Below are 288,358 nucleotides of genomic sequence, written 5' to 3'. Positions count from 1 at the left end.
GTGTAAGAACTGAACATAGATCCCAACAGCCTGTGATACACCTGTACTGGGCAGATGGAGAGATCATATGCTGTAAAGGGATGATGTGGAGTACGAATAAATGTCAGCCAAGTCCTCATCTTCCCTAATCAGGAAGCAGTAAATAATACCCCAAATGAAAGAAAAAAAAATCTTTAAGTAGTTGATATGGTTTGTCTCTGTGTCCCCACCCATATCTGATCCTGTTGCTCCCATAATTGTCATGTGCTGTGGGAGGGACCCGGTGAGAGATGACTGAATTATGAGGGTGTGTCTTTCCCACGCTGTTCTCGTGATAGTGAATGGGTCTCATGAGATATGATGGTTTTAAAAATGGGAGTTTCCCCACACAACCCCTCTTTGCCTGCTGCCAATTACATAAGATGTGACTTGCTCCTGCTTGCCTTTCATCATGATTGTGAGGCCTCCCCAGCCATGTGAAACTGTAAGTTCAATAAACCTCTTTCTTTTGTAAATTGCCCAGTCTCAGGCATGTCTTTATCAGCAATGTGAAAATGGACTAATACAGTAAATTGGTACTAGTAGAATGGGGCGCCGAGGAAAAGATACCGGAAAATGTGGAAGTGACTTTGGATCTGGGTGACAGGCAGAGGGTGGAGCAGTTTGCAGGGTTCAGAAGGCAGAAAAATGTGGGAAAGTTTGGAACTCACTAGAGACTTGTTGAATGACTTTGGCCAAAATGCTGATAATGAGGTGGTCTCAGATGGAAATGAGGAATTTTTTGGGAACCGGTGACTCTTGTTATGTTTTAGCAAAGAGACTTTGGCATGTTGCCCCTGCCCTAGAGATTTCTGAGACTTTGAACTTGAGAGAGATAATTTACGGCATCTGGTGGAAGAAATGTCTAAGCAGCAAAGCATTTAAGAGGTGACTTGGGTGCAGCTAAAGGCATTCAGTTTCAAAAGGGAAATAAAGCATAAAGGTTTGAAAAATTTGCAACTTGACAATACAATAGAAAAAAAATCCAATTTTCTGAGAAGAAATTAAAGCTGGCTGCAGAAATTTGCATAAGTAATGAGGAGCCAAATGTTAATCACCAAGACAATGGGGAAAATGTCTCCAGGATATGTCAGAGACCTTTGTGGCAGCCCCACCCATCACAAGCCTGTAGGCTTAGGAGGAAAAAGTAGTTTTGTTGGCGGGGCCAGGATCCCTGTACTGTGTGAACTCTAGAGACTTGGTGCACTGCATTCCAGCCACTCCAGCCATGGCTGAAAGGGGCCAATGTAGAGCTGAGGCCATGGCTTCAGAGGGTGCACACCTCAAACCTTGGCAGCTTCCATGTGGTGTTGAGCCTATGAGTGCACAGAAGTCAAGAATCGAGGTTGGGAACCTCTGCCTAGATTTCAGAGGATGTATGGAAATACCTGGATATCCAGGCAGAAGTTTGCTGCAGAGGTGGGGCTCTCATTGAGTACCTCAGATAGGGCAGTGTGGAAGGAAAATATGGGGTTGGAGCCCCCACACAGAGTCCCTACTGGGGTATTGCCTAGTGGAGCTGTGAGAAGAGGGCCAATATCTACCAGACCCCAGAATGATAGATCCACCAAGAGCTTGCATCACATGCCTGGAAAAACCATGGACACTCAATGTCAGCCTGTGAAAACAGCTGGAGGGGAGGCTGTACCCTGCAAAGCCACAGGAGTGGAGCTGTCCAAGACCATGGGAACCCACCTCTTGCATGAGTGTGACCTGGATGTGAGACCTGGAGTCAAAAAAGGTCATTTTGGAGCTTGAAGATTTGACTGCCCTGCTGGATTTCAGACTTGCATGAGGTCTGTAGCCCCTTTGTTTTGGCCAATGTCTCCCATTTGCAATGGCTGTATTTACCCAATACCTGTACCCTCGTTGTATCTAAGAAGTAACTAACTCTTGATTTTACAGGCTCGTAGGCAGAAGGGATTTGCCTTGTCTCAGATAAGACTTTGGACTATGGACTTTTGAGTTAATGCTGAAATGAGTTCAGACTTTGGGAGACTGTTGGGAAGGCATGATTGCTTTTGAAGTGTGAAGGTATGAGATTTGGGGGTGGTAAGGGGTGGAATGATATAGTTTGGCTCTATGTCCCCACCAAAATCTTATCTTGTAGCTCCCATAATTCCAAAGTGTTGTGGGAGGGACCCGGTGGGAGATTATCAAATTATGGGGGTGGGTCTTTGCCATGCTGTTCTCATGATGGTAAATGGGTCTCACAAGATCTGATGGTTTTAAAAATGAGAGTTTCCCTGCACAAGCTCTCTTCACCTGCTGCCATCCACGTAAGATGTGACTTGCTCCTCCTTGCCTTCTGCCATGATTGTGAGGCCTCCCCAACAACATGGAACTGTAAGTCCAATCAACCTCTTTCTTTTGTAAATTTCCCGGTCTCGGGTACGTCTTTATCAGTAGTGTGAAAACAGACTAATACAGTAGTGATTTCCAAAAGACCAGGATGGCTAACTAGTAAAAAGGAGAATTTTATTGGAATATCAGTTTGCAAACTTTAAAGAGACAGTCTCTGGTATAGGCTAAAGGTGCTCCCCTTGAAGAGAGAAAGGGCAGTTTGGGCTTTATGCTTCACAGTGTCGACATCAAGAGTCATTTTTATGCAGCAGGTTTGGGGAAAAACCATACATATTTAAGAGGGAAGAAAAACACATGCGCAATAGGCAAACATACATTCTATGTTCAGTTTGGGGTGGAGATTTAGCACTAAATTGAAGTAATATTAACTTTTTATGAAAAGGTGAATTATAAAACACAAGGACCGTTTCTGCACACTCTTCTAAGCTGTCCAAAACTGGCTTAAGTTCTGCAGTTGCTTCTCAGAAACGAGTGATGGTAAAGCTAGTCCTCTATACGGTCAGAGTTGTAGTATTCTGGGTGGTATTAAATAAATCAAAGTTAGAAATTTGTCTGAAAGCTGCTATTGTTAGAGAGTGTAGAAAAAGTGTATTTTTTTTCTTGCAGGCATACAAAATTAGAAAGCTTCCAGGCTAGCCAAGCCTTGAACCCTCAACCCATAGGTAGGTTTTGTTTTCTTTAGTGTTCACTTAGTTTATTAAGGGGCATCTATTTCCATATGTCAGATTATAGAGGCAATATAAGCATCTCGTAGGGAGACTGGGAAGAAAAATGATGGAATCAGCTAAAAAAAAATTCCTGATTGTCCCCTTTCAGAAGTATAAAATAGGAAGGAATTGAGAGACCACATTTTTCATAACAGGCCTTGTCTCACTATAGGACTCTGGCAACAGTTTCATGCATAGTTTTATTAGCAGTCAAAATTAGATACAAATTTTTTAAAATGAGAAAATTAATGTGGACTCACATTTAAAAGACATATTGACACTGGTGTTGATATGGTTTGTATATTTGTCCCTTCCAAATCTCATGTGGAAATGTGATTCCCAATGTTGGAGGTGGCGCCTAGTGGCAGATGATTGGATCATGGGGATGGATCCCTCATGAATGGTTTAGCACCACTCCTTTGGTGAAAAGTGAGTTCTCTCTTAGTTAGTTCACATATCTAGTTGTTTAAAACAACCTGGGACCTCCTCCTTCTTTCTCTCTTACCCCCTCTCTTCTCATGCCATGTGCCTGTTCCCCCTTCACCTTCCACCATGAGTAAAAGCTTCCTGAGGCCTCATCAGAAGCAGAGCAGATGCCAGGGCCATACTTGTACAGCCTGAAGAACTGTGAGCCAATTAAACCGTATTTTAAAATAAAAAATTCAGCTTCCGGTATGTATTTTTTATAAGTATAGTATCCATTTTATTTATTTATTTTATTGTTGCCATAGTTTTGGGAAAACAGGTAGTATTTGTTTACATAAATAACTTCTTTAGTGGTGATTTCTAAGATTTTAGTATACCCATCACTGAAGCAGAGTACACTACACCCAATGTGTAGTCTTTTATCCCTCAACCCCCTCCTGCCCTTCCCCCCAATTTCCTAGACTGCATGACATCATTCTTATGCTTTTATATCCTCAAGGCTTAGTTCCCACTCACAAGTGACAACATACAATGTTTGGTTTTTAATTCCTGAGTAGCTTCACTTAAAATAATCATCTCCAACTATATCTAGATTGCAGCAAATGCCATTATTTTATTCCTTTCTATGGTTAAGTAATATTCTGTGGAATATGCATATATCACATTTTTTTAAACCCACTAATTGTTTGATGAACATTTAGGCTGGTTCTATATTTTTGCAATTGTGAATTGTGCTGCTATAAACATGTGTGTGCAAGTATCTTTTTTCATATAATAAATTATTTTCTTCTGGGTAGATACACACTAGTGGGATTGCTGGATCAAATGGTAGATCTACTTTTAGTTATTTAAGGAGCCTCCATACTGTTTTCCATAGTGATTGTACTAGTTTACCTTCCCAACAGCAGTTTAAAAGTGTTCCCCTTTCATCACATCTATACCAACATCTGTTATTTTTAATTTTTTAATTATGGCCATGTTTGCAGGAGTAAGGTGGTATGGCATTGTGGTTTTGATTTGCATTTCCCTGATCATTAGTGATGTTGAGCATTTTTTCATAAGGTTGTTGGCCACTCGTATATCTTCTTTTGAGAATTGTCTATTCATGTCCTTATTCCACTTTTTCATGGGTTCATTTTTTTCTTGCTGGTTTGTCTGAGTTCCTCATAGATTCTGAATACTAGTACTTTGTTATATGCATTGTTTGCAAATATTTTCTTCAACTGTCTGGGTTGTCTGTTTAATCTGTTGATTATTTCTTTTTTTTTTTTTTTTTTTTTGAGACAGAGTCTCGCTCTGTCGCCCAGGCTGGAGTGCAGTGGCCGGATCTCGGCTCACTGCAAGCTCCGCCTCCCGGGTTCACGCCATTCTCCTGCCTCAGCCTCCCGAGTAGCTGGGACTACAGGCGCCCGCCACCTCGCCCGGCTAGTTTTTTGTATTTTTTTAGTAGAGACGGGGTTTCACCGTGTTAGCCAGGATGGTCTCAATCTCCCGACCTCGTGATCCGCCCGTCTCGGCCTCCCAAAGTGCTGGGATTGATTATTTCTTTTGCTATGCAGAAGCATTTTAGTTTAAGTCTCATCTATTTATCTTCGTTTCTGTTAGATTTGCTTTTGTGTTCTAGGTCATAAACTCTTTGCCTAAACCAATATTTAGAATCATTTTTCTGATGTTATCTTCTAGAATTTTTATGGTTTGAGGTCTTAAATTTAAGTCTTGGATCAATCTTGAGTTGATTTTTGTGTAAAGTTAGAGATGAGGATCCAGTTTCATTCTTCTACATGTGGCTTCCTAAGTATCCCAGCACCAATAGGGTGTTCTTTCCCTATTTGATGTTTTTGTTTGTTTTGTTGAAAATTAGTTGACTGTAAAATTTGGCTTTATTTCTTGGTTCTCTATTCTGTTCCATTGGTCTTTGCCTGTTTTTATACCAATACCATGCTGCTTTGGTAACTATACCCTCGTGTAGTTTGAAGTCAGGTAATGTGATGCCCCCAGAATTTGTTCTTTTTGTTTCGTCTTGCTTTGGCTATGCAGGCTCTTTTTCTTGGATTTATATGAATTTTAGGATTGCTTTTTCTAGTCCTAAGAATAATGACAATGGCATTGTGATGGGAATTTCTTTGAAGTTACAGATTGCTTTTGGCAGTATGGCCATTTTCATAATATTGATTCTACTCATCCATGAGCATGAGGTGTGTTTCCATCCATGAGCAAATGGTTAAGTATATTTGGTTAAGTATATTCCTAAGTATTGTATTGTATTGTATTGTATTGTATTGTATTGTATTGTATTGTATTTGCAGCTGTTGTAAAAGGGGTTGAGTTCTTGATTTGATTTTCAGGTAGGTCACTGTTGGTGGATAGCAGGGCTACTGACTTATGGACATTGATTTTGTGTCCTGAAAATTTACTGAATTCATTTATCAGATCCAGGAGCTTTTTACATGAGTCTTTAGGGTGTTTTAGGTATACAATCATATCATTGGTGGACAACAACTTCCTCCTTACTGATTTGAAAGTCCTTTATTTCTTTCTTTTGTTTGATTGCTCTGGCTAGGGCTTCCAGTATGATGTTGACTAGAAGAGGAGAAAGTGGGCATCCTTGTCTTGTTCCAGTTCTCAGGGGGAATGTTTTCAACTTTTCCCCATTCAGTATAATGTTGACTGTGGGTTTCTCATAGATGGCTTTTATTACTTTAAGGTATGTCTCTTTTATGCCAGTTTTGCTGAGGGTTGTAATCATAAAGTGATGCTGGATTTTGTCAAATATCTTTTCTGCATCTATTGAGATGATCGTATAATTTTTGTTTTTAACTCTGTGTATGTAGTGTATCACTTTTATTGACTTATATATATTAAACCAACCCTGCATCTCTGGTATTAAGCCCAATTGATCATGGAGTGTTATATTTTTGATATGCTGTTGGATTTGGCTAGCTAGTATTTTGTTGAAGATTTCTGCATCTCTGTTAATCAGGGACATTGATCTGTAGTTTTCTTTTTTTGCTATATCCTTTCCTGGTTTTGGTATTAGGGTAATGCTGGCTTCATAGAATGATTTAGGGAAGATTCCCTCTTTCTCTACCTTTCAGAATAGTTTCAGTGTAACTGGTACCAATTTTTCTTTGAATGTCCAGTAGAATTCAGCTGTGAATCCATCTGGTCTTGGACTTTTTTTGTTGGCAATTTTCTTTATTACTGTTTCAATCTTGCTGCTTGTTATTGGTCTGTTTAGAGTTTCTGTTTCTTCCTGGTTTAATCTAGAAGTGTTGTATACTTGCAGGAATTTATACATCCTAGATTTTCTAGTTTCTGCACATAAAGGTATTCATGGTATGTTTGAATGATCTTTTTATTGCAGTATCAGTAGTGATATCTCCATTTTGTTTCTAATTGGACTTGTTTGGATCTTCTCTCTTCTTTTCTTGGTTAATCTCACGAACAGTCTATTGGTTTTATTCACCTTTGCAAAGAACCAACTTTTTGTTTCATATATCTTTTTGGTTTCACCTTCATTTAGTTCTGCTCTCATCTTTGTTATTCATTTTCTTCTGTTGGGTTTGGGTTTCTTTTTTTTTTTTTCTTGTTTATCTAATTCCTTGAGGTGTGAGCTTAGATTGTCTATTTGTGCTCTTTCAGACTTTTTGATGTAGGTATTTAATACCATAAATTTTCCCTTAGCACCACTTTTGCTGTATCCCAGAGGTTTTGATAGGTTCTGTCACTATTATCATTCTGTTCAAATAATTTTTAAATTTCCATCCTGATTCCATTGTTGATCCAGAGATCATTCCGGAGCAGATTATTTAATTTTCATGCATTTGTATAGTTTTGAGGGTCCCACTTGCAGTTAATTTCCAATTTTATTCCACTGGGTTCTGAGAGAATACTTGATATAACTTTGATTTTCTTAAATTTTTTGAGAGTTGTTTTGTGGCCTCTCGTATAGTCTGTCTTGGAGAATGTTCCATATGCTGATGAATAGAATGTATATTCTGCAGTTGTTGGGTAGAATGTTCTGTAAATATATGTTAAGTTTATTTTTTATAGGGTACAGTTTAAGTCCATTTTTTTCTTTGTTGACTTTCTGTCTTGATGACCTGCTTAGTTCTGTCAGTGGAGTAATGAATTCCCCCACTATTATTGTGTTGCTTTCTAGCTCATTTCTCAATTTCTGCATTAATTACTTTATAAATTGGGAGCTCTAGTGTTAGGTGCATATATGTTTAGGGTTGTGATATTTTCCTGTTGCACTAGATCTTTTATCATTATAGAATGTCCCTCTTTGTCTTTGTTAACTGTTTTTGCTTTAAAGTCTGTTTTGTCTGATGTAAGGATAGCTACTCTTGTTCGCTTTTGGTGTCCATTTGCATGGAATATCTTTTTCCACTTCTTTACCTTATGTTTACGTCAGTCCTTATGTTTTAGATGAGTCTCTTGAAGACAGCAGATACTTGGTTGGTGGATTTTTATCCATTCTGCCATTCTGTGCCTTTTAAACAGAACATTTAAGCCATTTACCTTCAGCATTAGTGTCAAGATATGAGGTACTATTCTATTCATCATGCTAGTTGTTGCCTGAATAACTTGTGGTTTTCTTTTTTTCATTGTATTATTATTTTATAGGCCCTGTGAGATTTACATTTTAATAAGATTCTATTTTGGTGTATTTTGAAGTTTTGTTTTTAGATTTAGAACTCCTTTTAGCATTTCTTGTAGTGCTGGCTTGGTAGTGGTTAATTCTCTCCATATTTGTTTGTCCGAAAAAAGACATTATCAGTCCTTCATTTTGAAGCTTAGTTTTCTGGATACAAAATTCTTGGCTGATAATTATTTTGTTTAAGGAGGCTAAATATAGAATCCCAATCCCTTTTGGCTTGCAGGGTTTCTACTAAGAAATCTGCTGTTAACCTGATAGATTTTCCTTTATAGGTTACCTGATGCTTTTGCCTCATAGCTCTTAAGATTCTTTTCTTCATCTTGACTTTAGGTAACATGATGACTATGTGCCTAGGTGATGATTTTTTTGTGATTAATTTCCTGGGTATTCTTTGAGCTTTTTGCATTTGGATGTCTAGACTTCCAGCAAGACCAGGGAAGTTTTCCTCAATTATTTCCTCAAATAAGTTTTCTGGCTTTTAGATTTCTTTTCTTCCTTAGGAACACCAATTTTTCTTATGTTTGGTCATTTACCAAAATCTCAAATTTCTTGGAGGCTTTATTCATTTTTTTAATTCTATTTTTTGTCTTTATTGGATTGGATTAACTTGAAAGCCTTGTTTTTGATCTCAGAAGTTCTTTCTTCTGCTTGTTCAATTCTATTGTTGAAACTTTCCAGTGTATTTGGCATTTCTCTAAGTATGTCTTTCATTTCCAGAAATTGTGATTGTCTTTTCTTCATGACATCTATTTCTCTGGAGACTTTTTCATCCATATTATGTTTTTGTTTTTAGTTGGTTTCCTTTTCTTTTTTTTTTTTTTTGAGACAGAGTCTTGCTCTGTCACCCAGTCTAGATTGCAGTGGCACAATCTCGGCTCACTGCCAGCTCCGCCTCCTGGGGTCACGTCATTCTCCGGCCTCAGTTTCCCGAGTAGCTGGGACTACAGGCGCCCGCCACCATGCCCGACTAATTTTTTATATTTTTAGTAGAGACAGGGTTTCACCGTGTCAGCCAGGATAGTCTCAATCTCCTGACTTCATGATCCGCCTGCCTCAGTCTCCCAAAGTGCTGGGATTACAGGCGTAAGCCACTGTGCCCGGCTTTTAGTTGGTTTTCACCTTTCTCTGGTACCTCCTTGAAAGTACCTTAATAATCAATCTTCTGAATTCTTTATCTGGTAATTCAGAGGTTTACTCTTGGCTGGGATCCATTGCTTGAGAGCTAGTATGATCTTTTGGAGTTGTTACAGAACCTTGTTTTGTCCTGTTACCAGAAATACTTTTCTGGATTCTTCTCCTTCTCCACTGTTTGAATGGAAAGATCTGGAGCTCAAGGGCTGCCACTCCAATTCTTTTGTCTCCCAAGGTCATCCTTTGATGTAGTGCTCTCCTCCTTCCTCTAGGAATGAGGCTTCCTTAAAGCGAGACTGCAGTGATTGTTATTGCCCTTCTGGGTCTAGCCACCCAGCAGGGTTACTGAGCTCTGGGCTGGTGCTGTGGAATGCCTGCAAAGAGTCCTGTGATGTTTCATTTTCTGGTCTCACAGCCATGCACCATGGCAGAGGAGTGAAGGGGACTCTGTGGGAGTAGTAGTTTAGTGCACTGGTTTTCTCAAATGCAAATTATGCTAGCAGTGAAGATTTCATGTGGACAGACTCAGGTCTTCTGCTTAGCCAGAGTGTTGCAGGCGTGGAATTAGCTTTTGTTTCCTCCTTATTTGGAGCAAGGTTGTTCTGTTATGAGTTGCTGTAGTGGTTTCAGTTGGTTGGCCTCCAGTCAGGAAGCAGCACTTACCACCAGCTGCAGCGGCAGGAAGGGGATATAATCTTGCCCTACACTGGCCGGGATAAGTACTCAGATTTCTCAGACAATGGGCAGGGCCATAGAGGTCCCAAGAGTTTATGTCTTCTGTCTTCAATTACCATGGCAGGTAGAGAAAAACCATCAGGTGGAGGCAGGATTAGGTGGGTCTGAGCTCAGACTCAGAAGTGGCTTGCTTCAGCCACTGTGGGGTATGGGGGATGCTTCTCAGGCCAATGGAGTTATGTTCCCAGGGGATTATGGCTGCTTCTGCAGTGTCATACAGGTCGCCAGGGAAGTGGGGGAAAGCCAGCAGTGACAGGTCTCACCTAGCTCCCATGCAGATAGCAAGACCAGTAACACTCCTGTTGTGCCCTCCCCTCCCAACAGCACTGAGTTTATATTCAGCTAGCAGGTGAATGGGGCTGAGATCTGGTCCCAGGCTACAAGCCTCCCAACTGAAAAAGCAAGCAGGGTTCTCAGGTCTCACCGCGCCCCCCCAACCCCACCACCTGCCCACACCATCAACTGTAGCTTCTGTGCTCATATCTGCCCTTCTGTTGACCCCCCAGACTCTGTTCAGGAAAATTTGTGCTCAGTCAAAATTATTACAAAGTTTAGCTAGGCGCTTCCTTCACTCTGTGGCCCCTCCCCAGTTTCACTGGCTGCCTTCCCTTCTCCAAGGATCCCTGCAAGATAAGGCCAGGAATGGCTTTCCTAGGCTCAAGTTGAGGACTGGGAGTGCCTGCAGGGATCTTCCTGCTGCTTCTCCTACTTTTATATTTCAGTTGGCTCCCTAAATTTGTTTCAGCTCTGGGCAAGGTTGAATGCTCTCCAGTGATCTGGACTTTCAAGTTCCCCAGTGGAGATGTGTGTTCAAAGATGGACTTTTCTCCATCTCATATTTTGGGAACTCAGTTTTTCAGCTGTCTCAGTTTGCAACAGCAAGCCTCTTCTTTCAAAGGCTCTGTGAATTCTTTAGGTTTTCCTGGTATGTTCCTGTGGCAATTGTTGGAGAAAAAGTCCACAATGTGAATCTCCATATGCTGCTCTTTCCATCCAAGTGGGAGCTGCACGTTAGTTCTGTCTCCTCCTGCTGCTTTCCTGGAAAGTCTGTGGTATCTCTTTATGGTGACACAAGAACAAACTAACACAGATATCTTCAGTAGGCCTGTATGTTAGAACATGGCATGACCCATACTTCATGTTTTCCATGAGTTATTAAAGATGTCTTGAGGGAAGAATGAAAGTTCTGCCATCTGCAGAGGAACCATAATGCCCTAACTCATTCATTTTTAATATATGTCTAAATAAACCCAGTTAAGGAAATAAACGGATTACATTATTCACTTTGGGGCTCTATAAGGTTCTTGCAAAAAAATTAACAATAATACTATAATTTATCAACTCTAAGACACATTTTTTCACACTTTAATATCTCTAAAATTAGAATTCTTCTAATAGTGTCACTTTATATTTAATTAGCAACATTTTTTTTTAGTGTACATAAAAGAATGATGTGTTTTTTGACCAATGTCATCTTAAATTTGATTAAAAAGCAAAATAAAAAACACAGGTGACAACAGTAGCATCAACACTTCTAACTAAAGTAAGAGATCTTCATCAATCACCTTATGACAGGGAAACATTTATGATTGTGGGAGACCAAATATATGCTCCCTTAAAATGTGATAATAAGAAATTATAATACCCCACTTCAAAATATGCCTGTTTGGCATAAGCATTATTTTGAGATGATTATTTTGAGAGACTGCGGACACAGAAGAAGCTCTGAAAACATGAGTAGATGTAACAGAAATTTATATCTATGAAGAAATCTCCATTTGTAAAGGTGTCTCCCTCTCTACAAGAGAGAGAAAGATGATCTAACTCACCGATACTCTTATATTAATAGAGGTGGCACCAACTTAAATGTAACTTTAGATTTAAATCTGCCTTAATTCTACCTACTAACTTAAAATATCTTATTCTGTTTACCTTACTTTTCCTAGATGCTTCCTCATAACTGGCCTTCTCCCACACCATTCTTTCTTTGTTTCACCTGGAGATAAAATCTAAGTCTGAACTCAAAGCCATTTCTTTGAGATCTACTGGTTTCTCCTGGAGCTCCTATGTATACATGAGATATACATGTTATTAAACTTCTGTACATTTTTCTCTTGTTAATCTCTCTTTTGTTACAAGGGTTCATTCCAACTAAGAACTGTAAAGAGCAGAGAGAAAACTATTTCTTTTCTCTTATATCATCTTATTATAACTGACAAGCCAAAATAGGCTATCATAGTAGAGAACTTGATATATAAATTTAACTTTCACTACTCTTAGTAGTAGACATTGCCCAAAGTGTACAATGTGTCTTGAGATATTAACTGCTGATAGTATGAAACCATCATGTTTAGAAAGTGTCAAAAGACAAAGTTACAACAAATTTAGCTTAAAGATCTTAACTGGCTTTATTTGCAAATGTCAGATCAAGCAACACTTCATTCCATAAAATAGAATGAGTGTTCTGATGAGCTGAGTAGAGTTTTCTTTTAAAGCCAGAAAAGGGCTGAGAAAAGCAGAAACAGAACACAAAAAGTGGGTTGGTCATTTCAAAGTTACTTTTTTTGTAAAAGATAAACAAAGGAGACTTTTTAAAAATCATGCTGGCTAAAACTGGCCTGTTTGGGGATTTGGCTATTATCCCTCTCTGTCTCCTGACTTCTTAGAAAGTCTGATAGACAACTTAGTTTCAGTTTGGTGATGTGGAACTTCAGCATGAGTGGCTCCATTTTGGTCTGTTGGCCTGGTGCAGCAGCCCAGTTCAAATCAATGGCCCCCTATAAATTTTATTTAATAGAAGAAGTTAAATACTAAGCATATATAAAATGAAAATATTCTGTATACTTTTTCTTTCAGTGACTGGAAAATGCATGTATGTTAAAGGCAATTAATTCTTGACCTGGTACTTTACGAAGTTTCATTCTATTTAATAATAATGATTGTGGCCTCTTTTGATGAATCTTAGTATTGTACCACAGAAGCATATTTAAATATTTTTACTTCTAGGATGTACAATCAAAGAAGTTGGAGATTGCTGATCTAGATAATACTGCTATACTCTTCAATTCATAGTTTCTCTAAACATGACAAGCAATCACTTAGGTTTCTGCTGATTAAAATGACAATTACGTTTTCACACTGCCTCTCTACAGTAGCACACAGATCACCCAGATTGGAGTGTGAAACATTGCTAAAACTTTGAGACACACAGTTATACACATGGCTGATCACATCAATTTTTATAAGTTACATTTGCCAGAATAGCCTCATTTTCACTCTGAAAATTCTGTCTCCTAACAAATAGCTTATATCAAGTGATGTTATCCTGCCTCTGACCTTGGGGAACCTTCTTTTTGTTGTCACTCCACATTAAGCCCTGCATAAGACAGCATTGGCCACAAAGGATCCTACTCCATAGCAATGAACATACTTAGTGCCCAGAACGTGATTACTAATACAATTTTCCACTAAATGAAACCAGAGATACTAAAAGACATGGCTGATTTCAGGGCTAGGACAGTATCAGTGTGAGAGATGAGTCTGGAACATCTTATTGTATCATAATTATTAAAGTTCTAGAAAGGAAGAAAGAAGAGAGAGAAAAAGAGAAAAAAATAAAGAAAAAGAGACAAAGAAAAGAGAGGGGAGAGAGGCAAAAAGGAAGGAAGAAAGATCTTGCATGTTAGAGATACACAGGAATGAAACTGAAGGAGCTCCCAAAGGCCAGACATAAAACAATTTTGAGCACTAAAATAAATAAGAACAATAATAAATTATAAATCTTTAAAATTAATATTTAAGATTCCATGTTAAAAATAGATTAATTGATTAACAAGGGATGGATTTCTTATTTACAATGGAATAACAAAGGCGAACTGGTAAATGTGCAGCAAGAGCTGGAGTCACACATTCACATCACAAAATATATGATTCTGTTTATGTACACATTAATGAGCAGACAGAAAAAGAACACATGAAAATTGCTTCACATACATTTATTTATTTAATAGGTTGACAGCTTTCTTTTAGATTTTTCCTTTATGCATTTTATGTTTCTATATATTCCAAATTCTGCATAATGAGCATTATATGAAACAAGGTTTTACAGCCATCATGGTAAAGATTAGCTCAGGCAAGAATCCTGAATGAATGCTAAATCTAGGGGAAAATTTTGACAGGAAACAGGATATTTGCATAGTCTTAACGTGTCTCCCTACAGACTGCTGATTAGTTACAAGGGAGAAAACATAAACAGTAATTATACAGTAGAGAAATCAACAGCATCATTACCATAAGAACAACTTTAACATCACCTATGACAGAAAGTTGGACATAATGTGCCTCCATATGTGTGAAGAAAAACACGGTATCACATATGCTGCATTCTAGCTGAGAATCTATAGCCTGAATCTTATCATGAGGAAAGATGACAAACACAAAATGAGTAACATTCTATTAAAACAAACAAAAAAGATGGAGAAGAGAGTAACTTCAAAAATGTCAATTGCCATAAAAGGCTATAAAATGTTCTATATTAAAGAAAGCTAGAAAGTGTTCTTCATATTAACTCATAATTTGCATCCTTCTAGTTACTACTCATGTGTTTAATTATAAAAATTTATTCCTCCTGTCTTTCCCTCTGGAGACAAATACACAAAGTCTAGATTTTCACAAGTCTGGCTGGTCTTAAAATGTTTATTGACAGAATAAAAGGAAACCAAAGAGAATGTATCCATTTTCTCTTAACTTTACAATATGCACCTCAAGCACGGACCATCATCACCTTAGAATTAGTTGGGGCTGGAGTGCAATGGTGCTATCTCGGCTCACTTCAACTATCTCTAGCCACTCCACTGCCTCCTGGGTTCAAGCAATTCTTGTGTCTCAGCCATCTAGTAGCTGGGATTACAGGCGTGCGCCAACACGCCCAACCAATTTTTTTATTTTCATTTTTAGTAGAGACATGTTGGACAGGCTGGTCTCGAACTCCTGATCTCAAGTGATCAGCCCGCCTCAGTCTCCCATTGAGGTAGGTCTTTAGAGTGCCTTTGAATATGACTATTGCAAAAGCCCTTTTATTTTGCGAAGAATCAATATCGTGAAAATGGCTATACTGCCTAAGGTAATTTATAGATTCAATGCCATCCCCACCAAGCCACTAATGACTTTCTTCACAGAATTGGAAAACACTACTTTAAAGTTCACGTGGAACCAAAAAAAGAGCCCGCATTGCCAAGTCAATCCTAAGCCAAAAGAACAAAGCTGGAGGCATCATGCTACCTGACTTCAAACTATACTACAAGGCTACAGTAACCAAAACAGCACGGTACTGGTACCAAAACAGAGATATAGACCAATGGGACAGAACAGAGCCCTCAGAAATAATACCACACATCTACAACTATCTGATCTTTGACAAACCTGACAAAAATAAGAAATGGAGAAAGGATTCCCTATTTAACAAATGGTGCTGGGAAAACTGGCTAGCCATATGTAGGAAGCTGAAACTGGATCCCTTCCTTACACCTTATACAAAAATTAATTCAGGATGGATTAAAGACTTAAATGTTAGACCTAAAACCATAAAAACCCTAAAAGAAAACCTAGGCAATACCATTCAGGACACAGGCATGGGCAAGAACTTCAATTTGCAATCTACTCATCTGACAAAGGGCTAATATACAGAACCTACAAAGAACTCAAACAAATTTACAAGAAAAAAAAAAAACAACCCCATCAAAAAGTGGGCAAAGTATATGAACAGACACTTCTCAAAAGAAGACCTTTATGCAGCCAACAGACACATGAAAAAATGCTCATCATCACTAGCCATCAGAGAAATGCAAATCAAAACCACAATGAGATACCATCTCACACCAGTTAGAATGGCAATCATTAAAAAGTCAGGAAACAACAGGTGCTGAAGAGGATGTGGAGAAATAGGAACACTTTTACACTGTTGGTGGGACTGTAAACTAGTTCAACCATTGTGGAAAACAGTGTGGCAATTCCTTAGGAATCTAGAACTAGAAATACCATTTGACCCAGCCATTCCATTACTGGGTATATACCCAAAGTATTATAAATCATGCTGCTGTAAAGACACATGCACACGTATGTTGATTGTGGCACTATTCACAACAGCAAAGACTTGGAACCAACCCAAATGTCCAACAATGATATACTGGATTAAGAAAATGTGGCACATATACACCGTGGAATACTACGCAGCCACAAAAAAGAATGAGTTCATGTCCTTTGTAGGGACATGGATGAAGCTGGAAACCATCATTCTCAGCAAACTATTGCAAGGACAAAAAACCAAACACTGCATGTTCTCACTCATAGGTGGGAAATAAACAATGAGAACACTTGGACACAGGGTGGGGAACATCACACACCAGGGCCTGTCGTGGTGTGGGAGGAGTGGGGAGGGATAGCATTAGGAGATATAACTAACGTAAATGACGAGTTAATGGGTGCAGCACACCAACATGGCACACGTATACATATGTAACAAAACTGCACGTTGTGCACATGTAATCTAGAACTTAAAGTATAATAAAATATATATATATCTCTCTAAAGAAAATACAAAAAATAAATAAATAAAATAAAATAAAATAAATTTGCCATTTCTGCCCCATCAGAACACTTTACAGAAACTTTTTATGTTTTTTAGGACCTGCCCTTTCAAGTAAACTTCCTTGTAACAGTCTCAGTCATGAAACAATTACTAGTTTTTGTCAGAATTGTTTGAAATATTTTTTCTGCGTAGTAATATAGGGAAATACTTAAAATATAGACATGTAGATAAATTGAGATTTATAAAACTACCCATTCTTTTAATTTTTTATTTTATCACTTGTGTCACAAGTATTAATTTCTTAAAAATAAGGGAATCTTTTTGGAGTGCACTATACATATCATGTTATAGTATAGCAAAGCATTAAGTTTTGTGAAATGAGGAAGGGTGGAACTACTTTTGAAGTAAAGAACTCTTTTTCATGGAGGCCAGAGAGCAAGTCCTACTGGTTTGGCCACACCCCCTGGATACAGTGGCAACCTCAAAGGACCACAGGGTTTGAGGGTTATAACCATGGCTGTCTATTCCACAATGGAGGAGTGGTCTCAAACTCCTGACCTCAGGTGACCCATCTGACATTTTTGGAGGAGCAAGGCCTGACATTTTTTTCTTAACTTTAGGAGAAACATTCCCCAGTCAAATGACGATTTATTAGTGCACCCATCTGTTTTAGAATGTATAATAAATTGGTATTGTAAGAGCTTGTAAATTCATACAAACAAGTAAAACAATCTAGTAAAACAGATTGATATGTGGCCAGTAAGACAGGCTAACAATAACACAAAAAAAAACTCTAAAACAGGCAGAACTTCCAAGTGCTCTAGGAAACACATAAGCTATAAATGTGGTGTTAGATTTAATGGTAGTAACCAAGGAAGGCTTCAGAGAAGAACTGCATTGAAAGGTTCCAGGGATTTAGAAAGGCAGAGTTTGTGAAGAACATTCACTAGAAGAATCCCATAAGCAAAGATCTGTGGGCATCTGTAGATAAGAAGAATAAAAGTGCAACAGTTAAATGCATTTTACATAGGTGGCTGGGGCTCCAGGGAAGGCTAGAAAGACTTAGTGGGGAATCAAATGACATTTCTCACTGTAATGCACTAAACAGAGACAATCATCTGGGGACTTGTTCCCATTTTGTGAGTGACTCTGAGTCTACCTACTCATTAAGGATTTCCATAGGTATCTCACCTTAAAGCTTTCTTGAACTTGTGGTGTCTTCTGTGCTACATCCTAGGGATGGAGATGAAGGAGGTGAGATATTTTAGGGCCACTGGTCTCCATCTGGAAAGCCAACTGAGCTAACTCATGAGGATTTTAAGGGACATGATACGTACCTCATCGCTAAGTAAAACTAAGGTTGGCACATCTGTTATGCCAGGAAGCTTCAGGGTATAATCAGAGTATTTTTATTATTCCTTGGAGTTTTCACTTTTTGGTTTGTACTTTTTTTTTTTTTTTTGCCCATATACAGTATGTATTTTACATTAAGTTGGGTGTGGTTAATCCCACAGTTCTCTGCTGTATGAAATCACTGATGATACAGTTTTGCCAACCACTGCCTGTTTACTGCTATCACAAACATATTTTCTGTGATAAGGCTGGGAATCTCTTAAGAAAGAAAAAGCTGAAGGACATCCAGCAGCGTATTTCAAGCACTTGTAGTAAGCAAGTGAATCAGGCCATCACCTAAGAACAGAAATAGCCTCTTTGCTCCAAGTGGCCCTTCAAGTGGCTGCCTTGGGGCACCCTAAAGAAGTCTAGTCAGCTGCTAGGTTTGAGCAATTCCAGGGGTGGTACCTTATAATAGTGGCATTATGATGATGAGATCAGCCAAGAATGAATTCACAGAAAGACCTCAGAAAGTCTGACGTCATTTAAGGTCCTCAATTATCCAAGCAAAAGAAGAAGAATATGAAATGGGAACTTCCCCTGACATCTTGGCACAAACCCAAAGGGTCTGAATGTCCCACAGAAGGAAGCAGTTCTTCCTCTGCTTCTATGATGTTTTACTGAGTCATGAGATAGGGTTATATAAGTAGGGTATCTTAAATAAATTAGTGGATCTTAAAGTCAGAAAGGATTACTGGAGGTCACATCTGGTTTCAAGGTAGGTCCTCATAATGTAATATCCAAGAGAGATGAATTTAACAGAAGACATATGTATGGGAAAAACATAGGTTTTAGAGTCAGAAAGTCTACTTTCTTTTTTTTTTTTTTTTTTTTCTTTAGACAGTGACTTGCTCTGTGGCCCATGCTGGAGAGCAGTGGTGCAACCTCACTCAGCTCACTGCAACCTCCGCCTCCTAGGTTCAAGTGATTCTCGTGCCTCAGCCTCCTGAGTAGCTGGGATTACAGACACGTGCCACCACACCCAAATAATTTTTGTATTTTTAGTAGAGATGGGGTTTCACCATATTGGCCAGGCTGGTCTCGAACTCCTGACCTCAAGTATCTGCCCACCTCGCCCTCCCAAGGTTCTGGGATTATAGGTGTAAGCCACCACACCCTACAGAAACTTTTAAATCCCTCAGCTACCACACTTGGCCATGTGGAAGGCAAGGTATTAACAACATTGTTTTTGATAAAATAGTCTTAAGAAGTAAGTGGCATTATGTAGCTGGATGTACCTCATAGGCCAGCGAATCTCAAACTTGAATAGGCTGGGCATACAAACTATATGAAGATCTTCTTAAAATACAGATTGTAATTTGGTAGGTGTGGAGCAGGGCCTGGGAATGTGAACTTCTAACAAGCTCCCAATGGTGGCCCATGCACAAAGCACGTTTTGAATAGCATGGTGGTAGAGAGTAAAATGCCACACAGAATTGGTTATTATTTACTTATTTTAACAGGTTTTCAGGAAACAATATTCTTTAGCCTTTATGTTTTAATTTTCCCCCTCCTTCACTGACTTCTACCCTAACTCTCCACATTAAACCATATATCTGGTAAGAATGCTCATGCTCATCTAACGTAGTAAGCCCTACTAAAAACAACAACCAACAATTTCTAGACTAGTGGGCTTTGAAGACAGTGACTCTTTTTCACCAGTTTTTACATACAATACTTTCGCAATTATCTCTGCATATATCAGAAATTTGGGAATTATACTGAGGCAAAAATATTTTTAAAGGGGTCGCTTGTTTAATTGCAAGAGAGAATGGAAGGGGTTTTATAAAAAGAATCCCTTGGAAATCATATATCATGAAAAATGTTTCAGGTATATTTGTACATCTGTGTAATGTTTTATATATTTTATGATTTTCAGGGCATTTTCACATATGGCTTCAATCATTCTTCTAAAAGAAAAGGTAGGCCAGGCAGGTATCATTAGCCCCATTTTACAGGAGATGAAACTGGAATGTGGGGAGATGAAGCGAGTTGCTCAAAGTTACACTCATCCAGTTGCTACAACACAAAGACAAAATGCAGATCTGAATTCTAATCCACTGCCCTTTTTTTTGTCTCCTCCTTCACCATGCCTTCCATAATGGCTCAAAAAAAGTTATGGTTTGGTTTTTCAAACTCTGGTTATGAGTGAGGCTGCCAGTAGAAGAGTATGAAAGGTGGCAGACATCCCAGATTCAGTTACTGTGGGATACTCCGTCAGCAGGGAGCCCATTAATGTAGATATCTCTCATTCTAATCAGATGAAAACCTACTCCAACCTTGAATTTTTAGATGATTCATTTGTTTGTTTCATTTCCAGCCAAGAATTCAATGTCCTGTTCCTTCTGGCATGTTTACGGATGAGAGTTAGAGCCTGGAGGTGGAGCACAACTTGATTATTACAATCATCCAAAATGGGCGCCTGCTTTTCTCCTCTCTAAAAATATTCTTGCCTTTCTTCTTCCCTAATCTACACCCTGACCATTTCCACTCATAGTGATCTCAATCTAGTTCCCTGTTCATGTTTCACTCGACTGTGTGTGTGTGTGTGTGTGTGTGTGTGTTTCATGACCAATGAAATTGGGAATTCCTTGTGGGCAGGAGCAAACATGTTTCAGTTTCATTTTACATTGAATATTTGAAATGAGGAAAAAAAAAAAAAGAGGCAGGTAAAAAATATATTTAATTTGGAGTCAGATGATCTGGATCAACTACTTGTTAGCCATGTTACCCCAAACCACTTCAACCCTGAGTTTTTGTTGCCTCATCTGGAAAGTGAGAATAGTAGTACCTACATCACAGTATTGTTATGAAAAGTGAATGAAATTACTTTGCAAACTCATAAGAGCTGTATCTGTGTAAAGAAGGTATTTGTATTTATTTTGAAAATAATGTACATTAAATGAGAGGAGTGTGCTTGTAGCATCAGTCCTAAATGTACTCATTCCCCTCAAAAGCAATGTGCATTTCTGTGTTCTGCTATGCCAAGAAATATAGACACATGAAACAATACTATTAAAAATTGATTTTCTCAATGTGGAAAAGATAAAAGTTCTAGGATGTGCTGAAATAAGACATAATCCAGATGCTGAAAATGTTCACTACAAGCTGTCAACACTAGTTGCATGAACGTCAGATACTAGGATTTAGATTTTGGCCTAAGAAATTTCTTTTTAAATTCTCAGTATTCTTCAGAAATCTTAAGTCAATACCCTGAGAGAATAAAAATGATTCATTTTTCAGACTGAGAATGCTGGTATAAGGAGAACACACATGCCTCCCACCTCCTCTGGAAGTGATTCTAAAAACCCAAACTCACCCATCCCTTCCTACTTATCCACTTCCTGATGGTACCACATCAGATGCTTCCCGTTCTTGGTCTTGAGACCATTCCACAGCTTTTCTCTCCTCTCTCTTGCTATAAATGAGCCCCCATCACACATATAACAATAGCTGACACATGTTGAATTACTATGAGGTGTCAGCAGTTGTATTGGTAATTTTTATTGTATTGGTAATATTGATATACATATCGGTAATATTGATCTACATCTGACAAGAAGGTTATTCTTGACCCGGTGCTATAGAAACCAAGACCCCAAGAATCTAAGTACATTGTTTAAAGTCTTTCTGTGGGTTGCAGAGGACCAGGATTTAACTGAGTCCCCGTGATACTCTGCTCTCGTCTTACCATTAAACAGCATTGTCTCTCTGTCAAAGCCTCACCTTTTCTCTTTCAAAAATATTTTACTTACATGAACTATTTTTTAAAACTGGTTTTAATCATTTGGATCTCTTCATGCACTCTTTCAAATGAAGTGAAACAACGTCCAGACAAATTTTTTCTGAATCAAGTTGAAAACAACAAAGAATATATAAATAAATGTTTGAATAATGTTGAAAGTGTACAGCATTACCTGTATGTAACAAAATATTTCTTTTTTAAGGAGAAGGGAGAAGCTGAATTTTTTAAAAATCACTCAATTATGAAGCAAAGCCGCAAGTTCTAGTCATTGCCCTATAACTAACTTCTTGTGTGATCCTGGGTAATTGTCTTCTCCAGACCTCAGATATTTCACTTACATATTGAGAAAGTTCTATGAAATGCCACTTACATAATGGCTGCCACCTTGTGATATTAGCTTTTCTAGTTTCACTCTCCATCTTTCCACACTCACATCCCCATCATTTCTTTCCTTGTCTTCCAATTTATCATTATTTGGCAATCAATATCTTGCTCAGGCATGTTTTATGTGTTTTCCAATGCAATATCCACACTATTTTTAACTTATCCATATACATGTAAAATCGTATATGTCACCACTTATAAACAAGCCACATTTTGAGGGAACGAGGTTTCCTGTTTGGAGCTGTCTGGAGTTCACAAGGAAGCCGTCCTCATAATAGGGAACGTGAACGAAGACCAACTGGAAAAGTCCAGCTGAGAATGGAGCCACAGGCTTAGCTGTCCTCATTCCCCAACCCTTAGGTTGCTCCCGGATGAACCTGTCTGGTTCACTAGGTCTATCCATCCGTCCAGGAACTGCTTCTGTCACTATCTGGGACCTCCTTTCTGAGGCCTCTTCTATGTTGACCAACGTGTGGACAAATTCATTTTCACCACCAAGTTGACACTTTATTAGAAAATTGATGGAAAATATAAACCAAACACAAAAGATAAAAAGCACATTAAGTGGTGAGGTAAAATGGCACAAACTCCTAATTGTGCTCCAGTCCACCTTCTTGATGAAGAAGATAATTTCCTATCTGGGCTGCATATTCATCTTCTGAATATCAGAACACCCTAAACTGCTTGGCATGTTCCATTTAATCACTCCTAAAAGTCATTCTGACTTTGGGTCCCTGGGCAGTGTGATGTAAAGTAAGACCTGTTTTTTCTCTCTAGTTTCCCGATTATGTGGAGAAACACACACACTTGGAAATCAGACTGAACGAATTGCAGCCCTAGATCCAATACTGCTGGTTGTGTGGCATGAATAAGTGAATTAACAAATCTGTGCCTCAGTAAACTTATATGTACTATGGGAAAACAACAGTTTCCTTCAGTGGGTTTTGTGAGATTTAAATAAAATAGCATGGGTGAAATATCCAGGACAGCATCCGGTAGAGTTCTATTTCCATTTTCAGTATATGAAACATGCTTACAAGCCAGCCATTATTGTTGGAAGTATATGGTTTCTTTAGTTATAATTAAATGATATTTCTATCTGTGCCAGTGAGAGGAACTATCCAATGGGTGCTTTTCTACTTCCTGTCAGCTCCGTTGGCAAGACATTCATATAAAAACCCTGACTCTCACTATATTCCTGCTTCTGGTCTGTGGGGAGCCAATTTGAAAGCAGAACTCATCTGACTTGCCTGGAATGTTTAAATCCATCCTGGCTTAAAAATACACCTTTCAAATGATTCCTGTCTGATAATCTGTTCAATTACACATCATCAGCAGAAGCCTAAATAATTCCTATATTTGGGGGCAATAATACCCATTCAAATGTTTGATAAAATATTGAAATTTGTCAGAAGGTAAGTAATAGGCACAGAGAGGTTCATTGTATTGTTTGTCTTTGGTGTAGGTTTAGAAATTTCTGTAATAAAATATAAAAGGAATTTCAAATTACTACTTACGTCATTATAAAACAACATTAGTTCCTCTTAACTTCACTTACTTTTTTCAAAATATTTTGTCTCATGTGGTCCCAACTCATATCCTACACTCTGACTAGAAACAGTATTTACTTTCCTTTGTAAATGAGTAGCTGATTCGTCTCTAGAGCTGACCTGTGGTCCTTCACTTTAGCAGAGAACACTGCCCATGCAAACTCTGGACTTTCCATCCAAATTCATTAGTCTTCGCTGTCAATGAGTTGAGCCCTTTTTTTCCTGAACACCGCGAATCACCTCCCATAACTAGCCTTCCATAAAGACATTTAACTTGGGTGAATAAATTGAGTTTATCTCAGGGCAACCACAATTGCATAAGGCTGTGTGCTGTGTTTCCATGAGAATCTTTGGGTCCTTATGTCTTTCCAATAGGGTTGGTTCCGCCTTCACTTTCATGTTCCTCAAGAACAAAGACAATGTGTTCTACTTCCACGATAATTTGCCACAAATACATATGCAATGTCTGTTGCAATCTGATCCCTCAGGATGTCACTTCAGGAATTTTTCTTTTTTGTATTTAGAGATCTGAAAGATTCTGACTTCTCTGGGAAACTAAACTGACACATTTCAGGTAAGGCAGGCCAAAACTTAAGTGATATTGAGGTCCTAAAGTCTAGACAGCCTAAATGACAAAGGCCATTTTCTAATGCCCTCCCTCTTTTTAGTCTAAGTATGTAGATTTGTTTTTATTTTCTCTAATTCCTTTAGCTACCGTTTGTTCCTATCACATTGCTCAGTGGCATCAGCTCACTCCTTATGCTGCTGCTACTTTAATAGCTGCTAGAAGAAAAAGCTGTTAGAGACAAATGCCCAACATAAATTGCTGGTGCCTTGAATGTGCTTAAAAAGTGTTTGTTGAGCAAATAATTGAACTACAATCATTATAACCCTACCCTCAAATTATTATTTTTTCTTTGAGGAAAGGTGAGCAGCTTGTGAGATAATTAGCATTGAGGAATAGTGCTATGATGTTTAGTATTCTTATTATGGAGAGAAAAACACTGTCTTGATGGGGCAGAAAGCAGCCGACTTATTTTGTAAAAAGGAGAGAAAGAAAAATAATTTTTTTCAAGGTTCTGGCTATATACCTAGTCAAATTGGAAAGCAAGGTTTTTGTAGAACCCTGAAATCCCTAAGATTTTGGTCCTAGGAACACATGCAGAAGGAACTAGACTAGAACATCACCAAAAACACCTTAAAATATAAAATTCTGATTCTGACAATTTGGTAGTAAAAGAACATATATTTATGTGATTTTTAAGTTAAGAAAGGAGAAAAGAAAAATAATGAACAAATGAGAAAGGAAACAATGAAAGAAAAATAAATAACAAAAAAAAAGGTAGAGAGAAATTGTCTTCTTGGGAAAGAAGGAAAGAAGAAAGAGAGAGAGAGAGAGAGAGAAACAAAGAAAGAAAGAAAGAAAGAAAGAAAGAAAGAAAGAAAGAAAGAAAGAAAGAAAGAAAGAAAGAAAGAAAGAGAGAGAGAGAGAGAAAGAAAGAAAGGAGGGAGGGAGGGAGGGAAGGAGGAAGGAAGGAAGAAAGAAAGGGAGGGAGGGAAAGAAAGAGAGAGGAAAGCAAGGAAGGAAGAGAGAGAGAGAGAGAGGGAGGGAGGGGGAGGGAGGGAAAGAAGGAGAAATAAAACAAGAAAAAGATGTACCCGCTTGAGTATGATTTGAGATTAAATAAGTAACTCCGTAAATTATTTTAAAATTGTGTTCATGTAGCTCCATCTATTGGCGGAAAGATTATCTTTCACATCCTTTCATTGAGGCCTTTCAAGTGTCAGTTGGTTTCTGACAGGTCAGGCCGTGGAACAAAGCTGAGAGAACTATACTCTTCCATGAAAATGTGTTCCACTCTGCTCTGAATAATGAGATGAACTACTTAGCTTGTAAATATTGGAGTTCTGTAAAATTACTACTGATTTTATTTTTAAGAGCTACATTAAGGACCCTGTATGGTTGAGACATGGTAATAAAAATTTAACAAGACCACACACTCTACGAGTCGTATTAAAATCCAATTTTGCTATGATTACTTTGGAGTCTATTTTCAGCTATGCTGAAATATGTGACTCTTGTCCTTAAGTAGATTAGCTGGGCTGAAACTAGACAATAACCATAAATATTTACAAAATAGACAATAACCATAAATATTTACAACAAAATAATGTCTTTTATAGAATATAAATCTTATGAAGCCATTTTTATTAGTTAATCCTTCTAATAGGGCAGAATTAAAGCATTGCTCTCCTCTCAATTGGATCGATGTCAAAACCAAGACAGAAAAAAGGAACTGAGACCAATTTGAATGCAAATCAGTGGCTGAGGTTCAGGGATCACATTGACATAGAGCTGAAAGATTTGCGGTTCAAGAATCAATCCCCTTAGTACTGCATAAGAATGCCTGAAATGTTTTCCTGGCATTTCGGCCTCTAAAAATTATGATGACACATCAAGGCTCGGGTAAGTTACATCCATTCCATCGATGTTTCTCTGATTTTCAGAGCCAAGATGTGCTCTTTTTCTATTCTGTATGCCAAACACATTTCACTTGTACATCTTTAAGGTCCTTTTAATATTTATATATGATAATTATTGAGTTTATATCCATACTGTGATCTACTTGGGAACAAGTGCCACCTATTTCTTTTCTTTTTTATTTATTTATTTATTTTTTTGCTGTTCCTAATTTTCACTGGAATGAGGAAGGGTATAATCAACTAGCTATGTGTACAAAAATACACACTGCCTAGTATCAACACCGAACATGGTAAAAACACAAATAATTGTTTTCAGATAAATGAATTGAGTAACTGTTGATGAGTGAATAAATACATTCATGAAGGAATAAACTCAGCAAAGTTCAAACAACAGGTCCGTACCTCCCTGGAACAAAGCTTGCTGGGACAACGAGCAATTGGAAATAATCACAGTTAACATTTTCATGATCATACCTGTAGAGAGTTGAAAACATAGATTCCGTAGCAAGAAACATTAAGGCTTGAACACTGGCTTTTTCATTTCCGAACAGCACAAATTCAGGTAAGCTACTTAAATTTACAAATTCTGTTTCTTAACCTGTAAAATATGATTGCAAATAGAGTCCATATAAAATTAAATAAATAAATGCATGTTAATAATTTAGGGCGAGTGGCCAAGACCGCCTACTGGAAGCAGCTGGTGTGTGTGGCTCTCACCGAGAAGAACAGAAAGAGCGAGTAAATACAACACCTTCAATGGAAACATCCAGGTACTTGCATTGGGATTAATCAAAAAAACAACTTGACCCACAGAGAATGAAGAAAAGCAAGATAGGACAATGGCCCACCTTGGAGCAACACAGAGCCAGGGGCTCTTCCCCTGCCCAGGGAAGCGGCAAGTAAATGAGCAACCCCAGGAAACCACGCTTCTCTCACAGATTTTTGCAACCCCTCTGGTCAGGAGATCTCCTTGTGCACTCCCTCCACCGGGGCCTTCAGTCTTCAGTTTGACAGACAGAGCTACCTGGAATCTCAGCAGAGCCGCCACCCAGGCATGTGTGGAGACCCTGGAGCTTCAGACACTCGGGCTTTCCTGCAAAAATAGCTGCAGCTCTGGCAAAGTAGGGTATTAGATTCCCGTACATACCCCTAGGAAGGAGCTGAGCAGCAACAGCTCACAGGCCATACTTTAGGGCACCTCACAAGATAAGACCCACTGGTTTGGAATTCCAGCCAACTACTGGTAGCGGTATTGCACCTCCCTAAGAAGGATCTCCCAGCAGGAGGGACAGCTGCCACCTTTGATGTTTGGGTGCCGTAGCCACTCCAGTCTTCAGGCTTTAGAGAGTCTGAGCCAACCCAGGGAGAAAGGGATCCCTCAGCACAGCACAGCACTGCTGTGCTACGAAAATGTGGCCAGACTGCTGCTTTAAGCAGGTGTCTGGCCCCATTCCTCCTTACTGGACAGGGCTTCCCAACTGGGGCCTCCAGCCACCCCTGCCCAAGCTCTCCAGCTGACAGCAACCTGAATTCCCCCTAGGACAATGCTCCCAGAGGTAGGGGTGGGCCACCACCTTTGCTATTCTTGTGATTTACCCATTCTAGCCTTTGGGCTTCAGAGTGTCTGAGGCAACCAGAAGCTGAAGTGAATCCCCAGCACAGCACAGATGCTCTACCAAAACATGGGCAGACAGCTTTTTTAAGTGGTCCCAACCTTGTTACCCCTCATTGGGAGGGACCCTCAACCAGGGCCTCCAGCTACTTCCTACAGGTACCTTTGGTCCAGCAACAGGTCCGTGGACAAAGCTTGCAGAGGGAGAGACAGGCTGCCATCTTTGCTGTTTCACAGCCTTCACTAGTGACATCTCCAGGTCCTGGAAAATCCAGGATGACTAGGGACTGGAGCAGGCCCCAAGCATATTACAGCAGCCCTACAGAAAAGTGGCCAGACTATTACATGGGTGCCCTTTGCCATATCTCATCCCCAGGCAAGTCCTACAGTTCTCGTTCTCCAGTCACCTCATGTCAGAACTATTGGGCCACTAACAACTCAGCAGCTCACTGAACAGAGCCTCCAGGGACAACTGAAAGCCTCTCTACCACTGCCTCTGCAATGGAACTGCCTTTGCCACTCTCAGACTAAGGAAAAAGCAAAGATCCTAAGTGCCTCATCCGTAACTCCAACAAGCTGCGAGCTGACCCAAGGAGAGGGGGCCTGTTCATCTCCCACAGGTCTCACCCCACCCCCCGACACACACACACACAGCTTGTCACCAGACAAGGAACCCTTGGCTTGAGCCCACAGCACAAACCCTCCATCGGGGCTGAATGCACTGAGTGACTGCTGACCTGCATCTCTCTGGGGTGGAGCCCCTACAAGTCAAGCAAACGATCCTTGGCCACAGCCACTACTAAGATTTTTCACTCTGCTGCCTCTAAGCTGGGAAAGGAACATAAACACAGTGGGCAGCCCAGGAGTCCCAAGTAATGAACTACTGCCAGCACTCAAGGGGCAGAGGAACCCCCACTTTCAGAGCACTGAGAGGGAACACAACTACAACTGTGAGGAAACACAGGAGAGCCGCACAACCAAGCAAGCATCTACCCCCTGATCAATAAGCCTAGGTGTCAACTGCTGGATCATATCCTAAAGCTCCAATGCCAAAATACCTCACTAACATAGCCCCCACTGAAACCAGAGATGAAAAGTCAGCTTCAAATAAAGAACCTACACAAAGCCTTGGCCCAGTGAAAACATCCAGAAAGGAAGTCTATTGAGTGGACTCAATCTACACTGCAGTAAAAGGAACACTCACACAGAGTTGAGAAAGAACCAACGAAGAACTCGGGTAATTCAAATGTCCAGAGTGTCATATGCCCTCCAAACAACAGCACCAGTTCTCCAACAAGAGTTATTAACCAGGCCAAACTGGCTGGAATGACAGAAATGTAATTCAGAATATAGATAGGAACAAAGATCATTGAGATTCAGGAGGATGACAAAACACAATCCAAGCAAAATAAGAATCACAATAAAATGATACAGTATCTGAAGGACAAAATAGCAGGTATAAAAAATAACCTAATGTTTTTCAGCTCTAACAGAGCTGAAAAACACAATATAAGAATTTTACAATGCAATTACAACAATTAACAGCAGAATAAACTAAGCTGAAGAAATAACCTCAGAAGTTGAAGACTGGGTCTCTGAAATAAGACAATCGGGTAAAAATAAAGAAAAAATAATTTAAAAAATGAACAAAACCTCCAAGTATAAGATTATGTAAAGAGGCCAAATCTATGGATCACTGGCATCCCTGAAAGAGAAGAGAAGAAAACAAACCACTTGGAAAATATAATTTAGGATATCATCCATGAAAACTTCGCCAACCTTGCTAGGGAGGCCAACAGTCAAATTCAGAAAATACATACAACTCCTGCAAGAATCTACACAAGAACATCTCCAAGACACATAATCATCAGACCTTCCAAGGCTGAAATGAAATGAAAGAAAGAATGTTAAAGGCAGTTAGACAGAAAGAGCAAGTCACCTACAATGGGATCCCCATCAGGCTAACAGTGGACCTCTCAGCTGAAACCCTACAAGCAAGAAGAGATTGAGGGACTATATTCAACATTTTTAAAGAAAAAAATCTTCAGCCAAGAATTTCATATCAAGCCAAATTAAGCTAAGTGAAGGAGAAATAAGATTATTTTCAGATAAGAAAATGTTGAAGGATTTTATTACCACCAGACCTGCCTTACAAGAGATCTTGAAAGAAGTACAAACTACAGAAAGAAAAGACTGCTACCAGCTAATAAAAAAAACACACTTTAACACACAGACCAGTGTCACTGTAAAGCAACCACACAAACATGCTGACACAATAACCAACTAACAGCACAATGACAGGATCAAATCCACACATATCAACAGTAACCTTGAATGTAAACAGGCTAAATGCCCCAGTTAAAAGATACAGAGTGGCAAGCTGGATAAAAATGCAAGATCCAATGATAGGCTGTCCTTCAAGAGACCCATATCACACATAATGACACTCATAGGCTCAAAACAAAGGGATGGAGGAAAATCTACCAAGCAAATGGAAAACAGAAAGAAACAGGGGTTGAAATTCTAATTTCAGAAAACAACAGATTTCAAACCAACAAAAATCAAAAAAGACAAGGAAGGGTATCACATAATGGTAAAGGGTTCAATTCAACAAGAAGACCTAAGTATCCTAAGTACATATGCCCCCAACACAGGAGCTCTCAGATTCATAAAACAAGTTCTTAGAGACCTACAAAGAGACATAGGCTCCCACACAATAATAGTGGGAGACTTCAACAATCCACTTACTATGTTAGACAGATCACTGAGGCAGAAAATTAACAAACATATTTAGAACAGAAACTCAACATTGGATCAAATGGATTTAACATACCTTTACATAAGCCTTCAACCAAAAACAACAGAATATACATTCTTCTCATTGTCACATGGCAAATACTCTAAAATAAATCACATAACTGGACATAAAACAATTCTCAACAAATTTAAAATAACCGAAATTATACCAAATACACTCTCAGATCACAGCACAATAAAAATAGAAGTTAACACAGTGAAAATTGCTCAAAGCCGTACATGCAAATTAAATGACATGCTTCTGAATGACATTTGGGTAAATAATGAAATTAAGGCAGAAGTCAAGAAGTTCTTTGAAAATAATAAGAACAAAGATAAAACATAGCAGAATCTCTGGGACCTGTACAGCTAAGGCAGTGTTAACACAAAAATTCATAGCACTAAATGCCTTCATCAAAAAGTTAGAAAGACCTCAAATTAACAACCTAACTACACAACTGACAAACACACTTAAAACTATTATGACAGAATCTTATTTATCTCTACCTGTATCCAAACCCCATGCTGATATTACCTAAAGGTGTAGTTACACCCTTGTCACTTAAAACCATTTCTTAGACAAATAATATTTAGATTTATTAATCTTGTTTACTTATTTCCTTGCTTGCTCATCCTTAATGCATCTTAATATTTACTATTAACTTTTTTTTTTCTTGGTAGATGATGTTAGTTTTTTGCTCTTTCAGACAGGATCTGAGGATCATCAACTTTATAACCATTGTATATATAAAATTACTGACTCAGATAAAATAGGTTAGCTGGGTATAAAATTCTATATTCAATTATTTTATTTCAATTGTATAAAGATATTGCTACTTCGTCTTTTTGAATACAAATTACTGATATTGTTCTAGTTCTCATTTCTTTATGTTTATTTTTTTCTTCTGTGTAAAATTTATCTTTAGAAGTTAAATTTTATTATTTCCTCAGGTTTCATTTTGTTATTTCTAGTTGTGAATATTTGTTCTTATGTTTTTTATTGATGGTGCTTGGCAATTAAAAAGTTCTTTAATTTTAGCCATCATCTTTCTTTTTAAAATTTTGTTAACTTGGCCAGGCAGGATGGCTCATGCCTGTAATCCCAGGACTTAGGAAGGCCAAGGTGGGCGGATCACCTGAGGTCAGGGTTAGAGACCAGCCTGGCCAACATGGTGAAAACCTGTCTCTACTAAAAATACAAAAATTAGCTGGACATGGTGGTGGGCATCTATAATCCCAGCTACTTGACAGGCTGAGGCAGGAGAATCACTTGAACCAGGGAGGCGGAGGTTGCAGTGAGCTGAGGTCACACTACTGCACCCCAGACTGGGTGACAGAGCAAGACTCTGTCTCATAAATAAGTAATTGTGTTAACTTTATTTTGAAGCTTTCAAAATTTTTTTATTTTTAATTTTTATGGGTACATACTAGGTGATTATATTTATGGGGTACAGGAGATGTTCTGATACTGGCATACAATGCATAATAACCACATCAGGGATAATGGGGTATCCATCCCCTTAAGCATTTATCCTTTATATTCCAAGCAATTGAATTATACTCTTTCAGTTATTTTTAAATGTATAATTAAGTTATTATTGACTATAGTCACCCTGCTGTGCTATCAAATAGTAGGTCATTTTCATACTTCCTAAGTGTTTTGGACCCACTAATCCTCCCATCTCCCCGGGAACCCCTCACCAACCCCCACAACCCTTCCCAACTTCTGGTAACCATCCTTTTACTCTCTATGTCTGTAAGTTCAATTGTTTTAGTTTCAGATCCCAAAATAAATGAGAACATGTGATGTTTGTCTGTCTTTGTGCCTGGCTTATTTCCCTTAACAAAATTATCTCCAGTTCCATCCATGTTGTTACAAATGACAGGATCGAATTCTTTTTTCATGGCTGAATAGTACTTCATTGCGTCTATGTACTACATTTTCTTTATCCATTCATCTGTTGATGGACACTTAGGTTGCTTCCAAATCTTGGCTACTGTGAATAGTGCTGCAACAAACATGGGAGTGCAGATATATCTTCAATATACTGATTACCTTTCATTTGGGTATATACCCAGCAATGGGATTGCTGGATCATATGGTATTTCTATTTTTACTTTTTTGAGGAACTTCTAAATTGTTCTTCATAGTGGTTGTACTAATTTACATTCCATTTTCTCCACATCCTTGCCAGCATTTGTTATTGCCTGTCTTTTGGATATAAGTCATTTTAACTGGGGTGAGATTATATCCCATTGTAATTTTGATTTGCATTTTTCTGATGATCAGTGATGTTGAGCACCTTTTCACATGCCCATTTGCCATTTGTTTGTCTTCTTTTGAGAAATGTCTATTGAAATATTTTGCCCATTTTTTGATCAGACTATTAGTTTTTTTCTTCTAGAATTATTTGAGCACCTTATATATTCCGTTTATTAATCCCCTGTCAGATGAGTAGTTTGCAAATATTTTCTCCCATTCTATGAGTTGTCTCTTCACTTTGTTGATTATTTATTTTGCTATGCAGAAGTCTTTTAACTTAATGTGATCCCATTTGTCCATTCTTGCTTTGGTCACCCATGCTTGCAGGGTATTGCTGAAAAAAATTTGGCCCAGACCAATGTCCTGGACACTTTCCTCAATGTTTTCTTATGGTAGTTTTATATTTTGAGGTCTTAGATTTAAGGCTTTAATCCATGTTGATTTATTTTTTTTGTATATGGTGAGAGGCAGGGGTCTAGTTTCATGATCTTGCATGTGAATATCTAGTTTTCCCTGATGGTCTTTTCCCCATGTATGTTTTTGGTAGCTTTGTTGAAAATAAGTTCACTGTAGGTGTATGAATTTGTTTCTGGGTTTCTATTCTGTTCCATTGGTTTATGTGCTTGTTTTTATGCCAGTACCATGCTGTTTCAGTTACCATACCTCTGTAGTATAATTTGAAGTCAGGTAATGTGATTCCTCCAGTTTTGTTCATTTTGCTTAGGATAGCCTTGGCTATTCTGCTTTTTTATTTTTATTTTTTTCTTGTGGTTCCATATAAATTTTGCAATACCTTTTTTCTATTCTGTGATGAATGCCATCCGTATTTTCATAGACATCGCACTGAATCTGCAGAATGCTTTAGATAATATGGACATTTTAACAATTTTATTTTTTTTAATCCATGAACATGGAATATATTTCCATTTTTTGGTGTCCTCTTCAATTTTTCCATCACTGTTTTATAGTTTTCATTATAGAGATCTTTCACTTATTTGGTTAATTCCTAGGTTTTTAATTTTGTGTTTGGCTATTGTAAATAGGATTACTTTTTAAATTTCTTTTTCAGATTATTCACTGTTGGTATACAGTCATCTTTCTTTACTTTTGGAAAATTCTTGACCATGCATTTCTCTAAATATCTTTCCCCTTTAGTCTCTCCATTCTTTTTTCTGGGACTTCTTTTAGCTGAATCTTAGCAGTCTGCTAAGTTTTTTCTTAATATTTTTCTTTTTCTTAATTTTTTAAGTTTTTTCTTAAGTTTTTTTAAAAGTTTTTCCTTAATATTTTTATTTTTCTTTTTTTTCTTAATATTTTTCTCTTTTTTTTTGAACTCTGTCAGGAAATTTCTCAGATCAGTTTTCTAGCATATTTTTTGTCTTTCTATTGAACTTTTTGAAATAAAAGTACATTAAAACACTTTTTGGAATTCTTAGTTTGTCATAACTGTTTTTTATCTTTTTTGTAATGTGTGGTTCTTGCTTACTGGAAGAAGTTACTTCCTTTGACCCTTCGAGATTATGAAATATTTCAATATTTCATTTTTTACTTTGTATTATTATCCCAACTTTCTTGGCCATAAGTTCTCTTAACGTTTGAGTTTATTGTGCTTCTGGAAAGATTTGGTATTACCTAATTATTTAAGTTTCTTAGTTTTTTGCAAGAGAAGTCTTATTTTCATACCTTATGATGCGAATTTCCCATAGTGAGATGTTATAATAGCACCAACACTAACCTTGAAGGCAGCTTAGCTTTAGACTTGTCTACTGGGCAAGGAAGCCTCAGAATTTGTTTCTAAGCAATGCAGCTCCAGTTTCAGATTCATGATAGTAAAGAAGCAGCCTTTGCTGTGGTGTTCACTTTGCATTACTATTTTAGAAATGCCTCTCCAATTCTTATTTATAAAGAGCTCTCTTATATGTTTTTGAGTGTGGTTAAGAATTTTTTCATTTTATTCAAATTATATCATTTTAATGGGTTTAGTTTTGATGGGAAGATATTTTATTATATTCTCTATCTGCATTCTTAAAACAAAATAACAACTCTTATATTTCTAGCTTCCTAAAAGGTTTTATCAGAAATAAGATTATGTTTACCATATCCTTTTAGCAAAATTTGAGGTGATTATATTACTGTATCTTCCACTGCACTGATAAGCCATATTACATCATTGATCTCCAAAGAGATACATGAGCACCTCAGTAGCTGTTTGCCTACTTTATGTTGGATAATATTTTTCTAGTTCCTGTGAAATGTTTCTTAGTGTTTGTATTTTGATTTTCTTTGTTTTATTTTATTTTCTGCTTTCTCATTCTTGTTTTGAAATGAGAATTCCTAGGTCTAGCATTAAAATGTATATTATATGAGTGTTTTTACCTAGATTCCTTCTTCTCTCTAATTGATTACTAGAAAAATCGTATTCTTTTAAATTAATCTGAAGCTTATTTTTAATATTTTCTGGCTTCTGGCTCATTTGTCTTTGTGTAGCAGAAAATATTTCTGGAAAACTTGGAGTTAATTATTATATTTCAGTTGAGTAATTAAGTCTTCAAAAAATGAAAAACTTAAAACTGTTACTGAAATGGACCACACTTGTTGGTCTAGGGTCTCTATATGTTACTGGGAGTATTATAGTCTACTTTCTATTAAATTCTGTCTTTGAAAATATGATATTTCTGTATACAAAGACTGAAATAAGTATGGCAAATACAACCCTACCTAGATACCTAAGAGTTTGTCCTGACCCTGGCCACCACACAATGCTTCGTAATATTTATAGTTCAGAAATGACTCTATTGCTTCTCTTCAGCAAAATTCCATATCTCTGAAGGAGCATGGGTAATGGCAGTGAAATTTCCTACCATTTTCCTGCTTGGCTTTGTTATCTTGCTTCATTGAGATTATATTAACTGCTGCTATTAATGATGTTCAATAACAAAATCACTACAGAACTCAAACACAAAGAAAAATTTTCTGCTTTTGTAAATTTCCACTTTGCTTTCACTTTGATAAATATATATATATAAGCATATGTCCATATCACAAAAATTACATTCCTGCTTTTTTCTTTGACAAACATATCTGTTGAGATGACTCTCTCTCTCTCTCTCTGGCATGTTATTAAAATATTTTAAGAACTAGCTAAAGGCTTGTTTAAATACCTTCCAAAGCATAATTTAATGAATTATATTTAATTATTAAAGAAAAAGCACCCAATCTCAGTCTTTGTTTTTGTTTTTAAACACCTTTTAAACTTCAAATAGCACATTAGAAGCCTATTAGACCAGCTGTTGGCTAAGTATTAAAGTTATCTAAGGATCTTCATGCTGCTAGGTAAATAATTATAATCTAATGCTTATGGTATCTATGACTGTGAATTTAGAAATAGGTTTTTTGTCTATATGGACTTCTACTTCCCCATGTATAAGCTGAGTCTATTTTTTACTCATGGCTCTTCACCACAAAATACAGAAGAAAAGTGAGATAATGTCTGTAAATGTATTAAAATATCTAGAACGTACTATCCAATAACTATGGAATAGAACATTAAGCAGCAAGATAAAACAAAATTCATTTGTTAAATCAAGGAGACAAGAAAACAGGGATAAGCCATTCACTTCCATTGATTTATTCACTCATTAATTCCATCAAAAATTCATTGTAATCCACCTGTGCCCCAGGCATTGTGTGAAAGCACTGCAAAGTTGGAAAAGATGTATTCCTTTAAGGAGCATGTGTCTAGTGAGGGAGACAAATACAGGCACAGAGAACTGTAACAGAGCACATGATAAAATAACTATCAAACAAAAGTGAAAGAAAAATACCCAATGTAAAAAGGAAAGAGGGAGGTAAGAGTTTCTTGCAACTGATTTTCACTTTTGTAAAGCTATTGGTAATGTTCACATACTGCTCTAAGAAAATATTTTAAAAGTTGTTATCAACACTACAATATCAGAATCTGCTACATTTTTTTCTTAGTAGATTTTTATTTAATCTTAATTTTTCTTAACTAATATATGCCATTTTAAAAAATAACTTAAAATACAAAAAGGTAACTGAGAAAATTGTGAATCTCTCTTTCCATGTCCCCCAACCCATTCTTGGAGATACCCACTATCGATGGCTTTTTATGTCTCCTTGACTTCCCTTCTATGAACTGACATATGGGTGCATGTAGATTAAAAACATTTTTCAAAGATAAATGGGAAGCATTGTTATGCCACTTGCTTTTGTCAATTAAAATTGTTTCTTACCAATGGTCGCATAATTACATACAGATATACCCTTTATTTATTCTTTTTTTTTTTTTTTTTTTTTTTTTTTTGAGACGGAGTCTCGTGCTGTGTCACCCAGGCTGGAGTGCAGTGGCACGATCTCGGCTCACTGCAAGCTCCGCCTCCCAGGTTCAGGCCATTCTCCTGCCTCAGCCTCCGAGTAGCTGGGACTACAGGCGCCCGCCACCACGCCCGGCTAGTTTTTTGTATTTTTAGTAGAGACGGGGTTTCACCATGTTAGCCAGGATGGTCTCGATCTCCTGACCTCGTGATCCGCCCGCCTCGGCCTCCCAAAGTGCTGGGATTACAGGCTTGAGCCACCGCGCCCGGCCACCCTTTATTTATTCTTGTTGCATAGAATTCCAGTTTATTTTTAGAATGGGTTGTGAGTGCCTGAGTATCCAGAGCTGCTCCTACACTTTCAAGGATTATATGGGAATGAAAATTTGTCAAGGAATTAGTTTCCAGATCTTCAACTTTCAAATTTACTTCTCCTTAAAACTGATTTGCTTGAGAATGCTCCTGTGGTCTGACTACTCTCCTTTTCTCCATTCACTTTTACAATCAGTCACCATTGCAGATGAAAAGCACACCTCTCACCAATCCTTAATATGACCTATGAGGCAATCGCTTGAGGTGTAAAAGATTTCAAAATGCAAATCAAGGGACAGTGGAGAATGCATAGCTCCTGGGGGAAAGGGCCAAGAAGAGCAAGGCACATACAGTTTTAACATATTGGGAGGTGACATTTATTTCATTCAGGCAATAGAAATAGCTTAGATTTGGAATTTAGATGTGAGATGGTTGCCACTGAAACCTATATTTATTTGAATTGAAAATGAAGTCAAATTTGTCTGATGCAAAGTTAGAACTGTCTTTGCTGTTTAAATTATATGGCATTTCCATAAATTGAGTAAGTAAATGTATAGCACCTAGGTTTTGATGAAAATATATTTAAAGAATATGTAAATATTAAAAACATCGGAAGTGACACATTCTACAATATAGCATTGAAATTAAAATAAAGTAAATGTCATATTTTCACAAAACTCTTACAAGGAATATGTGAACAAAATTTTAAAGATCATTGTGTTATGATACTCTCCTAGTGACGAACTTATTCCCTCATTCAGCAGATACTTACTGAGCACCTAATGTGTTCCAAACAACTGTTTTAAGAATGGGAGGTACGGCCGGGCGCGGTGGCTCAAGCCTGTAATCCCAGCACTTTGGGAGGCCGAGACGGGCGGATCACGAGGTCAGGAGATCGAGACCATCCTGGCTAACACGGTGAAACCCCGTCTCTACTAAAAAATTAAAAAAAAAAATTAGCCGGGCGAGGTGGCGGGCGCCTGTAGTCCCAGCTACTCGGGAGGCTGAGGCAGGAGAATGGTGGGAACCCGGGAGGCGGAGCTTGCAGTGAGCTGAGATCCGGCCACTGCACTCCAGCCTGGGCGACAGAGCCAGACTCCGTCTCAAAAAAAAAAAAAAAAAAGAATGGGAGGTACATTAATAAACAATAGTAAGCAAAAACCTGCCAATCAAACAAACAAACCAAAAAAAAAAAACCTGGCCAAAAGAATATCCAGTTAGAGGAGACAGAAAATAAATGCACAGGCCGGGCATGGTGGCTCATGCCCATAATCCCAGCACTTTGGGAGGCCGAGGCGGGTGGATCACAAGGTCAGGAGATCAAGACCATCCTGGCCAACATGGTGAAACCGCATCTCTACTAAAAATATAAACATTAGCTGGGCATGGTGGTGCGTACCTGTAGTCCCAGCTACTCGGGAAGCTGAGGAAGGATAATCGCTTAAGTAGGGAGGCGGAGGCTGCAGTGAGCCAAGATCGTGCCACTGCACTCCAGCCTGGAAACAGAGCGAGATTCTATCTAAAAAACAAATAAACAAAAATACAAAAAAAAAAAAAAAAGAAATGCATAAAATATATACTATATCACATGGTGATGAATCTTGTAATTTTTGATAGAGTAGTCATGGAAGTCTCAATATGAAGGTAATACTTGAGTAGAAGTTTAAAATAAGTGAGATAATGAGTGACAAAATACAGGCTGAGGAAAGAGGAAGAACATGGGCCCTATGTCTAGACTATGCCTCCAGGCTCTAAGAATTTGAAAGAACGCAGGTGACCGTGCCCGCTCTACTAAAATCAAACTACAGAGGGATAAGGGTGGAAATCAGGAAACCCGTTAGGAGGCTGTTTCAGTCATTCAGGTAAGTGATGATGGTGGTTCAGACCACAGTAGTAAGAATGGAGATGAGAGAGGATTGGATTCTTCATACGTCTTGAAAGCACAGCCAATAACTGGGCTCTACACATTGCCAACAAATTGGATGGAGGACATGAGAGAAAGAAATTTCAAATATGATATCTGGAATTTTGGCGTGGGCCACTGGAATGATGAAGTTTCTATTGACTAAGATCTAAAAGATTAAGGTAAGAACAGATTTGGAAGAGAGGATCAAAAATTCAGGGAGGTTCCAAGATGGCCAAATAGGAACAGCTCCAGTCTGCAGCTCCCAGCGTGAGCGATGCAGAAGACGGGTGATTTCTGCATTTCCAGCTGAGGTACTGGGTTCATTTCACTGGGGCTTGACAGACAGTGGGTGCAGGCCATGGAGCAGGGCGGGGCATCACCTCACCCAGGAAGCGCAAAAGGTGGCAGAATTCCCTTTCCTAGCAAAGCAAAGCCGTTACAGATGGTACCTGGAAAATCCGGACACTCCCACCCTAATGCTGCACTTTTCCAACAGCCTTAGCAAATGGCACACCAGGAGATTATATCCTGCACCTGGTTCTGAGGGTCCCACATCAACGGAGCCTTGCTCAGTGCTAGCACAGCAGTCTGAGATCGACTGCAAGGCGGCAGTGAGGTTGGGGGAGGGGAGTCCACCATTGCTGAGGCTTGAGTAGGTAAACAAAGCAGCTGGGAAGCTTGAACTGGGTGGAGCCCACCGCAGCTCAAGAAGGCCTGCCTGCCTCTGTAGACTCCACCTCTGGGGGCAGGGCATAGCTGAACAAAAGGCAGCAGAAACTTCTGCAGAGTTAAACATTCCTGTCTGACAGCTTTGAAGAGAGTAGTGGTTCTCCCAGCACGGAGTTTGAGATCTGAGAATGGACAGACTGCCTCCTCAAGTGGGTCCCTGACCCCCAAGTAGCCTAACTGGGAGACACCTCCCAGTAGGGGCCAACTGACACCTCATACAGCCAGGTGTCCCTCTGAGACAAAGCTTCCAGAGGAAGGATCAAACAGCAATATCTGCCTTTCTACAATATTTGCTGTTCTGCAGCCTCCGTTGGTGATACCCAGGCAAACAGGGTCTGGAGTGGACCTCCAGCAAACTCCATCAGACCTGCAGCTGAGGGTCCTGACTATTAGAAGGAAAACTAACAAACATAAAGGACAACCACACCAAAACCCCATCTGTATGTCACCATCATCAAAGACCAAAGGTAGATAAAACCACAAAGATGGGGAGAAATCAGAGCAGAAAATCTGAAAATTCTAAAGATCAGAGCACCTTTTCTCTTCCAAAGGAATGCAGCTCCTTGCCAGCAATGGAACAAAGATGGACAGAGGATGACTTTGAAGAGTTGAGAGAAGAAGCCTTCAGATGATTGGTAATAACAAACTTCTCCGAGCTAAAGGAGGATGTTCAAACCCATCACAAAGAAGCTAAACACCTTGAAAAAAGATTAGGTGAATGGTTAACTAGAATAAACAGTGTAGAGAAGTCCTTAAATGACCTGAAGGAGCTGAAAACCATGGCACAAGAACTATGCAATGCATGCACAAGCTTCAGTAGCTGATTTGATCAAGTGGAAGAAAGGGTATCAGTGATTGAAGATCAAATGAATGAAATAAAGCAAGAAGAGAAGTGGAGAAAAAAGTAAAAAGAAATGAAAAAGCCTCCAAGAAATATGGGACTATGTGAAAAGACCAAATCTACGTCTGATTGGTGTACCTGAAAGTGACAGGGAGAATGGAACCAAGTTGGAAAACACTCTTCAGGATATTATCCAGGAGAACTTCCCCAACCTAGTGAGGCAGGCCAACATTCATATTCAGGAAATACAGAGAACGCCACAGAAATACTCCTCGAGAAGAGCAACTCCAAGACACATAATTGTCAGATTCACCAAAGTTGAAATGAAGGAAAAAATGTTAAGGGCAGACATCATTCTGAGCAAACTATCACAAGAACAGAAAACCAAACACCACATGTTCTCACTCGTAGGTGGGAATTGACTAATGAGAACACTTGGACACAGGGTGGGGAACATCACACACCGGGGCCTGTCGTGGGGTGGGAGGAGCAGGGAGGGATAGCATTAGGAGATATACCTAATGTAAATGACGAGTTAATGGGTGCAGCACACCAATATGACACATGTATACATATGTGACAAACCTGCACATTGTGCACACGTACCCTAGAATTTAAAGTATAATACAAAAAAGAAAAAGAAAAAGAAAAAATAAGTTTGTTTTTCAAGCAAAGTTTGAGATAAATATTAGGTATAGAAAAACAGATGTCAAGCAGGTAGGTAGATGTAAGAGTTTGTAAGTTAGAGGAAGAGTCTGAGAAAGAAATATCAACTGGGATGTCATCAGCATAGAGTGAGTCAAGTGGTGAACAGTGGACGCTGAGTCATAGAACCAAGAGACCAAAGGATGCCACCAAGGAATAAGTATAAAGATATGAGAACTAAGCCTTGGGGAACTGTAACAGGAGGTGGGGAATATGAACAGGAACCAAGAAAATAGACTCAGTATGAGTCACTGAAGAAAGTCAGGAAAATATTGCTTTGGAAAGCAAGTGAAGAAAGTTATTTTACTTAAATGTATTTTCCACTTTTTCACTATTATCAAAAATAATGGAAACAATGAACATACATGTTTGTGCACGTATGTGAATGTTTCCTTAGGATTGATTCCAGAAGTAGAATTGCTATGTCAAAAATAAGTGCATTTTAAAATCTTATAGTTTCTGTCAAACTGCCTTCCAAAAATGCTTCACCAATTCATTACTGTACAAGAGTATTTGAGGGTGCCTATTTTCCCATAGTATGATACACTCTTAATATTATAAACTTTAAAAACAAATAAATATCTTATTTTAATTTTAATCTGCATTTCTTATCAGTATTAAGGTTGAACATCTTTTGTCAGTTTTTGGGCCATTTGTACTTCTTCAGTGAATCACAGTCAAAATAATTTGCCCATCTTCTATTGATCTGGTTTTTTATTGATGTGTAGAACCACTTGTATATTCTGAACATCATTTCCAGTCTGTCATTTGTTGTTTAACTTTGTTTATGGTGTCTTTCATCACAGAGAATTAAAAATTTATATGTAGTTAAGTGTGTTAAACCTTTTCTTCATGGCTCTAGAGCTGTGTTTTGCTTAGGCTCTCCAACCATATGGTTATAAAAACTATTCTGCATTTTCTCCTTAACACTTTGTATTAGAGTTTGTTCTCATGCTGCTAATAAAGACATACTCAAGACTGGGTAATTTATAAAGAAAAAAATGTTTAGTGGACTCACAGTGCCACATGGCTGAGGAGGCCATACAATCATGGCAGAAGGCAGAAGACACAACTAACATGGTGGCAGACAAGAAGAGAATGAGACCCAAGTGAAAGGGGTTTCCCCTTACAAAACCATCAGATCTCATGAGACTTATTCACTACCACGAGAACAATATGGGGGAAACTGCCCCCATGATTCAATTACCCCCAACCGGGTCCTTCCTATAACACATGGGAATTATGGAAGTTATAATTCAAGATGAGATTTGGGTGGGGACACTGTCAACCACATCATTCTACCCCTGACCCTTCACAAATCTCCTCACATTTCAAAACCAATCATGCCTTCCCAACAGTCCCTCAAAGTCTTAACTCATTTCAGCTTTAACTCAAATGTCCACCATCCAAAGTCTCATCTGAGACAAGTCAAGTCCCTTCTACCCATGAGCCTGTAAAATCAAAAGCAAGTTAGTTGCTTCTTAAATACAATGGGAATATAGGCATTGGATAAATATACCCATTCCAAACAAGAGAAACTGGTCAAAATGAAGGGGCTAAAATCCCATGCAAGTCCAAAACCAGTGGGGCAGTCAAATCTTAAAGCTACAGAATGACCTCCTTTGACTCCAGATCTCACACCCAGGTCACGCTGATGCAAGAGATGGGTTTTCACGGTCTTGGGGCAGCTCTGCCCCTGTGGCTTTGCCGGGTACAGTCTCCCTCCCGGATGCTTTCGTGGGCTGGTGTTGAGTGTCTGCAGCTTTTCCAGGTGCACGATGCCAGCAGTCAGTGGATCTACCATTCTGGGGTCTGGCGGACAGTGGCCCTCTTCTCACAGCTCCACTAGGCAGTGTCCCAGTAGGGATTCTGTGTGGCAGCTTCAACCCCACATTTCCCTTCCACACTACCCTAGAAGAGGTTCTCTATGAGCACCCTGCCCCTGCAGCAAACTTCTGCCTGGACATACAGGCTTTTCCACACATCCTGTGAAATGCAGGCAAAGGTTCCAAATTTCAGTTCTTGATTTCTGAGCACCTACAGGCCCAACACCTCCTGGAAGCTGCCGATGCTTTGGCCTTGCACCCTCTGAAGCCATGGTCCGAGCTGTATCTTGGCCCCTTTTAGTCATGGCTATAGTGGCTAGGCTGCAGGGCGCCAAGTCTCTAGGCTGCACAGAGCAGAAGGGTCCTGGACCAGGCTCAGGAAATCATTTTTTCCACTTAGGCCTCTGGACATGTGATGGAAGTGGCTGCTTGAAAAGGTCTCTGGCATGCCCCAGAGATATTTTCCCCATTGTCTTAGAGATTAACATTTGTCTCCTGATTACTTATGCAAATTTCTGCAGCTGGCTTGAATTTCTCCTCAGAAAATGGGTTTTTCTTTTCTTTTCTTTTCTTTTTTTTTTTGAAGCGGAGTCTCGCTCTGTCACCCAGGCTGGAGTGCAGTGGCACAATCTCGGCTCACTGCAAGCTCCGCCTCTCGGGTTCCCACCATTCTCCTGCCTCAGCCTCCCAAATAGCTGGGACTACAGGCGCCTGCCACCACGCCCGACTAATTTTTTATATTTTTAGTAGAGATGGGGTTTCACTGTGTTAGCCACAATGGTCTCGATCTCCTGACCTCATGATCTGCCCACGTCGGCCTCCCAAAGTACTGGGATTACAGGCGTGAGCCACTGCGCCTGGCTGGGATTTTCTTTTCTATCACATTATCAGGCTGCAAATTATCCAAACTTTTATGCTCTGTTTCCCTTTTAAAACTGAATGCTTTTAAAAGCATCCAAGTCACATCTTGAAGGCTTTGCTGCTTAGAAATTTCTTCTGCCAGATACCCTAAATCATATCATTCAATTTCAAAGTTCTGCAAATCTCTAGGGCAGTGGCAAAATGCCACCAGTCTCCTTGCTGAAACATAGCAAGTCACCTTTACTCCAGTTCCCAACAAATTCCTCATCTCCATCTGAGACAACCTCAGCCTGAATTTCATTGCCCATATCATTATCAGTATTTTGGTCAAAGCCATTCAACATGTTTCCAGGAAGTTCCAAACTTTCCCACATTTTCCTGTCTTCTTCTGAGCCCTCCAAACTGTTCCAACCCCTGCTTGTTACCCAGTTCCAAAGCCACTTCCACATATTTGGGTATCTTTACAGCAGCACCCCAGTCCACCAGTACCAATTTAATGTATTAGTCTGTTCTCATGCTGCTGATAAAGACATAGCCAAGACTGGGCAGTTTACAAAGAAAAAGAGAGGTTTAATGGACTCACAGTTCCACTTGGCTGGGGAGGCCTCACACTCACGGCAGAAGGCGAAAGGTACATCTTACATGGTAGCAGTCAAGGAGAGAATGAAAGCCAAGCAAAAGGGGTTTCCCCTTATAAAACCATCAGATCTCATGGGACTTATTCACTACCATGAGAACAGTATGGGGGAACTGCCCCCATGATTCAATTACCTTCCACCAGGTCCCTCCCACAACACATGGGAATTATGGGAGCTATAATTCAAGATGAGATTTGGGTGGGAACACAGCCAAGCCATATCATATTTACATAGACTTTTTTCCACATCTACCTCTCAAAATGTAAGAAATTCATATTGGTATATAGCTTAAAGTTGAAAATAACTCTATTTTTTTCCTAATGCATGGTAAATTTTTAAAACATCATTCGTGAAATACTTGCTCTCTTTTTCCCCCGCCAACTTAAAATGTCACTGAAATCATCAGCTGAGTGTCAATACTTTTCATGAGTTTCTTCCTGGACTTGTAATGCTATTCAATTGGCCTACTTGTTTGCTTTTGCATATTTTGTATCTTTTAATGACTGTTATGTTATGGTGCATTTTATATCTTAAGCAAGTCCTTTTTCTTCTCCTCTTTCTTTTTCATTTTTCTTTTGTTATCGTTTCACATATTCTCTTTCATTTGAACTCTACTACGAAGTTATAATATTCAAATACACAAACAACATTATTTGGGGGTTTTGCCTGTGATATTTTTGGACTTGTAGCTTACTTTGGAAGGTGTATGCATATTATAATAATAAATCTTCTTTTAACAATTACAATATATCCCTTCATTATTCTATGTTCGTTAGTAAGGTTCTATAATTTTCCTCATAAATATCTTGTTCATTTCATGTTAGGCTTTTCCTACTTAGTTTATTATTCTTTTTCCTAGAACTTTATGAGAAGGAATATTCTGAATGGGTGCCCAATATCAACCTTAAGAGAAGGATATACCTCATATTTTTATTTTCCTAGCTCTATTGCCTCCAAAATACACTTAGTATGTACTATAATTAAAATATACCTTCGGGTAAATTTTGGTTTGGTTTTCTTTTAACCCATTACTTCTCAAAGAACAGTGATAACATAATAAAACAAGCCACAAGATGGCAGAATAAGCCATCTTTCCTGGACTTATAGGAACATTTTTAGACAAGAAACTGATCACGACTTGCTCGTAGAGAAGAATAATTTTATACTCCACAATGAACCAGCATACTGACAATAGTAGAGACATAGAGAGAGAGGCATAACAAGAACCAGCAACAGAGCTGTGATGTGTCAATTTAATTAGACTACAGTTCCCAAACACCAATATGAGTGCTTCTGTGGAGGAGGTTTCTTTTTTTGTTGTTTTTTGAGACGGAGTCTAGCTCTGTAGCCCAGGCTGGAGTGCAGTGGCACGATCTCGGCTCACTACAAGCTCTGCCTCCCGGGTCCATGCCATTCTCCTGCCTCAGCCTCCCAAGTAGCTGGGACTACAGGCACCCACCACCACGCCTGGCTAATTTTTTGTATTTTTAGTAGAGACCGGGTTTCACCGTGTTAGCCAGGATAGTCTCGATCTCCTGATCTTGTGATCTGCCCGCCTCGGCCTCCCAAAGTGCTGGGATTACAGGTGTGAGCCACCACGCCCGGCCAATAGTATTAATCTTAAAACAAAAACTTCACTATAAAATAAAGAAAATATTTCTGACTCCAAAAACGATAATCATAAATGATACTTTACTAAATCCTTCATTCATATACATATACAACCACTATATATACAGTGTACCTTCTCTAATTCCTCCTCTGTACTCACTGCAGAACTGTGGGTACTCAGTAGAGTTTAATTTTTCATCTTCTGCTTTATTCTTTTTGTTTTTCTCTCTTCAAATAATTTATCTACTCTGATGTCAAACATCGCCTCTGTGCCCTTAACCGCCAAACTGTATTCATGGCCCTAAACTCAATTTCATTCTAAAGCCTTATTTATTTATTTATTTATAGTTACATGTGCAGGATGTGCAGGTTTGTTACATAGGTAAACGTGTGCCATGGTGGTTTCCTGCACTTATCAACCTATTGTGTCCGGAATTGGCTCCTTCCAGTGGGTCTCCCTCTCTTTCTCGCTTCCCCTCTTTTCCTCTTGGTTGTCTGAGACCAGCTCCCTCTGGGCTGCTGGAGTGCCAGGGTTAGGAGCCGCAAAGTCCCGCAGCCAGTGCCAGTGAGAGGTGAAGCGGGCTAGGCTTCTGGGAAGGGCGGGGACTTGGAGAACTTTTCCGTCCAGCTAAAGGATTGTAAATGCACCAATGAGCGCTCTGTGTCTAGCTAAAGGTTTGTAAACTCACCTTCCTTCCGTGGGTTCTTGGTCTCGCTGACTCCAAGAAAGAAGGCGCGGACCCTCGCGGTGAGTGTTAGCAGTTCTTAAAGATGGTGTGTGCAGAGTTTGTTCCTTCTGACGTTCCGTCGCGTCCGGAGGTGCTTCTTTCTGGTGGGTTCGTGGTCTCCTGACTTCAGGAGTGAAGCCGCGGACCTTCGCAGTGAGTGTTACACTATTACTTAGGTATTAAGCCAAGCCTGCAATAGCTGTTTTTCCTGATGCTCTCCCTTCCACCACCCCCACCCTGATCCCAGACAGGCCCCACTGTGTGTCGTTCCCCTCACTGTATCCTTGTGCTCTCATCATTCAGCTCCCACTTATAAATGAGAACATGCAGTGCTTGGTTTTCCGTTCCGGGGTTAGTTTGCTGAGTATAATGACTTCCAGCTCCATCCATGTCCCTTCAGAGGACATCATCTCATTCCTTTTTATGTCAAACCTCATATATATATATATGTACACACACATACACACACACATATATATACATATATATGAGGTTTGACATGTATATATACATATAGATATGTGTGTGTGTGTATATATACACATATACTTGAACTATGTTTGCAAGGTGAGTTTCTGTTCTTCTTAAAGATGTAGGCCAGGCAACTCTTCTTTTAAGAAATGACTGGCCAGGCGCGGTGGCTCACGCCTGTAATTCCAGCACTTTTGGAGGCCGAGGCGGGTGGATCACGAGGTCAGCAGATCGATACCATCCTGGGGGTAACATGGTGAAACCCCATCTCTACTAAAAATACAAAAAATCAGCTGGGCGTGGTGGCGGGAGCCTGTACTCCCAGCTGCTGGGGAGGCTGAGGCAGGAGAATGGCGTGAACCCAGGAGGCGGAGTTTGCAGTGAGCCCAGATCGCGCCACTGCACTCCAGCCTGGGCAACAGAGGGAGACTCCGTCTCAAAAAAAAAAAAAAGGAAAAGAAAAAGAAAAGAAAAGAAATGACTCCTGCTTGCTCCTATTCCTGAGGATATACATATATTCAGACTTCTGTTGCCCTTGTTGCCCAGGCTGGAGCTGGAGTGCAGTGGCACAGTTGTGGCTCACTGCACCCTCTGCCTCCCAGGTTCAAGTGATTCTCTTGCCTCAGCCTCCCAAGTAGCTGGGATTACAGGTGTGCCCCACCACGCATGTCTAATTTTTGTATTTTTAATAGAGACGGGGTTTCACCATGTTGGCCAGGCTGGTCTGGAACCCCTGATCTCAGGTGATCCACCCACCTCGGCCTCCCAAAGTGCTGGAATTACAAGTGTGAGCCACCACGTCTGGCCCAAACCTCATATTTTTAACAATCATCTAACATGGCCTGTACTTTACCTGAGTCCTTCCTCTAGGGCACATAGATTATCAGCATTTCGCTCTCTCAATGTTTTTTCAGACAATACTTTTGAAATAGTAAGTTATGGCCTATTACTGAGTTGTGAAACTAATTTAGTTCATTGCATTCAGCGAAAAAAAAAATACTATATGGTAGTAAAATGTCAGAGTTTAACAATATAGTAAAGGCAAATATTACTTCTGTGAGATATTGTTTCAGCTAAATATGTGCATCTATATGTATACTAGGTTGCGATAAAAATGTGTTTCATACTGCAGGTCACACTCAAAAAAGTTTGAAGAAGAAGAAAGAAATATTCTAGAATCTCTCATACTATCTTGCCTAATGTAATGGAGGATTGGTCACCCTAACAGATATAATAACAATTAAAAAGTTTGAAAAATTGCAATAATAACTAAAATGTGACACAGAAAAATGAAGTGAATGCTTTAAAAAAAAATGGTACCAGTAAACTTGCTCGATGCAAGGTTGCCACAAACCTTCAATTTATTTAAAATAAAAAAAAAAAGCAATATCTGCAAAACACAATAAAGCAAAGCACAATAAAAAGCAGAATAGGTATGTAAGGTATGTTATATTAACAATATAATCTTTCTGTTAATTACTTAGAATTGAAATCTCAAAATAAGTATTACATTAGATGCTGGGAGATTCACTTTGGACTCAGAAGAATCTGGCTTCGAATATCTGCCTTACCACATTTTTTTCTCTGCCTTTATGCAGGTAACTCAGCATCTCTAATTCTCAGACTTCGTCATTTATAAAATGAATTTATGATCATGTCTACATGACAGAGTTATCAAGATGAATGCTACAATACTTTCGAACACTTAACACAGTGTCAGGCAAATACTAAGAATACAATAAACAGTAATTATTGTTTTCAATAGTAGTAGCAATCTTGAAACAAGTCAAGGGAACTTGCCAAGTCTTTTGGTACGATCTGGATTCTTCTGAGCTTTTTAACCTCCATTGTACTTGGCTTAACATGTAGTGCACAGAATAATAGGATGTAGATGTGGTAAACTGTCTATCTTATTGTTCTCTAATTGCTCATTTTAATAATTTTACTAATCTGTTAATAATATTGGCCTTCTGTTTGCCTTTTTACATGAAATAATTAATTTTTTTCCAAAAGTTATATTTATGCTCCATCATTTCATAGTAAAAATTGTAAGGTATTAGTGTTGCTCCCTTAAAAAAAGGAGAGAAAAGTGTATATATGCTTTGCTTGTATAGAGAAGAGATTAATAAAATCCACTTTTTCTCATGATGAAATTCACATTTGAAATATAAAATTGGAGCCTAAATGTCACAAAGCTACCATAATAGAGAATTGGAGGTCTCTTTTCCCAAATATTTGATGTGTTTTAGAAAATTTAAATTATCTGATTTCTTGACATTCTCAAGAAATTCTGGCAGGAACATATCTTCAGTGTAGTAGAAAAAGAAATATGATCTTTGAAATACTTTGTTCCCTGCTCTGTCTGTTCTCCTAGAGCACTACCTGACATGGTGTTCAGCAACATTTATTGAGGGAAGGAACAAATGAATTGAAAGAATCAAATCCTCACTTTGCTAATTAATATTCTGACCCTAGTCAAGTTATTTACCTGTGAACTTAATTTTACCTTTCCTTAAACGGAAATAGGCTACTTTCTAGGTCTGTCATCATGTAAAAGCAGAACTGTAGGAAAATCTATGGCAGATAGCAAACTTGTTATTAATTTCCTTCTGCATATTATTGATGCTATAATAAAACATCTTTCTAAATGCCTAGACTAGACTTATTACAAGAGGTTTTATTGTTTTGGGAAGGTCGTAACTGTGCAGGATAGATTGCAATTAAAGACTGCCTTTTAAGCAGTGCACACCACTACGTTAGCCCTAGATAGGATCTGAAGCTGCCTAATTCCCTGGACTTTCATTTTATAGATCAGAAAACCGAGGCATAGAGAATAGTAACTTGCTCAATTTTTCGCAGCAAATTAGAGGCTGCAATTGAACTACATTCCAATTGTCTTAATTCTCAGCATGACACCACATAGTTTTCTATCTCGCTCTCTTTCCCCTTCTTTCTCCCTTTCTTTATCTCCGCTCTCTTTCCTATTTCTAATCCCCCTCTCTCCCTCCCTTTCTCTCTCTTTTTGTCTCTCCTGCTCTCCCTCCTTTGACGCTACCAGGAAGCTTTCCAAAGTTAAAGTTAGATGATCATTGGCCAACAGAGACCCATTAGAGAAGACAGTAAGACAGCAGGCAAAGCTAAGACACAGCATCTGTTAATGTTTTCTTCTCCTGTTAAACATCAGCTAGAGACTGAGGAAGAGCTCTCTGGGGTGGCCAGACTTGTGCCACACATGTGCAACACATTTCATCCACGCTGGCCTTTCAGACTCTGGGGGCACTAACAGGCAAGCGAGAAAGAAATCCAATAGTCAGCACTTAATTGAAGGGCAGATTTGGGGTATGCTTGAGCAATTGGGTCTCTCTCCTGAACAATCAGATGGTGAAATCTACCTGGTCCCACTACGTTGTGTATCACTGGGACCTCTGTTTAATAAATATTTAGTCCTCGCATTCATTAAGCACTTAGCATTTCATTAGGTGTTTTTTTCCCCGAAACTTTTTATTTTTGTTTATTTTTAAACTATGCATCCTCAGCTAATATGTTGAAACTTGCATTTTTTGATACATAAAAATAGAATTTACTAAGAAACAAGTAATTACATCTGTTCATTTAAAAGATTTTTTTTCTTGTAATTGCATTGATCTCTCATTTGAAATATGCTCTGCTTATTTAACCAACTTCTTCAGATTATTTCAGAAAAAGTATGGCATCTGGTAAAAAGATGTTTGTAAAAATATTGCAGAAGGAGTTTATTAACTTAAGAATTAACATTGTCTTCAGATGCTAACTTTTTGTTTTAAAATAATCAATATATTATTTATCTTTCATTGATTTTGAATGAGTAGATAAAATACATGTCATGTTTTGGATAATTTTTAGTTTCAACTGGAACCGAAATTTGTGAGAGTCAAAGAAGTAGAATTGATTTTATTTAGAGATGTAAGTCACTCATTCATTCAATTAATTGTTTATTGAGTATTTCCTGTTTTCCAGGTCATGCTAGCCCATTTCTGACTGTGTACTTGTTACAAAAAGGCTGAAGAGTAGGTATGAATATTATCACCCTCGTATTCCAGATGCGTTAACTGAGATTTAAAGTGGCTTAGGTCTCATAAGAAGAAGCAATGCTGGGATTCAAATGCAGGGCGTTGGGTTGCATTGCATCTTGCATTGTCCATAAAGTCTGAATAAACTAACAATATGTTATATTTATTTAGCAGTGACCTTCGGCTAGATATTATTACAGATATTGTCTGTTCTCGTGCCAACTCACGCAGGTAGGTATTACAACAATCTGAAACAGAATTTTGGAAAGCTTATATTAATGCAGTGTAGAAGGATGTTGATACTTGAATCTCAATCAGTTTGATTTTAAAATCCCAAACTTTCAGAGACATGAGGAAAGAATTCTACTCCACTAACCTGGATCAGGAAAAAAAGAAGTATTACTTTATGCTAATATTTAACTAAAATTTAGCATTTTCTTTACCTATGAATGATGACAAAAAATCACAGTAGTACTGGAGGTCCAAGGCAGCCAAAGGTGACCAGCATATAAAAATATTTATTTATTTATTTATTTTTTATTTTACTTTTTTTTTTTTTTTTTTTGAGACAGAGTCTCGCTCTGCCGCCCAGGCTGCAGTGCAGTGGCCGGATCTCAGCTCACTGCAGGCTCCGCCCCCCGGGTTCCGGCCATTCTCCTGCCTCAGCCTCCCGAGTAGCTGGGACTACAGGCGCCGCCACCTCACCCGGCTAGTTTTTGTATTTTTAGTAGAGACGGGGTTTCACCGTGTTAGCCAGGATGGTCTTAATCTCCTGACCTCGTGATCCGCCTGTCTCGGCCTCCCAAAGTGATGGGATTACAGGCTTGAGCCACTGCGCCCGGCATAAAAATATTTAAAATTCAAAAACTCCTAAACTCTTTACTGCCTTAAAGAAACATTAAATCCTTACGACGTGCCTGGCACTGGGGGTTTATACTTTAAAAGAAAAAATTACCCTTAGTGAGATCAGAGACTTGTGGAAGAAATAGATGTGTGACTATCAAATATAAATACAGCATTTAAAGGCCATAGAAAAGGAGGTGCGACAAAGGAGAAAATTACCAGTGTACCAATGTTACCTCAGACAACTCCTCAGGAATAGGAGCAAGCAGGAGTCATTTCTGAAAAGAAGAGTTGCCTGGCCTACATCTTTAAGAAGAACAGGAACTCACCTTGCAAACATAGTTCAAGTAATAAAGGAGAATTTTTGGTAAAAAGAACAAAGTGGGCTGGGCACAGTGGCTCACACCTGTCATCCCAGCACTTTGGGAGGCCGAGGCGGGAGGATCACTTGAGGCCAGGAGTTTGAGACCAGCCTGGCCAAAATGGTGAAACCCTGTCTCAACTAAAAATATAAAATATTAGCTGGGCGTGGTGGCAGGCACCTGTAATCCCAGCTACTAGGGAGGCTGAGGCAGAAGGATTGCTTGAGCTCAGGAGGTGGAGGTTGCAGAGAGCCAAGATCACACCACTGCCCTCCAGCCTGGGTGACAAGAGCGAGACTTTGTCTTAAAAAAAAAAAAAAAAAAAAGAACAACTGTGCAAAAGTACTAAAATATGACAGCAGGTGCGTTTCAAGGACTCAAAGTATTTTAGGATAAGTGGGCTGTAAGGTGTATATGAGGTAACGTTAGAGCCTGAGGCTGCAAAGCCCAGCAGGAGCCAGGTCACAAACACCACCCTGCCTCAACATGGAAGATGGGGAAAGGCTCGAGAAGTATTATCTCTAATAGTAGTATCTACCTAGTCATTTCTGTCTCCTAGGAGAATTAGCCATGTGTTTAACAACTAAGTGACCTAGGCTGATAGTTGCAAACTTTAATTATTCCTTATCTACAAGTGCTGGGTTTGGTCTTAAAACTGCTTTAAGAATTGAGTGGTTGACTTCTTAGAGTAGAGGTAGAGTAGAGATAGCTGAGGCTAACTGAGATGCCCCAGATGCAGGACAGGGAGGAGCCTCTTCGTGTGGGGTCCTGGGCTCTGGAATTTCAACCATATGTTTTGACAGAGCCCCAGTTTGTTTTCCCTTTGAGTGTACTTTCACTTCATTCCAGTCACTGACTGCTACAGCTGGCTATGGAGGCTGGAAAGGAGAGGGCGTGCATTGCCTGGGTTCTAGGAGACATGAAAGAAGGAAGATGAAAGTGATGGCACTTCAAATATTTGCGTCTATTCCAGAGATTAATGCAGATCTTTCTGCACTGTTCCAATAGAAGTCTACAGCTTCACCTAGAAAAAACAAATGTCATTTTCTAATGGGCTTGTGTACTAATGGGGAACAGAGATAAAATGTATTACAATAACAGTGATTGTGCCCTTTCGAGTATGTCAAGCACTATGCTAAACATTGTATTATACAAACATTAGCTCACTCCTTGAGGTAGGAATTACTTTTCCTATTTTACCAATTAGAAAGGTGTAGTAGTGAGGCTAAGTGGTTTCCCAGGCTTCACCTACAGTCCACCTGTGTAAGAACCAAGTTTTATATCAAAATCTGGCTGACTCCAAAGCCTGCACTCTATAAACAGGCGGTTTTATGTAATGAAAAGAGCACTGTTTGAGGAGTCAGATAATCTGGATCTAAGTTCTTTCTCTGCCACTTATTTGCTGTGAAATCTGCATTGTCATTTAATCTCTGTCTACTGACTTGCTTATATGCAAAATTGGATTTATAATCATTTTGTTTACTACAGGGATTTTCAGTAGAAATCAAAGGAATTCATATATATAAGAGCTTTTAATGCCCTATACTATGTAAAATTTAATTACTATTTGTATTTCTTTCAGAGCCTCCATTTTCTCACTTATAAATTTGGGATAATGCTGGTCCTGAATAGCTCACATGGATGTTGGAAGAAACAATCAAGATCCTCTAGGGATGACCACTCTATAAACTGGAAACTTGATGTACAAATGAGGTAGGATGCACACAATCACCGTAGATAGTAGCCCCCCTTATCCAGAGTGAATATGTTCCAAGACCCCTAGTCGGTGCCTGAAACCTCAGCACCAAGCCCTTTGTATATTGTTTTCTTCCTACACATACAAACCTACGATAAAAGTTACTTTATAAACTAGGTAAACCCAACAGTAATAAAATGGAACAATTATAACAATATGCCAGCATCACTACTCTTGTGCTTTGGAACCATTTTAAGTAAAATTAGGGTCATTTGAATACAAGCACTTGACACTATAGCAATCTGATAACCAAAAGGGTGAAGTGACTAGCGAGTGCATAGCATACACAGCACGGATACCCTTGACAAAAGGATGACTCACGCCCTGGGTGGGATGCTGTGAGATTTTTGTCATGCTACTCAGAACAGCTTGCAATTTTAAATTTATGCATTGTTTATTTCTATAATTTTTTAAAATTATTATTTCTGGACTGTGGGTAACTGAAAGCATGGAAAGCAAAACCCCAGGTAAGAGGGAGCTACTGTAATTCTAATATGCTGTAAGGGGTTATAGTGATTACTGTTAATTCTTCTGAGACTAGTAACATGTATCGCGTTTTAATATCCTTCAAGTTTTATTAGGTTCCCTCAATTGCTTGTAGCTTATATTTTCCAAATGACTTGGCATAGAACTTTCTCCTAGCCGGCTCTCCTCCGCCCATCCCCTCTGCCACTATAAAACAAGATGATGCCATTATGAAAGTAGCAGCATGTTCTCAGAATGACCTGCCCAAGTCAGGGCCTCATGGATTACATATCCTAAGATCTGCACATGCATTAATACTATAAAAGAGGTTTTGTGAGAGAGACAAATACAAACACCATGAGGTCACTTCTTCCAGAGTATAACAGGATGCAGACTCTTGGAAGAAATTGTATAAATGTCCTCTTGGAAAATTTTGTCTCTGAGTACAGAGCACATTATAAATTTTTCCAAAGCTTTCCAACATACAGTACATCAAACAGTGTGCCTTTTCTTTTCTTTCCTTTTCCTCTCATATTCCCTCTCTCTCTTTTTAAATACTTCTATTTTCAGAGAAAAGAGGAAAAGCTGGGAGGAGCTTTCAGTTACTAATTATTTCCAGCATCAATGTTTGCTCTTAAAGTCATAGTTCGTTTGTAGAGAGGACAATGTAATGGGTCCCGAAATCTAGGTCCTAGTCCTACTTGCCCAGTTGGGTGAACAGTTCAATTTTTTCAGCCATCTTCCTGTGCCAAGGAGGACAGCAGGACATGCAGTTAAATGAACACTGCAGTGGGAATCAGAAGACCTAAAATCTATTAAACAATTCTACAAATAATGGTAATGTGATGAAATAAGTACTTTCAATCATGTGTACTAGTTTCCTGGTACCGTGTGGTGGAGGCTCCGTAAACAGCTGTTGAATGAATGACTAGGAAAACAATTATAAATAAATAAATGCGTAGTATATATAATAGTCAATGAACAGTGAGCAGAATTTCAAGGAGGCATTGTGATCACTGTACTTAAAGGCTGCAGGCAGTACGGATGAAAGTGTGTAACTTGTTGTTGGAACAAAGGGTTGACTCCAGGGGAAATACAAGGGCTGTGAGTTAGTTAACTCAGGTCTGTTGCTGCTACTACATTATGCTGCCTGCTATTGTGAGTGAATCGCCCTCTCTGAGCACCAGTTTCTCTACCTATAAATGAAGTGCTTGGACTAGATAATCTCTAAGAACACTTCCATCTCTGTAGGTTTACTTGTATAGTACAGCACAGAACAACTTAAGAACCCTAGACTTAGAATTTTCAGTTAACACTCAAAGCTAAGTCCTCATGCCAGGAAGACGATATCAGACACATAAATTGTACGGCCAAGTGCAGCGACTCACGCCTGTAATCCCAGCACTTTCAGAGGCCAAGGCGGGTGGATCAGCTGAGGTCGGGAGTTCGAGACCAGCCTGACCAACATGGAGAAACCCCGTCTCTACTAAAAATACAAAAAAATTAGCTGGGTGTGGTGGCATGTGCCTATAATTCCAGCTACTCAGGAGGCTGAGGCAGGAGAATCGCTTGGACCCAGGAGGCGGAGGTTGCAGTGAGCTGATATTGCGCCATTGCACTCTAGCCTGGGCAACAAGAGCGAAATGCTGTCTCAAAAAATAAATAAATAAATAAATATAAAAAATAAATTGTACAGTCTTTTTCTTATACACAGCAGTGCTATATTTCCTTTGGTGTTTCAGTCAAGGGTTTGGCTGCCTGGTTAACTATTGATTCAATTTCCAGAAATACTATATTTATTTGAGATCTTTGACTTACATCCTAGCGTCTAGATAATTAATTTTCTTTCATTAAGAGCCTCAAAGACGGTCATTGTTGGCCTTCAGTCTTTATTTTTGACCAATAGTTTTCATTCATGACTGCACATTAATGTCATCTGTGCAGCTTTTAAAACCCATCCAGGCTCTATTCTCTGAGATTCTGATTTAATTGGAGTGGAATCTAGACAGCATTTGTTTGTTTTTTAATGCTATTCAGGCGATTCTACTCCATACTCAGGACTGATTACCACCACTCTAGAACAGTGCTTCTTAAATTTTTGTGTGCAAATGGGCCAGCTAAGAATCTTGTTAAAATGAAGATTCTGATTCAGTGGGTCTGAACTCAGGGTCTGAGGTTCTGTATTTGTAATAAGCTCCCAGGTTACGTTGATGCTCTGACCTCTGCTCCTAGAAGTGTGGTCCATGGACCAAGATCATGTGGGAGGTAGATAGAAAGCAGAATCTCAGGTACCACCCCAGAAGTACTGGATTAATCAGGGTTCTCCGAAGAATTGGCTCACAAAATTATGTAGTCTGACACGTCCCAAAACATGCTGTCAGCAGGCTGGAGACCCAAGAGAGCCAATGGTATAGTTTCAGTGTGAGGCCTACAGGCTCAAGACCCAAGATGCTTCATTCAGTTTTAGTTCAAAGGAATACATCAATTGATATGCCAGCTCAAGACAGTCAGGCAGGAGGAAATTCACTTCTACTCGTGAAAGATTCAGCCTTTTTGTTCTATTGAGGTCTTTGACCGATTGAATGTGCCTCATTCATGTTAGAGGGCAACATGCTTTATTCAGTTCAATTATTCAAATGGTAAAAGCACCCTCATGGACACACCCAAAATAATGGTTGATCAAATATCTGGGCACCCCAGTGCGCTAATCAAGTTGACATAAAATGAACCATCACACCTAGAGAATCAGCATGTGGTTTGACGTATTATACATATGCAGAAATTTAATACACATACTAAAGTTTAAGAAGCACTGCACTATAATAACTATTATCAAACATTTTGGTCTCTTGACCTCCTTAAACTCTTGAAAATATTCAGGATTCCAAAGTGCTTCTGTTATTGTGGGTTACATCTATTGCTATTTCCTATATTAGAAATGAAAACTGGGGACTTTTCAAAGTATTTATTTATTTATTTATTTATTGAATAAACCCATTATATGTTAACATAAATCACATTTTTATAAACAATAACTTTTTTTTTTTGAGGTCAAGTCTCATTCTGTTGCCCAGGCTGGAGTGCAGTGGTGCAATCTCAGCTTACTGCAACCTCTGCCTCCCGGATTCAAGCGATTCTCCTGCCTCAGCCTCCTGAATGACTAGAATTACAGGCACACACTGTGACCGGCTAATTTTTTGTATTTTTAGTAGAGACAGGGTTTCACCATGTTGGTCAAGCTGATTTTTAACTCCTGACCTCATGTGATCCACCTGCCTTGGCCTCCCAGAATGCTGCAATTACAGGCATGAGCCACTGTGCCTGGCCAAAAAATAATTTTATATATATATATATATATGTGTGTGGTGTGTGTGTGTGTGTGTGTGTGTATATATATATATATTTTTTTTTTTTTTTTTTTTTTGAGACGCAGTATCCCTCTGTCGCCCAGGCTGGAGTGCAGTGGCCGGATCTCAGCTCACTGCAAGCTCCGCCTCCCGGGTTTACGCCATTCTCCTGCCTCAGCCTCTCGAGTAACTGGGACTACAGGCGCCCGCCACCTCGCCCGGCTAGTTTTATGTATTTTTTTAGTAATATAATTATATTTTTATAAAATAAAAAATTGTGAGAAGAGTGACGTTGTTATACATCTTTGCAAATCTCTTTTATGTCTGGCTTAATAGAAAGCAGCTGGATGCTCATATAGGCTTCTGAATTTAATTTGCTGCAATATTGCAAATCATGTCGACTCTGGAAAACTTTGTTCTAATCTCATAAGAAAATAAAAGTGAAACAGCATTCTAATATTATTACAAAAATGTTTTAGTTTTTAATACTGCCTAAAAGTGTTTCAGGATCCTCTAAGGGTGCCTGGATCTCTTTGAGACTGCTGTTCTAGAGTAAAGTTGAGAATCTATATAATTCATTCTAAAAAATTCAACCTCAAATCTCACGAGCAAATTTGTCACAATTCTACTAAAATTTGAAGCAATTAAAGTACTTTGTGGAGGAGTCAGTCCTTTCTTCCATCAGCAAATTACATAGTACTGCTAGTAATTTCAAAGACCAGTGCTTAGAATGCCAGTTCAAAAGTTTGCTGTACCCTCAGTGTAGACCAATAAATCTCAACCTCAGCACTGTTGACATATTGGGTCAGAATATGTGTATATTTGTTCCTATATAATTTATTAAACAACATAATATGTGGCTGCATTTATTAAAAGTACCTTTCCTTGTGTTTCAGTCATACCAGGAGAGGCAATATGACCATGGTGAAGCTGTGAAACCTAGTTTCTAATCTCAGATCTGTAACTTTCTAGCAATGTGGCATTTCTGTCCTGAGTTTTCACTTTTTTCTTTTGCAAAATGGGAGTCAGCTATTGTAAAGGCCATGGAGATGCCTGTGCAAATGTAGACTCTTGTTAATAATCAGGCTATTATTCTGCCAAGTCAAAGGATCAACATGAGAATAGACATGAAATGTGAATGCAAAGGCATATTCAAATGAAGCACATAATCCATATTATCTCACAGGGCCTTGGGGTTTAATAGAAGATGGAACTAATGACAGAGTTTGAGCTGCGTGGTAAGTGGGTCTTAAATCCAGAGGGAGAAATTCCTGCTGAATTTAATAAATGTAATAGTCAATTCATCTCATTGTAAATTACTACTATTCATTTCTTTATACTGGAGCAAGAGCCAATATATTCGGGGAACTCTATAGGAACTGGCAGTATCAATGAAGGCTTTATAAATACCTATATCTTATGTCTTATTGTTTTCACAACTAATTCAGAGGCAATTTAAATATTTCTGCTATTTCCAAGATGCTTAATTTGAAGTTGGGCTCTAGAAAGCTATTTAGCAGATGTAGGGTACAGAAAGAGGAAAAAAAATAGGTTCCATTTAGAAGTATCTTAGGATTTTCCAGAATTTATAATTTTTAGTTTCAATTATCCAACCAAACAGCTTGTGTGTGCATGAGCGGATAGAGGAAAAAGCAGTCAAGAAAAACAGAGATGTTACCAGGACAAAAATGCGGGCTTGAGGAGATTGCACTAATGTAGCACAGGACCAAGTTGAATGCCAGTGATGATCTTGAGAAAGTGATTATGAATCAAGAGTGTCTGAAGGGAATACTTTTACAGGCCCAGATGAAATAGTTGAGGTATAAACAACAAAGAAACCCACCCAATAGTCACCCAGCTAGGCAATAATAAAGCCAAGATTCAAGTCTCAATTCTCTGAAACAAATCATGGGATTTTTTTTTTCCTTCAAAACATCATCTTCAAATCAAAGTAGGAAAATAGATCATTAAACAGAAGAGTATGTAGAACCAGTGGCCAAAAGCTTAGATATGCAGCAGCAATGTATGAAAAGTATTCTGCATTTCTAATCCCAAAGCAAGGTTTTCTTAGCTTAACATATTACCTGTTTTTAAATATGTAGATGGAATATTATATTCTCCCTGAGCTTGAGATGGCATGGCAAACACACAGTTTACAAAATTGTGTAAATTTTGCTGGGTACAGTGGCTCGCGGCTGTAATCCCAGCACTCTGAGAAGCTGAGATAAGAGGATTGCTTGAGCCCAGGAGTTTGAGACAAACCTGGGCAACACAGTGAGACTCCACCTCTACAATTTTTTTTTTTTTTAATTAGCTAGATGGCATGTCATGTGCCTATAGACCCAGCTACTCGGGAAGCTGAGGTAGGAGGAATGCTTGAGCCTAGGAACTCAGGGCTGTAGTGAGTTGTGACTGCACCACTGCACTCCAGCCTGGGTGACAGGGCAAGACCCTATATCAAAAAATATAAACAAACAAACAAAAGTCAGTAAAATTCAAGGCTTGTGGCTTCAAAACAGTTCCAGAATGATTAAGTTTTGCAGATTAGGACTTTTTTAAAAAATTAAGTTGTGCAAGTTTGCTGTTAGGCATTTATAATCAAATTCAATTTTTAGGATGTTTTATATTTAATTAAAAAGTTTTTAGGTCAGCTGTGAAAAATAAGTTAATATTTCTCCCACTTCACAAACTAAAAAATTAAAATGCAGGTTATAGAGCAACACAAGAGCAGAGTCTTTGGTTTTCAATCTTTTCCTTGGCTCACTGAACGGGATAGTGGGACAAAAAGCGATGTTATTGCTAAGCCTCACCTTTGATCCAGCGTGCCCAGCACGCCCTTGCTCTGTGCAATGAAGCATATTCATTCAGAAATAGCATGGAAATTCAGAGGAGAACTGGTAGTTTCACAGTGTGTGTGTGTGTTTTTGTTTTGTTGTTGTTGTTGTTGTCTTTTGGGACAGAGTCTCTCTCTGTTGCCCAGGCTGTAGTGCGCTGGCGCAATCTCGGCTCACTGCAACCTCCGCCTTCCAGGTTCAAGCGATTCTCTTGCCTCAGCCTCCCGAGTAGCTGGGATTACAGGCACCTGCCACCACGTCCAGCTATTTTTTTTGTATTTTCAGTAGAGACGGGGTTTCACCATGTTGGCCAGGCTGGTTTCGAACTCCTGACCTCAAGTGCTCTGCCTGCCTCGGCCTCCCAAAGTGCTAAGATTATAGGCATGAGCCAACGCACCAGGCCCACAGTGTGCTTTTGAAGAGCAACAGGCTTACAGCTTTCAAATATGCTCTCACTTTGGAATTAAAGCAGGTCACTTAGTCATCACTGTCTCGAAACTTCTGTCCGCTTCAACCCTGGATCCCCACTGCACTACAACTCTTGAATTCCCTACGTCAGTGAACCCATACCCACTGTTTTCCCCAAGGCTGAACCTAGGCACCACCTTATATTCCACATCCAGTATACCATCAAGCTGTTGCTTCTTAGTACTTACCCTCTTGAGTCCACCTCTCTTCCTTCTCCATTGCAACTTAATTCAAGTCACCATTCTTCTATGTGGCCTCCCTGCCTCCAGTCTTCTCCCATTCCAATGTTACACACATTGTAGCCACACTACTTCTACAGCAGAAATAAACTGTAGCTATTTCACCGCTTTAAAACCTTTCAGTTCTTTCTGGCTGATTGCCACCCACCCACTCTAATCTCCTTCACTCCTTCTCCAGGACAAATATGGTTTAGAAGACTTTATTGTGGTTTGGGAGACTTTCACAATTTGGTCCTGTATCTCACCACCCTCATTTCTCCTCACTCCATTGTGTACTCCCTGTTTTGTCCAATATGAACAACCTACAGTCCCATGAAGGCACCTTGCCGCGGTTCCCACCCTGTTTTCTGGCTTATATTAATGTAATATCTTTTACTTGCAACATCCTTTCGCCCCATTCCCCACTTCATTCCTTCTCCTTGCACCCATCGCCTAAATAATTCCTACTGATGCTGCTGGCCTCAACTAACCTACTAATTTTTCTAGGAAGCCTCTCTGAGCCTTCTAAACTAGGTTAGTGTTCATGTGCCGGGTGGTTTGACAGCTGCTATTTACTCCTAGTTAACACAAATGACATTGTTTTAAAATTGCATATTCATTGTGTGTTACCTCCATTATACTGTCAGCGATTTAACTATGAAGACTGTGCCTTTTACTTATTTTTGTAACTCCACAATAGTTTGCACACAGATTACACATCATTGGCTCTCAATAAATATTAGTGGAAATAATAAATGATCTAATTAGTGAATAAAAGATTGATATTATAAAGGTTCCTATAAAATAAAATTGTACTTTCTGTGAGGCTTAGCATATCAACACCTCCCTAGCTCTTGCCTAACACACATCAATACTACACTACAGGGGAGTTTCATTAAGTTGTGTGAACTTAGCAAGTGTTGATTTTTGCTATTTTTCATTGGGAGTGGAGCAGAACCCTACAGCTGGAGACATTATAAGCAAAGCGACTTTAACAAATTCTTGGCTTTTGTCCCACCTTTGCCAATACTCAGGCTTTATCTTGGCCATGTCTTAAGATTCTACCAACTAATGGAATTCCCAGCCTTGGTGTTTTGGCACTGGCTAAATCACCACGTTTTTATTAAATGAAACATGAGTCAGCATCTTCCCAGAATCTATAAGTTAGTTCCTGGTAATGGTTTAGGAACGTGCTTCTCAAACTTTAGCATGCATAACAATTCTGGAGACTTTTGGAGATTTCCTTATTCCCACTCTCGAAGATACTTGGCATCCTGGGCCACATAGCTACACCTCCATCTCTACAAAAAAATAACATAATTAGGCCGGGCATGGTGGTTCACGCCTGTAATCCCAGCACTTTGGGAGGCTGAGGCGGGTGGGTCACCCGAGGTCAGGAGTTCAAGACCAGCCTGACCAACATGGAGAAACCCCGTCTCGACTAAAAATACAAAAATCAGCTGGGCGTGATGGTGCACACCTGTAATCCCAGCTACTCTGGAGGCTGAGACAGGAGAATCGCTTGAGCCTGGGAGGTGGAGGTTGCAGTAAGCCAAGACTAGGCCATTGCATTCCACCCTGGACAACAAAAGTGAAACTCCGTCTCCAAAATAGAATAATAAAATAATTAGTTGAGTGTGGTGGTGTGCACCTGGTAGTCCTTGCTACTCGGGAGGCTGAGGCAGGAGGATCTCTTGAGCCCAGGAGGTTGAGGTTACAGTGAGGTATGATGACACCACTGTACTCCAGCACTCCAGCCTGAGTGACAGAGCAAGACCCTGCCAAAAAAAAAGAAAAAAAAAAAAGCTTGGATCAAGTCTCAAGAATTTGCATTTCTAACAAGTTCCTAGATCAAGCCAATGCTAGCAGTTCAAAGATCATACTAGTTTAGACAACAATCAGCAGTTATTTATTGAGAGCTTGCCTTGTGAGAGACAAAACAGGTAGGAGAGATCCTGCTAAAAGAGCAACCAATCAATTCCACAAACACTTACAGTGCCTACTGTGCCACCAAGGGCAGGTTCACCACCAGAACTCAGAGACACATAAGGAGCCATCTCTGCTCTCCAAGAGCTCTTGGTGTAGTGACAGAAACTGACAACTCAGATTGTAGTGATAGGGATTATAGCTGTTAAGTTGCTTGTCTCCTTTAAAACACAGACTAGGCCTAGTGCAGTGGCTCATGCCTGTAATCCCAGCACTTTGGGAAGCTGAGGAGGGGACATCACTTCAGGCCAAGAGTTCGAGACCAGCCTGGCCAACATGGCAAAACTTTGTCTCTACTAAAGATACAAAAATTAGCCTGGCGTGTACCTAAGACTACACGTGTAGTCTTAGGTACTCGGGAGGCTGAGGCACAAGAATCACCTGAACTCAAGAGGTGGAGGCTGCAGTGAGCCAAGATCATGCCATGGTACTCCAGCCTGGGCAACAGAGCAAGACTCTGTCTCAAAAAAGGAAAAACAACAAAGCATAGACTAATACATGTATACATGTAATGGATGAAAATAAGAGAGGGGATTTCAGGCTGACTACAAGAGCCTTTGAATTTAGACTTAAGAAATTTGTACTTATTTTTGTGTTCCAGGGAAAATAAGACTTTTGAAAAGGGGAATGATATTGACAGTTTCTGAAAACACTGTAAACAATTTCTGATAGCAATTTGCATGGTTAGATGAAGACCGACAGTGGGAACAAGGAGACTGGTGAAGAGGTGACTGTTACCATTGCAGCAAGAAGTAATGAGAGTATAAGCTAGAGAATGGCAGTAAAGTTGCAATTTTAATGCAAATACATATCCCCTTTCAAGCCTAGCAAAAGAACTCCTGGAGTGTTCTTACTCCCTAGGTGATATTTGAGGCCTCTGAAAGCCAGATCAATCCATTTGTTGGCTCTTTCTTCATGTTGAAATGAAGGCAGGCATCAAGTCTGTTTTGTTTACTAATGTTTTCCCAGGACATAATAAAATTCCTGGCACATAGTGGGTGTTAAATAAATGTATATTTATTGATTGCCACACCAGGAAAGGTCATAGGTGTTATCTAATCTTATTCCTTCATTATTTGTTCATAAGCAGAGAAACTGAGGCCAAAAACCGGAGGAACTGACTAAAACCATACATCAAGTTGCCACTAACACTAGAACTGGAACCCACATGTCCTGACTGCCAGTCCAGTGCTTTTTAACATCACACCAAGCTGGGTTGTCAGGCTTCTATTTTTGTGTTCAGCGTAATGGGCTACTTCTGCGTGACCTCATTGCTTTCTGTTTATCTGCCACATGCTGTGGTCTGGCAGATAGCAACTCATTTAAGTCTTCTTCCAGCCAACGGCATCCTTGACTAAGACAATCAAGTGTGTTTTCCTCTAGTCTGTATCCCATTTCTGGTGGTTAGTTTGTCTCTACTCTGTATTCCACTACAAGTGGATCACAGCTTAATTCCACAAGCCTTTCAAATGAAGAAACGAAAACAGTTTAACAAGCAGTAACTGCTGGGAGATAATCCTCCAATCACATCTTCAGCTGAAAAATGGATCACATGGAAAATATACCAGCACCTCTTGGCCAGACCTCTCTACTGAAATGTTCCTGAATGTGTCCCCAATAACGTCCCTCCGTAAACACATTGTCTTGGCCTCAGAATGTGTGCTCCGGAAAAAATAAAGAGGAAGAGAGCAGTAGTACTAGAACCTCTAAAGGGAAATTAGACAGGCTCCTACCATTTGCACTGCTCCGTCTGTGTAATGCCTTGGTTGTATACATACTTCATAGTAATATAGAGCTTCTTGTGCCGGAGACAAGACAGAGCGCTGAGTTTTAATTCCAAAGTCATGATGTTGGTCACTTTGGCATTATACCTCCGTGCTCTTTCTTGTCTCCGGGCAAGAATATATTACTGTGACCTCAAAGCCACTTCAACTCTCTGAGTTAATTTCTTCAAATGTAAAAGAAGACATTAATACCTTACTGATTCATTGACAGCATTTAGAGAGTAAATGTATGTGAAAGGACTCAGGATTTCTGACATAGCCGTGTGTGTAAACACATACTAAGAATAATAAATGTTCACCTGAGTCATTCCTGTGTATAACTATAGCCACATTGTAGAGTAGGAATGTGAAAGATACTTCTCAGTAATATATGCAAGGTGATTTCCGGCCATCATGTCTATCTTTATATTTCTTTCAGATACAATAACTTTTATTTATTGAGCACGTACCATATGCTAGGCACTTTAAGTGTAACACATGAATGTTAATACTTAACAGTTATGAAATGTAGAGATGATCTCCATTCCACGGATGAAGAAAACAGTTTCAAGAGATAAATGACCAGAGGGGTGCGGTGGCTCACGCCTGTAATCCCAGCACTTTGGGAGGCCGAGGCGGGCGATCACGAGGTCAGGAGATTGAGACCATCCTGGTTAACACGGTGAAACGCTGTCTCTACTAAAAATACAAAAAATTAGCCGGGCATGGTGGCAGGCACCTGTAGTCCCAGCTACTGGGGAGGCTGAGACAGGACAATGGCGTGAACCTGGGAGGCGGAGCTTGCAGTGAGCAGAGATCGTGCCGCTGCACTCCAGCCTGAGTGATAGAGGGAGACTCTGTCTCAAAAACAAAAAAGATAAATGACCTTGCTCAAATGCAAAAGCTTAGAAATGGTAGTGCAGAAATTCAATCACAGTGTATCTAATTATAAAGTCTAATATCTTTCTTATATCACATGCGTGTCAGCTTAAACCTTACATTTTATTTCAGGTCAGAAAAATGTGGGCGTTTTAATTTTTCCAAGGAGAGAACAAATTTACTGCATTATCTGGGAGACATAAAGAAATAACACACTAAAATATTTAAATATTTTCAGTTATCATAATATCAGGGATAGTGTTGGTATGGCTTTCTGAGACAATAAAATGTATAATATGGAACAAAACAAAGGCATAATGATGTGTCATTCTAATTACATATCTTAAATGTTCTTGAGAACCAAGATATTTGACATGTTAAAGAAAGAAGATAAAGATGTTATAAGGGAATCACTAAAAATCCTATAGTTCTGAATTTTATTTATTTATTTTTATGTACTTTTTTATTTTTACTTTTTATTTTTTTTTTTTGAGACAGAGTCTCACTCTGTCACCTAGGCTGGTGTGCAGTGATGCCATCTCAGCTCACTGCAACCTCTGCCTCCAAGATTCAAGCAATTCTCCGGCCTCAGCCTCCCAAGTAGCTGGGATTACAGGCGTCCCCCACCATGGCCGGCTAATTTTTGTTTTTTTGTAGAGGCGAGGTTTCACCATGTTGGCCAGGCTGGTCTTGAACTACTAACCTCAGATGACCTCCCAAAGTGCTGGGATTACAGGCGTGAGCCACTGCGCCCAACCTATAGCTCTGAATTTTATTTTGGAAGTATGAATATGAACTCATGAGGTGTTTTACCTTAAAATAAATAAATGTAAATGTGTATATAATAGATATATTTTTCCTTGTATTGTTTTTGTCAAGATCTGGTATCAGGATAATTCTATCCTCAAGGAATTGTTCTGTTTCAACTATGTTAACTAAGTTATTGTAGAGTTATACATTCTCTTTTCATTATTTTATTCTTTATAAAATCTGTAGTGATATCATCTCTCTCACCGCTAATACTGGTAATTTTGTTCATCTTTTTTTTCTCTCTGATCAGTCAGGCTAGATGTTTATAAATTTTATTAATCATCTAAAATAAATAGCTTTTCTTTCATTAACTTTCATTACAGTTGTAAGTGCTTTTTATTTTGTTAATTTCTGTTCTCTTTATTATTTTATCTTTTCTGCTCAATTTGGGTTAAAAGTACTGTACTTAATTTTAGTTTCTAAGGGTTAAAGTGGAAGTCATTGATTTAAGACTTTTAGAATGTAGGTTTAGTGCTATAAAATTCCCTTTAAAGATTGCTTATGTGGCATCCTATTAATTTTGAGTACGTATTTATTTAAGTTAGTTCAAAATACTTTCTAATTTACTTTCTGAAATTTCCTTTGACTCATAGCCTATTCAGAAGTGTATCATTTAGTTTCCAAATATGAGGGACTTTTTCAGATGTCCGTCACTGATTAATATCTAATTTAAGTCCATTGTGGTTACATAACATAACTGTATAATTAAATCCTTTAAAATTTGTTAAGACTTGCTTTATGGCACAGAATATGGTATATCTTGGTAAATTTTCTATGTACACTTACAAAGAATGTGCATTCTCTCCTCATTAAGTACATGGTTACATAAATGTCAGTTGGTTGAATTTGGTTATTAGTATTGTTCAAGTCTGTTGCATAGTCGCTGATTCTCTGTCTACTTGTTTGATCAGTTATTGAGAGGGTTATTAAAATTTCCAGCTAATTGTGAGTTTATCTATTTCCACTTGCATTTATATCAGTTTTTTTAGTTTTTCTTTTTTTTTATTTTGACACTCTGTTGTTAGGTGCATACATTAGTAGCATTGTTAGGTCCTCTTGATTAATTGAACCCTTTATCATTATGAAATGAGCTTCATTACCCCTCATACTTTCCCTTTGAAAAGTATATTACTGTGTAACCATAGCTAGAGGGAAATTTTTCTTTATGGAAGGATTTGTACTATTATATTAAGGTGTAAGTGAATTAAAATCCTCTAATCTTGCACCCTCTAACAAATTAAAGTACCCTGGTATTGATCATTAACGACTGTCAATATCACAAAAAGAGTCACAATGACACATTCTATGTCTGCCGATAGAGGAAAACAATATTTATTAGAATCAGGAAATAATTACTAGTTACCAAATATTTATTCATTTATTTTGAGATACAGTCTCTCTCTGTCACCTAGGGTACAGTAGTGAGATCTCGGCTCACTACAGCCTCAAACTCCCAAGCTCAAGCAATCCTCCCACCTCCGCCTCCCAAATAGCTGGGACTACAGATGTGCATCACCATACCCAGCTAGTTTTATTTTGCACAGATGAGAGGTTTTACTACATTGCCCAGGCTGGTCTCAAACTCCTGGACTCAGGTGATCCTCCAACTCCAGCCTCCTCAAGTGCTGGGATTACCATGCCTGGCCAATTTTTTAAAGCTGACCAACAGCACAAATGTGGGGAAAAAAATCCAAATATAAGGAAAATTCAGTATTTGTTTTAGCGTGATTGATCAAAGCTTTTTCATTCTTGAGTTTAAAAGAGTTTCTTTCAATTTTATAACTCACTATTCCATATGCCATAGACAGGAGCAACTCAAATGCTTTTGAAATTGTCTGACATGGTGTATTGGGTTACCTAATTGTATGATCAAGTAATAACTATATTATATGAATTGAATCATTGATACAAAATGTAGGAACACTTTTTTTCTTCAGACCATTTCTCTGTGTCAAAAGCAATTTTGCATGCTGTTTTATCTGAAAGTTCCAGACTTGTCAGGGCAAGGTAAAAGGAGATATGTACAGACATGATCCCATATGTTAGGATATATAAGATATAAATTTTCACTCACAGATATACTCACTATTATAGCATTACTTCACATTTGACCCCATCAAACACAGATATTACAGTACATTCTATTTTGCATAGTTTCTAACCAAACTTTGAAATAAAGATTATGTTTATACTTGCATACCCCGCAATACCAATTATATTTCTATAAGGAGAGATCTTCTTATGCATTAGGAACTAATAAGAACTTAAATGTCAGTTGTTACAGCTGATAGAAAAAGTTCCTACACATTATCTTCTGAATTAATGCATTTTAAACCATGTTTTTTTCTTTCTACTAGCCTATATTTTGTGTGCTGAGTCATACAGGACCCATTTTTATCACATTATGAGGTCACATCGCTGGATGAGTGGACACAGTGGCCATAGGCGTATTCCTGAAAATCACTCCTGCACAGGAGAAATTAGCAGTAACCTACTTAGAAAAAAAAAAAAAAAAACTTTTAATTTGAAAATAGCCTCCAACTTACAGAGAGTTGTTTTGAAATAAACACAGTAAAAGAATAACTGTAGAGACCCTTATCCAGATTTACCCACAGCTAATATTTTAATCCACTTGCCTTATTATTGCACATGTTTCTTTTCCTCCAGTTACTTACTAGCTTATTCATTTATTATCATGTAGATTCATAAATTTATATTTATTCAATGATTTATAATTCATTACTGTATTTAATTTTTTGGTCATCAGATTATCTCATACATGGCCATTGGGAGCCCCTTCAAGCTGGCTCCCGAGTCTCTGTATATGTTCCTATATTTTTTAGCACTTTATGTTCTTGATTAAAAAGTTATTCAGCAGGCTTACTTTATATCTGCCCCAACCCTGGTACCATCCATAAGTCCAAAAAACCCTGATTCCTTTAGGCAGAGATGGTTTCTGTGTGCTGGGTCTGCATGCTCATTGCCACTGGTGTATAGCACTCAAATACTTTTGTCTCCACTAAATGCAACCTACATAAACATGTTGCAGTAAACGGAAACTAAATGTGTTCCCAACTCGTTTTCCCTATGGCCACTCCAAGGGCACATTTCATTAACAGAAGAATAACAAAAAAGAAGTTTAAAGGATAAGAATAGTTTGTAAACTTTATAACAACATAAGACCACATGGTTGCAAAAGGGATCCTCCCAGGCCTTAGGAAGAGTCTGTAGAAATTTGCCTCCATCAGCTCCACGATAAATCTGCACTGATCTGCTGAAAAGTTGATGCCATTCTATAGACCCTTTGTCATATTGAGGGAGAGGTATCAATAACGATAACCCTTGCAAATCAACAAAATAGGTTCATCAACTAGGATTTTCTTATGGAAGTTTTTGATTCCACGCTTGTTGGTTTATTTAAGCTCTTGATCAGGTTCTTAGCATCCATTATCGTGACTTTTCCCAATGGGCCACTATTTATTCTAACTTCTTATTGACTACTGTGTATTCAAAATTAATAAAATAAGATAAATGATTTGCAATTATTGCTTATCAAATCAACTATTAAAAAATTGTTTTTCTGGTGTTTCTGGTGACAAGAGCACAGACTTTGGGATTAACAGGCCTTTGAATAATTATTAAATGACTACAGCTAATTGGTCTGAAGCCTAGTGTGCCTAAGATATCCATCTATTTGCCCTCTACAGCCTTCAAAGTGATAAGATTTGCTATTGTTATAGAACTGAAAGAGAATTCATTCTACTTTAACAGAAAGGCATTGCCCATTGGGATGAAGTAATCCCTGGTTCAATTAAGAATGAGTCAGGCTTATCTTTGCTTTCCTGGAATTCTGTGCATGTTGTAAACATTCACACACTGCTAAGCATGATGGTAAATTTCTATCATGCTCTATGTATTATAATTGAGGTATCTTATATATAAAATATGTCTATTTAATAATTTGGGTACTTTGAAACCATTTATAGAATTTTTTTCCTTTGGAAAATTACAAAGTAAGTTAGAAATATACTACTCAGAAACTAACATTTAGAACATTAATATATGAATGTATTGGTAAGTTAGAAACTAAATACTTATACATACTTTTATGAGTATATGCTAGAAGGTAGACAACATAATTAACTTAACTCTTCTAATTTGACAATCAGTAACATGCAGATCAAGATGAGAACTAGAGCTTGACTGGGTAATCTAAGAGTTCAGACATTTTCCGCATGCAGACTTATCTCTGGAGCTGTTTCATTTTTCAAAAATCTTCTGATAGTTAGTGATATTTATAAAAATTAACAGTGTCAGTTAGATAGTCTATTTCCCAAGGAAGATTTAATTAAAAAGACAAAACCAGTGCTGTCAGTTTGAATATCAGTCTGTATCCAGAAATTTTCTTTAAAAGAAAGTCCTGGGCACAGTCCTTTGCCTATAATCCTAGCACTTTAAGAGTCCAAAGCGGGTGGATCACCTGAGGTCAAGAGTTTGAGACCAGCCTGACCAACACGGCAAACCCTGTCTCTACGAAAAATACAAAAATGAGCAGGGCATGGTGGTGTGCACTACTTGAGAGGCTGAGGCAGGAGAATCTCTTGAACCCACGAGGCAGAGGTTGCAGTGAGCTGAGATCGTGCCACTGCACTGTAGCCTGGGTGACAGAGTGAGACTCCATCAAAAAAAGAAGAAGAAAGAAAGAGAGAAAAGAAGGAAGGGAAGGGAAAGGAAGGGAGAGAGAGAGAGAGAGAAAAGGAAAGGAAGGAAGGAAGGAAGGAAGGAAGGAAGGAAGGAAGGAAGGAAGGAAGGAAGGAAGGAAGGAAAGAAAAGAGAAGAGAAAAAAGAAAAGAAAAAAGAGAAAGAAAGAAGAAAAAGAAATGCATAAATCACATGAACTTGCTATCCTTTGAATTTCCAGGCAAAGTCAAAATTTGAAATGATTATACAGTCATCCAAATTAATTATTTTACAAAGTTAATGCTTCTAATTTTAAAATAAAGTATAAAATTTATATTAAAAATGCTCAAAGTACTTTTTTATCTGTCAAAAGTTTCTGAGGCTAGTGTCCAGGAACTCAACACCTACATGTTTTGGAATTTATACAAGACTGAAAATCAATTTGAACTCTGGCAGTGACTTGCACAGGTGCCTGAATTTGAGTCTTCTAGGCTCTCCTTACATCTTCATTAAGAGTTAGTAGTTGAAGCAGCTCACTCTACTACAAAGTACTTTGGCCTATGCATTGAAGATCATAAAATCAAGCCCTATTTCTGCCAGCAATTGTCTCTGTGATTTTGAGACTCCTCCAGGAGTCTCAGAGACACCATATATTAAATGAGGGAAACCAACTGTATTACTATTATGCAACACATGACCCGCAGAATGATGCCAGTTTTGAAAATTTTTGTTACTAATATGAGATTAAATCAGTACAGAAAGTGAGAGCAAATGTTTAAAAACCTTTCACGGCATTCTGACAATTTTATTTCTGCTGAATTTAATAAAATATGGAGCTTAATTTTTAATATCTTTTAATCTAATAACTCTTTTTTTTTCCAAAAGCATTGATGTCTCACAGATTGGGGAAAAATACAACCAAAATCTAGTTATTTCCACAGAAACACAGGATGAAATTTATCCTCAGAGCGCCTTTTTTTGTTGTTCTACTATACCATTTTATGATTTTAAGAAACTTCATTAGAAAACGAGCAGTTGTACAACTCTCAGTTTCCTCTAAGCTAGACAATTAATAACAGCACAGGAAAACACAGTTGTAGCCAAAGGTCTTACCATTTGCCAACCAATTTTGATTATGAAAGGCTGTCTGGGCTAGTCATGTAGTAGCTAATTTGAACTTGTCCAGACGAAATCAGAAAGGAATTATGAGGCTGGCTTTGAAGTGAAGCAATAAACAGAACACACGCTGTTTCCAGTTATTTGAGGAGAAAACTTTTTTAATTCTAGTGCAGGACAAAATGCCAAATTTCCAAAGGAATCTACTCATTAATGTTTAATGCAGAAATAGTGGAAAGATATTCTTGACTAAATATAATAGACCAAGATGCTCACATGCTTTAGCATTCAGGAAATGAAAAATAAATGTTAGATATTTATACATTTTTGGTACTTGCTCTGAAACCCATAGAAAATAATCATTCCTAGGAATATTGTGTAGATTTCTAGTTGGCCTAGATATTATTTAACAGAAGAATCACACAGGTTAGACATATGTTGAATGAGAGAATAATCAGACACATCAAAAATGCCTCATTTCTAACAATCTGCATTCCAATATTATCTTGTTTTCTGGTTCTAAAAGAGATAACACGTAATCCTCATTTTTACTAGACATAAGCCGATGATTGACCTTTGAGCCATTAGAAAACCAGCATTGCTTTAAACAAAAAAATTGTATTCTTTTATTTTTTAATGTTTTAGACTTTGAAGCCCAAGATTGGAATACCTAAAAATGGCCCACATTTGTTAGTAATGATGATGTTACTCACCATTGCTCACAGGCTGGCTCCATGCTCTTTTTCGTAGTGGGAATGGATTTAGGCTAATCAAGTTATACTTCTTCACCTCTTTCCTTTGTTATCAACAGTTTGGACTAATTCAGATGTGGAATAAAAATGAAACAAAACCACCTAAGCAAAAAAAGAGGATTTATCTCAAATTTAGATTTGTGGAACAAGGTGATTGATATCACTGGACAAAAATTCTGGATCTAGGTATAGAAGGTGCTGGAATGTGTTTCTTTTTCTACTATTGTGATTAGTATTGCTACATTTTAAGTGATGACATTGTATTTGGAAAATCAGGAAAGGAACCTATATCACAATACCCACATGCTGAAATTAAGAAAGCAATAATGACAATATTTTTTGGTTTATATAAAATTATCTTTTAAAAATAAAAAATTAATCATTTAAAAATGATTAATCATATACTTACATTGGAATGAACTATAAGATATTTCAATAAATTTTCAAACTGGCCAAGGTCTGTGGACCTGCCGCATCAGAATTCTTTGGTGAAATGTTAGAAAGTATAGACCATTTCTCTCTGCAATTTCCCTTCCCTCATTTTCAGAATTCCCGTTGGTAGAATCAAGAAGTGGGGTCTAGAAATTTGTATTTTTTAAAAGCCACACAAATTATCCTGAGGCCACTAATTTGTGAAACTTCAAACCTGAAGATTAAATTATCTGTGTTACCCACTCATCCATGGATGTTCAGTGTGGCTAGTTCTTTACTATCTGCCTGAACTCTCCCATGTGTGGAGAATGCTTTTGTAGCTAGCACTGGGCCTGTTAGAGTATAGTTTCTCAGCAAATGTGTGATAAATTATTGAATATCTACTGAGGAAGAAAAGAGGAAGGAGAGAAAGAAGGGAGGGAGGGCAGAAGGAAGAGAGGAAAGAAAGAAGGAAGTAAAAAATGGTTGGTGGAATGGAATTAAAAACTATCTCAAACTATCAATCAAGACTATATCATCTTTGGTCTGTTCTCTATATGTTAGAGCGTTCTTTTTGTTGTTCTTCTCCATAATTTTCACACATTCTTTTTATTTATTTATTTTTAGTTTTTGTAGGTACACAGTAGATGTACATATATTTATGGGGTACCTGAGATATTTTGTTACAGGTAAGAAATGTGAAATAAGCACAGCATGGAGAATGGGGTAGCCACCCCCTCAAGCATTTATCCTTTGAGTTAAAAACAATCCAATTATGCTCTTAAAAGTATACAATTAAGTGATTACTGACTATAGTCACCCTGTAGTGCTATCAAATACTAGGTCTTATTCAGTTTTTCTATTTTATTTATTCATTAACCATTCCCACCTCCCCCCGACCCCCATTACCCTTCCCAACTTCTGATAATCATCCTTCCACTCTCTATGTCGAGTTCAATTGTTTTGATTTTTAGCTCCTACAAATAAGTGAGAACATGAAGTGTTTGCCTTTCTGTGCCTGGCTTATTTCACTTAGCATAAATACAATGCAGCAATCCCACCACTGGGTGCATATATCCTCAAAAGAAAGGAAATCAGTATCAGTATATCAAAGAGATATCTGCAGTCTTATGTTTGTTGCAGCACTGTTTATAATAGTCAAGATTTGGAAGCAACCTATGTGTCCATCAACAAATGACTGGATGAAGAAAATGTGTTATATATACACAGTGGAGTGCTATTTAGCCATAAAGAAGAATGAGATCCAGTCATATGAAACAACATGGATGGAACCGGAGATCACATATTCTTTTTATACTATGCAATAAATAAATGTTTAAATCGTGGAATTTTTTATGTATAGTTTTGTATCCATTTTCTCATTAAAACATTATAAAGAAATATTATGCACCTATTACAGAAGAAAATGGAGGCTGCTCAGCAATCAGAATATATTGCCCAAGATTACAGATAATCAGAGAGCAGCAGAGCTAAGACCAGAATACTAATGTTCTCTCTACAAATAATTAGAACTAATGTAGATGTAACATTTACTATACGCCAGGCACACTTCTAAGATTTGTATTGGTATTAACTCCATAAAACATTACTTTATCTCCATAAGATAAAGGCACTATTATTATTTTCCCCTTTATGCATGAGAAAACCAAGGCACAATGAGGTTAATTGAGTCATCAGATGTCACTGAGCTAGTAAGTGACTAAGTTTGCATTATTAACTTCTAAGCATGGTATTCTGCTTTCCAAAATACATATGCTGCCTCAGCTGTAGATACAAAAACATTTTTAAAATGACAGCCGTTGAAACTATAAATGTAAAATCATTTATAGTTTAATGATATAAATATAAAATCAAAAATTATAATCTTATCTTAATAACATTTGTTAATATCTTTTTCTTACTGCTGTCAACTCTCTTAAGATGATATTACTATTCTCCATCACCTGATATTCTGGCCAAGAACAATTAACACACAATGATCCTTTTTACAAGTATATTACCATATGGGGTAATTGAACATTTAGTCCTAGTTAATAAAGACATCGCTGCTACTTTGCGTTCCAGAAACTAGGAGTATAATTGTTCACAATAGTCACTTATGATCCTTTGTATTTCTGAGGTATCAGTTGTAACATCTCTTTCATTTTCAGTTTCATTTATTCAAGGCTTCTCTCTTCTTTCTTGGTTAGTCTAGCTAAAGGTTTGGTAATTTTGTTTATTTCAAAAGAAACCAACTCAGTTTTGTTGATTTTTAAATTGTTTTTGAAGATGCCAATAAAGGACTTTTCCTGCATCTTTGTTTGTTGCATTCAAATTACACAATATACAGAGTAAAGTATACAACAAATAAAAACCCCAGCATCAAAAAAACAAACAAAACACAATACCAGCATCACATATTTCCTCTAAATTCACATTGCAAAAGCAAATTACGTAGATGATGAAGTAGGGAATAAACAATGACATATTTTCTTCTTCCTAAAGAAAGTCACAACAGTTATCAGTATTTATTCTCCTACGAAGTTCATTGTTCTTATTTCCATTATTCAAAGGGGAAGTTCTGTTCAGGAGGACACCCAAAATTGTACTATTATGTGGCAGCATCAGCAGCATCCTCAGAACTAGGAGAAAAAACCAAGCAACTTGTTCTTTGTATAACGTTGTTGCTCCATTTCCCCATTACCAGGCCTCCTGCACGTGCCTCATCCAGTGAGGTTCTGAGGTCAGTGCTGTCACAGGTGAGCAGGGCCCGGGCACTTCTAAGTAGGAAGGCATGACAGTATGAAAGAAGTTTCAGATGAACTAGAGTTTGCCCAGAAGAAACTAAAACTCAGTTATAATAGCTTCATCTTGCTCAATTGTTATTTTTCAGTGCTGCTTCAACTCTTAAACTCCAAAAGGCTAAGGAGTAGAAAAATGATTCGCATCTCTAGAATTTGAGATTCCAATCTTTCATTCACTCAGCAGATGGATAATGAAACCTGCTAGCTGTGGGGCTTTTCGCCTTCCCTGTCCTTGGGAGTTGGCCCGATGGCTTTAGTGGGAATAAGCTGGGAGCTATAGCATAAACATTTGCTTAACCTTATTTAACATTTTCCTTTTTTAAACTGTAGATTCAGGTCTGACTATGCAATTGCACAATTCTATGTTTTTCTTCTGCAATTCAAACCCTTAATCTGGGGTGGTATAGGTAAGAAATAGAAATTACAAAAAAGCAAATTATTCTATTTTCATTAGAAATTTAATTTTAGTCCTGTTTCTATCGCAGAACTATTTTCACAAACCCTGAAACTATTTTACAAAAAGCTATTTCTAGTCTTTCATTTTCCCAATTGGTAGAACTTCCATGAAATTTTACCCAGTTTTTACCATACAGCTATGGCTAATGATTTGAGAGTACTACTTTTAGTTAAACTTCATACAAAAGGGCAAGAAGAGGAAAAGTATAAGAAAACAGATCCCTTTTCTGCTTAAATTCACAAATGGCAGATTCACAGTGGGCTGGAACAGAGAAAGAGCAGGGCTCTTCAGAAACTCCCGAGTTTTTTTAAGATGAACTCTCCCTGTTTCTCCCAAGCTGGTCTCAAAGTCCTGGGCTCAAGAGACCCTCCGGCCACAGCATCTCAAGTAGATGGGATTACAGAGCATGTGCCACTGTGCCCCACTCAGATCTTTTGATTAAACTATCAATAAAGGCTGAGAGCATTCAGACTTAGAAATTCCTTGAATGAGACCCCTCATTCTCTGTAATTTTCTCATTTCAAGGCAGCATGATGTTATCTCTGAAGTTGTTTCTGAAGATAAAGAGGTGGCAGATGGCCAGGGCCAGAACATGATTCACAAAAGGCTAAGTGAATGTGTGTAACCTGTAAGGCAGCAACTCTCTATCTCTGGTGGGCATCAGAAATATCTACATACCTTTCTAAACATACAAGGGCTTGGACCCCACTCCCTGCCTCCAAAGGTGGAGCTCTGGGCAGTTAAGTCTTGCCAAAGTTTATTCGACCATTCTGATGTGTGCCACAGAAAACTCACTATTGGTGCAACGTTTCTGCCAGGCAAATTCACAATCATTATTTTGCATAACTGGGGATGATTTCTCAATGGTGCATTTTACAAGATCACCACTATAAGAGTTCCTTCCTTTGTCTATCCTGGCTCTTGATTACCCAGCAACAGGCAGCCAGAAAATGTCAATTCCCTTCATAACCAAAGTTAGAATTTTAAATGAACTTTTACTTTTCACACTCTGTGTCTTTTATGTGGTAGAGTTCAATGTACTTTTCTACTTCTTATTTCTAGCTAGTTTCACTGAAAATTCTTCTGGTTTTAGTGTGCTGCTAATCTCTTGGCTTAAAGATAAAGAGATTCGTACATTCTAAAAAAAAAAAAAAAAACCAAAACATGTGGAAAACATTCATCTTAGCAACTTCTAATAAAAATAAATCCTGATTTTAACTTACCACTGATTTTTACTACACTTTTAAGCTTTATTTTATGCTACGGATCACAATTTCTTGCCCCCGTTACCAATACTCAGATTGTTTCAAATCCCCAAAAGGGAAGTCCAAAACATCATGCTGTAGAATTCCTATGCCTTAGCTTCTGCAGTGTTTCTCTGCAAAGGGGCAGGATGATCCCAACATTCCTGTCTTCACTCTCAGAGCTGTACAAATTGTGCTTTTCAGTGTATTATTGGACAAGATCTGGTGCCAACTAGTAAATGCTCTGGTCCCTTCTGAGGACTCTCCAGATTTGTGAATGAGATGTCCTTAGTCATTCATTCATTTACCATATGAATGTTGCTCTGGTGTTTCCACAACACATCAGATTCATAGATGAATTTCTGAGCATCATTTCCAATTTAATCTGAATTTCCCGTGGTAATATATATCAAGTAATACATATGAGCTCATAATCTGCCATGATTTGGATGATATCTTCACTCTTCACAAACTGGGAACACCAAAGACTCCAAGAAATCTACCCTCACACAGCAGATGGACCTTTGGCGCACCTTTCATCTTTGCCTCTAGGGGATTCCTTTTGATCAGAATCTTGTCTTTGTTCAGTCCACTTCCTCTTTCATCCAGGCCTTCCTAGCGCAGGTGAGTTCTGCTGGTGATCACAGTTACTGGCCTTCAGTTTCTCTTGATGGTGTCTTAGCACCTTAACAGTCTCTATCCAGTCCTTCTGAAGACTTTCCCTTGTATCAACTTCTACCCATTTGGAATTCTGAGTGGCAAGTTCTGCCATGATGACCTGGTGATGGGCAGGAATGAGTCCTTTCTTCTTGTATGCATCACCAACAAGAGAGATTATGCCTTTGACAACTCTATATCTTCCTATTCCATTCATGTAGTCCTTGGCCAGCTCCAACAACCTGAGGTGCATGTTGGTGATAGAATTAAAGGAACCACAAGCAAAGAGAACCACTTCTGTCTTCTCCGAATTTTCCATGGCAAAAATTTAAAGTTGTTGCTCTGAATGGAAAACTGTGACACCTCCCTTGCTGCTTTTACAAAGAAAATTCTTTGAATCTGAAGTGTCTTGCAAGGGAGGCTATTGGAACCATTTCAACTAGTGCGGCAACAGTCTTCTCTAAGGTGGACTAGGAAAATGTGATTAACACCCTTATTGCCCACCAGCCCGAGTGTTCCTGGAGACTAAGTTGTTTTTCTAATCTCTGTTTCCTTTATTTCTGCTCTAATTTTTACTTCTTTCTTCTTGTCAATTTTAGATTCACATTTTCCCTATTTTTCTAGTTTCTTGAATATAAAGTAAGGTTGTTCCTTTCTTTCTTTCTTTCTTTCTACCTTTCTTTTTCGTGACATAGGCATTTATCACCATAAATTTCCCCCATAGGGAATGAAGTTTTTTGCTGCATTCCATAAGTTTTGATGTGTTGTGTGTCTGTTTTCACTGTCTTTTGATTTCTTCTCTGAACCAGAATAAGTAATTTGGTTATTGAGGAGTATGTTTAATTTCCACATATGTTTTAATTTTCCAAAGTTCCTCCTGTTATTGATTTTTAGTTTCATAACATTGCGGTTGGAAAAGATACTTGATATGATTTCAATCTTCCTAAATTTGTTAAGACTTGTTTTGTGGCCTAACATATTATCTATCCTGGAGAATGTTCCATGTAAACTTGAGAAGAATGTTTACTCTGCTGCTATTGGATGTAATGTTTTGTATTTGTCAGTTAGGACAGTTGATCTATTGTGTTATTCAAGTCTGCTGTTGCATTGCTGATTTTCTGAGTGAATAACTTATCCATTGTTGACAGTGGGGTACTGAAGTCTTCTACTATTGTATTGCTATCTCCTTCTCCCTTCAGTTCTGTTAATATTTGCTTTATGTATGTAGGTGCTCTAAAGTTGGATGCTTATATATTTACAATAGTTATATGCTCTTGATGAATTGACCTCTTTATCATTATATAGTGACCTTCTTCATCTCTTGACTGAAAGTCTATTTTGTCTAATGTAAGTACAGCCACTTCTGCTCTCTTTTGGTTGCTATTTGCATGGAATATCTTATGCCATCCCTTCACTTTCAGGCTATGTTTTTCCTTGAGGCTAAAGTGAGTCTCTTGCAGGAATTATATTGTTGTATATTGTTATTTAATCCATTCAGCCACCCTATGTCTTTTGATTGGAGAATTTAATTTATTCACATAAATAATAAAGTGTTTACTTTGGCAGCACATATAATAAAAGTAGAATCATACAGAGATGATTACCATGGCCCCTGTCAAAGAATAACATGCAATTATGTGAAGTAGTCCATATTTTTAAAGTGTAGAGTTTTTATTAGTTTTCTCTTTGAGTCTTTGCTAGTTGTTTGTTTATATAATCAGTGCTAGGTTTTCTTCACTTTAATATCATGAGTTATAAGATATTATTTGCAAGCCTCATGATAACCTCAAATAAAAAACAAACACACACACAGAAAATAAAAAGCAAGAAATTGAAGCAAACCTACTGAGAAAATCATCTTCACTAAAAAGGAAGACAGGAAGGAAAGAACGAAGGAAGAAAAGGTCACGAAACAGTAAGAAAAATAACAAAATGGCAGGGGTCCTTAATTATCAGTAACATTAAATATAAACAGAATAAACTCTCCAATTAAAAGGCATAGAATGGTTAAATGGATTTAAAGAATAATAATCTGGCCGGGCGCGGTGGCTCAAGCCTGTAATCCCAGCACTTTGGAAGGCCGAGGCGGGTGGATCACGAGGTCAGGAGATCGAGACCATCCTGGCTAACATGGTGAAACCCCGTCTCTACTAAAAATACAAAAAAAAAAAAAAACTAGCCGGGCGTGGTGGTGGGCGCCTGTAGTCCCAGCTACTCGGAGGCTGAGGCAGGAGAATGGCGTGAACCTGTGAGGCGGAGCTTGCAGTGAGCTGAGATCGCGCCACTGCACTCCAGCCTGGGTGACACAGCGCGAGACTCTGTCTCAAAAAAAAAAAAAAGAAAAAAAAGAATAATAATCTGTGGCCTACAAGAAACACTCTCCACCTATAAAGACACACATAGACTGAAAATAAAGAGATGGAAAAAGATATTCCATGAAAATAGAAGTCAAGAAAGAGCAGGAATAGCTATACTTAGACAAAATAGATGTGAAAACAAAAAACTATTAAAAAACAAAGAAGGTCATTATATAATAACAAAAGGATCAACTTAGCCACAGGATATAACAATTATAAATATATATGCACTCAGCACCGGAGCATCCAGATATATAAAGCAAATATTATTAGAGCTAAAGAGAGATATCCCCAATGCAATAATAGCTGGAAATGTCAACATCCCACTTTGAGAATTTAACAAATAATATAGCCAGAAAATCAGTAAAGAAACATCAGACTTAATCTGCATGATAGACCAAATGGACCTGTGATGGTTAATACTGAGTGTCAACTTGATTGGATTGAAAGATACAGAGTATTAATTCTGGGTCTATCTGTGTGGGTGTTGCCAAAAGAGATTCACCTTTGAGTCAGTGGGCTGAGGCAGATCTGCCCTTAATCTGGTGGACATCATCTAATCAGCTTCCACTGAATATAAAACAGGCAGAAAAACGTGAAAAGACAAGACAGGCCTAGCCTCCCAGCCTACATCTTTCTCCCATGCTGGATGCTTCCTGCCCTTGAATATCAGACTCCAAGTTCTTCAGTTTTGGGACTTGGACTGGCCCTCCTTGCTCCTCAAGCTTGCAGACAACCTATTGTGGGACCTTGTGATCATGTAAGTTAATATTTAATAGGCCAGGTGCAGTGGCTCACACTTGTAATCCCAGCACTTTGGGAGGCTGAGGTGGGCAGATTACTTGAGGTCGGGAGCTCAAGAGCAGCCTGGCCAACATGGTAAAACCCTATCTCTACTAAAAATACAAAAATTAGCCGGGTGTGGTGATGCGTGTCTGTAATCTCAGCTACTCAAGAGGCTGAGTCAGGAGAATTACTTGAACCTGGGAGTGGAGGTTGCAGTGAGCCAAGATTGTGCCACTGCACTCCAGCCTGGGCAATAGAGCAAGACTCCATCAAAAACAAAACAAAACAAAACAAAACAACACTTAGTAAACATATATATATATATATATATATATATCCTATTAGTTCTGTTTCTCTAGCAAACCCTGACTAATATGGGATATAATAGATATTTGTAGATCATTTCATCCTATAGTTGCAGCATACTCATTCTTCTCCTCAGCAGGTAGATCACTCGAAAGGAAAGACCATATGTTAAGCCACGAAATGAGTCTTTAAAAATTCAAAAAACTTGAAATAATATCAAGTATCTTCTCTGACTACAATGGAATAAAACAAGAGGAATTTTGGAAACTCTACAAATACATGGAAATTAAACAATATGTTCCTGAATGACCAGTGGATTGATGAAGAAACTAAGAAGAAAATTTAAATATTTCTTGAAACAAATGAAAATGGAAATACAACATATCAAAACCTATGGAATACAGTGAAAGCAATACTAAGAGGTAAATGTATAGTCATAAGCACCTACATCAAAAAAGTAGAAAAACTTCCAACCGATAACTTAGTGACGCATCTTAAAGAACTAGAAAGCCCCTTTCTTACACCATATACAAAAATCTACTTAAGATGGATTAAAGACTTACATGGGCCAGGTGCCGTGGCTCTTGCCTATAATCCCAACACTTTGGGAGGCCGAAGCAGATGGATAACTTGAGGCCAGGAGTTCAAGACAAGCCTGACCAACATGGCAAAACCCTGTCTCTACTAAAAATACAAAAATTAGCTAGGTGTGGTGGCACATGCCTGTAATCCCAGCTACTCAGGAGGCTGAAGCAAAAGAATCACTTGAACCCAGGAGGTGGAGGTTGTAATGAGCCAAGATGGCATCACTGCACTCCAGTCTGGGCAACAGAGCAAGACTCCCTCTAATAAATAAACAAATAAATAAATTTTAAAAAGCTGGTAGTATTTTTGTCAGTACAGCTCTCTTAATTTTTTTTTTTTTTTTTTTTTTTTTTTTTGAGACAGAGTCTCACTGTCCCTCAGGCTGGAGTGCAGTGGCATGATCTCGGCTCACTGTAACCTCCACTTCCTGGGTTCAAGCAATTCTTGTGCCTCAGCCTCCTGCGTAGCTGGGATTACAGGTGTGCACAACCACGCCTGGCTAATTTTTGTATTTTTAGTAGCGACAGGGTTTCACCATGTTGGCCAGGCTGATCTCAAACTCCTGACCTCAAGTGATCCTCTCGCCTTGGCCTCCCAAAGTGCTGAAATTACAAGAGTGAGTCACCATGCCTGGCCTCAACTATCTTAAATTTTGTTTATTTCCCAGAAAACAGATTCGATATCACTACTTACCCACAAAAAAAGCCACGTCAATAATTTTTTTGAGAAAGATCTTACTCTCTGGAAATGTACATGTAAAACAACTATGAAATGATGCCCCTTAGGAACTTAGAATCTTTGGCCTAACTGACAAGGCATTGAAAACCAAAAAAAAAAAAAAAAAAAGGAAGCTTATCAAAGCAGGAATAATGCACTCTGGTAATGCTGCTTCTGTTCTGAGTTAAATAATATAAAGACGGGGAACTGATGACTAGATTTGGTTCATGAGGCTTGTTGGTAACTTTGGTAAGTGGATTCAGTGTAGAGCGGAAGGGATTCCTGATTAGAGTGTGTTTGGAGTTAACAGGAGGAAAAAGGTGAAGGTAGAATGTATGGACTACTTTCTGAAGAGCAGAAAACATCAAATCCATAAGGGTTTGTTAAAGGTAAAATATATTACAGCACATTTACGCTGATAGAAATTATTTTAGAGAAAATATAACATTTATGATGTAAGAGTAAAGTTCTTGAGAAGATAATAAGAAGTAGATTTCTTTCTCTCTCTTTCTTCTTTCTTTTTCTTTCTTTCTCCTTCCTTCCTTCCTTCCTTCCTTCCTTCCTTCCTTCCTTCCTTCCTTCCTTCCTTCCTTTCCTTCCTTCCTTCCTTCTTCCTTCCTTCCCTCCCTCCCTCCCTTCTCTTTCTTTATCTCTCTCTCTCTCTCTCTCTCTCTTTCTTTCTTTTGTCTCACTCTGTCACCCAGGCTGGTGTGCAGTAGCATGATCTCAGGTCGCCTCCAGGGTTCAAGCAATTCTCCTGCCTCAGCCTCCTGAGTGATTGGGACTACCGGCACATACCACCACGCCTGGTTAATTTTTGCATTTTTAGTAGCGATGAGGTTTCACTATGTTGGCCAGGCTGGTCTCAAACTCCTGACCTCAAGCGATCCAGCCACCTTGGCCTTCCAAAGTTATAGGAATACAAGCGTGAGCCACCGCACCTGGCCAAGAAGTAGATTTCAGAGCACAAGTGAAAATTCTTATCTTAATTCGGAAAAGGGATATAGCTCATCATTTTAACAGAAAGTACAGCACAGAATATGAATTCTGATGTAGCTCAGCTACAGTTTGCTGGAGGGAAGATGATGAAACTCTGTTCTAATCACTTCTATTTTTTTCAAGCGAATATTTACGTAAAACAAAGTCCTATGCTGTCAGTGAGAAGGTAAGCAAGGTTTTCAGATATGGGGAAAATACTAAATAGGTGTCTACAGAGAGGAGAATAGGTTAAATCATGAGACCTAGGTGAATTGCTTAGAAGCCCTGAGGTTATAAATCTAAAGTGAATTGTAAACATAAAGTGAGTCCATGTTTTCCTTCAGCCATGTTTGGCTACTCAGGTGTGAACACAGAGTAATAACAAAGTTATCTTTTTGTAAATGAGATTAATGGAAAGAGAAAGGTACAAAGCATAAGTTTGTGATGCATGACAGCAGTCCATCATGGTGTAGTTAGATGAGGAGATCAGTAAATAAGAAAGTAAGCTCTCCATCCCACCTCCCACTTCTATCCCGTTCTCACCTACTATAACCTATTCACAACAATGTTACTCCTTGTCTTCAAAAGAAAACTGAAAGAAAAATGACTTACAAAAATTCAGTTTTGAAATCTGAAGTTTGAAATTTGAAATTTGAAATTAATTTGCTATTAATACTAAAATGCAATAGCACTTTTTTCTTGGTTGATTATCCTGAGTAGCCTAGTGACATGAACTACTGTGTACTGAACATCTCCTTTACTTCAAGAGCTCTTACACAAATTTTATCCTTCAAGTGATGATCGTAACAATTTTGTAAGTGAGCATTTTGTCTCCAATTTTAGTTACAAATAAATTGAAGATCCTGTAAAGTAAATAATTCACCCCTGGTTTCACAGTTAATAAAAGACCTTTATCAACATTTTCCACATTGCTTTCCATCTCCCAAGCATAGAGATGAAAGCCTTTGGCAAGAGTGACAATGTGGATCTTGAAAAGACCTTAACATTATGCTTTCCAAATTATTTCTTTAAAGAGAAGCACAGACCTTACTTTGAATTGACTCACAAACCTCTGAGATGTAAGATGGGTAAAGCCTCCAACATCATCAAATGAGAGAAGATTATCTGATTGGACCAGATGTTACAAATAGAACAAGAACCATAAAAATAGTTCAAGGTGGTAGCCAAGCACCTAATTTGTCCCTGAAGGAATTCTACAGGAAGCCTCTGCCCCGAGCAGTGTAGAAAAAGCCAGGGAGAGTCACTGGGACTCAAGATCTCAGACCTCTGGGGTCAGCTGAACTGCACTCATCTTCATCTAACTGGGCCTTGAACTCTTGCTCTTTCCCTGACACTCTGAAGATCAGTGGCCATGTTTAGATATCTTTCCCCTGAAACGCTAGAAGGTAAACAGCCGTGTTTTTCAGACACATATTTTTCAGAATTGTGCTTTCTTTGCGTGAATTAGTGGAAAGGATTTGAAAGGCCACTGAATCAGCATGCTGAATAAAATGACTGAGTAATGTAGTTATCATATTCTCTGCTCCAAGGTCAAGATGTAGTCAGTTGAGAGAAATTAAAAAAAAAAAAATTTACTCTCAGATGAGGGCCCTGGAATCCTGAGAGGAGAAGCAATTTTCTAAAAATCTCATGGGATGAAAAGGTATAAGTAAGACTAACTCAAAGGCCTCTGATATTCAGACCAATGTTATCTCCACAGGGTAGGGAGAGTGGGGTGAGAATGAGAGCAAAGAAAAAACTCTGTCTCCATTCAGAATGTCACTCCAGCAAATATGTAGGTCACTCACACAAATGCTTTCAGGGTCTTTGGTGGTTTATTGCAAATCCCTAATTTTCCTGTGGAGGAGCCAGTCTGCATTATTACTGCAGCCAAGGTGAACCACCCTTTGGCAGGTTCAACAGACTCTTAAGCATGTAGTTAAAAGGGGCTCTTGTTTACAGTACAACCATCCAAGAAAGCTGGTTTTTCTTCACAAATAAACCTTCTTTGCCTGGAGAGTGTGGATTATATATTTATTCTTTATATGAGTAATAGATGGTCAACAGAAAGCTTTCTCTATTGGGTAAAGAGCAGTTTTGTACTCAACTTTTCTGATTGTTTTGAGGCTCATATTAGCTTCTCTCTGAGGTTGCCACCAGCCACCATCAGGGTAATAATTCCAGTTCTGACCTTCAGTTCATTTCTGAATTGTTGAGACTATATTTGTAGTACGTGATATAGAAGTGACTCACTAGATATTGACCATCATCTAGTAATGAATGATGGGTTTCTCTTACCTAGATTCTTGTGTTCCTTTCTCCAGACTCACATCAGTTCAATCATCCTCCATATCAGCAACAGTATTATTTTACTGAGATGTACATCTGTAGCCCAAACTCCTTAATAGGACATTCTGGGCCTTTTATTAACTATCCCCAATTTCCAAGTCTATTTTCTGTCATTTACCTTTATAATCGATACCCAATTTATAATCCAATCACACAATACATTGTGTTGTTATATAAAATGTCTACTTGTTTTATACTTCTATGCCTTTATTCCTGCTGTCCCCTACTCCTGAACATCCTACTCTTTCTGAGTGGCCAATCGAAAATGTTTTTCTTCTTTGTAGTTTTTCTTGACTTCCCTTTTCTAACAAAAAGTAATATCTTCTTCATACGTGTTTTCATAAAAGTTTATACTTACTCTTGTAATTGCGTGTGTGTGTGTATGAGTGTGTGTGTGTGTGTGTGTGAGTGTGTGTGTGTGAGTGTGTGTGTGTGTGTCTGTCTTTAGATATCGGATGCTCCTTGGAAGCATGGACTAAATGTTATCCTTGACATCATTAATACCCTATACAGCATTAGATACATTGAATTAATACCATTGATTAAATATTGTAAAAAGCACCATGTGATTTTTTTTCTGTTAATGTTTGTATATTTACTTTTGGTTGGTTTAAGACCAGCAAAAATATAAACAACACCTACAAGCCCACTATACTGAAATTATAAATGATGATATTATAACAAATGTACTTCGTGTTTTAAAAAATAAAATATTATACATAGTGTTGTGTGATACCATCCCAAACCCCAATTCCCTCTTCAGAGGGAATTGTTTTTATTGATTTGGTGCATATGCAATCTATATTTTTATTCCTTTTCTAAATATGTATGTAAAAATAAATGAATTATATTACTGTCATTACTTTTTAGAGTCAAGGTCATGGTATGCTGTGGCTTATTCGCTGGCATGATCATAACACACCACAGCATTGAACTCCTGGTCTCAAGTAGTTCTCCAAAATAGCTGGAAATACAGGTTTGATACCCAGCCATGACACCCAGCTACATTCTATATATTTGTGTATGTGTATATATAAATTTTGCCATACTGAAAGTATCCTTTTTTGACTTGCTTTTTCACTTATTATCTATAAATGTCCATTCTTGTAGTTATTTATTTAATGGACATATGGTATTATCTTACTGAAATAAAACACAATAAATTTAGTTATTCTGTAACTAATATAACTATTTCTAAATTTTTGGTTTCCAATCAACATTTCAATGAGCATACTTGCAAATGTCCTCTTACATACACATGGAAACATTTATCTGGAAGTTACACCTAGAAGTGAAATTGCTGGGTCATTTTCTGATTTAGTAAATTAGGATATATTCCTCTTGAAGGGCATTTTATAAACTGGCAGTATGTTAAATCGTTGTGTGTCCATGATCTTGACACACTAGTATTTGCATAATGTTTTTGGAAGGGTCGATCTATGGCTGCTCATCTTTCGTTCTAATTTTCCTCCTAGCCCATAAGTACTAAATCCATGGATTTGGTCCCCTTAGATTCCTCCTTGAGAACAATGTTTCTCTAGGTATGTCTTTTTCATTTGACTTAACTTTTTTTTTTTTTGAGATGGAGTCTCACTCTGTCGCCCAGGCTGGAGTGTAGTGGCACCATCTTGGCTTACGGCAAACTCTGCCTCCCGGGTTCAAGCGATTCTCCTGTTTCAGCCTCCCGAGTAGTTGGGATTACAGGCACCCACCACCACACCTGGCTAATTTTTGTTTTTTTTTTTTTTTTTAGTAGAGATGGGGTTTCACCATGTTGCCCAGGCTGGTCTCACACTTCTGACCTCAGGTAATCTGCCCTCCTGAGTCTCCCAAAGAGCTAGGATTACAAGTGTGAGCAACCACGCCCTTCCTGACTTAATTTTTATTTTCCTTTTTTGGCTCGTTGTCATTGGGGAAACACTGGGAGGTTGTCTCCATGCCCTTTATGCTACTAATCCTGAATTCTCTGCTTGTGGTGGTTGGTCATTGTATATAACACTTACAGTTCTGCTTTTTTCAAGTAGCCTGAGACCAAAGCACCACCAACAGCTGTACCTGGACTGGATCCTTTTCTTCTCTGACAATATGTGGCTAGATTATTCCTTGTGTTCTCCCTAGGGCCTCACTTTCAGTTCCTACTGGGCTTTCCCTCCTCAACCAAGAACGCTGTAGTATACTAGTTTAAATTCCTGCCAGTCCCTTCTCTGCACCAACAAGCCTCCAGCCTCTTCCCATGTCTGCATTTCCCTGATATTTCCAACAGCCTTTTCCTGACCATAATTTGACACTGCCACACCAATTAGCTGATTCATAATCTTTTCACTGTCTGCTCTTTGGAGCCTCTGGACCATGGCCCAGGAACAACAAGATCCCGTTTGCTGCCTCCACCCACTTCTAGTCATCAACAGTAGTGGCACCTGGTGTATTCAGCCTACACAGGCTCTAGACAAAGTACTCACGTACTGGCAATTTAAACCCCTATGATTTCCAAAGGGTGTTGGCCTTTTAACACCTGTATTAAAAATGTGGGTGGAGTGCACATACTGTGATTCATCCCAGACCAGGCACTCCCTAGAGATGATGAATACCTGTGATAGACACATTTTCAGTTTCCTGCCACTTCCACAGTCCCTAGAAGGAGTGATCTTATATGTTATGTGCCTTACCTGACCCTTACCACCACCATTACAGATGGATAACTGATCAAACACACACACAAAAACCATTGGGTTATGTGGCCTGGCTTTAACTGTTGATCTAGGCCATTGGGTTGCTGCCCTGTCTGAATGTTAGAGTCACCTGGGAAGCTTTATAAAAATTTACCAATGGTCGGCTGGGCACGGTGGTTCACGCCTGTAATCCCAGCACTTTGGGAGGCTGAGGCAGGCAGATCATGAGGTCGGGAGTTTGAGAGCAGCCTGGACAACATGGTGAAATGCCGTCTCTACTAAAAGTACAAAAATTAGCTGGGCGTAGTGGGGCACACCTGTAATCCCAGCTACTGGGGAGGCTGAGGCAGGAGAACGGCTTGAACCCAGGAGGCGGAGGTTGCAGTGAGCCAAAATTGGGCAACTGCACTCCAGCCTGGCGACAGAGCAAGGCTCCATCTCAAAAAAAAAAAAAAAAAAAAAAATTTACCAATGGCCAAGCATCTCCCCTAAAGATAAAAATTTCATGTCTTGAAATGGGGTAAATCACAATATGTGCCCTCCCTCTGCCACACAATTTTAATAAGAGATGGCATTGCGAATTGAGAAAAGAAACAATCTAAAACATATAGCTCACTGAGTAAATTAACAGAAGTTTAGAAAACTCTAGCCCAGGAAGAAGAAGTTCCAACTGACTTTATTGTCTGTTTTAAGAACTTCCTCCAGAAACCATTTCTCTGAACAATAGATACTCCACTAGCTCTCCTTACCTGTTCATAGGACAATAGGTCACTTTAGTAGGCTCATCATAAGACTGTTTACTCTTTAAGACTCTGAGAAACCCTCACTTTCTTGTGTTGACCAGCCCTAAACTTTTCTTTAACTAACTTGCCCAATCCAAAGTTGGTTGCAGCATTGAAAGACTCACCTTAAAATAGACCTCCGAATCCTCAAATCCATGCCTGAAATCCATCACACCTTTGTAAGATGCTATTGAGATGGTCAAGACATTGTACTCCTTTATTACAGCAAGCAATAAACTCTGATTTGCTTTATCAAGAGATTATTTTGGTGACCAACAAGTTATCTTAATGGAATTTTCAGGGAGTGGGAAATAGATAGAACCACTAATCTGGGCCAAGCCGATTGCCTCTCTGATCTAAGAGACCCAGAGACTGTCACCTAAGATGTCATGATGTATAGCAAGGGATCACAGTCATACTGGGTTAAGCGCAAGATGAACATGCAGAGGAAGCTGGAGTGCAAAGAGAGGGGAATGGAGCAAACTTAGGCAAAGAGAAGCAGCAATGGGAAAAATGGTGTGGCCTCTGAGAGTTAAACTCTTCCATATCTGGTATTCCAGCTCTGTTCTCTGTGAGGCCTGAGTATAGTACCTTATTTCCCAATTCAGAAATCCAGGCAAATGCTGGTGGTGTCATAAGGCAGAGAAACTCTCTTGTGTTTGGGGAATTTGTATACTTATTTCTTTATGCTGCTTTACCAAGAAGCCTACTTGCCAACTGATCATGTATCAAGAAGGAAGTAAATCACTCTCCCTTTCCTCCAGCTAGAAAAGTGCAGCAGTTGTGTTTCTATGAATTTAACCCCCACACATTGAATGAGGGCATAAAGTGTATTTTATGTTGCTAAGTCATGCATTTCCATGCGATTGGGCCATTAAATTCTTTACGATTAGTCATTAAGCCCATGAAGGACAAGAAACTGAACAGCAGTTTTGAAGAAGAAAGCCTAAGGAAGATGCGTCAAGAAAGCAGAAAGGGAGCAATGATGACTTATAGACACCATTCGTTAAAGTGGATTGATGGTCTGCGTCATATAAACCACCAGGGTCTGAGGACCTTGACAAGGACCATTCAAGGGCCCAGAGCTGTGTTCAATAGAACTGACTCAGTACCTTGGCCAGCTGCTGATTCCTTAGGAAAAGCTGCTTTTGTATAAAGAGGAACATTGTTCTGCATGTACTTCAGAATTAAACATCTAGCCAAACTGTGAATGAATTAAATACATTCTCTAGGCTTCAAGTTTGCATAGACCAAAATAAGTATGGTGTTACCTGGTGAATTAAGAGCTAATTCCCTCTAAGCTGGACTAGACAATGCTAGTATGTCCCAAGTTGAGAACAGAAGACAGTAGGCCCACCCCCATCCAACCATGAAGAGTATTATCCTTTGTTTAAAATAGTATCCCTTTATTTAAAATAGTTTCTGTTCTTTGCAAGAAAAAATAGGGCATGTAGAAACTTCTAAGGCATTTAATAAAAGTTGACTTTGTTGAGCTTCAAAATAACCCTGGAGAGTAAATGTACTCATCTCCAATTTACTAATAGCTAAACAGAGGTACCACTTTACAACTAAAGCCGAGGTTGAATAACTTGCCCAAAGTTCAATAGCACATTGAAAGAAGAATGAGTCAAATCCAGGTCTTCATTCCCCATTGTGCCATCTAAACTTTTTCAGGGCAGCTTATCTTACTAGGACTGAAGTAGGCAGGAAAATGATGACATATCCAAAGGTCCAGCATAATTTCCACATCTGTTACTAAAACTACACTCTGAAGAGGAATCCAAGGAGAATTATGATGGCTAAGGTAATTTTATTTTTCATGGCTCAAAAAAAAAAAATTCCCAATGCTTCAGATTTTATGTAACTAAACAAATGGAAGATTTTGGCTTAAAAGGGGAAAACAAAGAAGCAAAAAACTTCACTATTATTTTCTCTTGATGATTACTAATGACTTTCATCTGCTATCTTCTATAACTATTGAAAGTTTCCATTTGAAAAATAATAGTTTTAAAATGCCAAAGAAATCAATTTTCTTTCTGTATAGGTGCCTTTTAGTCCCAATCAATATCATATTATTTTTAAAGAATGTATTTACTACTAAGACACATAAATAAAAAGAAAAAAAAATGTAATACTATATTTAACTTTATATAAATAAGAATTATTTCTAATTTTATTATACTTTTCAGTGTTAATACTCAACAGTTTCATCATCTAGCTAATTTAATCAGTTATAAATATCTATTTTTTCTCTTTGAGGCCTAAAGAATGATGAACAGCTAGAATTATCTACTAGCAATAGGAAGCCATTGGCCATCATTTTTTAGAACAATATTCCTTCAGTAAATTACTCAAATGGAATAATTATAAAGATATTTGCTTTTTTTTCTGAACACAGCCCAGTATCATTAAACATCTAGCAGAATCCAATGCTTTCTTAGTTTGTTTTTGTTACAAATACTTATGGCTTTAATAGGAAAACATTGGCACAGCTATGTGTAAACTGTGCATATTTCTGTGCTTTTTGAAAGCTTTCAGAGATTTGTTTGCTCTGCAAGCTTTACTCATTCATTCATCTACCTCAGCAAAGTTGACCATCTATGAACACTCTTTTTTTTTTTTTTTTTGAGATGGAGTCTCCCTCTGTCACTCAGGCTGGAGTGCAGTGGCGTGATCTCGGCTCACTGCAACCTGCGCATCCTGGGTTTAAGTGATTCTTCTGGCTCAACCTTATGGACACTCTTAAGCAAATTGATTTATCTGTTCTCGAGTGTCTAGCCATCTAATCAGACCTGTCCATTTGTTCACTCCTCAAACACGATAAATGCTTGAGAAACAAAAATACATAGATTAAAGTCCCTGGCTTGAGAGGTTAAAGGGGGAAGACAGACATACACACTCAAATTTGTAGGAATTTGATACATAAATGTTAAAAGCAAAAAAGAACTCACCTGATATTCTTTGAGAACACTGAGGAGAGTATGCGTAACACTGAAAGGAAAAATTAAGAAAAGCTAATTAGGAAAATGTGAGTTGAGTTGAATTTTGAAAGATAACTCAATACAACTAATACTTACTGAGTTCTGCGACAAGCCAGACATGTGTTCAGCCTCTACTGTTTTAATTCCTTTAATCCTCACAACAGCCATCTGAATTAAGTACTATTAGTATGCTACTACCTCACTTAATCCTCGTTTTAAGCGTGGGGAAATTGTAGAGTCATTAAAACATTGTGCCTGTGACACTTGGTCAGGTAATACAGGAAATAAGAAAGACATTTTTACTATCTTATTTTTGACTGAGGGGTTGATAAAATAACATCAGTTACCCAAACATAAATCAGACCCCTTCCCATCAGTGCAGTTTTATACATAAAATGATGCCTAGTCTATAAGAGGGTACGATCAGGGGGTCTGCAGAGCCTTCTTTTGGGGAATAGGTTGTTATGCTCTAAATCTCCACCCTAGCCATTTATGGTGGAAGGCTGTCAACCTCTCACTTTAAATATAGCCAGAGGGGTTTCAAGGAAATGACTGAAAGACCTCAGAAATTTGCTTCCGGTAATTCGGGAGATATAAAGCACTTTGCTTGCCTCAGTTTTGAGAAAGCTTTATCAAGTTGTCACTAGAAAATCTGAAGGGTAAAGCAGGCCTGGCTGTGGTGATAGAGCCTGAAGAGGGCTTCCGCATTGGAATCTGTCACCTCACACTAAGTAGGGCAGCTGAGGCTTTCCAATGTCAGATAAAGGTCACATAAGAGAGAGCCCACAAAGGGCCTTCTTGCTCCGGTCTGATGGTGTTGCCTGGAGGGGCAAGGAGACCTCAGTGAAAAACTGCTGCATATGTAACTGCAGATAGCCAGGTGCTGATAAAGGAATACAAACAGCCACCTGAAAAGGAGGCTTCAAGGTGATTTAAGACAGAGACCCAGGAAGGAATCTCCACAGAAGTCACAAAAGCTTCACTAAGACCGGGCGCAGTGACTCACGCCTGTCATCCCAGCACTCTGGGAGGCCAAGGCAGGTGGATCATGAGGTCAGGAGATCGAGACCATCCTGGTTAACATGGTGAAACCCCGTCTCCACTAAAAATACAAAAAATTAGCCCAGCGGGGTGGCAGTGCCTGTAGTCCCAGCTCCTCGGGAGGCTGAGGCAGGAGAATGGCGTGAACCCGGGAAGTGGAGCTCCGTAGTGAGCCGAGTTCGCGCCACTGCACTCCAGCCTGGGAGACAGAGCGAGACTCCATCTCAAATAATAATAATAAGCTTCACTAAGAGAAAAGATCTGACTCTTATCTGCCAGCCCACTTAGGGGCAGCACCTTTACTTGTCTGTCAGGTCCATAGAAAAGAAAACCCCCCACCAAGTATGAAATATCCTATCCTTTTGTCTTTTCTCCTTTTCCTAATAAGATTCCTCCAGAGAATAAAACCTGAAAACAACTAGCGAGTTTGTGAAACAGCAAGCCGAGAGGGGGCAAACGGAGAAAAGACCTTGCCCCTTGCAGCTCACCCTTGACTCATTCAAGGCCTCCAGTCTAAAGTGGACCCGGACTCCACCAGGGAGACAATTAGCAGGTACATCAGGCCCAGGATTTTGTCTGGTATCTTGGACAGCACATTATAGTTTCCAAATTCGGACTGTGTTTACACTTAAAGTCACCAGAAGACCGTAACCCAAGGGTTTAAGCCACAGGCTTGCGGGAGCGTCATCCAACGCCCCTGGGGACTTGCTCCACTGATGAAACTTTGGAGGGCAGTGGGAGACATATATGCGGTTATATTTCATTTATGCCAGAAGTTTCACATACAAATTATACTAGTAAACGCTAAAGCCATCATTTCTAACTCATCCCTCAAAAATATACAAATCTCCAAATGTTCTCCAGGATGACAAAAATTGATAATCAGTGATGAATTTCTATGTTTCTGTAAACCTGGCTTTTCTATCTAAAAAACAAAAAAAAAGAAAAAGAAAAAAAGAGAGAGAGAGAAAGAATATCAGACACCTAACTAAGTTTACAACCATTCTAGTTAAGTCTCTTTTATAAATCCTGGCGACTCATTTAATATCCTAGTTGTAAAGTGGGTGTGGGAGGGTTATTTCAAAGAACAAATAACAAGAAAATTTTGTAGTTTATACAATAAATAACAAACTTGTGTGTGTGTGTATTTCTTCCCAACATGGATAAAAGAATATAATGTTGAATTCAAAAATAAGGGGAAAAACAATATATACAATGAAAGTTACATAGAGTTTAAATACCCCTCACACACACAATACAAAAGAATACTATATATTATTCATAAAGATATATGTGTGTATATACATATACTTGCATGTGAGATATGTGTGTGAATGCGAAAGGTGGAAGTCACAGAAAACTTCAATTTTATTTTTTTGTTTGTTTTTTAGACAGAGTCTCACTCTGTCACCCAGGCTGGAGTGCAATGGTGTGGTCTCGACTCACTGCAACTTCCACTTCCTGGTACAAGTGATTCTCCCACCTCAGCCTCCGGAGTAGCTGGGACTATAGGCATGTACCACCACATCTGGCTAATTTGTGTATTTTTAGTAGATTTGTGTATTTTTAGTAGAGACGGGGTTTCACTATGTTGGCCAGGCTGTTCTTGAACTCCTTACATCTTGATCCGCACGCCTTGGCCTCCCAAGTCTGCTGGAATTACAGGCGTGAGCCACCACGCCCGGCCCAGAAGACTTCAATTTTAAGTAGAAGGTGTTCCTTTAAAAAAAAAAAAAAAAAAAAATTGGCAGAATGTTAATAGATACTAATACTGGGTGTGAGAACTCAGAAATGTGTTATTCTTTGTATGTGTTTGTATTTTTTAAACTCCATTTTTATAAACCCAGAAACACATACACACACATAAATAATTAGAAAATAGATGTTCTAGTGGTATACAAACTGCAAACAAATGTTACATAAACATTATATAATAATATTCTAACATATTAAAACTTTTAATCTTGCGGTTTAAACTATGTTCAAGCTCTTTATACATTCCTTTTGGATAAATAACAAAGAATAACAAATACCCTGAGTCAACAATTGGTAAATGAAAAGTATTTTCTTACAAATCAAAACCACAATGAGATACCATCTCACACTCAGAATGACTATTATTCAACAGTCAAAAACAACAGATGCTGGGCTGGGTGCGGTGACTCATGCCTGTAATCCCAGCACTTTGGGAGAGTGAAGTGGTGGATCACAAGGTCAGGATATCGAGACCATCCTGGCTAACACAGTGAAACCCTGTCTCTACTAAAAATACAAAAAAAAAAAAAAAAAATTAGCCAGGCACCTGTAGTCCCAGCTACTCAGGAGGCTGAGGCAGGAGAATGGTGTGAACCAGGGAGGCAGCCTTGCCGTGAGCTGAAATTGTGCCACTGCACTACAGCCTGGGCAACAGAGTGAGACTCTGTCTCAAAAAAAAAAAAAAAAAGAAAAACAGATGCTGGCAAAGCTGTGGGGAAATGGGAATGCTTATATGCTTATATACTCTTGATGGGAATATAAATTAGCTCAGCTACTGTGGAAAGCAGTTTGAAGATTTCTGAAAGAACTCAGAATTAACCTTTAATCCAGCAATCCCATTACTAGCTATATATCCAAAAGGAAACAAATTATTTTACCAAAAAGACACATGCACTTGTATGTTCATTGCAGCACTATTCACAATAGCAAAGACATGGAATCAATCTAGGTGCCCGTCAACAGTGAATTGAATAAGAAAATGTGGTACATATATACTATGGAATACTATGCAGCCATAAAAATAGAACAAAATTATGTTATTTGCATCAACATGGATGCAGCCAGAGGCCATCATCCTAAGTGAATTAATGAAGGAATGAAAAGTCAAATACTATATATTTTCATTTATAAGTGGGAGCTAAACATTGAGTATTCGTGGACATAAAGATAGCAACAATAGTGGACAACTTGAAGGAGCAGGGAGTAAGGGAGCAAGTGTTGAAAAATGAACTGTTAAGTACTATGAGTGATGGGATCAATCATACTCCAAACCTCAACATCATGCAATATACTCAGGTAACAAACCGGCACATGTACCCCCTGAATCTAAAGTAAAAGATGAAATTATAAAGAAAAGAGACATATTTTCTTTTAAATACAAAGGGTAACATATGGCCTTTAATTTCATCAAGTCTGAGAGTCTGAACCATGCAAATATTAGTCCAAATTTCTGAACTTGGGCTCTATTTTCTAGAGCTCATTCTGAGCTCAAATAAGTGAAAACATCTCAAAATTTAAACGTAAGAAAGGGTTTTTTTTTTCTTTTTGGAGTAATATGTAATTTGTGGAATATTTATGGAACACAAGGGTTAAGGTTTTAAAAAATCAAAACAACTCATAATTCTACTTCCCAAAGATAATCTTTTTCTTCAAATGCTTTTTTCTACAAATATGTAGTTGGGATTATTGTTTCATGTATGCATAGGTATTTTATTATTACCTCAGTTCTGACTCAGGTCATCAAATTTTTTTGAAAGTGTGTTTTTACTATGATATTGTAGCATTCATTGATACCATTGTTTGTCTTACACTCTCTTGTTGATGAATGGATTATTTTCGGTTTTTTACTATTATGTATAACACTCAGCAACCTCATTATTTATAAGTATTTCTATATGCTACTATTTTTCCTTAGATTAAGGTCCTGAGGATCTCCAACTTTTGGATTTTAGAAAGGTAATGTGTTGCCTTTAACATCTATTAAGTAGCATCCTATTTGGAGTCTAGGGAAGTGCTCTCCTTAGCAAAATATATTGATAGTCTCATAAAGTAGAAGCAATAAAAACTATGAGCAGCATCATATGAATTCAAGTCAGTGTTTAGTGGCAAATGAGCTATGAAAAAACCTTTGAACTTTGGAAGTGTGGATGAGGGATTGTGAATCCATATAAATTTACACTCTTTCTCAGAGTAGATGAGAATGGTGATTCATAGAATTTTCAGCCAGGATTATTTTTAGATTTTACCAATTTGATAAGCTAAAATAGGAATATTTAAACATTTTAACGTTTAACACTTATTTATATTTTTTCATTCAGAATCCCTATTATGCCTTTTTTCTTTCATAGTTGAAGCATTTATCTTCAAATTATCTTATTAATTTGTCAGAATTCTTTATATTAATAATAATACTGTATGTGTTTTCATACTTTCAAAGTTCATTACTTATATTTAATTTTAATATTTGAAATTTATCTATGTTGCTAAGTATTTAAGTGTCTTATTTTGTAATTTATTCATTTGCTTTTATGTTCAGAAGTTACTTCCCCACTTACAGATGAAGCAGTGACTTTCATTTTTACCTATCCCTTTATAACTACAGATTTTATATTGAACTTAGATTCTATTGAGATTGTATTTGGTATATGTTTAATAAAAGGGAGCAATTTATACTTCAGCTTTCCCTATTACAAGTGGAGCTATTTCAGAGGACCTTTGGAATTCAGTTTGGGGCTATATTGGTATGTGTGTGAACCACAGCCTTCATCTGCTTTGATTTATGATCAGTTTGATACAAAAATAATGTTTAATTAAAAATGTGAAAACAGAGATGTACAATATTTACATATGTAAAATCTTTACAATTCATCATCATTTATACATATTTGCATATCTTATGAATTCAAATTATACTTTATATTTTATGTTGATTTGATTCAGCTAAGTATAGATAATAAAAATTACAACTCTGCTGAAATGTCAAAAATCATTGCTAATCCTCTCCTTCCAACCTCCACCCTCAAGTTGTTCTTATTTTTGTATTTGTTACTATTACTGTTATTTGACTGAGGTTAGTTTTTGTTGGTGGTGGTGGTATTGTTTTCAGAATCAAGTGCTACTTGCACTCATATCCCTGAATCAAGTATATGAGTGCAAGCAGCATAGTTGAAAGACGATCCCAGGAAGAACTGTAAGGAAAGTGGTGAAATGAGAGAGAGAATGGAAGGAAGCGGGCGAACATTGTATTATGGAACGTGTTAATACTATAGGCAATCGAGGCTCAGTTATACCGGAGAAACCTCACAGAATATAGAACATGTCTCATTTATCACAACTGAGGTCTAACTTTACTATCTCCATTACCTATACCACATCCTACTTTGGGTTTATAGTACTATTTTCCAAGACAATTGCAGTAACCATCTTACTGAAAAGCTCCTGGTCAAGGGGTCCAGAGTACCTACTTAATATAATCGATGTATATGTCCCAGTCTTGTGAATGTGCTACTACCATGTGCAAAAGAGCTTTAACAGATTGCCATTCTCTGTAAATAAATCGAACCTAAAGCTTGGGAATCATTGGCCTTGAAAAATTGCTTTCATCTCTCCTTTCAGTCTGTGTCTTACTGCTTTTCATAACATATGTTGCAGGAAAACTGGGTTCCTTTCTGTTTCTCAACTATGTCCTGTATTTCTAAATGTGCACATCATGTCATACTCTTTTTCTTTCTCTGGAATGTTGTTGTTTCTCTCCTAACTTCATTCTATTGAAATCTCACCTGTCCTACATAGTGAACTCAAATATTAACTCTTCCACGAATTTTCTGGCCACTAGCTAGAATTAGTATAATATGTTCTTTTGAAGTCTCTTATAACACAAGCCACCTTTCTCTTTGAATTGTTTTTGTTTCTATGTCCCCTCGATTGTCTTCTTTGAGGAAAGGGTGTGGTATCTGATGCATTCTCCACTGAATTAAGTAAGTCCCTTGCACATAACAGACACATAAGGGATATATAGTAAATTAATTCAATTATTAAGAATCTTACTAATGATAAAGTCTTATTTTCAAATATGTGAGGAGATATCAAATAAATGGACTTCAGTTTTTTCTACTGTTCTCCCAGGGCATAGTGAAAGCAAATTGATAGAAGTTGCATCAGGCATGGAGGTTAAAAAGGAAGCTTTTCCTGCGTTTTTTAGGCTGTATATCAGCTGAGTATTTGTTACTTTTCTCTTTAGTTCTGTATTTATTCATCATTTTTTTCAATTAATTAGTCAATTGACAATATTGATAGGGGAAATTTCTAAAAAATGAGACTATAGAAAGGATCTGAGATGGGAAATATTTGGGCAAGTTAAAAAAAAAAGGAGAGTTGGCCGGGCGCGGTGGCTCAAGCCTGTAATCCCAGCACTTTGGGAGGCCGAGACGGGCGGATCACGAGGTCAGGAGATCGAGACCATCCTGGCTGACACGGTGAAACCCCATCTCTACTAAAAATTACAAAAAACTAGCCGGGCGCGGTGGCGGGCGCCTGTAGTCCCAGCTACTCGGGAGGCTGAGGCAGGAGAATGGCATGAACCCGGGAGGCGGAGCTTGCAGGGGGCCGAGAACCGGCCACAGCCCACCAGCCGGGGGGAAAGAGAAAAAACCCCGCTAAAAAAAAAAAAAAAAAAAGGAGAGTTGTCCAATAGAAATAGACTAGTAAGTAGGATGAGTTTAACATTGGGTAGATCATGCGCGATTTTGTAGAAAAATGGAAGATTTCATATTTTAGCTCAATTGCAGTGAAAAATCATTGAAGAATATTAAGCTGGACAATGACATAATCATATTTGTATTTAAATTTTTTAAATTTCTATTTATTGATCACAGTAAATGGTTTCCTCATAAATGAACGATGACAGTTAATTCAAATATTATTTTTTAAAATTAACCTCTTTCTTAAAAAACAACATAACATATATTCATATATATTAAAATATAATTATTTAAATTGTTTATTAAATATGAAGAAACACAATAAAATAGTTATTTTGATACATTTTCACAAATTTTAATGTCTTCTTATTTTACTTCTACTATTATATTTCTAATTTTGTTTCCTAGAATATATGCTGATTTTCAATGCGGTTTCTTTTATTTTTAATGTTTAACAGATTTATTGAGGTGTAATTTATATACCATAAAGTTCACCCGTTTTAAGTGTACAATTTAATATTTTAAAATAAATTTCCAGGGTTGTGCAAACATTATCACAAGGGATTTATATTTTTAACTTTATAAAATTACTGGTAACATTCTTCCAAACTTTTTTTTATAATTAATTAACTTGAAATTATTGACTTCAATTGACTCTTCTCTAGAAACTATATTTTTAAGTCAGAAAGTGATCAGTTAATTGATGCTGAAGTTTTTGATAAGTTCATGGCAAATTCTACCAAAGATATTTTTAATTCTGACTGCCTTTAATATAAAAATATGTACATAATACTATCTAATTATTTTCATAGTGTCTTTTTGTTTTAATCACATTATATTTCAGCAATATCTAACAACTAGTATTTAAAACAACATTTTTCAAATAAGTTAACTATTTTGAATGTTTTGCCATATTAATCCTGTAAAACTGTAGGCTTTCTATATCTTTTCTGTTCTAAGATACTATATTTTTATATTTCATTTTATTTTTAGGTTAGTTTCAGATTCACAACAAAATTGAGAGGAGGATATGAAGATTTCTCAAATACTCCCTGCCCTCACACACGCATAGCATCCCCCATTATCAACATCTCCTAAGGAAGTGCCATATTTGTTACAATTGATGGACCTACGTTGACACATTGTTATCATCCAAAGTCCATAGTTTACATTTAAGTTTGCTATTGATACTGTATAGACTATGTTCAGACAAATACATAATGACATCTGTTCACCATTATAGTATCATAGAGTAATTTCACTGCCTTAAAAACTCTGTGTTCTTGCTAACCTTTGGCAACTACTGGTTGTACTGTTTCCATAGTTTTATTTTTTCCAGAATTTCACATAGTTGGAATCATACTGTATGTATCGTTTTCTGATTGGTTTCTTTCAATTAATGAGATACATTTAAGCTTCTATTTTTTGTGGCTTTATAACTTTTTTATTTTTGCACCAAATAATGTTTCATTGTTTGGACATACCACAGTTTATTACCTATTCACCTACTGAAGAACACCCTGCTTAACTTTGGCAATTATAAATAAAACTGCTATCAACATTTGTATACACGTTTCTGTGTGGACAATAATATTCAACTTTTTTGTGTTGATATCAGGAAACACAAAACTGTTGACTCACATGATAAGCCTATGTTTCGTTCTGTCATAAATTGCCAAATTTTGTCCAAAGCAGCTGTACAATTTTGCACTCCTACTGGCAATGAATGAGTGTTCCTGTTGCTCCACTTCTTTGACAATATTTAGTATTGTCAGTGTTCTGGGTTTTCGCCATTCTAATGGGTGTGTAGTGGTATCTCGTTATTCAAATTTGGATTTCCTTGATGACATATGACATGGAGTATCTTTCCTTATGCTTGTACTTATTTTCTATCTGTATAACTTCTTTGGTGAGATGTCTGTCAAGGTCTTTGGACTTTTTTTTTTGTTTTGAAACAGAGTTTCTCTCTTGTTGCCCAGGCTGGAGTGTAATGGCGCAGTCTCAGCTCACTGCAACCTCTGCCTCCCGGGTTCAAGAGATTCTCCTGCCTCTTGAGTAGCTGGGAATACAGGCATGCACCACCACATCTGGCTAATTTTTGTATTTTTAGTTGAGATGGGGTTTCACCATGTTGGCCAGGCTGGTCTCAAACTCCTGACCTCAGGTAATTCACGCGCCTTGGCCTCCCAAAGTGCTGGGATTACAGGCGTGAGCCATCATGCCTGGCCTGGACCACTTTTTAATCACTGCTATTTTGTTTTTTCTTGTTGCTGAATTTTAAGTTTGTTTAGTTTAGGGTTTTTTTTTTCTTTTTCTTTTTTTTTCAGAAGGACCTTGCCCTGTCACCCAGGCTGGAGTGCAGTGGCATCATCTCAGCTCACTGCAACTTCCACCCCCCAGGTTCAAGTGATTCTCCTGCCTTGGCCTCCTGAGTAGCTGGGATTACAGGTGCACGCCCCACCATGCCTAGTTAATTTTTGTATTTTTAGTAGAGACAGGGTTTCACCATGTTAGCCAGGCTGGTCTCAAACTCCTGACCTCAGGTGATCTTCCCGCCTTGGCCTCCCACAGTGCTGGGATGATAGACATGAACCAATGTGCCCGGCCAATAAGGATTTTTTTAGTATATTTTGGATAACAATTCTTCACAAGATATGTCTTTCAAAAGTATTTTCTCCTGGTGTAGCTTCTTTTTTTATTATCTTGAAAGTGCCTTTCACAGAGCAGAAAAGTTAAATCTTAATAAAGTTATGTTTATTAATTCTTTTTCCTCGTGAATTGTACTGTTGGTGTTGTATTGAAAAAGTTATCACTAAACTGAAGGTCATTTGGATTTTCTGTTATGTTACCTTCTTAAAGTTTAATAGTTCTGCATTTTACATTTAGGTCCGTAATCCGTTTTGAGTTAACTTTTTAGAAGGCTGTAAAATCTGTGTCTAGATTTGTTATTATGTTTTGCATATGACTATCCAGTTGTTCCAGCACCATTTGTTGAAAAGAATCTTTTCTCCATTGTACTGCCTTTGCTCCACTGTCAAAGATGAATTGAATATATCTATATAGGTCTATTTCTGGGCTCTCTATTCTGTTCCACATATTTATTTGTCTATTCTTTTACCAATACCACACAGTCTTGATTACTGTACCTGTATAGTAAGTATTGACATTGACTAGTGGTTGTCCCCCAACTTTGTTCTTCTCCTTTAATATTTTGTTGGCTATCCTGGGTCTTTCATCTATTTATATAAACTTTTAAATCAGTTTGTCAATATTCACAAAGCAACTTGCTGGAAGTTTTATTGGGATTGCTTTAAATTTGTAGATCAAAATGGGAAGAACTGACATTTTGACACTATTGAGTCTTCTTATCCATGAACACCGACCATCATTCTACCTATTTAGTTCTTCTTTGATTTCTTTCAACAGAGTTTTGTAGTTTTTCTCATATAGATTTTGTACGTATTTTGTTACATTGATACCTAAGTATTTCATTTTAGGGACTGCTAATGTAAATGGCATTTTATTTTAAGTTTCAAGTCCACTTGTTCATTGCTAGTACATAGAAAAGCAGCTGACTTTTGTGTAGTAACTTTGGATCCTGCAAACTGCTATAATTATCTATTAGCTCCAAGATATTTTTACTAATAGAGTTTTTTGTTTGTTGTATGGAGAAAAATTTTCAGGGGACAAGAAGAGAAGCTGGGAGACTGGTAAGAAGCTATTGCAGTTTACCAAGTGAGAGATACTGGTTGTTTGTTGTGGAGTAGTGGCCTACATTAGAAAGAAAGAAATTGGTTTAGTGAGATATTTTAAAAATTTTTGGTGGACAAGGCTGAGGGATTAGCTATTGAGTATGAGGAAAAATAGATCTCAACAATAATTTTAAGGGTTTTTGTTGTTGTTTGAGCAACTCGGTGTATGTTGAGAGATTTAATGATATGGAAAAGACTATAAAAGAATAGATGAGATTAAGGGGAAGGGCACAAAATAAAGACACCTTCTTATTTCTCTAGTGTTCCAAGATTAATGTGTTTGACTGACCAGTGGTTCTGCCTTCGTTTTTCCAAGTTTCTTCAACTTGTCTCTTGGATTTAACATTACTGTTCAGAGTTTATCCCTGATCCTTCATTGAATCCCCATTGTGTTTAGATCCATCTTCCTACTCTGCTGCTGGATCACAGTTGCCTGATTTGCTTTCTTGGTCATCTTGACCTATAACCTAGAAGTAACTGATAATATTCTTCTCCATGGAAATGGAGAAAAACACACCAGAAATGCAATGGAAAGTAAAAGCAAAAGCAACTTCTAAACTCTTGTGCAGTTGAACAACATTGATGTTTTCAACTCTGAACCCTTGATAAATCTTGTTTGTTTTCTTTGTCCTCAAAAATGTCTTCTTCACAGATCCTGCCTGGAGTTTATGGGGTGTGTTGGCAGTATGTGTGGCTTTTCTGAAGCTAAGATTTTCCAAAGTGTGAAGTAGCAGTATCTTATTATTTTTCTAATACATTATATGCAAATAAAATCAAAGAGCTCTGGCCAAAGTGGGAGCAGGGGTTCCAAAAAGCCTCAGAGACTCTAAAGAGCATCTAAGGACTCCACATGCAGTTTAACTATGGTTTTCATTAAATCAGCAAGGAAGAGTTTTAAATCTCAATCTTGATAAGGTCATTCTTAAAAAAAATGAGCTTTATCTACAAAAACATGATTTTTTTCTTTTTCTTTTTCTTTTCTTTTTTAATAAAGAAGAAAGGTTTAATAGACTCATAGTTCTGCATGGCTGTGGAGGCCTCACGAAACTTACAATCATGGCAGAAGGCACCTCTTCACAGGGCAGCAGAAGAGAGAATGAGTGCCAGCAGGGGAAATGCCAGATGCTTATAAAACCATCAGATCTTGTCAGAACTCACTCACCGTCACCAGAACAGCATGAGGAAACTGCCTCAATGATTCAGTTACTACCGGGTCCCTCCCATGACATGTGGGGATTATGGGAATTATAATTCAAAATGAGATTTGGGTGGGGACACAGTCAAACCATATCATTCTACCCCTGGCCCATCCCAAATCTCATGTCCTCATATTTCAAAACACCATCATGTCTTCCCAACAGTCTCCCCAAATCGTAACTCATCTCGTTAGGCCACCAATCACTATAACATTGTATGTAAATCACTTTCTAATCTAGGCTGCAGAGTCTTCACCTGAATCAGGAATCCAGACTAGATGAACTTAAAAGATTCTCTCAGTCTGGAGCATCCAATGAGCTTAAGCATTCAAGATTATCTCTGTATAATTTCCATGCTCATGATGAGCTCTTCAACTTTCTTTTGGAATAGTACGTCAGTGTGTGGTTGTAGGGCAAAGGGAAGGTAATAGGAAGTTTGGACAAGTATGATAGTAGGAGACCGTGTGATTTGCCTAACCACTATTGGAAAGCTAGTCACTGAGTCTCATTTGCTGATTTAGTTCTAGATTCATTGTGAGATTTGGGATAAAGCATATCCTGAGGTTATAGTCTGTTTCATTATCAGGAAAATCTGAGTTTTAATCTCTAATCATGGGGAAAAAACAGAGATTTTGAATAAATACATAATCTGGCTACATTGTTCTGTTCCTAAAATGTCAGATCAGAGGCTCTCTTACAAGGAACGTCACTGGAAAAAAAGTGAATAAATAAAAATTTTATCTCTGAATTCTACTGTCCTTATCAGAAAGTCTTAGTCAATTACAGCATAATCTTCCAAGAGAAGGGTCATAACTTTTGCCAATGAACATGAGGTAGCAAGTGTAATACAAGGGTAAACTACTGTTCTTTTCTGTTATCTTGCAATAATAGAGAAGCAGATCCTTGGAGAATTTCAAATTTTGTGTAACAGAATCTGAGGTCTGGCAGTCTTTCAGATGCAAAGTTCAGCAATTGTTTTCCAGTGAATATAACAGGAATGAAGTAAGGAAAAAACAGAAAAAAGAAGACATTAAATAGCATCTCTTTCATATATCCTAACATTTGAGATTCATATTATTAAGTTTATTTCTCAAAATGTGGGAAAACTCTGGGAGTGCAGAGAATGTCTCTAGAAAGATAAATGTATTGCTTTAATAAAATTGTTTTCCTACTAGCTAAAGTTTTCAATAATGATGGAAATTTGAGGACTACATTATTTTGAAGTATAGAGTCCCAGGGTATAGGTAAGCAGATTGTCATCGGTTTACTAATGGCAGTCCCAAGGGGCAAGCAAGATTTTGAATTTCTCCTGCTTTGCAACACAACCCAAAGCCTTTATATAGGAAATGCCCAGAAGACCAGACCAGGTGGTGATACAACAGCTGTCTCACTATCATTTTACACATGTGAAAGGGCTTTGAAAATGATCAAGGGCTACAAAAATTAAAGTAATATTATATTTAAAAAATCATTGATGATTATTATATATGAAATGATTATTCATTAATCAAAAGAAAGGTCTTTGAACGTTTAGAAGACTGGCTTCAATTGCTATGATTTTTAATAAGGGTAATTCTTTATCTTTTGAAGTTTATTCAAATTCAGGAAACATCTAAATGCTGCCTGGAGTTCATTTTGGAAAATGAATTTAAAAAGACTCTTCTTTGGTAAAAACGAAAAACAATCAGTTTTGGTTAAAATAAACCATAAGAAATTTCTCTACAAGTCCTTCCCAAAGCATTGATATCATCAACGAGATCAGCATATGTAACACCAAGGTGTTTACTTTGAAGGAAATTAACTGTAATTTATTTGATATTTATTTTAACAAATCAACCTATAATTTGATTTTATGTGATAGAACCTGAGGGCTGGCAGTCTTCCAGAAGTAGAATGTCAAGCTAGTGACTCCTGTTTTCTCATGGGTGTATTAGGACTGAAGTGGGAACAAAAATGGAGATTTTGTTTATACAACTTGCATCATTGAAAGTAAGGAGTCATCTAAAGCTAGTCCTAGTCCTCTGAGCCTAAAAAGGTTTTAAGCACACATATGTTTATTTTTATAGTACCTCAAAAGTATTGATTAAAAGTTTGAAACTGGTTTAGAGTTAAATAAGTTTATTTTAAAATATAAAGTGTCTCCCTCCTTCAGAATTAAACTGGCTCAGTTAGTTTACTACTTACATTCTGAATTTCTCCAAGGAACAGAGTGGCAAGGGGTTCAATCCAAGAGAAGAGAGGAGTTAAGATATTGGTTTAACCAATCATTTGCTATTATTTTAGGTGAACTTCATCATTGCAGCTGGGTCTTAGCTTCGCTATTTATCATGTGAAGTGGTAGAATAGAGTAGCTGCACTTCTAGTTATTATTTTCCCTCAGTCCTGGATTATTTTCATATTTCTTCTTTCCTATGGATAAAGGTCCAAAGACAGAAGGCGAACACACATGCTGGACAGACTGAAGTAAGGAGGTTCCCTAGGGGAACTGGGCATACGGATCAATTCTGTATTGCTTAGAATTGTTACTATGCTACGGGCTGGCTCAAAACAATAACAGTAGTCTCTTGCTCTACTGGCTGAGTCCAGCTGAGATTTCTAGGCAAAACCAACAAGCTCTGAGTAAACTGAGACTTTTAATGACCCCAGAGGGAGCTTCGAAATTTGCTTGGGAACTAAAGTTTAACTTTATCCCAGAGACAGATGTAGGAAGAGGGAGAGCAATGCTTTGGGGATCTCCAGGAATGTGATAAAAAGTATATATTTTAAATGAAAGAATTAAAGAATATGGAGATCTAGGAGGCATCTCAGAGGTCTAGTTTCACATTTTCCATTTCTGATGGGAGTAAAAGAAGCCCAGAAAGGGACTTGCCTAAGGTATCAGACCTACTTAACAGAAGAAACAGACCGGATCCAAGATACTCTAATTTCCTATCCAGGGTAATTTTATGTGCACATCTCTTTTGAAATGTAAATTTATTTTTTTCATTCAACAAAATACTATTTGCTAGAACATAGACACAGTGTTGACATCAAATAGATCTCTTTTTTTCCCAAGAGGCTAAGAGAATGATGATCACTAGTTTATCTCTTCAAATACATTTCCATATGGGCAATCTGCATATGGTCAGATACTGCTACTGAGAGGTAATTTGGAAATAAACACAGCAGGACTGGACTGGTGTAGGGGCAGCCTGTTTAAAGAAACCACAGACAGGCTGGTGAGGTAATCAGGAAGATGGGATCTATTTTCAGAGTAGCCAAGATGAGTAGTGAAGTCAGAATATAAAATACTCAGGTATGATGAGTGAAGATTTCTCCAGAAGTCACATTGGCAAGTTCTGCCAATGTTTTCCTCTGAATTCATTTTTTGTTTGTTTGTTTGTTTGTTTGAGATGGTGTCTTGCTCTGTGGCCCAGGCTGGAGTGCAGTGACATGATCTCAGCTCACTGCAACTTCTGCCTCCCAGGTTCAAGTGGTTCTCCTGCCTCAGCCTCCTGAGTAGCTGGGACTACAGGTGTGTGCTACCATGCCTGGCTAATTTTTGCATTTTTAGGAGAGATGGGATTTCAACATATTGGCAAGGCTGGTCTCAAACTCCTGACCTCGTGATCCACCTGCCTTGGCCTCCCAAAGTGTTGAGATTATAGACGTGAGCCACCACACCCAGCCTGAATGTATTTTTTAAAATTCTATGAGGAACAAAATAATCAATTTAGTGACATATCTATTTGGTATTTTAGCTTTGATAATTTTATTTTGATCACTAAAACATCAAGTAGTTTTAAATTTCTACAGAGTGAATTCAAGACACTTTTCTTTATTAAGAAAAAACCAAATCTGTTCTTTTTCCTCTGAACCTTTTTTTTGCCCATGTATATATGGGAGGAAAAAAATATATATGTATATATTTATAAAGTTGACTCTTTATCCAATTAGCTTTTAATCTATACTTGATAGTAAATCATACGAGTTGTTAATCTTTGTGACTACAAATCATAAAATATGAGCTACTGATGCTTTATATATATTTAAAGTAAAAACATTATGTATTACATCATTTTATTACCTTCAAAGCAATTTCCTTAGATTTGCCACAGACAAGGCTGCTAATCAGTGAGATGCTGAGATTTCTCAGGCCAGAGGTAAGGAAGGATTGTGCATTTCCTTGAGACTTGGAGGGTCCTTGTCCTCCGTCTGACTGGAGTGGGCTGCTAGTACCTACCAGGCACTAAAGAAGAGAACACAAGAGGGGGCTCCACAGTCCTGGGGGAAGCACATCTAGATGCTATTCAGAGAAGCAGGGATGCAAGACCGGGTGGGAAAACTTGGTGCCAGCTTACAGGGTACCACAGGTTACATGATTCATAATGTAGATGTGGGGAAATGGTGATAAAGGTGGGCAAAGCAGTCTAGAATCATTAGAGTGGTGGATACCCAGCAGTAGAATTCTTTTTTTTTTTTTTTTTTTTTTTTGTGAGATAGAGTCTCGCTTAGTCGCCCAGGCTGGAGTGCAGTGGCGCGATCTCGGCTCACTGCAAGCTCCGCCTCCCGGGTTCACGCCATTCTCCTGCCTCAGCCTCCCGAGCAGCTGGGACTACAGGCGCCGCCACCATGCCCAGCTAATTTTTTGCATTTTTAGTAGAGACGGGGTTTCACCGTGTTAGCCAGGATGGTCTCGATCTCCTGACCTCGTGATCCGCCCGCCTCGGCCTCCCAAAGTGCTGGGATAGCAGTAGAATTCTGATGGTCTTAGTAGCTGAGGCTTTACTGTCCTAGCATTCGGCTCTTTTAGTTTCCCTGTGGTCCTACCAGATGATGAGTTCGGAGGCTACCAGAAGTCTGAAGAAATTGACTAGAACATAGTCTCCTGTTTGCAGGTGCTGAAAGGAATTCCTGTGTGGAGGTCCTAACAAGAGAAGGAAGACATCTCTGGCTCTGGATTCAGATTCCGCTCTCTACTGCCTAACTTATTTTTTTCCTGTGGACTTAAAATATTTTTGAAATCCACAAAAAATCATAAATTAGGCAGTAAAGACAAATATCTTTACAAATGTCTTCATTCGTAAAGTTTGTATAATATCATATCCTTAATTTCTCCCTCTCTCTAAACCCCAGGGATCAAATAAAATCACAAAAATGTTTCCAGTTTAGAATCCTCAATTAGTATTAGTTGAACCTGAACAAAAATGAAAGTTTAATGCTAGGAGGGAACTTAATGTAAATTTTCTGTCAGTCAACTAATATCTTTGTATTCCTTCCCGCACTTTTTATATTTGGCTTTCCATCTAGATCCCTGACAAAATGTAAAAACTGCAGCAGCCTACATTTTTCTGAAAATGGGAACAAGATATGATTCACAATTGAAGTGCGCATCTCCATCCTTTTCCCATGAAGCTGAGGCCAGAGAGATAAGCACATCAATAGCTCTGTTGTAGCCAGAACATGCCTCAGTGCACTGTGTCAGCTCAGGGACCCTGTCAGAAGCAGGGCAGCCCAGATCCAAAGGGAACGTCCTAGCAACCGGTCAGAACACTTAAGTGGACCAGACTTAGGGCTATATAGGCAGCAAGCAACAGGATGAAATGCAGATGTCCAGTAGCAAAGCAGTCAGTATTCGGGTGGCTTTAAGGGGAGACAGGAAGATGCCATACCAGAGAGACGAAGCTCATACCCAAGGAGTTTGATAGCAAAAGCTAGGTGCTGGTCCACATAGGTTAGTGGCATTACTGATATCTAAAAGCTATGAAAGGGACTTAGGTTTAGGAGCAATTTCAGTTAGAGCCAGAAGGAGTAAGGCAAGGGACCCATTTCAGAGGAAATAGGGTGATAATTATTGAGATAAGTAGAATGTTGAAGGAAGCCCTTATTTTTCTTAAATGTCTCAATGAAGAAATTTCTACAGTAATACTTCACACTTGGTCTGGGAGTAGGTAAGTTTGATTTGAGGGTGTGGTTGGCTGAAGAAATAAAAAAAACCATTTACTAAAGATTAAAACCCATGTTCTTACAAAACTGCTTATTCAGCAATAAAGGTAATATTTGGGTAATTATCTCAAGTGATTCCAAATTTGAAGTTCGGAAAAGATAAGTCATTAATTATCAACCCTAATATACCTAAACAGGGAAATGCAAGGGTTCAGTTTCTAAACCAGTGTTCCAAGGTAGAGTAGGCCAGTAGGAGAACAGTGGTATCTACTTTGCCATGGGACAAAGCCTCCTGGAACTACAGAATGACCAGAGCCAGACTCGGTTCCTGGAGCCTGCAACAGGGATGCTTCTGAAATGTGATATCAGGGAGCCCTCATGAGGGAGAGTGTAGGGATGGAAATGGGAAGAGGGTCTCAGGGACAGGGAGGGCATAAGGGTTATCTCAGGATGACAGAACGTCCCATGCATACAGAATATTCTTCTCTTCCAGAATTTCTGATACATAAGGTTTTTCTTTGCACCCATGAACAGTGTTCTGGCGTCCCTTGTGTAGAAATGAATTAAGACCTATTTATTTATATTGTCTTGAGTGTTCCTGTACACATTACATCGTCTATCAAGTTGAGTTCAAAGTTCTATTCAGCTTCTGTCCAATACCTATGGCTTTACACACACACACACACACACACACACACACACACACACACACACACACCCCTTGTCTATATTTATTTTGCAAAATAATTTTATGAGCCTGGGACTCTAGCTGAATGATTATTATAAAACCAAGTTGGTGGTTGAAGCAAAAATGTGGTCTGTATAAGTTGAACCAAGGCAGAATTTTGACAGAAGCTATGAAGGTATTTTAGGCCTGGAAGCAAGCACTGAGAAGCAGTGAGAAAAGCACTAAATAAGCTTTAGTCCTGGCTCTGTCACTTTCAAACTATTGCATTAGGCAAGTCATTTCTCTTTTACAAGCCTCAATTATTTCAATGGTAACATTACAGTACAAATGTCTTACTCAAAGGGACCCTTGAAGGTTACACAACTTAATGTTTGTGAAAATAATTGGTAAAATGCTATACCCAATACTCTAGATTTCAATCTGAATTGTGTTTTTAGCTTCAATGATTTGGGGAATACTTAGCATCATTATTAATTAATTAATTAATTTATTTATTTTGAGTTGGAGTTTCACTCTTTTTGCCCAGGCTGGAATGCAGTGACGTGATCTCAGCTCACTGCAACCTCTGCCTCCTGGGTTCAAATGATTCTTTTGCCTTGGAGTCTCGAGTAGCTGCGATTACAGGTGGGGGCCACCACGCCTGGCTAAATTTTGTATTTTTAGTAGAGATGGGGTTTCACCATGTTGGCCAGGCTGGTCTCGAACTCCTGACTTCAGGTGATCCACCCGCCTCGGCCCCCCAAAGTGCTGGGATTACAAGTGTGAGCCACCGTGCCTGGCCAGCATTATTTATTTCACTTCTTTGTTGTTGTTGTTCAACTAAATGTGAGTCTTCCAAGGAATGAAGTTAGAATGTCTCCACAACATGAGTGTGAGGACAGAGGGTTTGCATGTTTTGTTTGATTTGGAATTTTAAAGCTCATCTGAGAATTAAGGTAAGCACAAGGATGGAGCTATTAAAGACACTGGAAAGGAACAGCCAGTCCTGGAATGCGGCAGCTCCTGTTTGATTTTAAATGTAAGTTAAATATTAATTTTTCTAAAAAAAAAAAAACCACCTCTCTTTCTCCAGGGAGGGCTTTCTCTCCCACTCTCTTATGTTGACGGATTGTTGGTGGCTTGCCTGTCACACTAACTTTTTGGAGAAAAAAAGTCTTCAGATGATTCTATTTGCGTAAGAAAAAAATGTCTCCAAAACAACTCTCTTGTCACCAGCATCAACAGCAGCTGAACAAGGCGGTGGGCTGTTGCACAGTGATAATTATTCCTTTCATTTCAAAGGAATCAAAGATGTTTGGGGCAAGCGAGAGCCCTGGTTACATGTGATCAAAATATTGCTTTTGGAAAGTCTTTAGTCTACTGCTGAAGTCCGAGTACACTTTTATTGTTCCAAAAATATTTGGTAGAATGGAGAAAAGTTGGTTTTTTAAAACTAAGCTGACTTGGAGAAAATAAGAGGCCCTTAAAAATCTCTTCTGAATTCCTACTTGCTAATGGTTCTCTAAAGCAAGACAGAGCAATTATGCTGTTGACTTGTAAACAGAAGTCAAAAGGAAATTCAAGCTCTGTCAAGACTCTTTCCAAATGTAATAAAAAGGGCTCTGTCACCCAGAATGTCTTTTAATGTTTTTGGATGGATTCTCTTGTGCTCTGGTTATTCTTTGATTTTTATAAAGAATAGGAACAAAAGCAAAATTTCAGTCTCCCAGTTCATACTTATCTTAGTAGAAATGTCAACATTTTATGTTCCAATGTCATCTCTTCTCAAATCATATTTCTTTCTTTCTTACTGTCATGTGCTTTTTTCTTTCGCTTTTTAAAAAAGAATTTACAAAAATACTATCACCCACTGCCCCATGACATCTAGCATATATGTTTTATATTTTGCTATATCAAATGAAGCATTGTACTCCTGCTACTGCCTACCTGTGGGTCTAAGTATCCTCCTTTTTGAATTAAGGAAATTAGACGAGCCTTGCAATGCTCAAACTATGCTATATGCCTCAGGCTTGCCACCGCTGATACATTAGACTGAATAATTACTTCTTCTAGGTAGCTGTCTTGTGTATTGCAGAATGGTCAGCACCATTCCTGGTTCTACCCACTAGACACCAACAATATGAATGTTCCGACCCACCGCGCCCCAGATCCGACAACCAAAAATGCCTCTAGATATTGTCAAATGTCTTCTGGGGAGTACAATCACTCTCAGTTGAGAACCGCTGCTCTAATTGAGCCGGTGGTTCTTAAACTTTTGTTAGTATCTGCATCCTCTGAGAAACTGGTAAAAACATAAAGGCCCAGACTAGATTCTAGTTCAAAAATCCAGAATCTCCATGATTTTACTAGCTTTTTAACAACACAACAAAGTTTCAGAACCATTGTTCATAAGAAATCAGATAAAGTATGGCCAGCACATTATCAAGGAACAAGTTAGAAATGCAAATCTGAAAGCTCCACCCCAGGTTTCGCAAATCGGGAACTCTGAGACGGAAGTCAGTTCATTAGGTAAGAAAAAGTACATTCTTGGCATACTCTACAAGAAGTTAAGGAGTATAAGAGCCTCGAGGACGACTGTGTGTTCCCACATAGAGTAAGTACCACTGGGAGAGCATGACCTGGAATCAGCTTCTTTGCACTGCATGGCTCTTATTACCATAGGATCGTGAACTTTTTGTCCTGATCCAGCCTTAAAAAGCAGATCAGGCCGGGCGCGGCGGCTCACGCCTGTAATTCCAGCACTTTGGGAGGCTGAGGCGGGCGGATCATGAGGTCAGGAGATGGAGACCATCCTGGCTAACACGGTGAAACCCCGTCTCTACTAAAAATACAATAATTAGCCGGGCGCGGTGGTGGGCATCTGTAGTCCCAGCTACTCGGGAGGCTGAGGCGGGAGAATGGTGTGAACCCGGGAAGCGGAGCTTGCAGTGAGCCGAGATCGCGCCACCGCACTAGACTCCGTCTCAAAAAAAAAAAAAAAAAAAAAAAAAAAAATTAGAAGAAGAAAAAAAAGAAAAAAAAAAGCAGATCAGATTGGCCCTCTTGGAAGGGAATATCTGGGGGATTACACAAAACCCTACCTATTCCCAAAACCCTACCTACTCATGAGTTCTACACAGCACCTGGAGCCCCAACTCATAGACTGATTCTTTGGGCTGTGGCATTAGCTGTAGACCTGTGGTTCTCAACTTTGGCTTCGTATTATAATCACCTGGGAAATTTCTAAAACTCCCAGCGCTCAGGTCATATCCCAGACCAATAAATCAGAATCTTTCAGAGCAGGAGCCAGACAACAATACTTTAACTTCTTAGGTGATTCTAATGTTCAAGCAAATTTGAGTTGTCAATGAATAGTTTCTCTCAAGTCAGGCAGAGATTGTAGGCAAGGTATATTACTTACTACTTGTAGTAAGATTTAAGAAATAAGGCCGGGCGCGGTTGCTCAAGCCTGTAATCCCAGCACTTTGGGAGGCCGAGAAGGGCGGATCACGAGGTCAGGAGATCGAGACCATCCTGGCTAACACGGTGAAACCCCGTCTCTACCAAAAACAAAACAAAACAAAACAAAAAACTAGCTGGGCGAGGTGGCGGGTGCCTGTAGTCCCAGCTACTCGGGAGGCTGAGGCAGGAGAATGGGGTAAGCCTGGGAGGCGGAGCTTGCAGTGAGCCGAGATCCGGCCACTGCACTCCAGCCTGGGCGACAGAGTGAGACTCCGTCTCAAAAAAAATAAAAATAAAAAAATAAAAAAGATTTAAGAAATAAGGTAGTAGTACATGAAGAAGGCTTGAAAGAACCTGGCCAATTTGGGAATCAGTAGGACACGGTTGCAGTCTATAGGCTATTGACTGTGTGCTAATGCCGATTCTTTCCCTAAGTCTTTTTAGATCCTTCCAGCCACAAGCTATTTTTGCAACCTCTATAGTCCCAGAGCGCTTTCTTTTCTTTCTCTCTCTCTCTCTCTCTCTCTCTCTCTCTCTCTCTCTCTCTCTCTCTCTCTCTCTCTCTCTCTTTCTTTCTTTCTTTCTTTCTTTCTTTCTTTCTTTCTTTCTTTCTTTCTTTCTTTCTTTCTTTCTTTCTTTCTTTCTTTTGACAGAGTCCCACTCTGTCACCCAGGTTGGAGTACAATGGCGCAATCTCGGCTCACTACAACCTCTGCCTCCGGGTTCAAGTGATTCTCCTGCCTGAGCCTCCTGAGTAGCTGGGATTAAAGGTGCCTACTACCATGCCCAGCTGATTTTTGTATTTTTAGTAGAGATGGGGTTTCACCATGTTGGCCAAGCTGATCTCCAACTCCTGAGCTCAGGTGATCGGCCTGCCTTGGCATCCCAAAGTGCTGGGATTACAAGCGTGAGCCACCACGCTTGGCCAACACTTTCAATCTAATCTAACATGTACCACATTCTACCTTGTATTAAAGCTCTATACATCATATATATCAAATTTGTTTCCTATACAGTACTGTGAGCTTCCCAGAGATAAGAATCCTGACTTATTCATCTTCTCTTTCATCTAGAATATTTACTTTAAGAGTAGGCATCAAAAAATGTTAATTTAATTGAAATATATTAAGCGATGTAGAAATGTCACCAAATATACAAATAGAATGTAGCAAGGAATCCTGGCACTTTGCCCTCAGTCCCACAGCAGGAGTTCCTAGCCTGATGTGCTTCAAAACCTTCCACAAGTGGACTGATAACCCTGGACTAGACTCCAAAATCTTTATCTGAAGACAGAGACAATCTCTAGAGAAAAAGTCTGGGCAGATGACTGATGTGCTAATTCTGGAACACTGACCATCCAAGGCATTCAATATACATTCAGCTCCAAACTGGAGCTTTTTCATCAGCGATATGAGCCGAATTAGTAACGTTTGGTGGAAAAAAAAAAAAAGAGCATGATTATCAGTGTCTCTTGGAATTACATAGCCAGGCTGTTCATGGCCTGAGTGGTCAAACCTAACAAAATGAATGAAGGAATGAGCATGACTCTCTGGCAAGCCCCTCAGCATAGTGGTGATTCCACACAAAAGTCTTCTTCGGAAAAATCACAGCAACTAGATACTTTCGTGGGTCTTTTTCCCGTTGCCTGTCCCTCTGCTCACCATTGCAGGCACTGAAAGACTGCTGAGATTCTCACAGGTACGAGAAGACCGCAGAAATGCCTCCAGGAGGCAGGCTGGGATCCAGGTTCCAACACATACTCTTGTGAGAGTGTGAAGGAACACGAAAGAGGGGAACAACTTGGCTAAAAACGTATTTGTGATAGAGGAGAAGGGGAGGAACAGGAAGCCTCCAGCTAGTCATTTGGAATCTGGCAACCATTTCTGTCAGCTTTTCCATTCCTAGATTGATGCCCATTGCTTAATTCCTTAAGGTAGGGGATATACTAAATTGCCTCTTTGTTCAACTCTTACAATAAGAATTTCCCTCTCCTCTCCAGTCCTGTCCCCTCTCCTCCCCTCTTCTCCTTTTTTTTTTTTTTTCTGACGGAGTCTCACTCTGTCACCCAGGCTGCACAATCTTGGCTCACTGCAACCTTCACCTCTGAGGTTAAAGCAATTCTCCTGCCTCAGCCTCTTGAGTAGCTGGGACTGCAGGCATGCGCCACCATGCCCGACTAATTTTTGTATTTTTAGTAGAGAGAGGGTTTCGCCATGGTGGCCAGGCTGGTCTTGAACTCCTGACCTCAGGTGATCCACCCGCCTTGGCCTCCCAAAGTATTGGGATTACAGGGGTAAGCCACTGCACCTGGTCCACAGCAAGAATTTATTTCTGAATAGCATTTCACGGTTAGGCGTCTGGCTGTTTAACAGATGAGTAAACTGAGGCCCTCAGTTGCCAAGGTCACACAGCTGGTAAACGGACGGAGCCAGAATGTGAGTACAGCTCCTCCTGCCTCCAAAGGTTCTCTGGGCCCTATAACACCACGGCTGCAGAGGAAACGCAGGCTATATATTGTTCTTCCCCTGGCCCAGCGCCCTGATCCAATGCCTGGACACACATCCACACAAAGTGGGATGAAAAGGTAAGGGAGAGCCTTCCCCAAGAGAAGGAGCGGTAAGCTTTGATTCTAAAGGGCCTGGGTTGGGTCCGTCCTTTGCCGCTTCTCAGCTGTATGCATTTGGGCAAATCACTTCTCAAACCTCCGCATCTGGGCCTACAGGGCCTCTGTGACTTTTATTTATTTATTTATTTATTTATTTATTTATTTATTTAATTTATTTATTTTTAATTTTAAGTTCCAGGATACATGTGCAGAATGTGCGGGGTTGTTGCATAGGTATCCATTGCATCTATGGTTTTATTCAGTCTGAAATGGCGTTCCAGGCTTCGTTAGAAGGTGAAGCACTCTGCAAACTGCGAGGCCATACACAGATTCCCTAATACGATGAAGGCCCTAACTTGCTAAGCTGGATTTTCTTTATTTCCCAAAAAGAAGGCTAATACTATCCACTGTGCAACTAGAAGGGAACCCTCGTGTAAAGCGCCTCGCCCCGGCTGGCCTCAAGCGGCGCTAGCTCTCTGGCTGGCGCTGGAGTGTGCCGCCCCCGGCAGCCCCGCCGCGGCCGCAGGGAGCCTGGGAGAGCGGCTCGCGGAGGCTCAGGCAGCAGGAGGAGCGTGTGAGCTGTGGGCGTCCCTTTAAGAGCGGCTGGCCAGGCACGGCCTCCGCCTCTCCGTACGCGGAGCGCCGGCGGTCACCTGGGGCTCGCGGGGTAGCCAGATCGCGGCGGGGTCGGCGCGCTTCCCCGGGCGAAGGTGGGAGAGGGGACCCGGACGGGAGGTGCCCCGAAGCCCTCTTGAGCGTACCCGTCCCGCGCCTCTCGGAGGCGGAGGATGCGGGAGCGCATCTGGGCGCCGCTGCTGCTGCTGCTGCCGCTGCTACTGCCGCCGCCACTGTGGGGCGGCCCCCCGGACAGCCCACGCCGGGAGCTGGAGCTGGAGCCCGGGCCTCTGCAGCCTTTCGACCTGCTCTACGCCAGCGGCGCGGCCGCCTACTACAGCGGAGACTACCGGCAAGCGGTGCGCGACTTGGAAGCGGCGCTGCGCAGCCACCGGCGCCTGCGGGAAATCCGCACGCGCTGTGCCCGCCACTGCGCGGCGCGCCACCCGCTCGCGCCCCTCGGCGAGGGCCCCGGAGCCGAGCTGCCCCTTTTCCGCTCCCTGTTGGGGCGGGCGCGCTGTTATCGCAGCTGTGAGACCCAGCGCCTCGGGGGCCCCGCATCCCGTCACCGCGTCAGCGAGGATGTGCGCAGCGACTTCCAGCGCAGAGTGCCCTACAACTACCTGCAGCGGGCCTACATCAAGGTACCCACAGAGCGCTCCTCCACTCCAAAGACCCTGCGGCTCTCACATGCTCTCTTGAGCCCTCCCTGCTGCCCCCGTCATCTCTGTTCAGTCTTTCAAATTGGGTGTCCTTAAATATGTGTCTCAGTTTGTCAATCCAGATATCTGGTGGCCCTGTCTCTGTACGCAACAATTGATTAACTTGGACAAGTCTTTTTCTCTCTTTCTCAGAGTCAACTTCTCTCTCAAAAAGAGGCCTGTCCTGATAAGGTGAGGGTTAAAGTACGCATTCAGCACGAATTCAGGAGGCGTTGACAAAGCTGAATCTAGTACAAGTTATCTTCTCCCTGCTTACTTCCCATTTCTCTTCTGTCTCCTCTCTCATCCTTCCTATACTGTAGTCTGCACCTTTTCTCTGAAGTTTAAAAGAATCTTCAAAATAGTGAAGTTGAAAGACCTGTTCCAAAACAAATTTCTCCCTCTTCTCCCCTTCACCTACAAAAAAGTGAAGATCAAAGGTTAAAGAGAAGGTATGCTTGGAGGAGGCCAAGCTGTTTGAGGCAGTCTCAGTCAAAGTATCCATCCTAAGCGTTGACTTTTTCTCCTTTGATAGAGGGCTTCCGTTTTCTGGTGGTAGGCGTTGGACTGGGTTACTGGGCATCAGTCCTCTCCTTCTAGTTTTATTTTTATATACCTATCTTACCTAAAGTTAGTGACAGGAGGTATAGTGTGCATACTGACATATTTTTCACATACGTAACTTTGAAGATCTCTCTGGATGCTTCAGCAGAGGGAATTTGAATGAGTTCTTCAGCCTCCACTGCCACTCACCCAATTTTGCTTCCAATTGACACTCTTAACCCCTCTTTCTGGTTTTCTATGTTAATATTTCAAAGTCTCTTCTACAACTATTGGAAAAGTGGAAGCTTTGGGGTTGGTTGGTCATGCTAGCCAATGGACCAGGCTGCTTTGCTTTGCTTTGCTTTTCTGTTTTTGATGGAGTTTTGCTCTTGTCACCCAGGCTGGAATGCAGTGGTGCAATCTTGGCTCACTGCAACCTCCGCCTCCCAGGCTCAAGCAATTCTCCTGCCTCAGCTTCCTGAGTAGCTGGGATTACAGGTGTGCACCATCATACCCGGCTAATTTGTGTGCGTGTGTGTGTATTTTTAGTAGAGACGGGGTTTCCCCATGTTGGTCAGACTGGTCTCGAACTCCTGACCTCAGGTGATCCACCCATCTCGGCCTCCCATAGTGCTGGGATTACAGGCGTGAGCACAGCCGGACCAGGCTGCATATCTAAGGAGATGAAAGTATATACTATGTTCAAATATCCAAATGCCTTTTGCAGCTCATCCCACAAAATCTCTGCCCTCATATGTGGTAGGGGTCTCTCAGATTGGCAACTGTTGGTGGAGTGCATGAAATTTCAACTAAGTATAAATCTTAACCTCCTGTGTATTGTGGCTAAGGTGTTGGAGTTCACTGGACTAGTATCTTGGGCAAGAAATGAGGAGAAAGCCTGAATCCTTTCCAGGACTTGTCTTCTACTTGCTTGTACCTCCTGATGGCTGAGACATATATGCAGTATAACTCTGATGTCTTCCAAGTGATTTACACAGTTTCTGGTGGTCTCACAGAAATCAGTCAACACCAGGCAGAGAGGGGTCCCTGAGTGTCTGACAGTGACGTTATCATAAGCTAGTTCCCAGAGAAGGACATGGGTGGTCCCTGTAGCTTGCTCCTCGCAGGAGTCTCCGATGTGAGGTTAGCAGTCCTGCTGTTAATTCTGTCACAAATTTTGGACATATTTTCCTTTCTCGTATGTGGAGAAAGAACACATCTTCATGGTCAGTCCTCTAAAAATAAATAACCATGAGGTAACTCTCAATATGTGGGTTTCCCTGGTCCTGGGATTCTGCTTGCTTCACTGCTAATGTCAGCATTTGTCAGTCATTTCCCCTCCCGTTCCCTGGTTGGAGGTCAAAGAAGGTGAAGCCATAGGTTTAACATACCTCAGATTTTTGTGGTGAATTGATTACAGGAACAAGTCACACTCTGTAAGTGAATTACTGGATGTTGTCCGATGAATTAATGAAGTTTAAGACGTTCTTTCAAAGGTGTGTGGCTTCATGTGTTCATTTCAGTTCTACCAGCAATATTTCTGAGAGCAGAACAAGTCTTGCATCTTCTCCCTTACTTCTCTTCTCTGGCAGTTTCTTGGATCTCCATAATTGATAATCTCTTAGGAAGAAAACATTTTTATCCCTTTGGAAATTCATTTTTGAAAGTTGGAGTTTGTGAATATCTAAAAATGCATCACGATTTTTCTCCCCCCCTGCACCCCCCTCCCCCAGCCCCCAAGAACTCCACAATTTTAGCCTTTTCTTGACTTCCTTGGAATTTCACTTATGAATTTGCACACACATCATCTTTTGAGACTGAAAAAAAAAACTCTCTCAAATAATAAAAGAATATCCTTGAGCTCTGACAGGTCTGGATTCTAGGGCATTAATTCCCCGACATTAGGTTGAGGAACTCCCTGCATGTGACTGGATATGGTCCTAGTGCCCTGTATTGCTGAATTGCTTTTGACATCAGTGATCCAGTTTGCACTTTAAAGGATAACCCTGGACCAGATCAAATTCAGTGAGGGAAGACTGGAATGCTTCATAAAGCTAAGAAAGTACAATTATTCTCAGCTAAGAGATTTTCCAACTATAGAAGCTCTCAGGAGATGCTGCTTCTCCCCCAAATCCTGCTGAGTGGGCCTCCGATGAAAGCAGGTTATTCGCGCTGGTATGTTGGAGGGGAAGAAGGATGAAGGATCATGAAATCTGAGACCCAGAGTTCAATTTCTTGGTTCACAGATGAGGAAAGGGATGTTTCTAAATGTTGAACAGAAAGGTAAAGAGGTTTGCTCAGTGTCACATATTTAGTGGCATACCAAATGATTTGTTGAAATGAGCACAGGGCTGGGAGTCAGGAGTCTGGATTCTTCCAAAACTGATTCCCATAGCTTTCCTGTGCCCACTGGCCTCTGGGTTCACATCAGGGCCCAGAGAATGCTGCATACCCCAGGGCTATCCTTATGCCAGATTTGGACAGCTCCAGGGATGAGTATGTCCTTGTCTTGCAGGGTAACAGATACTCACTGTATCTTTCATAAGCCTTGCTCTGTTGAATTTTCTCAAGGCCTGGCATGTTGGGAATTTGCCTAGACAGCTATGAGGCAGTAGTTTCACCTGGCTCCTAGCCATACTTTTTGTTTAAAGGCGGGGTGAGACTCTTCAAACTTTTGATTTTTATCATTTAAGATTGTTAGATATAACCCATGATTCATAGCCTAAGATGTAAGATATAGCTTTTATCATTGCATTCTCTGCTCAGAAACCTTCAGTGACTTTCCTCTTGCTACCATATAAAGCTCAAACAGTTTACCATAGCATCCACAGCCTGGCTCCCTCTCAACCTTCCCAGCCCTATCTTCCCCAACTCTGCCACCCTCCAGCCAAAGGTAACAATGAGTGCTTTGTCTTATGCCTGACACTTCTGCATCTCTTGGCCTTGTTTAGTCTTTCTTGGGAGGTGTAGAGGCTTTAGAATAGGATAGATATGGGATTCATTTTTAGTGTTCCCAATCTCTATCTGTGTGACTGTCAGCAAATTACATCAGATTTTTCAGCTGTAGTTCTCCCATCTGCAAAATGGGGAAATAATGGGACCTACTTTCCTGTTTTAGGTTAAGTGTAAGAGATGAGTGGTATAAAGCACCCAGAATAGGTCCTGATTCTCAGTAACCATTGGAGACATGTTTATTCTTATTATTAGTTTAAATAACAGACCTTTCCTCCTCCTTTTCTACATGTTCAAATCATAACATCCTAAGGAACGCACCTATTTCTGTGAGTTCTTCCTTCACTCCATCTACAACTCCCAAAAGTACATCATTTCTCCTTTTCTGAATTCCCACAGCAACAAATTTGTTCCTCTTCTGTCATTTTTCATTTTTAACCTCATTTTGGAAAAACTGATAATTTTGCTATTACTTATGTGAGCTTCTTGAAATCAAGAATTGTCTTAGTAATTCTTGCATCTCCTAAAGCAGAGGTTCCCAGATTTGGATGATTACTAAATGGGTAATTATTATTAATCATCAGAGGCGTTAAAATGTGATTTAAAATTAGAGATAAAGGCTCAATAGGTCCGAGCTGGGTCATCAGCAACCATCTTCCCTCCAAATACCTAAAGCGGGGGATGGTAGCAGTAGACGTTCAGTGTACGTTTGTTGAATGAATAATAACTTGGTTCCATGCATATGAAATGTTGTTGAGGAAGATTTCTGCACAGTGGCAGGAGGTTTTCTCACTTTAGTTGTTTGGCTTCCGGGCTGGTCAGTTGGGAGAGAACGTTACAGGACCGTTGACTCCCTGACTTCTCAGTGTTTTCTACTTACAAGTTCGGCTAATGTTGCAAACTTTCACCCCCTTTCCCACAGCCCTTTTTCCTCTTTAGTTCTTATTACTTAAAACTGTACTTCAAAATACCCTTGACATATTGTACTTGTTTCATATACAATTCTGGAATTTAAACAAACATGAGGGATATTTTTCTTTCTTATCTGTGTCCTTTATAATCAAGAATGGTTTGACATGGTCTGTTTTTTTTCTCCCACTTTTCCCAGCCATTTAAGAAAAGAAAGAAAAGAAAAGAGAAAAAAAACTAGTGCTGTTTATTTATTCATTTTTCTACTCAAAACAAGCTTACGCCTGCTTCTTTTGTTTCTGGATTGTTGCTTTGTTCCATTTGACCTTCGTTTTTCTTCTTAGGATTGAAAGGAAGGGGAAAAATACAGACACAATTACATTGGGCAATCCTGTTTTGGTCCTAGAGTCCTCTCTTGAAACCTCCTGTATCTTGATCATAATCTATTTGATTAGGATTCAAAGGAAGGGGGAAAATAAAGACACAATTACATTAGGCAATTCTGTTTTGGTTCTAGAGTCCTCTTGAAACTTCCCTTATCTGGACCATAATCTATTTGATGAGTGGTTCCTAGGGGAAAAAAAAGTAAACTCTAGGAACTTCCTGACTCTTACTCTGTTTCATCAACTGCTATCTCTTTCTAGAACGAATGCCTTAAAAAGAAATTGAAAACCCAGACAAGTGCACCATATAGATCTTATTAGTTTAGAATAAAAATGCTTTCCTGAATCTCGTATTTAAATTTTTTTTACCTATTTGTAGAATATGTATATTTTATCTGCAAATTATTTCAAATAGAAGGTTGATTTCATAGCTTCTTGAAATAGCTGTTATGAAATTTCTCTAATGGTTATTTCCTCAAAAGATGAAGCGTTTCTCCCCTCTCTTTAACAACTGAACACTTTTTTGTGCTTAAATCGTCAAAATGTACAGGTCACTATCTTTATGTCTCACTCCTTAGGAAGAAAACCTGAGAGATTGTTGGTCTGGCTAGTTTTTAGGTCCTGTGCGCTAAGGAATTAGAATCACAATTGTTCCTCATAGGGATTGTCCCATATTTGAAAGCCTGGTCAGCTCCTTACCAGTCATCCATTGCCCTTACAAGTGATAGGTGCCACAGAGGCTTAAAATTTAATTAGATGAGGCTGGGCCCGGTGACTCACGCCTGTAATCCCAGTACACTGGGAGGCCGAGGTGGGCGGATCTTGAGGTCAGGAGATCGAGACCATCCTGGCTAACACGGTGAAACTCTGTCTCTACTAAAATACAAAAAATTAGCCGGGCGTGGTGGCGGGCGCCTGTAGTCCCAGCTACTCGGGAGACTGAGGCAGGAGAATGGCGTGAACCCAGGAGGCGGAGCTTGCAGTGAGCCGAGACTGCGCCACTGCACTCTGGCCTGGGCGACAGAGTGAGACTCCATCTCAAAAAAAAAAAAAAAAAAAAAAGTAAGTAATTAAATGAGGGCAGCAACTGCTTGCAAATATTTTCCCATGGTTAATCAGCTTGGTTAATCAGGGATTCCTTCCTAGCCTTTAACAAAGGAAATTAATAAACTGCTCTCTCCCTTTCTTCATAGACCTCGTCTCTTAGAGTCAAATGGATTCTGTTACTAATATCATCTGCTCATTTATAAACTCCAAAGGGGTAACTGTGAAATTCTCTTGGAAATGCTTGATAAAATGTCAACTTCCTCATAGGTGAGACTTGATACATTTTGAAAGATGGATAGGTTCACCTAAAATGAAAACTTACTGGATTTGACATAATGACTGTTCTTTTGTATTGCTAAGGAATTACGTAAACTGTGGATTTCTTAGAGTCACAGATTTTAGAGCTGGAAAAGACTCCAAAGGAACATCTTCAAGTCAAATAACCGCTTTGGGGCAGTGACGTAGAAGTGAGGGAGGGAAGGATATCGATTTTGTTCAAGAAACGTAATCTAACAAGGGTGGAAGTGGTAGTTATTAAAATTATAAAAATGCTATAGCTTGAAAGGCCCTCAAAGATCATGAAAAAATCTATCCCTGTCACTTAACAGATGATGACACTGGCCTCGTAGATTCCACAACAAATCAAGAAGGGCCAGCAAATGGAGCTTGGTCCAGAATGTAGGTTTTCTGACTTCAGTCTCCTGCTCTTTCCAGCCTCTATGTAACAGTCATGGCTACCTCCTTGAGGGGTGGTCTGGTGACTCAGTGGTGCACTTGAGACCTGCAGTAAACCCATTGCCTTCAGAGACAAAGTGGACGTAAGTCACATGTTCCTGGACTGCCCCCTCCACCCTGCACTTTCATTCACATGATACATAAGTTATTCAGCCAAGAGTCACAGTTGTCCGGTGGAAAACGTTGCGTCTCTCGTTAGGAAAAATAATTTCTCCTGTCTTTTTTTTTTTCCATTCATCTTTCTTCTATAATTCTTTTTCTGTATTTTTCTTCATCCCTCCTTTCCTGCTGTCTGATTTTCTAGCCGAGTATTTTCCACCAGACCTTGTCATCATTTGCCAAATGGCCTACACATATCTTTAAAAAAAAATAATTTGGTGTCAGCCTTCTGAGTGGCATTCCTAGTGTTGTGTGTCTGTTTTGCTGGTTTTAGTACTGAAGAGGACTGCAGACTGTTGTTGAACGAAGCTACTTCTCTTGACCACACTCCTTTCTGTTCTACTGTACTATATTGTTACCTCTAGTTATTTCCCGGTTTTTCCTTGGCCCTCCCCCTGCATTGTCCTCTTAGTGGTCTACACAATGAAAGCACATCTGAAAAGAAGACAGCAGAGGAGAAAATGGGGAAAGAGAAAATGTTGGTAGACCTAAGGTCAGGTTTCCAGCTGTAATAAAATAAAAGTCATTGAGCCTCTTATTTAATCTGATAAACAGTCATAGGTATCTACTTTTTGATACTGTTTTTATGTCACTTACCCTCATGTGTGTTGTGCAAGACCTGGGTATGGGTTGGAGGAAGATGTTCCCCACCAACTCTCTATCTTTCTGCCACTGCCCCCCTGCCATAGTCATGAAACATAAGTACTCCAACCATTTCATTTTATGGATGGGAAAATAAAGCTCAAAAGAGAATTGAGTTGATCAAAGTAAATGCAATCAAATGGAAGATCCAGGATTAGAATCCAGGAACCCAGACACCCTCCAACCCCTGTGACATTGCCATTGACCACTAGTTGTAAGATCCACACTAGAATAGGGTTCCTCCCATTAATGAGCTCACTTCTAATATAGAGGATTTCAAGTGGCCCATAATCATAACATGAGACCCATGGGGAAAATTGTCAACCATAATACAAGTTATAGGATTATTTTTATTGCACTCCCCATTATTCCATTAATGATCAAGTGACTCAACCCTAGGTACATTAACAATTTCAACAAGTTTCACTTTTCTCTCTCTGAGCATCTTCTATGAATTCCTGTGAATTGAAGTGGCTGGACCAGCTTAATTATTTAGGTTCCTTCAGGTCTGTGATTCTGACATTGAGGCTGTCAAGAATATTGTTTATGGCAAGAATTCATGCATCAGGTAAATTAGATGCATGGGATTCTTTACAAAATTTTCTCTGTCTTTGAAAGTTCATAAGAAAGAAGGAGTCACATTTAAGTGAGTAATAGGAAGACCAGAAACTAGTTTCATGGAGGAAGTGATGTTTAAAATCGTTTATTCTAGAGGGGCCAATGCTAGTTTCTAGATTGGGGTTTTGGATACACAGATGAAAGCTACAGTGTCATTTCTATATAAAGTATATTAAAATAGAGCCCCTCTGATGGATTTTTTTAAAGGCATTCTTTCTCCCCACCCTTTACCACCCTATCTTTCTGCAGCTGCACCCTGCCACATTAATGGAACATTAGTATTCCAGGCATCCATTTTACAGATGGAAAATAAAGGCCAAAAGAGAACTGAGTGGCCCAAATTTTACAGCACCGTAAGAGAAGGACCAGGATTAGAATCCAAGAACCCTGACTTCCATTTCTGTGAAATTGCCATTGACCACTATTTGTAAGGTCCACTGTGAAAACACAAGCTTAACGAAGTTAAAACGAAACACACAGCGTGCCACTTGCATTATTTGCTAAATGAAAGAGACCCTGAAATAAAAGCCACAATCTTCTTATGCAATGGTATTTCTTGCACTACTGTTCTGCCTACTTCTGGGAAAAACTCAGAAACAAGAACGTGAGTCAGTGCTGTCTCCCAGTTAGCTTAATGAAAATGAATGAGGCAAAGGATCTTCTTTGGAAGGGAAGTAGAGGAATAGGAGCCAGAAAGGGGGAGATCCAAAACGTCAGAATTTCTAGAAGTGCAGAGCTATCAGAATGATCCTGCTGGAATTCATTATCTACAAATATTAGATTCAGTTTTTGTGCACATAGCAGAAAACTTCTGGGAATTGCAGTTTAATTTACTGGGACCCTGGAAAGGAATGTATAAAAGCAAAATGTGTAATAAAATAAATGAATACAAAACAAAGAAACTCTTAACAAATCTGGAAGCACAGGAAATTTGAGCCGATTTTGACATATTCTTCTTGCCTGAATGCCAAATTTGTAAGTCTGCCAAAATCAATAGATTTGCATAGAGAAACTGACACACAATTAAGACCCCAGGCACAGAGAATTACCTTAAAACCAGATTTGGCTGTTTTTTTAAAAATGAGCTCAAATTATGGTATCAAAGACTAATCCAGTAGACCATACAAATTATTTCTCCACTGAAGCATGTGCTACTTTAAAATAATATTTTTATATGAAATCCAGGATCAACAATCAGCATTTGATTCTAATACATGCTATTTATAAATGCCACCAGGGACAGAGACTTTCACAGTCAATCATTGTTTCTATAGGATTACCAAGGGTTCAGTTAAACAGTGGGGTTTGCAGGTTTTCAGGTCAATAAGCATTTCAGTCTGGGTTTCTCAACCTGGGCTGATTGATATTCTGCGATGAATAATTCTTTGTTGTGTCAAGCTGTCGTGTGCATTTTAGGATGGCCAGCAACATTCTTGGCCTTTACGTGTTATATCAGTAGTAACACATTCCACCCCTCTCCAAGCTGTGATAACAAAAAATGTCTCCATATATTGCAAAATGTCACTTGGAGGTCAAAATCACCCTAGATAGAAAAACACCGATTTTAACATTTAGCCATATTTAAGATGACTGGCCCAGGTGTGGTGGTTCATGCCTGTAATCCCAGCACTTTGGGAGGCTGAGTTGGGTGGATCACCTGAAGTCAGGAGACCGGGACCGACCTGGCCAACATGGTGAAACCCCGACTCTACTAAAAATACAAAAATTAGCCGAGTGTGGTGGTATGCCTGTAATCCCAGCTACTCGGGTGACTAAGGAGGGAGAATTGCTTGAACCTGGGAGGCAGAGGCTGCAGTGAGCCGAGATCACGCCACTGCATTCCAGCCTAGGCAATAGAGCGAGACCCTGCCTCAAAAAAAAAAAAAAAAAAAAAAGACTGGACATCAAGGTTAGATAGTTAGATGAGGACAATTTATACTGGATTATACTAGATGACAGTTTGCCCACTGATGAATTATAATGTTTATTTTAAAAGTTTGGCTGCAGCTAGATAACTTTTAGAGGAGAAATCTATTGGAAATAGAACTTCTGTCTTCAAGATGCAAAGCGCTGGGCTCATATCCCATATCTAGTTCTCCGTAGCTGCAGTAGCTCCGCTTATAGAAAAGATCAGATAGATTTCTCTACTTATTGTCCTAACATGATGAGACAGGTTGCTTTAACAGTACAAACTAACACATCTTAGTTTTGACTTTCAAACTCCAGAATGACTATATTTCTTATTCAACTTGTAAAGTTCCCAAACCCAATTATTTATAAATAATCCACTGCAACCTGTAAGTTTTCTTTGGGTTAGCTCTGTGTCACATATATTCTTAGGAAGCAGCTTGTCACAAAACAAAAATGCTAACTCACAGAAGACTGCGAAGTGGAGGAAATAAGAGGAGGTCAGGTGAAAGAAAAAAATATTAGAGAGAAAAAGAGAGAGGGAGGGAAGGAGGGAGCCAAAGAGTGATACAGAAAGAGAGGAAGAAGGATGAAGAGATAATGAACAAAATGAAGCAAAGGAACGCCAAGAGCAATCAGATTGAAGTCCAAAGGTTTCAGGCATGAAAAGAGTCTCACTAAAGAAAACTAGGATGTTTCCCACTCTAATATCTGCCTCTGTTGTAAAATTAATAGTTGGGGAACAGATGTTTGTCTTTCTTCCACTCTCTATTGTTGTAAGGCCATATTCTGTCGAGACACTTCTGCCTTGCTGAAGTGCAGAACAGCAGAGTTAATCAGCTTCTTCAGGAAAGAGAAGGAAGTAGGCTGGGCGCTGTGGCTCAGGCCTGTAATCCCAGCACTTTGGGAGGCCGAGACGGGCGGATCACGAGGTCAGGAGATCGAGACCATCCTGGCTAACATGGTGAAACCCCGTCTCTACTAAAAATACAAAAAAAAAAAAATTAGCTGGCCGTGGTGGCGGACGCCTGTAGTCCCAGCTACATGGGAGACTGAAGCAGGAGAATGGTGTGAACCCAGGAGGCAGAGCTTGCAGTGAGCCGAGATCACACCACTGCACTCCAGCCTGGGTGACAGAGCGAGACTCTGTCTCAAAAAAAAAAAGAAGGAAATAATTCCTCCGGCTAGAGATTGCACATGCACAACACTGAATGTTTACCAAATGATATAATTCTCCTCTAAAAAAACAAAAACAAACGAAAGAGAAAGATCCCAAATAAAGAATGCTAGCTATTAGTTTTCATTAAATTGAACTCTTTTCTCTATCAGCAGTTAAAAAAAGTACTGAGGCCTTTTAGATGTAACCTTCTTTTTTAAGGCCCTGGAGATATGAAGATGAGTAAGACACTCCTCCTATCTCCAAGTAAGTCACAGTCCACTGAAAAAAACAAATGTGTATATAGCTATAATATTGATTAACGTAATAAACAGAAGCACTCCTATGTGATTATGTAGTGTCAATTCAGAGATGTTTTGTATCAAAACAGTGAAATTAAATATGGGAAAGAAAAATTAAAGATTTACAGGCTGGACATAGTGACTCACACCAGTAATCTCAGTGCTTTGGGAGGCTGAGGTGGGAGGATCACTTGAGCCCAGGAGTTTGAGGCTGCAGTGAGCCATGATTGCACCACTGCACTCTAGCCAGGGTAACAGAGCAAGACCCTGTCTCAAAAAAGAAAAAAAAAATTATAGTGTGTGAAACCTGCCATTTAAAAAATACTGGTAATTTTTAGGCTGGGCTCAATGCCTCACGCCTGTAATCCCAACACTTTGGGAGGTAGAGGCAGGAAGATTGATTGAGTAAAGGAGTTCAAGACCAGCCTGTGTAGTATAGTGGGAACCCCGTCTCCAAAAAAAAATAAATAAGTAAAAATAAAATACTGGTAATTTTTAATACTTAGATAGAAAACAGGGGATAAAAAACAAAAAATACTATTGGAAACAGAGACAGTGAAAAATTTGGAGAATTAATTTAATCAATAGTACAGGCAGTTTTAAGAATAAATTTGACTAATCATAGCTTGTAAAAGAATCTGTACTATTCTGAGGCTTGAAAGAAATATATGTATAGTAAGGTATGAAACAATGCCTTTTAGGGAATTTTACTAATAGTTATAAAATCTATTACCTCAAAGCTAAATGTAAGTGAATTGTAGCTTTAAAGATTTTTTAAGTTTGATAAGGGAAATGTCATTTTGCCATTTCAGGTTCCTTTGAAATTCTAGGTGAAGCTCCACCTTCCCTTTTACAGTTCTCCAGATTGTTCACCCTCTTTGTGTCTCAATTTCTATCTTGGTGAAAAGATAAATAATAAAAATTACCCAACTCATAGAGTTGATGAAAGGACAAAAGGAGGAAATATCTGTGAAAGTCATTTATGAGGGATAGGATACGTAAAAATTGGGAGTGAGAAAATGGAGAAATTAAAATCTCTACTCATAGACTGGATTATTCAAACAAAAATGCTATGAAAGCACAACAAGAAGAAAATCTTCTATTGCTCCACACAGCTGAAACACAGGTCAAGGAATCTCCCTACTTTATCAAAATAACTTGGCGAATTATTTTTTACCTCAATAGGTATAAATGTCTATCTATCTATCTATCTATCTATCTATCTATCTATCTATCATCTATCATCTAAATATATTTCAAGAAAGTCATCAGACTAATAACAAAAAATGGTTTGTGTATGTACAGAAAGAATCAGACTAAATATTCATATAGAAAAAATTGTTAGCCTTTGAAGACCATATTATATTATCTTCTTGATGCACTTTGTTTACAAACAGATTATAAAGAAACCTGAAATGGCAAAATGACATTTCCTTTAACAGACTTAAAAAGTCACTGAAATCAAACACTTGATCTTATTTTTGAAGGCAGTTGTTTTTTATGACTATAGTTATTAGTGATAACGGATATTATTGACTATTACTATGTACCTGGCATTATGCTAAAAGCTTTCTGTAAATTTTCTCATCAAGTTCTTTCAACAATCGTAAGATACAAACTCTAGTATATTCTTCATTTTTCAATAGGGATACTGAAGCCCGAAAGATTAAATAATGTGTCTGAGATTATACTGCTAGCAACAGAATCAGAATCTGAATCCAGATTTTTCTGATCACAAATCCTGAGTTGTCATCCACTTCCCATAGCTTGAGTTTTGACATCAAACAGATACATAGTCAAAAAAAGTTCTGACTTATATCAGTTGTCTGAGACTGTATGAAACTTGTCTACATGAATCAGAATTTTCTATCAGGAAAATGGCGATAATCACACCTATTTTACAAGGTACTTGTGAGAAGTTAAAAAAAAAAAAAAAAGGTTGTTCCTTGCCTCATAGCTTCTAGGCAGGTGGTGAATTTCTAAGAGAAGATGAAGGGCAAAAGAATATTGAGGCAAATATATCATGATATGTGGAGAAAATAATTACATCTATAACAGGTACAGATCACTAGGCGACACATAAAACAGGCACTTGACCCATTCAGTCTCAGTAACTGGCTTCACGTTCAACACTCTGTGCATTGTAGCACAGACTTACCAGCCTCTTCACCATCAAGATAAAACAAAAATCGTCCTCTTAATGGAAATTCGAGGCTGTGTGTTTGCTATGTTAAGAAATGTTCTTTTCTTTCTTCCCCACTAAATTCTCCCATTCTCTGATTTCAGTTTCCTTGAGATTGTGTCCTCTTCTTTGTATTTTTTTTTAAATGGACTCTGTTCAAACACATTCCACATCTTCTCTGTTTCATATTAATAGATAAAATCTCTTCCCACAGACACGTCTTGGGAATTTTAAACCTCTTTAAGCCTCCTTCCGACCCTGATTTCTTGTACCCATGGGAGATGACTTAAGTTTGAGAATAAACAAATATTTCTTCATCATAGACACCGAAATGAAACTGCTTTTTGTTTAGCAGTCAGGTAAATGGGAGAGCAGCTCACAAAAAGAAGTAGAGGGTTACTAGTCTAGGAATCAAGCAATTTAGGCTCTCAACCCAGTTGTGTCATAAATAGCTTTCTCTAGTCCTTGGGGTTTGCATTTGGACTAGGGCAGCATCGGGCCAGTTGCTTAATAAGAGCTCTTCTGCATCTGCCAGCGTGAGATGCTAAAATGCTTTAGTGGACTGGTACAGCAAGCCAACAGTCTACCTGTGGAAACAGAACATTGATGAGATTATAAAATAATGGAATATAAAATGCAATGGACATAAAATAGTTTAAAAGGTTACAGGAAAGGAATGACTTCCAGTGTATCTAATGCTGGTCCTCAACTTGGGGCAGTGAATCACTTTAAAGTAAAACTTGAAAAGGAGTTACACAATGGTACTTTAAGAGGACAGAATAAATTAGGCCATGTTCAAGAAAGACAAAGAAGATAGATAAAAGACTCAAACCATATATGAGAAACAGCTGATATAGAGGATGAGTAAGCTAATGAAGAAAAGACAAGCAACAAGAAAAAAAATCTCCTTTTGGAGGTTCAAAAAAGATTATCATTTGAGGCAATTATTCCTGATCTTTATGGCACTGAAGAACGGAAGTGTTAGGACCAAGTAACAGAAATTACGGAAAACAAGATCTTGGCTCAAATATGAAAGAGTTTCCTAACACTAAGAGCTCTTCTGAGATCTAATAGGAAGTCCTAGAAGGTGTTCAAACATGAGTCAAACAAACACCTAATGTAGAGGTTGTATTTAAGGTGCAAGCACCAGAGTGATGTTGAAAATAGTGAGATTGAAAATATTTTCCAATCCAAAGTCTGTAAGACTCCATGATTTTGTGAAGTGAAACTTTGTCTTGTACCCACAGAAGGGATCATTAAAGTCTTTTCCATTGAAAAAGTCATACAGTTTTCTATCTTGCTTTTGAATTCAAGTTAATGTATTTTAGGCCATGGTTACCAGCCTACTCCCTATAAATAATTACATAATGCAAAAAAGAAAAGAGGAAAAAACAGTACCAAGGCCCTAAAACGCACATGCCAGAACACGCGTGCATGCGATATTTAGCAGCAATAATATCCACATGCGTGATTGACATCCGTCCTCTGATTTTTGACTCATGTCTCCATGAGATGACATCTGAGATGGATTTAGTTGTGGTTACATAGTACCGCTGGGGGTTTTAAGTTAAATTTATTGCAACTGATCGGGACAGCCATGCTTAGGAATTGAAAGTAGATATGCTTCTTTGAGCAAATACATCGTGATATACTAAGTAAAAGCAAGTTCATTTATAGAGGCTTTGCAATCCTATTCTGATTTGCTTCCTGTATGTGCTGTCCAGAGGCCAATCTTTAAACCTGGTGATATACTACACTGTAGTTCATTTCTCAAACTTTTATACTGTTAAAGAAATTTAAAGGGTATTAAAATATTAAATGTTTTAAGATAATATTTAAAGAATCCCTTTATCCAGCTCCCTCCTCTTTGAAGTTCTTCCCTCACTCTCTAGTTGGGAGAGGAGGAGTGCCCTGGTACCACCACTGGAGTGGAGGGGAATGGGTGAAAGTCCATGCTGTCTCTTGGACCAGCTGACATAAAGGTGAATGGAGCCATGGTTTTTGCCCCATGCTGTTTGGCTGGAGTAGAATAGATATTATTATAAATATTTCTGTTCTGCTATGTCTAATCCTTTGACTAGAGAGAGCATGGTTTCTAAACAATCTTTGAATGATGATGATGATGAATATAATTTGGAATGGATATGATTTCAGATCTCCAGCAGAGTTTTGTTACCAATACTTTACCACAAAAAACTACTGAAGGTGGGGTGCAGTGGCTCACCCCTGCAATCCCAGCACTTTGGAAAGCTGAGACTGGCAGATAACTTGAGGTCATAAGTTCAAGACCAGCCTGGTCAACACAGTGAAACCTCATCTCTACTAAAAATGCAAAAATTAGCCAGACATGGTGGTAGGCACCTGTAATCCCAGCTAACTGGGAGGCTGAGGCACGAGAATCAGTTGAACCTGGGAGGCGGAGGTTGCAGTGAGCCGAGATTGCACCACTGCACCCCAACCTCGGTGACAGAGTAAGACATCATCTATAAAAAGAATAAAAGGCTACTGAAAAACCTTTCTAATGTTGAGTAAAAATCTCTAAGTCAACTTTGTCACCACCACTAAATCAACCGTGAGTAGGTGAACTGGATTGTGCTATAGTTCATGTCAAGTTGTTGAGGGTTCTTTCCTACCTCTGCCTTAGAAGTACGGAGAAGTCCCAGAGCTCTTTCAGCCTTGCCACCAGCCTGCCCTTTCCCTTGTTTATGTGTCCATAGATGAGGCTCCTCTAGGACACTGTGATTTAATTCTTCATAAATAAATACAGATTCGATTGTCCTGGTCCACTTTCCCAATAGGATAGTTAGCAAAGGTTTCTCTAATGTGTTATTTATGGAAAACCAATTTACTCAGAGTTTGGAATAGGAAAAAAAGTTTCTAAGTAATGATTTTTTTCCTGTAACCCATTGTTCCAGATTAAGTGTGATAGTCTTATGATCAGTACCTCCTAAATTCCAGATCATTATGTGTGAATCTTTGACCTAAACATTTACATATGACTGATAGTACTATTTGAGTCTTGGATGTGATGGAAATGCATGCTTGTTGAATTTGAATTGTCAGTTCTCCTAGGACATAGGTTTGTCCATATGCTTTTACACATAGCTATTTCGAAAACTAGCATACCTCAGAAATATTGCAGGTTTGGTTCCAGACCATTGCAATAAAGCAAGCCTCACAATTTTTATTTTTTGGTTTCCCAGTGCATATAAAATTTATGTTGACATTATAATTTAGTCTATTAAGTATGCAATAATATTATGTCTAAAAAGCAATGTACATACCTTAATTTTAAAAAATACTTTATTGCTAAAAATTATCTGAGACTTCAGCAAGATACAGTCTTTTTGCTGGTGGACAGTCTTATCTCTGTGTTGGTGGCTGGTGACTGATCAGGTTGGTGGTTACTGTAAGTTGGAGTGACAATGGCATTTAAAACAAAAATGAAAGCAAAAAAAACAAAGTTTGTCCCATTAATTAACTCTTCCTTTTATGAGCACTGTCTCTGTAACATACTATGCTGTTTGATAGCATTTTACTCACAGTAAACTTCTTTCCAAAGTGGTCAATTCTCTCAAACCCTGCCGCTGGTTTATCAACTAACCTTACATAATATTCTAAATCTTTTGTTGTCATTTCAGCAGTGTTCACTGCATCTTCACCAGGAGTAGTTTCCACATCAATAAACCACTTTTTTTGCTCATCCTTAAGAAGCAACTTTTTATCTGTTCGAGTTTTACTATAAGATTTCAGTAATTAACTAACATCTTCAGGCTCCACTTCTTATTTTAGTTCTCTTGCTATTTCTACCACACTTCCATTACTTTCTCCACTGAAATCTTGAATTCCTCGAAATCATCCATGAGAGTTGGAATCAACTTCTTCCAAACTTCTGTTAATGTTGGTATTTTGACCTTCTCCTTATGAATCACGAATGCTATTAATGACATCTAGAATGGTAAATCCTTTCCAGAAAGTTTTCAGTTTACTTTGCCCAGATCCACCAGAAGAATCACTGTCTATTGCAGTCATAACCTTACAAAGTATATTTCTTAAATAATAAGACTTGAAAATCAAAGTTACTCCTCTATTGCAGGCTGCTGAATGGCTGTTATGTTGGTAAGCATGAAAACGACATTAATCTGTTTGTTCGTCTCCATCAGAGCTCTTGGGTGACTAGGAGCATTGTCAATTAGCGGTAATATTTTGAAAGGAATCTTTTATTCTGAGCAGATAACAGTGGGTTTAAAATACTCAGTAAACCATACTGTAAACAGATATGCTGTCATCCAGTCTTCGTTATTCTATTTATAGAGCACAAGCATAGTAGATTTAGCATAATTCTTAAGGGCCCTGGGATTTGGGGGATGGTAAATGAACATTGGTTCAAGTTAAAGTCACCAGCTGGATTAGCTCTAAGAAGAGAGCCAGTCTATCCTTTGAAGCTTTAACATCGGTATTTAACTTATTTTTCTCTAGCTAAGAAAGTCCTATGTGACGTCTTCTTCCAAGAAGATGTTTTATCTACAATGAAAATTTGTTGTTTAGTGCAGCCACTTTTATTAATTATTTTAGCTAGATCTTCTGGATCACTTGTTGCAGCTTCCACATTAACACTTGCCGCTTCATCTTGCACTTTCATGTTATGACCACGGCTTCTTTTTTTAGACCTCATGACCCAACTTCTGCTTGCTTCACACTGTTTTTCTGCAGCTTCCTCAGCTCTCTCAGCCTTCCCTGAATTGAAGAGAGTTTGACTCTTGCCCTGAATTAGGCTTTGGTTTTAAGGAATGTTGTGGCTGATTGGATTTTCTATCCAGACCACTAAAGCTTTCTCCATATCAGCAATAAGGCTGTTTCACTTTCTTATCGTTCCTGTGTTCACCGTAGCAGCATTTTTAATTTCCTTCAATCGCTTTTTTTTTTTGCGTTCACAATTTGGTGAACTGATGCAAGAAACCTAGCTTTTATTCTGTGTTGGCTTTTGACCTGTCTTCCTCAGTAAACTTAATCATTTTTAGTTTTTAATTTAAAGTGAGAGACATGTGACTCTTCACTTAACTAGAACCCTTAGAGCCATTGTGGGGTTATTCATTGCCCTAATTTCAGTATTGTTGTGTCTCAGGGAATAGGGAGGCCTGAGGAGAGGGAGAGAGACAGGTGAATGGTGAGTTGATGAAGCCGTCAGAACACACACAACACTTTTCTATTAAGTTTGCCGTCTTATATAGGCATGGTTTGTGGGGCCTGAACCAATTACAATAGTAACATCAAAGATCAGTTATCACAGATCATCATAACAGTAATGATAACTCTGAAAAAGCTTAAAATATTGTGAGAATGACCACAATGTAACATGGAGACACGGGGTGAGCGCATGCTGATGGCAAAGTGGCGCTGAAAGGCTCGCCTTCAAAGTGATTGAAGGAAATTAAAAATGCTGCTACGGTGAACACAGGAACGATAAGAAAGTGAAACAGCCTTATTGCTGATATGGAGAAAGCTTTAGTGGTCTGGATAGAAAATCCAATCAGCCACAACATTCCTTAAAACCAAAGCCTAATTCAGGGCAAGAGTCGGACTCTCTTCAATTCAGGGAAGGCTGAGAGAGCTGAGGAAGCTGCAGAAAAACAGTGTGAAGCAAGCAGAAGTTGGTTCATGAGGTCTAAAAAAAGAAGCCGTGGTCATAACATGAAAGTGCAAGATGAAGCGGCAAGTGTTAATGTGGAAGCTGTAACAAGTGATCCAGAGGCCTGATGCAAGGTTGCCACAAGCCTTCAATTTGTGGAAAACAGTATCTGGAAAGCGCGGTAAAATGAAGCACAATCAAAAGAGGTATGCCTGTACTTACACACTTCAAAAATACCATTTTCTGCCCTTGATCAGAGTTTTGTAAAGACAGATCTCTCATGATGATACCAACTTCATAGGTCAGTTTGAGAATAATAGCATGAAATTGGGTGGAACATCTCAGAAACTGTATTAGAGGAAGGAATTTAGAAAGTGTGGCTCTAGTTTTAATTATGTCACTAACTCTGTAGGGCTTTATAATAGTTAACCTTTTCTTGGCCTCAGTGTCTTCTTTTATAAACTGAGGTGATTGTAATGTATAATCTTGGAAGTCTCTGCCAGCTTCAGTATATCTTAATATTTGGCAGAATATTTCCTCTGATAAAAAAATTTATTACATGCTACTAAACTATGAAGCTATCAGCAGTTGTTCATTCCTCATTTTAATCTTAATAAATCCTGGTGTCTTATCCTCAATACCAAAAACTGTGACATTTAAACATTAAGATAATAAGCTTAGCAAATATAGAATATTGAATATATTGCAGAGAAAAGTGACCTTGGCAAGCCCTATGCAATCATGGAAGTGATTTTGTGTGTGTGTGTGTTGGTGGAGGGAGCGGGGATGGGGTTTTGCTTTTGTCGCCCAGGCTGGAGTGCCATGGCATGATCCCGGCTTGCTGCAACCTCTGCCTACCCGGTTCAAGCAATTCTCCTGCCTCAGCCTCCCAAGTAGCTGGGATTACAAGTGCCTACCACCACGCCTGGCTAATTTTTGTATTTTTAGTAGAGATGGAGTTTCGCCATTTTGGGCTGGCCGGTCTCGAACTCCTGACCTCAGGTTATCCACCCACCTCGGCCTCCCAGAGTGCTGGGATTACAGGCATGAGCCACCGCACCCAGCCAAAAGTGGCCTTTCATAGCAGTGTCAGGGTTCTGAAGAAATATTTTAGTTTCATCACTCAATTCTACAATTAGCCTCAGTACCTATTCCTCTTAACTTTAGCGTTAAAGTATTGTACCTGCCACACAGTTCTGCAGACTCTGCTCTGAAATGATATAAATCAATGGTTAATGTTCAACTTTCTTCACAATTTTCCTTATTTTCCATAATGCTAAAAAAGATGAAGATACATATTGTTAATACCAACTTTTTTCTATGAGTAAAGCAGTTTATGGATTGTCATTCAGGTAAGACTTCTTATTAGAAATGTGCTTTTTTGCTGCACAAAAAAAGTCAGTTCTGTATCACTCTTTATTGAAACCAACCTTGGTTCAACACATCCATCTTCCAATTTACACAATATTGTGAATTAAACCAGAGAAACAGAATCTTTCTTGCTATGTGATAAAGAAACAAGAAGTTTTTGCTGATAAAACCTTTATAAAAATATAAAGCTTTAGTGATGAAGAAAAAAGAAGTTATTCCCCATATATACCTGGCATGTATACCGGTTGTCCAAATGTAATTCTTCTGTCATGGTTTGTCCAACTATAAAGCAATATCTGTTGTATCTAAACATGTGGTAGTAATTGTCTTTCCCCATTGTGTGTATTATATTATATTATATTATATTATATTCTACAACGCCATTTGAAGATGAAATTTTGCCAGAAGTGTATTCTTCTTTCCACTCATAATTTGTTGTTCATGTTGAGGCATTTTTTACATGCTTCCTGGCAATAATGTTTAATGTAAGTATTTTTGCTGCAAGAAGTGAAATGTTACAAAATGTTTTTATTAGTTAAATTACCTTTAGATCTAGTATTTGTTATTATTTTTATATCTACTATTAGGCTTCAGTAAATCATGAAAGAACACTTTTTCTTAAAAAAAAGGCAGAGCCACAGCAAAATATAGCAATGGCACTAAAACTGCAAACGTAATAAAAGTAAACAACATTGTATCAACAATATTAAGTAAGCAAGATTAAATAAACCTTGACAACTAAGTGGTACGTGACAGAAAACGCCTGGGAGAATCCAGTGAAGAGCTTGTAGGACCTTAAGAATGTCATAATTATTAAGAATATAATGGGATTGCTAAGAAAATCATAATTAAACTTGCATATTAATTCTGTGGAATACGCCTAAACCAAATCATTTTTAAGTCTGAAACTGTTGGTGGTCCATGTAATAAATTATGAATGATCAATATATTTTGAGAAACACTGATCTAGAGAAATAAATGAAACACTGTTTTTTGATTTGGGACAAGTTACTTGAAGTCTCTTTTGCCTGTTTTCTCATCCGGAAAGGAGGGGTAAATGACAGTGGCATTGCGAGAATTTCATTAGTGAATACAAGTTAGGCACTTAGAATACTAACAGCTTATAGTAAGCACTAGTAAATAATAATTGTTATTGGTGTTATCATTATCATTTTTCTAATGGGCTATCATCTATTATCCTGTCTCATTTGTATCAACTAAGGAAAATTATGACTGTTGTCACTTTCAGACCTCATCTCTTAATTTTCAATTTTGTAGCATGAGATTAACCTATTGTCATTTAACCTAAATTGTACACACTCTGATTATAAAACAATAATAGCGATTCCACAGATCCCTGCAAAAGTCATAAATTTTTTTGGAAACTTAGTTTCTCTTTCTGTAAAATGGGGGCTACTAATATTGATTATGGAACAAGTTTGCAGTAAGGACTAAGGAAAGTATTTTGAAATGTTCAAGTTTTATACAAATGTGATGTATACAAATGTAATGCATACATTTTACACGATTGTAAAGTTATTTCTCATTTATATGAGAATTTGCATAGCTTAAAATTGTTTCATTTTTTAAAAATTACTTTTACCTTATTAATAAAATGTTTCTTTTTTATTTTTCACCACACTAATTGCTTATTTTTACTTTAACAATGACAATACCCATACTAGCCACAAAGCTTAATGTGACCTAAAGTATTTTTTCAAATGCTATTGCGCTTACATAAATCAGACATGGATAGTGCAGACACAGAGAGCATATGTAAGGGTTTTTGGGGGGCCTTGAAATGTTTAAGGCTTCTGACCTCCTTTAATACATTCCAGACTCATGCATGCCTTTAGCCTGGGGGGGTGTGAGTGGGGGATGGAAGCTGCTGCTTAAAAAAACACTTCCAGTAGGAATGGTTTGATAAGGCCAATGGTTAGAATATTTGCAGCTTCTTGTTTTGAATTCTTATGATAATATCCACTCCCAAAGATTTTGTAGCAATCCAACAACAATAAAACAATTTTATTGTTGTGGGTAATCCAACAACAATAAAAATTAGATTTTCAAGTAAGACTTTGTAGATATGATACCTGAGGCAGAAAGAAAGAAGGGGAATATGTACCTGTGAGGGAGGTCTGAATTGGCCCCAGAGCATAGTATGTGGGGGCCTCATGGTTTTTCATGTCATAGCAGGTATAATCATAAGTTTTGTTTTGTTTTATTTTTTAGTCCATAGTTTGTTTGTTTGTTTGTAGGTATAAGTCAGTCTCTTATTGACTTCTTTATTGAACTATACAGGAGACACCAGCAACATTATTTCTGATTTTCAAATATATGGGAAGAATCAGTATTGGGAAAATCATAGCAGTTTTTTTGATTGTTTGTTTTACTTTAAGTAATGCAGCACATCTGTGAGAGTCAGTGCTTGCATGGTATGTTCCAGCACTCAGTTTTACATTGATTCTCCTTGCTTTTGAATGGTGACAATTACAGTGAGAAGGAAGATAATCACCTCTCATGTTTGCATCATGCTCTGAAATTCATGCTCTGAAACTTCATCACACACATCTTCCCTTCCTCACGAGAGCCCTATGAGAAATCGGAGGTTTAGGGACTTGTCCAGTCAGACGCTGAGAGTGTGACAGGACTATGGCTCAGTAGAGAAGTTTCCTGACTCCAAGGCCAGTGCTCTTGCCAAAATGTCACAGTTGCTGCCTGTTCAGATTTGAAGTTCTTTGTAGACACAGAACTACAAACTAATAAATTTCTTTCAAGGCTCTCATCTCTCATGATGCTGCTTTTATCTCTTCATAAAAAGTTGTCTTTTCATGATGCTGTGTTTATCTTTTCTGATAGGTGGTATTTCTAAGCTGAAGAGATTATAATTTAGCAATTCACCCCACTCTTTAATATATGGAGACCTTTTGGCCTTGTTGGGTGTCTCTGCTCATTGATCTGTGATAGGCATGGAAGAAGGTGGGTGTGAGAATACTATTTCCAGCCAGTTGCTAACACAGTCACATGACTGAATGTGGGATTACCCAAAAACTTTTGTCCATCTGAAGTGAAAGCTACACCCTTCTCTTTGTTTCTTAAGCATCCTGAATGTATTAGTTCGTTTTCACACTGCCATATATGGACTACCTGAGACTGGGTCATTGATGATGAAGAAAGGAAGTGTAATTGACACAATTCCACAGGAAGCATGGGTAGGAGGCCTCAGGAAACATACAGTCATAGTGAAAGGCAAATGGGAAGCAAGCAGGTGTTACCATGGCAAAGCAGGAGAGAGAAAGAGTGAAGCGGGGAGTGCCACACACTTTCAAACCACCAGATCTTGTGAGAATTCACTCACTATCATGAGAACAGCAAGGGGGGAATCAGCCTCCATGATCTGATCACCGCCCACCAGGCCCCTTCTCCAGTTCAACATGAGATTTGGGCAGGGACACAAATCCACACCGTATCACTGAATAATATTTCCAGTCGTTCATTATTGTACTTAAAGGAAATGGCAGTTGTATGGGCCTAGGTCTATTTGTCGGGTTCTTGGCGTATGTTTGCGTTGTGTGTAAACATTCTGTTTGTGCTCTGTGTGCACACTGATGTGCAGTGCTGTGTTTCATTCCCTAATCAGTTAAAGGACTACATGATTTTCAGAATCCAAGATAGGGCATCAAAAGAGATGGTTTACAATGAGACGGGATTTTGTTGTTGTTGTTGTCTTTTATGCTATATTTACTTGCCTTTCGCTTGAGTCATAGTGAGTTAGAATTACAACTTGTTTTTGTTTTTTAGTTTCCCTCTCAATTGACATATCTTCATGGACTTAGCTCTCTCTTATTGTTGCTCACTGTGGAACCCAACAGAAATTTGAAATTAAATTCTCCTCATAAACTTCTGGGTGAGATTTTTTTTGTTCGCTTACATTGCAGAATTGTAAGCAAAATGTTGAATGTTGTATATTCTTTTTAGTGTAGATATAGGTTCATTGCTTACCATTTTGAGATGATAATCCTTATATATATATATATATATATTTTTTGAGACAATTTATCTTTAAGACATGGGTCAACTTCAAGTTCCTGTATATAGGTGTGTAAATTTGGGTTAGATATTTAATGTCTGTAAGACTCAGGTTTGTCACCTGTAAAATGAACATAATAATAAGTCTCAGTTTTCATGTCTGTACAATGAGCAACTTTTAAAAATGTTTTAATAATTAAATAAGCTAATGCATATAAAATGCTTAGATATGCCTGTCAAAACATAAGCATAAAGCACATGTTAACGTTTCTGTTAAAACTAATGGATCTTGCTTTGGGAAATACTGGCTCTATTCTTTTACTAAGTTTTCAAACTTGTGATATTGATTATATTTGGCCTGGCTATGGCAGAATTGTCTTGATACAATGACATAATCGTGGACGATCAGTCAAAAAATCTGAATAATTGTTCTAGTCATTCCTTTTCTAGCTGCCTAACTTTGGACCAGTCATTTACACCTCTGAGTCTTGTTTCTTTTGTCTTCTAGTGAAGACAAGCAGTCCTCTCCCTTTGTAGGATGAACAGAAGGATGTTTCTTTGTGTTGGCTGTGTTAAGTGTTTTGCAAATTGCAAAGTACTATATATGTCTTTTTATTATCTCAGCTTTATCAGTTCCTGTTTTGGGTTGGGCAGAATATCAGAGAGACCCAGTAACCCGCTGTTGTTGGTATATTGTACTTAAGCACAACCAGATTGTTACATCAAGGCTATGAGCTTGAGTCAGCCTTTCCAAGGCCACCATTGTCCCAATGGTTATGGAGCTGTGTCTGGGTTCTGTGGAACCTGTAGGGAAAATGTGAATCAGTGGACTGTTTTACTTGGCTGCTAAATTTGGTTCACTGTTTCATAAATCAGAACAAGTCTGTCTAGAATGGTTCTGGTTGCCATCAGCAACCAAGGTCATAGAATTCAAGGACATCAGACGTGTAAGAGAAATGGAAAATAACTTTTCAAAGTAATGCCTTCTGCAAGAATCCCGAGGCTACTTGCAATACTAAACAAAGCTAAATAGAAACTATAACTTTAAGCTTGGAATTTCCTGCTTGTCACTTGGATGTTGTCACCAGGATGTGGTCCAAGATTTTGCTTTCCTGGGTGGAAGAAATAGTATCAATATTGGATTACTGATTAGTGTCATTGCAATTTATATAGCTCCATAGTTCCAGTCAATAGAGCAGATGTTAATTTTTCCAGAGAAACACATTCTCCATTCTGGTTTTACAGTATATCAGATTTTCAGCTATTGCTCTGTATCAGCGTTTGTGGAATTCTTAGAATTAATCAAAATTATTTTAGTTTATACTACATGGCACCACCTTTTTATTCTTGGGAGCCAACTTGATAATGGGAAAAGGATGTGAAATTTTTATCGTATAAAATGAAAACTGAATGACTTCATGAGAATTTTTCAGTGAACCATTTAAACTTATAGCATATAATCTTCAATTTTCATGAAATTTTCATTAATGATTAATATGGTGAATTTTTATAAAACTTACTAAAAAAGCCACCAGCATATTAATTATTTTCAGTGTATCTACTGCAAATCGTTTTGACAACAATGTTAAACCAAACCCAAAACAAAGCAAACAAACACTATAAATAGTAGCAATCACTTTGTTTCTTCCACTCAGTTACATTTTCAGCAGTACCATTTACTCTCTCTCTTCTTCATCCTGGATGCCTTTGATGACTTCAGTTTCTGGCTTGTGGTTCATTACGATCCTTCCTTTTTGTCCACTCTCCAGCCACCAATGCCTGTGAATTCAACAACTATGAGGACACTGCCTTAATAATTTTCCTTTAATTTTCTCATATTTCTTTGTTTGATTTCACCCTTACTAGCTGTCCAGCAGAACTTTCCTCTATGGCCTTCACTCCTCTTTCCCTTTCTCTCCAGACCAACCTCCAACTCATGGTCAACCTCTTTAGCTATTCACTTGTATAGAAGCGTAGGGCCATTTGTATTGCAATCAGGATTGATGATCATTCTTTTCCTCAACTGTCTGTCTTGTCGAGCTTTACAGCACTCAACCACTGTTTACTGAGCACTGCAGACAAATGACACAGAGCTATGTCTCTGCCGTCTACTACGTATTGGTGCTGCATGATCACAGCTAAGGTTTTAGAGTTGTTTATCAATTTTCTATTATCGTTGCTTAATATTTTTTCTTAGAATTGATGTCAGAATTATTTCTACTTCTCAAACTGTATCCCTTCATTCTTTTCATGATTTTGTCTCCCACACTACTAAGGAAAGCTCTAATAAAGGGAGGAATTTAGGGTGGTGAATTGGGATAGGAGAAGAGAGGTCACATGTATGAGACACTAAGCAGGTGAAATTAATAGCTGTTTGTATCATTTTTGGGGGAGATTAGAAAGTAAAGGAAGGGGATCAGAATTGACTCGGATATTTAAAGCCTGGGTGATTGATGGATTGTGATTCTATGAGCAAAAACAAGAACTACAGGAGCGGATGTAGAATAGGAAGGAAGGATATTATTTTCCTTTGCCACTTCTTTTCCGCTTTGTCCTTTAAAAAGTCTCATTATTTTTGCCTAATTGCCTTAAATAACATAGAAAAATTTACTGCTTGAAATGAATGAGCTTTCAAAATAAAAGGGCACATACCAGTGCGACTGAAAAGAGTTCAGATCCTGGCTTCCTGAAAGAATAATCCTCTTAATAAGGCAGCTGTAAGCTCTCTAATGCTGGATAACTAGAACAGCACTCTGCCTTTGGAAAAATGCCATAAGTCCCTTGCACTTTTCCTTATTTTTAAAGATACCCATGTAAGCGAGATGCACCTCTTAATGAGAGTATTTTCTAGACTTTGTTCCTTGCCTTAAGCACCAGCTATTTTGCTAAGCAACTGTCTTCTTGGAGGGCTTTGCTTTTTAGCAAACCAAAGATTGCCAAAGATTGACAGAGTTGGTGAGGAAGTGACTCATGGCATTGGGGTTATTTTAGTATAAACTACTTGCCCTGAGTACATGGTCCTTGTATATTATTTCAGCTGAAATATTTCTCCTTTGATAGAAATATAGAGTTGCTAAGACCAACTGGATTTTTTTTTTTTTTTTTTTTTTTTTTTTGACGAAGTCTTGCTCTGTTGCTCAGGCTGGAGTACAGTGGTGCAATCTCAGCTCACTGCAACCTCTGCCTCCCGGGATCAAGCTATTCACTTACCTCAGCCTCTCAAGTAGCTGGGACTACAGGTGTCCACCACCATGCCCGGATAATTTTTGTATTTTTAATGGAGATGGGGTTTCACCATATTGGCCAGGCTGGTCTCAAACTCCTGACCTCAGGTGACCCACCTGCCTTGGCCTCCCAAAGTGCTGGGATTATAGGTGTGAGCCACTGTGCCCGGCTGGAAAACATTTTTTAATGTAAAACATGGCCCCACTTATTTAATGCACATTAGTAAAACCTGGTTCCAGGTTGTTCCTATTCTAATACATCAGATTATGCTCTCTCTTCCCTTTCTATAGTGTTTTTTTTGTTTGTTTTTTGTTTTTTGTTTTTTGTTTTGAGACGGAGTTTCGCTCTTGTTGCTCAGGCTGGAGTGCAGTGGTGCAATCTTGGCTCACTGCAACCTCCATCTCCCAGGTTCAAGCGATTCTCCTGCCTCAGCCTCCCGAGTGGCTGGGATTACAGGCGTGCGCCATCACTCCCCGGCTAATTTTGTATTTTTAGTAGAGACAGGGTTTCTCCACGTTGGTCAGGCTAGTCTGGAATTCCTGACCTCAGGTGATCCGCCCGCCTCAGCCTCCCAGAGTGCTGGGATTGCAGACGTGAGCCACTGTGCCCGGAACTATAGTATTTTCTTTAATATCTCAGCCTCTGTGTATGTAACCTTTCCTACTTCACAGAGAATATCAAAACAAAACAAAAGAAACAAATATGGCATTTCCAACATCTCTTTGCTTTTGTACTGTCAGCATACTGTTTTCCTCTGCCAGGCTGTGTACTCTTTAAAAAGTCTCATTTGTCATCATTCTTTTCAGAATTATCTGGTAGTCTATTTGTTAAGGATCTGGCTTGTGCCATCTTTACTTTGAAACTTATTTTGATTGGTATTTTTAAAGAAAACTTTCCAGTATAATATATATAAACAAATAACCATTTATAGACATTAAGATGTATCATTTTATAACCTAAATTGTCACCTATGCTAAATTGATATTGTAGTAACACTTCCTTTCTTTTCTTAGTAGTACTGGGAAATAGTCTGGGACATCCTATTATATTATTTCATTAACTATGAATTATGCAGAAGTGTGAAGTTGAGAGTGTGTATTCATTAAAATCAGTTAATGTTAAGGTAACAAATGTGTCCACTTCGTGTTTCCATATGGCAATCAGGACTCTTAGAACCACTTCCATCAATCTGAATGCTTTATATCAGAGCAGAAAGCATTTCGCAAATTTGAGCTTAATGCTTTACCTTGGCAAACACAATCCAGAAGCTAAAATTGTCTCCACAAATCCAAATCAATACTAAAAGCCAACACATAATTTTTGGATTACTTGCCTTTTGATTTTTTTGTGGCTGACATTCCTCTTCATTTGCACAATAAAAACCTAGCTTTGATATTTATTTTATTTATAGAACAAACATTATATTCCAAATAAGACTGAATACCTGTGTTGGCAGGTAGAAAGAACACAGACATACCTTATTTGTTCATAGTTTTGAGAGACAGCAGGCAGAATAAAAAAAAAAATAGTATGTGAGAAGCCTATGATAGTTCTGATGAGGGAGTACGTAACCGAGTGAATGAAGGAAAACTTCTGTGAGAAATTGACATTGACGTTATGCCTTGCAGAGGAGTAAAACATTCCACACAGAGGAAATGGGGTGGGGCTCTCCAAGAAAAAGGAATCATGTGTATAAAGACTTGGAAGTGTTTAAGTGCCTGGTAAAGAATTCTACTAGGTTTACAGTTTGTTTTCTAAGGTATTAGGTGGTAAATGTTTTTTGAGTGTAAAATATGCTCAGTGAGAACTGTGAAAAATATGTCCATAAGACGTTTATTTGCCTTTCTGTGCGGATTAGTATTTTGTTTTTAGTAAGCATTTTACTCAGCATATTTTTTAGTGCCTTTGATCCGGAATACTCCAGAAGGAAAAGAAGAAATGGAAAAAAATAAAAACGAGTGATATCTCCTAAAGAAATTTCCAATCTATTTGGGGATGTAGCCATGTTTATTTAGTGAAGAAGCATGTTTGACCTGATGCATAATGAGAAATGGAAAGGCTCTTTAGGGGCACAGAGGAAGGAGCAGTTCTGAAGGCTGACATGCAAACCCCTAGATAAATCTACCTACAGAGAAGATTCATTGACTTCAGTCTTTCTACTTTATGACACAGACACCAAACCACAAGCTCTTTACCTCACTGACCACTGAGACTCCGCCAGACCCAGAAAACCTCCCCAACAAACGTCCCCATTCATCATTTCTTCACTCGGTGACTAAAATGTGATGTGGTGTCAGGCGTTACTAGCTAAATATGGGATCAAAAACCCCAACTGCACCAGGATGGTAGCTTTGTGGTATCCAGATCTTTTTAAACAGGCCCCACAAATTGAACTCCCATCTTGTCCTGCCCATATTATTATGACTCCATGGGTTTGGAAAGTCCCACATGACAACCAGCACTTGTTTCCAAGTTTCTGACATACTTACCCTCCCATGTCTCAGGCGCCCATGACTTATTCCTATAAATGCTACATCCCTTTACTGACAAAATACAGAAAGAGGGGAGGTGGAGAAAGAGGCATAAGGTAAGTATGTGTGACCACCCTCTAGAGTCAGGGCAGAACATCCATCCAGTCCTCCCGTTGGGAGGGCAGGAACAGAAGGTCACAAGGAAGGAGACATTAAGGCGTTTTTTAATGAACCAGTCTCTGGACATGTGTGCCCATCCTCTGTTGCCCTTGTTTCAAACAACTACTTTGGAATTTTTGGTGAAATTTCAACATCTGATTTAACAATGAATTTTCTTTCTTTTTTTTTTTTTTTATTATACTTTAAGTTCTAGGGTACATGTGCCCACCTCGCAGGTTTGTTACGTATGTATACATGTGCCATGTTGGTGTGCTGCACCCATTAACTCATCATTTACATTAGGTATTTCTCCTAATGCTATCCCTCCCCACTCCCCTACCCCATGACAGGCCCCGGTGTGTGATGTTCCCCACCCTGTGTCCAAGTGTTCTCATTAACAATGAATTTTCAACATCTGATTCACTCATTTGGAAACTTCCTTAGTCATTTGGCACGAATGCTGGCCCTAGGAGATAAGATAAAGTTCTAGAGAATGTGGTGTCAGTGTGGAGCTCCCAGTATCTGCCTGGGGACACCACAGGGGCCATGGTGAAGACTTCTAACAAAACTGGGTCTGTTTCTTGTTCCTTGTAGTTTTCATACACTTTAAGTACTTGGGGTGGTGTAAGTGTAGGAGAGTTGAAGTGTGTGATAGGTAGGGGTCAAACACGGTATATTCCAAAGGTAGAGGGAGTTTGTTCATCTATGAACATCTGCAAGTATTATAGGAACTTTTTCATGGCTGTAGTATATATAAAAATGCTATATAAAAATTTTCATTTTAACAAGAAGTAATCCATTAAGTTTCTTAATTTTTTTAAAAAATGAGAAAATCAAGTACAAGGGTCATTCTTTTCAACCTTTAACATTCTCACAAGCCCATAACTATTATTCTGGGACGAAAAACCTATACCCATTTGCCCTCCTTCTGTTCTGGTCTCTGTTAATGTTCTGTTAATTTTAACACTAATAATTCATTTATCAAGTACCATTCAAGAGCAGGGTATGATAGCAGAGTCAAATTTTATCCTTCCCTTCCCAATTATCACTAATTTTGGTGAGCACCTAAATACAAGAGAGATCTATGTGTTTTCTTTACACATCAGTATTGTAAAAAGGAGCACAGGCTTACCTTGCTTGCATTTACCACTTTCCAAATTAACAAAGAAATACAGAATCATTGAGCTTAATGAATAACCTGCCTTCTCTCCCTAGACATCTAAGAATGTGTCCAGTTAAGGTTTTTCACCTAATATTGCCAAAGGAATTACTCCATAGCATGCTTATCCAGATGTATTAGACATATTAATATTCTGAGGAAATAATATTTTAGGGATTTAGTTTGTTTAAATGATGTGTTCATTTTAAGAACCTAAGAAAGAACTCCTTTAAAAATGGCTTTAAATTTTATGATTATCATCAATGAGACTTTAGTCTACTGAAATAAAGATTATTTTCATGTGTTTCATATGAAATTTTATGTTTGGTCTCTATTACGCTTACCTTGAGTAAAGCCAAATTGAAAACTAGCACATTAAGTTTTGTTAAGAAAACTTGCACAATAGAACTCGTGTTGAGAGGGCGGAAAGTAATCACTTTCAGGAATTTGTTGAACACTTGGACCAATGCCTTTATTTCCAATATTTGTTAATGTGTGATATATAATAAGGCATCTTTGAGATCAATTAGCTGTGAAAGCATAGATGATCAGGTCTGCTTTTAACTTACAGTAAGCCAGAACAATTGTCTTGAAATCTTCTTTCTTCCACTTTTGCTTACTTTTTCCCACTCCTCTCCTACCCAAGAATCATTACCAGAAACAAAACTAACAAAAACCCACAAAATTGGGATCATTGTGGGATTTTATAGATCTGAATTTAGAAATACTGATTGTATTCAAATACTGACTTTCTATAATGCATTTAGATATCTGATTTATAAGGAAGAGCCAAATAAATGGATGACATTGCCTTTTTTTGATGGTATTTTATTAAAGCAGATGATACAGGTGTATAAACAGCAGTGATAGAGTTTGAAGAGTATTTTTATAGAGTTAAATTCAGTGTGTTATAAAATATACGGAGTAAGAATTTGTTCTACTTGGTAGTATTTGTAAGGCTAACTTAATTTAGTCTAGGGAGATGAACAGGAGTTTGCTGGATTTTCAAAGTGGAAGAAATAGCATGGATTTTCATAAAGGGATTACAGATTTAATTACTCCTACTCTTATGTATAAATAAGTTAAAGCTTATGCTCCATAGCAGATAGAGTCTGCTTCTCAAGTTCCCATCTTACTTAGGCTGGGATATGGAGAATAATTTTAAATTGCCAATCAGTCCCCTTCTGGTTTTCTTTGTTTTAAATGGCTCAGTCTTTTGGGGAGAATGCCTGGTCTTTCAGATTTCTTCTCTGGTCTCAATGCCCCTTTCCAACACAATGCCTGGATATTTGAGAGGCTTTGTGTGACTTCTTGGTAGCAGAGAGTATGTTTCTTTCAGGTCTTCATGGAGTCCCCTGGATGCTGGTCTGGTTGAGTCCCTGGGCTAACACTAACTGAGGTATGGTGTGTCCCACTTGACCTTTAAGGGAGAATTTGGATTCGTGATTTCCCTAGTCCGAACCATTTGTGAAATTGAGAAATGTGTATACTGAAACCTTACCACAGAACCTCAGGCCTACGCACAGCCACGATCTAATCAATTCTGAAGCTTCTTCTGTGCAAGCAGGAGTTCTGATTCTTATTCAGCTATATGCTGGGTAAGGAATCCAGGAGAACTGCTGAAGGTTGGGAATTAGAGAGATGAGCTGGGCATCTGGAGGTCAGCAACTGCCCCAGGAAACACTCAGAGAAGCAGACACCTCATGCTGTGGTACTGTCTTTTGTAAGTATCTGTTTCTTTCTACAGAGGTTTCACTCTGAGCTGTCAATCTTCTTTGTTATGCAGTTAGAGGGTATTCAGTGATAGCCCCTAAGAGACTCCAAGTGAGAGACAATGAGGTTCTAAAATAGGATAGTGGCTTTGGGGAATAAAAAAAGATAATGAGTCCAAGATGTATTAGGAAGATTAGAATCAAACAGATTTCATTTGAATTTGGGGGATGAGTAGTTCCAGATGACCTCAATGTTTGTTGCTTGGGTCATGGGGTAGCTAATGGTACCATCGAGCAAAGTGATGGGTTTGGGGGAGAATTTAGTGAGGGCAGTTTTGGTAATGAAGAATAATCTTTATTTAAATCTTTTTGGTAAATTTTGCTGCACCCAATGGAATATTCCCATCTGTCTTTACCTGTCCAGTGAAAAGTGTTACTCTAAAAATTCGAGAATTAGACCATTACATATTATTAATTTTGTAAAATTACTAGGGATATATACAAGGATGGAGTTTTAGGTTTGAGATCCAAGTAAGGTAAAGAGAATATTATCAACAAAGTAAAATAATGCCATGATTTTAAAATCTGTATTAATGTTACTTTATTAATCTAATTAATTTAATTAATAAGATTATTTAATATAATCTTATTATTATTTTTTATCTATATTAATGAATAGAGGGAGAATTAATAAATATATTAAATATGCCAATAATTCAAAAGTCACTTTGATACATAAATATTAGTATTTTCTCTCTCTAGGTTTTGTAATCTGTCTCAAACAAAGGGTTAGAAGTAGTTCTTACTGAGCAATGAAAAATAAGCTACAAAAGGGAAAATTGTGTAGTCAGTTCCAGTAAGAACAACAATTTCAAAGAGTTATTTATTTACAAGGAAGGAGCATATTAATCGATCAGACTGCATGGAGCTGTAAATGTTTAGATAATTTGTGCAAGCACATGTCAAGCAATTGGGAAATCAATCCTTTTCCTGCTTTGGGAACATTTCTGTTCTCCATTCAGAAGTTTATATATTTTATCACATATGTCCAGAGACGATTAATCAGCGGTAAGCTACCTTTGAGTATGTCTGTATCAATAAACAGAAATGTCATAATTTTGACCTTCTTAGTTAACGTCACACTCACACTAAAAATTCAATAAAATAGCAGACATCACCAATGACTGCGTCATTAGAGGTAATGTTGTGCAACAAAAACCACTGGGTTCTAGCTCCTTCTTCTCTCTGATTTATCATGCCCCCAAGCAAAAGTCACGATTTTTCTCTGTGCTTTGGTTGTTACTTCTGTGGAATGAGAGTTTTACCAGAAGCAACACACGAATAATTCGATGTCCACTACCCAAAAAGAACCTTAGGCCCAGGCACTACATACTCTGTAATTCTGTATTTGAGATGAACACCATCTTAAATTTTTATCTGAAAGCTTTATACTTAGTTTTCTTTCTTTTTTCTTTTCTTTCTTTTTTTTTTTTTTTTTTTTTTTTGTTGTTGTTGTTTGTTTCTCTTAGCTCTCAGCAAAAGCTGACTAAAAGGAATCACCCTTAGGTACAGTGCTATGCACCTTGTATTTACTATCTTACACCGGAAAACACCTACTGACAGAGGTATTAAGTCTGTTCCACAGGTTGTAGAGACTGTGGCTAAAAAAACCCTCAATTCAGAAAAGTTGTACCAAGGTCTGTGTTAACCCTAAACTTGTATACTTTGCATGGTTTCATATTGCTTCATTACAGGAGAAATAAAGATGTGGAATAAAGGCATTTCACAGAGTTGGTTCATTTTTATACAATAACATTTTATTCTTCATTTAATATTGATAAGATTTTAAAAATGCAAAACCACTTGTCAGAGTAACAATTTTAGATTCAGCACCGATGACTATTAATTTATTATTTAGTCAGCAGCATCAGAGCCTCTACAATCTCCACACCTACCTTGTAAATGTGCTTTTAGGTCTTGAAAGTAACGTAAGCTAAGAGAAAAGGTAGTTCTTCTGACCAAGGGATGGAGAAAATTAATACAACTTTCTGAAGAAAATAAGATACAAAATAATGCTATTAGTGTGCTACTTAAAATGATAGCAAAAGTTGGTGAAATCATCAGATTAATTGCCATCCTTATTTTCTTCTTTAGCGCAGAGATCACTTATTTATGTCATCTTCCTACTCTGAAGGTTGTTAGCTGCAAACACGTTGAAGAGGTTTTGGCACGCTGTAAAGAAAGTGAAGGGTGAGAAATTATTCAGGAAATCCTCGCTCTATATGCAATCTACATAATGAGTTCATTTGAGTCCTAACTTCATGTGTAGATTCAGATCCTTTCTCGGCTTTTTAATAGCTGCTTGACCTTGGCTAAGTCACTGAGGGAATATGCCACCATTTAAGTCATCTTCTTACTGAGAATCCAAATTGCTACAAGAAATACCTTTTGATTTGATGACTTTTTAAAAAAACATAATGAGAATGGAGTACATTAAGTCGACTCTTAACCTAAAAGAATGTTATTATAATGAAAACGTCCATGTCCCCATTTAAAAATCTAACCAAGCTTGTTATTGTTCCTTCACTTTAAACAAACATGTCTCTGTCAGAACACAGCTACAGCCCCCGTGGGAGCCACAAGGGAGGGCTCTGTTGTCTTACATAGCCGAGAGTGGCTCTCAGGTCCAGTTGGCAAAAGGGAGAGAAAAAAGGTTTGATGTTGATCTGAAATGTCTCTGAGGGGCCATACATGATTTGAGAATGGATTAAATATCTATGGGTGACTAGGGAATTCTTATACTCGGTTAATTTTAGAAAGAACTTTTATTTAGAGCCGCTTTTATGCCTGTGATGGGGCGGGATACACCACAATTACACATTTTCAGAAGGGTGGATCCTTTGATGACAGATGTAATTTCTACCCCCTCATTTCTCCCCAGTTAAAAGATTACCAGTTAAAAATCCTTTGAAAATGGTTTGATCCTTTTTATACATGCAGATTTTTTTCCAGTCTTTAGGAGACTTATATAGGCTGTAGTTTTTAGCCAAAAAGAACACACCAGGGGTTGAGTCTTTTCCTTATCCAAAATAGAAACGGTGTGGATTTTCCTTCTTTGATGTGGACAAGGCATAACTTCTTCCCTAACACTTCTGATGGCTGTGGTGTTTCCTCTTCGTTAGAAATTCACTGTGAGCATCCCATCCCTTCTCCACGTCTTTCCTGTAAAATAAGATGTTTTGCATTTTTTGGAACACATGTCTTCTTGGTAAGTTAGGCTACAGAGGCAAAAAAGGCAAGTTATTTTCATAATTGTGTTTTGAAGACATTAGAAAATTAATTTTATCATAAGAGAAAGACCTGGATACCGTTATGAGCTGCTTGGTTGTGAGAATTTGATGACCTTAGGTGAATGCAGATAAGCTCCATGTTGGGGTCCTGATTATGTGCACATATTTATTCACCTAATCTTGGAGTATTATGTTCCTTTATCAAATCATGAGTATGATACAATTTTATTTTTTTGTTTATAAATATATGTGTACAATCCCTCTAAAGTGATTTTTCATTCTTTTATTATTCATATTAATGGTAAACACAAGGTAATTATATTCTTACCACTTGATTAAACAACAAGAAAAAAACATTTTAAAAAACCCACCTTTGTTGTCTACAACATTGGCTCTCAATACTCTATGCAAAGCATTCTGCTAAGCTCATCACCTTCACAAATTCATTTATTCCTGTTAAGAATCCTAAGGTTGAAAATACAGTTCAATAGAGGGAATAAATTTCAGTATTCAATAGTATAGTAGGGAGACTATAGTTAGTAATAATTTATTGTATATTTCAATGTAGCTAGAAGACAGGAATGGTAGTGTTCTTATCACAAAACAGATAAATGTTTGAGTTGGAGGCTATCCCAATTACCCTGACTTGATTGTTCTACCTTATGCATATATCAAAATATCACATGTACCTCCAAAATATGTACAACTATGATATATCAATTTAAAACAAGAATCTTTGGGTGGGCATTATTATTAGTCTTTTTTTATAGATGAGGGAACCAAGACTACCTTATGTGTTTTCACACAATTAGAAGGCAAACTCAGGACTTGCATCCAGGTTCATCTCAAGCTAAGGTCAATGTTTGTTGTTTTGTTGTTGTTTTTTTTTTATTTTGTTTTTGAGACAGAATCTTGTTCTGTTACTCAGACTGGAGTGCAGTGGCATGATCTCAGCTTGCTGCAGCCTCCGTCTACCGAGTTCCAGTGATTCTCTTGCCTCAGCCTCCTGAGTAGCTGGGATTACAGACACTCGCCACCACACCCAGCTAATTTTTATATTTTTAGTAGAGATGCAGTTTCACCCTGTTAGCCAGACTGGTTACAAACTCCTGACCTCAAGTGATCTGCCCACTTTGGCCTTCTAAAATGGTGGGATTACAGGCGTGACCCACTGTGCCCCGCCACAACCTAAGGCCAATGTTTTAACCATGTTTAGCATGCACAGCTGAATACCTTAAGTTTGATGTCTCAGAAAGCCTTAGCTGTTCAGCACACTTTTCTACTTCATAAATTATAATTTTGCTAGAATGAGTGTCTGGGTATAATCCTACAGCCCCAGCCCTATGATTGACTCTTCAACTTGTCTGCATTTCATGTTATAACTTAGTTCATATTCTAAAACAGAAGTGGTTAAATTCATCATTCAAAGGTTTTGAGGAAGTTAATGCAATGCAAAACAATAATATGTAGGGCTGGCATAGAAACAATGTTGGCATCTGTATCATAGTGCCTCTCCTCTAGATTAGAACGATAGTCACTTGTCACTAGTCACTTTGTCTCTCAGGCCTGAAGAGGAGAAAGTGGTGACACTACATGGTAGTCAACTTTTAGAAATCAGACTCATTTTCTTGAAAAAATTTGAAGGCCCTTTCTCTCTTTTCCAAATCATTCTTTTTTCTTTCCATTTATTTTGCTATTGTAAATAACCAAATTGTTATTTCCTTTCATTTTGTTATTGTAAAGATACACTACATACATACAATTCCATTTAGAAAGCCTTTTTTTTTTAAAATAATCCACTTACTTTGGGGTTGATGGTAACATGAAGCTATCTTGTTTTTGCCCTTAATTATATACCAAAGTAAGGGGCCGGGCACGGTGGCTCACCCCTGTAATCCCAGCACTTTGAGAGGCCAAGGTGGGTGGATCATGAGGTCAGGAGATTGAGACCATCCTGGCTAACACGGTGAAACTCTATCTCTACCAAAAAAAAAAAAAAATAAATTAGCCTGGCGTGGTGGCGGGCACCTGTAGTCTCAGCTACCTGGGAGGCTGAGGCAGGAGAATGGCGTGAACCCGGGAGGTGGCGCTTGCAGTGAGTCGAGATGACTGCACTGCACTCTAGCGTGGCCGACCGAGCGAGACTCTGTCTCAAAAAAAAAAAAAAAATATATATATATATATATATACACACACACACACATACACACACATACACACACACCAAAGTAAGAAAAATAATTCAGATAAGAAAGTCTTAAAGACTTCTAGCTATTTAAGTGCCTAATACTATAATCTCCATTTTATTTCTAGATTTCTATGTGTCCAAGTACCTTGCATACACAAACTAACAATAATAATAAATATCACAGAACACATACAATCTTTAGTTTACAGATTGATACATATTCATCATTTTATTTGATAATTTCTTTAGTTCTATGTAAAGGACAGGAATATTTCTGCTTTTTCTATTATGCAAATAGAGACACTAACAAAGAGAAGAGCCAAGGGTTTGCTCAGAGTATCTGTAAGCATTCGGTATTCTAAGTGTGACTATCAGCCAGAGCTGTTCACATAAACATGGTAATCTAAACTCTGAACTTCTTTTGAAGTAAATTATTGTCTGTGACAGAAAGAAACATCAGCATATTTCTTTTTATTTAATTATGAGGTTCTGGAGGGTTTCTGTGAATTCAACAGATGGGAAAATCATTATTTTTATTTCATTCTCTTTTATTTTTCCACTACAGATGTTGCCATATTTTTTTCTTTTGTTTGTTATATTTTTATGATTTACCTCTCAAATTTACAGACACCATCTACCGTTGGGTTTAGAAAAAAATACTCAAATCTCAGCCGGGCACAGTGGCTCATGCCTGTAATCCCAGCACTTTGGGAGGCCGAGGCAGGAGGATCACCTGAGGTCAGGAGTTCAAGACTAGCCTGACCAACATGGAGAAACCCCGTCTCTACTAAAAATACAAAAAGTAAACGCAGTGTGGTGGCGCATGCCTGTAATCCCAGCTACTCGGGAGGCTGAGGCAGGAGTATCACTTGTACCTGGGAGGCAGAGGTTGTGGTGAGCCAAGGTTGCGACATTGCACTCTAGCCTGGCCAACAAGAGCAAAATTCCGTCTCAAAAAAAGAAAAAAAACAAAGAAAAAGAAAAAGAAAAAATGCTCAAATTTAATTTTCTCCCAACTCTGCCAACAAGATCAGATATTGTATGGCCAAAACTCTTACCCTGGCACCCAAAGTCCTTCACACAATAAAGCCTGGCTTACTCTGTAGCCTCAGTGCCCTCTGCTATGCCCACATCTTGTTATCCAACTCCAATCAAATATTGGGATTGCCTGAATGCATCATGCTCACCCATGTATTTGTGATTTTTGTCTGTGCTCTTCCTTTTACCTGTCAGGCCCTTATGCCACCTCTGAACTGATTTTCAAGATTGTACAGCTACTTTCCTTACCCATTTATGCCTTTGAATTGTCATACTATCTTTTATGCCTCTACTATAAGAGAAATATGTAACTTGCCTTTTCCTACTCTATTATAACAACAATGATTCATTGAGTAGTTTTATTGTCCAAGCACTGTCCTAAGGACTTTTCATATATTATGTTATTTAAATGATGTATCACAAATCTCTGAAATTGCCATTAATACTCTCCTGCCCCCTTTTATGGATGAGAAAACTGGGCCCTGACAGGTTAACTGCTTAGGTCACAGTTAGCAAATGATAGCCAGTATTTAAAGTCAGTTCTATCTGCTTTGAAGCAAAGGCTCTCACCTCTATAATATACAGCTTGAAATCAGTGAATGAAGAAGGGGGAGGTTCAATGGCTAATGCATTCCTGTATAACAGTTGCTAGCCCCAGGTGTGGTGTTGGTAGGTACTCCGTTGGGAAGGTGGAAAGGGTGATGCACACTGGGCAGTGTCTCTGTGTTTTGGGACATTAGTGGACTTTCAACTCATAAATATCAGGTATTAAGAAAATAAGGTTTCACAAACTTTTGGCATATATCTAAAATGATTCTGCCAAATCATAGCCTACTACTAATAAAATTTAAATTGATGTATCATTCATCTGTGCTTACATATACTAACTCAATTCTCACAATAGTTCTTTGTGGTAGGTACCATTATTCCCCCAGCTTTACAAATATGGATTATTTATTTATTTATTGAGACAGAGTCTTGCTTTGTCACCCAGACTGGAGTGCAGTGGCATAATCTCAGCTCACTGCCACCTCCACCTCCTGGGTTTAAGTGATTCTCCTGCCTCATCCTCCTGAGTACCTGGGATTACAGGAATGCACCACCATACCCAGCTAATTTTTATATTTTTAGTAGAGACAAGGTTTCACCATGTGGGCCAGGCTGGTCTTGAACTCCTGACCTTAGGTGATTTGCCTGCCTCAGCTTCCCAAAGTGCTGGAATTACAGGTGGGAACCACCACACTCAGCTCAAATATGGATTATTAAGTCATAGAGTGTTGATGTCAGAGGTCACATAGCCAGCAAGTGACTGAGCTAGGATTGGAGCGTGTGGACTCCAGAGTCTATCCTGTCAACCACTGAGCCTACAGTCTCATGTAAACAGTCCTTTCACCCTCCTGCACTTCCCAGTCAAGGGTTCAAGTGAGCTGTCTGACCATTCTTCTACCCTTAACTAAGAATATTAGGACATACACATGGATTTCTTTGCTACTTCCCTGGTAGAACAAAGTCTTAATGGGAAGGAAGAGAATGATGATCCTATAAAGAATAAATAAAAAACAAATAAAAAGTTTAGGTATACAATTAGAGCTCAGGGAACTGAGCCTATTTTTTCTTATCTATGAAATTATGAGTGAAGATAATAACACTACATATCTGTATCCTTTTCCAGTTTGTGAATATATATGCCATTGGGTCATAGTATGTCTCCGTCATCTCATGGGGCTATTATAGCTTGTTGGTCTCCTTTGCTTGATTAGAAAGTTCCTCATACACAATTCCCTGTAATCACTTGCCTTTAGTCGGTGGTAATGAGTGATGGTTGAAATTGATAATAGTAGAAGACAAAACAACAGATTTCATTTATTGAAATCCAATTAAGTGCTAAATGATTGACATATATATTCTTGTTTAATAGTAATCCTACAAGTTTTAATCAAATTCATCATAAATGCAGTAAAAACTGCTAAAATGATCAATTTCATAGCCCTGACTACTGCATTTATCCCTCTTCCAACAAATGTTAATCAAGTGGTTATCAAATGCTAGGCACTGTCCTGAGCACTGAAGATACAAGAAGTAAAAAATAATACAAACAAACAGACATAATTTTTGGATTAGTGGAGCTTACAGTCCAGGGACTTTAAGTGCTGAATAAGTCTCACTCCCTCACCTTATCTACTTCCAAATTTTAGTTCTACTCCATTAGCCCTTGAGAAAGGGGATGGAGAGGATTGAGAGTTGCTACCCATCAATACTTTCATCTCTTGAACTATGTTGAGAGCTATAGGAAGGGCCCTTGATTTATTTGCCTTGGGCCAATTGGAGCAGTTTTGGGTCATGCAACAATTATTCAATTTAATGATATGTTGCTTCCTCTGGTCTTATACACGCCTCATCAGTTACAATCGCTACTCTCTGTGGGTCCCAGGAAGGCTCTGGTACAAGTTGAAATGTGGATGATAAAAGAGAATAAATTCCATTTATATCTTGATAAGAGCTTTGTTCTTAAGTGAGTAGTGACTTTTTGACAGGCTTGCGTAGTTGTATCTCTTCCTAAATATATGTCTAAAAACATATCCTCTGCTTATAGTGTAATAACTGTATTAATCTGTATAGCCATTATTGTTACCAAGCCTTTCATCGTTCACTGTATCTTCTGAGTCTCACAATAATACTTTGAGTTGAGTATTTATCATCTCCCTTTTACATGATGAGGCAACCAAAGAGGCACTGGGACGTGTCTGATTTCTTCAATAGATAAGAACAATTCTATGCTTGTTGTACTAGATAGTATTCCCATCTCCAGGACAGATTTCAGGCCATTCTTTTGCTGATTTGTGTGTGTGTCCGTGTACATACAAATGTTTGTGTGTAAAAAAGAGAAAGAAGAAGAGAAAGAAAGGGAGCTAGAGACCTAGGAAAGAAGAAAATAAATTCAATTTCAACTGATTTTCCAGGTCTGACTTTAGACGTCAGACCCCTTTGATTACAGGGAAGGTTTTTGGTTGTTCTGGACTGAAGATGAGAGCACAGCCATGGAAAAGAACCAATTGCTACAGATGACTAGGCAGAGAAAATGTTCAGTGTTGCTAGGAGACCAGGTCTGCTGTCAGGCTCAGGAATGAGAACATGTCGGATGGAGGGCACTGGGCTGGAATTTGTGTTTGACATAAACTATTGAATCATGCATGCCAGTAGGATTAAGTCAGAATCAACTGAAGCTAAAAACAGGAAAGTTTTTCTACCTCTTTTTGGTTTTTCCCTTAAATTTTTTTTCTTTCATGCCTAATGAAAGACTCAGCAGTATATATGTGATGCTTAAAAGTTTTTAGTAACACCCTGAGGCAGATGGTACTGTGTGTGTGAATCAGCATTCAGAATGAAAAACCCTTTCCTCCAAAAGACTAAGCTGGAGGTGTCTTAACTTGCTTGTCATTAGAGTTACTTTGAGGTAGTCAAAATTATTGATAAAATGAATCATCATTACTGAGTTAGAGTCGAGACTTTTTGCAGTGTTTATAAGAGAAGGCTGTGGTATGTCCTTACCTGGACTTGGAAGAACTCATTACTAATCCTTGTTTCCACCAAGCAACCATGTGGGCTTGGACATGTCATCTTTCTCTAGGAGTCTCCTTTTTCTCAGATGAATGAGGCTAGAATTGTGGGTTATAACACCTTATAAAATGTTCCACTTTATTTGGTTGTGGGGCCACAGGCAAATGTCAACAACCCAGATGTGCCTATGTTAATTCTAAAGCACATGGATGCTGGGATCACAAGGTAGACGTAGAGAGGTGGATATGTGGATGAGTGAGCAGGCATTCTCACTGCTGCGGCTGTGGTAATAGCTGCCTCATCTTTCCCATCTTTCCCTGATTAAGGTAGCGCTGCACTGTACTGAAGAATTGCCCAGTGTTCCATTTCCTAGAGCCAGCAAAGAACTTCAGGGAATGTTCTGGCTTTTGATAGTTTATGGTCAAACACATTCTCTTTCTTGTCCAGGTTCCAGGAAGCAGGGAGCACTTGGCCCTCAAAATCTAGAGTGTGCTTCTGCCAAAGCACATAAATATCTCAAAATTAAGGACACTTGTCTTTAATTATTTCTGTGTGTGTGTGTGTGTGTGTGTGTGCATGTGTGTTTGGTGGGGTTTCTTTTTTTTTTCATGTATTAATATGGCTGGAAATCACCACTGCTGACATTGAAGGTTCAGCCCAGGGAGAAACAAACCCAAATTTCTCCAAAATATATGAACTGAATAGATGAAATGAAATCTGCCCAATTCAGGTCTAATACCTTGCAGAGTGACCATTTGTGTTATCATGAGGAATACAAGACAAAGGTATGCTCAAATTTCCCTAGAGGATTTTTCTGAAAGGTAGTTGATACATCTGCAGAAAAAAATGTTTTAGTGTTGGGAAGTTTACACATTTCCAAAGTAAAAATTGAATCATGTTATTCCTCTAAAATAAAATCTGTAATGAGTCCTCTGTAGGACACAGAGTGTGACAGTCTTCAACTGAGATTCAAGGCTTTCAGGATCTGACCTGACCTATCTTTCAGCCTGATCGCCTACTAATCTTTTTTGGGTACCCTAAGTGCATACCAAATGTCTCTTCCACTTCTCTCTTTCTTGATGTTTCTCCCTCTTAATCTCCACATGTCCAAATCCTACCTTTTTTCTGAAGGCACTTCTCCAATGCCATATATTTCGGGAATCTTTCCCTAATCACTGCAGTTTACCAGGAAGCTTTCCCTTCTCAGAAATCCCATGAGATTTTATGTGTACCTATCTCTCTTGGTGCACTTATTCCTCCCCTCCCCTCCCCTCCTCTTTCTTTCTTTCTCCTCTTTCTTTCTCTCTCTCTTTCTTTCTTTCTCCTTTTCTTTCTTTCTTTCTCCTTTTCTTTCTTTCTCTCTTTCTTTCTTTCTTTCTTTCTCTTTCTTTCTTCTTTCTTTCTTTCTTTCTTTTCTTTCTTTCTTTCTTTCTTTCTTTCTTTCTTTCTTTCTTTCTTCTTTCTCTCTCTCTCTCTCTCTTTCTTTCTTTCTTTCTTTCTTTCTCTCTCTCTCTTTCTTTCTTTCTTTCTCTCTCTCTTTCTTTTTTCTTTCTTCTTTTTTTCCTTTTTATTTTTTGAGGATGGGTTCCCTTTGTTTGCCCAGGCTGGAGTTCAATGGTGCAATCTTGACTCACTGCAACCTCCACCTGCCGGGTTCAAGTGGTTCTCCTACCTCAACCTCCCAGGTAGCTGGGATTACATGCGCCCACCACACTCGCCTAATTTTTTTGTATTTTTAGTAGAGACTAGGTTTCACCATATTGGGCAGGCTGGTCTTGAATTCCTGATCTCAGGGGATCCACCTGCCTTGGCCTCCCAAAGTGCTGGGATTACTGGCATGAGCCACTGTGCCCGGCTGCACTTTTCTGCTTTGCATGACGGTTATTTGTTTCATATCCCAGCCTTTTCTTCACTACTAGGCTGTGAACTGCTTGAGAACAGGATCTCTGTCGGTTTTACCTCTGTATTGGTCATAGCATCACTCTCATTGCATGCTAAAACGTGAGAGTGGAGTGGATGAATGATAGCTGAGGAGGTGCTGTTGGTGAGATGTTCTTCAGGGCGAATTGAGAGCAGCACAGTGCAAAGTTAGAGAGCAAATCCCCTCTGACTAAGAAAAGAAGTTTCAAAAAGAAGTGATCATAGACTGCACTGTACACATTAACCATGTATTTCATTGATTATCTGTGTATGTTTTCTTCTCTGGTGCTTGCAGGTCTTTCTTAATTTTATTTTTATGATCTATTAAAGAGAACTTAGAGGATGCATAAGGAAGTGAGAGAAAAGACATAAAGCAAATTGTTGAAAATCAAAAGACAGATTGGTTAAGAAGATGTTAGATTTACATTCAGTTGTACATGCAACCTCCCTCTCTTTTTACTTTTTCCCCTCTGGTTATAATGAGATGGGACTGGGTCTGTAATATAGGAATTACATTGTGTTATGATAAATTTGGCAATATCTTTTTTTTTTTTTTACAGTGATGCTTTTGGTGTGAAATTCTACCTTGAGGATCATAGTATTTTATTTTATTTTGTTTTATTTATTTTGAGACAGAGTCTCGCTCTGTCACTCCGGCTGGAGTACAATGGTACAATCTTGGCTCACTGCAACCTCCGCCTCCTGGGTTCAAGTGATTCTCTTGCCTCAGCCTCTGGAGTAGCTTGGATTACAGGTGTGTGCCACTGTACCTGGCTACTTTTTTGTATTTTTAATAGAGACCAGGTTTCGTCATGCTGGCCAAGCTGGTCTCGAACTCCTGACCTCAGTGATCCACCTGCCTCGCCCTCCCAAAGTGCTGGGATTACAGGCATGAGCCACCGCACCTGGCCAAGAATCATAGTATTTTAGATTTAAATTCACAACTATTGGAATAAATGGGGTCCCAAGATTAAGTTATCCAATCACACTTTACTAATTCAGAAACTGAAACACTACAAGATCAACTAATTTAGAGTCATATAGCTTGTACGTGAAGGCTCAAAGGTAAAATCCAAGTGTCCTAACTTATAGTTTAAGTGTCCTGTCTTTTACTGATGCAAGAGTATTTTTTAATCTAATGACAAATGATTCCCTGCATGATGTGCTTCAATAACTAATCCTTCCTCAAAAAAGTGAACTATCCCCAAAAGCATTACTTGTTAAGTTTTGTTTATCACTTTAAAAATTCAGGCAAAGTTCATACAGCTGCAGACATAATTCTCCAAACAGCCTTATCTGTAGCTCATTTGAGGTATGGCCTTGGCATAAAAAGAGCAAAAGTCCTTGGTTGCAGTTGAACCATTTCCTTTATTGCAAGCATCTCTTCCTTTAAAAGCATACATTTATTGAGTGTATATATACCACTGGCTTTGAAATGAAACTCAGTTTGCCATAACTGAGCCTTAGAAATTCTGGCCCTACCATTTATACTCGTCCTATGTTCCTTGATCACGCTGCAGTTTCTGGGCACATTGCTGTCAGCGTCCTTCAGTCATGCCCACCAGAGCTGCTGTGGCAGCCACAGTTCCCAGGCCAAATGACAGGATATACTCTAGGCCGTGGTGGTTAATGACCCTCTTACTGTCTGTGCTCAAGCATGCCTGTAACTGATGAGCTCAGAATTGCCTGGAAGTTGAAAACGAGCAGATTGTTTACCGTTCTTTTTGAGGAAGAGGGCTTTTATCAGGACTGCGAAGCAATGGAATGATACTCAAGGCATTGCAGCACTTCTCATCTGTAGAACTGAAGAAATGGGATGAGAGATTGGAGTAAATGACCTCTTGGGTTTCCTGCTAGCTTTGCTATGAATCTACGAAATAACAGGCTGGAGTTACTTGTAATCTTTTTTTTTTTTTTTTTTTTTTTAGACGGAGTCTCGCTCTGTCGCCCAGGCTGGAGTGCAGTGGCGCGATCTCGGCTCACTGCAAGCTCCACCTCCCGGGTTCACGCCATTCTCCCGCCTCAGCCTCCGAGTAGCTGGGACTACAGGCGCCCGCCACCACGCCCGGCTAGTTTTTTGTATTTTTAGTAGAGACGGGGTTTCACCATGTTAGCCAGGATGGTCTCGATCTCCTGACCTCGTGATCCACCCGCCTCGGCCTCCCAAAGTGCTGGGATTACAGGCTTGAGCCACCGCGCCCGGCCTACTTGTAATCTTTTTAATTGAAGTATAACATACACACACACACAGAAAAGTACATTGATTATAAATCACAAGGTGAGCAGCCGTTTAATGAAGACTATTTAAAATTCCAAATTAGATGTATCTGTTCTTTAGTGTCAAATTCTGATAATAAATATTTTTACCACACTGATCACAAACTACTGTTTCTATTACCTGTATATACACCATGTGGCTTTGTTTTGTGATTTTTAAAGTTATATGAATGCAGTTAAAATGGTACAGGAGATATGGTACTCTGATATGAGACTGTTACAATAGTGGTTTAAGAATATTTACTTTTTCTGGGATAATTTATGTTCATGGTAGATAATTTGCAAAATATAGAGAAGCAAAGTATAGATAATAAATCTCAGAAATCAATGTCCAACATCATCATCCAGAACTAATCATCGATAACATTTTCCAGTATAACATTAGAAATGCACGTATACCACATGTACATATAAATTTAAATAATATTTGAATTATATTGTGCATGTTGTTTAGTAACTTTTATTAATTAAAAAATATAAAATGATACTTAAAACATTTTTGAATAGCTGTGGTATAACTGTTATATGAACATATTGGCATCTACTTAATAAATACTGATTTTTAGTTATTTGTGTGCAGTTTTGCACTAATAAATATTGTTTGATGGTCACTGTTGTATCTGATTATTAGATTTTTTTAAAATCACTTTTAAGTACATTCTTAGAAGTAGAATTGCTGGATTAAATAGCAAACACACTTTAATATATTTGATATATATTGCCAAATCATTCTTTAGAAAGTTGGTACCACTTAATACTCTAAACAGCAGTGGGCGAGATTCTCTGATTCCTAGAGCCACTGCCAATGCTCTAAATTATACTTTAAATAAAAGAGACTTAAAATTTGATGGATTGAAACTTCATCTTGGCTGGGCATGGTGGCTCATGCCTGTAATTCCAGTACTTTGGGAGGCTGAGGTGGGCGGATCACCTAAGGTCAGGAGTTCAAGACCAGTCTGGCCAACATGGTGAAACCCCGTCTCTACTAAAATTCAAAAAATTAGCCCGTCGTGGTGGCGCATGCCTGTAATCGCAGCTACTCAGAAAGCTGAGAAAGGAGAAGCCGGGAGGCGGAGCTTGCAGTGAGCCGTGATGGCACCACTGCACTCCAACCTGAGCGACAAGAGTGAAACTCTGTCTCAAAACAAAACAAAACAAAAAAATCTTCATCTTATTTTAATATGCATTTTTTATTATCAATATAAAAAATTTAAATGTTTCTTGTTCATTGCTTATGTCTTTTGTCCATTTTATTGACGTATTTTTCTTATTGCTATAGGTATACAGGTACTGTTCCCAGTTCATTGTTGTCCTTTCAATTGCTGATCACTTATAATGATAGCTGAGATCAACAGACTTACCAGAGCTAATTTGATGTGAATCCTAGATACTAAAAAAAAAAATGTTCTTTTTCATCACTCTCAAATGACTGTTTAACATTTGCAACTTTTTCTTTTTGATTTCAATATGTATGTGCCTGGGAAAAACCCATGAATAGCACAATAAGTTGTTACTATGATCTTTCCTCAAATGGAAAGGAGTAAAACAGCACAATCGTGGTTTTAAGTTCTTCATTGGAATAATTTGGAATACAATTAATTGCCTTATTTTTAACTTTTCTAATACAATTTATAGTAGCTATTAACTAATATTTGCTTAGTGATTAATGTTATTCGGGACTGATATGGAAGCTGATTGGATTTACATGTTCCTAGAACTACGAGTAGATTCAACTGGTATGCCAGGAAAGAACTTAAATATATTTTAAGTTTTAATTCGATATTTATTCTAGGTGACAGAGTCTTTTTAAGGACTGGCATTGAAAAGTCTATTTATTGTGTCTTATAATAAGACATTTCAAAATTAATGTAGGCCCTTTGAAGGGTATTTATTTCAACATTTACCTAGTAAATATTTGGATACTATCAGAGTGCCTGAAGCAAACCATAATAGCTAAAGTCAGTGTCACAGGGATTTGCTTAGTTCATCAGTTTCAATGCAAAGATGTCATCCTGTAACATGATGGTATTTATTGAGAAAATTAGATACTTCAGATTTGATGGATATCTTAGAAACTAGTGGAAAATGTTTTATAATCCAGAAAAAAACCAAAATTATTTTACTCATTAAATTTGTTCTAATAAATTGTTTTCCCTCATCTAATTTATTCTGCTTTAAGTCATTTAAAAAGACTGTGTGCAGCCCACATGTAATATGATTATGATGTTCTGGTCGGGTCAGCTAAAAGAACAACATTTTTTCTCAATTCACAGGAGTTAATGAAGTGTGAGCAATGCATAAGCGTGAAAACTGAAGCTGTAGCAAGGGGCTGGAATTTAAGGCAAGTTTGAGGTAATGGAAATTCCCATTTCAGGCAGACAATGTGTTGTTTAAAGAGAGCTTTTTTGAGAATACTGGCTGTTAATATGGATTTTTAGTAATAAGAATTTTAATGTGAGAAGGGGAATTGGCTACATATAGATAGTCAAGTTTTTTGTCTTGTAAGTTGTTTCCTCTTTGATGTAACTGTGACCACTCCCTCCTTGGACAGTGTGCTCTTGATTACAGCACTATCATTATAATGCTGGAAAAGATGAGAGGAAGCTTCATGGCTAGATGACCCTGGATACCCTCATGAAGGACACTTTCACATTTTTATGACTTCAGGAACTCACTTGATATTCCTGTGATTCAGTTACCCCAAATGCAAGGCAAGAAAGTTGAACCCGATGCTTACTAGAACCCCTTCTATATCTTCCTATGTACTATGACTTCTAAGAAAGCAAGATAGATCAGATGAGGATAATCCTATCCTCTTACCACCAGTTCTGCTAATGCACTTAGCCAAAATATGCTTCTCTTCCTCTTTCAATATTAATAATAATAACAATAACAATCATAATAAATCTCTATGTGATATCAACACAAGTTAAACATTTTTGACTAAATCTCTGAATCTGACCTATTTCCTCTATCCTTTATAAGGACTTCATGCTTGGAATTATCCTTTTTTTCTGTTTTCCTATGTCATCAGTTTCTCTATAGCCACCACGTGATTGACATCAGCACAACCTTAATGCACCTATCTTAAAACAAGTAAACCACCTTTCACCTCACTTCTCTGTTACCACAACTTAAAAATAAGAGAGAGAACAAAAAAAAAAAAAAAAAAAAACTTGCCTACACTTGCTGGCTTTACCTGCTGGCTAACTTTCTCCCAGTTTTCTCCACAATCCATGCTAATTGGATTTCCATCTACACCACTGCTCTGAAATGTCACTCGTAAATGTTTCCAGTTGTCTACCCCTTGCTAGAGCCAATGGTCAGTTACTGGCCATCAGCTTTCTTGGCCTGTTAGCACTATTTCACTTTCATGACCTTGCATCTTGAAACCCTTTCTTCTCTGGACATTTCTTCCCATCCTCGCTAGATTTCCTTCTAGTCAACTGGACATTTTCTCTCTATTTGTTTGTTGATTCTTCTGCTGGTCCTCTGAAAGTTGGTGTGCTTCAACATTTTGGTTGCTAAAGATATGGGTAGAATTTTAACACACAGATAAAGATGAGGAGGACTGGGAAAAGAAGAAAAGGTAAACATGCTATAAATTTTACACAGAAGTTCTGTTTGGCTGGAGAGGAGATTCATTTATGGGAGAAGTTTAAAACATCCCATCAAATATATAAGATTTACTCTGAGACTAGGAGATTTCTAGGGACTGTGAACCTTCAATTTTTTTCTAGTCCTGAAATCAGTGAAATGTCAAAAGATGCTTACTTAGTGGGGTTGGGAAGTTAACTAGGCCTCATATTGAAGGCAGCAATATCCTTTTATTGGAAACCCAAGTCTTAGCAATGTCCCAGTAGAGAAACCAAGACTGTGTCATCATAGACTTTTTCTTCGTGGTATAGTTTATTCAGAAGACACTCTGGGGTCTGGAGCTGAGCCTCTAGATATTTAATCCTTAATTACCTGAGTATTTATTGAACTTTACCATGTGAAAGGCACAGATAGGTGAGGCTATCTTGGATTAATATACCAGAATTTTTGTTAGAATGAACTAAGGTGCCACCTATGAAAATACTGACCTCACTCATATAAAACATTTTTTTCCATGGTTTTTCAGTGTACTACGAAACATGGGATGGTATCGATAGCAAAAGTTTAGTTAGTTGTAATAGGATATTAAATATGATTGTTCTCTTTTTCGTATTTGCAATTTTTTTGGTAAAAGTCTTATAAATTATATATTGGTCTGAATTTCTTGGGTGCAAAAGCATCTATATGTAGGCAGGCTGAAAATTATTGCCAAAGAAGAAAACACGTTATGTAGATCAGCAAATAGCTGTCATTTTACTGAGAACAATTGGTGACTCTTTTAAGTGATAAGCCTTCTCACTCAGGAAATCGCAACTTCAGCTTTAATGAAACAGCTCTATCTACTCGTCCATCTTCATCCAGGAATGAACTGGGCAAGCAGTAGTTTTTCAAAGAAAACAAATCTCCTACATAGACTTTCTCTATGTATTTCTGCCAGCTCCTTAGTAACTGTTTAGTTTTGATATCACTGAAGATTTAGAGTAAGCCTAATTTACCAAATCTAGCAGTTTTAAAACTCAATAACTTTTGTGGGAGACAAAGGGTGTGGGGTAACTTCCCATCAACATATGTATGTGTCCAGGGGGCTGAGTCAACCCTCATGTGACCAGACCGCTTGGCCACTTGTAGAGTGGCTGTCGAGGTTGAGGTATCAGGAATCCAGTAATATTTCAGAGGATGGGACAAGGTAGATTTCCCAACCTTCTTTTCAGTACTTGTTACTTAGCTATTGTTTTTCATTTTAATTATTGTTGAAATTCAACCAGATTGATTTTCTTTTGAAGACCCTTTCAAATGTTTGGTAACAATGTATTCTCTTTAAATGTTTTGAGAAAATTGTAAGTGATTTATAAGATTTATCTTAGAAAATTTTTATAAACAATGTAATTCAGACATGAGATTGTGCTATCCCATTCATCTTAAACTTTCTTGATTTGAAAAAAATTAAATAAACATTTTAAGCATAAATTTGACTTAAAATTCAGTCAAAAGTATTGTGTATTTTATTGTTATCATATGAAAAATCTAACTCATGCTATTTGTGGATGAAGCCTAATTTTTATATTTAAATGGGTATAACTAAGTACATTTTTTCTTAGATCTTCTTTTCAAATTCATTTTTCAGCATAAATATTGAGATGCTGATGCATACAACTTGTACTTGGATTTATTATGTAAATAATGAAATGCAATATTTTATATTTTTATTTGATTCCAGATATAGAGAAATAATTTTTGTATACTTAAGAATAAAGAAAATATCCCCCCCAAGAAAGATTTCATAAATAATTTTAAAACTTTTTAACAAACCCTTAAGAGGAGAAGAAGAATCAGAAGTATATGCTCAGTAGGTAAATGTGCCAGCACCATATGTAGAATTTTATGGCTGGAGGGAAGGTGAAGAGGAGATTCATTTTAAATTAATGTACCAGAGAGTGACACAGAATCACTAGTTATTCAAAAGAAAAACTCTAGAGAAATTGAGATAACATAGAATGGTAGCATTTATCTGAGAATTTGTCATAGGGAGTTTTTGAGTGACTAATTCTTTGTTTTTATTTTGTTTTGGGTGTATGAGGGAAATAATTAGGAAAAGGGGTATGCAGGTCATGCAAGGATTTGTCTCTTTGCTTCTGTGGAAGAAACATGGAGCTCAAGTTCCTAGTACAGGAAGACTGCCTGATAATTCGTATTCCTCCCACTTCCTCCTTCCCCTTTCTCTTTCTTCACTTTTTATTTAGTAAATATTTCTTGAATACCTTGAGCCTGAAAGATGGATGAGACTTAAATCATGTCTGCAAAAAGCTGTGAATCTGATAGTAGAGACATCTACAAAAATACATAAATAATAGGTAAATGTAAGAATAGGGCTGAGTGTGGTGGCTCACACTGATAATCCCAGCACTTTGGGAGGCCAAGGCAGGAGGATTACTTGAGTCCAAGAGTTTGAGACCAGGCTGGGCAACAAAACAAGACCCCATCTCTACAAAAAAATAAATAAAAATAAAAAAGAATAAACTATGTTTGAATATAGTGGAGAGAATTCTTGTTCATCTGGTAACTGTCAAAGAAGGCTTTACCCAGGAAGTGACATTTGAGCTGGAACTGGAAAAATGGAAGGAGAAGACATTCTGGGCAGGAGGAACAACGTGAACAAAAGCACAGATGAGGGGTTCTCTGACTTTTTCAGGGAGCCATGAATAGACAGGGCTGGAGCTCTGGGTTGGAGTCTGATTATTGACGATGACATATTAAGAAATTTGGACTATAGATAGTAAGTCCCAAATTATTTTAAGTAGAGGGATTTCATTATCAGATTTTTTTCATAAACTGTTTTGATATTGCATTCTTTTTTATTTATTTTTTATTTCCATAGGATTTGGGGAACAGGTGGTGTTTGGTTACATGGGTAATTTCTTTAGTGGTGATTTCTGAGATTTTGGTGCAACCATCACCTGAGCAGTGTACACTGAACCCAATTTGTAGTCTTTTATCCCTTAACCCCTTTTCTATCCTTTCCCCCTGAGTCCCTAAAGTTTATTGTGTCGTCCTTATGCCTTTGCATCCTCATAGCTTAGCTCCCACTTATGAGTGAGAACATGCAATGTTTTGCTTTCCATTCCTGAGTTACTTCTTTTAGAATAATAGTCTCCAGCCCCGTACAGGTTGGTGTGAATGCCATGAATTCATTCCTTTTGATGGCTGAGTAGTATTCCATCATATATATATGTGTGTGATATAAACTGTGTGAATAAACTGTGAGATATATATATGTATGTATATATGTGTGTGTATATATATATGTCTCACAATTTCTTTATCTACTCATTGATTGATGGGCATTTGGATTGGTTCCACATTAAAATTATATCAAGTACTCTCTCAGACCACAGTGGAATAAAACTGGAAATCAATTCCAAAAGGAACCTTCAAAATCATGCAAATACATGGAAATTAAATAACACACTCCCGAATGATCATTGGGCCAACAGTGAAATCAAGATGGAAATTAAAAAATTCTTCCACCTGAACGAGAATAGTGACACAGCCTATGAAAATCTCTGGGATACATAAAAGGTGGTGCTAAGGGGAAAGTTCATAGCCTTAAATGTCTACATCAAAAAGTGTTTCATAAACTTTTATAAATTATAGATTATTGGAGGGGAGATTGATGAAAGACCAAATAGGAGGCTATTGCAGTAGCCCAGAATGGCTTACTTATATCTTGGTAACAGAGGCAGGTATGATGACCAAATACATGTAGGACATTTCATATAATTAAGGAAATGACAAAATAAGTCAAACAATATTTTTTTGAATCCTATATTGACTAAGAATTTGGCTAGAGAGAGTCTTCAGTTAGAAAGTAATTCTATAGGAGCAGGTACTGAAAAAAAAAAAATCTCTATGTCATTGCTGATGAACAGAACACTGACTGTTGTAAAAGAGAAACTCCTAAATCTCAGTTGCTTAAAACAATAAAAGGTGTTTCGCATATAAAGTTCAAGAGGTGTTGGGTGATGGGGAGGAGTACTCTTCCTCTGACATATTCAATAAATGGCTTCAAAATCCTCCTGGGTGTTGACACTGGTCAGCCAGTTGATAGACAGGGGAAGAGAGGGAGGGTAATGGATTTCACGGAAGGTTTTTATGGGCCAAGCCTGGGAATGGCATGTATCACCTGCATCCATATTCTCATATATAACTCAGTCTTCTGGCCACATTAATGCAAAAGGACTGGACAATATTGTCTCACTTTTTGCCCAGGATGACAGGGAAGCCAGTTTAGTGAACAACTAGACAGACTCTGAAATGCTGTTATTGCCTTGGGGAGACTCAGTTTTTCAATGGAGGCAGTGCTCTCCTGGAGACCTTGGACATCAATGCCTTCTGGCATAAGCAGTTTTTAGGCAGGGAGTCCTCCAGTTACGGAGAGCCAGCCTACCAGAAAGCAAGAGCCCAAACTCTTTACACAACAACAGGCTTTTCCTAGAAGATGGAATTAGCTGAACAGCCCCTGCAGTCTACTGTTTGTGCTTAATGAACCTGCTTTACATTTTGATTTTGTTGTATATCAGAAGACTTGCTGACATAAAACAAGGCGTATCTTATAGCCTCTGATATGTCCTGTTACTTCCTGCTGCCACGAAAATGCTTAAGATAGCATATTAATTTAGGAGGGATTTTCAAAACTACATGGAATGACTCAAATTTTATATTTTTCAAATATAGACATCTTTGTTATTATAAATATATACATTTAGACTGTTACTTCAGTGAAGCCTGGAAGTATACCAGCTTTTGCTCTCCACTTGTTCCTGGTACCTCACAGAGCATCTGGCATACCATTGTCTCAATAAAAATAGGCTACATAGGTACATACATATGTGAATGCAAAAGACTGGAAATGTACATCAGATGTTATTTAAATATATCTTAAGTTACAAAATATCCCCTTGCTTAAACCTGTCAACTTCAGATTCAGCAGATTCATGCCCTGATGAGATTTACTGAGCAGCTATCAGCCTAGCCCTTCCAGCACAGCCCTATTTGTTGACTCACTCCCTAGGAAGGATCAGAAACAAAATTACCGAAGTGTAGCCAAGAATTGAGTTATTAAGAATATTTATTCTGGCTGGGTTCAGTGACTCATGTCTATAATCCCAGCACTTTGGGAGGCCGAGGTTGGAGAATCACTTGAGCTCAGGATTTCAAGACCTGAGCAACAGGAGTTCACCCTGGGCAACATAGCAAGGCCCCTTCTCTACTAAAAAAAAAAAAAAAAAAGTTAGGTGTGGTGATCACAGTTACTTGCGAGGCTGAGGCAGGAGGATCACTTCAGCCTGGGAAGTCAAGACTACAGTGAGCTATGATTGCCCTACTATTCTCCAGCCTGGGTAACAGCGAGACCCTGTCTCAAAAAAAAAAAAAAAAAGTTTATTCTAAAATGGTTTTTTAAAATGTTTGTTTAAATTTAAATGCTTAAATAGATATATAGTGAAGTATAAATATTCTCAAATCTAACTCATGGTGAAAAGAGCAAGGAGCCTCTCCAAAATCACTTCTTGCAGAAAGTAAGAAATTGACTGTTGTCTCTAAAGCCTCTGCCTGTCTCCTCCCAATGCTTTTCTGCATATCCTGAGGTAGCAGCTTACATCCCAGAGGCAGCTCGGAGGTCTCTAATGGTCACCATACAGGCCTCACTCACTCCAAAAATAAACATTATCGTTACAACCGCCACCACAGTGGGTGTGAGGAGACTTTGACACATTTATATGTCACAGAACATTCAGGGTGGAAATTGTATTGAAGCACTGTTACTTGAATCTCTAACAAAGCACACACCTGGTATTTCATAACACATTAATCATGCAAAGGGAAGCTTGGAAACTTAAAAAATGGAAGTCTGAAAGCAACTGCAGATATGAGTTTTAAAAATAACTTTTGTACCAAGCAGTGTCTGATGTGGCTGTCCTATTTAAAGAGAACCATGAGTACTGTCTGTAATGCAGTAGCCAAATGTATTGACCAGAGCAAAAGTTTAGCAAAATGCCTTTTTCCCAAGAACATTTGCTTCTGCCTGCGGAATGCTGACAGGCAGGATGCTGTGCTCAGGCATGGAAATGATTAATACTGTCGCTTCATGTCAGATTACTGATCACATTTTAATAATCCACAGCCCTTGCTGTCTGCAGACTCTCCAGCACTAACTAACTAGAAGCAGCTTATCATTTACCAGTAGTTGCACTCACCCCCTGGCACCATTTTCATAGATTATGAAGCCATTGGTTAAAAAGTAGAACTCCTAAATTTAAACTAAAACGTCTCAGGAGCCATTTGTTGGGGAATGTGGTTTGGACCCAAATACACTGACTTAATAGAAGAATAGCTTTATATAACTTCTCTGATTGATTAAAAGACTTAATGATGAAAGCTCAGAGCTAATTATAAACAAAATTATTCAATAGAATTTGCTCATGGCCCTCAACTACTGCCTGCTCCACACTCCTGCTCCCAAGTCTGGTGTTATCCCATTCTGGTATTCTGGTATATTCTTTTCCCACCAGTTCATTCTGCCAGGGTCTTGCTTCCTGTTCAAGTCCTTGGTGATGGTTAGGGGATGGGGTTTGTAAATGTGAGATTGTATAGGTGGGGAATAAAGTTAGCTCACTGATGCAAGATACTATTATTAACTCCATTTTACAGAAGAGAAAACCAAGCCAGAGAGATTGAGTAACTTGCCCAAGGTTATGTCACTAGTTAGAAGGAAAGCTGGGATTCCAACAAAGGAAGTCTGGGTTTATCTCAAAATGCTTATACCTAATAATAGTGCCAGGTTTATTATTAATCAGTAAGTATTCACAGGACACCGATTAAGTCCACGACTTACAAGTGTGGATATTCTACATTTAGTGATAGAGCAGTGGGTAATGTATGGGCCACAGTTTTAGTTATTAGAGCTAGTTCTTAAGAGTGAAAAATTGTTTATTTATTCAATTTGAATTTGTTCCATGGGGATACTCTGTGCAAGGAACTTTGAGACTAGAGCATTAAATAAATGATGCTTGCATCAAGGATTGTATTAGGAGAGGATTTGTCATATACTTTAGTTTATGATATAGGGCACAGAATCAGGAGGTGCCAAAAGACAGGTAATTATAAGGATCCATGGATACAGGGGGAAAGGTTAGGGTTGAAGTAAATAAGGAAGGGTTTCGGAGCAAAGAGATAGTATTGCAGTTTAATTTTGAAGGATGGGTAGCATATGAAAACACTTGATATAAAACGGCTGTGATGAAGGGTTAAGAAGGCTATGGGAGAATCTTAGAGGAAAGAGTTTAATCTCTTTGATTTTGCCTGTTGAAGGGTAGAGGTAAGCTGAGGTTGGAAAAGTAAGTTAGCGTATCATGGAGGACCTTGAGGAGAAAGAAAATCCAACTACCATGTATTAAGTAGCTAATATATGCCAGGCATTTTATATACTTTTCTCATGTAATTCTCACAACCACAAATAGTAGTTGTGTTTTGTGTTCTACCAAGAAAAAAACAAAAGCCTGGACAGACCGAGGAACTTTCTCAAAGTCATTTGGTAATCCACTAGGATTTGAATTCATGCTTGTGTGGATCCTAGCATCTGTTCTTTCCATTTCATCATGACCTCTTTTATTTGAAGGCAATAAGAAGCCCTTAAAGACTTCTTAGGATAGTACATGGTATCTGGCACCAATTTCCCTGAGTTAGAAGGAGGCAAGACTAAGGGATATGAGTGTCCTTAGCAGGAAAGTGGCAGGTGAATGAAGAGTAAGAAATCATCTTCGGGACATAGCAGAAATGAACTCTAAAAGGTGTAATACTATTTAGATTTTGTAGTATAGTAGGAGGTATTGATAAACACAAACTGGATAACCTGTTTTTAACTCTGAAGTCTGTGGTTGAACCTACTTTCCTGTCATCTAGCTGCCAGTCTTTGTAATTCGGGAACCTTCCTTGAGCCATTTTTATCACTTTCACCTTCATATGAGGGTTTGCATTAAAAACAGAACCATATTGCACTAAATAAAATCCACCCACAGCTCCTGGCATCAACCTTTCAATGGAATGTGTGTTTTTATGGATGTCAGTTTTACCTCCTTTGGGATTCCAATGGAGTTAATTCTCAAACACAGAACAGTATTTAAATGCTCTCCTAAGGTCCAGAGGAAATAAAGTGAAGGAGCTATTCTCAGGCAATTGTGGAGCAAGTAAGGAGGATGAAGAGTGGAGGAAGAAGGTGTTTTAGTTTTGTTTTTAATTCCAGTTCAATTTTACCTTGTATATTCCTCTATAGTCAGAAACAATGGAATGTCCTAGAGTCCTTTAGTGAAGAATGAAGCAAGGTGAGAAATTAGTAAATGAGTGTAGTGTACATTATCTGGGTGGTGGAATAGCCTAGAAACCCTGACTTCACCACTAAGCAATCTACGCGTAACAAAAGTGTACATGTACCCCGTAAATTTGTACAAATAAAAAAAATAAAATAAATAAAGCAGGCTCTCAGTGTTCCATAAAGGTCATCAAAATAAAACAAACCATGTAGTGGTTCCTGCCATTTCTATACTCCCCTTCCCTATATTTTTAGCATGTTAGTACCTGGATTTTGATTTACAATCAATTTTTTATTCTTAGAAGTTCTTTTAAGCATCTTTATCCATTACGAGACAGTGGAACAAAATAGCACCAAATTATAGTTTGATGTGAAATCTTTGTTCTTCCCTTGGAGATATATATACTTCATTTGAGTAAGTAGAGATCATAGGCTAAATTAGGCCATTGTGGCCGAGATACAGTGCATCATCCAATTACATAAAAACAGAGTGCTTGATTGAAAGCACTGATAACTATTGAAAAATACAAAATTGGAATTAGAGGAATTGAAGGGAAACCACTTCCAGGAGTCACTGACTATTTAAAATATCCAGGAAATTTTCCTCTTAAGTCGGGCTTGGCATTCATGGTTCTTCTAATTCCCAGAAAATTAATATGTGAACTTGAACAGATTTTGTGTTCACTTGTAACCTCCAGAAAATTGGCGGACTTGGAAGCTGAATGCATTATAAGCTTCCTTACAGATCTCTAACCTAGGTTTAAAATAGATGCTGTGCATTAGGATTTAGCCAAATACTTCATTAGTAGTGGCAAATATTGTATTTTTCTGTGACTACTCCAAAGCAGTGAATTTCAACAAATTGGGCGCTTCATCTGCTTCAGGACTTACACTGTCAGCCATTTGTTCTAAAACCGGGGTATTTTCCAGGCATTGGATTAGTCTTAAGAAAAATGTTTTCATCAAAATGTTCTAAATTCTTACATTAAGTGTCTTAGATAAAGCCATTTTTAGAAGAAAATTCTTGATGTTGGCAAAAGGCAGATACCTGGGAAAATTTCCTGTCTTCTCTCCTAAAACTGGAACTATACTCATGAGAGTGTCCCAGTGTAACGTACTTCATTCATATGGTACCATGTGACTTTGCAAAATCTCAGACGATGAGCAGGAATCTTCATTTCCAAAGTGTAAAAACCAAGAAGTTAGTCAGACTTGTGAACAAGAAGACACTGTGGAGAGTGGTTAGGGCTCTTGCAGGACACTAAAAAAAGATCAAGAATATGTTTGGTTTTGTCCCCTAGCCAGCATTCAGTGTTTCTTTCATATCCTAAAGATGCCACAGGATGAGGAGGCCGGTATTGGTGGCAACTGGTGATAAGTGTTGGAGGGGTGGGTGGCAGAGGCAGTGAAGGTGAATGATGCTGGCAGTGGAGGAAAGCAGTGAAGTAAGAATAATGACAAATAGGAAAATGTCACTTTTTCCAATTCTGGTAGTTCAGAGCTTTCTCATTCCCTTAGTTTTTGCTCCTTTCACCATGACACTATGGCTGGAGATGTAGGAAGGAAAAGGATCCTCATGACTAAAACAAGTGACCTTTCCAATTTTCCATTCTCCAGTGTTGTATGACAATTCTGTGCTTTTGATACTTCTTGGTGCAGCTGTGCTGGGAGTCTCTTACTCGTGAGACTATCTTCCTGGAATACAGTTACCGAACACATACTGACCACCTCCTGTCTGCATCAGTTGTTAAAACACAGAGCTGCTCCTCAAGGAACTCCCCATCAGTAGGGGAGACAGATATGAAGACAGATAATTATACTATCATGGCACAGGTTGGGGGAAGTAGGGGAATGCCCACAGGGCTATAGAAGTGTAAGGTAGGAAGCTGCTGCAGCCTCACCAACTGCCATGAAACAGGGACTGCCTGTCTTGAGTCTGCATCCTCTGTGTAGCCCAGCCTTTGTGCAAAGGAAGTCCTGGGTATCAGAAATGATCAAGAAAGGGGATTATCAAAGCAGAGCTTTAACAACTGAATGTACAATGTTGGTAGCTAATAAGAATGCCCTCCTTCGCCAAGCCACTAAGCTAAAAGGATAGCAGGGAAAGAAGGAAGCCATTGTGTTTTGCTGTAAAGTCTCTTCAGCAAAAATCAGTTGTTTTCTCCCTGAACTAAATCTGGCCTTTGTTTAGTGAGTTTCCTTTGTGTGTGTGCCTTCTGGAGTCTTTTCCCAGCATCCTTTTATTATCAGGGACAGAACACTGCGACCTTTTGCGCAGGGTTAAAATAACAGCAGTAGCTCAAGTGAAGGTTGAATTTTGCTGACCGTTTTACATCCTCTCTGTAACTTGCTGTCTGCATCAGCAAAGCAGGTCACCCTTCTACCCACAGCCTCCAGTAATGTTGAAGCTGTCAAGGCAATTAAGTCTTTTTACCCTTTTAAGTTGATGTAACATTTTACCCTTTCCATTCCTGGACATCTACTCACTCCCACTCTGTTACCAAGTTGTTTCTAGCATTCCTGGGACCATTTACTCCCCATTCCATTTTCCAACTTTGACCCACATTTGAAACTTCAAGAGTTTAACCCATTGTAGTTCCTATGGCTTCCGTAGTTTTCGCCTTGTTTTGGGACAGGAATGAATACTTTTATTCCTTGGGGGCAGGGATAGGTATCATCAATAACTGGTATCTTCACTGTGAGGCGAAAAAATTGATCTATAGGAAACTTGATAAATGCTACTTACACAAGAGAGAGTAGCTTATCCCCATCTTATTGAAAAAAAAAACTAGGACTTCAAGCCAATTAACAGATACGAACTAAAATCTGCGTACAAGGCATTTTGCTGGCCCCTTAGGGATATGTGTTAAGGAATATATATTCATATATATTCTCCTAAATTATATTAAGTCAGGAATGACTGAGGTGATATTGGGATTTTCCATGCTCGTCCTCACACTGTTTTATTTATTTATTTTTGGTGTTGGGGAGGCCCTTTCAATCCTGTTTTTATTTGCCCCAGCTATTCCTCCATTTCTAATATTCCCATCTTTCACAAATAGACCCACATTCTTTTTCTCATTAATGGGTACTTCAAGTTGAAGGTCAGCTATGCCTTAGTTTGGGGAGTGACTGAGGAAGAGAGGGAAGAAGGCAGAGAAACTCAAGAAGGAACCTCACCTATCTTCCTTACACTCTGAAAATAGATTCCTACTGCTGAATACCTTACCGATTCCTTCATCTTTCCTTTCACTCCCATGTTTTGATGGAAAAATGCTCTTAGTAGCCAGAGTTTGGGTTTTTATTGAAATGTAGATGAATGTAAAGCTGTCTAAAACAAAGGCCACACCACATCATCTCTGTTTGTCCCACTGTTCCTTCTGCAGGACGATCCTGTAAGATACAGTGTGATGGCTTTTTTCTTTCCCCTCAGCGTCCACACCATTACCCAAATAGAAACCTACATGAAACTCTCAAAGGATAGCTTGCTTCAGATGGAGGAGTGATGTGGGATTCTGTTTCCAGGGAACCAGGGAAAGGAATAACACTGGTGGAAGGTAGACCTTAGAAGAAAGTTATGAGAAGGAGCAGAGAAATTCACTCCAGATGTGATTAATGAATCAGAACTAGTGAGGTTCAGACGTATCCCTGGGACTTAGCCTTCCATGGTTCTTACTCCTAACACTGAAAACTGTGCTGCTCAGACTTTCCTGTCCATACAGATCAGCTGGGGGATTTTGTTAACATGAAGTTTTAATTCAGTAGGTCTGATCTAGTTTGAGATTCACATTTCTAACGAGTTCCCTTTGTTTCTGGTCTAAGGATCACACTTTAAGTAGCAAGACTCTAAACCATCCATCATTATGTAAAAAGAAGCAGGATGAGAAGATACTTAGAGTTAGGCCTACTAAATTTTTCAAGTTGATTTGTGGGTAGTACAGACATCCCCTTTTCAAGTCATTCTCCTTCTGCTCCAGTTCGCCACTTCCCCTCCTCTCATGTCTGAAAGGTTGGCAGCCGTTTCGTCAGTCCTCTCTGCTATAAATGAACCCAAGTTACCCTGGAATGAGGTCACATTTTCCAAAAGCACGTTTTGGTCTTTGGCGAAGGGGGAGGGTCTGCTTGAACAGTTGAGGCTTGGGAAGCATATCCTTTGTAAAACACAGCAGAGTCTGGGCAGTGTGGATTTGAGGACTTTCCCTAGGCAGAGGAAGTGGAGAGGCTCAGAGCAGCTGCATGTGCTTTTCCAGTGCAGCTCCTTGGATTTATAGAAATGGACTACAGGAATGTTTAAGGCATCCCAGTGAACTGCAGCTGAGAAAAATTCTCCATCATTGCTGACTGAGCTATCCAGGCTCATACCAAAGTCTCTATCATTTCTATTGGCCCCCAGAAGCTTAATCGTAGTTTGACTGGTGATGAATGGATTAATCCAGATTATCATCATGCCTTCTTGAACTGTAGATTTGGCTTTTCAGAAAGGGTCAACATATCAAACATTCTGAATGCAATGAAAGTATTTAAAGGTTTTCCAGAATTCATTTGAGAACAATCTAATTTAAAACTACATATTTTTTCCATGAATGTTTAGTGAGCCCTTGCTATGTGGACCCTGTGTTGAGTACTCGGGAATATAGCGGCGAACCAAATGAAGGCAATAACTGCCCTCATAACCATAAGGAACTGCCTATGGTCTCTATCAGGAGAACAGCCACTTAACAAGCTGTATTAGCTTGGGCTGCCAGGTCAAATACCACAGTCTGGATGACTTCAACAACAGACATTTATTTTTTCACAGTTCTAGAAGTTAAAAGTCCGGGATCAAGGTTCCAGCTGGTTTAGTTTCTGGTGAGGCTGTCTTCCTGGCTTGAAGATGGCCATCTTCTCACTGCGTTCCTCACATGGACTTTCCGTGTGAGAGGCAGAGAGAGAGAGAGAGCTTTCTGGTGTCTCTTCCTATGAGGATACTACTAATCCTATCATGTCACAGCCCCATCCGAAAAGACCCCACCCCAATGACCTCATTTAACCTGAAGTACTCCCTTAGTATCCCCTATCTCCAAATATAGCCACACTGAAGTTAGGGCTTCAACGTATGACTTTTGGGTGGACACAAACATTCCATAGTACAAGTAAACACACAAGTAAATCCCAATTACAAAGCATAGGACATTCCAAGAAGGAAAAAGAGACTTTTTAGAGCTGCATTCCATGGAATTGCTATAGAAAGCTTACTTTTATTATCCACTAAAAATATAAATCAGAAGAGCCAGGAGAGTAAAATTGAGGATGATATAGTATTCTGTATTCTTTTTTGAAATGCTGAATCTATTTTGTTTGTACTTGCCTCAAGGCCCACATAACAATCTTTGACTTCCTTCAAGAGAATATGATCATTTTATAAAATGTAACTGTGACCATTGCCTGACTCTTGAAATGTAATTACATTTCTAAGTACTGGACTTTTTGGTATTCAGTGAAATGAGAGAAATGAAAAAAAATTAGCATTCTGTATAGAGTTTCATTCCCATTTTTTTTTTCACGTTTTGTTTAGTATCTAAAGACACTTGTTATAATGAATTTAAAACATTTTTGTTATGGTGATTCTTTTTTAAGTAAAGGGGTAAAATTGAGAATGCACTGATGTGAACTTCAATTTTTCAAACTGAAGTTTTATAAATTAAATATAATGTCACTCTTTGGCAGAAGAAAATTGATGTGGGAAATTTTTAGAAGTTTTTATCCAAACGAAAACAAACTTGGCTAAGAATTGAGGAGACTGCTGAATGTGAGACCCCATATTATGCGCACCTTGTAATTATTCCCGATTGTAAAATGCACTATTAAAAGTTGTTTGTGGACACAGGGGTCAGTGGTCTCCTTAATATCGGATGCTCATGTTACGCTTTCCTGTTTCTACTGGGGAAGATGGGGGAGTCTCCTGTTCGAGAGAGGCCTGTGCCTTAGAGAACAAGAAAGGTGCACCCACTTTAACTGCTGAAGGAAGGAAAAGGAATTGGGAGGCCTAATGAACATGGAATTTGACTTTCACAATATACTTCTCATGGATAGATCCTTGGAGAATTGTGTCTGTTTGGGGGCATTTAAGAGGGATATTGAACGAGAAGGGCTGTTACCGATGGAGAAAAAGATGGTAGGGGGCATCTAATTCTGTAATGTGAAGAAGAGGCAGGTAGTAAGCTTAGGTCCCTTCGTTTCTACTCATAATACTGAACGAAGTGAGGTGAGGAGATGGGGGCAGTGCCTGAGTCTTTTCATATGCCTGATGCCCAGGTAGCTGGAAGCCATGAAGGGATACAAGATGTGGATGAATGGGTGAAAGATTCAGGGTCTTAGAAATTATACGTGAGAACAATCTTTAAAGCAGTTAGGACTCTCCATAGATAAATGAGCTGCCTGGAGTAGTGGAGGGAGTGACATTGACCTCTCTGTAGAGGTCCAATCAAAGCTTCATGACTGAGCAAAGGTATTTTACATGATAGAAAGCAAAACAAAACAAAAAGATCCTAGTATCAAATAGCTAAACTACAGGCCCAGTAGTATCTCTCCCAATGTTGAGATTCTATGATCTTTTTGTTTTTTCTCCACCACATTCCAAAGATATGAATGTCTTTGGACATTCAAAGGCTGGATGTCACTACTGACGTCGGCTCTCAGATCGGTCTGCGTCGTGGCTGATGGCTTCACCAGATCCTCAGAGACCAGGCTAGTTTCCCTGCAAATTATCCAAGATTCAATTTTCTCAGACTATGAACTTCCTTTGAATACCATAGTTATATAAGGCAGAATCTTTCATTTCCTAAATTGATTAATGATGATAAATAAAGCATTTAGAAAATAAACTACAGGTGGGGGTGGAGGGCTTTGATTAGGCATTATTTCAGTAGCCTCATTATCCCAAATAGAAACCTATACTAGTGACCTTGGAGTATAATGCAGCATAGTGGCTAAGAACATTAGAATACAGTCCAGATAAAGCCCCTGCATATATGGCCAACTGATTTTCTACTAATGTACTAAGGAAGTGCAATGGAGAAGGAATTTTTTTTTCAGTAAATGGTGATGGAAACATTGATATAAAAAAAAACCTCCATAGATTGTAGACCTATGTACAGAAGCTACAATTTTGAAATTTGTTTAAGAAAACAGGGAAATCTTAGTAACTTTGGATTTGAAAAATATGTCTTGATTAGAAAATAAAATACATAAACTATAGGAGAAATAGATCAACAAATTGGGCTCCATAAAAATTAAAAGTGGTTGTTCTTCAAAAGACACTTTTGGCTAGGTCCAGTGGCTCATTCCTGTAATCCCAGCACTTTGGGAAGCCGAGGCGGGTGGATCACCTGAGGTTAGGACTTTGAGACCAGCCTGGCCAACATGGTGAAATCCTGTCTCTACTAAAAATACAAAAATTAGCTGGGCATGATGGCGGGCACCTGTAATCCCAGCTACTCGGGAGGCTGAGGCAGGAGAATCTCTTGAACCCAGGAGACAGAGGTTACAGTGAGCCGAGATTACACCACTGCACTCCAGCCTGGGTGACAAGAGTGGAACTCCGTCTCAAAAAAAAAAAAAAAAAAGAAAGAAAACACTTTATTTAAAAAATAAAAATAAAAAGGCAGTCATAGACTGAGAGAAAACATTTGCAAAATACATACCTAACAAAAGACATATGTCTAGAATATATAAAGAATTCTTAAAATTCAATAGGAATATCCAATTTTACAACCAAAAATATTTGAATAGACACTTCACCAAATATGATATGTGGATAACAAATAAATACATTAAAAATGCTCAACATCATTAGAGAAATTAAAGACTTGTATCTGAATATTTTTAGCAAATTTATCTGTAATAGCTGAAAATTGGAAACAGATGGCCCTCAACAAATATATAACAAAACAAATTGTAGTATTGTCCCAGAATGGAATATTACTCAGCCATTCAAAGGAGTCAGCTATTGATATGTGCCACAGCATGACTGAATCCTAAAATGGTTCTTCTGAGTGAAAGAAGCCAGATAAAAAGATATGCTGTATTTTTCTTTTCATATAAAGTTTTATAAAAATTTAAACTAACTTATAGGATAGAAAGCAGATCAATGGTTGCCTCCATATGGACTAAGGAAGAAAGATGAATTCGAAAGTGGCACACGGAAACTTTTAGGGAGAGTGGATATATTCATCATCTTGATTGTTGTGTGCGTTCATGGGGGAGTGCATATGCTGAAATTCATCAAATTATATTCTTTTACATGTACAGTTTACTGGTCATCAATTAATCCTCACTAAAGAGAGATAGATAGATAGATAGATAGATAGATAGATAGATAATGTATGTGTGTATACACACATGCATATATACACACACACATTTATATATATACACTTATATACATATTTATATATACATATATGTATATATACACACATATATACTTATACATACAAGTATATATACTTATATACACATAAACACACACAGTAGTATGTTCTTAGACAAGGTAATAACCTTTCTATCCTTGATTTACATTTGTATAAATTGGGGATATAATATGACTTACTTCATGGAGAACAGTGCTAAGCATGGAGAAAGATCTCAATCAATGTGAGCTGAAACTATTACTCTGTATTTTAGTCTTTGCAGGGACATGGATGAAACTGGAAGCCATCATTCTCAGCAAACTAACACAGGAACAGAAAACCAAACACCGCATGTTCTCACTCATAAGTGGGAGCTGAAAAATTAGAACGCATGGACATAGGGAGAGGAACATCACACACCGGGGTCTGTCAGGGGGTGGGGGGCAAGAGGAAGGGAGAGCATTAGGACGAATACCTAATGCATGCGGGACTTAGAACCTGGATGACAGGTTGATAGGTGTAGCAAACCACCATGGCACATGCATACCTATGTAACAATCCTGCACTTTCTGCACATGTATCCCAGAATTTAAAGTACAATAAAAAAAATGATTTGTTTATTCTATTTCTCCATTTTTTTCTTTGTTTTTGAGGATATTTGTTACCAGGAAAGATATTGTGTTTCTTCAAGGACTATTTTGTAGTATGTAGTTTTTAGAAGGTCTGACTCCTCAGCAAGTGTGAATAGAACAGATGGGTGAAGGAGCCTTTCAAATGGCATTCCCAGGCCTGAGAGGGGAAGTCCTTGTGCTTAGAAATTTTCCATCCTCCTCCACAGCTGAAATGCCTCCCTTGGCTGAAATGCCTGCCTCAGCATTTTTGTTTTGAACGCCCTTTCTTGGGGGATCCTAACCCAGCTGCAAGAATTCACTGTGGGCTGAAACCTGGCAGATTAGATCTTGGAGAGGAAAAGTGATTTGAAAGTAATGTTTGCTCTTAAAAATGACAAACAAGTATTGCAGGTTTCTGTTATTTTTTTGTGTTCCAATTAAATTGTTGAGAATTTTGAAGATCAGTTACAAGATCCTTGAATTTGCCAAATGGCAGGTTTCCTTTGTTCCTTTTAATTTTTAAAAGAAAATAAGCTGTAACTTGTAAAAATTGGCTCTTCTTTAAGCAAGATCTTCTTATTACAGCTACTAAATGCCCAGGATTTATCTCTATATGCTTTCCTCTAGTATGAAAAGTTGAGCAAATTTTTACCCTTTCCATATTAAATTGCATTGTTTGACCAAAGATTAAATGGCATTATCTTAATGCCATAAAATTCTATGTCATTTTTTCCTATTTCTATTTTTTTATAGAGAAAAAAAAAAAAAACAAGTGTTATTTTGTATTGGTGGTTCATCATCCTGACAATAGTAACTTTTTCTTTAGTTGCCTCTTCAGTCGTTTCTCATCGAAAGTAACCTGCTAGCTATTAATAGCCTACTTCCTTCAAATCTTAACCTGTACCCACACCAAATGGCATTAGCTATGTCCTGTTTCCACATTATTGATTCTAACATATCAAATGACATGATGATACAGTTATTGATGCCACAGGGGAACTAACAAGACCTGCACTACCTATAGCATGACTGGGCTGCTTGAGTTCACAGATTAGGAAATTGCTACAGATTAATATACTAATTTCAGAAGGCATTTGACAGTGTCTTTTATATTATGATATTCATGACCATCTAGATAATGTATTATCATTGGTATTGTGTAGGTTTGTGAAATAATTTACCTGGTATCAAGTAATGAATTGGTATTAAGGTGGAAGGAGGTCACTAGTATAGGTAGTAAGTTTCAGGCTAATACTCTTCATTCTCCTAATGTAATCGAATTTGCATGAAGCTGAGATATGATAACTTTATAAGAGAAGGTAACTGAGAAAAGATGACCAATTTTATTATAAAGCACAGTCTCTGTCATGAAGGGCAAATGAAATCTAATGGACTTGTGTTTTCCTGATATTCCTCAAAAAACTGATATATACACAAACAAATGATCATACAGATATAGAACTGTAGAGAATTGACTTAGCCACAATATTTATGAGTACTCAAAAGTTTTAGTAAATTAATTGAAATCAACGAGAAGACATGCCTTCCAGAAAAAAGCAAAACCTGACATCTAAGTCTGCATCTATAGAAGCATAGATACATCTAGAGATCTGAATTTCTGTAATCATTTTGAAGCCCCATATCTTAAATAAGACATTGACAAGTAGAGAGGATTAATTTGACGCATTCATTTAAGAACTAGAGATGTGTTTTCCTGCAAAATGGAAGAGTTTGTGAATATGATTGTCGCTTTCAAATATCTAAAAAGCTATTGCAGGAAAAAGGAATTGCGTTACTCTTGTTTTTGTTCTTCCAAAGTGCAAAATCAAGAGCAATAGTGGAAGTTATAGAGAAATAGATTATGGTTCAGCGTAAGAAAGAAATCCCATTTTGACTTAGGTCTTTTGTAGGACAGAATGAACTCTTTCGGAAAGTAGCAGTTTTGTTCACATGGGAAAAGTTTAACCAGAGACTGGATGAACACTTTGGATTGACTTATATTAGCATTTTTCACTGCATGTCCTCATAAGATATTTTGCAAGTTTCAGGGTCAACTAGCTTTGAGATATTATATAGTATGTTGACCTCTTGAATATTTACAATGTGCATCAGCATATTAGAGACTCTGAAAGTTCCACAATAAGGAAAGCTGTTTAACTTCGTGTAACCCAGCATTTCCCAATTTGTTTAAGTCCCTCAGTTTTTCACATGTCATGTAACAAGTACGCTTCAGAACACACATTGGGAAATGCACTTCAAGGAGGTGAACCAGATGACTTTGATTCCATGAAACTATTTTCTCCATATGTATTGACACTTAATTTTATAAATCCACACACATACACCTGTGTGTTTGTGTTTGTGTGTGTCTGTGTAGCCGAGGGTGGGTTTTAAGGCTTATATATATATAGGTGACAATTTTGAAAGAGTTTTTATGAGGGCCAATAAATTAATAGCATGATGAATAAATACTCCTTTAAGAATCTCAACTGCCTCAAGAAAACTATAATTCTTTACTTTCCATAGAGATGTCATGAAAGCAAAATGTATTTGTTACATATCAACAACCACTCATCAACCTGAGAATAAGGCTAAAGCTCCAGAACTTCTTTTTCTTCTTATTTTTTTCCCTTTCCCTCCCCTGCCATTTAGGCAAAAAGCCAATTTCTTGAAAGTGATACAGGAGTACAAGGGGGGATGTGAGCAAATATAGCGTAATGACTGAGCTGCAATTTAGGCATCTGGTTTTATTTATGTGCAAGCACCGTGCACAGAACTTAATTAATATGACTGAAAAAAAAAATGTGTCTATTGAAATGTTAGGTAGTGCCTCACGTATGTGCGTTTCTCTTTCCTAAACACTCCCGGATCCTGATCTTTTTATCACACCTTCGAGATTCAGTTTTGTACAAGATTTATGAATGTGCAGTTTTTCTTCCTCTTCTCTTTTCTGACTTTCTATTTTTCTTTCCCTGTAGTTTTATATCTAGAAAACTACTACTTTGGCAAGGGTTGAGGACTGAGTCACGGACGTGCCCTTACTCACGTCTTCTGTAATTTGAAGGCAGAATCTGAAGCAAATCCCAACACAGCTGTGAGAGGCAGCCCGTTTTTGTTCTTAAAATGCTAACTACACACATTTGCACACCTGCAAAGCTGTTTTTCTCCTTCTTTTGGAAGGTGCGAAGGCTAAAAGGACATGTAGACAGGAGACAGCAAGGAGAGTGCCTTTCCTGTCTCTGTTCTAGAACTTCTATTTATTTTTAGTTTCTATTTTTTCACTTGTGAATGATATGATCCTGACCTGGAAGAAACACTGCTTCTAGGATATGTAGCTGATCTTCTGTTGTGGTCGCTATAGTCCACCCAAAAGTTAAAAGGCTTCAGTTATGATCATCTTCTCCAGGAGAATTTTTATAGTCAATGATATCAAGTTTACATTTTAACTTTGTTTTCATTTGTTTGTTTTTTAATATACTTGGTTATTAATGTCCTAGTCCATCAGTAGCCTGCCAGGTACAAAAATCATCTAGTAAAATAAAGCAAAATCTATTGTAGTTACAGTTATTTTCAGAACTTTTTTTGGCAGTTTCACTGTGTTGCCCAGGCTGGAGTGCAGTGGTGTGATCTCGGCTCTCTGCAACCTCCGCCTCCCAGGTTCAAGCGATTCTCCTGCCTCAGCCTTCCGAGTAGCTGGGATTATAGGCACCTGCCACCACGCCTAGATAACTTTTGTATTTTTAGTAGAGACAGGGTTTCACCATGTTGGCCAGGCTGGTCTTGAACTCCTGACCTCAAGTGATCTGCCCACCTCAGCCTCCCAAAGTGCTGAGATTACAGGTGCCAGCCACCACACCAGCTCAAACCATGTTTAAGTTAGCAGAAGCTATTTTTAAAATGAAATCTCTTGAGTGATTGTAATTTTTTTAAAAAGAGAGGAGAGAAAATAACAATACAGGAAGATAGCTGTGTTGGTGAAACGGTTCCTCTTCTGTATTCAACGGTCCTTGAGGCACCTCTGAAGTACCTTCAGAAGTCATTGTGACAACCGCTTCTCTCAAATGCGAGAAATCAGAAGAAAGACCTGTATACATAAAAAAAAAAAAAAAGGATAAAACAAGGGTAAAAGCATTTCTTTGTGTTGAGAGCTTTCCAAATCTTACCTTCTAGCTATTTTGCAATAGATTATAAATTATTGTTAACTGTAGTCTCCCTACTGTGCTATTCAATACTGGAACGTATCCCTTCTATCTAACTGTATTTTTATACCCATTTAACCGCCTCTTCATTCTCACCTCTCCCACTACCCTTTCCAGCCTCTGGTAGCCACCAGAGGCTATTCACTACCTCTATGAGATCAATTTTTTAGCACCTGTATATGAATGAGAACATGCAATATTTGTCTTTCTCTGCCTGGCTTATTTACCTTAACATTAGTGTCCTCCAGTTCCATCCATGTTGCTGCAAATGTTTCTTCACAGAAAATGTGGTGTATATATACACACAAGAATATTATTCAGCCATAGAAAAGAATACAACCCTGTCATTTGCAGGAACTCTCATGCTTAGATATCTGCACTCTCATATTCATTGATGGACACTTAGGTGGATTTCATATCTTAGCTATTGTGAATACTCCTACAATAAACATGAGAGTACAGATACCTCTTTAATACACTAATTTCCTTTCCCTTGGGTATATACTCAGCAGTGGGGTTGCTAGATCTTATGGTAATTCTACTTTTAGGTTTTTGAGGACTCCCCATACTGTTTCCATATTGGTTTCCATAGTGGCAGCACTAATTTGTATCTACCAACATCATTGTCAGGTCAGCATTTGCTATATTAAGTCTTTTGGATTATAGACATTTTAACTGGGGCGAGATGATATCTCACTGTGGTTTTGATTTGCATTTCTCTGATGATTAGTGATGTTGAGCACCTTTTCATTTACTTGTTGGTCATTTGTAAGTCTTTTTTTGAGAAATGTCTATTCCGATCTTTTGCCCATTTTTAGATCAGATTATTTGTGTTTTTGTTTGTTTTTGTTTTTTTTGTTTGTTTGTTTTTGCTATTGAGTTTCTTATATATTCTTGTTATTGATTCCTCATTGGATAAATAGTTTGCAAATATTTCTCCCATTCTGTAGGTTATGTGTTCGATTTGTTGATTGTTTCCTTTACTGTACAGAAGCTTTTCAGCTTAATATAATTCTATTTGTCAATTTTTGTTTTGGTTACCTAAGCTTTTGAGGTCTTCTACAATACCAATTAGAATGGCTTAATAGGGTAAATTACCCTAAATTAAATTAAATTAAATTAAATAATTAAATTAAACATAAATTACCATAAATTTCTTTAATTCACATTAATATTGGGCATTTACTTAGTTTAATTCTCTGTGGTTCAATTACAAATTTGGGAAAAATCCATTTACATCAACTTTTGAATTAATGTCTGATTGTTTCTTAAAGGTAAACTCTTACCTGTGAGATTATGGTGTTGAAATGTTTATTTTTAATGTTACTGGCCACTATGACCAGCTATTCTGACAATAGCATCCACGGCTACAGTGGCCCACACGTCCAAAATGGATGCGGACTCTCTAACTCCGCTCCTCTCTTCATCGTCGTCTACCATTACTTCGTTTGGCCAGAACAATGCAATCTGGCAGCATTATACCTGAGTAGACTGTTCTTCCTTTCGTCTTCCACATATTTGAAACCATATTGTATGGGTCTCAGAAATAAAGGGATTATGTTGATCTTTACCCCTTTGGTGTTTGACATAAGTTATCTTTAGGACATTTATTCAAAATAAGTGTGATATCTTGTGTAAGTCAAGAGTCAACCAGAAAAAATAGAACCAGATAGATCATAAGAGATGTACTGCAAGGAAACGGCATACACGATTGTGGAGGCTGGCTCGGCAAGTCTGAAATCCTTAGGGCAGGCACCAGGAAGGGCAGGTTTGAACTCCTTTTGTTTTGTTTTGTTTTGAGACGGGGTCTCGCTCTGTCACCCAGGCTGGAGTGCAGTGGTGCGATCTCAGCTCACTGCAAACTCTGCCTCCCAGCTTCACGCCATTCTCCTGTCTCAGTCTCCCGAGTAGCTGGGATTACAGGCGCCCGCCACCTCGCACCTCGCCCGGCTAATTTTTTTATATATATTTTTTTAGAGACAGGATTTCACCCGGTTAGCCAGGATGGTCTCGATCTCCTGACCTCGTGATCTGCCCGCCTCGGCCTCCCAAAGTGCTGGGATTACAGGCGTGAGCCACCTCGCCCAGCCTAGGTTTGAACTCTTTTTTTTTTTTTTTTTTTTGAGACGGAGTCTCGCTCTGCCGCCCAGGCTGGAGTGCAGTGGCCGGATCTCAGCTCACTGCAAGCTCCGCCTCCCGGGTTCACGCCATTCTCCTGCCTCAGCCTCCCGAGTAGCTGGGACTACAGGCGCCCGCCACCGCGCCCAGCTAGTTTTTTGTATTTTTTAGTAGAGACGGGGTTTCACCCTGTTAGCCAGGATAGTCTCGATCTCCTGACCTCGTGATCCGCCCGTCTCGGCCTCCCAAAGTGCTGGGATTACAGGCTTGAGCCACCGCGCCCGGCCGCCTAGGTTTGAACTCTTAACCGTGAGTTAAGGCTTCTGTCTACAGGAGGCATTTCTCTTTTTTTCAGGAAAGAAGAAGTTATCTTCCTAAGGCATTGCAATTCTATTCTTAAGGCCTTTCAACTGATTGGATCAGGCCCACCGAGATTATCTAAAAGACTCTGTCTTACTTAAAGTCAACTCATTATGGACTTTACTCATACTTACAAAAGTACCTCCACAGAAACACTTATATTGGTGTTTGGGGACTGTAGTCTTGTTAAGTTGACACATCACAGCTCTGTAGCTGGTTCTTGTTCTGCCTCTCTATGTCTATCTTTCTTTCTGTCATACTTAGAACTAGGATATATGAAGGATTTGGTTGGGGGGAAGGAAAAATGAGTAAAAGGCAGCAAACAGGAATGCAGATTCATGGGAAGAAGAAAATTTGAATTTTTTTCAGATGTCTCTTCTTACAGCAAGAGCCCTATTTATTCTTGCTGAGGGAAAAGAATGTTTAGAGATCTTAGCTGCCACGAAGCTTATATCTAAGTGTGCCACACAATTGCATTAATTTTCTCATCATTTCAAAATAAATCCAAGCTTTTCACATTGGCCTGCAATGGCTTAGATGGTCTGGGCCTTGCCTGCTTGTTAAGCCTTCCCTAATTTTATTAGGTCCCATAAAATCTACATGTTTTTCTTTTCCTCAAAGATGCCAAAGGTCTTCCTCAAAGAGCCTTTGCACTTGCTTTTCTCTTTGCCTTAAAGATCTTCCTCAATGTATTTTCTATCCTGGGCATTTTATTGCGTTCTTAGCTCAATTGTTATTAAATACTTACTCAGAGGCCTTTCCGGCTACCTTAGCTAAAGGAGTCTCCTCCTCCCAAATTACTGCATCCTCCCATCCAATTTCAATTTTTAGTGAAAAGTTGTACCTATATTAATCTTAGTGATTTCACAGGTTTGTTTAGTTACTGCATGTCTTCACTTTATTCACGTTGTTGAGAACAGAGACTCTTTTTTCCCTCCGCTAAATTATAGTGACAATAGCCTTACCTGACATTGAGTCGGGGTTTACCTCATACTCATGGAATAAATAGAGGCATCCCAATTCGCTTTCCAAGTACAATCAGTCACTCCTTCATATGTGATAGTTTTTGTGCTAGCTTGTACCATTATATTTTCTGGCTACGTATATTAGTCTTGTAAGTTACCTTACACTATTGTTTTTGGAAGTTGTTAGTGTATACTCTATTGATAAATGTATGCTTTGGCAGAATTAATCAAGTGTCCCTGGTGAGGATTCTCATGCTCCAGTCCTGAGTGGAACAACATATATCAATGTCGAGAATTCTTACCGGGGACCGCAAGGGAGGCAGACGTCAGAACTGCTTTCTGTGTGCGCTGCATTCTAGCGAGAGGTGTGGCAGCTGCAAAGGATTGAGAGCCCAGAGAACGTGCCTTGGCTAAAGTTTCTGTATTACTCCACCATTCTGATTTCTCTGTACTGTAAAATGTCTCCCATTTGGCATCTGGCTCATCTGAAACGAATGTGTCATGTGTGAGGGTTATGCAGAGTGGTGAGAAGCCAGTGGGCATCTGGGAAATAACATCTGCTCCTAACAAGTGCTCAAGTGTTAGCTAATGATTTTCAGAATATCCTGGGAATGGAGTTGAACACCTATTCATTCTCTTATTTGTGCTCTTGTTTTGTTTTTATTTTAAGGAAACACTTGTTTGACCCCACATCTATTTTAAGAGGTGTGCAATAGGGTAACTAAAAATGAAGTAAAATACAACCATCTCTCTTTCGGTTTAGACTTCTTTGTAAGGTGTTTATGACTACCTTGGAAGTTCAGGAAAGCAATACAATTCTGATGTTTTGTTTTGACATCTCCCTTAAGTTAATCCAAATAACACTATAAAACTCCTATTTCCGTAACAAAAGCATGATTTTAAGGCAGATTTGCTAGAAAAATGCTCCTGAGGTACATTGTCAGAGTCTGCTGCCCTGGGAATCCTCCATCTGACTCTGGGAGACACAGCTGTGAACTTGTGGAACATGTTGGCTCAAGGTTCATAATTCCTACTCTCATTATTGTTTCTAATTATGATGTATAAACGCTTGGTTGATATCAACAACAGTGTAAGGGCTGGATAGAGGTAACTATGGAAGGTGAGGGATGAACACACACACACACACACACTTCTATTTGATAATTATAATATAAAAGTGATTTTGAAATTGTATCATTTCTTACATTTTCAAACACTTTCCTATACTTACTCTCTCACAACCCTTTGTTAATAGGGTATGTACCGTACTCTGTTCTACCACTGCAGATCAGTGTAGGAAGAAAAATTAATGGCCATTTCTAGTGATTACATTTTAAATGAAAACAATCTGCCTTCATTTTCAGTGATAAAATTGACTAGTCTTCATTTCTAGTCTGGCTTTCTACCAAAGTATTATTTTATGAGTGAAAAAAAAGTGTTAAGGGCTCAACAGTTTTCTCCAAAATGTGGAACTCCAGGGATAAATTTTCACTGCCTTTTCTGCCTCTTGTTTCTAAGAACAGTCAGCATGCTGGAATCCCACTTACCCCTAAAAGGGAATAGTAACTATGCCAATGTAAAATAGAAACCATTCCTTTGAATTCAGGCCAAAAGGTTTACTGTAGGGACTGGAAATGATGCAAAGTAGAACATACTGTACATTTATTCGTAAGGTTGTTCTGAAGGAAGATTCTACATTAATTTTGAAAATCTTTTATTACAAATATACTAACATCTTATATTGCTATATAGCTTTAGAGTTTGCAGTATATTCTGACATAGTTTGATATATTCCACAATATGCCTGTGAGATAGATGGCCAGATTCTACATACATACATACATACATACATACACACACACACACACACACACACACAATCTTACAAGACAATGAAGTTCTTAGGATATCCTGACACCAAGGACACACAGAGTACACAAGTAAAAATTTTTGGAACCATGTCCTCAGATTCCTAATACCATACACTTTCTGCTGTCAATTTCATGGTTACTTGCCACAGACTTTGTGGAGTGGATAAGTTAAACATAAAACATCAAATATGGCAATAACCCTCAGCCCCTAATACAGTTCAGAATCTCAACTTCCTATTCATGATTATTAGGTTAGTTACACATCAGAAGATCCTAGTCAGAATAGGTCTTAACCAAAATAAATAATTTTCTTCTACCCCTCCCTCCACTCCTCCCCCATTGCATTCAGACAATAGAAGCCAGTTTTAGAGTTTAAAGCCGCTAATTACCAAAAGCCATTGGTTTAGGCACTTACTGACTTTAATCATTAAGAATAAAGAATTGCCCTGTGGGGAATGTGTTTTCCATGCATATGCTGCTCTAAACTGAAAACAAACTAGGTAAGAAAAATAAACAAACTGGGTAAGTGATTACTTTCTTTTTACTTACTTCATATGCTTTTTTATGTAGTAAAAAATTTTTTAAAGTTGAACTTCCCATGACCATGAATTTTTAAGTTCTGTTCGCAGCATCGTTTTTCACTTAAAAATTAAAAATTGTCTTTGTGTGAAAAATTAAAAATTTAAAAAGCAGAGTACTGAGAACATAGAAAGCCATGTAAAAGTAATAGGGAGAAATTAGCTCATTCAGGGTTTAACATGCTAATAGAGGGCAACAATGACTAGACCAGCTGTGCTATTGACCTAGGTCTTTGAGGCCTTTCAGGTTGCAAAGTAGCTATTATTCTCCTTAAGCATTTGCAGGTCAGGCATGGAAAGTTTTGAGCAGGCTCTGACTGAAGTACTGGTTTGCATTCTGTAATTGCAGTAAGCAGAACCAGCTGTGAACCTCTCAGGATTCCCCTTGTTGGACTAAGAATTTAAGCATTTTGCTGAGTAGGCAATAAAGTTTTCTTCTCTTCACTGCCACCCTCCTTTCAAAAACTTACTCTTAATATGCTAAAAAGAAACAGCCTATGAAAATAAAAAATGAAGAACTTACGTAAACACAAATTTTAGTGCTTTTTTTTTTTTTTTTTTTAAGACAGGGTATCGCTTTGTTGTTGCCCAGGTTAGAGTGCAATGGCACGATCTTGGCTCACTGCAGGCTCAAACTCCTAGGCTCAAATGATCCTCCTACCTCAGTCTCCCAAGTAGCTGGGACTACAGGTGTGCACCACCATGCCTAGCTAATACATATATATATATATATAAAAAACAAGGCCGTGGTTTTGCCATGTTGCCCAGGCTGATCTTTAACTCATGAATTCAAGTGATCTGCCTGCCTCAGCTTCCCAAAGTCCTGTGTTTACAGGTGTGCACCACCATACCAGACCTTTAGTGCCTTCTTGAAGGTCACACACACATCATCATATGGAAATTAACTGGTACTATGTGTACTAGCTTTGTAGTAGCTGATATATCATAATCATAAATTAAATATTTGTTGAATGGATTGCATGCTAATCAGCTCATTTTTTTCATAGAGTTCATAACGGAAATGTATCCAGTGTATCTGCTATTCCAATAACTTTCCACAGGCAATAATGCAGTTTCTCTTAAGTCAGGGATACTTTGTGTGAAACCAAGAAATCAGAAGATGTAAATGACTTAAGACAAATATTATCACCATTCCTGGAAAAACACTACTGTCTGTGTTTGTGATGGTGAACATAAAAGCATTGTCTTCATTAGGTGATGAATATGAACATTTTTAGTCATCTATCTGGTGCCCTTAGATGACCAGTCAGATCAGATTCCATGTTTTTATGAAAAGATGGTGCTCTCATGTCTTGCCTCTAATGGAACAAGCTGCTTTTCCAAAGTCTTTCTGCAGGTGGTGGATTCAGTAACCATTAGTTGGCATTCTCCCTTACAAGCCTCAGGTAACCCTGTGTACACACCAGGTTTATGGACCAGATGAGTAACACAATGGTTTATAGACCCAATAAAAACTGTTTAAATATCTGGTAGTGCTTTACAAATATCTCCATCCCAGATTTTGCGAATCTCCCCTGGAATCTATGCAGCCAAATGTGCAGTTGTTCTGTAACTGATGGTCGCCTGGATATCATTAAAGTGTAGGACCGGTTTTTTTGTGTGTGTGTGATACCAGTTACTAAGGACATGAAGATACACATCTTGAATTATTACATAAAAAGGATTAAAAGGCTAAATATCTATTTAAGAAATATCTAATGCAACTATAGTCGCTGTTCTCACTTCTCCATTGTCCTGTGAGTTTTTGTTCGTTCTTTATTCTTAGAGTATAAAGTGATCATTTTAGGAATGAATATCGTAGAAAGTAAATACAGGGAACAGAGAGCTTAATGCATTCGTTATTCATTCCTTTCCATCAATACTCTGAACACCTACAGAGTGTTCTAGGCTCACTGGGGAAACAAGAATCAATAAATCTAATTTTCTCCCCTTACTGACCTCATGATCAGTAGAACATCAACCCGAATAATCTCATATTGATTCCTCCTTCCTGTGAGTCCTCATGCATTCTGGAAGCCTTTGGAGGGATTTACCGTAGTCCATATTACTTTAGAGTTTATGGGCATTTCTTTGATGCTCCTTGGTAGATATTGAATGCCTGGAAGGCAAACGCTTTGTTTAGCCTACCTTTATATCCCTGGTTCCCACTGTAGTAGGTACTCCATGCTATGTGCTTAACACATGTTTTTAAATAAAAGGTTCAATGGTTTTGTCATGAACAATATATAAGACTCTTAGCCAGTAATTTTGTATCTTTGGGGCCTGTTTCCTCATCTATGAAGGTAACACCTGCTATATTTCATGAAGCTATTATATCAGAATTAGATGCATTAAATTTTGCAAACTGGGAAGCAAAGCATTGTACCAAGGTACAGACTTATTCTTATTAAAATTGAATATGTGCTTTCATTTAAACTTGAGTTGCCATTTAACTATGGCTGGTAGTTATGTCTGGGGGATTCTGTGGGACGTTACTATTAGTGGAGAACTCAGCAATCATATGCTTCCTAAAATTTTCTTCCTTATAGGGCTCTATTCTTTTTTTTTTTTTTTTGAGATGGAGTTTTGCGTTTGTTGTCCAGGCTGGAGTGCAATGGTGTGATCTCGGCTCACCGCAACCTCTGCCTCCCCGGTTCGAGCAATTCTCCTGCCTCAACCTCCCAAGTAGCTGGGATGACAGGCATACACCACCTCGCCTGGCTAATTTTGTATTTTTAGTAGAGACAGGGTTTCTCCATGTTGGTCAGGCTGGTCTTGAACTCCCGACCTCAGGTGATTCACCCACCTTGGCCTCCCAAAGTGCTGGGATTACAGGCATGAACCACCGCACCCGGCCACAGTCCTCAGTTCTTAAACACAGAATTAAAGAGTAGGATTTCATGAAGCTTACTAACTCCAGTTTATTCTTTAAAACTTTTAACCTCTGCCTTGTCCATAAATGTGAATTACTGTGGCGTATGGTTTCATTCAGTGTATGATAAATATTGTATGTACTTTAGGAAGGAAACTATAAGGTATATTTCTGGCTTGTCTTGAGGATGAAATAAATGGCCTCTGCAGTCATTTCCATCTCTGGCTTCAGTGATTAATGCATCCTAGAGGACCAACTTGCTTTTAGCTATAAGGCCAGTTTTTATCCTTATTTCATCCCTGGAGCGTTAGGCAGAAAGGGAACTGAAAAGTCATCAGCTTTTATTTTATGTGACTTTTTTCTACTCCTGGTTGGGTTTCACTTTTCTTTTTTTCATCCTGCTGTTAGTTCTTGTTGATATCTAGGTTTTTATCTAGGAGGGCACCTGGGGTGATTGAGATAATGCGGGTGTGTATCTGGTGTTTGGAGGAAGACTATATACTCGGGAGGCTGAGAGGCCACAGCACTTCTAGTGCCAAAAGTTCTGTTTATCTCATCATGTTACTCAGAGTCTCCAGGAAGCTTGCAGCCAATCAGGTTTCCTTGTTTGTGACAGACTTTTTTTTTTTTTTTAAGGTATTCTTGCTCTGTGCCCCAGGCTGGAGTGCAGTGGCGCAATCTCGGCTAGGCTCACGACAGATCTGACTTGCAGTGTGTTAGGCAAAGTAGATGAGCATTTTGTGAAACAGTATGAGTGGAAATCAAAAGTAATTTTATCTAATTTTCTTTTGGATTTAGTTCTATCTCAATACCAACTTCTAATTCAGTTTTATTTTTGCTGATTTTCTAAAAAGATAGTTTTCATTGCCTGTGTGAATTAGCTTGTCATTAGATCTTGGAGATCTTTGAGATCAGTGGAGAATTTTCAACTTAGGCAGGAGAGTGGCTTTGTTACAAAAATAAATGTTGGTAATGGCTTATCGATATTATTATTTGAACCCATGTGTGATGCTTCCATTGCTATAGAAATATTCTGTTGTCTCATTTTAAAGAAACTATTATTTTACTTAACAAATATTGAGTGTCTGCAATATGTGACATAAAGGAGATGCAAAAAATATTTTAGACACAATATCCATAGTTAAATTGCTTATAAGTTGACTTTATTAAAATGTCTTACCATATAAGCATTAACATTCATATCTCAAATTACTAATAGGTGTCAGTAATTTTAAATGATCTTTAAAGTCATGCTGATCAGTAATTGTATAAAGAAAATAGAATCATGCTAATCAGGTGAATAGATGTGACAGATTGAGGTGTTGACATCAAGCATCTTTCTGGGGCAAAATCTAGAACTTATACTAGATTCTGAAAGTAATGATCCAGTAATGTTAAGAATCACTGGCTGGGTGCTGTGGCTCACGCCTGTAATCCCAGCACTTTGAGAGGCCAAGGCAGGCGGATCATGAGGTCAGGAGATCGAGACCATCCTGGCGAACATGGTGAAACCCCGTCTCTACTAAAAAAAAAAAATACAAAAAAATTAGCCGGGCGTGGTGGTGGGCACCTGTAGCGCCAGCTACTTGGGAGGCTGAGGCAGGAGAATGGTGTGAACCTGGGAGGCGGAGCTTGCAGTGAGCCGAGAATGCACCACTGCACTCCAGCCTGGGCGACAGAGCAAGACTCCATCTTAAAAAAAAAAAAAATCATTAATATAGATTTCTACTTATAATTTGCTTCTTCTTTTAGGGAAGGCAGTGTCAGAATTCTAGAGTTAAGTTGAAAAGGCATAAATTATGCACCTCAATGCTCTCCTTTCCAGCTGTATGATCTCAAGTTATCCAACCACAATGTTGTTTTTATGTATGAAATGGGCAGATAATCCCTTCACTCCTAAGTGTCAAATGAGATGAGCTACATGATTGGCCAGAATAAACTACAAAATATTTGCAGACACAAAGATTATTACTATTGTTTGGGCTTCTGCATCTGCCAATCCATGATACTTTGTTGTTGTTGTTAGTTGAAAATTTTATTCTATTACCAAGTAAATATATATACATATATTTTATCTTTCCAATGTTGCCAACATAGTTTCTCAAAGAATGATGATTCAGTTTTTCCATGCCTTTGGAGGCCTTTGTTGTTAAATAAATCATTGTAAGTATCTAATGTACCATGGCTGCTGCCTGGTTTACATCACAGTGGAGGAGGGAGGAGGGATCATCGCTCAAGGGCAGAGCAGAGGATGTCCCTGGTCTTTGTCAGATTCTACAGAGGGAACTTCGGGGAACTAATTCTGTTTCCTTATAATTGAAGTCAAAGGTAGACTCAGTGAGTGAGATTGAGGAAGAAATGGAAAAGTGGAAATGAATGTGATTTGACATTAGATTATGAGTTTTAATTTCTGTCTTGCCATCATGCAATCTTAAGCAAGTCATAATTCCTTTAAGACTGAATGTTAATTGTTTTAAAATGAAGAGTTTAAAGAATAATCTCACAAGATTATGTTAAGCATGAAATTGTCATATCTGTGGGATGAAACTTGTTGACTATAAAGTGATATACCAGTTTAGATGTTATTAATTATTAAGACATAGTCATTTGCACAAAATTCTAAGGGGCAAAATAATTTGATCACTCCCTTGGTCTTCCTTTTGATGGGTTTTCAATACTGTTGTATTTATTCAAACATGTATGTAGTCCATATGTATGATTTACTGTTCCTTTGGAGACACAAGAAATAATGTGGAATGCATCATTAGTTAACAGCAAAATGCTCAAATTGGAAATTAGAGACTAACAGAAAAATGAGAAAGTTTGGGAGAAAAGGAAGGGTCACGTGGTTATACAAAAGAGAAACACAAATTGTGACTTCATTTTAGAAAACAACAGAAGTGGGACGGAGATGTTGGTGGCAACTGGGACTTTCAGAAGAAAAAAATTCATTCTGAATATGGAAAAATGGGAAACCAAATGGTGCAGAAGTGGAGACAATGCTTGTAATTGAATACAATAACTGGTAGGAAATATTCATCCAACTAACAGATAGTTTCCAGGGACTCTTCCCTGCAGCTTACTGTGTAGAATTTAAACTAAGTAACTTAACAATTGAGAACATAACCTGTATCTACCCTTTGTCCCTTGCCCCCACTCCAAATATTACTGCTAATTAGAAGCACATGTTGAAGGAAAAACTCTAATAAGACATTCCAGTATAAGATCTGGGTTTGCTTTAAATCCCCCAAGTAGCCTAAAGCCCAACAGAAGATATTTAGCCTTTTGCCTTTTGTTTAAATGGGGATTATTTTGAGTTATCAGTAGTGCAATACCCCCATCCTGCTGTCCTTTAGTGTAAATTAAGGCAAAGGACATAATAGTATCAATAAAAGAGCAAAAGTAAAAAATAAAACGCATAAGATTATTAATGGGTGACAGAAAATTGCTATATACATCATAGCCGGTAGATTAAAAGAGATGCCCTGAGAAATTTACTCAAGGGTTTACAAGAGGAAAAAAAAAATTAAGAATTTAAGACTGTTTAATATTTAAGAATTTAAAAATTTTAAATATCTCTTTAATAAGCTTTGCATTCACATAACATTTTAATAGGGTTTTATATAGAATAACTCAATCATCAAATATATTGAGGCAGGTTGGGTGTCAGGTATCCTCTAATACTTACTAAATAGAATGAACCAGAGAAGTTAAAATATTTTTGTAAAGTTATGCAGCAAATAATGTGAGAGCCAACATTTAAACACTGGTCTTCTGATATAAAAGCTTCTGTTTTATGAACTATTCCTAGTTGCCAAGGAAGCAATTAAAAAAGAAAAGAAAAGAAAAGAAAAAAAAATAGCCATTTGGGAGCAGGCGCGGTGGCTCACGCGAGTAATCTCAGCACTTTGGGATGCCGAGGCAAGCGGATCACTTGAAGTCAAGAGTGTGAGATCAGCCAGACCAATACGGTGAAACCCTGTCTCTAATAATAATACAAAAATTAGCCGGGCATAGTGGTGCATGCCTGTAATCTCAGCGACTCAGGAGGCTGAGGCAGGAGAATCACTTGAACCCGGGAGGCAGAGGTTGCAGTGAGCTGAGATCGCACCACTGCACTCCAGCCTGGGCAAGAGTGAGAGGCTGTCGCAAAAAAAAAAAAAAAAATCAGATATTTTTAAATATTTGAAATTATTTAATGTAATTTAAATAAACATACAGCAAAATTCCCATTTTTGATGTATAGATCTATTCCTGTCAACAAATTCAGAGTAATGTTGACCACCACACAGAAACTAAGATACAGAGCAGTTACGTCACCACCCAAAATTCCCTCATGCAGTCCTTTTATAATCAACCCCTCCCTCCTGCCCAATCTGTGACAACCATGTTTTCTTTCTTCCTCAAGTTTTGCCTGTTGCGAGAGTCTATTAATGGGATCAAATAGTATGAAACGTTTTATTTCTGGCTTCTTTCTGTTTTCAAATATTTTATATGGGTGACCGAAATCACATGGAAAGTATGTGATTATTTTCCTATGTTTTTTACATACCTGAAACTGTGCAATACTGCAGAAATTTCTGAATTCTTGTGTTTATTGTGAAACTCAATGTCCAAATTCTGAGACAAATTGTTGTCAAATTCTGCCGCTTAAAGATTATGCCTAATATGCCTAGAGAAAGTACTACCACCAAAAGTGCAAGTCTAGCTGTCATGTTTTTTAGGTGTCTCTCTCATTACTAAATCTGACTTGTGACTGAGTTTATGAGGAATAATTATTGATATGTGATTATTTCAACTATGCCTTTATCTAGTCCTTTGGACAGGATTATTTATAAAAGAGATCTATGCAAATTTTTAGATATCTTTACATCCTGTTGAGTCTTATCTTGCCCCAATAACTACTTTAAATCTTTTTTTATAACACTGTGTTCTGTCTGAATATTGTTTACGAAAGTATTCTGTAATGTGAGCTTGAAATTGTAGCAAAACCCATGTTAGGAACGTAAATATCTAAAGGCAGAAAAGATAAGCTTCCCCAGTTGCCAAGAAAACCATTGTATGAAAATTTATGTTTATTAAATATTTGGTGACCAAATAACAAAATTGTTGAAAAGAGGAGATTGTCTTCACCCTGGGCAATAGGATGTGAATATCATTCACTTTTGGTTGGAAAAATAAACAACAACATGGGATTTTAGGATAGGAGGTCTTCAGCAGTCTCTTGAAAATAGCTTAAATCATGGGGATTAAAAGGCGGCAAAACCAGGTACAGATCACTTGATAAGAATAGTTACTACTTTTGGGACTTTTACAGCCACGTTGACAGAACCAGCCACGTCCAAATGGAATGAAAGTGCTATGGTTTGCAAATGAAGACTGAAATGCTACGGCCAAACAATGCAGAATGGATCCGGAGCCCGTAAAGCAATAGACATGTACTAAACATGAGATTAGTGAAAGAAAAAAATCATAAGTTTTCTTTTTGCAGTCATAAATGACAAAAATATTTAAAAACGATAGATAATTTTCTCTCAAGGAATATGAGAAAAGTACCCAGTTGGTTCTACATATTTTATTTTCTTTCACAGATTTCTCTCTATATTTTTCTAAATTTCCAAAATTAATTCTAATAAAGGTGTATATTCTGGTTATTTTGAAAAGAGAAAACACCACAATATTACTAATTCAGTTAAATCAGGAGTCCAAAACCCTCCAGGCCACGGAGCAGTACAAGTCCGTGGCCCATTAGGAACTGGGCCACACAACAGGAGGTGAGCGGCAGGTGAGAAAGCGACTGTGTTTACAGCTGCTCTCCATCGCCTGCCTTACTGCCTGAGCTCCGCCTCCTGTCAGATCAGCAGTGGCATTAGATTCTCATAGGAGCACAAGCCCTGTTGAGAACTTTGCATGCGGGGGATCTAGGTTCCGCGCTCGTTATGAGATCTAATGCCTGAGGATCTGTCACTGTCTCCCATCACCCCCAGATAGGACCGTCCAGTTTCAGAAAACAAGCTCAGGGCTCCCACTGATTCTACATTATGGTGAGTTGTATAATTATTTTATTATATATTATAATAATAGAAATAAAGTGCACAATAAATGTAATCCACTTGAATCATTCCCAAACCATCCCCCTACTCCACCCCCTCACAATCCCCACCGTAGTGCATGGAAAAATTGTCTTCCATGAAACCCTGGCACCAAGAAGGTTGGAGACCGCTGAGTTAAATCACACCTACAAAAAAAGCCAAAACTTGAACACTCCATCTTGGTGACTCCGTTGTAGGGTGATAATTTAATTTTATTGTAGACAAAGTTTCTAAGAGAAAATAATAAAGCTTCAAATTCTAATCTTACAAATCCAAAGCTCTAAATGTACCCATAAATCTTCTCATGTGTGTTGAGTCTGTCCAAAGTTTACCTTCATGTGTTGTGAGCCAACCTGCTTGCCTATATTTCCTCTTCTCCTCTCCTTCCTATCCTTTTCCTCTTTCTCATCCTTCTCTTCCTCCTTTTTGTGATGTTACCAAAACTTTAACGCTGAATTTTTACTCTGAATTTCTTGAGACTAAATCACAGAAATTGTGGAACTGAAATCTTCACATGTTGATTTAGGACATGGAATTTAGAAAATATTCAGGCTGCTAAGGCAATTCATATAGTAAATTTTATACGTGAATGAATGAATCAGCATTTTGACAACACACCTATAGAAATATAGTGCTTTGAAAAAAAAAATTTTGTTGAAAATAAACAATGTAGACCAGGCACTGCTACCATAAACATTTCTAGAATTGTAGAGATAAGAAATAATTTTTAAAAATCCACTTCAGAATAGGATGTGGAAGGAAGCATACCTTCCATCACACTGGACATGCTTTTCTGGAGTTTCAGCTCATGCCAGCTAAATGCCTTGTTATTCCCATAAGACAGGGATCTTGTCTCAATCATTCTTGCATTATGAGGTAGAGCAGTAGGTCTAGCACTTAGTAGGCACTTGTTGAATGTTTTGGAATAAACTAAAAAATGATAAAGCCCATCTTGGGTCCCACATTGCCCTTAATTGTTGTCTTTTTCGTCTCCTCTACTCTGTGCCACTTTCTTGTTCTATACTTGTCTTACATGACTTTGGTACATTGAGTTCTGATCAATTATTTCTAGCTGAGTCATTTGAAATATGTATGTCACAAATCTTAGCTTAAATTTTAAATTTTTGTTACCATTCTGCATTTTTTTCTTTGCAAATTTATCTGATTGTATCTATTAGACTTTTGGTGATTTTCTTTAAAAGTTAGAAAAGATCAGGCCGGGCATGGTGGCTCACACCTGTACTCCCAGCACTTTGGGAGGCTGAGGTGGGCAGATCACCTGAGGTCCAGAGTTCAAGACCAGCCTGACCAACATGGAGAAACACCATCTCTACTAAAAAATACAAAATTACTAGGCGTGGTGGCGCATGCCTGTAATCCCAGCTACTCGAGAGGCTGAGGCAGGAGAATAGCTTGAACCCAGGATTCGGAGGTTGCTGTGAGCCGAGATCATGCCATTGCACTCCAGCCTGGGCAACAAGAGCAAAACTCCATCTCAAAAAAAAAAAAAAAAAAAAAAAGGTTAGAAAAGATCTTTGTATATTAAGATATTAACAGAAATTACATTTTTTTTGTTGTTGTTTTTTGACATGGAGTCTCACTTTGTCACAGAGGCTGGAGTGCAGTGGTGTGATCTTGGCTCACCATAGCCTTCGCCTCCCAGGTTCCAGTGATTCTCCTGCCTCAGCCTCCTAAGTAGCTGGGATTACAGGCGCCTGCCACCATGCCTGGCTGGTTTTTGTATTTTTAGTAGAAACAGGGTTTCACCATGTTGGCCAGAATGGTCTCAAACTCCTGACCTCAGGTGATTAGCCTATCTTGACCTCCAAAAGTGCTGGGATTACAGGCATGGGACACAGCTCCTGGCTTACACTTCTTTAAAAATATTTTTTCTAACATGATAATGTAATTTTATGTACACAAGGGTTTATTTTGGTTTTATTTTTCTTCATTTCATGTATATGCATGTTGAATGACATTTTTTGGTTGTTTCTTCCATCACTTTTAAACATGAGAAATCCTTTCATCTGTAAATTAGAAATATCTGCATATCTTTTAGTCTTGTTGTTTTATGTTTATTTTAGAGAATTTAGTATTTTAATTCATTTGTAGTTTATTTTATTGTGCTGTCTTTCATCACTTCTCAGCATAGGAAATACATCCTTACCTAAGTGTTAGAAATATTCACATGTATTTTATTCCAGCTTTTTAAAAAAATATACAACTTGAAAAAGCATTCACTACGAATTATAGTACATACTCTTAACACATCTGTAGTTTATTTTTAGCGGGATATGAGGCTAAGATCAAACTGATGTTCTCCAAATGATCAACCAATTTTTCTAACATCATTTATAGATTTTATGTAATATTCTCATTAATTGACATAATCTCAGTTTTCCTTTATTAAGTTCCTTTATAGTCTAAGATCTCTTTGGGGGCTCATTTGTTCCACTGATTGTTTTCTCCAATTTTCTTTCACTAACAGGTTATTTTAGTTATTGTAACTTTGTTATAGCATGTTTACTTTCATTACTTTTAATTTTCAAAATTTTACCTCTTCCGTTTTGCCTTTTCATCTTTCCATTCAAACATGATAAATCATTTTGCCAACTTCTAATACAATGTCATTGTTTTTATTATTTATTGAATTAATTGCTTATTTATTTGAGACAGGGTCTCACTCTGTTGCCCAGGCTGGAGTGAAGTGGCACAATTACAGCTCACTGTAGCCTTGACCTCCCTGGGCTCAGGTGATTCTCCCACCTCAGCCTCCAGATTAGCTGGGGCTACAGGTGCATGCCACCACGCCTAGCTAATTTTTGCATTTTTTGTAGACAAGTGGTTTCACCGTGTTTCCCAGACTCATCTTGAACTCCTGGGCTCACGCCATCTGCCAGCCTCAGCCTCCCAGACTGCTGGAATTATAGGCATTTGCCAGCACCCCAGCCAAAATCTCATTGTTTTTCTAATATTTTAATTTTTCATATCTCAGTGAAATTTTATATTTTTTTCATGTAGCTATCACACGTTGCTTATAAAGATCATGTGTTCAGGTTTTGTATATGGAATATATAGATATTATATTTTCTCATATATTTAAATTTAGTTTTAAAGGAATATAGAGAAGCTAAACATTTTAGGTAATTATATATTTTTATACAGCTATTTAATTGAACTCTTACTAAGTTTAATAGTTCAGCAAATTATCTTTTTTCTTTTTTTTTTTTTTGTTGAGACAGAGTTTAACGCTTGTTGCCAAGGCTGGAGTGCAGTGGCAGGATCTCAGCTCACTGCAACCTCTGCCTCCCGGGTTCAAGTAATTCTCTTGCCTCAGTCTCCCAAGTAGCTCGGATTACAGGCACCCGCCACCAGGCCCTTCTAATTTTTTGTATTTTTAGTAGAGATGGGGATTCATCATGTTGGCCAGGCTGGTCTCAAACTCCTGGCCTCAAGTGATCCACCCACCTTGGTCTCCCAAAATGCTGGGCTTACAGGTGTGAGCCGCCATGCCTGGCCAGCAAATTATCTTTGTTTCTTCAAATAATGATACATTTTGTCTTCTACGTTTCCATAATTTTTTGATATCTTGTTTATTGGTCAGAATTTCTAGAACAGGGTTAAATAACAATGTGGATAAATATTCCTCTAATATTTAATTATTAAGCATGATTTTTTTTGAGTCAGAAATTATATTAAATGCATTGGTCAGATACTTTAATTAAAAAAGCAAAAAAAAAAAAAAAAAAAAGGAAAGTCACCAATTTCCTTTTGCCTATGGACATTTCTAGAGGATTATCAGTTGTGACAGCCCGAAACTTGGCATGTGAATGTGAACAGTTCTCACCAAATGAAATTGTCAAGTTGATGATATTTAAGAATAGATATGGGTAACAGTATGGTGACTTTTAAAACTCCCCAGATTTCTCTGATTTCTTAAAATCTTCTTTGTAATTACCAGCATGAGACTGAGATTAAATAAGAATCTCACCTTTGATATAAACACTTCATGGTGGATTGAATCAATGGTTCTCAGCTGCTTGGATAATCAGCTTCTATTCAGATATTGAGAGCTCCAAACTCACAATGGACACTTAATAAATACTAACTACCCCCACTCGAACTCTTAAGAGATATTCAAATATTGTCTTAAGAAACTCAGGCCGGAACCCTAGGATTTGGCAAGAACCAGAGAAACATTTTCTTTAAGTCATGTAAATGACTTTTTGAGTTAGTAGTAAGTTGAGGGTTTCTACCTCTACCTTAGTTTCCTGGAAATTTCTCCCTGGCTTCCCTCACACTCCTCTCCCTAGACTGTGTAGCCCAAGCACAAACATACCATCCTTTTTTTCTCTCATATCAGTCAGCAGAGGTATGTTTGGGGCTTTTAAGGAATGAACTTTCTGAGGAGACTCAGAGACAATTCAAATAATTATTAAAATAATAAAATCATTGTATAACATAGAATGTCTCCATTCTAAGAAGCACAGAATTTTAATTAATTCTGACAGCATTCAATGAATGACAAATCCTATGCAAGGCACTATGAAGATTAAACCATGGCACTTGTGGTCAAAAAGATCATTGGTCTAAGTTGTGGCTTCTGATCTGTGGCTACTGAGAGAGCCCCTCAAGCATGGAACTATTTGACAAGTTCCCCTCTGATTGTGGGTCAACAAAAAAGACAGAGGATGTCAGGTCTCCAGAGTTTGGCTGGGACACCTCTTGAAACACATTTCTCTGTTTCTCCCGGTCCCCACATTCACTAAGCCTCTAAACCTGAGTGCAAGAGTAGGCCTTGAAGGGAATATCAGTAATGTGTGTTTTCTCTTCCCTATGCTGGATGAGAAGCCATCCTAAAAAGTATTCCCCCGTTGAGAATGGCTTTGCTATTTCTCTTGCTAAACACAGTAATTTTTTCCTTTAAAAGTGGGAGTAACATTTATGATGTGTCTCTTATTGGGCATAGAACTGTGAAATTTTGCTTCCATATCATGGAAATTGTGAGAGTTATCAATCGTTCTTCTGGAAATGTGTGGAAATAGAGGGAACTTATTGATAGGTATAGAAAAGCACCTTCAATAAAAGGCCGAGGAATAGAGAGCAGAGGACTGAAGACACCATATGAGCAGAGGAGGCAGTGGAAGCCTGATTTTTTTTTTTTTTGAGGTGGAGTCTTGCTCTGTCGCCCAGGCTGAAGTGCAGTGGCGCGCTCACTGCAATCTCCATCTTCCGGGTTCAAGTGCCCGGTCTTACAATGTATTCTGTGAAGCCAGAGAGGAGGCAAATGCCCAGACCCAGCACAAAGGACCTCCTGTGCGCAAAACACATGCACCAGCATTGGGTGGGAAGAGCAGCAGAGGGAAATCCTGAGCAGCGAATGATGATAGAAAATAATATTTTATGAATGCATTACCCACTTAAGATTCACTAAACACTAAATGTTAACAGTAGCTATAGGTTGGTGCAAAAGTAATTGCAGTTTTTACCATTGCTTAAAAAAGAAATGGTAAAAACCACAATTACTTTTGCACCAACCTATATCTAAATATGTACTTTATTTTAGTGAAAATACAACAAATATGTACCAGCACTTTTATAGTTTAATGAATCACCTCTTTCTCTATAACTTCATGTTTCTTTTATAAGGTCATAATTCCTCAGAGTTAATTATTTTATTCCAGTACTTTTCAGGGACCCAACCACTGTCCCTCACATGGGTTAAGAATGGGTTACTGTATTTTCCACAGTGGTGGAATTAGCTGACTGTGAAACCCTTTTCTTGCCCTTATGGATAGAACACAGAGGTAAAATGCCACAAGATGTGTTTACATAGTCTTTGCTTCATAGTATAGTATTATCTGTTGGGTGCTTTCTCTCTCACGAGCTAAGTGGCGGAGATTTAGTTAGGTATCATAGTTTAAAATTACAGGCCTCAGAGCCAAACTGCCTGTGTTTGCATTACATTTTCTGTTATTTCCAACGCATTTGTTTGGTGAAGTTAGTTGTACTTCTCAGTGCCTCAGTTTTGTCATATGTAAATGAGAATGATAGTAGTACCTACCTTATAAAATTGTTAGGTGTATTAAATGAGTGAATGTTTTAAATTGTTATGTGTATTAAATGAGTGAAATCACCTAAAACGGTGCTTGGCTTGTATTATAGATGGCAGTTATGTTTTAAATAAAATGTAAATATTTTCTCCTAGCTTATCCCTTTTCGTTTTATAGCTTCATACACCCAGCAAATATTCATTGAGTTTTGATAAATACTACACATGTCACGGATTAAGAAACCAGACCTGGATATTAGAACAACGAATACCTGTATGATATGTTCAGTTTATGAGGCACTTCTTATTTTAGTTTAATCTCTATGTTACCAGAAAGGGGTCTGAATCCAGACCCCAAGAGAGGGTTCTTGGATCTCCCGCAAGAAAGAATTCAGGGTGAGTGCATGGAGCAAAGTGAAAGCAAGTTTATTAGGAAAGTAAAGAAATAAAAGAATGGTTACTCCATGGACAGAGTAGCCAGAGGGCTGCTGGTTGCCCATTTTTATGGTTATTTCTTGATGATTTGCTAAACGAGAGGTGGATTATTCATGCCTCCCCTTTTTAGACCATATAGGGTAACTTCCTGACGTCGTCACGGCATATGTAAACTGCCCTGGCGCTGGTGGGAGTGTAGCAGTGAAGACGACCAGAGGTCACTCTCAGTGCCATCTTGGTTTTGGTGGGTTTTAGCTGACTTTTTTACTGCAAGCTGTTTTATCAGCAAGGTCTTTATGACCTGTATCTTGTGCTGATGTTGTCTCATCCCGTGACTTAGAATGCCTAACCATCTGGGACTGCAGCCCAGTACGCCTCAGGCTCATTTTACCTAGCCACTACTCAAGATGGAGTTGCTGTGGTTCAAACGTCTCTGACACAACAATACTATGAGAAAGAGATTACAGGAATTCCCCACAATTTGACTTTTAAGTAAACAGGCTAAAAGAAAGGGACGAATTTATTCAAGTTCACACATATCATGTAAAAACTGAGACAAAATTCTGTTAAATTTCATTTAAAAAAATGAAATGCTGCAAGTTTTGCAAACTGACTAACAGAGCCTCCCCAGATGAAAGAAAAATGTTTTCAGGAGCCTGAGAAATAATGGTTAATAAAAACAAAAAATCAAATCAAAATAAAGTTAGCAACTCTAAAAGGTACTTTCCCCTACTAAAGACAAATACCTATTATTTTGGTCTTCAAAAGTGTACTGTAAATTCAGTAGTACATTTCTAAAATTAGCTTTTCAAAAAAAATTTTTTTAAATACATGGTCAGGATTCCACTCTTGATTTACAGATAATTTTGATTCTTGTTGGAAGCATTGATGGGTACTGCTAAGATTCCCAACTGAGGTTTATTATGTGTTAGTTCATTTGTAAATGAATCAGTTTCCAAAAATATCTCTTGAATTCATTTTATTTTCTTTCATTCATACTTCCATTTGACTTTTATCTATTTTGGGGCTGCAATATAAAGAGAAGAAGATATAAATGAGACATAATGATAATTGTTTTATCAAACACTTATATGCAAAGGAGAATTCTAAGTTCTTAACAAATACCAATTTACATCATCCTCATCATAACTCTCACAGGTGAATACTATTATTATGTCTTCTTTCGACTTGGGGAAAATGAGGCACAGAGAGGTTAATTAGTGATCCAAGAAAACAAAGCTAGTAAATTACTAAGTTAAAATTAAAATCCAGCCAGTTTAGTTTTCGAGTATACAGTCTTGACTAACTCACCATGCTACTTATTAATGATTAAAATATTAAGAATTACAAAAGTAATTGAGGGATAAAGCAGTTTGGTTTTTTAGCCTGCAAAAGAGAAAAATAAAAGATAATAATTTTATGGACTTTTGGCTTACAAAGGATGAAAAGGTATGGTCTCTGAGGGAAATTATTCCTGGAGAAACATTATGTTAGAGGCAAAAAGAAAAAAAAAAAAAGTTCTACTAGTGACTGTGGTTAAAAAATTCAGATGAGGAAATGAATCATTAAGCAGGAAGCCTGCATTTTGTAGGCTTTACATATTTATAGATCTATTTTAAGAGCTAAATATGACAGCATATATCAAGGACTTGACAGAGTGCCAACTTTATAGTTCCTTTAAGAGTCTTTTTAAAAGGTTTTTTTTTTTGTCTTTTGGTAAGTCAGTCTGTTTTTGGACTGGATTTTCCTCTGGGTATCAAGGACAAAAGTACTTACCACATTTATGGTAGTGTTAGGGTGGAGAAAGTTTTCCACTTATGACCACGTGTAGGTAAATTGAAATGACTCCAATATTAACGTTGTCTTTAAGAAAAATGTAATTCGGTGTGTTTTCTCTCACATTATTTGCTTGAAATCCTCTTTTTATCTTCTCAGTCTTTCTTTTATATTTGGGACACTAGAGTTTTCTTCTGCTAGCATTACAAGTTCACATCATGGCAGGTATGACAACCTGTAGAGATACCCAATGCAGAGAGAAGGCATCAGACACATTTACCAAGAGCTCCATCAATGCATATGAAAAAGGAAAGGAAATTCAGACTGTTGGAATCCGTCTATTAAAAATTTTTTTTCTTTCATTTTTCTTTTTTTTTTTTTAATTGAGACACAGAGTCACTCCGTTGCCCAGTAGCAATATCTTGGCTCACTGCAACCTTTGCCTCCCTAGTTCAAGCGATTCTCCAGTCTCAACCACACGAGTAGCTGGAATTACAGGCATGCACCCCCACACCCCGGCTAATTTTTGTATTTTTACTAATAGTAAAGACAGGGTTTCACCGTGTTGGACATACTGGTCTCGAACTCCTGACCTCGGGAACCACCTGCCTCGATCTCCCAAAGTGCTGGGGTTACAGGTGTGAGCCACTGTGCCTGGCCAATCCATCTGTCTTAAAGAGTAAGATTTACGTGTTACATTATTTGCTAACATTTATATATTGGCTGTGTACTATGTGCACCATGTGTACTATGATAGATATTTTAAAATTCAGGAACAATTATTTATACGCTTAACTTATATCATACCAAGCAGGGCCCCTGCATTAAAAAAACTGCAGGGGTACCATGCACCATTTCCTTATTATATTTAATATTATAGTCTATCCTCTAAAGCACATATGTTTATATTTTATAGATGATGAAATGGGACCGTAACAGTTAAGTAATTCACTTTATATCTCACCAGCAATGTGTAGTGGATACATAAAAATAAGTGATATTGATAACAGAGCTTTCTGGACATCATGTTGCCTTTGTAATACTATATAAAAACATTAGTACATTAAACCTAACATAATTAAATACAGTTGAACAAAATATACAAATATTTGGCCTTCATAGCAAATCCAAACTATGGACTTAATCTTTTGGGCTTCCAAGTGTAGACTTGCACAATACTTTTAAATACTGCCAACAAATTTTACATAGATAAATAGATTCTCATTGACATGGTTAGCCTTTGTGTCCCCACCCAAAACTCCTCTTGAATTCTAATCTCCATAATCCCCACGTGTCAAGGGAGAGACCAGGTGGAGATAATTGAGTCATGGGGGCAGTTTTCCCCATGCTGTTCTCCTGATAGTGAGTGAGTTCTCACAAGACCTCGTGGTTTTATAAGGGGCTCTTCCCCCTTCACTCGGCAGTTCTCCTTCCTGCCGCCTCGTAAAGAAGGTTCATTGCTTCTCCTTTGCCATCCTCCATGACTGTAAGTTTCCTGAGGCTTCTGCAGCCATGTAAACTCTGAGTCAATTCAACCTCTTTCTTTTCTAAATTACCCAGTCTTGGGCAGTTCTTTAGAGCAATATGAAAATAGAGTCATACACTCATCATCTCTAGAACAATTGAATCACCTGACAGTACTTGACCTCCATTCCCAAAACGGCAGTTGAGTAAGGCTATTTAATTTGTCATGAGTTTCACCATTTCTTATAGCAGACTTCTAGTGTAGTCCTTGGATCAGCAGCACCAGCTTCACCTGGGAACTTGTTAGAACTATATATATATATAATTTTTTTTTTTTTTTCTCCATATTGGACTTACTTAATCAGAAACTTTGGAGGAGGGGACCAGCAATCTGTTTTATTATGACCCTTAGGTGATTCTGAGGCATAACAAATTTGATAACCACTGCCTAATGGTTTTATAAAGTACCCACTTGGTTATTGATATTATCTGCCTGGCCTCTAAAGGCAGTTGGGGTTTTGATCTATTTAGAAACCCTCTAAATTGACAACTTTGCAAACAGAGAAATTTGTGTATGTGCATTTAACTAACAAATAATGTTTCTTTGAAGATAATATGTTAAAGAAAAGAGTATATACAAGTTTATTCTGTATAAAATACCTGAAGGAGACTTTCACTTCATTATTTATATTTCATAAAGAAACAATGGTCTTACGGAATCGTGAGAGTTACTTCATTAGTTACCATGAGTTTAGAAAAGTAAAGCCACTTTGAGCTGAACATTTTGGTCCCCTGGCTGGATCTATTTTCTCGAATGTGCACCCAACCCCTGAGGGGCTCATTTGTGCCTTACTTAAACTACAAATCTACTACTTCTTAAAAGCCTTTGGTGATTTCCAGAGAGCTAAAGTCACAAATGTTATATATGTAAATTTTAAGAATTTACGGTTTATTATATGGAATATTATTTGTGAGATGCTATTTAATGTTTATTATGAGAAAAGTAAATCTATGGTAAAATTTGTTTCTCAGTTATTGGGAGAAGTCTGGTTAGATAGTAATTAGTAACCAAGATACTCTCAATACCCTTTAGAGGCTAATGTCATTACACTTTCCTAGAAGAACATTATTTTTATCAATGTATCCCTAAAATAGCGATTGGCACATGATATATATTCATTACCTATTTGTTGAATGAATAGGCAATAAAGTATCATTGACAGCTTTTAAGAACTGTCCTGCTGGGCTGTAGTGTCTCAAGCCTGTAATCCCAGCACTTTGGGAGGCCGAGGCAGGTGGATCATGAGGTCAGGAGATCGAGACCATCCTGGCTAACACGGTGAAACCCCGTCTCTATTAAAAATACAAAAAATTAGCCGGGCGTGGTGGCGGGTGCCTGTAGTCCCAGCTACTCGGGAGGCTGAGGCAGGAGAATGGCGTGAACCTGGGAGGCGGAACTTGCGGTGAGCCAAGGTTGTGCCACTGCACTCCAGCCTGGGCAACAGAGCCAGACTCCATCTCAAAAGAAAAAAAAAAAAAAAGAACTGTCCTGTAATGTGAGTTACATTACAGGAACACACTATCACATAATACTGTACGTAGTTGTCTAACAAAATCCAGGATTTACAAATTTAGTACCACTGGAGTAGATCCTCAAGGTCAGAGATGCTTAGTTTTTACACACTTAGGTCACCAGTACCTAGCACTGTGCCTGGCACATGAAAGACACTCATTAAAGATTTATTGAAAAAATGAATAACTGAGAAGATGGATGGAAGGATGGATGAATGAATGGGTGGGTAGGCAGATGTACAACTAGCTGAATAGGCATCTGTTGGTATGAATATTACAAATGTGTGCAATTTAAGCCAGAAGTATGGATTTTATTTTTTAAAACCGAATGAGAAATAGCTTACATAATTCAGGGATGAAATATTTGGAGAGAAGAGAAAGTTACTTTTTTAAAAAAGGAAATTATAAAAGAAAAAATATATTTGGCTAGAATTTATGCATTATAACATTGTTGAAAATCTATTTGTTACAGAACACAAAATTGAAAAAAGGAAGACTTTAAAAACAAACTGAAATAGTTTAATAATTGAATTTTACTTTTTCAGTCTTAAGGAGATGGCAAAAAATAAACAGAGACAAAGGCAAATTATTGTTTTAATGAGCCACATTGATGCATAAGAAAGGGAACCACATTTGTTCTTCCTGATTGTGCTTATTTCTCCACCAGAGTAAAACATCTGCATAAAGGGTGTGAAATCTCTGGAACCTCTCAAGTGCTCTTTGTTGTTATATTAATTTTTCAAACCAAGTTTCTGATTATTGGAAACAGTTCATGGTGGCTATTGTGTACATATTGGTTTCCAGACGGCTGTAGTTGGGCATTATTTAGAATAAACATCTGGGGGACTGTAGCCTGGCGTAAGGCAAAGATGGTGACTTAGGGTCCTGTGGTCTGAGATTTTTCCAGTGACTTTGAAAACAGTATTTTGCCTTTTTGAGTCTCAGTTTCTCTTTTTGTAAAACTGAAGGATTTAGACTAAAGTATGCTTAAAAGTTCCTTGCAGTTCCATAGCCATCCAGCTTTTACCCCAATATTTTAACAGGGATTTTGTAGACATTGCTTTCTTTTGTTTGACATTTTTGACAGAGTTCACTCCTCCTTGGAAAAGGACTCCTTAGGAAGCCTTTCTAAAAGGCCAGTTAGGCTCCAAGCGCTTCAGCAGGCTTAAAGTAATCAACGTGTGTGTAGCAGCCGCCCAGCCAGAGCATGCATAGGAAAAATCGCCACACCCTGGATGGGCTTCACCCTAGAGACCCACACTAAACTGTGACCCTATTTAACTTTGCTGTGTGTCTGGCACTGATGAGACATAGGAGGCTTTCACGAAACGGGAAAGCTCTGACTTTTAAGATGAGACCTGGAGGTCGGGTGTATTGACCATGAAAAAGATGCTAGGAGGGAAAGCCCCTACAGAACTCATCGTGGTTTCTTTGAAGCTACCACTGATATTAATACTACATTTGGGAATCCAGTAAGTTGCTTTATTTTTTAAAAAAGAAGAAAAACATGTTTGGATTAAGATAGAAAAGAGAAGGCAATCTTGGCTATTGAGACAATTCTTCCACTCTTTTGCAAAAGAAAATTTCTAATTCATTTTACTTTTTTTCTAAATCCTTTGACTTTTACATTAGCAAGATCACACATTTGTGTGCTAAGACTCATTCCTGATTTCATATCCAGTGCTGTTCAGATACCTGATGTAGGTTTCCTGAAACACAGTCTCTGTTTCGCCAGAAACCTGGTGTTGAATGCGTAGCCTTTCTGAAGGTGGCAGCCACCACAGATAATGGAAGAAACCTTGAACTAATTTGATAGCTTTTCACCATATTTCGGCAGTAGACCAACTGTGAACCTTTCTAATTAAAGTCTTCAGGCTTGTGCCCCCGCCTGCTGGCAATGATCATGACTACTGGCAGAATTGTATTCATGTGGCAAGGTATGTTAAATTTCATTCTCATCATTATCATTGATATCCACTGAATGCCTACTCTTCTTAAGCACTTGAGATAACATGAAACATATGGCAAGTTCTTGTCATCAGGATGGAGACAAGACATACTTAAATAGACATAACTATGGAAGCATCAATTGTGGGTTTGTGAGTATATATATATATATATATATATATTTTTTTTTTTTTTAATTTCTAGGTAATGTCAGTTGGATTTTTTCCTTTTCTTCCTCACAGCAACTTCTTGAGGCAACCCAGGCTAGGATCATCATTGCTATTATGATGAATGAGGCTTTTGAAAGGAGGGGACCAATGGAGTGGCTTGCTAAAGTTTCAAAAATGAAAGACAGACCCAGGTCATCTGTCTTCTTACTATTACAATGTGCAAAATTAGTGGTAATAGAAATGAGAATGAGCATCCAGACCTCTGTGGATATAGGGATAAAGGGACAGTCTCATGTAAGAATAAATACATGTCACTGAACACGTGCTATTGAATATTTTGACAATTTTTCGGTTCTGAAAACTAAGTTTAAGCTCTCTCAGGTGTTCTGAATATGAAATTTTCATAGTGGAGCTTTGGAATGGAAAGAAAGAACTTCTTTTTTGGCATAAGAAGTGGCATGCACTCCAGGGGAAATGTGGTTAAAAATAACATCAGCATCATTAACCTCCATTGCCTGAGAGGAATGTTGTTCCCAGGCGCGGGGAGGGCCAGTCTTCTTTGGCTTCCCTCGCTTCTGTTTGTCTGACTAGCCCTTCCTTAAACGCCAAGTCAAAAAAGTGACTGCACTGAATCTTCCCAGCTATTGAAATGAATGGCAGATTTCCCGGCTTTCTCAAGGGAGGCTATGGTCACAGCATGTTCATACGTGTTTTGGAGAAGGATGAGTGGTATAGGATCCAGTAGTTTCTTCCTGTGTCTGCCACAGTGACACTAAGATTTCTGTATGTACCTCCATAATAGCCTGGGCCATTACTGTGTATGAAGTTTGCCGATGGCTGTATTCTAAGGAAAGATAGAAATATTTGTTCTGACCTAAAATAGTGAATAATTCAGAAAGGAGTACAAGAGCCGGGCGCAGTGGCTCACGCCTGTAATCCCAGCACTTTGGGAGGCCGAGGCAGGCAGATCACGAGGTCAGGAGATTGAGACTATCCTGACTAACATGGTGAAAACCCGTCTCTACTAAAAACACAAAAAATTAGTCGGGTGTGGTGGCGAGCACCTGTAGTCCCAGCTACCTGGGAGGCCAAGGCAGGAGAATGGCATGAACCCGGGAGGCAGAGTTTGCATTGAGCTGAAACCGTGCCACTGCCCTCCAGCCTGGGCAACAGAGCGAGACTCCATCTAAACAAAACAAAACAAAACAAAAAACAAAGAACGAAAGGAGTACAACAGTCTTAAGTGATGCAACAACCACTTAGGTTCATTCCCTCTTATGCCTCTATCTAACTTAAACTGCAGCATTGGCCGGGCGCGGTGGCTCACGCCTGTAATCCCAGCACTTTGGGAGGCTGAGGCGGGCGGATCACGAGGTCAGGAGATCGAGACCATCCTGGCTAACACGGTGAAACCCCGTCTCTACTAAAAATACAAAAAAATTAGCTGGGAGAGGTGGCGGGCACCTGTAGTCCCAGCTACTCGGGAGGCTGAGGCAGGAGAATGGCGTAAACCCGGCAGGCGGAGCTTGCAGTGAGCCGAGATCTGGCCACCACACTCCAGCCTGGGCGACAGAGCGAGACTCCGTCTCAAAAAAACAAAACAAAACAAAACAAACAAACAAACAAAAAAACTGCAGCATTAAGTAGTGGAGTTAGAAAGGCACTTATCTTTTTTTTTTTTTCCTTTTTTGAGTCACGGTCTTGCTGTGTTGCCCAGGCTGAAGTACAGTGGCACAATCATAGCTCATTGCAACCTCAAATTCCTGGACTCAAGGAATCTTCTATCCTCAGCCTCCCAAGTAGCTAAGATTACAGGTGCTTGCCACCATGCCCAGCTAATTTTTAAATCTTTTATAGAGCCAGTGGTCTTGCTATGTTGCCCAAGCTGGTCTCAAACTGCTGGCCTCAAGCGATCCTCTCGCCTGAGCCTCCCACAGTATTGGGATTACAAGAAGGAACCACTACACCTGGCCTACTTATCTAAGCCTTGATTTTCACGTTTGTAAAAATGGGATATTAACGCCTGCTTTATAATGATGTTAAAAGGATTAAATACAATACATGCATTTTAAGTGCTTAGCAAGGTGGCACAATACATGATAACCACAATTTTGTTATTATTATGATTTTGTAGAAATGGGCATCTAGATGCAAGGGAGATTGAATTAGTGGCAAATGTGAGTGATTAGTTCATCAAGGTAGACCACAATGATGGGTGAAATAAATGAAAATCGATGTTAAAATAGAAGCGATCTTTGCCAAGTAGAACAATACTTCCTTACAAAGTTTCATATAATTCTTGATCAACTGCTTGTGAAACCTTTCATAATAAGAGGATGAATTCATAAGGAACTACAGAATCAGTCACTGTGACTTCAGCCACCTGACATTTCATGAAAAGGGTAATTTAAACACCTTTATCCATTGACGTGCTCAGATCTGTTGTACTTGGGCTAGTATTTCTGTGTATATACAGAGACATATGTGTCTATGGCATTAGCAAGTTCTCTCTGCCACTGAAGCACTTTTCTGCCCTCTTGGGGCCAGTTTTCACCATTCCAATGTCCTGAGTAATTTGGCTTTAATCAGAAAGTCAGGATCATTCAAGTCAAAGAGAAAAACCTTTCAGGAAATAGATTATAGAGATTTTCTTGTGAATCCACAAACAAAGTGTTTCCTCCTTCTCCAAGACTAACTAACAAGGGATGCAGCATCAGCCATACTCAGCAACTCAGCACTTGCATAATACATTGTGGCTTAGGGGTGTGGCTCAATGGCAAACACATAACTGTACTGCCGGTGGTGAATGTGCTAAAGAGAAATCCAGAGGAGAATTTCTGTTAAAATCCATTTCCCATTATACAGGCTGTCTTCAGGACTTGTTTTTGTTATTGTCAGGAGTCAAATATATTTACCATGCTGTTACTGGTTCCATATAGTCAACAGTTCATTTGCATCCGTTGTGTATGCTCTTTAGCCTCTGGAGATAATACCTCTTTTTGAAAAATTTTTTGGGATGATTCCCAAACTTTTGTAACTGGGAAAGCAACAGTATTATTTTTTTCCCCTGAGAGAGCAGCTGAGGTGGCTTAAATTTATATTACTAAATAGAATTTCACAGCCCCAGTCATGGCTAATTTATGAAGAACAAAAGAAATGACATTGCTGTATGTATCATGTATCTCTGTCTCTGGACAAAAATCTTCAGGATATAGAGAGACTTCACCTAACTGACAGGACAGCTGGAAAGGGACTAAGGAACAAATGCAAGGAAACACAGAGAAGATGCAGCAGCTCCCATAATAGAGATATGCATGTACCTATCTAAAGGTACGTTAAGATATTGTCAGCTCATGATAAAAACATTCTTAGAAGAACAACATTTTCTACTGAATTAACCACATTGATTCAGTGTACTCACACTTGAATGGCTACCTTAGATCTATCTGGAATGGCTGTGACCAATAGATTGAGGGAAATTTGGTAGATATTCTAAGAAGACAAAGTATAGGACTTTGGAATGGCCAAAGCTGCCCAAAGCTGGAATGGGCTGTTTTGGAAGGTAGTGAATCTCCTGTTGTTGAATGCATGCAACAAGTGGGTCACAGGACAATTGACAGAACTTTGCAGAAGATCCAAGTACCAGAAGAGAGAGTGGGGTTTGGCCAGATGAGTCTTAAGAACTTTTCAGTCTCAGATTCAATGGAAAAAAGCAATGAGACTACATTAAACATATGTTGGAGTTTTAATTTGCAAACTTGGCATTATTATTATTTTTTCTAACCAGTTTAGATCACAATTAGCATTCGTTTCACAAATCACATGACAGATTAAAAAATTAAATAAGCAGACCGGGTGTGGTGGCTCATGCCTGTAATCCCAGCACTTTGGGAGGCCAAGGCGCGTGGATCACCTGAGGTCAATAGTTAAAGACCAGTCTGGCCAACATGGTGAAACCCTCTCTCTACTAAAATTACAAAATATTAGCTGGGCGTGGTGGTGGGTGCCTGTAATCCCAGCTACTTGGGAGGTTGAGGCAGGAGAATCGCTTGAACCCGGGAGGCAGAGGTTGCAGTGAGCCGAGATCGTGCCATTGCACTCCAGCCTGGGCAACAAGAGTGAAACTCCATTTCAAAAATAAATAAATAAATAAAAATAAAATAAAATAAAAATTAGGATTTGGTATTAATATTCCCATTATACACATGAGGCAATTAAGGTAAAACAAATTAGGATTTATCACATACCAAAACAAGAATAGAAAATCCCATCAGTGATACATGTTGTGGATTTTTTCTCCTTCCAGGATACCGCAGATAATAAAGAGGCAAAACAGCAAGCTAAAGAGTAAGGACATTTAATAGAGGTCTACCCTCATGCCTGAACTTTATGGGAAATAGTCAAGAAGTAGAATGCAAGCACCCCCACCCTCCAATGCAGACACACGCACACGCACATGCACACACATTTCTCCACCCAAATGTCCCGTAACTGCGTACTTCCAGTGGACCACTTACCTCCAGTCCTATCTTTGGGCAGAGCTTCAGTCCAGGCAGAATGTAGCAATTATGATCTTGTCTCAAGCAGCTCTCCAAGGGCACTGGTTCAGCCTTAGCTTGGTCAGGGAATAACCAAAAGATTGAAGTAATCTCTGCCCTCTGTACGACAGTTCCAGGCTGAGTGCAATGATGCTGAGATAAATCATATCCTACCAATATCAGCTTGGGAAAATCAGAAATGCTGGACCCACTCTTGGGGAGGTATTTTATCTTGAGGAGTAGTTCAAGGTTGGTCGAAAGAAGATGATTGAGGGAGACAAAAATGTTCATGCCAGACTCCTGGGTCAGTGCTATTTCTACCATAGAACTCTCGTGTTGGCATGAAGGGAAAACCCTGGGTTGGAATCAGTTATTCTTCAGTGAGTAAACAGAGCCAAAGGGGCTCTGAGTAAGGCTTGTTACACACTGAAGCATGCTTTACATTTTTCGCAATTTAGTTTCTAAAGTGGATTAAGCAGATTATACTATTTAAGCCTTTAATTCTTAGAATTTATAGAAACTAAATAGATAAACATAGGAAACTGGAAGTCGTCTTAAAAATCATGTGTCCTGGGCTGGATACAGTGGCTCATGCCTGTAATCTCAGGAAATTAGGCAACATAGTGAGGTTTCGTGTCAGCAAATAATTTTTAAAAATTAGCCAAGCATGATGGTGCACACCTGTAGTCCCAGCTACTCAGGAGTCTGAGCTGAGATCACTTGAGCCCAGGAGTTGCAGGCTGCAGTGAGCTATGATCAGCCACTGCACTCCACCTTCGGTGGCAAAGTGAGACTGTCTCTAAACATTAAAATAAAATAAAATAAAATAAAATAAAATAATAAAATCATCTGGCCCAACCCTTCATTTTACAGATGAAGTAACAAATTCAGAGATATTGAATAGTTGGCTTAAGGTCACTCGGCAGGTTGCCAGCAGAGCCAAAATTAGGATTCCTCTCTGCTGACTTCTGGTCTTACACATCCCCTTTTACCAAGCCTCCCTCCTTCCTCACATCTAGTAAATGAAGTTTCTGTGGCTCTGAAGACACCAGCCAGGGAGTATGGAAAGAATCACACAGAGCAGAATGATAAAGAGGCTTCCATGCTAAGGCTAAGGAATTAGAGAAGCCACGAGGCCACGAAGAGCGGCAAAGAAGACAGCTTTTCATTATGACTCAAGCCACAGAAGATGTGGGCTCAAGATTGGTGTCTGTGTTCACTCAAATACAACCACGATGTGAATGAAATCTCTCCTCTTTCCTAATGTCCCATTTCTCCCCAGTCATCAGTCTCAGATGCAGCCAACTGAGCTTCTTTCCCAGTACATAGCCTGCACTTTTTGAGCAGCCTGCTTTCGTCAGTTACGATTGTTTACCTAGAAGATAATCTTTTCACCTGAAGCTGCCAAACCCTATCCATCTGTCAAGGTTGATCCTAAGCGTCTGCTCTTTTATGTGGAGCTTTACTTCTCTCTCCTAAATGATATGCTTCTCACATAGCCATACCTGTGGATCACCTGTCTACTTTTCTCTCAGAAGGGGTGACATTATTTGCATAAAAACAGGAGACAGAAACTTTGATGACAAGAAATCCCGTAACTTTACAAAGACTTGAAATAGTTATTCATTCCTTCATTCAATCTTTTAGTTTAACAAGCCTGGGCCGAGCCCTGCTTCTCATATTCAAACCACATCTTTTCCTCCATGATCAGCACAAATGTTACATTCTTCAGGAATCATTCCCTAATTCCTCACCTGTAAGCAATAAATACTTCTCATAAATCAACTATTTATTGTCCATATTTTACCACTAAAAGTTTTTTTTTTTTCTCCCTAGTAGACAGCAAATGCCCAGAGAGTAATTTTCGTCAGGAAAAATATCAAGAAAACATAACACCTACTTTTTTCCTATTTAAAAAAAATAAGATCAAAGTTAAGATTTACTGATCCTCTACTCACACCAAATTCTTGATCTCAGTGTAATATTTCATATGCAGAAATGATGAAGTGATGATTTAATTACATCTTAATTGGTTTTCTTCTCTCGTGGAGGATTTTCAAGCTATTAGCATTTGGCAGTCAGGACCATTCCGCTTACTCTCTGGACCTGGAAAAGATATTTGAAAACTGAGCAGCAGGCAAAGCCAGGGTTGTTAAAATCACCATTTCCCTAAAGGATGTTAAAAGTCCTAAGGGAAAATATTTACAAGGAAAATCTGTTTTCTCTTTGGAATTTACAGATTTTTATTTGTCTATTTTTCTCTTCTTACATGTCTCACCCTTGCCCTGTCCTATGTGGCAGGAAGCCAGATCCACTTGTCCTTCCACAGATGGATCCATCATCCAGTAGCTGACTGAATTCTACACCTTTTTTAGCAAATGCCTTTCAGCTTATCAAAGTTTGTTAACAGATCTTCAACTGTCATTTGTTTATTTCTACTTTTAACGAATTCTTAAGAGTAACTTACCAGTTCTAGTTTAAACTGCTTTTGAAAAACAGCTATCAGGAGACTGCTACAGTTTGTAACCAGCTGCCATAATTTTTAAAACTTGGTGGTAAAATAAATTGAGTTAGGTGTCCTTTCTATGTGTTCTCACATCATTCTCCTTTGCCCTTGACTCACTACCTGGTAATTGTCATGTTTATTTACTGCTATAGCCCTCCCAATGCTATAATCTCTTATTATATTACTATTGATATATATTGAAGAGCACACCCATGCCCTGTGTGCCTATCATGCATAGTTGGTAACTAGTCCACAGTAGCCCATCCAGGGCTCTCAATCAGTGTTTGATGAGTGAACAACCATATGGACAGCTTTTCTTACAGCCCTTACTGAGGGCCCAAAGTGTGCCAAGCAGAGTTAGTCACTGGGAATACAACAATCTATCAGAGACACACAGAGACACAGCTTGTTATGAGCTAAGCAGACTTTCAAGTTTTTTTTTTTTTTTTTTTTTTTTTGAGGCCGAGGTCTCGCTCTGCCACCCAGGCTGGAGTGCAGTGGCCCGATCTCCAGCTCACTGCAAGCTCCGCCTCCCGGGTTCACGCCATTCTCCTGCCTCAGCCTCCCAAGTAGTTGGGACTACAGGCGCCCGCCACCGCGCCCGGCTATTTTTTTGTATTTTTTTTTTTAGTAGAGACGGGGTTTCACCGTGTTAGCCAGGATGGTCTCGATCTCCTGACCTCGTGATCCACCCGTCTCGGCCTCCCAAAGTGCTGGGATTACAGGCTTGAGCCACCGCGCCCGGCCGACTTTCAAGTTTAAAGAGAGAAACTAGTTCTGTTTTTCATACAAATGAGTTTTTATTTTGACTTAGAAAATCTCTTAATCTTCTATACACTGGTAAACAGTGTCTTCAGAACTCTGCCCCCAGAGAGCCACTGGGGGGAATACAGACATAACAGTGGATGATTACAGTACTATGAGAGAGGCACCATGAGGGGAAGTCCAGAGGTGGATGGGATCTTATGGGATTTAGTTGTTCACGGAAGACGTGGCAGAGGAAATGATGTTTAAGCTAGCCACTACAGATGAGTGAGAAATAATCAGTCAAAGATTTGGAAGGAGAATTTTCCAAGAAGAGGGACACTACAAACCCAGAGGGGAGACTGAGTGGAACTGAGACAAAATTCATCAGGACCATATTTTAGAAAACAGCAGAGAGTAATGAGATTTGAGTCTGGGCAGGTAAACCACGAGCAGTCAGGCAAGAGCTTGTGAGTCATGTTTAGGAATTTGAACTTTATCCTTAGACCAGTGGGGAGCCTTTGGAAGTTTTAAATCAGAGAGGGATAAGATCAGATTTGCATTTTAGAAAGATCACTCTGGCTGCAGTGTGGTAAATAGATTAAGGAGAGCAGGAGTTCACAAGAAAATTTCCTACAGCTGTTTTCCTTTGTACATTTAAATATGTCCCCTCCCTTCCCCCGCCCCCCCCATACACCTCTACCTACACACAAGCACACACCTTTTCAGAATTTCACTTGTCTTATATAAATTAAATTGACTGGTGGCCTAATTTGACCCAATTTCAAGATGAAGCCCTTTCATGCTTGAAATATTTATTTATTTAGGAAATCATGGTTAAGCTCTACTTTTGCTTACTTTCTCATTCTACTTCCATTCCTGTTTCTTCATATACCATACATATGCTTGTTTTTAAAATTAGAGAACAAGAAAAAAATTAAAAGTAGTCAATTATTAAGTCTCATTTCTCCACGTGGATACTATGACTATTAACATTTGGTGTATAAAATTTTTCTAATGAATTTATATTACATGAGTAGACTCATTATACAGACTGTCATACAATCTGCTTTTTTCATTCGAGAGAATATCATGAGCATGTTTGCATTCTAATTATTCTCAGTGGGCATATAATATTCTACCATATGATTGTGTTGTAAGTTAATCTATGCCTGTTAGAAATTTTGCTTTGAATTTAATCAGACCGTCGTTTATCTGGAGTCTTAAAAAATCTGCTTCACAAAATTAAGATGACATTCTCCAGGCAGCTCTTTGTGTTGGATGCTGTGGTATGTGGAGTTTTCAGCACTTTTCAGTAACTTTACCAGCTAATCAAAATAATATCAGAAAAGTATCTTCCCTTTGGGAAGCTTTCTGCATCAGGAAAACTGTTTACTTAAAATAAAATAAATGGAGATGCCTAAAGGAAGAGGGTCTTGATCAAAGTTATTTTTTAGGATAAACTAAAATGGAAGGTTTAAGGACCATAAATAAAAACGACTGTATCACTCCAGAATGACTACAAAAATAATTTACCTTGAATTTTTTTGGTCTTATTCCGAGAAAGTATAAAGAAAAATCAGACATTTTCATTTTTGATGGAACTCTTTTTTTTTTTTTTTTTTTTTTTTTTTTTTTGAGACGGAGTCTCGCTCTGTCGCTAGGCTGGAGTGCAGTGGTGCAATCTCGGCTCACTGCAACCTCCGCCTCCCAGGTTCAAGCAATTCTCCTCTCAGCCTCCTGAGTAGCTGGGACTACTGTCTCGTGCCACCACGCCTGGCTAATTTTTTGTATTTCTAGTAGTGACGGGGTTTCACCATGTTGGTCAGGATGGTCTCGATCTCTTGACCTCGTGATCCTCCTGCTTCGGCCTCCCAAGGAACTATATTTTTTTCTTAACTTTGTTTCCCATTCTGTTTTAATGTCATAATGAGTCTAACAAGGTCACTTTCTGATACCTTTGTAGAAAGAACACTGCATTAAAAGTTAGGAAACTTTAGTTGCTAGCATTGTCATTGATCATGCTGGGAGGATGTCATAGAGCTTAGCGGTCTGATTTCTGGTGTAAGACAGAAATGAGGCCGGGTGCGGTGGCTCACCCCTGTAATCCCAGCACTTTGGGAGGCCGAGGCGGGTGGATCACGAGGTCAGGAGATCGAGACCATCCTGGCTAACACGGTGAAACCCCGTCTCTACTAAAAAGAATACAAAAAACTAGCTGGGCTTGGTGGCGGGCGCCTGTAGTCCCAGCTACTCGGGAGGCTGAGGCAGGAGAATGGCCTGAACCCGGGAGGCGGAGCTTGCAGTGAGCCGAGATCCGGCCACTGCACTCCAGCCTGGGTGGCAGAGCGAGACTCGGTCTCAAAAAAAAAAAAAAGACAGAAATGAGTTTAAAGTCACATTACATTACTTATCATTTTTAAATTTCTTAGTTGTAAATGAAGTTATTGATGCTAAACTCATTATTTTCAGCGTATATTAGTTTGCCAGGGCAGCCATCACAAAAACTATAGACTGGGTAAGTTAAACAGCAGACATTGATCTTCGACTGTTCTGGAGGCCAGAAGCCCAAAGTCAAGGAGTCAGGTTTGTTTTTTCCTGCAGCCTCACTCCGTGGCTTGCAGATTGCTGCCCTCTTACTATGTGTTTATGCAGTGTTTCCTCTGTGTGTACTCATTCCCCTGGTGTCTCTCTCTGTGTCCTAATCTCCTCTTCTCAAAAACAAACAAACAAACAACAAACCAAAAAACCACCAGACAGATTGGATTAGGGCCCAGCCTTATGGCCTCATTTTAACTCAGTTTCTTCTTTAGAGGTTTCATCTCCAAATACAGTCATATTCTAAAATACTGGTTGTTAGTACGTAAGAATTTTGGGAGACACCATTTAGTGCAAAACACATGGTAATATGTAATACATTTATTTCAGGTCTCTGGCGTATTACGTGTTTAATAATAGTAGCAACTATTATTACTTGACCTCTCTGAACTTCATTCTTCTCATTTGCAAAATTGGGATATTAATATCTGCCCAGTCTACACATGATGATGACTTAAGATTATTTATATTAACATTCTTTGTAAGTTAAATGGTAGAATACTCTTGTGCATTTTAGGCATACACGCATACACTCACCATCTTCTCTTTGAGAATATGCAAATTGCGTCCAGGCATTTTAGGCATATACACATATTCTCACCGTCTTCTCTTTGAGAATATGCAAACTGCATCCAGGCATTTGCTATTAGCTTCTTTTTACATTAAAGCTGGAAGTTGGAAGGGTGGGACTTAGGCTCCTAGTCATCTTCCTTTTATTTTTATAGGGTCTCCGCATCCTCAGCTCCTAGACACACACATTTAGTAAGTTTCAAGCCTTTCCCGCAGTACTTCCTTTGCTCACATGGGGCAAGGAGCAAAGATTAGTGAAAGTGGAACAGAATCTCTCTGCCTCACTGTCTCCAAGTAGAGGCAAATGAGATTTCCTCTAGTGCCTCATGGGAGTGTTTCCAAATAAAAAAGAATAAAAACTGCTTATATTATTTCATAATAAAACCACATGTTTTTCTGGGTAGAAAGAGTAGAAATGGCAGCTCTCAGATGGAAGGCTATATTCATTTTCATGACTTGGCTAAAATTTCTCTCTGGCTTAAAATTGGGCTTGCTATGGAGTCTTCAAAATAGGAAACGTTTTAAATGAACAGAAAGTGAGTCTTCCAGAAATGTGAAATGTGGAAGTGTAGTACCTTATTGGGATGCCCTACCAACTGAATTGTTAGAGTGTGAGTATGCAGGTTGATTCCATAACACTCAGCATTCAGGGCCAGGTGGAGATCCGGTTGGAAGGAGTAGGGTATACTGGCACGTATTGCTCAGTAAGATTGATCTGATCCAGCTCTCTCATAGACCATCCTATGCTACTGGAACAAACTAGCAACCTAGACTTTCTCCTCTCTCAGATGGAGATGTTTCTGGAAGGAAATTTTAAGAGCTACAAATCACTCAATTGCTTTACAATGTTCATGTGCTCCCCAAAATAAAACCGAATACGTGCTTAACTTTCAAACCCCTCCCCACTTTGGCATCAGACTACCATGTTAGTATTCTCTGCTCTTTCAAACCCCACTCCCAACACCGGTACTCCCAATAAACTAACTCTCAACTATAGATGACGCTTTTCCTCTGTGTCTTACTCGTGGTGAAATGCCCTTCCCAGCACCTCTGCCTGTTGAAATCTCATCTGTCCATTAGGGTCTGTTACAGATGCCATATCTGTGGTAAGAGCCCCATGAAGACTTTCCAGATCCATCTATTCAGAAGTTCTTTCTCCTACTTTGAATACGTACAGATTTCTTTTTACTTCCCTTAAGGGCCCTTGCTTAACCCCGAATTATAGGTATTTGCCTGATTTCCCACCCCATCCCCCAGATTCACGACTGAAACGCAGGAATTATCTCGGATTTCTCCCCACAGTTTCCACCTACCCAATGCCCAGCACAGGCCCCTCATTAAATGTTGCTCGGGTGGAATGGGAAGATGAAGTACAGCAGCCTGAGCTTCAGAACCTCTAGGAATAGAAAGCTTGTAGTCCTCTCTGCAGACAAAGCAGGACTCCATATGTGGAAGTGCACAGTGGGAGTCTTTTCTTAGCACAGACCAAACATGCAGCTGCTACACTCTGCCACACTATAACATTTCAAGGGGGAAGGGAGCCAATGTAAACCCACAGTATACACAAAATTGAAATCAGAAACCCTCAGTTTTTTTAACCACCGAATATAATTTCACAGTCTATTTGATATGATTTTTCTAGGCTGTGGTTCAATTCAAGCCAGTCTCTTCATTTAAACCCCAATCCTATAGTACTCTTCTATACTTATTAGCAGTCGCTTTGCAACTTTAATTTGCATTATTCTGGGTGGCGTGGAGGAAGTGATGTCTGCCACCGACTTTTGGAGAGGTGCATTTTGGGTCTGACTTTTTTATATGCACTTATTAAAAATGGTAGACTCTTAACTTTCCTGCTGAAGAAGGAAGATTGTCCACTTAGTCTCAGGCACAGTGGACTACACTAAAAACATTATTAACTTTGGAATTAGAAGACCAGGTTTCAGCTCGTCTGTCAGAACCCACGTGACCCTGAGAAGAACACTTTTCACTCTATACTTATCTTATTCATGTAAGTATGTTAGGGAAGCAGATGTCACAGCAGGTGAAGAGCTATTTCAATGTCTGCATTCGGGATTCTGGGATCACTTAGGTCATTATTTTATAATAAAGTCATTCTTTCATCAACGTTACTGAAGTTTACTATATATATATATATACACACACACACACACACACATTATATATATGTCAACAAATAGCAGACAGCTGATTGGTTTTTTGAGCCACTCTGAAACAGACTGGAAGGTTTTTGGTTGAAAGAGTTTGAAAAATGTGAAATACATTGAAAAGTGTGAAATACAATGTCCCATTTACAGAGATTAACTGTTACAGTAGTACATTAAAAAAAAAAAAAAATCTGAACGCTGTATCCTAAAGAAATATGTTTAACTCTTACTACAGTTCCTCTTACACTTTGTTAATTATAAAAGCATTTTTATAAGTCTTATGAACATCTAGGGCAATACATTTCTTGGCAAGATAAGGGCTGACTAAACATCAAAATAAACTTTTTTTTTTTTTTTTTTTTCCTGTCCTTCTTGGTTACTCTAACTTATTTATAATAACGGATTGCTCCTTCATTTAGGAAACTCTTCTCTGGCTTTCTCTCTGGGAAAAGACCTCAAGCTTTTCTCAAGTGAAGACTTTGCTTGATATCAGATCTCTTGTCAAGGTTCTTGACTGCTAAGAAGATGTACTTATTTGGACGCCTTTTCATTATATCAAACACAAACTAGCTCAAAGTGAAAAGAAAAATTTCTCCAACCCACAACCAAAATTTGCAGCCACCTAAAGAATACTGTTTCCATTGCTATTACCACCATATTCCAAGTTAACTAGTTTTGAAATTTTAAGTATGCCTTTAACTTTGCATTTCCGTTTGACCAACTTACTTCTTCTCTGTTATGTGAGAAAGAGAAGTACAATGGCTTCCCCAAAATGTTGCCTCTTCTTCAGTATCCCTTTACTCCCAGTTTGTCCTACAACAACCAGGCTAATGTTTCCACAACTGAAATGATATTATCAGGTTTATCACAGGCCTCCAGTCTTACACTCTTCTCCCTGCCAATGAGGAAGTTCTTCCTGCCAATAAGTGAAGTTTTACTTCACATATGTTAGTTTTTATTTTTCACAGTCCTTTTTGGAATGAGAGAGATATATTTTCATGACTACATTCACAAACATTCACATAGAGATAATACATAGATATATCTATCTGTTTCCCCTCTTCCAGGAATAAAAATCAGAACAACTCAGCTTAGTATCAAAGAGCCCCATAATCCAGTCCTGTTCTACCTTGTTTCCCATTACTCTGGAATCGAAACCTTCCACATGAGCCAGGTTATCCAAAACACTATCTTATAAATACATCTGAGACATTTCTACTGTACCATTATGATGCTATTCTGCAGCTGGGACATCCACATGTTTTCTGTTTGTTAAGACCCTCAGTCCTACTTTCTCAGTGAGGCCTTTCCTGGACCTTCCAGATTACTGTATTTCACATGTCTCCCAATTTTGACAGCATTGTGTTGCCTGCCACCCACCCATTCTGCCCTGAAAGCTTGTAAATTCCCAGTTCTTTTTTTTTTTTTTTTTTTTGAGACGGAGTCTCACTCTGTTGCCAGGCTGAAGTGCAGTGGCACGGTCTCGGCTCACTGTAACCTCTGCCTCCCGGGTTCACACGATTGTCCTGCCTCAGCCTCACAAGTAGCTGGGATTACAGGCATGCGCCCCCACACCTGGCAAATTTTTCTATTTTTAGTAGAGATGGGGTTTCACCATGTTGGCCAGGCTGGTCTTGAACTCCTGACCTCATGATCCACCCACGTTGGCCTCCCAAAGTGCTAAGATTACAGGCATAAGCCACCACGCCCGGCCAGTTCCCAGATCTTGATATTAATAGTCCGTGTATGTCTTCCTGTCCTAACTGGGCTATATTTAATAAAAGATTAGGATCCTGTCGCATTTATTTTGTATCCTCAGACACTTGTCATCTATCATGGTTCTTTCTATGCCTGAAGTGACCAGCAAACCTGTTACATAAACAAGACATGCAAAACTCACCTCTACTTGGAAATCGTGGTGACTAAAATCCCAAGTGTATATTTGTGAATGTTTATTTTAATCAAAGAGGTAGCTTCTAATTATACTTTTCCTGTTAATATTATAGGCAGGTCCTTTATCCACCTGTAAAATGAAACGGTGGGACTATATGATGTAGATAGTCTATCCAGCCCTAGTCTTCTATAGTTAATTGCAGTTAATATTTATAAGATCAATGCAAGAGCCACAAAAATAACAGAACTGATGCAACCAGATATGTTTAGTCAGTAAGTAGATCTCTCCCAAATTTCAGCTTTCTCTAGAATTTACATGGACTAGAACTTTCTTTGTAATATAGTCTCTTGGCTGAGGTACAAAGAAAATGTTTGAGTTTATGTTTAACCCGTATATATGGCAAGGATATTTCATATACTGTACAGCCTGAAGGTTTCTGTTGTGGCTGGATACTTATAAAAGTGCAGGTGTGATGCCAGAGGAATTTATGGAACATTGAAATGAAAGAAGTCTATCATCAAAACCACCTCTTTAGTAAGAGCATGTGGCCTGTCAGGTTAGGAGTACCCATTAGTGAGCTTGATGGGTTACATACCTGCAGAGACCTTAGTCTCTTCTTAAAGATTCCTCCAGGAGGGGTCTTTGGAATAAAATTCCCCTTGGCTTGCAGCCACGATGCATTCCTTTGCATGAGCTGAAATGAGTGTTTGGAAATAATTTTTGAAGTAAATCTTCCCACTCCTATAAAAGCAAGAGTTTAGATTTCACAGAAGAACGTGGCATGTTTATACCAAAAAGGTACAAGTGGAAAGGCTTTTGATTTGCTTGTTTGCTTTTCTTGCATTGCTCACAGTAAAGTGATTTGAGTGGAATGTTAAGTTTGTTTCATAAACACAAAATGGAAGGGAGACCAAGCGTGTTGGAAATTGTAATGACAGAATTTATCTGTATATTCACTAAACCCGAAAACCCTCCTCAAATCATCAAAATTGCCAAGCTATTTTCAGTGTTACCTGAGTTACAATTTTCAACAGGCCAGGGCCCAAATGATTACTTCTTCTCCCTGATCTATATGCCCCCATGCAATCTACTCAGGAAACATGTGGACTTACAGGAGAAGCACTAAATAAACCCATACTTTGATTCACAGTTGCTTATGACAAGCATTTTATGTCTGATGCTTTGCCGTTTCACAAAACCATGTTGCAGACAAACCCACAAACTTTTGAAATTTTTTTTTCATATTCTCAAGACCAGAAAAATCATTCCCCGGCCTGCATTAAGCTATTTCACTGCTGATTTTCCAGAAGGTATCTTAGAAACAGAAACCCATAGTTAATTGCCATTTTGCTATCGTAATTGACAAATTCAAAAGATTGTGACATACAGTTTGAGGAAAAAATATGATCTGGCTGCTAATGGTTGCAGAGACATAACTGATAGTGAACAATTAGGAAGCTGGCTTTTGGCTCTAGTAACTTGATGGCCCGCTAAAACTTTTTTTTTTTATTGAGTCACTAAGGAAAGACAATATTTTTCTCCCTTTATTATAATGAAAACCAGGAAAAATATGAGTCAGGTGTTATCACAACAAAATTTGTTTTTGTACCCTAAAGTTCTTTAAGGCTAACTCTGTCCCTGGACAAGTTTTGACTTGATGCTGTAAATTATTGTTTGTATCGTAATATACACTTGTCAATAATTATCAGCCACTTTCTGCACTGGTCCTGAAGTGGAGGTAACGGCTCCTCTAGCTTTTTGAAACTGTTCTCTTGGGCAGACACTCAATAAATGGCCAGTTTTATTTCTCTTATTTTTATTACTAATATTATAAAATGCTTTGCGAACTGTATAAAACATACAAACTGTATGACAAATGCAATTTTAATTATTGGCAACCTCATAAGTTAGATTGTGCTCAGCAGTACAGGGGTCGTGTGTTAGAGGAGTAGAGTTCTGTGTTCACATAGACACTGGCAGGGTCGCGTGTAAGAGGAGTAGAGTTCTGTGTTCACATAGACACTGGCAGGGTCGCGTGTAAGAGGTAGAGTTCTGTGTTCACATAGACACTGGCAGGGTCGCGTGTAAGAGGAGTAGAGTTCTGTGTTCACACACACAGACACTAGCGAGGTCGTGTAAGAGGAGTAAGTTCTGTGTTCACACTGAACACTGCTTGAATTGGCGTGTAAGAGTAGGTTCTGTCTTCACATAGACACTGGCAGGGTCGCGTGTAAGAGGAGTAGAGTTCTGTGTTCACACACAGACACTGGCAGGGTCGCGTGTAAGAAGAGTAGAGTTCTGTGTTCACACAGACACTGGCAGAGATCGCGATGTAGAGGGTAGAGTTCTGTGTTCACATAGACACTGGCAGGGTCGCGTGTAAGAGGAGTAGAGTTCTGTGTTCACACACAGACACTGGCAGGGTCGTGTGTAAGAGGAGTAGAGTTCTGTGTTCACACACAGACACTGGCAGGGTCGCGTGTAAGAGAGTAGAGTTCTGTGTTCACATAGAGACACTGGTAGGGTCGTGTAAAGAAGGAAATAGAGTTCTGTGTTCACACAGAGAGACACTAGCAGAATTCGCGTGTAAGAGGAGTAGAGTTCTGTGTTCACACATAGACACTGGCAGGGTCGCGTGTAAGAGGAGTAGAGTTCTGTGTTCACACAGAGAGACACTGGCAGGGTCGCGTGTAAGAGGAGTAGAGTTCTGTGTTCACATAGACACTGGCTGGGTCGTGTGTAAGAGGAGTAGAGTTCTGCGCTCACATAGAGAGACATTGGATTTCTATTTATTTATTTTTCAAAATCTGACATGAACTAGATTCTTTGGATGTTAAGGTAATGACTACTACAATAGTCATGGGATGCTGGCAAAACTAGAGTATGAAATTAATGATGACTACCTTCAGAATAAACTTTGAAAAGGATTAAAGCTGATTCCAAAAACAGTAGCAGGAAGCAAATGTCAGCAAGGTCTTGGCCCACACTGCTTTTCGGTAACCATTAGTCATCATCTGACACCTCATGGGAGAGTGTTGGACAAACACTGAAGAGGTTAAGATCCCTGCCCAGTTATTCAGTCTTACCGTGTCCTAGCATTTAGAACCAAAAACAACAGTAACGTACCAATAATCCATGCACACTAACTTCGACCCGAGGCAGAGATGACTTGTCTACATTCCATCACTAAGATAATGTGCTCTCCTTCTACCCAGCAGCCATTCAAGTTTTGGCTGTTGCCTTGGTAGGAAGTTAGACAATACACAGATGACTTGTGCGATTCTGTCCAATTAAAAGCACACACTTATTTTTGGCTAGTACTTGATAGTTGGTTTTTTGTTTGCTTGTTTGTTTGTTTTTAACATAAAGGGCATTTCATTTTAAATAGTCTCTACTCAGAAATAGTATGTTTAAAAGTTCTGTTTCTTCACTTTAATGTTTTCCTTACCCAGAAAGATGGTTTCTATTTAGATAAGAAATTTTCTAGAAAGCTGATGGAATCTGTTGTTTCACTGAGCTCCTAAGAGTATCCTCATTTGGCTGTGGCTATTCACCATCAGTGCTTAACATTAAAATGTAAACATCAGATTAAAACTTCACTAGAGTGTTTAGAAAGAGCAGGAATCTATTAATCAGAATTGGGACCATAAGTAATTGAGGTAAAGAGCAGAAGCAGTTTGGCAAAAGAAAGCACTTGAAGAAAGCAGATTCTTCCTTTCCAATATACTCCACGGAGGAAATGGTACTCTTTAGAAATGTCATTTTCCATTTAATCCTTATCAAATTGCATTTTGAAAACTATAAATATTTATAACTATGACTATATTTTACAGTAACATTCCATAAATGCAAAGATAAGTTCATTTTCTACATTAGCATGGCCACCTAACTCGTGAATTAACATGTCTTCAAAGCTAGAAAGTTTAAAATGTTCTGCCTTGAGAGGTAGAAAAGGAATATACTGTATAAAAATTTCCCTTACCATGGGAGTATATATTTTAAATAAGTTGTACCTTTTCTATGTCCCTGAGTTTCCTTGCTAAGGCAACTATTTGTATAGTTAGATTTTTGAAATGGAAACGAAAACACTCAAATAAAAAAGTGAAATATGCCAACTTTAGTTTGACACATTAGAAACCCAACATAATATAGTTACTGTAAATGACAGTGAATGTAGTCCTGAGCTTCCCAGTAGTCAAGGCAAAAGGGGAAACACAATATATTAGGTAGCTCTCAATGGATGTAAAAATTAATTTTATAAATTCGCCAAGAGAAACAAACGATTATTTCTTAAAACTGAATTATGAAAACAATTTCAAATATGGATCTTTTTACAAGTTATATTAATGTATTAACATCATCAGTAATTGTGAAATAAAATGCAAAGTTATTTGCTATATGGCTATTATTTTACTGCAAAAATCTGACTGTTATTTAGAAATGTTTAGGAATTTCCTAAAATAAGATTGAATTCTCATTCAACAGCCCGTTCTTTACATTTAAAGACTGTAATTTACAGGATTTAGTTTAATTCAGTAGGTTAAACAAACTGCTTCCAAATTTTCTTTCAAAATTTAATGTTTTGTAAATTTTAAGAATATTCTTTTAATATATTGTTCATGTTGTAAGAAATGTATTTATTTATTTGGTTCTGTGAAGAAAAATTAACCCAAGTTGGCAAAAATTCGAGTAAATTTGGAGACTTTAGCAAGTAATGAAATGTCTACAAACGTGCCTTGTGACATATATATGCATACGAGTATATACACACACTTATCTTACAGGTTCATCAAAGGATGAATTTTCTTGTTTAGTATGATATACGTGCTGTAATTTGATGACTTCCTTTCTCTCTAGCTGTTGTGCTTATGCTGCTAGCCAGAGCTTAAAACTTATACTGTGGCTTAGAAACAGGATGTCTTCAGTGTCAGCTTACATGCTTGTCACTTGGGAGTTAAAAATCTCTAAAGTTACTATATTGTGAAATCTAGGTAAAAAAGCCAAGGCAAAAACTATAACACTTCATTAAAATGTAATGGATAAATTCCCAAAATTAGGGTAACAAAAGTAGAAAAAGAATTCATTCATTTATTGAAAATGTTGATGTTTGAGAATAATGGAAATTACTTATTTTAGGCTTGATGTTTTACTCTGATTGTACAAAAAACCTTCAAAAGAGTAAAAAGTGCTGCCAAATATTCTATTTTAGAAGTTTTAATGTGCTTTAGAATTGTTACCTCCTTTTCTTTGTTGCACATGCCTTACAAGCTGTTCTCAATTTCATATTCAAACTATTGGAGCTACATATCGTAATTCAGAAAATAGGGAACTTGTACATTTTCCATGCAAAATGTTTGGAAATTTTAGAAGTGTTTCCTTTTGTGTTATGTGTTTGCCTTCTGAATTAAGAAACATTATTATAGCAAGGATGGGCAAAATGGAGACCAAGAGAAAGGAATGGACGCAGGGAACGGAAGGAAAGTAAAACAGACAACTGACTTATGCTATGTTGCATTATTTTGCAAAGTAAAGGCATCATCTCTGACCTGATTACTGCAGTGCTCTTCTGCCCGCGAGGAAGATCTATTTTCCACAAAGAAGTTTGAATTATCGTTTTCAAATGTGTATCAGAGCTGATTATAGCCCTCCTTAAAATTATTTACTGTTTCCTTATGCACTTAGAATGACTTTTCAACTCTACCATAGCCTGCACAAATGATCTGTCCTTCTCTAACTTCTAACATTTCCCTCCTTCATCTCTGCTCTGCTTTGAAAGCACACCAAGGCTTTTTCCACTTCAGGCACCTTTCACCTTTCACATTTCTTGGGCCTGGAATGTCTTTCCTCCACTTCAGTTCATGCCTGGCTCCTCAACTTTGAGGTCTCAGCTCAGAAATTACATTGCAGAGAGATCTTCTTTGATGAATGAATCTAAAGGGGTTCTCCTTCCAGCCCAGTTCCAGCCAGTGCTCACAACTTTGCTCATTGTTTCTTCATAGCACTTAATACAATCTGAAGTTACTTTCATTACTTATGTATTGACTTGGGATTTATCCCCTTCTATGAGAATGTCAACATTTCTTATAGAAAGCAGGGCCTTTGTCTGTCTTGACCACGTAGGTATTCTCTTTAGTGTCTGATACGGAGTTGGTGCAAAATAAATATTTGCTCAATAAGTAAATGGGTGAACTAATGAATTGGGGCATGACTGGAGAATTGGACCTATGTGTGTGTTCTTGAATAGACAGGTGGTAAGTTATAAAACTTACAGAAGTTCAGTTTCTCTGGAAAGAGTTGGTATAATGGCAGAGAGGAAGAAGTGATGCTAGGAAAACCAGAGCCAAATCCCAGAGTTCTTGAATGTCGTGGGGTGGAGTGTCTGAAACCTCTTTTCTGGTCAATGGATGGCTACTGGTGATTTTTGCATAGTCAATGCGTGCTTTAGCAATCCCTCCTTTATTACTAGCTATGGAAAACTCTTTCTCTGTCAGAGGAGCCTCATTTACACACAGGTTCAAGAACAGTGTAACTTCTGAATGTCAGCAGGCTGTTGATTTAGTCAATGTTCATTTCTTTTTCCATGCAGCGTGACTACCGCATAGTCATGCTTCTGGACTGGCAAGAGAAAATGCTTGCCTTTGTTCTTCACAGCTTGAGAGGAAATGGCCCGAGCCTTCTTGCAGGCATTTTTACCAGGATTTCTGACATCTCAGTGGCCTCCTCTAAAAGTCAATACCATCTTCATGTCAGATTATTCCCCTTTCCTCCATTGTTCTTTATGTCACAATTTATTTTTCTAATGCTTAGAGTTACCCCCATATCAGAGTTACTCGCTCCTGTGGTTTGTTTTAATTAGGTCTTAAAAGAAGTCCAGTCTGAAGCCTTTAAATGTAGTGTGCTGTTGGTTTGTTTCATTGGAGGAGTGGGTAGGTCCTTCCTTAGCTGAAACCTAGCACTGACAAAGCCTTGTAATGACCTCCATCCAATCATATGACATTGTATGTAGCATGCACATGTTTATGTGGACTTTTCTTACCACTTTGGATGTGTGTATTTAATTTATAAAATGGAAGACAGAGATATCAAGCTTCCAGTTAAAACAGTGGTTTATTTTATAGACCCTGGCAGCAAATTCTAGTTTCCTAAACTGATTCACAATAGTTTAAAAGCCAGGGCCAGTTCATGAAGTTTTATGGTTCAGCCTTAAGTCATGGAATCTTTTTTATAGATTGTAGTATCTTCAATTCTGGATTATAAAGGAGGAAAGCACCAAATAAGCAAAACGTCAAATTTGAGAAAAGGACCCAGTTTGTTGACATTGACTGTTTTCAAGAGCTACTGAATCACATTCATTGTGATAACCACATTGGAAGCTGTCAATATGAGTGATGATTTCAGAGAGGTTTTTATTAAATGTACAAACTTTTAGTATCTCATAGCAGAGGTCCCCAACCCCTGCGCCCTGGATCAGTACCAGTCCTATTAGGAACGGGGCTGCACAGCAGAACATGAACCTTACCACCCGAGCTCTGCTTCCTGTCAGAACAGTGGAGGTCTTAGGTTCTCACAGAGGCGCCAACCCTATTGTGAAGTGTGCATGTGAGGGATCTAGGTTGTGTGCTCCTTGTGAGAATCTTGCGTGATGATCTTAGGTGGAACAGTTTAATCTTGAAACTATCCCCGTACCCCATCCATGGAAAAATTGTCTTCCATGAAACTGGACCCTGGTGCCAAAAAGGTTGGGGACCACTGCCTCATAATTTATGAAGCATACTCACATGTAATATACCTTTTAGCTTATGTATACAAGATTTACTTCTTACCAGTTTTTTCTCTTTTCTAAGACATATCGTAGATATACTCTACATGTAAAGTAGGTAGAAAATAAAAAGATTAATATACCATATGATCCATATCCACAGAAAGCTCTAATGGGAGAAGCAAATATACTGATAAATATATACAGTATAGAATGGTAAGCACCAATAGAGGAACAGGGTTGAGATTGCATGTGGTGCCTAACTATGGCTACAGGGATGGGAAGGGGTCTCTTAGAGAAGGTAGGATTTAAGCTTGGCCTTATAGGACATGACGTATTTCAGTAAGAAAAGACAGAGGGACAAAGGTTCTCTAAGTCAGTGGAATATCCTGAGCCAAAGCATAAAAGTAGGAAAATTAAGAACATAAATATTTATTTGTGTTCCATTAACTTTAACGTCTAGTGCTGTAGAATCTAACCTGTTTTACTCATAACTTGTAGATTGGCTGTTACCCAGAGAAAGTTTTCACCAAAAGTACCTACTCTATCCTCTTAAATGATGTGTTCATGGGAGCTATAAACTCTACTCTTTGTTAATAAGAACATATTCACATCCTTGAAACAGATCATTTATATATTGTATGCTATTATTAATTTTTTTCTAGTGCTCTAGTGACTGCTGAACACATTCATACATATTTCACAATTGAATCCTTCCAAAATTCTCCATAGTAAGTGACGGTATGTAGTTCTTTTGAGCATTTTTTCTTTAGGGAAAATTAAAGCACCAATGTTTAAACAACTTTTTCCAGGTTCACTTGGCCAATAAATGCAAACCCACACACAATTTTGAACCCATTCTTTATACCTATATAGTTATTACTATGTAGATGCATACAATTCATATTTATCTGTATTGATATGTAAGAGATTGAGAAAATTAAAGTTGAGAAAGATGAAGTCCGAAATTAGTGATTTTGACAGTCAAATTAATTCTGGGTGCACAGAATTGAGGACAAAAGTAAAAGTGGCGGGAAGAGCTCATTTCAGGCAAGATTTAATGGAAGCAAAGTCAGTAGCTAAGAATATGCAAATCACATTTAAAAAGGGAAGGCTTTACTATTATGGGATGAAGGTAAGGATGTCAGGTCTTAAAACAGGGCAGTTTATGTTTTTGTGTTAAGAGTCTTTATATTTCACAAGACTGCAGGGACTGGGCACTTGTGAGTCTACTACTTCTATTTTTTAATAATTGAGGGCAAAATTGTCAAAAGCAGATGCAGCTGAATCTTACATGCCATTCTGTAATTTCATATTGCTCAATAACAATTAGTTTTCATTTCTTCACACTTTAAAATGGATTGAACATAGTTTAGATTCCACCATGAAAAAGATAACTAATGTGAATTTTTATTTTTCTGATGTGAGGTAAATGTATCTGTCTATTGAAATTCTCCATGACTAAAGCATATGTAAACATGTGAAGTGGGTGGATCACGAGGTCAGGAGATCGAGACCATCCTGGCCAACACGGTGAAACCTCGTCTCTACTAAAAATACAAAAATTAGCTGGGCATGGTGGCGGGCGCCTGTAGTCCCAGCTACTCGGGAGGCTGAGGCAGGAGAATCGCTTGAACCCTGGAGGCAGAGATTGCAGTGAGCCGAGATCGCGCCATTGCACTCCAGCCTGGCAACAGAGAGAGACTCTGTCTTAAAAATAATTTTAAAAAATGTGTTAAAATGGGTAAATTAATTCCATTAAAAAAAATGGATCATTGCTTGTTACATGGAGATCACTGTATTAAGTGGTTTAGGAGACAGTTGGCAGTGTCTGTGTAGTGGTTGTTCAAAATTATTTTTTATTAATGAGAATCAAATATTAATGGGAATCAAAGTTGTAAGTTTGGAATAAAATATCTCAAAGCTGTGTGGTACAGCATTATGTGCTGTTCTTAGCATCTTTATGCATTGGAATAATTTATCCTTTTGATTTTTTGGAAAGTTTTGTCTTATTTTAATTGACACGTAAGTATACATAATTATGTGTACAGGTGTTGTTTCCATATGTGTATTCATTATATGATGATTAAATCTGGGTAATCAACAAATCTGTTGCCTAAAACATTTACCATTGATTTTGGTGACATCATTAAAAATGCTTTCTTCTGGCTATTCTGAAATATATAATACAAAATTGTTAACTCTTGTTATCCTACTGTGCAACAGAACACCAGAAATTTTTCTTCTTGTTTCACTGTAACTTTGTACTCTTTGACCAACCTCTTCCTGTCTCTCCCTTTCCTATGTTTCTCTCTGGCAGTCACCATTCTACTCTCTACTTCTATGAGATCAACTGTTTCTGATTCCATGTATGAGTGAGATCATGTGGTATTTGTCCTTCTGTGTCTGGCTTATTTCACTTAACATAATATCCTCCAGGCTGATCCATGTTGTTGCAAATGATGGGGTTTCATTATTTGTTATGGCTGAATAATATTTCATTGTGTATATGTACCACATTTTCTTTATCCATTCATCTGCTGATGGGCACTTAGGTTGATTTCATGTCCTGGCTATTGTGAATAGTGCTATAGTAAACATGGGAGTACAGATATAGCTTCGACATACTGACTTCATTTCCTTTGGAAATATATGCCCAGCAGTGAGATTGCTGGATCATATGGTAGTTCTATTTTTAATTTTTTGAGGAAACTCCATATTGTTTTCCATAATGGTCTTACTAATTTACATTTCTAGCAACAATGTATAAGGGTGCCCGTTTCTCCACTTCCTTGTCAACGCTTGTTATCTTTTATCTTTTTGTTAATAACCATTCTAAGTGGAATGAAGTTGTATTTCATTGTGGGTTTGACTTGCATTTCCCTGGTGATTAGTGACGTGGAGCATTTTTTCACACACCTGTCGGCCAATTGTATATCTTCTTCTGAGACATGTAATTTCAGATCTTTTACCCATTTTTTAACCTTTTTTTTCCTGCTATTGAGTTTTTTGAGCTTTTTATATATCTTATATATCCTAGGTATTAACCCCTTTTGGATATGAATATATAGTTTACAAGTATTTTCTTGCATTTTGTGGGTTGTATCTTCACCTGTTGATTGCTTTCTTTGCTGTGCAGAAGTTTTTTACTTTGATGTAATCTCATTTGTCTATTTTACTTTTATTGCCTGTCTGATAAAAAAAAAAAAAATCTTAGGCTCCTAGTTTCGTTCTTAAACTGTGAGATTTTGGATTGATCTTTGTATTTCTCTGAGTGTGATTTAGAAATATTTGCCTTCATTTGGTCTTTTTTTGTTTTCTCTTTAGCTTAACCAGCTCGAAAAAGCAATGGAAGCAGCTCACACATTTTTCGTGGCAAACCCTGAGCACATGGAAATGCAGCAGAACATTGAGAATTACAGAGCAACAGCTGGTGTTGAAGCATTGCAACTGGTAGACAGAGAAGCCAAACCGCACTTGGTAAGCTCTGTGGACCCCTGCCCTCACCACAGGGAGCTAAGTGCTCCTAAGTTTCATTTGAGTCGAAGCAAATTTCTATGAATGGATATCTCATAAAATTTATTCTCAAATTTTAGTAACATTTTTAGACTTTCAGAGTTCTCAGAATATAATGATCAGGCCTGAAAAAATTGAGATGATTTTTTAAAATTTTTAAGTTGAAATAAAAAAACTAAAAAATTAAAAATTTTAAAATTAAGAGAAAATAAAAATTAACTTAGAAATTTGATAAAATGTGATAAAAACTAGAACATCATATAATTATCTATAATCCTCTCTGAACCTTTCCAATACTTTTATTTTATACCTAGGAGGTGAGGCCAGTGTAAACTGTTCAGGATTATACTGTGATTTTCCAGCTCCCAGTCCAGTGGTTTGCCCATTGTACCTATACATTTCAAACTGAGGTTTTAAAAAGTGGTGTAATTCTTTGTATACACTAAACATTACTTGAAATCACATGTTGAAAGCCTTTTTTTTTTTTAATTTTTGTTTTTGTTTTTGTTTTTGTTTTTGAGGAGGAGTCTCGCTCTGTCGCCCAGGCTGGATTTGTTTTTGAGACGGAGTCTTGGTCTGTCACCCAGGCTGGGGTGCAGTGGCACAATCTCGGCTCACTGCAACCTCCACCTCCTGGGTTCACACCATTCTCCTGCCTCAGCCTCCCGAATAGCTGGGACTATAGGCGCTTGCCACGACGCCCGGCTAATTTTTTGTATTCTTTAGTAGAGACGGGGTTTCACTGTGTTAGCCAGGATGGTCTCGATCTCCTGACCTCGTGATCCGCCCGCCTCGGCCTCCCAAAGTGCTGGGATTACAGGCGTGAGCCACCGCGCCTGGCCTTTTAAAAAAATTTTTGACATCACCATTCTCAACATGTAGCCTCCAAAATTACTGCAGAAAAGGATAAGGGAAGACTTTAGGAAATATTTTTTTTAAAAAAACACAGGCAAGGCCTAAAAGTGGATGTCACTTCCACCGACATCTGTTGTCCTGCACTTGTTACATGGCCCTACCTATAGGCAAATGATTTCAAAAATACAGTCTTGCATGTGCTAAGGGTAAAATCTGAAACTGACTGATCACATAGCAGCCTATTTGCTCAGTAAGACCCCTCTCACTTGTAAGTATTTGAAGCCAGGAATGCTGTTCTTTATCTCCCAGTGCAACTCTTCTTCATCCCTCCTCAGCACAAGCAGTCAGTACCCCACCTACCGAAATGATCCTCAGTCAGCATAAACTATTCTCTTTGAAACTAAGAGGTTGTTTGTTTGTTTTGTTTTTTGTTTTGTTTTGTTTTTTCTGTTTCATTGCAGGAGAGTTACAGTGCAGGAGTTAAACATTATGAGGCTGATGACTTTGAGTTGGCTATCAGGCACTTCGAACAAGCCCTAAGAGAATATTTCGTTGAAGATATAGAATGCCGAACCCTATGTGAGGGGCCTCAGAGATTTGAAGAATATGAGTATTTAGGGTATAAGACTGGTCTGTATGAAGCTATTGCAGGTAAAGCTTAGTTTTTCATTTTGTTTGTTTCTTGATTATAAAAATACTACTTGCGATTTATAAAAAACTATTCCAGCAAAATAGAAGAATATATTGTAAAAATAAAAGACTCTCATGTGTCTATCCCAGCCTATCTCCTGTAGAGAAATTTATGTAGTTAAAATTTTGGTGATTGTCTTCCCAAGCTTTTTCAGGTCCTTATGTAAAATATTTGTGTATTTATTTATAGTTATTATTTCATTTCTTATAAAATAGGACAATACTATATATATTGTTTTTCAACTTTTGTTGTTTTATTTTATGCTTAACAATATATTGTGGACTTCTTCTCATGTAAGTACATAGAGTCGTTTTATTGTATTTAATGGCTGGGTAATGCTCTGTTATATAAACACATCGGAATTTAATTGACTAGTCCTTTACTGATGAGTATTTAAGAGGTTGAAATTGTTCATTATTATAAACAATGTAGTAGCGAACACTTTGGTATAGTCTTCAACTACTTAAAATGTTTTGTTATTTAATAAGAATTTAATATATTACAAAGCAGCATTTAAAATAGTAGGTAATGCACATTATAGAATAATTTGAGAGATTGGCTAGTTAACCACTTATGAGGGGAAAGTGGGTTCTCTCCTGTATACCTTACACAAAAATAAGTTATATTTGTAATAACAATATAAGTGTAAAATATAGAACTGTTAGAAGAAAATGAGGGAAAATATTTGTATAATATTAGGAGAAGAAACGCTCTTCTTTTCTTTTTTTGAGACGGAGTTTCTCTCTTGTTGTCCAGGCTGGAGTACAAAGGTGCGATCTCGGCTCACCGCAACCTCCGCCTGCTGGATTCAAGCAATTCTTCTGCCTCAGCCTCCGGAGTAGCTGGGATTACAGGCATGCACCACTACACCTGACTAATTTTGTATTTTTTGTGGAGATGGAGTTTCTCCATGTTGGCCAGGCTGGTCTCGAACTCCTGACCTCAGGTGATCCGCCCACCTCGGCCTCCCAAAGTACTGGGATTATAGGCCTGAGCCAGCATGCCCAGCAGAAAATCTCTTCTAAACATGACAAAAGACAAGAAAAATAAAAAACAAGTTAAAAACTTTACCTAAGATTTATAAGTACAGATTTATACAATAAACCAAGCTGATCTACCAACACAAATAGAAAGTATTGCAAAATATTTTGTAGGCAAAGTGTTAATATCTTTCATATTCAAAGAGAGCCTGTAAATTATTATTGTTCATAGTAATTTACTTCTTAATTATCAGTAGTAATAATAACCAATGCGGGCCGGGTGCGGTGGCTCACACCTGTAATCCCAGCACTCTGGGAGGCTGAGGCGGGCGGATCATGAGGTCAGGAGATCGAGACCATCCTGGCTAACACAATGAAACCCTGTTTCTACTAAAAATGTACATTAAAAAAAAAAAATTAGCCAGGTGTGGTGGTGGGCTCCTGTAGTCCCAGCTACTCGGGAGACTGAGGCAGGAGAATGGCGTGAACCTGGGAGGCAGAGCTTGCAGTGAGCTGAGATCGCGCCACTGCACTCCAGCCTGGGCGACAGAGCGAGACTCCATCTCAAAGAAAGAAAAAACAAACAATAATAATAATAATAATAATAATAATAATAATAATGATAACAACAAACACGTATGTAGCAATTGTGACGTACAAAGCACTTAACATATTTTTATCTATTTAATGCTTTAAGCAACTCTTATAGATACTATTATTACTTACTCTCCTCTCTCTTTTGTAAATGAGGAATTTTTATCTGAAAAAGATTAAGTGATGTGATTAGAGTGAAGCTGGAACTCATATTTGGACTTTTCTGAATCTAGAATCTATACTTTTAAGGTCTACATAATTGAAAAGTAGGCAAAGGATAATTTATTAATAATTTTTTCACAATTATTTTTGAAGACACATTTTTTTCTGAGTTTTCCATATATGAAAAGCAATGTTCAACTTCATTTATGTACTAAAATGCCAGTGAATACAATCAGTTTACTCTCCCCAACTTCCAATGCTTCCAATCTTCCTAAAAAGCACTACTCATCTGGAAGCAGTGGCTCACGCCTGTAATCCTAGCACTTTGGGATTCCAAGGCAGGTGGATCCCCTGAGGTCAGGAGTTTGAGACCAGCCTGGCCAACATGGTGAAACCCCATCTCTACTAAAATCCAATTCTTTAATAAGAACTTTCATGATTGGGCACGTGTGTATGTTTTCATTCATTCTCTCTCCCTCTCACACTCCCTCTTGCTTTTTGATTCCTTAAATATGCCATGCTTATTTCCACTTACAGATCTTCAAAGTGTTGTTTTCTTCTATCTCTTGGCTAAAGGCTTGTCCTGTTTAGTGCTCAATCTTCAGTGCCTAAGAGTGACTGTAGTAGGTACTTAGTAAATACTGGTTAAATGAATAGGTTGATTAATGAATGAATGAAGGAAGGAGATGACATAGCCATCAATCGCATAGCAGGGATTAAAATGGTTAAATACTCCATGTTTATGAGAATGTAGGTTTAGAAATATTGTTAAGAATTACTGTTAAGGTTTCTTATAGAGACAATTAGGTTATAGCTATCAAAAACTAGACTAGGAAGTAGACTGAAAATTAATATGTCAAACGACCAATTTGTGTCGCACCCAGTTACTCAAAATCAACTCAGTTCACCTAAATTCAATACAACGATCTCAATTATTGAGGATATTTTCCCAAAAGTCTTGTTTTCTTTTGAATCTCTGCAAGATCCAGTTGCCTAAATTTTTGGAATGTCAGTTTTATGTGTGGTTCACATTTTAATTGCTATTTCTCTACACTTGATCTTGTATTTGGAAATGGCAGATTCTTCCTTTATTATAGTAAACTATGTTGTGGTTGTGGTGGGATATGCATCCTGCTTTCACTCCCACATTGGCCTCTACACCTGCTTCTACCAATGGCCACTGAACAGTTTTGGCCAATGTCCTAGATCTGGTTTAGGAAAATTGACCGACGATTTCCCATAGATTAGCATTTAGTGATTTGCTCAAGGTCACCACAGCATGTTGGTAACTGGAAAAGAATAGAGATCTCATAACTCAGGTTCTTTAATTTATTTTAGGAATAAAACTGGCTTTTTAAACAGCAAATGTATTAGGAAATCAGAATCAGAAATCAGAATATTTGAATTTTAGAGTTTGACATTAACAGTTGGGGAAAAATACAAATGGCTCCTGAATGCAGTTATTTATTACCAGCCCTGCTATGAAACCCTAAAGGATACGTTTCTGTCACTCCTGTTTTGCTGCTATTTATATCCGCTTTGAAAAAATATTCCCATTCAGATTTTGAGTTCTTGGTGGGTATCTTTCACCTTTACCTTTTGCTTGTCACTTGGAATTAAAAGGAATGTGTATTAGAAAGTAAATAGAAATGCAAATGGTAAGTTGAGGAGGAGAAAACAGTTGAAGGTTGTTTGTTTTTGTTTTCTTAAGAAATAAAACAGCTGGTTATTTATTTCTAACATGCTAATCAAATAAATAGAACTCATTCTTCCTTCACATCCCCTGGACTGGGGTTAATAACCAGTGGGCTTTAGGGATTCTATGAGCTGTGCTATAAATCATTCAGTTAGCCAAGTTATGCAAAACTGGCACATTGCCCCACACCAGAAAGTGCACATTTCCTTCCTGTTGTGTTTTGGGGTCCCTCTGCAAAATCATCAAGATCCAAGCCAAACTCAGACTAAACAGGGAACCTTTTGAAAAAAAGGCAGTTGTGGTAAATTAAATTGCACAGCTATGAGATCAAATGATTTTATCATCATCCTCAAAAGAACACACTCAGCACAGGCATGAAGGAACTATTCTTTCTGGAAAATACATCCATCTTCATTGTAAAAATCAGTCAAGATGAAACGTAGGAGGCATTTTCTTCTCTGGGACATTCACCACTTGTGTTTCCTCATCTCAGGCTTTGATAAGATAGAGTCCAGGGCCAAAGAGGGCATGCAAACCCCAACACTTCAGGACCCTCCAGCAAGAAGAATGGGAGCGATAGAAAGGGGAGTGAAGAGAAATAGGAAACAAAATGCTCATTTAAATTCCTTTCATCCTTCTCCCTAGTTTACCAGTCTCTGGTAAAGAATATACAATATTCCTAATATTAGAATATACAATGTCTAGGCGATAGACTAATTTATAACTGTGTAGAATAGGTTTCTGACCAATAGGCGTAAAAAACAAAAAGAGAGTTTTTATTTCTCCTTTAGGACAGATTGGCTTGAAAATGTGAACAAAGAAAAAGAGCATTTTTGCTTCACTTCTCAGCCTGAATTTCCCACCTCCATGGTTGTTTCTTTTTCCGAACTGTTCCTTAACATTTACTAGCATCTGAACTTCCATTTCCACTTCCAGGGCCCTTCGAACCATCTAAGATATCCAAAGAGGGGCCCCAAAGTTGTTAAATATGAAAACTGACATTCAGCTGGGTGTAGGTGGGGGAAAGTGGACTGTGGGGTATAACGAGTGTGCATGGGAAGGGAAGAGTGAGGTACAGAGAACAGACTGTGAGCTAGATAGAGGATTTGGAATCTGCTGTCGTTCTAGTGATCACTGATCAGGAAACCTTGGCAAGTCAACTACTTTCTTTGTAAAAAGGTTTTGCAGTCCGGAAGTGAGGATTAGAGTAATTTTGCTCTCCGAGTGTGGTGAGGTGAGGAATGCCCTGTGTCACTGTGACTGTGACATTGACGTTTGGGGACTCAGCAGCCTGGAGGAACACATGTATTGGCTCTTGTCTTCCAGATCACTACATGCAGGTGCTTGTTTGTCAGCATGAATGTGTGAGGGAACTTGCCACCCGCCCTGGCCGCCTCTCACCCATTGAGAATTTTCTTCCTCTGCACTATGATTACCTACAGTTTGCCTACTATCGAGGTAAAGCGTGGATCATCTGTGAAGACTTCTTGGGGGGTTGTGGTTCGTCACTACAGACATCACATTTTTGTAATTTAGCGTCCAGACTTCTTCAGTTTATTATCAAAGCAATAGGAATGTATGCATTTCTTCTCTTCCGAGCTGCAGGACAAGAAGAGCAGAAGGGGAAATCACCAATGGGCAAAGTACAAAATGTAATGCTGTGATAATTTACTGAAAATTATACTAGATTGACATTTTGCATGATTTTTTAGACTTAATATTTCTTAACTCAATTTAAAAAGAACTTTGCAAAATCCTCTTCCTTCCCCAAAACAAAACATTATTTATTATCCTGGTGTTGATGGCACACAATGAATCATGTGCTGACGTCATAAACAGTGAATCAAAGTTGAGAGAGTTGCTTAATTTTTATCATTCTTTTTAAAAATCAGGGTCATCTCAGTATATATATGTGTGTGTGTTTGTGCACGTGTGTATGTGTGTATAAATACAAACACATACATGTATTTATATGTATTTATACACATACACGCGTGCACACACACATATATATATACACACATACATATATTGTAAATTTCCATTAGAAGAAGTCCAATGTTGTGACCTTTTTCAAAACAAAGCATACATTTACAATTTCCCTTGTAATAGCTAAATATTTCTGTAATGAAAAGTTTATATTGGAAACATCCTTGTTAGTTCCTTTTAGTAGTTTGCTACTGTTGGATTTGCTCTAATTGTATAGTGAGGGATTTGAGGGGCTTCCTCCAGAACATCTGGGACTCTATGAAGGACTTTGCATTAAAGTACCAGTTTATCACAAACTGCAGCCATGAAAAATAACATTTTAAAAGCACTTATATTACTCATACGTTATGTACAGAATGGTACATTACTGTTGCAAAGGTCATCTTCTGGATGTTTACTTAACCCAAATTCAGTACAAAAATCAGAATTAACTCATACAGTTCTGTTTATCTGTGTTAAAAAATAAAAGTTGTCAACAAACATCTTCAGATAAAAACTTGGTAATTTGTGCAAAACAACTAGCACCAAAGCAGACCAAAGGTAATAACTTTTGAATACCTGAAAGAATGTCTTTCCTTTTATCTGTGACTGTTTCTGCTTTTTCTGCTGAGCCTCAATTTATCTTCTCTCTTATCCATGTTTAATGCTGACTTCTGTAGACATGTTGATGGCCTCCCTTTAAAATCCTTTGGACAGACCTAAGTAAGCTGACTCTAATGCTGCAACTCCTTTGTCTTTCAGTTGGTGAGTATGTGAAAGCCCTGGAATGTGCCAAAGCCTATCTTCTGTGCCACCCAGATGACGAGGATGTCCTAGACAATGTGGATTACTATGAGAGTCTGCTGGATGATAGCATTGACCCAGCATCCATTGAGGCCAGAGAGGTAAGACCAATGTTTTGAAAAGAAATTCTTGATTCTGCATGTGTTCTGGGAAGAGGTGACAAAAATATAACCCTGGTCTTAAAGATATCTAACAATTTAGCAAAGGTTCTAGAACTCGGTTCTTTCAAATTTTATTTATGCCGGAGGCACATTTTTGTTCACACATGCTAGCGTGTGAAAGTATGTTGAGATGGAGCCATGTCTTGCAACTCTGAATATTTGTAAGCTCACTTGTGACTATCTAATGAAAATATTGCCACCTGAACATTTATCATATCTGTTACCTGTTATTTAAATTAAAAAATGTCTTTCTTTACTTATTTTTCTCTAGGATTTAACAATGTTTGTGAAACGTCATAAGCTAGAATCTGAGCTGATCAAATCAGCTGCAGAAGGTCTGGGGTTTTCATACACTGAACCGGTAAGAGGAAAGATGAAATGTTTATTAAAATAATGACTCAGTGGAATTCTTTTTATGTTTTTATTACTTGCCTCCATTTTTGCCATTTACCTCAAAAAGCTAAGATTTTAGTGCCCTCCTTGAGGTAAAAATAGGGGTGGGAGATATTTACTCAATATATCTGATGAACTTTAAAAGACTAATGGATTTCCACATCTGTCATTCCATGTTAATGAGGTCCAAAGTCAAAAGCAAATCTACTGGGTAAAAGTGTTTTGTGTATAACTCATTTGCCCCGGGAGTGTTTCATTTTCCTAAATTCCAGATGTGGTGTTTTAGTTTTTCTTTTAATGCTTGTATATTACCTAAACATTAAAGAGAATTCAAAATACTGTCAGTCACAATCCTACCACCCACCATGCTGACTTCACCCCATTTTTTCATGTTGTCTTCTAATCATTGTCTATATGAAGACTTATCTTTTGCAGAAACATATGCTATGGTATAAAGAGATCTGTATTCTGATTTTTATTTAGGAAGATACCATAAGAAATTTCTACATTTGTATAACTTTAAAAGATATTTTTAGATACATTTTAGTATCTAAAAAGTAGGTAGAATTTAGAATTTTAGATAGGTAGAATTGATGTACAATAAATAAATGAACTCTTCTGCTGAACATTTGAATTATTTCTGATTTTTGAATTATACGAAATGCATTAAGCATTTTTCTCTATTGAACTATGTCCTTAAAATAAATTCCTAAGAGTGGAATTATTCTGTCATCAAAGGGTATAAGGTTTTAAATTTCTTGAAACTAAATTGCTTTTCTAAGAGAATTCTCTTAGAAATTATTATTAATTTACAATTATATATATACTCATATATGATTACTAAGAGAATAAATAATTCCAAGAGAATTATTTATTTGCACGCTATTTTAATACTAACATTATCTCATGTGGGAAGATTTAGTGACTCCTCTAAAGTCTCATACCTCACAACAGATTGAACAGGTGTTTGAATCCTGGTAATGCACAAAAGTACCATTTTACCACAAATTTATCAGCAGTAAGAAATAACATTTTAAAATCACTTTTATTATTTATATATTATATATGAAATAATACATCATTTTAACTTATAATTTTTTGATGACCAGCAAGAATAAACCTTTTCACGAATTAACTATTTTTCCTCTTCTTTTAATTATTTGGCCATGGGTTTTGTTCATTTATCCATTGATTACTGTGTAAGTTCTTCAAATGATATACAAGTTAATACATTTATAAAATTATTTATAATATGTCCTTTTACAACCTTTTTTCATTTCTTATGTCATGTTTTTATAGGCACACTTTTTAAAATGGGTTAATTTTAATGTACTATTTCCAATACAACACCTTCTAATATATTAATATTTATATCTGGTCTTACTTATTATTCTTTAAAAATTGTGTTATCCAAGAGACCTTAGAATATGTTGTTTACTAATTTCATGATATATGCAGATGATTATTCAGGCTGGATTTTGTTTGTTTGTTTTATTCAGAAAACATAAAGAAGTTGAACTGAATACTCTTTGAAATGTTTTTCTGCCACCAAATTTCAAGTCACTTTCTTGGACAAAAGGATGGATATCCAGGCTAATTCCATACTATTTAAAACATTGATTTGTATTTCATTTTGTCCTTGCCAAATCTCCACTAACTTTAGCCTTCTTTTGCATTAATCTATAAAATATAAATATATTGTATCTTTACGCAATATACAAAATTCCTAAATTATAGATCTTTTGAATGTTTTGTGCATATTTTATTTTACTTTAATTCTGTAAGTGATGTTTTAGTGACAAAATTCCTGCATTTTATTTTAATCGATTCAAAACAGAATTATTGGATCAGGTATGGAGGACGACAGGATGAGAATCGGTAAGTCCATTCAGAATACAAACTGGCTTTTTTTATGAGGAGAAATACTTAGTATCATAACCTATCATAGAGAAATGTAGCTCTGTGAAATAGGCAAGGGGATATAGTAAAATAATTGTAAGCTGTGAGTTAGGAGTTCTGCAGCCGGGTCCCAGCTCTTCCTGCCACATTTTTGTAACCTTAGGTAATATATCTTCTGCTTTCTGGGTCTCATGTTTTTTTTTTTCTTCCTTCCAGAAAAAAAAGAGTTAAATCAGGCAATCTCTGTGTGCTAACATTCCATGATTCCAAATCTGAGAAGATTGGATATTGTTTTTGATTTATTAACAGAAAAAACTATGAAATGGGTTTTTTGATGGTGAATTCCCTTACCGTATTTACTTGAAATAATGAAGTTCAGAAAGTTACACTGCAAGCTAAAATATTAAGTGTCACTAACTGAATCAGAAATCAAGAAAGCTCATTATTTAAGGTGACAAAAGTCAATTTACATCTTTTAAAGAACTGAAACTCAGAAGGTTAGAAACACCTGCTTGAGATCACATGGTCCAGCTTATTGATTTTTCAAATTGGGAAACTGAGGTCCTGACAAAGCAAGCAACCTGCTTAGAGTCTCATCACAAAGGAAGGACAGATCCAGATCTGCTTCTTAGAATCTTGAGGTCTTTCACTAGGCTTCAAAAACTCAATCCTTCGGTGGCATAAGATAACCTCAAGAGATCCAAGAATGTATATACACATATGGATTTGTTTGATTTTTACATATATAAAGGACAGCCTGCTATCATTTGTGCATTTGCAAATGACAAACCTGAGTCTTCTTTCTCACAGTAGTCAAGAACTACTACATTATGACATAATTGATTTCAATCCAACAATTGTTCAATGATGCACTCCATGTTCCAGGCCCCATTGGACACTCTGAGCATTATAAAGATGCGCATGATAAATTTTTCCTACTTGAGATTAGAGACTAATCTGAAAAGGGTTACATTATGAATACAATTAATTGTAATAAAGGTTGCTAAGAAGATTTAGAGGAGTGAAATAAGGCAAACTCACTGAGGAAATAGAGAACTTCATAGAGGCAGTGACATTTAATTTGACTTTAAAAGACGGGTGAACTTGTGTACAACAAAATACACAATATAGAGTCATAGACTACCTGGGTAAAGTATTCTTTGCCTTTGAGCATCGTTTTTCAGTGACAAATTGCCATTTTAAATTTTTTGAATGCGCAGGGTCCCTTCAGGGGTCAATGTAGAGGGAGCAGAAGTTCACGGATTGTCAATGGGAAAAAAGTTATCACCCAAGATAGATCGAGACCTAAGAGAAGGTAAGTAGCTGTGGGCTTTTACTCTATAAAGGAGGGGAAGGGGAAGACGGGGCTTGACCAGTTCTTTTCCAGATCAAGGAAGAACCCACTTTCTCTAGAAAATGAAGAATAGGACTAAACTACTACACTCCCTAGTAGTCTGAAAGCAAGATTACAAAAAGAAAAAGAATGTCTTAGATTTGTGTATTATTATCGTAGGTTTCCAAAAGAAAGAAAGAAAGAAAGAAAAAAAGCCTCCAAATTCACTCCCTGGTCTGTTTCCCAAGGAATCTTGCATGGTCATCACCATTCTCAGAATACCGGAGGCTTAGCAATTTCCTATGGCTTACTTCTGTTACACAGTCAGTAAGAGCTAGGTAGTGTGGGACAAACTGTATATCAGAGGAACTTGGAGAGGAGACCAGCCACATGGGATATTAGATTAGTTAACCTTAGATGCTTGAAACACGTAGATCTGAGCAGGGCCTTCAGAGAAAGCAGAATGTAGTAGGATGCATGGATGTAGAGGGAACCATTCTAGTGGTTAAAAGAAACTGAGCAAAGGCACAGAGATGAAGCAAGGGAACATTATGTGCCTACTTATGTAAGATGAAAATTAGTGGGGACACAGGTGGAATGTTGCCGAAAACAGTTTTTAAGTAGAGCCAAGCATTGTTAGATTAATAAAAACTATTAGCAATAGTAATGCTAACAGCAGTAGTAATTCTTAACAATTATTATTTCTATACATTTTATGATTTCCCAGCAAATTTGCACACAATTTATTTATTTGCACACTATTTTAATATTAAACAGCATCTCATGTAGGAAGAGTTAGTGACTTCTCTAAAGTCTCAGAAGCTCAGAACAGACACTTGAACCCAGACCTTTGACCCCAAATCCCATTTTCTCTTCTTCACCTGCTGCATGAAACAGAATTGTGTAGTAACAAAAATGTATCACCTATTGATTAAATAATTGCAAGACAACAAGAGGCTTTCAAAATGCTGCATTGGGAAGAAGTACAGTACTTCTTTCCCCAGGAGACCTTGTCAGCACATTCCTCTGATTTGAAAACTTTTGGCTCCCTACAACTCTCACATTTCCCATCCCTTTCCTTCCTTAGCTTCCAAGTCAGTTTGAAGCAGTAAACAGGATAATATGCTCATCTAATCTGACCTGGACCTCAGTTTGCAGCCACAAAGCCCAAGCTGTTTTACAAATGCCAGAGAGCTTCATGGTCAGCCAGAGTTCATGTTGCCTTTTAGGCTGAGAAATCACCCAGGAAGTTCATGCCAATAAGCCAACACATTGCTGTAAATGTTTGGGAAACTCCAGGACAGTTGCCAGATTTCAAAGCATTTTTTTTCCCGCTGGCTACCAGGGAATCTGGTGTCCAGCAACCGGCTGGAAGGTTAATAGAAGAGCAGGACAGAAGACTACATGTGATGGAGAAGGATCATGATTAATTGGGCTACCCAAATCTACCACTTCTACAGAATTGTCTAGGTCGAAGTGGCTAATGGATTGTAGGATGGAATGTTTTCTGGGAAACTACTGGTCTGAAGGAAAAACAAACAAACTTTTTTGCCTACCACACTCTCATATTCAATACAAAATACTTCTGTGGCCAGGTATGTGTGAGGTTTCACCCACACGCACCAGTAATTCTCCAGTGGATAGCAACTGAGTGTGAGATAATCCAATTCAGTTCTGACACTGTCTGGAAATAGTGTCAGATCCCACAGGTTAAGGGCTTAGCCCACAAGACTACTCCCATATCAGATGCCTATTGCAAGTATAAGATGTTACTTGTACTTCTGACCAACCCCTTGTTGACCAACTACAAACCAGTGTTCCTGTGATCCTGACTTTGGGTTAGGTTAATTTGCTAGAGCATCTCATAGAACTCAGGGGAACTCCTGTGTTTACTGGTTTATCACAAAGGATGCAGATGAACAGCTAGATGAAGAGGTACACAGGGCAAGGTATGGGGAGATGGGAGGAGGAGCTTCCATGCCCTCCGTGGGCAAACTACCCTCCCAGCATCTCCGCGCGCTCAGCAACCTAGAAGCTCATCAAATCTTGTTGTTCAAGAGTTTTTATAGAGCTTGATCTGCAGGCCCCAAATTCCTTTCCCAGAGGCCTGTGGGTGGGGCTAAGGTTTCACTTTCCTAATCACTTGGTCTTTCTGGTGACCAGCCCCATTCTGAGTCTTTTCAGGGTCCCTACCCTAATTCACCTCATCGGCATAAGCTTAAGTGTGATGAAAAGGATCTCATTATGAGTAAAAATGGACACTCTTATCCCTTGGGAAATTCCAAGGGATTTAGGAGTTCTGTGCCAGAAAGAAGCAATAAAGACCAGCATATTTCTTATTATATCACCACTAAAAAGCCTGTTGTCCAGTCATCAGATACCTAATTAGGATCTAAATTAAGAACAATTGCAGATAGAGACAAAGTTTCCAACCAGAAAACACTTTCATATCTTTTTTTTTTTGAGATGGAGTCTTGCTCTGTCCCCCAGGCTGGAGTACAGTGGCATGATCTTGGCTCAGTGCAATGTCTGCCTCCAGGGTTGAAGCAATTCTTCTGCCTCAGCCTCCTGAGTAGCTGGGACTACAAGCGTGGGCCACCACACTGGACTAATTTTTGTGTTTTTAGTAGAGACAAGGTTTCACCATATTGGCCAGGCTGGTCTCAAACTCATGACCTCATGATCCTCCCGCCTCAGCCTCCCGAAGTGCTGGGATTACAGGCATGAGCCACCGCGCCCAGCAACATTTTCATATCTTAATTTCACTAAAATGGGATGTCAGGGAGGTATGTGTCGCAGAATAAAGTATACTTCAGCTTTTCTCATCTTCCCCAAAGATATTGTCATCTACTCTGGATGCCTAATAGTGTTTAGTATTTAGTATTATTCCTACTGGACAGTTCCTAAGCATTAAGATGGGGTGACTCAGGGCTACTTACATCCCACAGTGGTTTCAGTCCGTGTAACATGCGTGATATGGTAAGTCACTAAAAAACATTGCTGTCACTTGTCCGTTCTCCTTTCACTCACCGGATTTATTTTATTTTATTTTATGTTTCTGAGACAGAGTCTCACTCTGTCACTCAGACTGGAGTACAGTGACGTGATCTCAGCTCACTGCAACCTCTGCCTGCTGGGTTCAAGTGATTCTCCTGTCTCAGCCTCCCGAGTAGCTGGGATTACAGGTGCATGCCACCATGCCCGGCTAATTTTTTTATTTTTATTTTTTAAGTAGAGACGGGGTTTCACCATCTTGATCAGGCTGGTCTCGAACTCCCGACCACAGTTGATTCACCTGGCTCGGGCTTTCAAAGTGCTGGGATTACAGACCTGAGCCACCATGCTCAGCCCACCCACCAGATTTTTAAAGGTTGTGATGGATATGATTCCAGAGTCAGTAGAGGGATAGTAGAAACAATGTTGAATAAACCTGGAATCGGGAAACTTAGTTTCTGGGATTATCTTAGTCTGATATGATCCACGGTGATGAAGATCTAGTGACTCTATTTCTCCGGGCCCTGTGATTTTTATCTATGAAAGAAGGATAGTAACTGTTTTAAGATGGTGAACATAAAAAGTTCTTTATTTATTTATTTATTTATTTAAGAGTCAGAGCCTCGCTCTGTTGCCCAAGCTGGAGTGCAGTGGGGTGATCTTGGCTCACTGCAACCTCCGCATCCCGGGTCAAAGTGATTCTCCTGCCTCAGCCTCCTGAGTAGCTGGGATTATAGGCACGTACCACCATGCCTGGCAAATTTTTTTTGTATTTTAGTAGAGATAGGGTTTCACTGTGTTGCCCAGGCTGGTCTCGAACTCCTGAGCTTAGGCAATCTGCCCGCCTCAGCCTCTCAAAGTGCTAGGATTACAGGTGTGAACCACCGTGTCTGGCCCTTTTTTTTGTTGTTGTTAGACTGTGAAAGGCTGAATTCATATAAGGGCTTGTTAGCCTGCCTATCCCATCATGCTTTGTATGACACTATCGAATTTCTGATAAAGTGATTCTTCTTGCCATGAGCCAGACAGGGAGTACAAGGGAGTACTTTCTTAGATGATCCCTTTTTGTTGCAACCAGAGAGTCAGAGCCAGGCACATACTTTATGAATGAGAGAAGAATTAAGTTGTTTGACTAAATCTTCTTGGACTGTGGTTAAGAATTGGCTGAAGCCATCAAATCAGGCCCCAGAAACCACAATTTATTGGCCTACATTTTAATTTTTATTTTCATGTTTTCCTCTGGTGTGCTACTAGTCATATGTAGGCTGGTTGACTTGTCTGTTGAATGATAGGGTTTCATTTATCTTTTTTTTCCTTTTGGTTAGTGGATGGGTAGGGGGTCATTTTTGTTAAATGTACATGTGGGAAATATCTGTGTAAAATTCTATACTTACTAATATTAATGATTACGTTAGCTACATGAAAGGCAGATTTCTAATGCAGATTCTCCTGGAACCCAAAATTCAGATATTTAAGACTCCATGTTGCATTCTTCCTTCACTTGATCTTTGCATGTTACTTATGAAATGCTAGGAGAATTGTCTATTTCCCAGTAGCCTTCTCTTAAGGCTCTATGCTTATTAAGGTGTCTCAGTCAGAACTTATTACAGTATTCCAAGTGTAGCCTGTTAATTCAACAATAATGATAGTAATGATAATATATACTTATAATGGAGCTTAAGACTGATAGACATTTTCCTAAATATTTTAGTTTTGCTAACTTTCAAAATCATATTTTGAAAATAAGCTAATTATGTTTAAAATAATACACCTTCAATGTAGAAAAAGAGAAAAACTTGGCAAAGTATAAACCAACTTAATTCACTAGAGCTCTCATCTGTCTTTCATTTATATTTTAGTTTTATATTAGCAAATGCTTTTCAGTGAATCTACAAGTATCTCATCTTTCTTGTTGAAGGAACATTTCTTTTTATATTTCTAAATTGGAATGGAATATACAGTTCACTTTTCCAAATATTCGAGGGAAGGCCTATCTCAATTTGACTACAAATCTTAATCAGCTACATAGATTAGAGCAGCCTTTTCCAAATTGCCTTCCATGCTAAGATGTTTTGGGGGGATTTTTAAAAGACTACTTGGCTGGGCGTGGTGGCTCATGCCTCTAATCCCAGCACTTTGGGAGGCTGAGGAGGGAGGATGGCTTGAGTCCAGGAGTTGGAGACCAGCTTGGGCAACATAACAAGACCCTGAAAACAAAACAAAAGAAAACAAAACAAAAACAAACAAATAAACAAAAAAAAACACAAAAAACTAGGCATGGTGGCGTATGCCTGCAGTTCCAGCTACTTGGGAGTCTGAGGTGGGAGGATTACTTGAGGACAGGAGGTCAAGGCTGCAGTGAGCCATGATGATGGTGCCACTGCACTCCAGCCTGAGTGACAGTGAGACCTTGTCAAATAAATTTTTTAAGGACTACTTTTTTATTGTTGTGAAAAAAATAAAAATATAGCAGCTTATGAAAATATCCATTTATAGGCCGGGCGCGGTGGCTCAAGCCTGTAATCCCAGCACTTTGGGAGGCTGAGACGGGCGGATCACGAGGTCAGGAGATCGAGACCATCCTGGCTAACACAGTGAAACCCCGTCTCTACTAAAAAATACAAAAAACTAGCCGGGCGAGGCGGCGGGCGCCTGTAGTCCCAGCTACTCGGGAGGCTGAGGCAGGAGAATGGCGTGAACCCGGGAGGCGGAGCTTGCAGTGAGCTGAGATCTGGCCACTGCACTCCAGCCTGGGCGACAGAGCGAGACTCCGTCTCAAAAAAAAAAAAAAAAAAAAAGAAAATATCCATTTATTATCTCATAGTTTCTGTGGGGTAAGAGTCTGCAGAGAATGTAACTGTGTCCTTGGCTGCAGGCTCTCTCACCGGTTTCAGTCAAGCTGTTGACCAGGGCTGAGGTCTCTTCTGAGGCTTGACTGGGAAGGATCTTCTTCCAAGTTAGATAACAGAATTCAGTTCCTAAAAAGTTGTTGGACTATGGCCTTTTAGTTCCTAGTTGGTTGTTGGCTGGAGGATGCCTCTATTTCTTGCCATGTGATCCTCTCCATTATGACCACTTGCTTCACAGCCTGCCAGCGGAGAAGGCAAGAGACTGAGTCTATTAGCAAGATAGAAGTTGCAATCTTATGTAACACAGTCACAGAAATGACACCTAATCACTTTTGTCATATTCTGCTTAGAAGTAAGTTCCAGGTTCCACTTGCACTTGTGGGAAGCAAATTGCACAGCTGTATGAATGTCGGGAGGCAACGATCATTGCAGTCCATCGTAAAGTCTCTGCTACAGGAAGGAAGTTGGGGAGTCAGGGAGGGAGAGCGTTGTATTCAATTAAGGCTAAAAACTGCTGCATATTATATCACTGTTTAGGACATTAATAAGGCTGTTCACATATTAAAAGTTCTGAGACGTCCTCTTATATTTTATTTAACCCAGTACTTTCCCAGAACTTTCAATGAAACAAAATTTGAGAAATAGTGAATTGTAGCAAAGCATATTTTTCTATTCAACTAAAAGATATGATACTGAAAGAGGGGGCTTATGGATATATTCTCGGGTTCCAAAAATTCCATATTTATAAATTTTGATCACAATTTTCAAAAATTAAGAGAAGCAATTAGGGGTTATGTAAGGGATCAACTTCTAGTCAGGTGGTATCATGGGATTCCATAGTTCAGTGGGCACAGTCATGGTCATATTGACACCAATTAATAACACTTCAGTGATTAAAGACTAGAAATAAATGAAATACAATGAACTTATAAATAATGTACTAGGCTCAGGTGAAAGCTGATATGGTTTGGCTGTGTCCCCACCCAAATCTCACCTTGAATTGTAATAATCCCCACAGGGCAAGTGCAGGGCCAGGTGGAGATAATTGAATCATGGGGGTGATTTGTTCTCCTGGTAGTGAATAAGTCTCACCAGATCTGAAAGTTTTATAAATGGGAGTTTCCCTGCACAAGCTCTCTTGCCTGCCACCATGTGAGACATGACTTTCTCCTTCTTTGCCTTCCGCTATGATTGTGAGGTCTCCCCAGATGTGGAACTGTGAGTCCATTAAACCTCTTTTTCTTTCTAATTACCCACTCTTGGGTGTGTCTTTATTAGCAGCAAGAAAATGGACTGATACAAAGGCCAAAATTAATCATGGTACATTAAGATTGTGTAGTAGTTTAACTAGAGAAACGTTGTGGTAGAATAGTAATTACACACCAACAGTACTATAAGGAATCCTGGCTCAAAAGAACCCAGACCAGATCAGTGAGTAGAATATTCATGTGGAAAGTAGCTTTTTATTTTCAGAAAAATAACATTAACCATTTCATTTATTGATTGGAATTTAGTCCATTTTATGGTCTTGCTTTTATTTAGTCTTGTAAATTGGTTTGGGTACTGTATGAAACTACTAAAATAAATAATGCGTACATAGTTTTATGATTGCGTATATAGAAGTAAAATTAGAGTAAAAATAATTTGTCAGCACTGGAGCTCCTTAGGGAACTTTTGCTTTAACAGATAAATGAACATTACTCCAGATTGAGAAACACTGCCTCATTCTTTTAATATTCCATTAATCATGAGCTGTAGTGAGTCTTTTATCCTAGCTAGACTAATAAACATTTAGCTCGTGCTCTTCCCTAGGCTGACTAATCTGTTTTATAGAGATAAAGTAGACATCAATTTCAATTGTCTCTTCTTCCTCCAACAGAAGTGTTTTAGGCCAACGTGTTGGTGACCTTTGCTAGACCTGGGGTGGCAGGGAGTTGTGCCTTCCCTACCCCTGCTGTCCTTATCTTGAGCTGTTGCTATGGACAAGCACGCATCAGGCCCCTTGGGAGTATGCTAAATGGTTAGAAGCAGTGTTTTCTTTTCTGTTCGATTTTCTGGTTCAAAATGTCTGCACTATGCTACATCAGGAGATTTCCTCTCTATCACAGGCTTTGTCCTTCAGTCCTACTCTATGAGAGAAGGACTTTGTCAGGTCTGGATTTTGTAATTTCACAACCTAAAATGTGATCCAAAAGCATCACCCTCTGAAGAACCTATCTGGAGCTAATGTTATAAACTTGTGGTCTCTCTCTGGGAAGAGAGTAGGTGCCTAAAGGAAACCCTCCTGTGCGGAAATAGAAACGTGAAGATTTTGCCTAGAGAACAGAGAAAAACACTCCAAAAGCAAGACAACCTAGGGTCAGTTATGTGGTGGGAAGAAGACTGAGGAGGAGTCAAGTGACTCCTGACTTGGGTGTGACTACCCGAATTACCTGGTGAAGGTGTTGCTCTAGACACCAGTGAAACTGAGGTGTGCATGTTATACCTGGGGACCCAAACATGCACTCTATGGTGTTGCGACAGAGGTATGAATGAGGGACTGTGAACAAGGGTGGGCTTTCTTAGAAGAGAGTCCCATGAGATGCCCAGTTGACTTTTTGGGATCAGCATTAGAAACAAACGCAAAAATAGTTCTATCTCTCCCCAAATAATGTACACATGTAATCTTATTATGACATTATGAGGAAACCTGATAGACATCTGCCTTTCTCCTGAATCTATATTGTGTTTATCAAGCTCCCTAATTCACAATTTGTCTTTGCATTTCTAAATATTCATGAGGAAACGAACTCACTCGAATTGCACATTGAAAGCTATTTGGTATTCTGTGCTTCCTTTCTGGGGACAGAGGTAACAGGGAAGACAATGTGCTCTGTTCCTTTAGGTGGTCCTCTGCTCTATGAAAACATCACATTCGTCTACAACTCAGAGCAGCTGAATGGGACTCAGCGGGTTCTCCTGGATAACGTCCTGTCGGAAGAACAGTGCCGGGAGCTCCACAGTGTGGCCACTGTGAGGACCGGGAGAAGGAGGGGAGCTCACTGCACTGGTCTGCCAAGAAGCTGGAACTGCTTTGGTCCTGGTCTCATCTGGAGCCGAGGAAAAAGCCCTGAGATATTGCTTTCTTTCGGAGAAAGACATAAATTATTTTTGAGGAACTTTTATAGCCTTCGGGTTGGGATTATTTTAGTTCTCCCAGGTGGGATCTGGAATAGCTACTGGCATATTTCCTAGGCCAACAGCCATCTAGCAAGGTCCTTGCCCATCATATAAAGTTGCTGGATAAATCCTTTTATTTTAATTAAGAATTAGCCAATATATCAGTAATTTACATTCTTTTTATTTCCATAAAAGGTGATAGTATTTGATAATAAAAATGTAGAATGAAGATTAAATAAAGATGTCTCTTTTAATTAAAAGAAATAGTTACCAGCATCTTGGAATAAAATGGAGATGGTTCTTAGCATTGACTAGAGTTCTCAGCTTTCTGGCAACCAAAGCAGAAAATGACCCAATGAATTCATAGTTATCATTGATGAAGTATCTTCTTGTATTTGCTTCCAGGGAATCATGCTTGTTGGTGATGGATACAGAGGAAAAACTTCACCCCATACACCCAATGAAAAGTTTGAAGGTGCAACTGTCCTGAAAGCACTCAAAGTAAAGTCTTAACTTCTTTTGGTTTGAATTCCTTAGTGTCAGCCTAAGGCTTCTGTAAATGGCAGATACAGGAAAGAAAAAAGTTTCAAATATGTACCTATCAGAACAGTTGAAGAAAGCAAGTGTGAAATGGAACCTTCATTGTATTTAATCATTCCTCCATTCAGCCATCAACTTATCAAACTTTAGATTTCCTGACAAAAAATATACAAGCCTTCTTTGTAAGATCATGATCTAAAAGTGAAAACATATTCAAACAAGTAATTATTCTCTACTGCAGGAAGGGTTGTTAGAGAGGACAGTAGAACATATTATAATAGAAGAGAAGAGGAACCAAGCAGCTTTTAGCTTTCCATCTGCTATTGGGAAGTGTATTCCAATGGCACAATGTCCTAACTGAAATCCACAAACATGTAGTAGTCTTCTCATTAGTCAATGCAGACATGATAATTCTATGTTGGCTCAATGCAATGTAGTGCCTGTTTTTCTTACATCCTCCAATGAACGCATTTGTTTCTCATGTTCTTTTTTTTTTTTAGTCTGGTTACGAAGGTCGAGTCCCACTGAAGAGCGCTCGTCTGTTTTATGACATCAGTGAAAAGGCTCGAAGGATTGTAGAATCTTATTTTATGCTGAACTCAACTCTGTATTTTTCCTATACACACATGGTCTGCCGAACAGCCCTGTCTGGTGAGACTCCAGTCTGAAATGGTTCCCTTTTACCCACAATACATTGGGAAATGAAACAAGGTGAAACCAAGCTCTACAGCATGGTAGATTAATATTTTAGATGAATTCTAGATTTCTAAAGCAAAAGTAGCTTATGAACTCTCATTTTGCTTCTCTCTTTTTCTTCATTTTGGTTTTCTGAAGTTCCAGAAAACCCTCATTCTGAACATTTTCCCTTCCAAATCAATTTTCCCCAATTGCTGAAGTCTTGAAAAAAAGAAAAATGCTCTTCTGCTGTAGGTTTGCCATTTTGAGGAATCAGGAACATGGAAATCACAGTCACCATGATGTCTACCAGCATTAAGTGGAAGCATAGAAGATGAAGGGATGATTGCAAGAAATAATCTTAAAAAGACAGAGACCTCCTCAGTCCCTGCTCATCATTATTTCTCCTCTATGTCTTATGCCCCCCTGAATGGGGCGGCGGGAGGAGAATGATGTCACAGGAGTAGACTTTTACACTTGGGAAGTTTTAGCTGAATTAAATCTTTTTTTTTTTTTTTTTTTTTTAAAATTTTTCACTTCCTCCCCATTGTTTTGCTGCCCTACATGAGGTACAACCCATGAAATGCATGGAATTTGTTTATGTATGTTTATATCAGAAATAACTTTTATAGCTGAAAAGACAGGTGTGACATGCTCAAGGTTTCACATCCACTTCACACCAGAACCAGACCAGAGACTCAACTACTTGTCCACTGTTCTTTTATCTGTTCTTTCCTGTTGTCTGCCTCCCCCCATTTGCAAAGGTCATCAGGACTGGGAGAAGACAGATTGTCAGTCACTTTGGTGGAAGTTGCTGCACTTCATTTCTTGTTCTTCCCTATTCCCTTTTCTGGCAGGTCAGCAGGATAGAAGAAATGACCTCAGTCATCCCATCCACGCTGACAACTGTTTGTTGGATCCAGAGGCCAACGAATGCTGGAAAGAGCCTCCTGCTTACACATTTCGAGACTATAGGTATAGCTAGAACCTGCTTCAAAACAAAGCTTTTACCTAACAGTTTTCAAACAATGAAAACTGGAAAGGTGCTCTGTTTTGCTTGATGTCGTGTTCCTTTCTCCGAGGCAGAAATTCTCAAATAATCTTCTGAAGCAGCTGCCGTAACCAATAAGTGGCATTATCATCTCACTTTTATCTTAAAAATTGTGCACATTTTGCATCCCATTTCACAAAATGTCCATTTTGTTTTAATATGAAAAGTAAATTTTATGTTTTTTTTTTAAGTTTAATTCCTGTTCTCCCTGGAACATATTCCTTGTGGTATGTGTATTTCCGTCAGAATACAAGGGCATGGAGTCTTGGCCTACATAAGGACTTTATCACATCACGTATCTATTCACACCCAAGAAGAACGATGTCCGCATTTTATAAATAAGACACTAGAAACTCAGGAGAAAAGAATGTCCTAACCTACTGAGAGATATTTCAGTGTGTAAGGAATCAGGAGTTATAATCACCATGTGTTCATCATTTAGACTACACTGTACTCTATTCCAAAACATTTATTAAGTGCCCGCTATCTGCAAGGCGTGGCTGGGCCACAAGGAATTCTCCAGCAAGTTAAGGAGAAAAACAACAACAACAAGAAGAACAAAACAAACAAACAAAGAAAACATCCTTTAGAGTTATATAGGGAAGAAGAGTTGTAAATAGGTGGGCAGGTTCAGAGGGCTAGATTAAATTAAAACTAGTTAGGTTTTCTGTGGAGGAAGTGAAATATGAGACAAGCTTTGAAATATGATTACAATTTTAATAAAGGTGGAATAAGTAACCTCTTCAGAGGTATAACCCAAATTCTATCTGATCTTCTCTTTAAGAGTTTGGAGGGCCAATTATATCAATGTCTAGTTCAAAGGAAACTTACTAATGGAGGCTGGACAGTACATCACCAGTCTTCAGTATTCTATGACCATGCTATCATAAGCATATAATAAGACAAATGGTTTTCTCTTCGTTCTTCTAGTGCTCTCCTATACATGAATGATGACTTTGAAGGAGGAGAATTCATATTCACCGAGATGGATGCTAAGACTGTGACTGTAAGTAAACGTATTCTTGCATACTTATTTAGTATTTTTTAGCTCAGTATTGCCATTTTTCTAAGGACTTACAGACTGTTGGATTTCAAATACTTCTGTAGCTCAAGATTTCAAGAGGTTAAGAGAGTCTCAGTAAATGTATAGATCATAAACTGTTAGAAGTAGCCATAAAAATCTAGTACGTTGTGAAGATGAGTAAATTAAAGAATTGAGATATTAAGCATTTTATCATGATTGTATAGCCAGTTAGTGTTAGACTTGGAACCAAAACCTAGATCTTCTAATTATTTGTCAAGTAATCTGATGGAAACATAAGAACATCAGTTCCTAAGTCACCCAAGTCTAGAATAAGTCAAATGATTCTACAAGGTGTCTTTCAAGTAACCTGGTGTTCTACATACTTGGACTGAACATTGGCCTTCAAATATCTAGTTACAAAAATTATCATATATGTGTGTATGTATGCATGTGTATATATACCTATACATACAGGTATGTGTGTGTGTGTATATATATATGCCCACTGCAGCTTCCTTTCCCATGCAGACATGGCCATATATATATATATATACACACACACACACACGCATATATATATGCATAGAGAGATATATGATTGTGACTGTATGTAATAAACCTATACCTGAAAATTGATGTACACACACACACACACAAAATATGTAAATAAAGAGTAAATCAAAAGTTCAATTTAACCACCATCTTCCTAAGCAAACCCGTGCCTTTGGAAAGAAGCCTACTTAAAGACCATATAGTTAGCATCCTTTGGTCTGTAAGCCAAAGAGCATACACAATGGTAGAAAAACATATTTTCAACAGCTGCCGCTCTTTAGCCCACTTCGTTCCCTTAGTCCCGAGTGCTCACCCACTGCAGCTTCCTTTCCCATGCAGACACGGCCTCAAGCACCACCACCATTGCCATGAAGATTGTAATAATTGGTGGAACAGGCCTGGATGATCCAGACATTTTAGAAGGAAGAACTGAAAAATATGTGGATACTTCGTTTGGCAAGCCATCTGATGCCTTAATTTTGGGGAAGATAAAAAAATGTTGATTGTGTCCTCCTTGCAAGGCATGGGAGGCAGCACACCATCATGCCTTCCAAGGTCAGCTACCAGGCGAACATCTGGGCTTTGAAGGAAGAGGGCTGTACTCATGTCATAGGGACCACAGCTTGTGGCTTCTTGAGGGAGGAGATTCAACCTGGTGATATTGTCATAATTGATCAGTTCATTGACAGGACCTCTTTGAGACCTCAGTCCTTCTATGATGGAAGTCATTCTTGTGCCAGAGGACTGTGCCATATTCCAATAGCCAAGCCATTTTGCCCTCAAATGAGAGAGGTTCTTATAGAGACGGCTAAGAAGCTAGGACTCTGGTGCCATTCAAAGGGGACAATGGTCACAACTGAGGGACTTCGTTTTAGCTCTTGGGCAGAAAGCTTCGTGTTCTGCACCTGGGGATGGATGCTATCAACATGCCTACAGTTCCAGAGGTGGCCCTGGCTAGGGAGGCTGGAATTTGTATGCAACTATCGCCATGGTGACAGATTATGACTGGTGGAAGGAGCACAAGGAAGTAGTTTTGGTGGACCGGGACTTAAAGACCCTGAAAGAAAATGCTAGTAAAGCCAAAAGTTTACTTCTCACTACCATACCTCAGTAGGGTCCATGGAATGGTCAAAAACCCTCCAGAACCTGAAGAATATAGCCCAGTTTTCTGTTTTAAAATTTTTGCAATCTATCCATCTGACAAAGGGCTAATATCCAGAATCTACAAAGAACTTAAACAAATTTACAAGAAAAAAGCAAACAACCCCATCAAAAACTGGGAGAAGGATATGAACAGACACTTCTCAAAAGAAGACATTTATGTGGCCAACAAACATATGAAAAAAAGCTCATCATCACTGGTCATTAGAGAAATGCAAATCAAAACCACAATGAGATACCATCTCACACCAGTTAGAATTGCGATCATTAAAAGGCAGGAAACAACAGATGCTGGAGAGGATGTGGAGAAATAGGAATGCTTTTCCACTGTTGGTGGAAGTGTAAATTAGTTCAACCGTTGTGGAAGACAGTGTGGCGATTCCTCAAGGATCTAGAACCAGAAATACCATTTGACCCAGCAATCCCATTACTGGGTATATACCCAAAGGGTTATAAATCATTCTACTATAAAGACACATGCACATGGATGTTTATTGCAGCACAGTTCACAATAGCAAAGACTTGGAACCAACCCAAATGCTCATCAATGATAGACTAGATAAAGAAAATGTGGCACATATACACCAAGGAATACTACACAGCCATAAAAAAGGATGAGTTCTATCAGGACAACCCACTCCCAATGTTTAACGTGGGTTCTTTACTATTTCCTGTGTCTCGGCTGAGTTGAGAAATAAAGGGAAAGAGCGCAAGAGAGAGAAATTTAAAGCTGGGTGTCCAGGGGAGACATCATATGTTGGCAGGATCCATGATGTTCCCCAAGCCGTAAAACCAGCAAGTTTTTCTAAGTGATTTTCAAAAGGGGAGGGAGGGAGTGCACGAATAGGGTGTGGGTCACAGAGATCACATACTTCACAAGGTAATAAAATATCACAAAGCAAATGGAGGCAGGGCGAGATCACAGGACCACCGGATGAGGTGAAATTAAAATTGCTAATGAAGTTTCGGGCACGCATTGTCATTGATAACATCGTATCAGAAAACAGGGTTTGAGAGCAGACAACCTGTCTGACCACAATTTATTAGGCGGGAATTTTCCTCGTCCTAATAAGCCTGGGAGTGCTACCGGAGACCGGGGCTTATTTCATTCCTTTGGCTTCGACCATAAAAGACGGCACACCTTCTAAAGGGGCCATTTATAGGCCTACCCTCAGGGCGCATTCTCTTTCTCAGGGGTGTTCCTTGCTGAGAAAAGGAATTCAGTGATATTTCTCCTATTTGCTTTTGAAAGAGGAGGAATATAGCTCTGTTCCATCCTGCTCACCGGCGGCCAGTTCAAAGTTACCTCTCTTGTTCCCTGAACATCACTGTTATCCTGTTCTTTTTTTTAAGATGCCCAGATTTCATATTGTTCAAACACACATGCTCTACAAACAATTTGTGCAGTTGACACAATTACACAGTCCTGAGGCTACATTCATCCTCCTCAGTTTATGAAGAAGATGACAGGATTAAGAGATTAAAGTAAAGACAGGCATAGGAAAACACAAGGGTATCGACTGGGGAAGTGATAAGTGTCCATGAAATCTTCACAGTTTATGTTCTGAGATTACAGTAAAGATAGGCATAAGAAATTATAAAAGTATTAATTTGGGGAACTAATAAATGTCCATGAAATCTTCACAATTTTTGTTCTTCTGCCACGGCTTCAGCTGGTCCCTCCCCGTTTGGGGTCCCTGACTTCCCCCAACATCTCTCCCTTTCTTTTTATTTAAATGTACCATGGCGATGAAGGCTTGTTCATTCTCTCGATTTTGACGCCGGTCCCTCCGTTCGGGGTCTCTTGACTTCCCGCAATGGAGTCCATGTCCTTTTCAGGGACATGGATGAAGCTGGAAACCATCATTCGCAGCAAACAAACACAGGAACAGAAAACCAAACACCGCATGTTCTCACCCATAAGTGGGAGTCGAACAATGAGAACATGTGGGCACACGGAGGGGAACATCACACACCAGGGCCTGTCAGGGGGATAGCATTAGGAGAAATACCTAATGTAGATGACGGGTTGATGGGTGCAGCAAACCACCATGGCACCTGTATACCTATGTAACAAACCCGCACATTCTGCACAGGTACCCCAGAACTTAAAAGTATAATTTAAAAAAATGTCCAATTGAGGAAGTACGCAGATTATAGATAACCAGGTATCTTTTACCACCATACAAAATCTAAGTAGTTAGGACATGTATGTCATAAACTTCAAAATTTTGGCATTATAGAAGCTATTTCTAAACTCTTCTTGAATTTTATGCTTGTCCCTCTTAGCTTACATGCTTTTCTCATTAGTGAAACATGTATCATTCATGACACACATATGTCATTCATGACAGTACTGTGGTATAAGCAGATAATATCAAAAAGTATGTATTACTGGGTTTAAAGGTGATTCCTATAAGGATTCTGGTTAAAATTGTCTAGAAACATTGTAATAACTAAGAAAAAATATTTCATGTAACTTCATACAGTAATGTATCTTAAAAAGTCATGATGCCTCACTTTTTGGGTAAAAAGCTTAAATGTTAATATGGGAGTAATTTAATGCTCCATAATCTGATCAATTAAATAAGGACTGACAATCTGTGTTGGAGTTTAAAATCCAGAAGTTATTTTTCACTTCTGGGAAAGCTTGTGTATAGGAAGCATTTTATTTCTAGTCTCTGCTAACACTGAAACTGAGGTACAAAAATCCTGGCATTTCGCAGTTTCAAAGAAAGTCAGACAGGTGGTTGAAAAGATGTCTTCGCTTCTCCTCCATCTAGTGGCCGTATTTAGAAATGCTTGATGCTTAAAGCAGGGGATGCCTGTTTCATTAACTGTTGAATGTCAAGTTAACTGGAATTCTGCTTTTTAAAGATGTGGAAGCAGATAATATTCTCCTTTTAGAGTGCTACAATTTTAACTAAAATCTATAGCTATTTTTTAAAACCCTGAATCTAGCCTCCCCTAAAATAAGTAAAACTGATTTAAACAATTTTTTAATCTAAAAGTTCCTGTTTGAGAACATTTATTTCCTCAAATGAGTTATACTTCATATTAATGCATACAATGCCATTTTAGGGAATAATGTAGATAACTAAAATTCTTTTGCAAGCCAGTTCTTATTCGTTCCCCATAGGAAGTTTATTCTAGTACCAGTAACAACAACAACAACAACAACAACAACAACAACAAGAAATGGGTATTTTTCTGTTTTAGTTTCCCTTTGACTGTGGAGGGACAAATGGAGCAGAGAAATGGCATAACTTGAGGCCACACAAGGAAGCAAAGTCTTCTGAGTCCTTTACTTTGGAAACATCTGGAAGTTGTATAATTATCTGAAAGGTGGCTGAAATTTTTCTTTTATTAAAGACAATTACAGCACAAATGCTTTTCTAAATCAATCATCAGTTAGACGGAAAGCAAAAGGATTATTTTAAATTATGCTTAGTGTACTTGGAAGATACATGGGTTCTTTTCAATAGCAGCATTTGTTTTTGAGACCTGGGAATTCAAGGATGTTGGTTTCTCTATGCAGGTTCAAAGAAGATAAAATTTAATGAGTTCCATTTGTTTCATGAAAAATTAAATTCAGTATAAACGGGACTGTGTTACAAAAGTATGTTTATAATCATTTATCTAAACTTCGTAACATATTTTTGCTGTAGAAACAATGTCATACATGGAAGCAGGTTCACTAAAACTTGTTTATTCCTCCAAATACCTGACATGTAACAGTTGATGTATGCTGTGTGATGAGATGGGTTTTAGAGATCCTTGTGAATCCACACCTGTAATCAATTCCAACTGCCTCATGCAGTTCACAGCATCTTTTCCTAAACTTTCCCAAAGTTATTCATGTTTAAAAGTACTTTCAATTCCAGAAGAAAGAAAATACTATTTTCTTTAGCCTTATAAGATGTTACCAAGACTTGGTAATCACATAGAAGCACTGGCAAACGCGTGTTTGAGGGAGTCCTGACCAGCACTAGGGAGTGGGCAGCCCAGAAAACCTGAAATTGAAACATCCCAAGGCCACTTACTCAGGTGGCTTTTCTATCTTACTTCATATGTTTTACATTTCGCTTATTTTGCTGTTTCTTGTGGAAATGTACAAATTCCTTCTCCAGAAAAACAGAATCAGATTGATACTGAGGATACCACTAACTCGTGAACTCTCTAGATTTACATCAGAAAAGTTGCCTTGATAAAGCTGTTTAGGAAAAGCAATTCCAGCAAAGACAAATCTTCAGTTATTGTGAATATGAGAGTAACGAGAAACTGCTTTTTTTCTGCTCTTCCCTTTAACACTCACACACAAGTCACATAGACACACACACGCAGACTCACACAGACACAAACACACACACGTGCATACATAAACACATATGCGCCCACCTGTCCCTCTGGCTTTCTCTGACCTTCCATATGGAGTCACGTAGTCCGGGAGTACCTATGTTATGTAGCGATCAAGGACTTTAGGCAATGTTTCTAATGTTCTTCCTGAAGCTAGCAGTGGAAAATCCGCCAGCTGATTTTATGCAGAAGGAAACCAAAGATTTATGGGCATGTGTCAACTCAAGTCAATTCAGAAAATGGCTAGTTAGAACCAGTCCATGTTCTCACCTAGTAAAATGGCTAGCGCCGCCTTTTTGGTTTTACTTTATTTTTCTGAGCTATACAGAGGAATGAATAAAGTTTCTGTATTTCCCAAGAAAGACAAAATGGACCCGACTCACCTGAGACACTTCTTTAAACACAGAAGCAAGACCTGTAATATACAGCTGCTTAAGCTCACTCAACTTGAAGAGGCAGCTTATTTGATGTTCTACCCTGGCTCAGTGAGCCCAGCAGTATTTCTTTTTCTCTCACTACGCTCTTCTACCTAAACGCTGTAGACAGCTCCACCTGAGCAGTGTATAAGCTGCGAAGGACTGTGTCAATCTTAAAACACTTAAAGGCGATGGTGAATAGGCCACACCACCAAGGGGTGTCAGGTTCTCACCACTGGAGATGTTCCAACAATGCCTAAAAGATCACTGGGAAACAATAGTGTAAAGGAAATATCATACAGAATTATGACTTTTGACTTTTAAAAATGTTTATATTATGAAAAGCACATAAACCATGAATGTACAATTTAAAAATTAGAAAGCAGATACACTCATGTAACCCCCACCTAGATCAATAACAGAACTTTGGCAGCACTGCAGATGTTCTGTTTGTTTGTTTGTTAATTCCACAAGTATGGAGTGGACACCTACCTTGTTGTATCCAGATGCTTTGCTAGTGCGAAAGCCATAGAAATGAATTATGAGAGAAAAACTTTGCCTTCTTTGAATTTGCAGGCTATCATATAGCATCTATTGAATGATTACTATGTATGTGGACTTTGCTACACGTTTTACTTGAAATTTTTTTTTATTTTCTGAGGTATATATTATTTTGAGCTTACCTTTGTTTTACAGGTGAGAAAACTGAGATAATTTACATCATCTTCAATCGCAGGATTCCTTTATTCTTCGCTTCAGTCCTTAACTCAAATAATCTCATAGACCAGAGAGGCAGGAGTTGTGGAAATGTTTATGATACAGCAGTTGAAGGTCTAATTTTTGCTTTCTTTCTCAGGCTTCTATAAAACCAAAATGTGGGCGCATGATCAGCTTCTCATCTGGAGGAGAGAACCCTCATGGGGTGAAGGCAGTCACCAAGGGAAAGAGGTGTGCTGTGGCTCTGTGGTTCACCTTGGACCCACTTTATAGAGAATTGGTGAGTTTCTCATCTACCCAGAAAGCCAATTAGGCTTGCTTCATCTGAAAAGTCCTTTAAATTGCTCCATCTGAGGAAGAGAAGAGGGTAAAGGTAGTTCTTTTTTTTTTTTTTTTTTTTTTGAGACGGAGTCTCGCTCTGTCACCCAGGCTGGAGTGCAGTGGTGCAATCTCGGTTCACTGCAACCTCCGCCTCCCGGGTTCACGCCATTCTCCTGCCTTAGCCTCCCGAGTAGCTGGGACTACAGGTGCCCGCCACCATGCCTGGCTGATTTTTTGTATTTTTAGTAGAGATGGGGTTTCACCGTGTTAGCCAGGATGGTCTCGATCTCCTGACCTCGTGATCCGCCCACCTCGGCCTCCCAAAGTGCTGGGATTACAGGCTTGAGCCACCACGCCCCGGCCAGTTCTTAATCAGATATGTTTTAATAAGTGAAGGTGTTTGTAGAAATAGCTATGTCAATGATATTTGATAGTCACTAATCTCTCTTCAGCTTATTAACAAATTGTAAGGCTGGGAGCCGTGACTCACTCCTGTAATCCCAGAACTTTGGGAGGCCAAGGCAGGTGGATCACTTGAGGTCAGGAGTTCGAGACCAGCCTGGTCAACATGCTGAAACCCCATCTCTACTAAAAATACAAAATTAGCTGGATGTGGTGGCAGGTGCCTGTAGTTCCAGTTACTCGGGAAGCTGAGGCAGGAGAATCACTTGAACCTGGGAGGCGTAAATTGCAGTGAGCCGAGATCACACCACTGCACTTCAGCCTGGGCAACAGGGCAAGACTCTGTCTCAAAACAAAAACAAACCCTGTGGCATCAGGGAGGAATCACTTTTTATTGGTCACCCAGAAGACTGATTTGTTTTCTCACAAATCATAAGAAATAGTATTGAATCATTTATGAAATGTGTTTGAAAGAGGGCAAGGAAACCTAAAAGATTATTATTACTTATCACTATTATTACATTAAATATTTAAATATTATTATTGCAAAGTAGCTGAGGACACTTAGCTAGGAGGAGACCATGATCTCATCGTTTTGGAAGCCCATGGGCAGATGTCATAGTCTTTACTTGTGGAGCTGCAGAGGCAAGAATTAAGACCAATGGATAGAAGCCCTGGAGGGAAAATTTGTGCTCAATCCAAGGAATCACTTTCAAATAGTCACCACAGTTTGGCAGAATTGTCTGCTTTGGAAGCACTGATTGGATGGCTCCAATCAAAGCCCAGGCAACTGCTTGGCATGGAACGCTGAAATGGAATCTAAGACATCGTAGCAGAGGCTTAAATGGATGACCTCCAAATCTTCTCCAGCCCCAAGTATTGATGAAGCTATGAAATTCTATTCTTAAAACTGGCGTTCTATCCAGTTTTCCGTCTTAGTTTTCTGAATTGAATCCAGTGTCATCAGAAACTATTTTAAAATAATGCCTTTTTCTCATATACTTTTCACCATCAAATCTAGCTCACAAAGTGTTTGCCCACATTCCCTAAGCCATTCTTTCATATATTTTACAAAAGACCTATTATGACCTTTGATTGTACGGAAGAGCTATTATTATCTGCCTGGGAAACTCTGCTAGGTAGGCTGTAGGGGTAGATGGGTGAACAGAACTAGGTCCTGGACTACGAGGAGCTTGGACAGATCAGCTAGTGAATAGGCTGTAAGAAGACAGCAGTATACGCTTTGTAGCAGGGAATCAAGGAAGACTTCTAGAAACTCAGACCTAGAAGCGAAGAGGATAACCAGGCACAGAAAAAATGGGCCTGGCTGGGCGCGGCGGCTCACGCCTGTAATGCCAGCACTTTTGGAGGCCAAGGTGGGTGGATCACCTGAGGTCAGGAGTTGGAGACCAGCCTGGCCACATGGTGAAACCTCGTCTCTACGAAAAATACAAAAATTCGCCGGACTGAGTGGCGCACGCTTGTAATCCCAGCTACTTGGGAGGCTGAGGCAGGAGAATTGCTTGAACCCAGGAGGTGGAGGCTGCGGTTGCAGTGAACTGAGATCACTCCACTGCACTCCAGCCTGGATGACAAGAGCGAGACTCCGTCTCAAAAAAAAAAAAAAAGAAAAAAAAAGAAAGAAAGAATGGCCCTAACAAAAGGACCAGAGCACAGAGTCCTGAAAATCTCAAGGGGCAGCAAACAATTGCCTTCCCCTATCATTACTTTATACCCTGGTATTTTCCATCTCCAAAATGCCAGCATTCCATCAAAGCATCTTTTTTTTTTTTTTTTTAAACTAAGGAATCTACGTAAATGGGTAGACAGTGAAGATAAAATTATTGAAAAATTACCTCACTATTTTAGTATTCAATTCAGCAGACATTTAATCTATTTCATCATTCACTGTCCAAACTCTCTCTTCCAAAGTATTGTTCTCTCAAAATAAGCTAACCCAAAGTAAGTTCTCTTTGCTCCTTTGTGATCAGGAAACATCAGTGCCAATGTCCCTTCCTCTGGTGGAAAAGTACTAGAAAATCTCTCCAGTCTTCAGGCCGTAGCGGCATCTAGTGGCCACAGTGGGAAATGAGCAGACCTTTTTCCGCAGCCAAATTATCCCAGGCTGTGAACGATTGTTTGCTACACGTGGAAAGCATCTATTGAGCTTCACGAACTAACATCTGTGTTTCAGGAGTTTTAAAAGCTCCCCAGGTGATTCGAACGTGCAGCAGCAGAGTTTGGGAGTTCCTGGCCTAGACGTCTTTTTTCAAATTGAATCTCTGAGGAAACAAAACAAAACAAAAAAAATGCCTACCTATGAAGAAGTCATTAGAGCTGGCCGATTCTCATGCTTAGTATGAATTACTTTAAAGCGTCTCAGTTCTCAAGGAGTATTTAGCAACATCCTTTTAAGGATGCAAGGATGTTCGAAGCTTCATATATATTGGTTCCAGCTCTTGAATTTCTTTCCCTTAATGAGAGACAGGATTACAATAATTTTTTGTGGTCAACAGATGTGAAAGCTTTATGTGTGTGTCCATTTGTTAAGCATCAGGATTGTTTTCCTTGGCCGGGCGCGGTGGCTCACTCCTGTAATCCTAGCACTTGGGGGAGGCTGAGGCGGGCAGATCACCTGAGGTCAGGAGTTCTAAACCAGTCTGGCCAACGTGGCGAAACCCCGTCCTCTCTACTAAAATTACAAAAATTAGCCAGGTGTGGTAGCACATGCCTGTAATCCCAGCTACTGGGGAGGCTGAGGCAGGAGAATCGCTTGAACCCAGGAGGTGGAGGTTGCTGTGAGCCAAGATCGCACCACTGCACTCCAACCTGGGCAACAGAGTGAGACTCTGTCTCAAAAAAAGAAAAGAAAAAAAGATTGTTTTCCTTATATTTGTAAAGTAGTACTCAGGCTTTTTACTTAGATATGGCAGCAATTTAGTTTTCTGTTATTTAGTATATTTGGTCCTTTTAGTTGCCTTTTTGTCAACGTTTTTTATTACAAGCTCTTGGATGAAAGGGCTTTTGTTTTCAACTCATAAAATAGTTATTTATTTAACTTACTGTGCCTAGGCACTGTGTTAAAGACTGCCTATAGGGAATGCACACTAGTAGGATATCATTCCTATTTTCTTTTTTTTTTTTTCTGAGGCGGAGTCTCGCTCTGTCACCCAGGCTGGAGTGCGGTGGCACAATCTCGGCTCACTGCAAGCTCCGCCTCCCTGGTTTACGCCATTCTCCTGCCTCGGCCTCCGAGTAGCTGGGACTACAGGCGCCGCCACCACGCCCGGCTAGTTTTTTGTATTTTTAGTAGAGATGGGGTTTCACCGTGTTAGCCAGGATGGTCTCGATCTCTTGACCTCGTGATCCGCCCACCTCAGCCTCCCAAAGTGCTGGGATTACAAGCTGAGCCACCGCGTCCGGCCTATAAGTCCTATTTTCAAGGAGCTTGAAGTCAAATTGGGGAAATAATACAAGGACCCAACTAATTAAATCACAAGGCAAGGTTTGGTAAGAATCCTTAGCAGCAAATGCATGGTTTGAGAGATATAAAAAAAGCAATCCAAAAAGACTTCTTTGAGGAGATGACATTTGAACAAAAGCTTTAAAAGATCAATTTCTTTAGGGAGAGGCATTTTAGACAGAGAAAGGCTTCATCCATTTATACATTTACTCGTCAAAGAAAATAGAAATCTTGCCAAATGTCAGTGGCTTTTCCGAGCACTGAAAATACAGCAGTGACCAAGAAGATAAGATGCCCTGCTCTTCTCCAGCTTACATTCTAGTGGAAGGAAACAGATCCCCAAAAAGTAAAATAAATAAATAAATAAATAATCGAGAGATTTTCGGATAGTGACCAATGATGTGTGGAAAATGGAACAAGACAACTAATTTTGGAGTGAAAGGGTCGGAGCGGCAAATCGTGAGGCCTCGCCAAACAAGTGGCATGTGAGCCGAAACGTAAGACAGGAGACGTCCACTAAGATAAATGTCTGGAGGAGAGTATTCCAGGCAGAGGACAAGCTGCAAAGGCACAGAGACAATAAGATGTTTGGAGTCGCCAAGAAACAAAGGAAGTCAGAGCATCTGGAATATGGCAGACAAGAGGAAGAGTGGCATGAATAGAGGACATGGAGGAGGCAGGAGCCAGATTCCACAGACGTATTAGGAAGTGTGAACTTTATTCTAAGTAGTGGAAAGTCATTGTAGTCCCCCAACCCCAGCACACACACACATCTCCTCCAGTCCTGGAGAGTTACAGGATACAGAAGATTACTTTAGCTAACATATGGGCTTAGACTGGAGGAGTAATAGAGAAAGTAAAAAGAGATGGAAGGTTTGAGATACAATTTGGAGGTAGACCAACTGGACCTGCTGATGGATTAATGTGAGGAATAAAAGGAAGTGTAGAATATAATGGAAACATCCAGAGAAACACTTAATTCATGAATCAGATTAGGGAATTCTTTTGAAAGTGTTACATTCAGGGAGCTTGAGGTAAGTTAAGAAGTTGGAATATAAGGTGAGGAGAAAGAAGACAAAATAAAGCTAAAGAAGAGAGCAAGGTATGAATAAGAGACAGGCATAAGGCGACTTCTTATAAGCACACCAAGAAAAGTAGACCTGGAACTGCAAGCAATAGGGACCCATTGAAGAACTGTGGGCAGGAAAGAGATATAATCAGATTTAAGCCAGTAGGATTCATTAGAAGCATGTGAGGGTGAGTAGTGAAACAGGGAGAGCAATTTGGAGGCTGCGGCAGTAATTAAGAGATGATGAGGGCTTACAACGGTGGCTCTCAAGAGGGAGCGATTGGCCGGGCGTGGTGGCTCACTCCTGTAATCCCAGCACTTTGGGAGGTCGAGGAGGGTGGATCACCTGAGGTCGGGAGTTTGAGACCAGCCTGACCAACATGGTGAAAACCCATCTCTCCTAAAAATATAAAAAATCAGCCGGGCATGGTGGTGGGCGCCTGTAATCCCAGCTACTTGGGAGGCTGACGCAGGATAATCGCTTGAACCCAGGAGGCAGAGGTTGCAGTGAGCCAAGATCGTGTCACTGCACTCCAGCCTGGGCAACAAGAGCAAAATTCCATCTCAAAGAAAAAAAAGAAAAAAAAAGGAGCAATTGTGACCTCTAGTGGACATTTGGCAATATCTGGGGGTTGATGGGGAAGGTTATTATTGACTACCTGTAGTAGGTAGAGAGGACAGGGATATCACTGAGCATCCTGCAGTACACAGGGCAGCACCACCCTCCCACCCCTCAACAAATAATTATCTGGTCTAAAAATGTCAATCAGGCCAAAATTGAGAAACCCTGACCTAAACTACGGCAACAATAGTGCATTGAGGAGAAAGGGGCAGAGACAGCAGACAGAACACAGGAGTAGAACTCGGCTCAGGTGACTTACCAGATGCAAGAAACCATGGTCAGGCTTTTAAGGCATTGAGGAGAAAGGGGCAGAGACAGCAGATAGAACATAGAACTCAGCTCAGGTAACTTATCAGATGCAAGAAACCATGGTCAGGCTTTTAAGGCAAATAGGTGAGTAATGCTGGTCTTTATTGAGAGAGAGCCTATGTGAAGAACAGAGCAGGTTCTTGGGGGAGAAAATGGTAAATTCAGCTTGACCACTGAACTCAGTTGGAGATGGCTATGGGGCCATGAAGTAGAAAGGGTAGGAAGCAATTGAACATACAATAGTTCTTGCAGGAGAGAAATCTTAGAAAGTAATTGCTTAGGACCTAGGAATGTTAGGAGAAGGCATCCGTCTGGGGATGAAGAGGAGGTGTTCAATGCTTAACTGGATTTAGCATCAACCCATGTACAGATGGATGCCAGGAAGTGTTTGGGAAGCGTCTGCTGATGAGACTGATTATTATGCTTGTAACAGAAATGTGTAAATTGTCTTTTTTGCAGGAGCGAATACAGGCTGATGAAGTGATTGCAATCCTGGATCAAGAACAGCAAGGGAAGCATGAACTGAATATCAACCCTAAAGATGAGCTATAAAAATGAGAAAGAATGTTCTATCAAATATTTATTTAAATTGTTAATCTTATGAGAATCTTTTTATTTTTGTACAGCGCCATGGTATAAATTAACAGGTTAATGTCAGTCATCAGATCTCCCTTCTGTTCCTAAGGATGCTTGTGTTGCCTTGCTTAATCTATCTTTCTTGTTTTGGGTTCTCTCTCTCTCTCACTCTCTCTCTCTCTCTCTCTCCTCTCTCTCTTCTCAAAGACATGGTCTATGCCATGTTGTCTAGGATAGAGGGCAGTGGTGTGATCATAGCACACTGGAGCCTCAAACTCTTAGGCTCAAGCGATCCTTCAAGCCTCCCAAGGAGCTGGGACCACAGGCACGTGCCACCACGCCCAGCTCTCTTTCCTGGTTTTTCATCATTTCATGTATCTATCAAAGCCCAGTTCACCTCCTTACACACACACACACACACACACACACACACAAAATTAATTTGTTGCAAATCCAAAAGCTCAGAGAGAATAAGCTTGTTGGTGGTGAAACTATAACTCTCATGTGTGCTCCAGTTTTAAAATTAACATGTGCCTGGTCTCTGAAACCCTTTCTTGGTCTGTGCCTTTCAGCCACGTCCTCTTAGGTGCTAACGGCCATGAGCTCTGACTTTCCAAAGTGAGCTCCACTTTGGGTCTGAGGACCCCCTGGCAGAGTCCGTGCTGCCTCAGGTATCATGGCCGTAATGCTCACCCAGGCTCTGGGAGATCTCATGGATGATTACTGTATGAGACAGAGGGGCCTCCAGGCTTTCCAGGGCCTTGGTGGAATTTTTGGCTCTGGTGTTTTCACCAGACAATAAACTTACACTGGAAGCTTCGATTCACCCTCCACAGTACTCCAAAAAGAACTGTCCTATAAGTTGTACACTTTAAAAGGTCATGTAGATTTTGAAGTAGAATGACTTTTCACCCTGGTGACTTTGGAAGAAAATCTTGAATACTGCCTGCATCCGGGCACCATGGCCAGGTTGCCTATGAGTGGGGTCCACTGATGAAAAGAGGTTTTTTGTACTTACATAAGAAAAATAAATTTCTGATTGATTTTAACCGTCATCTGCTTATATTTTGGGGCCCCTCCTCATTGCTGCTATCCAGCACACAGATTTGTGCTTGTGCCTTATTTGTTTAATAAAGGGAGCCTCATTTTAATATCTAGCATTTATTTTTGTTCTCCCAAATGTTTGGTTTATCATCACAGAATGGTTCTGTAATTACATAGGAGCTTTTGGGACCACCTAGGGGCAACATTGGGACATGACTAGTGTAGCTGGTGCAGTGGCCTCAGGAAAGGTGGGGACACCGTTCTTGAAGAACAGAGAGGACGACCAACCTGGGTATTGATCCAGAGCATGCTTGGTTCCGGGTCGCACTTCTAAGGAAGACACTACAAAGGCATAGTTCATGGGGGCTGGGGTTCTTCTAACCTGGGGGAGCCTTTGTCATTCACCTCTGGGAGATCACCTGCCTTGGCGGTGCTGGAGGGAAGATTTACTTTCTGCCATTTACAATCTTGGTGAATGGTTAATAACATTCATCCATTGAAATTGAAAATTTGAGTTAGTGATATATGAGCCATCTGTTTTTTACTGAACCTTCTGGTTGTATTTTAATCATGGGGAAGTGGAAAGAGCATTGGATTATACTTCCAGCCCTATGAAATCTGTCCTGCTGCATGACATGGAGTTACTCTCTTTCCCTTTCCAGACTTTAGTTCCCTTCTCTGAAAATGACATAATTGATTGTAACTAGGCCCTCCCTCCTACTCAAAATACAAACAAAGCAAAAAGCAAAAAGAAAAAAAACCAAAACCAATTTTAGAAATAGTCACAAGTACAACCAAATTTATTTCTGCTAACATTTAGAGAGTCGTGAATGGTTTTTTTTTCTTTTTTTTGAGACGGAGTCTCGCTGTCGCCCAGGCTGGAAAGCAAGCAGAGGTGCGATCTCGGCTCACTGCAGCCTCCACCACCTCCCAGGTTCAAGCAATTCTCCTGCCTCAGCCTCCTGAGTAGCTGGGATTACAGGTGCACACCACCATGCCCAGCTAATTTTTTATTTTTAGTAGAGACGGGGTTTCACTCTGTTGGCCAGGCTGGTATCGAACTCCCAACCTCAGGTGATCCACTTGCCTCAGCCTCCCAAAGTGCTGGGATTACGGGTGTGAGCTACCGCGCCCGGCCGTGAATGGGTGTTTTATGTGTGAACCTGATTTTTAAAACCTTAAACTGAAATTTAGGCCTACAAGTTCTTGAGCTTTGCAAAGGTAGATTGCTCTTTATCCCGCCACCGTGGAGAGCTTGTTGGCACTCAGATTTGCTGGTTGGAGGATCTGGGTGAGGATCTGATTTCTGTTTTCTGCCAGCAAGAGGCATCAACATAGAAACGGTCTTGTTTGGCATCTTAAAGATCCCCCTTCCTGGGCGCAGTGGGCACCAGGGGAGAGGCAGGGACTTCACTGATGCTTACATTCAGTCCCACAGAACGTGGGTGAAGGCCGAATAGATGTCATTGTGTTAGAGCCACATCTTGTGCCGTTTGCTGACAACACAGGGTAGTTATTCTTGTTTTGCCGGTTAACCATGTTGCTTTACACCTGAAACATCATGTATATACTAAAGCATTTACTCCTTAAT

The 288,358-nt window shown here is 38.6% G+C and overlaps 1 protein-coding gene, 1 non-coding gene and 2 pseudogenes across 2 annotated transcripts; 3 read left to right on the top strand and 1 right to left on the bottom strand.

The window, feature by feature from the left end:
• Positions 1-75,815: 75,815 nt before the first annotated feature.
• LOC110742672 lies at positions 75,816-80,626 on the bottom strand (annotated as a pseudogene).
• A 643-nt stretch (positions 80,627-81,269) lies between these two features.
• LOC116273925 lies at positions 81,270-81,376 on the top strand. Its single transcript, XR_004182428.1, has one exon. It is a non-coding gene; the product is annotated as a U6 spliceosomal RNA (small nuclear RNA).
• A 38,391-nt stretch (positions 81,377-119,767) lies between these two features.
• P3H2 (prolyl 3-hydroxylase 2) lies at positions 119,768-286,874 on the top strand. The gene is made up of 15 exons (XM_003895270.4): positions 119,768-120,591; positions 247,743-247,895; positions 249,248-249,437; positions 254,236-254,367; positions 255,640-255,782; positions 256,114-256,203; positions 258,073-258,113; positions 259,355-259,449; positions 268,195-268,322; positions 268,875-268,970; positions 269,510-269,660; positions 270,542-270,659; positions 271,666-271,741; positions 279,101-279,241; positions 285,607-286,874. Exons 1-15 carry the CDS (start codon positions 120,121-120,123, stop codon positions 285,697-285,699), a joined length of 2,118 nt encoding a protein of 705 aa, XP_003895319.1. The 5' UTR covers positions 119,768-120,120; the 3' UTR covers positions 285,700-286,874.
• Positions 271,748-273,548, top strand: LOC103882474 (annotated as a pseudogene).
• Positions 286,875-288,358: the final 1,484 nt, after the last annotated feature.

This window comes from Papio anubis, chromosome 2 (assembly GCF_008728515.1).
Source record: "Papio anubis isolate 15944 chromosome 2, Panubis1.0, whole genome shotgun sequence".
Taxonomy (NCBI): domain Eukaryota; kingdom Metazoa; phylum Chordata; class Mammalia; order Primates; family Cercopithecidae; genus Papio; species Papio anubis.
This window is presented reverse-complemented; position numbering and strand designations above follow the sequence as displayed.

Coding starts and splice junctions, on each gene's coding strand:
- P3H2 (XM_003895270.4), top strand. CDS start 120,121: ATGCGGGAGCGCATCTGGGCGCCGCTGCTGCTGCTGCTGCCGCTGCTA. Junction 259,450..268,194: donor AGATCGAGACCTAAGAGAAG/GTAAGTAGCTGT, acceptor CTGTTCCTTTAG/GTGGTCCTCTGCTCTATGAA. Junction 269,661..270,541: donor CTGCCGAACAGCCCTGTCTG/GTGAGACTCCAG, acceptor CTTTTCTGGCAG/GTCAGCAGGATAGAAGAAAT.